This window comes from Aquila chrysaetos, chromosome 14 (genome assembly GCF_900496995.4).
Source record: "Aquila chrysaetos chrysaetos chromosome 14, bAquChr1.4, whole genome shotgun sequence".
Lineage (NCBI taxonomy): Eukaryota > Metazoa > Chordata > Aves > Accipitriformes > Accipitridae > Aquila > Aquila chrysaetos.
Genome location: NC_044017.1, coordinates 1,502,616 through 1,790,973, shown reverse-complemented (window position 1 = coordinate 1,790,973; position 288,358 = coordinate 1,502,616). Strand labels below are relative to the sequence as shown.

Genomic DNA, 288,358 nt, shown 5'->3' with positions numbered 1-288,358 from the left:
TATTGATCTACAGTTTATGTGATTACAGGTACCAATATCCACCACAATTAAATTACTCTGCTAATGTAATAAAGGATAATTACATGTAAGGGATGGTAAGTGACAATTCAGAGCATTCTTTCTACTCCATTTTGGTGTTTGCCAGCACTTTTTAGCTCGCTACAGACTACTATTATTAGTGAACACTTACATAAGGAACCTCATAAATGAGTCAGGTTGTACTATGAGCAAATGCTGCTGCAAGGCATGTAATGGTTAGTGCAACACATCATCAGTCAGCATGAAACTCTGGTATGGTTAATTACTGGGTGGAGGAAAGTGGGAGACAGAAGAGAAAGAATTAAAAAATGTTCTATGTGTGTACATAGATACACACACATATACAAATACATTAATATACATATACATTAAATGCACCTTCTGTCCTGTTTGTCTTCTAAAAATGTTCCCTATATTCTTCTTTAGAGAAATCATAGAGAATCTCAGTGATGCTATAGACTTCTAATAAAAAAGACACCCTTTCTCTTTCTTTTGGAAACTCCCATAGCATGTAATAATAAAAAAAATTTTTTTAAGATTATTTAAAATGTTGTTATTAAAAATAAATATATATCATTTACTTGATAATCCCATAGATATTTCCAAGGGAACAATGATTTTTAAAACATTGTTCTTCTTTATTAAAACTTGGGTCATCTAATTTGATTTGAATTAGACTCGAATGACTGTCATCTTACCCATGAATAATGGGCACAAACTGAATAATCAAATAAAAAGTTGAAATGAACACCTTTTGAAAGCAATCATATTGAATGCTATTTTAAGTAAACAACTGATGAACAAATAAAGAAACAAAACTAAATTTTCCATGCTTAGCAAGGTTTATCCATTAATACATTACATTTTTATGTTTCCCACTGCAGTTAGTGTCACTTTCCCAGAATACAGTCACTCAAGCTTGTCTATAACTGTGTTCTGTGCTTCTCATGCTTAGATGATTAGTTGGCAATATTTCTACACATCTTAAATATGGAGTTATCTGAGAAAAAAAAGATTACAATATTGCTTTATTCAAAAATGAATAAAAATATATTTATTAAATGTACTTGTCATCAGAGCTGTACTTCTACTGTTATCCAGTTAATGCTCAAGTTGTTTCACCTTTGCTTTTCCTCATTTTTAGAAAAGTGCCTAGCATACTGTACATGTTAGCAAAACTAAATTATATATGCTATTTTTTTATTAAATCACTCTTACACTGCTGAAAACTACACAATAAATTAAGAAAGGTGTTAGTAACAACTGAAAGAAACTGGATATATAGACAAATTATTTTGACAGTCTACCCAGATTAAATATTGTTACAGAATGCAAGAAAATTCTCATATTTTATAAGGACACTGTGTTCTCACACTAGTGCACAGCTTAGAAAACTTAGATCATGATGACTTAACATGAGAGGAACACAAATGCAGCACATTTCCTCTACAGCCATTTGGAATCAGTCTAAGGATACAAAATTTTCGGTGATAACTTGAGGTCATAACATATAAAAAATTAAGAATCTCCGCAGGCCAAATTGAATGTCTTAAAATAGCATATTTTATTTTTTTTTTTAATCCTTTCCTACACTTGTTGGGGTTTTGACATCTCAGCAACAGTGGTTTTCATTACCACTTTTGTTGGATCTTGGTGGGGGGGGGCGAGTTGATCGATGTAGGGAGGGGCGTGTTGGTTTTTTTTTTTTAATATCCACCGATGCTAAAATATGCTTGCACTGATAATCATCTTAGTATCATCTTAGTAATTATAACTCTTAGGCAAAATTTAGTGGTTAGTTTTCATCTTTGCTTCAGGAGAGCTCTGCCTCAGTGCTTCCATATACAATAATGTCCTACACTTTTCAAAAGCTAATAGCCCAAAGAAAGGAATAGTTTTGGAGTGGGTGTGTAGGTGGATAGCCAGAGCCACAATAAAAAAGCTCAGCTTCAGTTCCATTTAACTCCAAAAAAACCCCTATGAAATGATTTCCAAGTGTACTCCCAAAATGCATTGTAGGTTGTTTAAATGCTCAGTGTTGTTATGGCACAATTTTCAGTAAAATAATACCATTATAAAGCAATGTGTGCAGAATTCTGTTAAGTGTCATATTTATCAGACCCAACATGTTTACATGTTAGTAGTTTGGGTGCTGCTAAGGTATTGGTATTTTTAAAAGTTTACAGATTGCTCCTGCTATTTTTACTTTCACATTAAAAGTATGTTTCTACTTGACACTAGTCTAGAAAAAAAAACACATGTGAAAAAACAAAACAAAGTATTAGCTGCCTTGCTTATTCAAAACAGTGCAAGGACAAGCCAAGAATAGGCTATTTTTTTTCCAGGTTTATCAAACTTATAATTAAACAATAGTATGTACTTCTTACTGAATAAGTCAGTTAAGTTAGTCATGTCAAGAAAACAAGTTATATCTGTGTTAAAATTGGTCCAAGATATCCCATAATAATGTTTTTACTGAATACTAGATTTCAGGTCCGTCCCCCCTCCAAATGTCTCAAGTGTCTTGCTTTCCTACAGGAAATGTTAACTCTGTTAAAGATGGAAACTTTCTATTTTAAAAAGGCAAATTTCCATCTAAGAAAATCTGGATATTTCATGAATATTGTAGCTTAGTGTTACTATAATACTGTAAAGATGAAAAAACAGTGCTTTTTACAGTGATTAATTTTATCTCCTGGAATGTAATAGCAATCTGTTTATTTAATCAGAATTCTTATTGTGGTACTTGAACCACATGTGTCCTAATTTGATATAAAAATGTCAAGATATTCATATGAACTTACTCTAAACTAGTTAAACTGGATGCATTCCAAGCATGTAAGATACAACATGTGGATTTCTGTTCTCTAACCTTATGAACATTTGCACATGTTCAGGAAAGCCCACTGGATAAAATTTATGTATTGCTAATGATTTTTATTGGCCCCATGGCCCAAAGTGGTGGCAAAATGCCCAGGAATTTGAAAGAATCCTGTTTTATTTAGTAGTCAGAATGCAGAGAGCCATAAAAATAGAAAGGGCTTGATGGAAGTCCAAATGCTTTCTGACTGGCAGAACTGAGGTTGCTTGTGCTATGCAGCCTTTTGTTGTCAGATCTCTAAAGCATATTTTTGGGGGGGTGATATCCTAGCTCAACATATTAAACAATGATGTAAAGACAGAGTGATGCCCTTGAGTTCAAATTTTTCCACCATTTCTTGGAGGACCTGAAGTGGAAGATCCAGATAAGCATAAATAGAGAGGGACGTAGAAAAGCACTAGCTTCACTGTATCTGTTTCTTTGTGTGGGACCACTTGGAGATCTCTCTGTTGGAGCTCGGTATCTTAAAGACACTGTTAAAATTTGTAGGGAGAGAAGGCGCACCACTGGAATTGAGGAGATGTCGCTTTCCACATCATAATAGCCACCTGTGGCTGATCCTGAGGATGCTAATGCAGATGTTTGTTCAAAAGTTAATGCTGCTTCAAAAAGCAGTAAAATCTGAAGTTTCCTTTCTGCAGCTGCAACTGTACAGCTAAGAGGGAGGAGTCAACTAATGGTAGGGTGTTTTCCATAATAGTTCTGCTGACAGGGGGTTGAGTCCAGTAGCTATGCGAAAGCACTGGAGAACCTTTTTGGTGTCTAAAGACACATAAATGTGAAAGGGTGGCCATTCTTTCCCATTTTCCTAGATTCTATCCTCAATCCTGCTGGAAAATTTTCCTGGCTCTCCACTGGAGTGCTGGGGAGAAGGGTAGGAAAGTTTCCCCTGTCAGCAGTAAGTAAATCCCAAGGACAAAATCCCAAGCACAATGTCAATTCATAATTTGTGTAGACAAAAGACCAGGAAAGCTAGGGAGATGTAACAAGACACAGTTAAAGGAAATGGGATGAATGGTAAACTTTGCAGAAAAATCTTTACAATTATTGCAATCATCCAGACTGAAGCCAGTTTGCAGTATTTAAAAGAGGACTTCGCATACTGTGTAGGTGAATACCTCTTACTGAGACAAACTAGATAACTTGATATAAAGACCAAGACCAAAAATCTTACTTAATTACTAATGACCTTGGAAGTAGTCCATCCCAAAAGGCATCCCCATACAAATTTATGTACAGTGCATGAGTTTTAAAAAACTTGAAATTTCCAAAGTAATGACTAAGCTTTCATTTGTGGTTGCATAAGCACAATAACCAGATCAGACTCCAAAATCTTTTACATACATTAAAGTATTTAACTGATCTGTAATTTTTTTGTTTTAGAGATTGAGTTCTTGTCCACCAGAATCAATTCCAAGAGTAAAGCACTCTACATTGGTATGTGGGGATGTGAAAAGTAGCAAGAACTTCCGTGTGGTTTGTTGGGTTTTTTTTCATCTACCTATTTCTAACTTTACATTTATACACAACTCTTTTCTCCTCAGCTATCTGTCTGAAATGGACCTGAAAATGTAAAAAACTATATGCACCTTCAACCTTCTCTAGATGAACTACCCCATAAACCACAGAAACATAGCATTCATTCTTACTACACTGCCACTGAAATTTGTAAAGACTGGCCACAAAAATTAGGGGATTGTTGCATTCATAAACATTCCATGTACCTCCTTGAAATGCCTTGTGAAACCATTTGCAAGGTCTTAATACTGTGGTATGAAAAGCAATCTAAGTAAAAAGAAATATAAGGCAAAGAGGTACTTTATATAAATTTATTCTAAAGGTTCTTGAAACTTATTACTTGAAATTGTTAGGAAAGTTGGTGGTAATATCTCTGGTGGTAAAAATACCTCCACCTTTGAAAATTTTGGCAGAGACCACCAGAATGATTGCCTGGGTTGATTGCCTTGGTTTAGACTATCAACACAGGCTATACTTCATTCATATTACATTTTTGTTAGTTCCCCAAAATCATCTGCAAAGTCAATAGACTTAAACTTTTATATATACACTTAAACTGGGACTCAGCCTTACTGTGTTTGAAAACTGACAGGTAGATCAAGAGTTATCTCAAATTCGTATGCTGGTGCAAACTTTATTTCTCTTCATCCAGGTAACATCAACTCCACAGTGTAAAGTTGTTCCAAGGAACCTCCACTCAGAATGTGGTTTAGAAAAAAAAAAAAAAGTCTGAATGTCTACAATACAATTTATAATTGTCAATTGTTGGCTATTGACCTACTTTTCACAGTCTTTTATGTTCATATTTTGTGACTTCATTATGTTAAACAAGAGCATAGAAATAACTCATCTGATCAATTTTAGAACACGTATATTAGGATGAAATGAACTGTAACTCAAAAATTTTTCTTTGTAACTGTTAATATATAAAATAATCTAAAGATTAGTATCTCAGTGTTTACAATAACTACCTAAATAACTGGGATTTCAGTATTCATAATATAATTCTCAATATTTTTAGGCTAAATTCTTCTTTAAAAAAATAGAATGAAAATAATTCTCCATTTAAAAAGCAGACAAATATAATTTGTGCATTACTATGACATTAAAATGAAAAATTAATTCTTTACAGCTTGAAGAAAAAGAAGTTGTAAAGAATCTTTCTTTGTATAATTAAGTTTAGCTCAGTGCCATTTCGCTCAGCACCTTGGGGGAAAGGAAGGAGTGGATGAAGGATGAACAACATTATCTCAGAAAATTTATTTCCTTAAAATGCTGTATTAAAAAGCCATGTTTAGGCAGAGATCACACCTGGCCAAACATTAATTCTGGCAAATTAAACTGTAAGAAAGATCAAAAGCCTTCTTCAGAATAAAGATAGGTCTTTAACCTAAGTTATGGTTTATATTATGAGTTTTAAATATAATATTATTAATAATAATTAAAAAAAATCCACCTAAGAATGCAGAATTCTTTTATTGGTAGCCTTTATAAACACACTAGTTTAATGTAAGCTTAAAACAAAGATCACACTGAGTGGAAGATGAGTATTATTTTGCTCTTCAAATATGCTGTAAGAGTTCTTAGAGCCTGGATTTGTAAACTTACTTCCATTTTTAGCATGGCTTTTTTTTTTTCTGGATTATAATTATGGCTATTTTTCTTCCTATCTGCTTTTATTTAGATGCCCATTCTGACATACTTACTTTATGATATGTTTCTAGACAATTTTCTTAAAGTACTTACTCTCTCTGATCTTTTTCAAACAATAAAAAACCTCTTTCTTTTCTTTTTTCTCTTCAGTTTCTTTCAAAGAAAAAAGAATGTCTTTGCTAAACTAGATCTTTAGCCAAGTCACCTGTGAAAATGTTTGGTTTTCTCCCACCACTAGCCCTTTTTTTTCACCAAGTCTTTTGTCTAACTCTGATGTAATTTCTGGCACCTTAGCAACAAGACCTTCCCTGCACTTGTATTCACAGCACGAATGATCACAGGGAGATACAGTGAAGAAAACAGGCACAGCATTTATTCCCATGGAAAAGTGTATTCTTGAGAATTGGAAAAGATCACTTCACTCTGCCTGTTGCAGTAAGAAGTGTAAAGCCGCCAGGAACTGAGCTTGAAGAAATTTCTCATCTTGCTTCAGCAAGTCAAGTTATTCAAGAAACAAGGTGTTTAAACACAAATTGCTTTTTTTCAAAATTAGGAGGTATATGGTCTATCCTTGTGCCATATGGTATTTTTATTAGTAGTGCTGGACAAATTTATCTAAAGGATACACTTAGCAATTTTTTTTAAATCAAGTGCATCTTTTTTTATCTTGAAAGAGGATGGAGCCCTGCATATTCTACTATTTAAAGGGGAGGGGGAAATAATACCCATCAAGTTATTGCTAATTAGAAACATGGCACCTAATGATTGTCGCTAGCTAGCTGGTTACTGACATAGCCACGGTTTTGGAAAAGTTGGCTCAACAGCTCTGGAACGCACATGTCAGCTGCTGTTAGTTGAACTCCTCCTGCATGACTGAAGCAGATGGCAACTTCCTTGAGCTGAAGGAAGACAGCATAAAGAATTCCTCATACATTTGCTCATACATTGAAAAATCTTGAGTAGCTTCTTATAAAAATGCTGTGTTAAACTGACAGCCTAGAGGGACTGGACACATAAGATAGTGCCTACTTTTAATCAAGAGGTTTGTTAAGAGTGCAATAGGTATGTATTGGTGACCAGCATCAGTGGAAGCACATTAACTCGTAACTTGCTGTACATGTTGGGTGTCCCTGCAAGTCAGCTTTAACCTGCCAATATTCACATTTTGGATAATAGGATCTGAAATATGTATTTGGTACTGCTGTCTAATTATGGCTATATTTGTTTACAGGTATATTCTGTGTATCTCATGCCTATTAGGCAGGGAACCCTGATAAACTGATGACTCTGTCATCATGCACTGTCTTTAGCTACCTGCAGCAGAATATTTTAAATGTTGTAGAAAATTTTGCCAAAATAGCATCAAACAGTAAGATGATGACCAGACATGGAAGTAACAATTTGTTAGTGCTTCTTAGCATTTTTCTGCTTGGAATACATACAGAATAAAACTTGGACTATTAAGTAAGGAGCTATCAAAGATAAGGAAAATAAATCACTCTAAGATATTTCACTCCTCAAGTTTTGAAAAAAAATAAGGAGATACTCCATTCACTTTAATGAAGATTTCCTGGGATCACTGGTGTAACAAGCCTTTCTTTAAAAGGTCACCTGGTCAGGCTGCTTTCTACATTCTCTAATAGCTCTACTACTGATGCAACACAAGCAGGCAGTTGACCAACCATGGTGACATAAAAGGAAGCCCTGCTCACACAAAAATCACATATTGATGTAATACAGTCTTAAAGAAAGGTGGTTTTAATAAAGAATTCTCTTTATACTGGAGGCATTTTCTTAGATTTATATCCCATAGACTATGATGACAACTCAATAATGACTGTGCCAGACCCCTATAATAATAAGATTTAATATGGCAAAGTTTCCAGAAATGTGTTTTTTGAAATATTATGAGTCAAAAACTGTTCCTCTGAAGCTGAATCTCATCAACAGTTTTTTATGAGTTTGAATCCAAAGAATTATATATAGTATGCAAAAAAAAAAAAAAAAAAAAAAGGAAAGAATAAAAGTAAGAAAGCAAGCAAATTAGTTAACTAGTCTTTACATACAGCAGATATATGGTTACTATGGCATACCCCTACTACAGAAGCAGATTACTGTAATATACTTCTTTTCTAAACCTTTTGAAGTTTCGGGGTTTGGAGCTAAGAATAGAATGAAATTAATTTTGACTGTATGTGTATTAAGTTGTAAATGCCAGAAGTTTTGCCTTGAAGTACCAGCTATGTTAAAAAGTATTGCAGAGCTAGAGTCTTCTAAACTGGTATTTATACAACTGCACTAAGGTAAAAGGCTATACGTTCCCAAATATTCAGAATGTAGCAATTTTTCAATAACTCAATAAATTAAACTTTTGTTTTCTCCCCAAATCAATATGCTTAACTGTCCTAAAATGTTATATATATTTTAATATTCTAAGAAATTACATTTACAATAAAATTATTAAATTAGTCCCTAAGTGCAATTTGTTTGTGGGTAGTCTCATTTGATGGAGTACGTTGAGTCAACTGTCTCATATGCCACTGTAGCTTTAACTGTAGACTTATGCTTCTGGCTTGTATTTCTCTGTATTTATTTTCCCCCAGTTTATGTCAGAGTACTTTGTATCTCAACTTAGAGCTGCATAAAGCCAACCACTAAGATGTATGTGACTGTGTGTTCATACAAGAACATAGCCTGAGCAGTAAACTTATTTTTCCATTTAATTATGTAGGACTCAATCTTATGTCCATCATTCCTATAAGTCTTTCACTATCTATCCCACGATGAGCTTTGATTTTCTTATATAAAATAAGTATGTATGTATGTATGTGTGTATATATATATATGTAGATGTATGTGTGTGTTATGTTTGTGTTTTATATATGTAAAAAACCATCTACATCTGCACACAGATCAAAACAGAAATGTAGAATGCATTTATATTTTGGAACCACAGTATAAAAAATTTTTGAACAGTGTAATCTCAAAATACATACCTCAAAATAGGGATATTTTGTGCATAAATTTACAAATAGCTGATTTAAGAGAAAAATACCAAAGATGCTATGGCTCTGTAAAGTGAACTAGTGCAACATCAAATTCTTAGATCTGTCTTTAAATAAAATCATTTCAATAAGTACCTATTTTTTAACAAGGTTATTTATTTAAAACCAGAGTATTAGCAGATCCGCACAACTGCAGGGAGTTGTCTATGTGTTTAAGACTCTCTAGCCTTTTGCAAATCTTCTGTGACTGTGCATTTACCTGAATTTAGTATTAAGTGTAGCATTAGTAGTATCCAGGTGTAGACGTTAAGAGAAAAGGTAGATGGCCAGCTGCTTTGTGCAGCTGCTATTTTCCTGAGCCTGAAAGGAGTGAGACAGTCAGGAGTGGGACAGTGGGAAATAGCTGAAATTACGAGTTTAACTCCTTCCTACATACTTCTGTCACTAAGTAAGGCTTAGTAGATTTAGTGGAAGGGAAGAGATCTGCTTGTAACGGGATATCGCAGAATTCTGCATAACTAGACACAGCTTTGGTCAGTTGTGACTCAGAGCCAGAATCCCTTTTTCAGAACTCATCCTCTAATAGGAAAGTTACAGTTTCGTTTTTATACCTTGTGGAGGGAATCCCTCTAGCTATTATTATTTAAGCAATGATATACCTTACTGTGTTTGGAGATGCCAAAGAAGCTGGAACAATCTATGGTTTGGAGCAACTGTCAAGTTTATATCTAATGGAGTATTCTGCATTTGACATGAGCCTCTGGCAAAAGCTTTCGGAAGTGAATACGATATGAAGCAGGTAATAAGTGATCTTTCCACCAAGGTCTTCCCACTGCTTCTTTTGCTTAGCCACAGGAAAAGTACATACAACCTGGAAACACAATGTGTCTAACCATTTTCAGAGGCAATATTTCGTAGCAGAAGTGTAAAAAATATGAAGGAACCATCATAAAGTGTTTTGCCTTGTATGTATTTTCTTTGGCTGTCATTGAAAAAAAAACCCATAAAATACATCATTTCATTCATATTTCAGCTGCAGACAGCAAACACAATGGATGAAAACAACATGATGATGATTCACAACATCTTCCTTGATGCATTTCACACCTGCTAACCAAGGTTGGTAATAAATTACAATAACTCAGTATATCAGGCAGTTGGCAAGCAAACAGTTTTGCAAACCCTTTCCAGATTTAGATTTATAACTTATTTGGGGCTAGCATTACCATATAGTTCAGTGATATTAACCTACTGTGTCTCTGAGAGGTGTATGCGAGTGTGTACATATAGACAACCATATATACATGCGTGTATATATATATATGTAAAGTAATGCATGTGTGTAAATACAGGCACACAGAATCTTTTCCACTTCAGTGAGTAACAGTCCTCAAAGAAAAAAATCTGAGGTGCAATCAGCTACTTGGGTTAAGATGAACCTGGTCAAAAACTTTGAAGAAAAATTGAAAATAAATGTTTCTTTTTGTATTTAGCTTTATAATGGCAAACATTCTGAGCAAAACTAGAAAAAAATAACTCTTAAGGATTTAATTGTCACTTTCAAAAAATTAAGGGAAAATTGGAAATAATCCTAAGTGTTTCTGCTCAGTTTTAGCCTGTGTTTCTTTTCTATATCTCCTAGTAAAAACAAAAACAAAACCACAAAACCAAAGCCAAAAAGGAAGAGCCAGTCCCTTAAAAAATAACAAAGAAACTGTGGACATTAAATTTCAAACATTTTAATTGATCAATTCCTATAAATGTATGTGATCAAAATTCCATTTTCCTAGATAAATGTGTACTGTCTGTTGTTCTACCCCTCTCTGTATTCAGCGATATGGATCTGTAATCAGAGTTACATAGAAAGAGTATTGGTGTTCCCTGTCCTCATTATTGTGACAGACTGTTTCTAATCTCAGGTTAATGATTTTGCAGGATTTCTTTCAGTTTTGTTCATGGTGTAATATCAATTCTCTGTAATTGTAAACTAAACTAATTTTAGCTTCTCTAATACCCACTCCAGTGTTGTCAAGGAAAAAATGTTCATTATCACTTAAAATCTTTTAAAGCGGGAGGTGAAATTCATTTGTGATGGGAAGAATAGATACAGAACGAACTATTTTTAGGCCATGTCCATCATAAAACTTCCAAGATAATTTGAACATTTTAGACAGCAAGTAAAAATTAACTGTATTAGGACTTTCCTACGGGCAAATGAACTCATCAAAAATTAAGACAGGATGTCCTGACATCCCTTCAGTTAGGTTGGTGTGACAGAGATGTAAATCAAAACAGTATTTTTTGTAAAACCAAGGTTCTCTTTCTTATTTCCCTGAATACTTATTTCACAAAATACAATACAATTTATTTTTATATTTTATTATATTCATTCATATGTAAAATTAGTTTCTTAATATGATTTATAAAATGCTTTCTTGGATTTTTTTTCATAATACCATTATATACCAAAGTGAATTTATACAGGCAATTTATAAGGACACAAATATTCTTCTACTAGTGGAAAACAGCTACTTCATTTATAACTTCTCAGTGTCAATCACTAACTGGAAACAAACAAAATGTTGAAAAAACAGGCCTGGAAATGTAAATAATAATTCAGTTGGATATTAAAACTTAGGGTTTCACAGGACAGAACAGTTTTAAAGCACAATTTTTTAAAGCACACTTTTTTCCTTCCAGAACCAACTTCAGCAGAGAGGTATCCTACAGGAGATAACAATGTAACCATCTCTACCTTTGTAAATACTTCATTCTTTCCATAGGTCCTAACCTCTGATTTATTTAACTGATTGGCATAATCGAATTAAATTTGGAACCATTGTTCTTAACTTGTTTTTATCCAATAAGTTATCGATTCTGTTTCAGATCTGACAAAATGCCCTCAAAGTAATCTGTTTTTCTAGCAACATCAGGTTTTCTAATCAAAGATGTCAATATCTCTAACTTTCATTTTACCTAGAGCACAAATAGAGCTATAAACACCATTCATTTCCCTAAACAATAACATCTATGGAACAACTGTAAGAAACTTTGTGAAAGGAAACCAAAGAGGATTTTGTTGGCACTCCAATTTAAAACTCAGAAAAAATTTTCTTTAACATGTGAATGTAGGGGTTTATATACATGTGCATGTGCATATCCTCCCACATCTCTCAAGTCCCTGAATCTCAAGGCAGGGACTGGAGGAATGATGGCCCACCCATTGTAGCAGAAGATCAGGTTTGAGATCATCTGAGGTACCTGAACATATTCAAGCCCATGGGACCTGATGAAATGCTCCCTAGGGTCTTGAGGGAACTGGCAGATGTGGTCAATTTTCTCTCCAGCATATTTGTAAAATCATGGCAGTCAGGAGGAGTCCTCATCAACTGGAAAAAGGGAAAGATCACACCCATTTTAAAAATGGGTAAAAAGGAGGACCCTGGGAACTACTGGCCAGTCAGCCTCACCTCAGTGCCCAGAAAGCTCATGGAACAGAACCTCCTGGAAGGTACGTCAAGGCATATGGATGACAAGGAGGTAACTGGAGACAGCCAACATGGCTTCACCAAGGGCAAATCACGCCTGGCTAATCCTGTGGCCTTCTACAATGGAGTGCCTGCATTGGTGGGTAAGGGAAGAGCAACTCATGTCATCTACCTTGACTTCTGCAAGGCCTTTGACATGGTCCCACACAACATCCTTGTCTCTAAATTGGAGAGATATAGATTTGATGGATGGACTATGGGATGGGCAAGGAGTTGGCTTGGTGGAATTGCAAAGAATTGCAGTCAACAGCTGAATGTGCAAATGGAGATCAGTAACAGCTGGTGTCCCTCAGCAGTGCATGTTGGGACCGGTACTGTTCAGTATCTTTATTAATGACATAGGCAGTGGGACTGAGTGCGCCCTCAGCAAGTTTGCAGATGACACCAGGTTGAATAGTGCAGCTGATACACTAGAGGGAAGGGATGCCATCCAGAAGGGCCTTGACAGGCTTGAAGAGTAGGCCAATATGAACCTCAAGAAGTTCAAGGCCAAGTGCAAGGTCCTACACGTGGGCTAGGGCAATCTTCAGTATCAATACAGTCTGTGTGGTGAATGGATTGGGAACAGCCCTGCAGAGAAGACTTGGGGATATTAGTTGATGAAAAGTTAGATATGAGTCAGCAGTGCCCACTTACATCCCAAAAGCCAATTGTATCCTGGGCTGCGTAAAAAGGAAGCATGGCCCGCAGGTTGAGGAAGGTGATTTTTCTCCTCTACGCTAGAGACCCGACCAGCAATACTGTGTCCAGCTCTGGGATCGCCAGCACAAGAAGGACCTGGACCTGTTGGAGCGGGTCCAGAGGAGGACCACGAAAATGATCAAAGGGCTGGAGCACCTCTCCTATGAAGACAGGCTGAGAGAGTAGGGATTGGTCAGCCTGGAGAAGAGAAGGCTCCAGGGACACCTTTTTGGGGGCCTTTCAATATGTAAAGAGAGCTTATAAGAAAGATGGAGAGAGACTTTTTACCAGGGCCTGTGGTGTCAGGACAAGGGGCACCATTTTTAAACTGAAAAAGTGTAGATTTAGATTGGACATAAGGAGGAAATTTTTTATGGCAAGGGTGGTGTGACCCTGGAACAGGTTGCCCAGAGAAATTGTGGATGCCCCATCATTGGAAGTGTTCAAGGCCAGGTTGGATGGGGCTTTGAGCAACCCGGTATAGTGAAAGGTGTCCCTGCCCATGGCAGGGGGTTTGGACTCGATGGTCTTTGAAGGTACCTTCCAACCCAAACCATTCTATGATTGTTTATGTCTTTGTATCTATACAAAAGGGCCCTCAGTTTTATTAATACAGGAGCATGCTCAGGATTATAGAATATGTATCACAAATGGCATTTTTCACTATGTAACATCCTTCTTACAGAAAGTCTTTGCATTACTATTAGGTTTAGTCGCTTTTAAATTGATGTTAATATGCTATTTAAGATGTTTATTAATTTTACTTCTAGTTTGTATTTCTTTGATTTCATCTTCTGATTATATTGAAGCATTTTTCTGCTTTGTGCCTTATGCTCATGTCTCCTTTCCCATAATACCCGATGACTTCACAGGGACAAGGTAACTCTGATGTCACTTTGCCTTGAAGAAGATTATAATACCATAAGTCTTACCTTTGAAAATTCACAAATTACATCAAAGCTCTCAATGAAATCTTTTATACGTTCAGAAAGCTCACTTCAATACTCCAAAGTGCCTGGACAAGTTTATTGAAGGAGTTTTATTAAGAGCTATTAGAAAAAAGGAAAAATCTGTCTGGTCAAAGAAATCTTGGAGAAAAGCCCTCCTATGAGTGCAAAGAGGGCTTTATTTAATGAACTGACTATTAATAAATTAAAACTTGCCACTAGCAAGGTTGGGCCTATAAAACTGGCATCCATCTGTCCTCTCTTCTCCAGCTTAAAAACCCTGACATTTTCACTGATCTAAATACTGGGTTTGATTTATACACTCTAATGGTAGACAGTGATTCTTCTCTGTCTCCTTTTTTTCTTCTCTGCAAAGTATCACTCCATTTCTCATTCTCACCTAGAGAATACAGAAATATTTCATCTGAAAATCCTCTAAAGTGTGCATAACTGTCAACGGATGCTATGGGTACAGAACAAAAGCAGAGAATTTGTAGAGTATGTTAGTTTTGTAACTTCACTGCTCTCCCAGGTGAATTTTGCAAATAGTGTAGAGTTTAGAGAGTAAGAGTCTGACAGCTTTTTAGCACAACTGAAATCTCTGGCAAACACATTTGCTGAACTTTCATTTTTCAACTAAATGCTTTGTCATCTCATAATAGGGACAAATCTAGTCTCATTTTCAAACTTGTCTCTTCAGGAGCTCTTTAAGAATTCTGCTGTGTGGTTAACTGTGAAATTTTATCTAGAATTATTGCTACTGGGGACAGAGGAATGAGGAAGCCAAAGCTGAGCTTTTTTCTTATATATTTCAAGTGTATGTTAGAGGGGACAATCGCAAATGTATGAAGTGGGATGTGTACGCTCTAAGGCTCATCAGCATCACTGTTACACAACATAAATGAAGTAGATTTAATGAATTTAAGATATGCACAGCCACAAACTGAGAGGTTTATGGCATCAGTCAGCATTCCTTTCACCAATCTATGGCAGATACAGAAGTAAGTGTGTGACTGATGAAGTGGAATTAAACATTAATTTGTATGACTTCAACAGTGCATTTTATTTTCTTCAGTAACTGTGTAGGTGTTTTAATCATAGTTTTTATTTCAAATAACTAGTAGATAACTTGCCCAATAATCTATAAATTCTCTTATGATGTTTAATGCTAATGGATTTTTAATTAATTTTTTTTTTTAGCTTTTACAGTGAAAATTTTCCCAACAACAAAGTTAGTATAAGCAAGAGAAGTGATGAAAAATGTATTGATGCTGATTTCAATGTTACTGGAAATACTTTTTTTTTTTTTGTGATAAAACAGTTTCCTGTGTGTATTCTCCAAAAACTTTCATATATAGGTAATAAATAGTATAGTGTTTAAAAATGTATGATTTTTATAAAAGCCAAATGAACATTCACGACATTCTGCTGTTCATACATCCTCTTTAGTTATTTGTGCAATATGGAATAATGGGAATTTTTTTTAACAGCTTTTGTTGCTGAGGTGACTAATGTACTGTTGCCATTGCATATACTTTGCTAGACATGGGAACAAGCTAAAACACCTCAAAATTAGAGAAACCTTTCTTTTCTGTAATTCATTGAATGTTCCTTTCTCCTGCCAAAAAATGAGCCTGTGAAGACACCTTTTCTACATCACCATCCTGAATTACTCCTGGTTTGCTTAATGCATTATGAGATCAATTTACAATCTATTTAAATCTGTCCCTCTGCATACAGTTGTGCATCATCACACCTAATCTTGTTTATATTACTTCTGTCAAGAAAGCAGTTCTTACAAAGTTCAAGTCCTTTTGATGCCCCTGTGCTCCCTGTGCTATGCAATTACCTACATCAGCCAGAGTAATATCAGATGTTAAATGTGTGTAATTCCAATTAGCAAAAGGAACTATGATTTTTTCACGCTGCACAGATGTGATCTTAATGTGCATTTTTAAAAATGTTTATTTTCCTGGCTATCTAAAAAATTAGCTCAAATATGTTGTTCAATTAATAACCTCATCAGAACAAAAAATGCACAATCATGCTGCTTTGTAATACATTTACAGCAAAAAAACCCCTGCTTTCAACTCTGTGAAGATTCATATAATTTTAATATTATAATGTGAAAATTATGGTTAAAAAGTCAGTTTCCAATGCCTTGTTTGGAAAAGAGCTCTACCATGTCAGGTCATGGTACATTATTATCTCCAAAGCTCTAATGTCTGGTTCTATAAGAGCCATGATTAACATTCTAATAATGGAAGGAATATATGAGCTCTACTTCACTGGGGCTCAGTTACAATATTTAGACCCAAGGTGACAAAACCTTAGGATTAGTCATGAATGAGACTGTCTTGCAGTGAAACAATTTGGTAAACAAGATCATTGTAGCAAGATTATCTGTTGATGAGATAAACCACTGAAGAATCCAAGTTATGATAATGGGGTCCAGCTGTGATCTACATATAAGAAGTACTGAGTTGCTAATGTATTACATTATGTATACATATGTGTGCTTGTGCGTTGCAACATACAGGTAGAAAAAAATATTGGTGTAGATTGCTTGCAGTGCAGAGGTGTGAGGGTTTAATCGTTAATAGATATGAAATGTTTGAGGTCCACAGATGGTAGTTATTCCCAAAGTGCAAAATATTATCATTTTTTTATATGTAGAAGACTATTACTCAATCTGATTATATGCATATTCTACCAGCCTCATGATTTGGTAATCAAATACTTTTTGAACTGGAAAGATCTGCAATGCATCTGTTAATATAATACAACCTACCGAACTTGTAAGTTGTATACAAACACTTATGCATTATTCAGAATTTTTAATAAAAATGCTAGGCAACACAACTGCTTAGTGTAAACTCTAAAAAAATATGGATAGCAATGTAAACAACAAATACTACTCTACTTAGTTAGAATCAATAAAAGCAAGGGGGTTTTTATTAGTGGTTTAATCTCATTAAGGTTACTCACACTCATAAGAACAACTGGCTTAGTCTGACAGCTTAATAAAGACCCAAGCAAGGGCCCCAGAAAAGGTTGTTGGTACTTCTGCATTATGTCCTCACAAATGCTACTCTGCGTTAAAGATAAAGGAAAATTAATTTCATTGACCTGGGCTTGGATTCCTCTTGCCAGACTTCAAATGCCTGAAAGTTAGGAGCCTAATCCTATGTGGAAAGAATGAGTCTAATCTCTGAAGAAATTTAATTCTCCCCATTGACTACAGAGGAAATGTTTATATTAAGGTGCGTGTCACAACCTACTCTTCACAGGAAAAGCCAGCTGAAGGGGTTCTTGTAATTTTTTCCAGTACACAATTCAGTTCTACACCTCTTCATTTATTTAACATTGTGGGTTGTTAATGGATGTTATTACCCATTTCACCTATCAGTTTAAAAAGTCCTCCTGACAAACAGAGCAACTCAATTTTTAGAGGGTTTTGTCACACAACATACCATATCTTACTATAGGATTTACATCACATGATGTTCTGTTCAGAGTTTCTCTAGCTCTGTTGCAGGAAGCATGTTTGAAAAAACTTGTAACAGGGGGTGTGTCTTCCGTACTTCTACATATGAAGAACAGTTGTAAGGCCAATACCATTTTTCTTATTTTAATGAATTCCTTGTTCAGTGTTGGAAGAAATTCCTCAGATTTTTTTTTAACATTCTAATATGAATGCTATGCTGCATCTAAAATGGGCTTATTTCTAAGTCAGACTAATAAGTAATAAAGCACATGCCAAATTCAGACTGTTTTCAACCTCACGCAGCAGAGCATGCCTGAAAGAAATGTTTACCATTTTACATATTTTAAAAGAATCTTAATACCAAAAGCAACTACAAATCAAACAATTAATTTATGCAATAGAGGGTAAATCTGAAATATTTATAAATGTGAACAGAATTAAGTATAAATTTATCATGCTTTATCTTAAAATAGCTTCATTCAAGAAGCCATTTCTCTCACATGCAGTTCCCCAGAAAAAGCATAAAAAGCTGTAACAGCCATAAATAAGCAAATGGAGAGATGTAATTTGAATACCAGCAAACACCTAAGACATCATTCAATGTAGATGATTCTTATTATAATAAGGAAGAGAAAATAACCAAAGGTGCTCTCTGATTCACTGAACCGCCACCTTTAAAGTTTTCTTTGGTTTTCTTTTTTTCTCCTACACTATTTCTTGACAGTCCTGAAAAACAGTTCATATCCTCACATCCTACCTGGCAATTTTTCAAAAGGAATACTTTAAGGAATGGATTTCTATTTGTTTCTCTTCTGAGAATGTACATACCTTAGATTTCTGGGGAGGGCTCAGGGGGACAGTATTAAGTGGGGAAATGAAGAGCACAGATCCTCACTACTCGTAGTTAAGGACAAATGAACATTTCCACTATTAGCAGTATATTTAATGTTTTCTAGAAGCAGCAGAGAATTCCAGAAAAATGTAACTGCTGAGTTATGAAGTATCTTGGAATGTGGATATTTTTCTCATAGGTCTCAGGAAAATTCTACACTTCATGCTAAATTAATTTTACATGATCCAAAAGCAGTCCAACAATATAAATAGTACCTTTATTGTCAATAATATGAAATTCATCAGAAAGTTAAAAAGAAAGTATATGTCTAAGTTTATCTATATGTGTACAGCCTGAGATCCTGGTGTCTCAGCTGTCCATACCAGGGACCAGATCTCATTTGCACTGATTTCTGTTAAATCTAGGGTATGTCTACATTGTGAAACAGAAGTGGAGACTGCACAGTGATGTACAATAATACCTGATTGCTGAAAAGCAGACAGGAGTCCCCTGCTCCACCATTGAAGACTCACTTTTAGGCTCTTATTACTTTCCGATTGCCCTTTCCTATGACTTTTTCTTTACACTTTTGTATGATGGAATTCTAAATCTCCCATCAAATCCTTTAGGAAGGGTAGAAAAACAGAGGGGGACAGGAAGGGAAAACTGCTTTAATTTATTTTGCAAACTATAATTCAAGCTTCTCTTTGAGGGTAGAGACTACATCTCTACAGTGCAGAAAACAGGATTCTCATTAAGCTGAGAATTGGAAGGGTCCACAGGGGCAATGCAGCACATCACAACTCCTGAGTCACAGTTCACACAGACTTCAAGGAGCTTTCTACACCTTGAAGTAGAAATAGGGGTTGTTAATTACTACTACATAATTATTATTTGGAATTTCAAGTATAAACCAAATTTTGTAATGTACACATTTTCTGCTATTCCTTGAATAATGAACAGAACATTCCTTGTTAATGAACAGAAAATCCTATGTCATAAAGACATTAAATTATATTGCGTTTCAAGATCTACCTGCAATGCTGCTAAAACATTGGATATTTAGGCATGACTGTTTCCCCTACAGGCTACAAAGGTCTAATATCCATTGACAGACAGTTTATTTTGCTTCTGTTGTTGGAGGAGGGTGGTTGAGGAAGGCAACACTAGTTTAGAATTAAAGTCTCAGTCCCATTGGAACAAACTTAATATAAACAATGACTCCCTCACTTAGTGTAGAGTTTCTGATATTTAGAAATAGAAGGGAAAAACATTGTGACCTTCAATGTGGTTTTCCAGGATTGTATTGGATCTTTTTACTGATTCCTAGTACTTAACGAGCTGGTCTTTTTTGTTTTGACACTACAGAAATTTTCATTGCTAACAGTCCACCTTAAGAAAACTGCTGGAAGTAACTCTGGGACAGAAAGTCTTGGTCAGAGCTAGGACACTGTTAATCATAGCTCAATTCTCTTCCTTTTGCACTGTTGTAAATCAGAAGTGACTGTATTGAATTCTATGGATTTCCACTAACATAAATAGAGTAATTTAAGTCTTATATTGTCATCATAAGAATAAGGCATTTTTTCATTGCCCCATGTGGAACAGCATTAACAAGGATGAGGGAAAGAAACATCTAAATTGTTTAATTGCAAGAATAAAACTTCCTAGCAGCACAGGCCCATTTTATTATTAAGAACAAGCCAACCTTAAAGCAAAACTTTAAGTTCTAAACAGTTCTAAACCTGTGCTGCCTTATGTAAACTGCTTATTCAGAATGCACATTTAAAATTTAATCTAGCAGGCATTGTTAGGAAGAAAAGCTATGCTTTACTGTACCTGGTTTTGAAAACTGCTGAGAGCCCTCTTTTTCTACACTGAAGTTGAAAATGGCCCTTGATGTTCCCTGTTTTAACATTCCCTTTACGAGAAGAGATTAAAGTAGGCAGCAGTGGCAAAGATTTAAAGAAGATTTAAATGGAGGATGTGAATTCTATTAGGGAGCGCAAAATCTTAGAATATGTAAACAACAAAACACGTCATCTAATCCCCTCCTGTCTGTGAATTGGTGAACTCTGTCCTCTGTGTGACAACTGTTTATCACAGCATAGAGATTTAGCATCCTATTACAATCCAGTTATTATGAATCCATTTTTATTTTTGTTGACTGGCTCACTTTTTTATTTTCATTCTATAAAGGGAAGGCCAGTATTTAAAAAAAAATGGATGTTGCACCTTTTCACAATTCACATGAATGCCTAAGTCTATTCATAAATAAGTCTGACAATGGTAATACTCGGGTATATATGTACTAAAATTTTTTAGGTAATTTAAGAATACAAGGATTCTGAAAAAAGCCTCTAAGTCTTACACACAAACACACATGCATAAATATACACACACAAAACTCCATCACCATTCCATAAAACAGACATATTTCACTTTTTGCTTCTACTTACTACAATTATCTAATATTAGATCTACATGCTGCCCAACTCTGAATAATTTTGAAATCTAATTCAGGGGAAACTTTAGGCATAAAAATCACAAAGGGTGAATAGGTCTACAAAACTCACATAAGTACCCCTCTACTGAGGCTCCAGGATTAGGTTAAATTAAGACAGGAGTAGACTAGATATAGAGGTTGGGAAACACAAGGAAAGGAGCTGGACAAGATAATAATGGGATAAATGGGATTGCACTTGTGAGAGAGAAGAAGCGTGGAAATGGATCAGTGGGCACAATGTTAGCAAAGAACTGAATTTAGGAGAAGCAAGATAAACTGTAGTTACTTTCTCGATAATTTCATAGAAATTGTTTTAAATATTACTAGAGGATATAACTGATTGCTAAATGTTGATAATTTTGGATTGAATAAATCGTAAAACCTCTTTCTCAGTTTCTGAAGAACAATACTATGCAAAACAAACAAACATGGCTATAAAAAACAATACTATGGGAATCACAGAAGGTACACTGTCTATGGCCCAAAGGAAGAAAGAACAAACTATTAATGTCTGAACTGTATAAACAAAATTGAGAGGGATTTCTGGCTGCTTCTCACTTAGGCACACATTAAACGAAAGCAGTCTCAGGAAAATGAAGTAGTGCTTATATGAATGTATGAATATTTCTATTATTCATTTATTTCTCCAAATATAATGTTAAGGGTTTTTTAACGAAGATTTGTAGGCATCCTCCTTCACAGTCATTTTAAGTGCCATTTTATGCTTTCGAGTTCCTCTCAAGACAAATTTCCTCAAAGAGTGTAACCTCGACAGATGTAACGACCAGAGATGTTTTTTCCCAGAGAGTCAGAGCCAACTAATCAGAGAAACATAGGACTTGTCAGTCTTGCTGGGTGAAGGCACCCCTAATTCAAGGCATATCAAAACAGGAATATGAGGACTATCAACTTTTTTTTTTTTTTAATAGGGGAGTGTGCAGTCAGAACTGTCTTATTTTTCTACCACGTGTTTAGGAAGATGTGCTTTTTCATTTATTATGTTCTTCAAGACTTATAGAGAATTTTAAAGGCTTGTTATTTTCCTGTGCTGGAAGTGTTTGAGACACTGAGAACTAGAAAGATGAGCCACAGTTAAAGAAGGAAGTTTCTGCATCTAGTAAGGAAGGCTTACTCTACAAAGTGTGACAAGCTAAACTGTCTCAACTTGGGGAATTTCACTTAATTTGATTTATTGCCAATTAACGTAAACCTTATATTACTGATTCAGGTACTGAGAAAAAAAGAAGATATAAACAGTTAAAGAAACACCCCTCCCCCAGGCTCCACTTCAGTCAAACACATTTCCTTCTCCATTTCATAGTCTCAACTTCCCTTCATTTTGCCACATGTTACACTCAGTCCCTTCCAATCCCTTTGGTGAGATGACAGGCAGTGCAGGAGGTCGGGATTTGCACTTAATGGTTTCTTTCTGCTTCTCTTTGCTTATTTATTTTCCTTTCACTGCTTCTTGCTCCTTAAGACTGCCCTGCCCCAGCATGGCTCACCTGCAGTTGCTCTCTTGGTGGTGTCCCTGCCCCGGCATGGGTCCTCCACAGGCTGCAGCCCCTTCGAGATGTCCCTACCCTGGGATGTGTTACCCATGGCCACAGTCCCCTCAAAGGCATCTCCTCCATCATGGAGAACCATCTTCCAAGGCGGTGGCTCCAGCTGTGCCTCCTGTCCCTCACAGATGCTGCTTTTCCTTAAATATGTTTGAGTAGAGGCATCATAAGCTCCTCTGCCTGGTTGAAGTTCTGGCATTCAATAGTCTGTTGTGATCTGTTTCACCGCCTTACGGGACCGTCTGGGACCGGCACAGGGCAGTTCACTGCCTTCTCCTACAAAGCCCACCCCAGCAGCACCCTGCTACCAAAACTCTGCCATTAGTGCCCAATATAAGAAGACAAAACATAACTATAACTACATACCCAGCCCCTGAATGGAACATGTTGCCTTCCCATGTAGGCTCCGTGAATTAGTGAAGGAACGTGAATGGTGACAAAATGTATTGAATTTGGTCTCTGTTGAGACCTTGAGGTTGTGAACAGACAGGCTATTCATGAAATAAACAGATTGTGTTTGTTTGCAGCTTGCAGAGCCTGATGGGCTCAGGAAATGTGGGTTATGTCTACTAAACAAAGTCACTTTGCAACTTTCCATTACAGATTCAGGTAATCTCTTTGAAAATCAGTAACACCTCTAACCCATACTTGCACCTCAGAAAGGGATTTGTGCCTATTCAAGCTTTTGAAAATGCATTCTTAAATGCTTTTGCACTCTGATGATTTTTTCCAGTGATAAATTCCTGCCAAATTAAATATTTCTGTGCTATATAGTGAGATGGGTGTTCAGAGCTAATTCCTAATCTGATCATTTCCAGGTTCTCAGTTTAATATGATTTATCTACCTGAAAGAAGCAGTATGGTTGTTATCAGCCACCACTAATGAACGTATGAAAATGACACAGTATGTACTTCTACTGGCCAGTCATGCAGTCTAAATATAATCATATAAACCACTGCTACAGTTCTGGTACTCCTTGTGCCGTGATGAAATGAAAAGTCGCTAACAGATATGAGTGTGCAGATTTAGTATAAAAGAATGTCTGTAAGCCAGCTGGCCTAATGTTTGTGCACTGTAAGGAGGTCAAAGACCTTGTATGGTCTTAATAAATAGAATCAACTGACTTCATATGTATTTTGGCACTAATATGTGGCCTATGGCATCATTTCCTGAGGTTTAGTACAATATTAATAAAAAGGCTATTCCAGATTAGGTCCAAATCAGTGTTATGGTGGAGAACAGTTTTTTTCTTTGCTCAGTCAGAAGAAAAAAAAATAAATTAAGCGGAATAAGGCACAGCTGCTTGTGGCATTACTTTGAAATACCCACACAAACACAAATCCTCAAGTTAAGTTGAAGCTTGCTTCATTTTATTTATTTCTCATTAGTTTGCCTTAAATCACTGACTTCTCTGGGAAGGAAAAAAAGGAAAATAAAAAAGAAACAAGTCCTGCCCAGGCTAGAGAGATGAATAAAGCACATGCCAACAATAAATCCAGGTTTAGCCTTTGGCTTTGGAACACCCTGAATTCATTACATTTGTTTGTGCAGCCACTGTTAATCTGTTGTGACAACAAATTAAAATCTGATTTAAATTAAAGCAAATTACAAAATAATTAGATGCTTCTTGTCTCTCGTACCACTTTCCAGCTCTTCATCCATTACTGGTCCAGGTTAGGGATTCACCACCTGCCATTTGATGCTTCAGAAGGTTTATCTGTTAGGCTTTCCTTTTGCCTTCACTGAAGTATCCATTCTTTTCACAGTATCATGTGGGGGACTTGCACATCAACCACTGTTTGACCTGCTTTCCTTCACAGACTCTTACTTTAGATCTCAGAGGACAATATACCTCTTGATTTCTTCTTTAGCAGTCCTAAGTATTTGTTCCACACCTTCATTAGCCATTTTTCTGAAAATTTTTATGAGAGCTTCTCTGAAAGACATCATTTCAAACAACTTTTTTTCCCACTGTAATGCATTACATTTCAGTAATGAGCTGTGTTATGGCTCAGTGTGTAGCAACCATGCCCACAGAGGTGTTCCTCATTGAAGAGAGCCTATAATTCTGTCCTACTTATTATTTTATTTCATTTTTTCTCCTTGGTAAATGTCAAAGCCAACTTTGCATTTAAATATGGAAGCATGAATATGGAAGTGGGTATGGGAAGAGTAAGATGTTAAAATTCTATATCCAGGACAATAAGTGTCATTCATTAATCAATAAAATGTGCATTTCCTCCCTATCTGAAGTATACAAGATATCTATGTTTAAATTAGGTTGTTTAAGACTTACTTTGAACAATGGAAAGATCATATCTTTTCAAACCCTTTTTTACTGGGATGGATTTTATAGACTTGTGTGTGCGTGTGCATGTGTTTGTGTGTGTATGAGTTTGTGACGACTGAGGGAGGAAAGACAAAGAAAGAAGCTGCAATTTCAACATTGATAGGTGAAAAATCCTACTTCTCTTCAGTTAAGTTAAGGCAATATCATACATTCAATGTCTCTCTTTTTTCTTTCTTTCTTTTTCTTTCTTTTTTTTTTCCCAAGAAATAAATAATTTTGGATTAAAAGGGTGGGGTTTAATTTCCTAAACTTGATTGCCTGGTGCTTTTTTATATGCCATAATGTATCTTGTTTTGCCTCCAGCTGCAAATGAATTCTAATATGTTTTTAAAGACATTTAGAAGTGAGAAGGAAGTGATGTTGCCAGTGGTAAAAAATATTAATTTTGAATTTTCAGTGTCTGTATTGTGAGCTGGTATTATTAACACATCAGCCAGTTTTGGACTGATGTAGCTTTCAAAAAGTTGATTTCTAGCATTTTGCTGTATTAAGGTATGACTTACTCTGACTTGTAGATGAAGTTAGGAGAATTTAAAAAATGTACAGAAAAATTAGGAAACTGCAGTAATCTTATGAATGATGCTTTTCAAATCATGAAAACTTGTTGAAACAGATGCAACACATTCCTTTTTTAATTCCCCAGATTATCATCAGACTTGAGATCACACATAATTATGGTATGTTCAGCAGCCCTGCTAAATCACTGGAGTTACAGTGAGGATTTATAAAATGAACTCTTCTAAGATTTAAGCTTTGGCATGTAATTCAGACTGAAAATGGGAACAGAAAGATTTTTGTTACAGACTTGATTCTAGGCTTCTTGAAGAAATATGAAATACTGTGCAAGCTACTTAATATAAACACCTTGTACATGTAAAGTACTACACATTCTTGATTCTTTTTTTTCTTTTTCAAAACTTAAAAAAAAATGAAATAATTCTTAAAATATACCTGCAATGAAGTATTTTCAGTAAAATACACAAAATTTGAGCCATCTTGATACTGGTTTCTGCAGTAACACATTTCTTGAAATTACTCAGTTGATGGAGTTTAGGGATACTGGCTAATAAGTGATAAGGTGAAAAAACATCTCTCATCACTCGCAAGGAGTGCACTTCTTAAGATTAATTAACAAATTGATTCATCAGTACTTACAAGGAATTGCTTCAAAAAACATTTTTATATGCCCTAGGAAAAAAATTACACTGAAAAGAAGCCAATATTGGATTTTTAGACATGTGCAATAAGTGAATTAAGGATTAGCAATAAACTGCTCACACACATGCATTTCAAATGTTCAAGTGAGTGATCCATTTCATGGTGCTCTGAACAAATGAAGAATACAATTCTAGTTTTAAGTTCCTGACTAGATAAATGGTTTTCACTCTCTAGCATTCCTGATTATGCTATGATTTCATCAATCCACCTGATAACTAGCAGCATTACTGGAGCAAAACAAGCAGATTATTCCAGAAAATAGGAGAACTTAAAAACTTTCCTGGTCATAAATCTTCTTGTAACTCTCTCATAGCTTTTCCATTCTGTTTTCCACTTAATATGCCATCTCAAATGGCTTCATATCTCCCAATAATGTACTGAAAAATGTAATTACTTTCAGAGGAGACTAGAGTTGTTTTCTGGGTTAACTGATTTGAAGTCCAGCTCAATAGAAACAAACAAACCGAGATGCTCTTTGAGAAATTGTAATGAGATGATATGGATTGGGTATCCCCCTGACATATCAGGAATAATAACAGCAATGCCAGCAGTTTATGATCCTAGCCCCATTTAACATTAAAGTTAATTCCTGGGTCACTCTCTCATAGATGAAGATAAATGATAAAGGATCATATTATAAAGAGAAATATATGAAGTCATACTTTAATAGATGGTGTTTTAAGCACTGTATAACTCTTTTTCTGTTTAGTCACAGACTATGTTGATGTGAGTGGAGAAAAGTAATTCAGAAGGTAAAGAAAAACCTGATTTCCATTTTTTTGGATCTATTGATTTGTGTGTATACTTCCACTAGGTAGAGGTGGAAGCAAATATGCTGCCAGAATGTTCACTGTGAGAGAAATTATGTTCTTCTCTCATAGCATTGTTTATAAAATAGAAATGGTTATGACTAGGTTTATAACAAGCAATCCTGCAGTAAACAGGTTGAATTTTAAACAGCAATATTGAAAACATTTTTAATCACCAAATTACTGGAATTTAGAACAGTTATTGGAGAGCATACTATATTAGTCTCACTGATCAGTGATTTGCTACTGGCAAAAGATGAAGTTCTAGGTTACATACTAAAAGCAACAATAATAATAAAAATGCTTCTTTACAACTGGGCATATGCCCACTGGAATGAATAGAATTCTATTCAGTGAAATTAGTTTTCCCAGTGTTAAAAAGAAATAGCATTTATTTCATATGTCTACCTTGCATATTTTATTCTTCCTAAAGAGTTCAAAACATGTTTAACTTAGAAAACAGACAAAATTGCATTTAAGTGCTTTGATGCACTCTTTCCAGAGCTCACAGGATACTACTGAGAAATTTCTCAGCTTACCTGAGTGCTGTTCATGTGAAGTATGAGATGGCTCTACTCTATTTGTCTTTATTAAAATACATCTGAAGTCATTACAGGGGATCAGTAAAACAGAATGAATTACAAGATGTCTGTGATGTTTCTAGTACTTTCTTATGTTTCTAATATTCTATATTGAACAGGGTCATTGACTAACCAGTTGTCTGAGAATTACTGTTCGATAAGATAATGTTATGATAAAAGTTATATGCAGGAAAGTCCAAAGAATATAGGTATCAAATAAGATATCTTCTTTTTCTTTCATGTAATGACTGAAGAAATAACATTAAACATTGAGATCCAGATTTGTCATCCATTATATATCTTCCTTTGCTGTAAAATGAAATGATGTTCTGGCTCTGGAGAAAGATGCTATTAGCTTGCAAGGCGCACTGTTGTTTCACAATGATACATGAGATGTCCTTCATTTGTGTTTACTGGTGTTTTACACATGGGTGAAATTTCAGCACAACGCATGGATGACTTTTGAAAAGCAGTTCTTATGGACAGAATATTTCATTTCTATGCTGGAAATGTTTCTATGTATTTTTCAGGTAGTTTGGCAGGCTGGTTTTACACTTCAGACTTTCTGATGATTTCAGTTCTACCTTGAATATAACTTGCTTCTTGCTTTTGTGGAAAGGGAAAGAGCTGTCCTTGCAAGTCAAAAAGCAGCAACATACTCTAGGAAAAAATGTTGTATTGACAAAGCATCTTGTCTGGAGGATAAAATTATTTTCAGAATTCTGATACACAGCTTTGGCAAATTACAGTTTTTCACTTTTTACAATAAGAAAGTATGCTAAAGTTGATTGAGATTTTCTCAAATAACATCATAGCAAGTGAAACAGAGAGGTTTTTGGTTTTTCTAAAATAACCAATAAACCAGGAATAGGCTAATTCAGCTTCACCAGCTAATATATAATTATAAAACAAATAATTACAAAATTTATTACAGTTCAGTTTTGCATGCACTAAAGTAGCAAAGCCTATGTAAAAAAATAGTGTGTATACAACATTAAAACTTAATTAAAAAGTGACACTTTCCAATAAACTCAACATCTGTCTCCCAAAACTAATAAAAGTGTACCTACGGCTATGTTTTTAAAAAATGTAAACCACCATCTATTATATTATCTGTGTGACAAAAAATTCCCTCAGCATTATTTTTCTTTTTCACTTAGCTTATTGATTAAACCATCCTCAAGGAAAAGTTGGGGGGTTTGTTTGGTTTGGGGTTTTTTTCAGTCCATGAATGCCAGTCATGCAAAATTGGTGGTAATTCAGGTAAGAAAGATATTTTGCCAACACTTATGACTCCGGCAGTATTAATCACATTCATAGAACATTTAGTGATGGAGAACTGAGATAATTTTAGACTTCTGCACTGCCTTTTCTTCAGAAAAAAACCAGAGCACATCACAAATTTTGATGCAAGAATCACTTTATCCAATTCTGAAATTTAATCACTGCTTGGCAGCCCCTACAATTCATGGACACCTCAAAGGGAAGTTCAGTCAACCGTCACAGTGATCAGGGAACTTCCCCAAACTAACCGATACAAAACATTAAATCCACCCCATAGTTCAAATCACTGATACCTTAGTGGGGAAACGATGTTTTTCCTTTCCTTTGGGATTCAGAGTCTGGAGTTCTATCTTGAGGGGAGTCACCCTTGAAAGGAGAGATTATTCTTGGGTGAAAGTAAGTATGTTTTCATTTTTCCTAGTTTTATCACAAGTATGGCGGTGATGTTTGTCACTACTTGCATGAGAAGTCTGTAAATAAAATATTTGTCCACAAATGTTCGGTCCAAGATCAATGCCATTACTCCATTGCTCTCCCTTTCAGACCAGTGCACTAACCAGAAGTGTATAAGCCATGAGCAAGAACTAACTGGGAGCTGTAGTTCTAGATATTCATACTGAAACAATGTCGGGGGCGGGGGGGGGGGGGTGGAATTGAATTACTTACATGTGGTAGCTTTTTTTTTTTCCTTGCAAAAAGGGAGAAACAGGATTCTTATGTACATCTGAAGTTAAGTGAGTGGTTTTCAGGTAAGTCTTATTTTAAGTTCTTATATTTTAGCGGGATCTATACCTTTGTAAATGATAGATATTCATAACTAATGTGTTCAGTGACTGAAAGGAGAAAACAGATTAATATGCATATCCAGTATAACTATGTATAATTCATAGCATAAAGAACTATGTTGCATAACTGATTTTATCAATAAAAACATTACATTCCCTTAGAAAAGTTAATGCTTCTAGCACATGAATTGGTTAATTTTAATCAAGATCATATCAGTCCACTCAAATCATATCAATCTTTCTCATTCTCATTCTTCTTTCTCCTTTTTTTTTTTTCTTCTTTTTTCAAGGATAAAAAAGAGCAGTGCGTTCCTTTTTACTAGATTAAACCACCACAGTTATGCAAGAGGTTCTGCAATAAATGTATTGGCACAAATGACACACAAAAATTTTAATGGTTAGTATTTAAAAAGAGATATAAAACCCAATGTAATAAAATAAAAAAGCAAAAAATAAGCCTATTCTTTCAGAATAAAACTGAATATTTGTCTTTGAAAATGGTGCTGGCTCAGCAGTCATCTGGAGCACACAGGCACTCAACACATTCCAAGACTGAATTGTTTATTTACGGGGCTGAATAGAGACTGAAGATTTTTCAGTCCCATTTCTTGCTGATTGGTTGTTCTTAATGTCTCCTTTTTGGCCACCTGAGCTTTTGGAAGAAGAAAACAAAGGAAGTTTAGTGGTCAAGCCATGGCAGTCATGTTTGCAAGTTCAGAATATAGCAGTGACAGCGATGATGCTTTCTGTAGATGGGGGAGACTGGGCTAGAGCTCATTCAGAGACCCTTGCCTGGTGCTGAACTCTACAGTGTAAATCCTCTGCAGACAAACTTACTACTAAAAATATCCAGATCCAAAGAATGGTTGCTTCCTGGGTTGAGAGAATTAGCTGCTTGTTTTGGAAATGTTTTGGAAATTTTGTTGTGGAAATGTAGTTACCGATTTGTTTCTAGTGATTTAAACTAGCAAGGCAGCGTGGCTCTAAGTATGTAACAAGAATTAGTTCACCCTTATGATCCTGTGAGAGTTGATGTAGGAAGAGTGTTTTTAAAATCAAATTCTCTCCAGCAACTTCAATCAATCACTTTAAAGTGCTTTTATTTATAAGCTACATTTTATTTTCCTCTTGTAGGCAAATGAAAGAAAAATCTGTTGGAGACTAAAGAAGTTTGTGAGCCTGCCTTTTCTTATTAAGAACTTGCTTCCAAAGTTACTCATAATATCCTTCCTTCCCCTTCCTCCATCCTCAAAGGAGAAAAGAAAGAAGGATATAGTTGGATGTAGGAGGCATCCAAGTAACAAAAATTGCCAGGCCAAGGACAAGATAAGCATAACAGACTGTAAATAGGCAGGTCATTCTCCCAAATACACAAGACAAAAGAAAATAAGCAGTACTAGGAGCAGAGGAGACACACCACTCCCGTCCCCCTTTCTGAAAGGGAGGCAAAAGTGGCGTAAGTGAGGAAAGTCAAGGAAGAAAGACAAGACCACGTCAGTTCCAATTTCTCTTGCCAACAAGCTCTTAAGCTTCATCACCTCAGCCTTTGCACTAAGGACAACCGAGGATCACCTCCATCAGTGCTAGGTGTACAGCATCAGCTCTCTGGTATTGCATACTCACAACTAGTTTGGAATATAATTGTTAAACACTAGCAGGTTTGTACATGTAGTGGTGGTTAATATTGTGTAAGAACTGGCTGTAGCATGAAGTGAGTTTTTAATGACTAAATTTAGTAAAGTTTCATTTTTAAGATTAAATCTGGCCTGATTCTTCTCTTAATTAACCCATCCTCAGCCTGGGGTAAGCTGGTCATATTAAGTGAGTTAAACTCCGTAATGCTGGTTGTGCCTAGTAGAGTGTCTTGAAGTTTATGGAATCATGGTATCTATCACTGAAACTTTTTGCATGCTGCAAAGGAAGAGCTGTCCTCCCTGGCTTCATTGATGTCTTATTTTTGGTAAGTGACTTGCTTTGCAACCACTTATGTCACACTAGTAAGCCTTTAGCTCTGGAAGCCATAAACCTAGAATATATGCCAGCAGGGGTTCTGATCCCAAGATTTATGAGACAGCTCAGCCTGAATGAATGCAAAGATGAGGAGGAAGTCAATGGAGATTTCAATAGTTAGAGAAACTATATAAATGAGAAAGCTGAGGTTAATGACTGTAAAAGAGGAATGCTGAAATCTGGGGACAGAGAAACAAAATTTTTCAAGAAATTCTGGAAATAGAAATACTTATGTGCTGTAAAATGGGAGTGGTATGTGCAGTCTTGCAAATAGCTCCTCTCTCTTAAAACCAGAACCAGGCTTATGTGGTTTAACATGCTAAATGTTTTACTCTGCTTATCCCTGTTCTGATGAAAGGAGTTCCTGCCAGCCTCACAGAGATAATGTACTTGGATTTAGGAGCTGATAATTAAAAAAAAAAAAAAAACAAATCTGACTTGCAATCTGAATGAATTTCTTACCGCTATTCTGTAAGAGCTGACCTTAAAGCTGGTATAGGTAGAGTTGCTTGAGTACAAACACTAGACAGGGCAGCTGAGGAAAAACAAGTCACTAAATCTCCTCCCCCTAAACCATGTAGAAGACCATGTTCTGGTCTTGGCTGAAGAGGCCTGAATTTTTAAACAACAACATCCACAAGCAAGACCTATTAGACTATGTTACTGTCCAGTAAATTGCCCTAGCTCTCTATTATAAAAGTGGTAGTTCTTTACACAGATACAGACTCCACTGGATGTCAGTTGGATAGTACATGGATACCCTCCAAGCACTATTGGGGAAGATGTGTCCAGTAAAGTCGTGGATGTCTTTGGCAATTCTGTGGTGCCCAAGAAATAGTAAATACTGTATTATAATTACTCCAAGAAAAATGTTTTTCCTCTGAGTTCATTGGCCACTCCAAAGGGATGGATGGATGCCAGTGGGTGATGATAACCCTCTAAGAAACAAGAATGGGAGGGATAAAAAAGGTCTGTTGACACTATTGGGCCATGCCAGCACCTTTCTGTCTCTAGTGATTTACTGCCTGTAAATTAAAATGTTTCCAATAGTGTTTACTTCCTTGTGGGAGTTTCAAAATTGTTGTTTATTAACATGGAAGATCAGGTAGTCTCACTAGTGTCTAATACATTCTTCCCTCCAAATGTCTTCTCACGGCTTCATATTTTTATATTGATATGTATTTTGAAAATCAGATGCCTCGTAAAGGAAGGGAGGATAGAGGCCTAGGAACGTCTCAGTCCATCACTTCTTAGCTCATTTAAGACCTTTAAAGGTGGAAGGGCTGGTCTGCAGCAGGTCCTCTGGGTCCTGGCTAAAATTTGGTCTGCCTGAATGACAGCAGCTGCAGCAGTAGACACAAGGAGCCTGCGCTTGCAGCGTGGAAGCTGAGTTACTGAGATTGGTCCTTCAAAAAGCACACTGGAGGGTTGTTAAGTGAACCCTGAGAAGAAAAGACAAATGCAGGTAGCATGCTAGAAGGAAGATTCACAGTTAAGTTGAAAAGTGGTGTTAGTTGAAAAAACTAAGTTCACTCCTGTGAACGCACAGAGTTGATACAACTTGTGAAAGGCAGAGATGACCGAAGGCCAGCACATACAGTCAACTAGCTTGAGTGAGCTGAAACTTGAGCCCACGTCCATTCCACGTATCTCACTCGGTGCTGCGTCATTATACGCTTTATCTCTATAAAGTGCTCCAGTATGTATAGTTTACCTTGCAGGTTCTCTGACTAATCTCGAAGTGTTGGAGGCAGAAAGATTACTTTTGACCATAAAAATAATCTGTTAAAAAAAGATAAAAATTTGAAGACATAATTCATTCTGTTATTTAACAAAACAAAGGATTGTTTTATGCTTATCCTGTATAGACAAACTTTAGCAGTTCTTTAGACAGCTAACGCTAATGTATTTACAAGTATGCCTTTCATTCTACATGATGATTATACGGAGAAAATTTTATTTATTAGCCACATATAAAAACCTTGTAAATATCTAAACAACAAACTGTTTTGAATAGAACGCTAAATAAAATTAATTAGTATTTTGCACGGTGCAGAATCATATTATATTTATTAGTCTATTCCAAACATGCTTGAAATTATGAATCTTTTACTATTGGTCACTTATTGTTTTGTTTTGTTTTGTTTTGGGTTTTTTTTTGTAAAAAGAAAAACATATTCTAAATGAGCTGAATTAAACAGGGAAAGTCATTGAGTGAAATAAGATTAGGATTATCTCTTACTGCATGCATTATTTCTAATGAGATTTACACCATTATTTGTCTTATTTTATCACATCAGAGTATTATTACTTCTCAGTTGAACATCCTGGTAGGAAACCAGCTGTATCTGTTACAGTGGGAGATAGTGCAGCCTGGTTTACAAATCCGTTTCCAAGAAGTAATGAGAACAGAAAATGGTTCAACAGAAAATTTGTGGGGTTTTGGTGTGGTTTGTGGGGTTTTTTTTGTGGGAGTTGGTGTTTTGTTTTGTTTTGTTTTTAAATCAATGTTGTGGCTAACACATTCCTGTCACTTGTAATTTTTCTTCTAGTTTTGAAGTCTTAAAATAATTTACCTAAAGGCTGTTGTTTCCTAACATGTCTGTGACATATGTTATGTGAATAAATATTGACTAATATAGGCAAACTTGGCCCAAAATTATTTTTCAGTTTTCTATTGTACTTAAAAATATTTCATTCTTATTATTGACTAACATGACAGACCCAGCCCTGACGTTAAGAAATAATGATAGGTTGGTTGGTTGGTTTGTTTTTCCTAAGCACACCAGCAGGTTCTGTGCAAGTATTTTAAGTACATACATCCCATGCAAATTATCTTCCTGAGCCAGTAGCAGCTTTTATATTAATATATAGAAGCTTTATCTCTTATAGTCAGGATTTTCTTAACTATTTTTTCTTAAGTTCTCTGTTCTCATCTGCTTCAAATATTGCTTGCTGTCAGAAGCAATAGTAGTAGAGGCTAAAGTTTTGGAAGGTGGAATTGTCGGTTTGCCCCCTTTTTCTTCTGTTGACTATATTAGGCGACAAATTATTGCAATGAAATTACTATTGATCTCTCTGCAGGATGCTTCATACCAAAATGAGATTGGGAGAGGTTATAGTCTGTGGCATGTCTTCCTTGGCTTGGATGTATACAAACTAGAATACAATAGAGATATTATTTGGATTGTTTTTCCACTGCTCAGCATTCCTCAAATTTGGGGAAAGAAGGACAGCGTATGCTTATGCATGTATTCACATAGTTTGGGTATTTTTTATTCATTATTCAGCTTTTTCCCTTTGGTGAATAAGGAAAAAAAGAGTTATGAAATCACAAACTGATATAAGGAAAAGAGTATTCTTTCCTCTATTTCACTTATTTCAAAGATTAAATGGAAGGACTCTCACCCCACTCCATAAGCCCAAAACCCAAACGGATTTGGTGAGACTTTAATTCTTGCCCCTTCACCTTGCCTCTAATGGAAACCATAGCTTGTGCAAAATAATCTCTTAATTTGCTTTTCTCCTGAAAATCAACTTTAATACAATAGCAATTGCATTCAGGAAAATGGGAGATACAAGAAAAATAATTTTTATTACATACTTTCTCTCTGTAATTCCTGACTGTAAGTAATCAAATTGCAGGAAAGAAACAGAACAGCTTGGTTGTTCCATTTTCTGAGATCAAGAGAGCTGAAGCAATAGCCAAGTTAACAGATACAATTTGATAGATTTTTTCTTGCTTTCCATGATGATTAGTAGAAAGGATAAAGAGAGTTTGCTTTCCTCCCTATTGCAGACAGTGAGAAGATCACCTCCCTAACAGGAAGCTGAGGAAGGATAACTCCCTCTCAATAAATTACATGGAAAAGCTTTACCCACTCATTATATCCCCTGAACTTTGGGCAAGAATCCAACAGCTCATCACTTCTTCTTATGTATTCCTGGAAGGTATTATAGGTTCTCATCTCTATACGTTTTTCATTATAGTTAATGGTAATTTTTTCTCCTTTAGTTATCAACATGGATTAGTAAATTATCTCTCTCATTCCCTTTTGATGACAAATTGCTACATATGTAACCTCACATTCCTGGTGAAAGAAATGGACTCCAGAAACACTCTTGCTGATGATACTCTGTTTTGGTGCTCTGAAGCTGATTTGTTCAGATCACTTTCATATGTTTGGAAATACTCTGATGAAGTTTTGGGTAACAGACTCATTCCTGAAGGGGAAGGTGGAGAGATATGTACCATTCTTGCACTTACAAGTTGTCTTCCAAACAGACTGAACACGCTAAACACAAATTTATTTTGATTCGTGAATATACTTAAACATATCATTATACTGAGATTAATGGAATCATCCACATGTTAGCTGGACAGAAATCTAAGTGAAGAACCAACTAATTAAAAATACTTGCTTATCTATGTCTCAACAACTGTACTTGTAGATAACTTCTCCTTAGAGGGATTAGAGGTCAGAAAATCATGATGGAGAACGCTCTTGTGAGAATGAAGCCAATGTGACTTTCTCAGTAAAGAGAAAACCTAAGGATGAAAAAACGTCTCAATCTTCTTGGCAACTGAAAGTATCAAGTATCTTGTACCTCATAGAAGAGCATGTGTTTGAGATAGTTATATACTCATGTTTCCTAAAACACTTTATGTCTATATGAATAATATAGTTTCTCTTTAGATATAAATTTTTCACAACCACAGTCTCACCAAATATCATATCACATCTCCCTTGCCTCTTCAAACCATATTCTTTTACATGTTCTGGCAGATGTCATGTCCAAAGGCAATAAAATATTTAGTAAAATGATACTTCAGTTCCTAGCCCTTTAAATAGTTCTGTATAGCTGGATAAGGATTTAGGTACTATCTGATATTTTAAATGACAGAACTGCTCACAAAAAGACTTATTTAATAAGTCTTTATAAGTGTAAAATAAATGATGTATACAAAAGGAGCACCACAAAATAGGAAGAAATGAATACAGGTGTAAACAATAAAAATTGTAAGCTGCTATTCTTTAAAAGAAAAAAAAAAATGTTCATTTGTGTAATAATTTATTGGTGGATTCAGAATTTGGTCCAATTTAATTGTATTCACAATTTAAAGCACAATTTTCAAGTGTAATTCAGACTACATGGATTATTCTGATTATATGCACCTTGATCTTTTACAGTATTCCGTGAATTGCAGCTCTGTGGTTTTGCCTTCCTATCTGTTTTGTTGGGGAGAAAATGGATTTTAGATGGTATAAAACAAGAAGGAGAGCAGGAAGAACATTGACCTGCATTAATGAGAATTGAGTACAACCTGATAGTTCAAAATACAAGGTCACATGTTTAGAAACTAATGGACTGACAAACAGTTGCTGTAATCTCGGAAACAATCATAAAGGCGTGACATCAGAATAGTCATCACAGGGTGATTAATATTGATCACAAGGTAATGAAAAGGCAGATTTGGTCTTAGAACAATTCAGGAAAAGTTTTCTCAGGAAACAGAGGAAGTATTACTTTTGGTTCATAAGACTGTCAATGTTTCTTCTGGTATTTTACATGTTTTTTTGAGGCACTTATATTCAGAAAGGTAAAAGGTGAATATAACTGAATGAAGACAGTAAAGAGTGGACAGAAAAAGAGCATAGTTTGATTATCCTAAGAAAAAGAATGGCCAGAGAGATAAAAAGTTGAGAAAAGATCTTAAAATAAAGTAAGTTGGTGGTCTGGGAACAGATCATTATGGACTAGTTTTGAATAAATTTAGGCTATACATTTCCAGTTGTCGGAATCCTGAGGTTCTGACATGCGTTTTCAGTGGGAAGAAGGGAGTCAAAAACCATATATTGTTTTAAGGTGGATCATGAGTGTTATACCAAAAGGAATATATTGCGTAATTATTCATGAGAGCATTTGAATTCAATAAGCTAGGATTTTTCTTCAAACCATAGCTTTCTAGCCTGAAGTATGACCTAAATTTAGAGCAGTCTAGTCTTTTAAAACTGTCTTCTGATGTCGTCTTTATTGCCAAACCTCCTCAATTGCTTCTGCAGCATTATAGTAGGTTATTTCACCTGCAAATGAGATTCAGAATCCCTAAAAAATTGACAGTACTTGAAATGCTTATGAAGGACTTTACTGAATAAAAAATAGCACTGTTTCAGCATTAGAATTCAGAATCAAGTGACACTTCACACTTTATTCTGTTAATTTTAACAGAGTTACACTGTTATCTTTAAATGTGTAGAACAGAGAGACTTTTACATATTCTACAGAAACAAGTATGAGACATCTTAATCAGGTGTAGTAGTCTATGATAATCTATTCCTACTTTAGTTTTGTTAACATGATACATTGAAGTAATTAATGCTGTCATGGATTATCTACGTACACTCCTCACGACAAAACTTATTGATATATCCATCATTCTTCTAAAATCTACTTATTGTGAATATGCTAAAACAACATTGCATTACCAGGTTTGCTAAATAAAATGTCAGCCAGAGAGTTTTCAGATTTCTCGGCTCTTAAAATATCTAATCAAGAGAAATGCACTGATGCATTTTGGCACTAGAGTTATAAATTATGCATAACACAGCATAACATTAAAGCATTAACATAATTTAACAATACCAATCTATCAGTTCCTAAGTGAAAGAAATAAAGGTGTTGTATCTGAGTGTCTTGACTTGATTCACCTAGTTTGTACATGTTTAAGATTTATAGTAATAAGAATGATTATTTTAAAATTTTAGACCTTTGCTGATATGCCCTTACTTTTTTTTCTTTAACTGTGTAATAAATTTTTTACATACAAGCCTTCGTTTGTTGATTTTTTTTTTGGTCCAACTGACACACTAAGTAATGTCCTTTTTTAACTTAGAAAACTGTACAGTTAGCTAAGACTAGCTGCTTTAAATGGAAAATAAATCTGTGTATTACATCTAATTTCATTCTGATCATTTCCGAAGTATTAAAACACATGTAACACCCATCATCATTAAAGATACTTCAACCAGTTTAGCTAATATTTAGCAGAAGAAAATAGATAATACTTTTCTTCATGTGTGATGATTGTCACACTAATAGCATTCCTAGTGGTTTTAAAATCTCAGCTGAATGTTTTTCCACTTCAAGTGTCTAGCTAAGAATATGGAAGACGGTGTGATCTAGTGGATTTTTTTTTGCAGACTTGGAAACACAGATCTTGGATTGACATAAGGATTTCTGAATGTTCATCTGACCTTTAATTTTTTTTTAATTTTGTGCTATTGTCTCAGTCATAAGTTACAAATACACCACTCAGAAAGACTTCTGTTACACATCCAGGCACAGTAACTATGTGCAATCTGCCTGTAACTGATCTCTCAGGGTGTGTGACATCACCTTATGGTGCCATGACAGAGAACCAGAGGAACTGCTATACTAAAAAAACCCCAATTTTTTTACCTTTTTTTCAGAGGTAATTAAACAGACTTTACTAAGAAGTTCCTCGCTCCTATACAACTGCTCCTAATGCCAGTGTTATGCGAGGATGGTGCTCTCTTTCATTGTATGAAACTTGACACATAATGACAACAAAACGTTCTAACTAGTATAAATAAATTTCATCTGACCATATATGACTTACCTTTATTTTCATACCTGTCTGCAATTATTTTCATTTTAGATGAAGGAGAAAACAAACAGAAAGACTAAACTTTTGTAACAGCATTAGATTTTGGCTCTTCTCTGACACAGTCTACGAAGACAAAAAAAGTAAAAAGACATCCATTTCTGACATGTTTTCTCTAGAAGTAAGAAACAAAGAAAATCATAAGCTACATACATCAAGCCTAGGTACTTACTATCAGTAATTTTGTTTTTCTTAATCACCAAGGTTCATTTAGACACTGAGATCAGATCTCTACACTAAGAGCACAGATTTGAACTCAGCATCTTCTATGGCATTATAAAATAACCTTACACTGCCTGATGTGCTCTCAGACACCCAAATCCTCTCTGTCTGTCTATAAAAATAATTTAATATTTTTCTGTGGGAAGGTAAATAAATAACCTGATTATGCAGCATAATAATAAAGGTACTCTTGCTGGAAGTGTTCTTTGGGAAGAACAAGTCCTCAGCTTGTGTCCTGTTCTAGAGTGCTTCAGTATATTTCATTCAAGACTGATGATATAAAACCCAGGAGAATGTCCTCATCAGCATGCAAGGGTCATGCTCCTTATTGTTTTTTCGAAGGTTCATGACTTTTGTACCCTTAGTTGCACTGTGGGGTAGATTTTGCAGAAGAGGTGGACAGAAACCTAAGCTATAGCTCAGCACATGGGTATGAATTTGTTCAGGCAGAAGAGGGCACTGAACACAAATCTAATTTGTTGGACAAGTAGTGTAACTTGCTGTATTACAAAATGTAGGCAGGAGTAACAAAACAATAATTACAGGCTGCTCTTATTTTAAAAGAAAAGAAAAACCTACTCATATTTATAAAAAGGATGCATTCCAGCCTTAGACAAGTGTCTAAGTTCAAGGGAGAGACAGAATTTAAAAAATGCTCTTCATTTAGATTTTTCATGTCATCTGTTTGATATGTCTCATGCTAAGGATGCTGTCTTCTATGGATCAAATATGTAGGTGTCACTATAGTTGAGAGATAAATACCTCCACATGGGGGTTTAGTCCAGCTTCTAATAGGTGTACAAGGCAGGGGAAATAAATCCTTGAAGTACATTTATTGAAAAAAAACCAAGATCATTAACTCTTAGATAGCTCCAATTAGGTATGATGAATGTTACCTTCATTGCACAAGGAATTCAGGTTCATAATTCATGTTTTTTTAAATTTCACTTTCCAAAAGAAGCACCTAATACTGTGTTCCACACCAGCAAACCTGAGACTGGTGTGGATTTGGGCATTAGAAAAACATACAACCACAGAAAATCCTAAATTAAAAATGTAGAACTCAGTATTCAGAGGAAAATTAGGGGAGTGGAAATGATACTCAGGCTCACGCCTTAAGTGTTGCAAATTTGAAGAAATATTCATTAAACAATTCAGGAGGTACTCTCAATTCTTTGTACATAACAAAGATTACAAGTTCCAGTGAAAGGAAGATGAGAGCATGGCTATATATTTAAAGAGTATATCATAATCCAGGGTGAAATGAACCATGGCTGTACAGCAGCATCATTTAATTTTATAATTTCCAATCTTTTGAATACTTCACATGCAGCTTTAATGCATAGACAAATACATGCAGATAGATTCCCTAGGCATAGTAGCATAACAAAGTGTTTTTTAAAACTTCCTACCCTATCCTTCCTCAAATACTTCTATTATTAAAATTCTGTTTATGATGTTGAAATTTTTTTCGATAAAAATTGGGTTTTTTTCCATGAATAAATGTGCCTTCAGAATAAGTAACGGACTATTGAAATACTGTAAATGAAGCTTTAAAATGGAGAACTGAATAGAGAATTAATACAAGCAATTTCTATCCCTGAAGACAGTTTTCTAGCCATTTCTTCCTGTCCACTTTGCACAAAACCTACAGAAAGTGGTATTAATATGCTGTATTTCATTGTACTCTCACAGCGTCTTTTCTCCTTTTAAATTAACTTCTAACTTAACGTTCCATTACACATTTGTCAGAGGAGATACACAAATACAATCAGGGGAATACATTTCTTTAAATCTCCAGTATTTCTGAACTATAAGTGTTAGCCTTAGTGTCTCTCTAGCAGACAAATGTTAATCTAGCAGAGTTATAGTCAGCACAGCCCATAGGAATAATGGAAGCCTCAACACTGAAATAAACTGGCATAGAGACTTACCACTACCGTTTCTGATATGGTGGCAGTTTCCAATATAACTTGACATATAGCATTTGATAGGAATTCCAAATATACCTAAGTGATTTGGAGTAAATTGCTGGGACTTTTGAATTGCAGTTTCTTATCTGTATCTGCTGCAGTCTGATTAAGCAATATTGGATTTTTTGTAGCAATGCAAAGGTCTCTTAAGTGTTATGTCAGCTATGCTAAATTTACAAACATGGTCCTAAAAACAGCTCTAAAAATGAGGTCTAAAACCAGGTCATCTGCCTACTCGACTGGTTTTCTGAGACTTGCCTGCCCAAGTACAAAAATACAATAGCTAAAATTTCAGTTTGAGTAGTAACTCTACTAATACTAGAGAAACTCTTTTAATATGTAGTAGGTGAAGATGCTGCATTGGCACAGGCAGCGTATTAACAAAATGTCCTAAAATAAAAGCAGAGCATTGAGACTTGTTTTGTGTAATCTAAAACTAAGGTAGCATTCAAAAAGCAAGAGATTTTTGGAAAAAAGGAACTGAGAAATTAAAATTGTAGAAAATCTTCTGTTACAGTAATGTTCCTACCAGCTTCCTTCTGTGCTGAGGTGACGCCTGTGCCATAGATGTGGTTGAGCAAGAGGGAGAGTTGAGTACATGTGTGTGTGTTTAGAACTCTTTCAAATGCAATTTGCATATATAGGACAGGTTGTCATTACTGAAATAAGGTACACCCTCCTCCTACACATTCCCACTTTAAGTATTACCTATGAATATTTATGTAGCGTTGTGTTTTACAGATTCATATAGAAATATTGAAATTATTGAAGGGAGATAAAATACTAATTAGTTCTCTTTCCTATTTAGAAATCTATGTTAGACAATGGAGGTTTAAAAATCTTTTTTTTAAACCACTGGATATAAAGATATAGGTGCAGCAGACATGATTAAAATGAAGGCAGAGAAACGCGGCAGAAGTGGAACTTCTGAACAGAGTTTTATGTGGAACAGGCAGAGTTTTATGCTGGTAGCTACAGCTTCTTTACTTTAAACCTTGGGCAGCAGTTGCATTAAATTAGGTCATAACTGGAAACCTCATACAAAAGCATCATCAGTTCTGCCTCAGAGAGATTCTACTCCTTTACCCCCTACAACATATGATCTCTGGTGTTGCTTTTTTTAGTTCAATTTAATATTTTTACCTTGGCTTCTTTGTGAGTTTATCCATATTTGTCTGAAGTTCCACGGAGTAGAAGCTTCCAGATTTCTAATATCAGAAGAGGTGAGCCACTGTTTCTAGTGATATTATCATTCACAGAATTTAAAATTGAAGACAGTAACTTCATCTGTAGCATTAATTTCTAACAGCCTAAAGGTATAGCTTTATTTTTGTGACAAGCTAATTGTAAAAGTGTTATTTGTGACATCTTTTTAATTTCCTTTGACTTATCCTGTATCTTAAAAGTTTTTCTAACTTCTCGCTGTGAAGTTTTCCAATGAGAAAGCGGTATATTACATACCTTTGGTCACATTGTACAATAATCCCACCTATATTAAATAGCCTTAGATCCAATATAACCAGTCTACCATAGCATGACAAACTTTCTAGGGTATTATGTCCCTAGATTTATTAGATCAGCTCATAAAGCTGGAAAAAAACATGGCAAGTTTTTGGGCACACCAACCATTTTTAATTCTTATACCTGCAAATTTACTAAAATAATCAACACTACTACTATTTTAACAGTGAATCTGGGAAGTGTCTAAGCACTCCAATATTCCCAGAACAAAAAAAAATAAATTATTTATTTAAAAAAAAAAAATTATCTTTAGCATATATTTAGCAACCTTTTCTTCTTGGTTTCTTCAGTGACTTGTGCTTTTCAGTTTTTCTCTATGATTATTTGTCTTTTAATATACAGGCTGATCATGTAGCCACAGGACTCCAAAACCTGAAGCAATTATTTTCAGATATAAAATAAATTTGAAAACATGTTGATCCTGATCATTCCATTTAAAGTAAATATTAAAATATTTAGCATTGAAATTAAAAATCAGTAACTATAAACACTGAGGAAAAAAACATCAGAAATTACAAAGCATTTCTTTGATTGTGTTAAGTAGAACTAACAAAGCCCACATCTATTTCAGTAAAAGAAAATGGGCAATAACAAACATGAAGAACGTACTTTCTCATCAGTTCAAGACCTTTTTCCATTACACAGTCTACTCCAGTCATAAAGTTTGTTTGTTTCCTGGGAAAACCTTCACATTTTGCATCGTCTTGTGGATATAAAGACGGGACATCTTTTGGTCATTCACTGTAAGTTGCCTGTATCTTTTTTCAGTCTTGGAAAGTTATTTTTTAGCTAACTGGTGTTTATATTGCTCTATCTCCAGCTGTCATATGCTTAGGTACTGTTCAAGCTTCTATACCTACATCTTCCACATGCCAGATCTGTCTTGCACCTCTCTTGCAAAACTATTTTGTGTGCCAGACTCAGGATTTTCTTTTTCTTTTCTTTTCTTTTCTTTTCTTTCTTTCTTTTCTTTTCTTTTCTTTTCTTTTCTTTTCTTTTCTTTTCTTTTCTTTTCTTTTCTTTTCTTTTCTTTTCTTTTCTTTTCTTTTCTTTTCTTTTCTTTTCTTTTTTCTTTTCTTTTCTTTTCTTTTCTTCTTTTGTCTTCTTTTCTTCTTTTCTGTTCTTTTCTCTTCTTTTTTCTCTTTTTTCTTTTTTCTTTTTTTTATTATTTTTTTTTTTTTTTAATCAGAGAATGATAACTGTGATGAACTGTTTTGAAGATGCAGTTGTGTAGATGCTTGTACTGATTCACCTGACATCAAAGTAACTCACTTAATTTGTTGCATATTCAATTGCTGCTCTGTAGTTTTCTTGATTATTACTAGAGTACCTCGGTGTATATAACTTTGGATCCTTTAACTAAAGGTATACAATTCCCTTATAGGTATCAAATGAATTACCTATTTCTGAGTAATTAATGCAGTAGTTGTTATAGCTTCCAATATATATATGAGAAACTACAGATCATATAGACTGATCTGAAGTCTGGAATATCTGAGTAATATGACCAAGTTCATTCCCTGTCATGATTTAGCCTTTCATCTTCAGTCCTTAAGGTGGGACATTCCATGGTTGGGAGAAAAGGAAGGATACATCTTCATGGTACATTCTGCTCTTGTGACTGGAAATTTTCATCCTCTGGCCATTGCCAGAGTATGGGCTACATTTATCTCTGATTCTGAGATTCTGAAAGCAGCTTCAAGTGCTGAGAGCATTAGCTAAGCATTTTCCCTTCAGGCAAGTACATAGTTACAACTCCCCTGGCTTTGATTTGTTTCAATATTAGGAAAGGACAAGCTATCCCAAAGGAGGCATTTGTTTCAGAAAAACAGTACGTTAAATGCTATTCTCAATTATGTTGGTGTAAAGTAGAATTAAATCCTAGTTAGATTCAGAGGATTAGATCTAAGTTTACATCTCAGTACTAGAGATAAGAATTTGGCCAAATATTCCCTAAAGCATACCCTGTAAATTGTTAAGTTTCTAAATTTATCAGTCACTTGAAAACTAATTGAAGAACTATGTTGATTGAAATTGCTAGCAAATTGTTCAAAAAGAGAAGTGTTTTTAATCTATGACATGCAACATAACAGAAAAGATATTTTACATCAAAATAAAGTATTTTGAAAATGTTTATTATTCCCTGACTTTGGTGGGTCAAAAATATTGTTGGAATAATTTCCCTTCTACATTTACTCCTCTGTTCCCACGTGAAACCACCTCAAAGAAAAAACAAAAGCAAAAATATGCTATGAGCCTTCTAAATTGATTTGTAATTTAATAACTTCTTAGCAAGTTATTAAATTACCTCAGCTGTTTTTCCATGTTTAGTTACTATTTTGTTTGTGTTTGCTTTTGGTTTTTGGGGGGGGGTTGTTTGGTTTGGTTTGGTTTGGTTTGGTTTTTTAAAGTATCTAGTTTCAGCCCTGGGTCCAGTGTATTCTTCTTTTTGAATTTTTTTTAATCTTTCTCTTCACTTGAACTTTTAAAATCTCTATTTAATTTTTTATAATAAAAGTATCAGTACCTGTTGCATCAGGTTAGTAATTATGCATTAGGGAATCCTGAAAGATCACAAAACTTTTCAAATTATTTGGTACGCTGTACAAAAAGTAATATTTTAAGAGGAATATAATTAGGTAATTATCCAAAGTTTATTCACCATTTAAAAACAACATCAATGTTTTGTCATTTTTACTACATTAGCAACACTCTTCAAAAAAAGGCAAATAGAATGAAAGTGTGTATGGATAGCTTGTTTTAAGTATCTCAAGTACCAGGTGTTTAGTGTACTATTCATGTTTCGAGAAAAACTTTCTATTGGTAGCTGTTAGTGTTTGTTTAATAAAATCTCCAGATATTGATAATATTGCCCCACAGCCTTTGTTATATATACTTTGAACACAACTTCTAATTGCCAACAGTGTGACTGATATGTGAAACTGTCAGTGTGGTGTTTTTATTTCAGGTGTACCTCAAACAGACCTTACAGCGTATCTCAGGTTTTTCTGGTATTAAACTGAGTCTAGCCACATAAGGTTAATTCAAGAGGCATTGACTATATAATCCTTGGAAAGAGCTATAATATGATAATGGGGGTATTTTCAACTCACAATGCAATGCCATTATTTTAAATCCCCAGTTAACCTGAAAGGTAGCTCTTTGCAAAATCTTTTTTGAATTGTGCATATTGATGTAAAATCTCAAAGATTCCCTATTGTATTAAATCTGATACAAACCAATTATGAATTTTGGAAAAAAAAAAAAGATACACAGTGGTATGTAGTAACATTGCTATGCAAATACAGATACATTCATGCTTTCTGTTTCAGACATTAGTCTGTGTATAGCAGGACATTTGCTTGGTGCAAGTTAACCAACATAATGATCATCTCTGGAACATGTCTGTGTACAAGTTTCTATTAATCAGAGAAAACATACTTTATTGATCATACCATGCCACATGGATTCCTAATGTGGATGGCACAGTTTTGTTTTGCATTCAATGGGATAGATACGTAATAATATTGCAACACAACCATAAGCCACAGCACTCCTGTAATCCCCAGCTTTGATTCCTGAAGGGCTTCTATGTCTTGCTCTTTGCTGACGCTTATCTTCCTGCATGATCCTGGGTAACAGGTAGAAGTCTGGGGGAGGTGGGATAGGTTAAAGTGCGAACTTTGGGTTCAGTGCCATGTGGTCATGGGTGATGGTACGGGGAAGTAAATGAGTAGTGATGCTGTGGTAGAGTAGCAGGTGGCTGTATGAAGCACAGCTGATTGATGTTGGCCAGCTGCCTGCTAAACTAAACTGAGCTGTTTAACCTGGGAGAAAAATCAAGAGCTCAAGTATGAGGCAGATAGAGGCATTTTGGGTGTCATGGGAAAGAGTCAGTTCTTGGGGAACAACACTGCATGAGAGCAGAATCCAGCTGGAGAAATCTTTTTGGCAAAGTTTGAAATTTTGATGCATCCAAGCCTCATTAAACCTAATTTGCCCATCAGTTTCACTGTACGTGGACTTTGCCAAGCCCTTCCAACAGATTTAATTCACACATCATTGCATTTCTTCCTCATCAGTGTCCTGTAGATTTCTGAACTTTCTGGAAAATGAAATAAAAAAAGAACAAGCTATGACATATCTTTTATAAATTCCATGATGTTGATAAGTTTTACACTGAAATACTTTGTAAAACTTTTATGCACTGAGGGGGAAATTCTGTTGATCAATGAAAACCAATGCATGGGCCTAGGCAACTTTAAGCTGTAAGGGTTTCATTTTAAGAAATATAGCAAGACAGTCATTGAGTTTCCCCATATGACTTATTCAACAGGTACTGTAAAATATGGGTGTAGCATACTGGCTTAAACTGGGTTGTCAATATCCTCACATATGTTGTGTACATCAAATAATAGAATATGACTCAGATTGGTTTGAATTATAATTTGGTTTTTTAAAGAGTCTAAAAACCTGATCTTAGTTTTAATTTTTCAAAAGTAAACAATACTTTTCAAAGAAGTATACCCCTGCTTTGCCTAAGTTTGATTGATACACAGGTGAAGAAAAGGAAAGCTGGTCCTGCTTTTTCAAGTATTTAAGAAAAGTTAATAACAGATACAACTACTTCTAAATTATAGTTACAGTAATAATTAATACCCATTCCATAAAATACTTGGGAAGATCCATTCTACATTTATGAAATATGATTCAGCATGGAAATACTTTATTTTTCAAGACAGGGAGATTTTGTATTAATTAGTTTATCTTCAATCCCATGCTAGCATTCCAGCAAGTCACCAAAGGATTACTGATATTCTTTAGATTAAAAATAAAGTCTTTAATTACAAATATTATTCTTAAAATAAATAATTCAGTGGCAGATTATAGATAATAAAGATCCCATTGAGTTGATCACGCGAAGGTTCCTCATGCCATTCAAAATACTTCAGTTTATCAGACCTATCCACGTGGGACTGGTAGATATTTCAGGAGAGGAGACTCATACTAGAAGCTGGATGCCAGAGAGGATATTCTAGAGCGTCTCATATGTCAATAGACGCTACTGAGAAGCAACTCAAACCTTTAATTTTACTGGATCATAATGGAAGCTTAGACATCTAGCAGTAGACACATAGAAGCTTCATTCAGAGCATAGTGTCCTCCCTGTCCCCAAATACCACTATGGTACAAATCTCCCATAGTTACTGAGTGACATCTCTGAAAACCAGGATCTCGGTTATCCTAGGGCTCCTCATGTGGCTGCAGATGCATACAGAAATATAGGCAACCAAACTGAGTCCCTGTCTCCACCAACTGTAACAGGAACGCAGGCACTTAGCTTACATACAGAAGGCAATATTTAGATGTCCACAGGATGTAGCTGAATACCACCCAAAAATATCAGAATCAGGACTTTCCTCCATATCTCAGGATAACCCCTTCAATGATATAAACACAGATTGTACTTTAGTCCTAGAATTGTGCTTTGCATTGTGGGTAATAAATAGCAATCACATGAGATTCAACTGGTAAGAATTCCAGTAAAGCATAGAAAAATTCTGGTAAAGAGAAGAAAAACAAGATGAGTTTTTTCTTAAGTTATAGTTTAAATGCTTCAAAGACAAAGAACATGTATAGCCAGCTTCTCCCAGAGCTTTGCCAAGAAATGCTGACTGTACAGCTGGACTGATCCAGATTGACATCAGTGGTAGGAGAGTCCAATAGAAGCTTTCAAGAAACAAGATATTCTTGGCAATAAAACTAAAAATATGACTAGTTATACCAGTTCTGATATAAAATTGGCAGGCTTTCTTCACATTTTTTAAAGGCATTATCAGTTGAAAGCAATCCAAATGGTGATGAGCAAAAAGAGAACACCTGCTTTTCATTGATAAACACATACTGCTCAAGACATGAGTTCCTGGATAAAGACACACATGTGTGCTTCTGTAATAACTGCCTGTTTAAGAAATGTCTGGGAAAAGAAAGTAAAGAACAATCAGAACAACATGACTACATTAAAAAGAGACTTTCATGCCGACTATACATTAAAAGGATAATTTGTCTTGCCATTTTTAATCATTATCAACAATAGCTGTTTCTACAAGCCTTCCTTCCTCAGCTCAGCTGCCCCTCCTACTTTGCTATTCAGCAAGGCTTGATTTGTATCAAGTTATTTTTGGGGAAAAAAAAAAAAAAATTAATGGTAGAAAAGAATAATGTTACCAGTCATGTAAATTAAGTACTTCAACATTATAGTGACTATGTTCCTTTGTCAAGCACTGTTCCAAATAGATCCCAGTCTGAAATAATACCTGAGGGCCTTATACCATAAAATAGTATCCACTATTAAAAGCAAGTGAAAATATTACAGATATCTGGAACATTTATTGCAAAAGTTGTCTAGATCTTTTTTTTTCTTACAAAATTTGCCAACAATCGAATATGTGAATCCTATTCAATGTAGTATTGAATACTGAGACAAATATTTACCAAAATATATGAAGAGCAACTTAGGTAAAAAATATTACTCTTCACAGCTGAACTCATGCACACTGATTATTTTGCCCTCAAACGTAAGAGATGACATATGGTGATTAAAATAAATATGAAAAAGTTGTACTAAATTATGCATTATGCCTTAAAATATTAGCTGAATTTCAATAAATAATCATAATTTTAAAAAGATAAGAACAAGTATAATTTAAAAGAGGCAGGTACAAAATATATTCCATTCTTCTAGGATAGAACAAAAAGATGTTTTTAGTACTTGTTATGTTATCACCTTTCAATTAACTTGCCAGGAAGGTGACAAAGATGTGATTTCTGAAGCTGCAGAATAAACGTTCCTGAAGACTTGTATGCAGTCTGAAAATGGTTAAATCTATTCTGTGTGGTAATGCAGGGAAATGACAGTTCATGCATAGATTTAACATTATACAAATACAGATAGAGTGGAATAGATTTTACCCCAAAATAGACTAGAAAAACAGTCTTTGAACAGGATCACGCAAGCACTGGGAAAGACAAGAATTCAAGTAGCCCATTTTATTTACATAAAAACCTTAAGAATCTTCCCTTAGAAGAATGAAAACAAGTAAGAAACAGAAGGCTTGAACACAGCACTCCTATTTTACAGTCATAGCATTTACGTCTTTGGCTGCTGAAATATTTCCTATGTCTCATTATCATAATATCAAACAAGAACTACAGTATTCTATTACCAGTTTTTTGATTAATTACATAAAATCACAGAATGGTTTGGGTTGGAAGGGGCCTTTAAAGATCATCTAGTTCCATCTAGTTCCTATCTGCTGTGGGCAGGGACATCTTTCACTAGATCAGGTTGCTCAAAGTCATGTCCAACATGACCTTGAACACTTCCAATGATGGAGCATCCACAACTTCTCTGGGCAACCTGTTCCACTGTCTCACTAATCTGATCGTAAAAAATTTCTTCATTATATCTAATCTAAATCTACCCCGTTTTAGTTCAAAACCACAGGCTACAGGCCCTGGAAAAATATGCCTCCCCTTCTCATAAGCCCCCTTTAAGTATTGAAAGGCCACAATAAAGCCTCCCCAGAGCCTTCTCTTCTCCAGGCTGAACAACCCCAACTCTCTCAGCCTGTCTTCACAGTAGAAGAGTTCCAGTCCTCCTATCATTTTCATGTCCTTCCTTTGGACCCAATCAACAGGTCCTTCTGGATGGCATCCCTTCCCACTGCACCACTCAGCTGGGCGTTACCCGCAAACTTGCTGAGGGCGCACTCAGTCCCACTGCCTATGTCATTAATAAAGATACTGAACAGTACCGGTCCCAACATGCACTGCTGAGGGACACCAGCTGTTACTGATCTCCATTTGCACATTCAGCTGTTGACTGCAATTCTTTGCAATTCCACCAAGCCAACTCCTTGCCCATCCCATAGTCCATCCATCAAATCTATATCTCTCCAATTTAGAGACAAGGATGTTGTGTGGGACCATGTCAAAGGCCTTGCAGAAGTCAAGGTAGATGACATGAGTTGCTCTTCCCTTACCCACCAATGCAGGCACTCCATTGTAGAAGGCCACAGGATTAGCCAGGCGTGATTTGCCCTTGGTGAAGCCATGTTGGCTGTCTCCAGTTACCTCCTTGTCATCCATATGCCTTGACATACCTTCCAGGAGGTTCTGTTCCATGAGCTTTCTGGGCACTGAGGTGAGGCTGACTGGCCAGTAGTTCCCAGGGCCCTCCTTTTTACCCGTTTTTAAAATGGGTGTGATCTTTCCCCTTTTCTAGTCACTGGAGACTTCACCTGACTCCCATGTCTTTTCAAATATGGTGAAAAGCTGCTTAGGAACTACACCTGCCAGTTCCCTCACGATCCTGGACTTAAGGATCAAAACAGCTCCTATGGGCCTATTTCAATTGTCTTAGGAAAGGATGTATAATGCTATTAAAACATTTGTTTCTCTCTATAAAAGGAACTTTAAATGACCAGCTTGGCTTGTGTATGCTGTAGACATGTAAGTGTAGCCAGACGTACTTCACCTCAAATAGTAAAGTTATTATCAATCGATTACCAATCACCCCTAACTGTTACCAATATACATATATTTTACAAAGGTCTGAACAGGTCTACTATGGACATTCAATGTTTTGGAAAACCCCTATGAAACTAAATCAGTAATTGGTCCATATTTGTATTTTCTGCCTTCACTGTAAGCAGAACCAGGACCATATATTGGTTAGAATGGTGCGAATACAACCACTACAAAGAGAAGTTCTTCTGCTCCGTATACTTTGCATTCATTTATTCCCTAGAGCATGAAAGCATACATCTATGAACATATAAGCCTGTCTAATGTAACTATAGATGTTCTCATTAAGCATATAAATATTAATTTTACTTTTTTTAGTTTCATGACCTCAAGTAACTTGTGGTAATGATTAATACAAGTTAATTAAAAGGATATAATATTTGGCAGAATGTTTAATTGTTTAACTTTTCAGTTCAATTTTTGTCTCTATGATCTTACGTTATACTTGAATAGTGAGTCAGAATTCATGATGTACCTAACTGTAACTTATACCATCCAATAGTTGATAGGCCTCCTTATGTTATTTTTTATTAATGTGCACTCCTGAGTAAATAAGACCAGTGTTTTCACAGTGAAGCTTTCTCTTGCCTTAATCCTTTTCTTCAAAAAATATGCATAAAAGAAATCAAAATTCTTATGTGTTTGAACTGGTCTGACTTAAATGAAATTCAGTATTTCAGCTGAAGAAGTATTATAGCTTTATAGAAATTAATTATACTGTTTCCTTCTTTTTTCCCATAGCAATCTTCATTTGTGCTAATTCATTCTGACATATACTCATCCTGTCAGTTCCAGTTCTCAAGTGGATCACGGTGAAGGACCAGCAGTGTGGATTGACTCACATTGTCAATATTAAACATCTTCTATTGTTCTGTTATTCTCTTACTTACTTTGTCTACATTCTCTCAATGTCCTACTAACTCTTCTCTGATCTTGAGTGGTGTAAATAAAAAAATTATGTTGTCTGTAAACATATTCCTTTTTTCCCCTATATTAGCCTTTCCAATATTGTAATATTCACTTAAATTATAAGATAGTGATGAACAACTGTAGACACAACTATGAAACAAGGAAGTAACTATATCAGCTGAGTCTCTATAGTAATCATTGTATTACTTCTTTCCTTTGAAATGCATTACTTTCCTTACTCAATTAAAAAAAGATATTGAATGAATCAAAGTCTCCATGTCTTCAGTCTGTGCTTCTAAGCTTGCACTTAGACATAGAGTTTGTGAGCTGTACTAGGCTTTGCTCCTGGAACAAAATGATAGCACCAGACTTCCTTCACTGAACATCAGGAGGGACTTTCTGAAAGTCTGAAATGATTATATTAACTATTCTTTTTTTCACAGTACTCTCGTTGACAAGCAGAAGATTCCAATGTGGAGGTTGTCAGATGCTTTTGATTGAATATGCTATTTGGGAGCCAAAACACTTCACAAACACATATTGCCTTTTTTTTTTTTAAAATCCTGTTCCCATCCTTTCCTACTCCTATTCCCTTGCAAAATAGATTTTTCAAGACAGTTCCTTTCAAAACATATTTACAGACATGGAAAATTTTTGTGAAATGCAATTGTTTTCTCCTAGCCATTGCATCTAGTAGATTAGAGAGGTACTGTTTTCTTTTTTTTACCTCACTTTTTTTTTTTTTAACCTAAACCATGTTCTTCTGTAAGCATGCTTTGTCTTTTCCACAATACAGTTGGAGGCATTATTTGGCTTTTCCTATTTATGAAGAGATTATTCCAAGGTTTGAATGAGCAGGGCAGAGCACACTGTCACCACATCCATGCTCTCTTCCCCGGTAGTAATCCTTGCACATCTGAGACAAGAACTTTCCCCATTTTTAGTATTATTTTTAAGCTATCCAATATTTTTTATCAAACCTATACATACAACTCTATGGAATTTTAAATTCTGTTCTGATTATGAAAGGAAACGGTTTTTTTTCTGTGAACTCTGTCTTTACCTGTCATATGATAGGTTATAATACAGAGTAAAAGTGAAAATTTGCCCTTTAAAAGATAAGTTTTGTTAATTTTGTAGAAATGACAAGAAATCTGTCTTTTTTCCTGTGAGTGTAGAAAAGAGGTGGGCTGAGGAATGAACCAGCAATGTTAATACTCAAACATGAATGGGTGGAGAAGCAGCCTATTAAGAACTATTAAGTCCAGCTCCTGAAAAGCTTGACAGCCCATGCTGACAAGCTGTAAAGCTTGTCTTACCAGTTTATACTAACCTCAACTTACTTGGTCATTATATAACACATAAGAAAGTTAAAACTGTCTGCAGTCATCAAATAGGAGAAGATAATATGCTCTAATCTTATTTAATTTTACCCTCAGTATCAGAATAGCAGGCTACCTTAAGATTTATTCTGTAAATTTTTATTGCACTATTTTAGCAACCTCTTGGTTTGTTCGCTCTTGACAGGTAAATTGAAAGTTTTTAGTATTTAAAATATCACAGAAGCATGTATTTTTCAAATCAGATGAGTGGAATAAATTTACTTAGTTTAGACAGCTAGGGATAGACTCACATAATTTACTCTGCAATGTGTGATCATTTACAAGGAAGATATAGAAGTCCTGATTTTACTCTTACCTTTTTTTTTTTAAACATAGATGTGATCCCAATGATTTTGTTAGAGTCATATCTTATTTGAACTATACAGTGAGAAAAAAAAACATTCCAGGCTTTTTTTTCTTATTTTTTCTTTTCTTTTCTTTTTTCTTTTCTTTTCTTTGCTTTTCTTTGCTTTTCTTTGCTTTTCTCTTCTCTTCTCTTTTCCCTTTTCTTTTCCCTTTTTTTTCCTTTCTTTTCTTTTCCCTTTTCTTTTCCCTTTTCTTTTTTTTTTTTTTAACTTTTTATATCATGGTTGTCTGAGATATTTATGCTGTCCTTTTGATATAACAAACAATTCCCTAAAGCAATGGACATTCAGATATAGTGCTTTTCAGAGAGCCACTGGCAAAAGGCGAGCAAAAATAGGACTGTCACTAGTACAGAAATTCCTTGTAATTTTCTCAAAAAAATAGAAATAAAAGAGGGAGAAAATGCAGGAAAAAAATCAAACCTCAAATCCTAATTTCAATATTATAATGAAACACAATTGCATTTCCACTATTAAAAAGAAGATGTTTAGTACTTTGCTATATTACTTCTATAGACTTAATCTATGGTCTGTTGCTTACCATGTTTTCCTTGCTACTTTGTGCTGTCTCCTTTTGGTCAAGATTTTTGGTCCACTCGCTTACTTTCTAAGTTCTCCGGTGCATCTCAGTGGATTCTGTTTTTAAAGTACTGGTACTAAACTAATAAAAAGTACTATAAATAATAGTATAAATATGACGCTTATAAATTACTGCTGCAGATGTTCAATACTATTTATAGTAGACAAAATATGCAAATGATCAAGGAAAACTTGATTGGATAGATCAGTATCACCACTGAGGATACTGATTTTATAAGGAAATCAACTGAACATGCACTGAATTATATTTTTTATCCAAAGATCTTTGCATAACTAAAATAAGATTGATATTGATCCACTTCGCAGTGGTCAGAGGATACATCTCCTCTTCTTACCTGATGCCAAAGGTTAAGGAGGTGATTTCTCTGTCTGAACTGCGTCTTTGGAGGGCACTGGTTTCAGAACACAGCATACTTATTTATGGACAGTGAGAATTCACAGATCCCCAGAATAATTAATACTGATTACATGCATTTATTTTTGCTGTTTCTCAGCTTTTAGACACTCGCAATCTTCTGAGACTGTTCTGCCATTTGCATGGCAGTTTTGAAGACTTCCCGCTTCACTCCTTTGAGCTTTATGTGATGTTACTGAAGGTCTTGCTCAGCACAAAACCAATCATTCAGGGAAAGGACTGGGATATCAATCATTTGTAAGCCCTGTAGAGACCCATCCATATATGGAAGAAACAGCCTCAACTAACAGACAATTCCATCTCCCACCATTTTGTTAGGCTATTTTCTGTATTTGCTTTTTGTATTATTTCCTTCACTGTTAAAATTTCTCCCCAGCAGCAAGCAGCCAATACCACAACTACCTTCTACTTCAGTGCTGCCAGGAATGCAGTCTTTTATAAACACTGTCTCATTGCAAAAAGAGGAAATACAGCTCTTTCTCAATCAAAAAATGTCCAAAATCTCACTTTACTCATTCAGAAGATAGAATTATTCTTAAGAAAATGTAGCTAGGAGTTCAATAGTTGATGAAAAAGTAAAATTGTTGCCACTAAAAAGAAAAGGGTAAGAAGAGTCAGTCTGTCCATCACAGCTTCAAGGAACTGGTTAGCAAAATTACAAAGTTGAAGTGCTGGATCTTTTCTTAAGTTAATGCCACGTATTAGCAATTAATTTATAACAGAAGGCGTAGCTGGAGTCAAATTTCAACCCAACCATGAAACTGCACAGCAATTGAAACATATATTTGAAAAACTTTGACATAAATACGGTAGCTAAAGGAAGAGGGTAAAGTACGAAATAAAAATGCTAAATGTTGATGGAAATATTTTACTGTCCCCTGAATTACATAAACCCTAGTTGTTTCAGTGGCAGTATTTATTTCCTAGTGATGTGCACCTGTAATATATTGCTAGATCCAGATCAATGAGTTGGTATGCCAGATTCTTTTCATGTGTGTGTCAGGTTTGCATTAAAGATAAATTGCTAAGCAAAGTTGAGTCAGGCTCAATGCCAAAGGCAGAAGGTTGTAAATGTAATACAAGCCTTATAAATGTTGGCAAAGGTAGCTTTCATAACTTTACTTGCCTTGTCAGAATCAAGATAGGAGAAAAATCTGTATGTATGATTTGGACTCAATTAGGTAGGGTCCTTCTTTGCACCTTTTAAAAATTTGGAAGGACTCATCAGTAAATCCAGGCTGTGCAAGTAACTGTCATCCTCAAAACAATTTGTCTTTTCTGTCTTGCCATTCAGCAATAGCAGTCAATGAAAATATTAACATATGGCTTTAAAAAAGTAAATGAAACCCACTGGAATTAATTTTTTTCCCCCCCATAATTTAAAGACCATATTGTGCTTAGCTGATACCGCTTCAATCACAGTATTAATAAAAGTCCTGAGAGAATTGGCAGAGAACTTTATGTAAAGATCTTTCAACTTTTTCCAGTCCCACAAGTAGACCAAGTTTATTAATGGCACAGGCAAATGGTGGGACCTATTCCTTTCTTGAAGATAGCTTTGAAGATCAATACCCACGTTAGTTATGTAAACTTATCTGGAAATTGAAATTATACCTAAGGGTTTTTATTTTTGTTAGGAGTCAAAAGGATATTTTCTAGAAAAGACCTCACTGTTTAAATGAATGCTTAACATAGTATTTTAACACAGAAACTTAAAGGGATTTTGGAGACAGGGGGCATATTTAGCATTCATGAAAGCTTCAGAAAAAAAGTTTTCTCATGTTCAAGCTAGAATTTCTGCATAGGTCTATAGGTGGGGAGAGTTGAAGCATACCCAAACAGCAAACAGCCCTGTGGTAAATCAGAGGATCGGTCCATGTTCGAGTGCTGGACTGTCTGATTCAGGTATGGGACTGGAGCTTCAGTTTCCTGCTTTGTGCGTTAACATCCTAACTATGGGCTATTTTGAGGTGGCTTTTCGGGACCTCCAGAATGACTTTACTATAAAAAGGACTATCAACACATATCAGCTACTAACCTAGAGATACCAGCAGTATGCTCACAGAAGCCTGCAGTATCGCCAAGCAAGTCTGCTTCCTCTCATGTAATAGAACAGCTCTTTAATGCCCCAAATATCTAACTTCAAATCAGCATTGTGTAATCCATGAAACTACATCAGACTTTAATGGGGACTTTGTCATTACATGTTCAATAGTCCATTGAGTGAGTTTGGGAAATAGTATACTCAGCTATACCCTGCGGTATACTCGGTAATGGTGAGTGATTCCTTTTACTAGTTGTACCGTCTCTTGGATACTAATCAGCTTCAGTGTTTCTCTGAAATCCTAGGAGTGACTCTGTTGAAAGTTGGGGTTTTTTTAATGAAAAATACTATTTCATGCACATTTTACCATCCATGTAACAGAAGAGGTGCAACTGAAGTTGTAGGAATCAAAATCTCTCCTATTTATCATTAAGGCACCAAGAACAGCTTTCATATGTTACCATGGATAAGAAATAAGCCACATCATAATGAAATGAGACTTAAGGTAACAAATGGTTAATTAAATGTATGTTAGTGAAGAATAAAATCTATTGGTGCGTATCCAATCCAGCCTCTAAAAAGAGTGTTTTGTGGCTATATTTCCCTTCTTTTGATGTCAAATTCGGGGCCCTTAAGATAGTTCTAGGCAGTAGACACATTATGATTAAATAAAAGCTAGTAATTGATTGGTATTTTAGTATATTCTCTGATTGCAGGGTTGATTCTCAAAAGCCAGTAATTGGAAATCAAAATACTGAAAGGGTCACAAAAATAGCTATCAAGTTTAACTCACTTTCACATTGGCTGCTGGGTGAGGAAGAGAGCAATAGAAACCATTGGAAAAAGTTCCAGAGGATTTAAAGATATTATTGAAGCAATAGCATGAACAAACATAATTTGATTAGAGTCATTCAGCACAGGTTTAAGAGGGGAAACTCATGCTCGAGCAAATTAAAAAGTCTTCAAAGATGTTATTGTCATGAAGTTCTGAGTGCCTGTGGGTGATGGTAATGGGATATGGACCCGTTCACCTCTGGGTCATTATTTCAAATTTAGCCAAGGTCAATGGCAACCAAAAGTTGTCAGTATCTTATGGCTTAGTGACCAGTGGTGAAATAAGCTGAAAGTCTCCTATGTATGCTTATTGGACACTAGCCCACATCAAACAGGCGCCCTCACAACTGATGCTGCTGTTGTCAATCTTAACAGCGATGAAGGGGTTGCATGGGCATGCAGGCTGCACTTCCCTCTGAACTGTGGAGGTGATCTTTCTAGGTCAAGACTGAAATATACTGGGAAGCCAAAGTGGAGTTACTTCCAGCAACACGAGCCTTTGCTGTACCTGTACATTTATGTGAACAACCTAGCTCAAGCACTAGAGAAAAATAAGAAATTTAAACAAAAGGAAAAAAAAAAAAGAAAAAAAAGAAACATGAAAAGGAAAAAAAGAAGAAAAAAAAGAAAAAAGACAGTGCTAAAAGCTTGTGCTTTGTTTATTTTAGTCTGTATGAATATTTTCCAAAAAGGATTTCATAGAGGACATAGTGAATATTACAGGTTTAACAAAAATATTCTACAATACAAAGCTTAGCTAAATTTGGAGCTGAATGCATATCTTGGGGAAATTTATCATCAAGGCATAAAATATAGAGATTATTTCATTCAATATATGTACGCAGTTGAAGTGTCAATAAAATATAATCTGTGTATATGTGGTAGGTGTAAAATATATTCTAAATTTATTGGAAAATATAAACTCTACTGGTATTTATTAGTAATAAGTTAGTAATGAGTGGTTTTGTTTATTGAAGTTATGAAGATACTGATCAAGGATAGAGATCTGAGATGCCAGAGACTGGAAAATAATCCAAACCAATCCTGAGAACATTTTTACCTAAAATCTATTGCCTAATAGAATCTATTGCTTACCTTTTGTTTGTTTGTTTGTTTAATTACTCATTCTCCAACCTAGCTCATGATTCTGTCTGCACAGCTTTGTCAGATTATTCTGAAATCCAGAGTGAGAGTTGTCCCTGAAAAACAAAGTGGTCGTTTCACTCCTCTTCCCTCCAGACTCTCCATACCACGCTTCCTGGGCTCCAACCACAAATTCTGCTATGACTAAGGAGGAAGCCGCCTCCTTGTTTCCACCTCCAAGGACTATCCCAAAAAGAAAAGTTTTGAATCCCAAATGACTGTAGGTGCCTTCTGAGGAAAGCATCAACTCACGCGTATCAGTTGCCTGATACTGAACATTATCTGGCAATATGTCATACTGCAATGGTTAGCTCTAAATTCAACGATCCACATATGATAATTGCAGAAGTAGAAACATTTTACATGCAGCAGCAGATTTCAGAAAGAGAGATAGCTAAGAAAATCTGTTTAAGTTAGAAATTACCTAATGCAGACAGTATGTCAAATGAGATGGATAAAAAAACAGGTAATATAAACTTAACAGCTGAAAGCACTGAAAAACAAACCTATTGAAAAAAAGTCTTGCTCTGCCTCTTCTTTTAAGTGTATGAATATTTTAGCTGGCAGGCCACAGGTTTAAAAAACTGATAGGCTAAAGTATCTTGTTTAAATTAGCTTTTAGATAAAGATATAAATCATTCCCAATCTTAAATGTAGCTTTCAAACATGAACAATTTTCTTTAAAAAAAAAAAAATCTTCCCTCTCAAATTAAAAACTGTCATTAGAAAAATGAGGACAAATGACAATTCCAGTTTCAAATATCTCCTAGTAAGTATGGCATATAGCAAAAAATTGGGCTGCACCAGTACAATGCAGAGATCCAGTATGGGATTTCATTGCTAATTTTCACCTAAATATACAACAGTTCTTGCACAATATGTCAAAAAAGAAGTGAATTAATGTCCCTTAGTTCTGGGCTGTTTATGCCTACTACTATGCTGTGATCTCTTTCTAATATGAAGATTTTTAGCCCTTAAAGTCTCAATTAAGATTCCTTTCATTATTAGGACCCCCCTTCAGCTGACCGTTTTATTTGAATCCAGATCCACTGATCCAATCATACAATAAATGGTCACAAGGTTGGGTTTAGAAGCATCTGAATACATGAAATCCCGTATGCAAGCAAAAATGCAAAATACCAACAGTGAAAAAAGGGAAACTTTGGGCAGAGGGTTGTATTTAAATTTTATACGGGCGATAGACTACAACAGGATAAAACACTTGTATTGTTTAGGGGTTAAAAGCAGAGTGAACGTAGTTTAAGCAGGAAATGAAAAGTAAACAGTGGATAGAAACAGAAATATTTCAGTATAATCATGATAACCACACAGAATAATTATATCAATCAGATAAGAGAACAAGCCATTTTCTGAAGAAGAAAGAAAATGGAGGTAAAAGTGACTTTTAACCCTGTTGCTCAGCTGAGATTTTCTACTTTAAGAACTCCTTGTTTTCTATATAGTGCTACTTTATAGATCACTGATCATATCTTGCCAAAATATGGATCATGGAAACAGTAAAGCTGAATTTCTTTTTTTTTTATAAAGTACTTTGCAAATGTCATATACAATAAAGAGAATTGTACACTTTTATTATACTAATCAAAACAGTGGGGGTTTTTTAAAGATTTTTTTTTTTCCCCCATTCTTTTTCAGGATAAAAGGCCAACAATTTGATTTATTCTTAAAATAAAATAATCCAAAATATCCACTCTAATGAATGTATTTGTTTTTTAATAATTTACTCCTTTTGATTGTATTAATGCAAACAGGTGTAACAAATGGAAATATCACAACTAATTTCTACCTTTTAAACTTCTCATTGCAACCCTTCAAAACAAATGTTTGTTCAAATTTTCACAATTTCAAGAATCTTAGACAATTACTTTAATCAAAATTCCAATTCTTGATAGAAGAAATTTTCAATTATTTTTCCCAGCTCGATATGATGTTTTGACTAAATGTTCTTTCTTTGCCTTCAGAAGGAGAACAAACTCCAGGAATCACCTTACCTACCTCTTTCGTTGCTTTGGGTCAGTTCAGGTTTACAACTGGATAATTTACATTCCTTGGTTCATTTACATAGCTACATCCATGCCAACCATTCTTCACTCTAGATGCATAAAAGGGGAAATATCCAACTGCTCCCAGAAGCACCTTGTAATAATATATGTTTATGCATAATAATATATGTTACAAGCACATGCACTAGCAACATATGCTATTCTACAACATGATATAAAAATATTTATTAATCCATAAATTCAATTTTTTAATTTTGCCAAGTTAAGGGTGAAGGGGGATGTGTCATACCTCTTTATCCCTTTGTCATGGTGAATAAGCCGTGTTTTAGTGTGGTTTGTCATTCATAAATAATTTGCATGTAGAGTAAACTAGTCTATGTTATTGTCTTTTCCTTCTATCTGTCCATTCATCTGTACCAACAGATACCTATACCAACACAGAGAAGTAGATAGATACATAGATAGACACAGGGATAGATATGATGAGTAAAATCATTTGACTATTTCAACGGATCACAGTACATAAATTTTATTGCAGCAGTTATCCGCAGGATTACTCTCATCAGCAAAATGTTAAGCAATGATGTCTGGAGAGCTGGTTGGCTATAGCTGCCACTTTGCATGGCTCTAAGGTGTTCCTAATTAAGAGGAGATCCATATACATGAAATAAATTCTTAATTATACTTTCTCTGTATAAAATCTCACTGGTCCCACAGGCAACTGTTGGACAAGAGCAGAACATGAGGCATTTATTTGGTGCTAAAATATAATCCACAAGATGTTAAAAAATCTTTGCCACTTGTCATTTCTTTCTTTCCACCTCCTCAACATTTTCGTATTTCTGGTATATGGAACTCTGCTAATCAAAAGGGGTTTTGCAACTGTTTGCACATATCTTGCCATAATATCTTGTGCTTCATTCACCTTGCAGTCCAACTGAACCTGTTTTACATGCCATCCTTTTTCATGATTTGTTGGTGAAAGGAGCAATTCTAAACATTTATGACACATAAAGTCAATGCAGAAACTCAGCCTCCTTGTTCTCAAATGCATTAGAAAAATATTTATTTTGTGGAACTTAATCTACTTCCCAGAAAATTCCAGGCAATGAGATGCAGTGGGGTATTGTGGCAGAATGCTGCGGAATGTATAATAGGCAGCAATCTCGTTTGACAGAGGAACTGATTCCTTGACCTAACAGATCTTTTCCACCTCTAGCCTCTATGAATCTGTGATACTCAAACACACTGCAGTCAAGCCATTTCAGCATGGTATTAATTGCTCTTTTGTGCTCTCTTTGTGTTTGCGTGTATGTGCACGTGTGCTGTTTTGTACAAAAGTCAAGCATCCCTTGTTTCAATGGTTTTACCCAAAACTATATAATGCTTAACATTGTTATTCTGTTCTCCCATAAATTATTGTGTTCAGTTTTCCACATCATAATCATCTTAATACTTCAATTTTTGACATTTCATTCTCTTTTATCTTATCCCTGAATCATACTTGCTTATGTATGTTATACATGTGCACCTACAAGTGAGGAAAGATAAAATACAAAAGCCTCAAAAAAATAATAATTGTTGTACTTTGAAATGTTACAGCAGCATTGAAAAAGGTAATGATTCATCCAGTGCTGGCCATAGCATATAAAGGCAAATGTTAAATACCCCTTAGTCATTAAAATTGACATAGCGGTAAATGAAATTATTTCATTTTTGTTTATTTATTTAGTTTATATTTGGCTACATGGTTAATGGAATGCTTAAAAACAAAGAACCCTTCACTAGTGCTTACTTTTTTTCCTCATTTATCTTGCATACTATCAACAAGAATCAGCTTTCCCCCTGCAAAAAAACCAACTGTTTATCACCCAGATGATATGCAAGAAAAAGCCTCTCATTTGTGGGCAAACTCTTATCTGTGGCATGCAGAAACACATGAAATATCAAAATAGAAATGCATCAACATTAAAGTCAGCGAGGAGAAGGGAAGCAGGACCTGACACTTTGATTAAGAGATCACCTGACAGAACTCCTTCCTGTGCACGAAGAACAAATATATAACTCTGGCAACCAGGCACAGTTGCTGTTTTCTCAAGTCACAATTATTAATTGCTTTGTAAGCTTTGTTGCGTGTCACTCTAGTTACCCTATAGCACATAAGACTGAAAGCCAGGCTTCTTTGTCTATATTTACTCTGTAGCAAGAATATAAGATGTGGTTCTTCGTAGAAGGGAGATTAGCTTTCTACAACTATTTATGCCTCTCCTGTAATGAGCCTTTTTGTTAGTATGTTATATAAGTAGTTTTAGGTAATGGACTTTCTAGAACTACCAAGATTTTATTTTTTTTATGTCTGTCTTGTTTTGTGAAATAACCTGGTGTATGCAAATGATAGATTTCCCCTGTCAGAGCGACTGCTAGTCAGGAACTACACATGTACTGAAAAACATGCGGTATCACTATATTTAAGCTGTTATTCTTGTATCTGATATTGAATACACTTTCCCAGTCCCTTCATTCTGAATGTTGATCAAGAGCATAACAAATGGGGAAGTACCAGTGAAATGGCACCATCAGAAACTCAGAGTCTAGTCCAGTGCCACAGGGACTTAGATGAAACACAGTCCAAGCGTCTTTCTATCCAGCTGTTACACACCACTGAATATTCTATCCATCCCACCATTTAGTTTAGTTCAAGATAGCCCTTGTTTTCAATAAAAGAGTTTCCTGAAAACCTGACAAACTATTTTGTTCTTACTGCAATTTTTCCCACTCCACCCCCAGAAATCATGACAATAAAGAGTAGAGAGGATCAAAAGCCACTGGCAGCTGAGGGATTCAAATGTGGGATCAGCACCAGTTACTAACTGCCCATGCTATGAGGATCTTGGCTGATGTAAGTATGTTCAGTTTCTGGTAAGGAGAGGAACAGACCATACACTATTTAACTGTCCCCCTTAGCAGTCATCAAGCCTAATCCTTTTCTAATGTGTAGTCTTTAGAAGGGATATAAAAACAGATTTTTACTCTCCCCATGCAAAATAAAAGCAGAGTGAAGTCAGACCCTATGACATTTGGGTACCCCACACTGAGTACCCTAACAGTGTTTTTGCTCCTCTGCACTTAATAAAGCCCTACAGTAAGTCTGTGAAGAATTGTCCTTAAGAACATGCAGAAAATTATCATAATTATAACTAAAAGCATTACGTTGCTCTTCTTAAAAGGTTCTGGGTAATCTAGTGATGAAATCGTACTGCACAGAATATCTTTTTCAATATATAATTTCATGGAACGCTATGTTTCTCTCCTTTGACTTTCACTGCCCCACCAGATTACTTCTTCACCCATAATTTCTGAAATCTGTTTGGCAGCATATAATGGCTTGGGGGAAATGCATGTTGCTTTTTGTGTCCTTTCAGGCTATCAATCATTAGTAACCTTGTATTCAGAGTTAGTTCATTAAATATGTATGCCTTTTGGTAATCTGATGCCTAATATATATTACAAACATTGTGCACTAACAGCAATTATATTCTTTCTAATGGGTTTTGTAACTGTAGTACTATGTTGGAGAAGCCTGTGAAGTCTGAAATTCTAAAAATATCAGTAAAACATATTCTGCTAAATGATAGCTCAGTAATAAACACATGGAGAAAAGTATTAGTTTGGAACATGATAGAATAAACTATGTAGGGAACTGAATTATTAAGATTAATCTTTATTACAATCTAATGAAGAGCAAAGAGATGAGGGGGAAAAGCATATCACAAACACTGCAAATTATCAGGGCACTATAATGTCATTGTTTAGTTCACATGTCCTCACTGCTCTAAACCTAGCCTACTTTGAACTTGCTAAAGCTTTTTTTTTTTTCCTAGTGCAAATGATCCTTTTGAGAGTTAGATAATCAAGGACTAGCAGAATATTCTTGGTGGAGATCTCGGCAGATTTTTCACTTTCTGCAAATAAACAACACCATGAATATTTACCAAAAACATTTGAATAACAGGTAAACTAATATCTCAAGTGCCATTCATCTATTTGTCTTATGCTGGTAAGCCTGCAATAATAACAGCAATACTATGTTATTAACTAAAAAAAATATAAAACCAAAACCAACTATAGACCTTTATTTATGGGACTTTTATCCTCTGTACTTGAATGAACTTTCATAGAATATGATGAGCTGTCAGCAAATATTTGACATGCTTTAGAACTGATTTAGAAAACTTATCTGGGTTATAGCTGGCAGTAGCAAGTTGTGTTGTTTAGGTGCATAATGAAGCTTTGCTCTGACTGTAACCTAACTGAAGAATATTTATTTAAAAAAGGGGTGATGAGAGTATTCTTTTTTCACTTACAATGGTTTTAAATGTAGTTACTTATGACATTCAGAAATATCACTGGCATAGAGCAAAGTCCATGAACTTTGAGGAGTGCTGACTCCAGAATTTCCGACTCGTTACGGGTGGTGAAGGATCATTCTGAGATTCCAAAAGATATTGTGGCATCTAACATCTTACATTTCTGTGGTGCAAGAAAATCTTTAAGGCTTTTGCTAGGCTATGTTAATAAAAAGCTGGCCTCCACACACCGAAAGGAGACCAGAAGAACCAGGGCAGGTGGGGAGCCAACAGAGTACCCTGCCCTGGCTCACCCCACACCCAGCACAGAAGAGCCATCAGCCCATTAAAGGCTCCTCCAAGCACGCAGGAGACCCACCAGCCTCCTCCACACACACGAAGCAGTACCAAGGCTCGACAACAGCTGGGAGAACCCAGTAATCCAGCAAGAGACACAAGGCCCCAACCTCTTCCCTCCTGGGGCTCTCTCAGGGGAACCTCCAGCCCCATGGGCTGGAGTACCCCGAGTCATCTGCAGCAGCTCTCTGGAGCATCTTTTGGATGGAGGGGTGTTACTGCTTGCATAGGTATGGGACATATTAGGGGATACATGGGAAAAATGTTCGAGGATTCTGCAATGCTTATTTGGGGATGTTTAGCAGGTGAACCAACCATGGGGAAAGGGAAGGATCAAGGTGGTTTAGGAGGAACAGGTGTGGCGAAATAGATAAGGGGATAAAAGGGGCAGAGTGCATGAAGACAGGTGGCTGGTAAGTATGCTTGTCTGGCCATGTCCTGCACCTGATCAGCTCAGTTTGTCTTGCTTTCTTATTAAACACCACGCAGAACTGTTTTCCTGGGTGAGGGGACTTTATTCTGTATGTTTGGTGTGTGTGCGTGGTGGTCTGTACCAGCAACCAGAGTGGGGTGCAGCCTCAGCAGCTCCTACGTCCAGATGCCAGCAACTGGGAAGACAGGGTGTCTAAGGCCAGCTCCTGGAGGGACCTGCGCTGTATATACTTTTATATTTCTATTAACAGACCTTCACGCTGATCAACCAGAGAGACTAACAGGATGAGGCTATTTGTGCTGTGTGTTTCTGCCTGTGTTGATCTGTATGGCTGGCTATATTGATCTATATGTGCACCGTATAAGTGTTTGTGGTGTGCCTATCCGGAATACCTTCTCAGCCTCGTTACTGGTTGGACCTGGGGGCATGGAGCTGCTGCAGCCTTGCCTCTCAGGTTGTTGGATTCAGCAACTGCCTAATAGATCTGAGCCCTCAAACCTTTTCAGATTTGAGTTTAGTTTTCTCAGAAGAATACGTAACTTATAGGAAGGGCTTGTTCCCTTCAGCTTGCAAATGGTCATCAGCTCCTCATCCCAACAAATTGCTGCTAAATTCTTCAGTTGAACAAACTATGAATCCTGATGAATGTATTTCATATTATTTGGAAATTTCAAGTTAATTGTTTTACAAAAGATTTAAACATTTATATCAGCATTTACTAAGAGCTGTTCTTGTCCCTTGAGAAAGCCTCAGTGGAGAAGGCACAGAGAAGGGTAACTTAAACAAATAAGGGAACAGAACAGCTACTTTTTAAGGAGGATTTGAAAAGGCGAAGGCTAAGAAGGTATCTTAGTAAGATTTAGAAAAACCAGGAAGGTAGTGGATAAGATGAATACAGAACTGTTATTTGCCAGATCCCACAGTACTGGACATAGGGGGCTCTCACTGAAGCTAGTGCAAGACAAACAGATAAAAAAAGTTTAAAACACTAGGCAATACAATTCTGGAATTTATTGCTGTAGTAGTTTGTGGGTGAAGTCCATATCAGCAGGTTCTAAAGTGAATTAGAAGAATTCACAGATAGCAGGTCCACAGGCAGATATTAAAGTGAATGCATAGGAATGTACCTTATAACATCTCTAATTTAATGACTGTGGATAATAAAGTTTACAAGGGGAATGGACAGCAGTAGCCAGGCTTGTATGCTGTTTTGAAATGGCATATCCCACTGACGTTACTGGAAGCAGGACTAAGTGGATGGTTACTCCAACTCCAAGAACATTTCTTACGTTCTTGTTTTTATGTGCTTCCATCAGGTTCAAGAGTCCATTTTCTTAAGTGTTACAGAGATATATTCCATAAATTTGTGACTGAAGGTCCTCATTCTGCAGTTTGCCACATGAAGATGTACTTTTTGCACACACAGTTTATCCAATTTCCACTGTCACACCAGTGTAGTAAAAACAATAACAGGTTTATGGCCTGAGACTGTTAAAAGTTGCAGACAGATAAAATGATAATTAAAGAAATAAGTTCCAAAAAGAAATTATAGTGACAGCTAATCAACTTAGCATTAGCAGCATGAATAAAATATCAGAACAGGAAATATTGCTTAGAACCACAATCTTAAAATATAACATTAAAAGCATTTTAGGCATTTGCTAGGAAGCAGAAAGGTACAGTCAATAGACATTGTATTTTTAGAAGATTCTTTAGAGCCAGTCAGTAGAATCTTCTGGTTTGGTCTCACTATTTGAAGAATGCTCTGCTGTTAGGTCAAATGGTTTGAGAGAATACTGTTTCCTCAGACTAGGCAATAAAACAATTTACAGTTCAACATTTCTGTTGCACAGCACATCCCCTTCAGAAAAGTAATAATTTATAGTAAATGTAATATTATTAATGGATAAATTAGAAAGATTGCTCTTCCTTGACCTTGGACAAAATCATGACTTTGTTTAGAGAGAAAGACGTCCATCAATTTATAAAACTTATTAATTGGCAAAGATGTTGTTAAGAACTTGTGGGCAAAAAACATTTATTGCCTTTTTAGTTGAAAAGAGGATTAAGTAAAATGTTCAGCTGGCTAGTAATAGGTAAGCTGTTTTCAGTCCAGGTATGAAGAAAAATAATAAATGTATCTGCTATCCACCCATAAAAATAACACTAGAAAGACAATTTGTGATATTATATACCTAGTGATTCAGTGCCCATGACTCCTCTTTTGCCTAAAGATCACCCTCATGTAACCCATTTCGCTACAGATCTCTCATTTAAAGCAAATGACAACCAATGAGATAATTTTAAAATAAATGCATCATTAACATCTCTAAACATTATAAATTTAGAAAGCATTTGTATGCTGTGAGGCGTTGGTATGCAAGGCATAATTGTCTTAGTTTTCAACATGGGCAACCCTTTAAATAGCTGCAGTAGAGTGTTTCTGATACTACTGCTGGAATATTTAAAGCAAAATCTTTGGAAGTGTCTCCTGATATGGAATGAGTCTTCCTGGGTGTAAGGCAAGATTTGAAACTGTGAGGGATACTTTTAATCAGTGCTGATTGCCAATTGTTCCCAATATTCAGAGACTCTAAAATTAAGCACATCGATTGTTTAAGTTGAATACTCTAGAAATTCTCTCCTAGCCTGAAGGGAGTCTGGAAAACTTGGGCATCAACTGCCTGCTGTGTGGGCAGAATCTAAATTAAATATTTAAAACTATTGTCTGGGTCTGCAGGTGCAAAAATGGTGTGTAAAACCAGTAACTGTCCCAAAAATCACTCTCAGAAAAATAGATGCCCAGTTTAAATAATCAGAACTAATAACTCTGTTACATCTGTAACTTCTGTGATTCCATGATTGCTGCAAAGATGTTTTGAATGCATCTATTTCTATGCAAATTCAATGTGAATGTCTGTTTATATGCAAATAAAACAGAATATGAAAATGGAATTTTTTAAAAGATTATTCCCTTTTTAAATGTAACCACTAAAATACACAGTAATATCTTTGTTCTTTTGATGTAATTGCTATAATTTCTTTGAAAATTTCCATCCATCTTCTATTGGCTGTTGGGTATATCTTAGATAATAAAATCTGTTAACATAAAATTAAGGATAGCATCAGAAGCTTGTAAGCAAAATTCTTTGCAAAAACATAAAAAAATATGAAAAATATGGGGATAGGAACTTCAGAGTTAAAGGCAGAATTAACATTTCAAAGCAAGAAAATGTATAGTTAAGATTCCCAAATTACCTTAACCCTCTCTCCTTAGACATCCCACTCATATTCCTCTTTCTTCTTGTCTTCAAGACATGTTATTCTTGAGTCTAGTTTTCCTGAAAGAACCTTAAAAAGTCTAAAACTCATGCATTGAGTGTTCACTTTTATAGATTAATGCTAAGCATGTGTCCCACAAACTATAGTCATGGGATGGTTTTCATGCCTAAAAAATGGGTTTGTATTCTGTGAGTTGGGTCAGCATTTTACATTGTCCATGACATATTATTCTTAAAGAGCACTGGAAACTCAGGTGCTCCTCAGGACTAGGTGGTGTAGTCCAATTTATCTTCACATTAAGATTCCTTTAAAGGAAATGCAGGAATGTGACTATGCTAATCCCATGCTTAAGTATTTAGTTGGACTGGAGAGCAGTTCCTGTGTAGAGGCACTTTCTATCCTCCAGAACAAATCCTGCCAGAGCAGGATGACTCTAAAAACAGAATGAGACTAAAAGGATGGGATTCTTTTTACTTCCGTCATCTAAAAGAAAGTCCTCCAGGCCTAGACACCTTCTATACCCAACAAATCACCTCAGAGATTAAATCATCCCATAGTTCTTAAAAGAGCTGTGGCTGACAGACTGAAGCAATGAATTTCTGCTCAAAGAGGCTCCAGCTCAGACCAGGGCCTTGTTCCGTGAAATTCTGAATATAGTCAAGGATGGAGTGTTTGGTAACATTCACAGTGGAAAATGTTATCATAGTGTCTGACCGGAATTTCCTTTTGTCCATTGCCTTTCCTCCAAGCTGAATGTACCTCCAAGAGAGCCTGGCTCCATCTATACCCTCCCATTGGATAGTTGAAGACAGCAGAAAGGTGTCCGCTTCCCCTACCCTACTACGGATGAACAAACTCAGCTTCTTCAGTCTTTACTCATAGATCATGCACTCCAGAATCCACCAGTCGTCTTGGTGGCCCTCCACTGGACTCCAGCATGCCCACATCTTTGTTGTAGTGCAGAGCACCAAATCAGGCACAGCACTCCAGATCCAGTCTCACAAGTGCCAAACAGAGGGAATGAATCAGCTCCCTCAACCCATGCTGAAACAGTCATGTGGCTCGTCGTCTTTGCCGCAAGGGCACACTGCTGCCTCACGTTCACTTTGTCCATCAGGACCACGAGGTCCTTTCTGCAGAAGTGCCTTCTAGTCAGTCAGCTTGGGGTTTTCCATCCCAGGTGCAGGACTTTGCATTTTCCTTGGCTGAACTTCATGAGGTTCCCATCAGCCCATTTCTCCAGCCTGCTGCCCTCAGAATAGCAGTTCTACTCCTCCCCAGCCCATCATCTATGTCCTTCATTAGAAACTTAAATATAACTGGCATTGGTACAAACCTCTGAAGTATACTCCTAATATCCACTGAACAACTGGACCTTTTACTGATGACCACAACACCGAGCCTGTCACTCCACATAGCTTTAGAGTCCATTTATGCAGTTCATTTCTCACTACTGAAGTGTGCTTTGAACTTAGGTCTCCCACTTTTTTGAAAATTGCTTTATGCACATGTATATTGCTGATACAGAATCTTAGATTAAACATACCTTTGAATAGATTTAATAATATATATGTATTTTTAAAACAGTTTTCATAACCTTCTCCTAGGGAGCTGACCTATCTCTGAAGCACACTCATGGCCTCTTTTGATGTCCAATCCATTATCTCTGTGAACCAGTACCTTGCTTTTTGAGGCAGGATCTCTCATAAAACATATCTACAGGCTTTAGCTTAATGGTATATTAATTGTCTCTCATATCTTCAGACAAAAAGAATATGCTTGTGTGAAAATTTTGGATTGTACTGACTTAACACTGCTAACCATAGTACCAGTTGGTCTCTTTGCTACAAACTGAACAGTCTCCAGGTTAAAGTTGAAATACAGACTTCATTGTTTTGAATATAAAATCATAATGTACTAAAATTCTGATGAAAAGAGATTTACCTCTTGGATAAAAAAAAAAAAAGAAAAGAAAAGCAGCTTAACACAGCTCCTTTTTAAACAGAAAATCATGAATGTTTGAGAATTTCAGCCTCAAACAGATTCCTTGTTAGTTGAGAATTATGACTTCTATAACTTATTCGCTAACTACCTATCTAATAATTTATCAGCAGGAACTAATGAACTCCCACACAGTGTACCATTTCATTTAGGCTAGAAAAATACACATTAAATCGAAAGTCATCCATACAGTCTATATTCAAAGAACAAGTGAAAACTTAAATATGGAGCTGCTATAACACACAAACTCAATAAACTACTTATTTTAAATACTCTACTGATTATCATAAAGCAGACTGAGAAACACTGAAATTGTCTCTTTCTTCCAATATTCCATTTACTTTAATGCATTGTCTCAGAGTTATATTGATATAAAGATGTTTGAAAATGGTGCCTGTAATCTACATTTTTGATCTGTTTAAAGAGCTGCTGGCTTCAGCAGAACATTAATGCAAATCTAATGTACCTGCTGGTATGATTAGCTGAATCAAATGATGGCATTTAAGTAACACCTAAATAATCTTAATTAGGATCTTCAGCTCATCTTAGCACTTGGAACTCTACAGATGGATAGTCTTAATTATCAGCCTTTTGATTAGGATAACAGCTCTAATCAAGATGATGTGGTTCTGATAGACAGCATATCAGTAAATTAATGACTGTTGTTAAGAGGAAAACAGAAGTGAAAAACAAGAGCTGTCTGCTATCTGGAACACGGTAAAAGAATAACGTCTACAGTATGTGAAGAAATTAATGTTTTGTGGGAAGAACATAAGTATTCACATTTGGTATGTGTGGAATTGAGCCAATAATAACGCCTACTCCCAGTTTTCCCCATTCTACTCCCCCACAGTAAATATGGCTATGAGTTCTCTCTTGCACAGTCACAAATCATGAGTAATGCAAATTAGTTTATAAACATTCCTTTTTGACACCTTGAGATTTTATGAAAGTCCGATGGACACAGGGCATTTGAACCAATGCCAGTGAAAAGGTTCCATATGTAGGTAAAAGTAACAAATAGCTTGTTAGTGGGTGCTGTTCATTTGAAATGGAGGCTATAAATTTAAAAGTATTGCTACATCACAAGAAACACAAAACCATATATGAAAATGCAACACTTTCTTGCAGCCAAGTTACATGGTGTAACTTCCTCTTCTGAGATGTTTCATCATTCACTGCCATAAAATTAATGTAAATGTCGGACTAATTAGGATACCATGGTAGAATACGGCAAAGTGTTTGTTATCCAATACCCAGATATTGAAATTATGAGTTAAGTGTTTCCAAAAAAACCATTTAATTAATCCTAATGAAGGCAACCATATATTTTATTTATATATCAGTAACTGTTTTTAGAAGTTATTTTGTATTAGCAAATGAAGGGCATTGAAATGTCATCTCTTTCTGCCTAGTCCAGATCATTATACAGAATCATTTCTCACTTCCTGATGAGGGTGAGACCTATGGGAAAAAAAAAATTGTTTTCAACTTTAAATGAGTATCTTGAGCTTACTTTCTGATGCACTCCAATTTCCTTACTGAAATAAACAAACTTCATCACTGTAGTTTGAGGAAAGAAAAAACAAAACAAAACAAAAACCACCCCAAACCACACAAAAACAACTGAACTCAAAGAGAAAGAACGTGATGAAGGTGGAAGATAGTATCTGGAAGTGAAAGACAGGTATGTTTGGGGGGAAGAAATAGGCAGGACAAGAAAAGTAACTGACTCCTTAAACAAGCTCTGTAACAGTAGCTTACATATAACCAGCTTATCAATGTGTCCTTTGAATATTCAAAGAATTTGGTCGGAAAGAAGGTTTAAGGGTTTGCACTCTTCTGTTTTATTTCCAGGGAACACTGGCAAATCCATGCTACCTCTGTAAACACTTAGCATGGAAACCAAATGCTATACAGAGAATGACCTATCTTCTATAATCAAACTAACCCTGCATGCCGTGACAGTTAACGAGCTTATCTGATTAGGCCTGTCTGTAAGATGAAATGACCTGAACAATGCTGGGTTTGGATACATGAAAAGGAAAGTTTTCAGTGGCAAGCGACAGTCATAAATGCTTTAGAGAGATAAAAAGAAAAGAATTTGCAAATACTGATACTGGCATCAGATGGCACTCTTCCTAAAATAATCCTTGGAAGAAATATTAATGAAGACTCAGCATTTTCCTGATCATATGACCTGACCACCAGTCAGGTCACACACTGGAAGACCTCCCCTTGAAAATGGAAGAGAGCAATGAGACTAACATAAGAATGCTCAGAGAGCATTAATAGTGACAGTTTCCCAGTGAGGTAAGATTTCCACCTTAAATTAGCAAACACTTGATTGATTTATATAAAATACCAAGTCAAAGAATCCCATACAAACACTATTCATCTTACTAACTGTATTTAGTTGAGTTTAAAAAAAAAATAAAATAGACATTATGGTTTGTGTAATTTCATGCAGCTGTCCCTCCTCCCTCAAAACCCCTCCCCATCTAATCCATAGACACTAAAGAGAAACGATCCAAAGAAAAATTGGGGGATTAAATTGTCCAATTATGTTGTCAGGTGGGACATGATCAAAGATATATCGTGAAGTTCTAATACATGCAAACACAAGACGGTTTGTAACAAATTAAGAGGAACATGAATGTTAAAAAAATGCAAATAAAGCTAGACTTTAAGTCTTGACATACATATGATTTCAGTACAAGTAAAGTATACTTACCGATGCATTAATTTGTTTCTACTGTCTACCTGTCCTCCAATTTTGAGTGTCCTACTTTGGCCCACTGCATATTTTCTCACACTTCTGATACAAGTTTTAGCCATAAACATTTAGAAAAAGAGAGGAATAACAGAGGAGACAAAAAATTATTTATAATAAACTATTTCGTCCTTTTCTTATGTGCAGACTTTTAAATATATCGGTCTGCTATAAATAATTAAGACAGGTTTAAAAAGTATGTTACATTCTTTACATGTCCCAAAATCCCTTGTGAATTGTGTGTTTTGCAAGGACCAGATCCAGAATCAGACAATATATAAGAGGTAATACACTGGTAATCCTTCATCTATGCTCTACCAGCCTAGTAAATGCTGTATTTAGAAAAGTAATATATGTTGAATAGAGTAAACAGAAATATGCAGTTTATTAAATCAGCCATTAAATAGCATCTAAAATGTATTTATTTTATACATCATACAATCTAACCATTTTAATTAATTGATTTTTAATAAACACTTACATAGCGCTTGCTGTAATGTCAGTTAAATGCCTATTTGTAAGTAAATAACCATTACCAATTTACATTTATAAAGCAGGGCCCTGATCCTACAAGTGGAACCTCACAGATGGATTCTTGTACCACACTGTCCCCAGTAGGACACCATGGAAAACACAGGAGAGCTCACAAAACTCCAAAGGAAAAAACAAAAATAAATAAAAAAAAAAACCCAAAACCCTCTGGTACAGTTTTTGGTTCAGTTGGGGTGGTTTGTTTTTGTTTGAGACCTCCCATCCACACCATTGCCTGGCACATCCAAAGCCCTGGGAAGGAAAGCTGCAAAACCGCAGGCTGGATCCATACGGAGCGCAAGCTCTTTGCCCGCTGACCCGCAGGGCTGCGTGTGCCCGTAGCAAGTGTGGGGGTGTGCCCGTAGCAAGTGTGGGGGTGTGCCCGTAGTAAGTGTGGGGGTGTGCCCGTAGCAAGTGTGGGGGTGTGCCCGTAGCAAGTGTAAGCAGCTCTGGTCCCCCGTGTCACTTTCTGAGTGGCGCGTGTGTTTACACCCACCTTTGAGTCGTTACCCTCACAACCAGCCCTGCAAGGCTCTGCCGGCTCCTTAGAAGGTTGCTTCATGATCATCTTTGGTGTTATGTCCTTTACTTAAAGTAATTAAGTTTTTAGTGTGTTTCTAATGACAAAGAAATCTTTAAAATAATGCTATTTTGTACCACTAAAGGATGTGAACTGGGGGGGAGGGGAGAGAGAAGAAAAAGAAAAAAGGACAGCAACATAGCAAGACCCTGAATGACATTTGATATTGAAATTGTTCATCATTTGCCGTGGTACTAATTGGTCTCTATCTAAAAGTTTTCCATTTAAAACGATATGCTTCCCTGCTGTAGGTTATGGCTATCAATTAATCATAACAATGATATTTCCAAACGAGAACTGGATCAGTCTCAGCACTGAGTAAAGTCTTAAAACCCACACCCCTCAAAAAGCCCCAAATTATTCTACATTTTAAGAGATACATTTTCTATTTTTGCATTTTTGTCATTTAGTTACACTGCTGCTTACAAGTGTTGTTGCCAATAAAAATTATTTGATTCAAGATGTTTACGTTAGAAAGTTAAACCCATGAAAAGTTAACACCACATGAAGCTAAAAGGGATGTGGGAACTAACCATTCTTAAAAGTTGTAGAAATAATTTCTTGCTTTCTTTACTCCAGAAGACTATAGTATTTTGGTTTCATTTCAGGTTTTTAACACAAAATTGGATAACTAAGTATCAATTTAAGACATATTAAGTAGAGGATATTAAATTGAGTTTAGCATGCAAAATGTGAAAATATTTTTTAAATATATCTGGAATGAGTAAAGGTGCTTGACTTCTTAGAGCAGATCTTTTACATGGACAATCTGTGCTGACATGATGCCTAAACAGTAGGCAGATAATTTTGTAATTATTTTAATAATTTTATTTGTTACTGGGGTATTTGATAATGTGTCTGTGTAGCGAGTAAGTATATTGGGACTATAATATTTCAGAGGTTTACCTATATACTCGGTGATCCAGTAGCTTCTGTTAGATACTCTCAAACATGTTACATTTGAAAAATACTTAACTAAATTTTTTAAATGTTTTGATCACAGACCTGTAAACACAAAAATTATATCTGAAGACATCTAAAAAACTCCTGATGGCTAAATCTCATCAAATTCCTGTTGTTCCACTGCTTACTTGACTCCTATGTTTCTCTTTTTTTTTCCTGGAAGGAAGGCACAAATGCCCGAGGTATGGCAATATGAAATATATTCAGGAGTTCAAATACACACCAAGCCTTTTTTTTGATGTAGTTCTGGTGCATCAGTGAGAAAGGCTTGGAGCGGTACTCAGTGTGACACATCTGCAATCACATGTAGGCATCCAACTTGACCCTCAACCTTTCTTCTCTTTCCCCATCTTGTCTTTCACATTAAGCAAGAAAAAAGTTTTCTCTCCTGTTACTTATTCAAATTCTTCACTCTCCCCATTGACTAAGATTGGCTGAGGCCAGACCTGAACCATGCATACAAAATTACGAACCATTGTCCAAACTGAAAAGATGTGCCATTTCTATAACTACATAATGTGCTATATAATAATATGTTATGCTAATCTTATAATAATAATAATAATAATAATAATAATAATAATAATAATAATAATAATAATAATAACGTTAAAATAATAGCCATGGGTATTACAATAAGTAACAGCCTTAGGCATGACGCTCTGCTGACCATTCTATCTTTAGACAACAATTGCAATGTACAGCTGGCCAGATGCAACAATTACATTTTGGGGGGGTGAGGTGAGGGAGGTGATGAGAAAAAAAAAATAGCATTTTATTTTCTTTATATTGAAGCCAAGTCCTTAATTTTATTTTCTAAGCATATACATGTATAAATATATATAATGTAATATATGCACACACACACAAATACAGACCACATACCTATCTAACAATTTAATATGATCCTATACTCCAGATCTCAAATAAGCAAGTAGTCACAAATGGTCAAATACATCCTTATCCTGTAATAATCATTAGGGTTTTTTTCTTATCTGGTATAATAGAAAGCACAATTCAAATAACTGTTTTGCATGTGATGGAAAAAGAATTAGGATTTCATTCATCTAGGCTGTCCCAAACTCTCTTCAAAGTGGTGAAACAGCCAAAAAACATTCCCCAAGGCAGGTTCACTGAAACGCACGTTTTTGTTCTGTGAAACTGAATTTGTTGGTTTCAGTGAATCAGCTTTTTCAATTAAAAATCAACCAACCAAACAAAAAACCTATGTTCTTAAAAATTCATAGTTATTACAATATACAGATTTTGTACATTTAAGAACCAAGCATCCATTAATAGTGTCAAATAATGAGTCAAACTGCTCATCTGCAACTAACTATAAAATCAACCATTTCAATGTAGTTAGAATAATGAGGATGGACATAACCATTACTGACTTTCATCAGATTCTTTCCATTTGTGAACTACTGAAAATATCTTTATTTTCAAAGTTCCAAGTTCATAAACTTGTTTGAAAAACTTTTATAGAAAATAAGTTGATATCTGTAGAAAAATGTTATACTTTAAACCAGGATTTTTTTTCCTGTTTCTTTTTAACTGAAATTTAAACTAATAATGATGTTCGTATAGGGTTTTATTTAATTACTCACTTTAAGATCAATTATATTTAAGATTTTGCAGGTTTGTCTTGACCTTTGAACTAGTTTTTCAAATTTTTAGCTCATACAGACTAAGTCAGGTGTTGCTTAATGCATACTTAAATCAGGAAAAAAAAGGGAAAAGATAAACATAATTTACTTGCCAGAGCTTTTAGCTTCAAAGCCATATACTTGTTTAAAGTACTTGAAGTGTTCTTATTAATTTCAGGAAAAACTGATTCTGAACTCCAGATATTGGAAAATTAATCTTGGGCAAACAAGGCTTGACACTAATTGGTTACAATGCCTATGATAACAAACTGTTAACAGGGTAGACTTAGAGTGTCAATCGTCAACCAGTTGGTTATATCAACAACTAAATGCTTATTTAAGCAAGTTGTAGAAGGTAATCTGAGGAGGGTTTAGGTTTGCTTGGCTTTTTGCAGGGTGGGCGGGAGAAGGGAAGGAAAGAAGGAGGAGGAGGGCAGCAGATATAGCAGGATGTATTTTATGTAAAAAAGCCCATTTTAATAAAATTACAAACCCAAAGATTTAATTCTGACATTGACTGAAAGCGTGCAAATACCATCAGATACAAAAGTGCGTGCCTCATGTCAAAGAAAGTAGTTAGATAAGTCATCCAGTGAGTGGGGGAAATGAGGGTGATTCCTTCCCTGTCTGCAGAGGTTCAAAGTCACAAGACCCAGGACAGTGAACCAATCACCAGAAATTACGGCTAGTTCTGGGGAATGCTGTTGCTATAAGGCAACATAGCTGTTCAATACAGCATCCACCTAGGAGGATGAAGAGTTGGAGTTTCAGTTCTTTTTGCCAGAGACAGCCTAAGCTGTGGGTCTGCCACTTTCTGATCACAAAGATAGTGTAGAAAGACAAGCCACAGTTTCATCCTTTCCCATAATTCCTAAGAACAGTAGCCAACACTGCATTTTGTTAGGAGAACTGTCTTGCTGGTGTATTCTGGCCATGCCGGCCATACCCCTACTGAGTTAGTGCTCTTCAGAGTTTTATAGAGAAAGGTGCCTGCTGCCACGTGGCCATCTGGTTTACATAAGGATTGGACACCAACCTGCAGTGAAGCCTTCTCTCTTCCACCACCTCTCTTCCTTCCTCTTTCTCCTCCTTTCTCTTTCTCCCTCTCCCTCCCTTTCCCCCTAAAGCCAGGTCAGGTCCTGAGGGAAGTCAGATTAACTAACAGCCGAGTCCTCTGTTTTCATTATGCAAAATAGGAGATAACCATCACACAAGAATAAAAGAATGTGGTTTAGACAGATTTTGACAACAAATTTCATAAGGAAAAGCTCAATAGTATCTTCATAATGTTATGAAGAGTTCAACTTTGAGACTAACTTATGGGTTTGAACTTCCATCTTGGGTAGAAAAGCCTCCTGTACATGTAGAACCAAAAGTGGTGTGGGTAAATCACAGTAAGTAAAATCATGGGGTTTAGACTCAGTTTTACTGGCTTGGGTGGGAATTTACACCAGATCAGAGCACACAAATTGGACAATGTGAATAAATCATTTGTGAATCTGCAATCTGCAGGAACACCTGTGTAACTTCAGAATGTTGACAGAATCATACTGGGAATACAGTACAAGTGAGACATTTCCCTCTTTGCTTTTGTTGTATTTTAGCTACTGCTGAAAAACCCTGGTGAAATAAATATTTTTTGGTAAATGAGTAACATTTCAGACTCTGGTTTTAAATACCTCAAAGCTGATTTTACCCTACCTGGGTTGTAAACCTAGCTGACATCTGTGCAAGCTACTTCAACTGTTGAATTATTTATTCTTTGTGACTAAGTTAACTACCTATATACTGGGGAGAAAATATTGGAGAAAATAGTATGAACACACTTAAAACTGAGCCATTAAAATCAAAGTAAATATTTATGTACTATTTAAAAATGTCAACTGCCAGTAGTAAATCCTAGGCAAAACAAAACAACTCCCCTCACTTTGGGAGAGGCAGGAATTGTACATTTGTGCAATTTTTAACTTTCCTGTTTCATTCTAATTTGATTGTGTGAGCATATTTATATTCATGAAGTTGAGAAAAGAGAGGTATATGCCACAGATAAAAATAGCGTTTAGGATTTCTTTTTGTTTGTTTGTTGTTTGGTTTTGCTATAAGGTCTGAGTAGGGCAGTCTTAAATAGATAGAGACCACCACATTCATCTTCTGTTGAAATAGGGAAAAAAATTACCTATTCATGTTCTTGTATCATTTTTGTTTTCTGTTACAGACAGTTTGAAAGCCAGACATATCACTTAAAGATGGTCTGGAATGCCCATATTTTGGTATGGAAATTTAAAGTACATAGATTGTATCTTCTAGAATCCATTACTTTGTGATTTATATTTAGGGAAAATGAACTAATAGAAGAGGACAAATAAACAAAAGATGTGAATCAACCTTCAGATGAAAGATTTTTTTAAATCCTCCATTTTAAAGATAAGGTAACAGGCAAATCTTATAGTATACAGAAAATTATGAATTTTCTTTTGATCTCAGGAAATTACTTTTCTGATTGTTAAAATGGCACAATAATAATGAGATAACTCTGAACATCAGTGCTCTGACAAAATCTGTTGTTTTCAGTAGAAATTATTAGTTTAGTGGAATGTTTTAATGTTTTAAGATACATTGAAGATGCAGTGAGATTTCTTAATATCTTCTGTGTAATCATGTTTAAGCTTGTAAACAGTTAATTGCATTGAAAGTATATGAGTACAATATAAAAAATCATTTTATCAGATATGGGAAAATAAATGTTTATAAATTTTTTTTACTTAATATTTCTGTTCTTTCTCCATTTTGAAAAGAATCTTATCTGTTTATGTGTTTAAAACTGCATGTGCAATTTGGAAGCTAACTCTAATGATGACAATGGTAATACTTCTGTTGACATCACTACCTCCTGAACCTATTGTAGAGTAGGTATATCTTATAACACCACTATGTGAAATAGCATCAATATTGCTATACCGATTTTTGAGAAAAATGAAATACTTACATGATTTTCTTGAGAAAGTATATAGGGTCAATGCAGTTCTTTAATCCCTGCCATCTCATATTTATTGTTCGAAAAAGTCAGCACTTCAAACTTCAGTTTTCCTCCTTACAGAAGAGCTACATTGTGCTTCTATTAAATATGTGAACCTGCTTTGAAATCAGCTCTGTCAGACTGAAAGTTTTATTCAGTAAAAAGTTAAGTAAATTAATGCAATTTATTTTGCCAAATTATTCATGGCACACAACCAAAAACTGAAATCCACTGTGCAATTCATTGATATCTTCTTATGTCTATACCTGATTTAAATACTCCTTTCTTATTCAGTCTCTCCATATCAACAGCCGCCTACTAATTCAGATTACAACTATTTCATGCAGACAGGTGTTTTATAAAAGAGACATAGGCATACACATATATGCAATCTATAATAATAATGCTTAGCATCTATATTCTGTTTTCAATAGCCTTGTCAAGTTGGCTCTCCCAAACAAAGGACATTAACTTCACAATGGGAAAAAAAAACGGTCAGGGAAAGAAATTATAGTCCCCCATAGGGAAAGGAGGATCACTATTAAGGATAATACAATTGCTTTGGAGACAAATAACTTAGGAGTTCTTTAATACCCCCTGAAATATGTCTCTAACCTTTTCTTCGTACTGTATTACCCAGTCAGACTACTGCTATTCTGTACATGACATGGATGAAGAATGCCTGGGTTAGGTATCCTTGTGAAAGCAGTATATAATCAGGAGCACTGCTGTCAATTTGTGTTGGCGTTTTGAAAAGAAATCTCACAGGCTGTCTATCTGCCTCATAGTTCTGGGTAGCTCCAACATCATATGTCATTATTAGCATATTCCAAATAGAACTATTATCATGTACTAATTCCATTTCTATCCAGCCCAGAATTTGTAAAGCTGTTAGTTGGTATTAAGCGGTATTGTCAGCTGCTCACTGGATGTCGGCATTAAGCTCTGTGAGAATTAAGCTTCTGTCCCAAAAAAGCCATTTCCTCAAGTTCAACCTGAAGGAAAGAAGCAAAGGGAGGTAAAAATTATAACTCTAAAGATCAAAGCCCTTTTGCTTTCTGCTAAGCCTGGTAAAATGGCTCAGGGTGATGCTGTGAAGAGAATGGATGATGTGGTGAAAACTGGTGTGGGAGTTATTTGAATGACACTCAGTCTGCTGAGGCAGCTCGACAAGTTCAACTTGTGACCTGATGCAAGGTGTCACATTTTTTACGTAAAGCAAATTACAAAGCACTCACCCACTATTTTGCCAGGAGAAGGTGTGCAGACAGTGATAGCAACTTCAGTTGACACTATAAAATCTTGACAAGGTTTTCTCTTTGTGACCAGTGGGGTGGGTGGTCACAGGAATGTATACTGGTGTCCCCTTGACTGCACTCAGGATAAGGCCCTTTCTAGTTCTCCTTGATTAGTAGTTTTGATTTCCTGAAGGGATTTCCCAAGGCTTATACTGAAATTGAAAGAAATAAGTATTAAATTTATACTCTCAAGTCTTTACAGAATTTTTATGAGCCAACTTATCTTCTAAGGGGTTGTCACTCCCTAGTTTCATTGGGAAATTTAAAATACTCAATGTTCTCCCTCCCCCCCATCCATGTTTGCCACTTTTAATAACTAAAAACCACATCCTTTTATGGGTGTTTTGTCTGTCAAAGTTTTTCTCTATAAGAGCGTATAGTCTGCCACATGCACTGGACATCATTGTCCAACACTAATCATCTTAGATCCATTTGGGATACCTTATCACTGCTTATGCAAGGCTTGTTATATTACTTTTATTATAGTTTAAGTTACCACATGAGGTACCCGACAGCTATGTAGTCACAAATGTGTAGCCATCACCATAAACTCAGCTTCATCAACTTCTGGAAAATTCCTTGGGAATGTATCCCTCCACTCCCTTTTGCACATAGACCCATAAACCCATATTTAGCTGCCAAAAACCCAGTCCAGAAGGCACATTCTCATGTCTTATCCACTAGACTAAACTGTCCGTCATAGCAATAGGTGACAGTTTAAAGAGGGGTGTATGAGAGATGTAGAAGCTACTGCAATACAAAAAAATAAATAAGAAAGACTGCTGCCAAAGAGAGTAGGAAGTGTAACAGGAGCACTAATGTAGTACTAAAACATATCCTGAACAAGCCTGTGTATATTGCATAAGTAACCAGATATTTATTTGTGCAGTGTCTTAACGGAGTTCAATTTTTAAGAAACAAATTATTTCATATTTCTTTGTTTATAAATGTTGTTTGTGTTAGAAAAGGAAGGTAATCATTTCCTTTTGACATGTTTTGTCAAAAAGTATTAGAAGGTGGCACATTTCCAATCTATGATCCCAATTGTTTAAAATTTATGTGTAAATTCATATCTGGTAGGAGACAAAAAATGCAAAGTGTCTGTCTTCAAAATACCCAATAAATCTTATTTACAATAATTTTATTTTCCAAGGTGTAAATGACTTGGTAATTTATTTATTACAGAAAAGGCTCCTGTATTTGGGAAATTGTGCTACATATCCATAACAGCATTTTGCAGGTGTTGTACAGATGTTACCTGTTGCTCATGAAATGCAAATTTTTGACTTAACCTATCATCAGGGAAAAGCTGGAAGAAGAATATAATGTAAAGCATCACACTGTTTTACTATATTACATTGTGCCCCACTTTGATACTGTGCCGCGACTTATTATTAAAATGGTAAAATTTTGCCTGGTAGGATAAGAAGCAATGCTTAAGCAGAAGTAACATTTTTTCTGTCACTTATTTAACTTGAAGTACCAACTAGATTCCTAGAACAGTTTCTTATTTTATGTAGTCATTCATGTTTTATTTTCTTGTTTTATTGATACAACTATTTGTTATAGACTACTTATATCCACCTTTCTAATAACCAAGGAAGTCCATAAAACATGCTATCTCACCGTATATCACAGAATCGCAGAATGGTTGAGGTTGGAAGACACGTCTACAGCCTAACTAGGCCAAACACCCTGCTCAAGCAGGCTCAGCTACAGCAGGTTGCTCAGGATTATGCGCAGATAAGTTTTGAATATCTCCAAGGACAGGGACCCCAGAACTTCCCTAGGAAACCTGTTCCACTGTTTGGACATCCTCACAGTAAAAACCAGTGCTTCCTGACGTTCAGAGGGATCCTCTGTTTGTGCCCATCACCTCTTGCACTGTCAGTGAGCACCCCTGAGAAGAGCCTGGCTCTGTCTTCTTTACTCCTCACATCTGATATTTATACACATTAATAAGAGCACCCACTGAGCCATCCCTTCTGTAGGCTGAGCAGCCCCACCTCTCTCAGCCTTTCCTCTTATGTGAGGTCCTCCAGTACCTTCACCATCTTTGTGGCCCTTCGTTGGACTCTATCCAGTAGGTCCGCATCTCTTTTGTACTGAGGAGCCCAGAACTGGACACGGTACTCCAGAGGTGGCTCCACCAGTGCTGAATAGAAGGTAAATATGACCTCCCTTGACCTGTCGGCAGCACTGCTAATGTAGCCCAGGATGCTGCAGGTGTCCTTTAACTCAAGGGCACATCACTGGCTCATGGTCAACCTGACAAATAAACAAATCTTACCAGGCAAGCAAGGCTTTAAGTACCTTGGCCTTTTCCATGCCTTTTGTCTCCAGGTCGTCTGCCCCATTTAGGAGTGGGCCCATGTTTTCGCTAGGCTTCCTTTTGCTGCCAATGTACCCGTAGATGCCCTTCTTGTTGCCCTTTATATCCCTCGCCAGATTCAGCTGCAAGTGGGCTTTGGCTTTCCTGATGCCATCTCTGCATGCTTAGACAGTGCCTCTAAATTCATCCCAGGTCACCTGCCCTGCTTCAACATCTTGTATACTTCCTTTTTATGTCCAAACTTAATCAGAAGCTCCTTGTTCATCCATCCAGGCTTCCTGATGCCTTTGCTTGATTTCAAGCTCATTGAGATGGATCATTCTTGAGCTTGAATACCAACCAGTTCTCTCGAACCCCTCTTCTCTCCAGGGCCATATACCATGTGATTCTTCCAAGCAAATCCTAAACAGGTCAGAGTCTGCTCTTCTGAAGACGACGGTTGTGGTCCTGCTTTTAGCCTTTTTTTACCTCTCCTTGCAGGACCCTGAACATGGCCATCACATAGTCACTGTAACCCAGGCTGCCCTTGACCTTCATATACTTGACCAGTCATTCCTTGCTTATAAATATGAGGTCCAGAAGAGCACCTCTCCTAGTTGGCTCCTCAATCACCTGTGTTAAGTTGTCAACACTGTACTCCAGAAACCTCCTGGATGCTTGTGCCCTACCGTGTTGTCCCTCCTGCAGATATTGGGGTGGCTGCAGTGCCCCACGAGAACCCAGACCTGCAAATGTGAGGCTTCTTCTAGTTGTCTGAGGAAGTTGTCATCTGCTTCTTTGGGATCAGAAACTTAGAACCATATGTTGGTCAACCTACTCATCCTGATCTCAGCCAGCTAGTAACTCATCACTTGGCAGAGCTCTAGGCATTCCTGTTACAACTTCCCCTCCTCAAGTTTCTGTGTCTTCCATAATTTTGTTTACATTCATTGAATGTCCTGGTGATTACACTTTATATACTGATCTCTAAAACACATTAATTAAACATTTCTCCCCAGAAAAAAAAATCATTTTCCTCTGATCTTATATATAAATGCAAGCACTTGATATATACCTATTCAGTTTGAAAATACCATATTGCCTACAGATCATGAGCAAATTAATTAATTAAATTGATTAATTTAATTATATTAATTAAAATATGACTCTAATACAAATCTCTGAATGAAATTTGAACTAAGATAATAGAATTCCTAATTCTTCTCAAAAGATGGTATTGTAGCTAAAATGCCTAGCTGTAAAAGCCAAAAAATAACAGAGTTAATTGCTAAATAGAAGAAAAATATTCCTACCCTTATTGTCTTTTATCTGCCAAATTACTTCTCCTGAACTTAATAGTTGTTTCTAACCGTTGCTGGTTTTGTGTTTGGTTTCTTTTTGTTTTGTTTTGGTTTGTTTTTTTCCTCCAAATACTTTGATAATAATCCAGGTGGAACAGCAGCATTCTCTTGCTTTTTATGGTGTGTAGTCTGTGATTTGTATTAATTTTGGCTTGTTTTCCATGTACTGTAGTTTTCTAAGAGCTAGAAGTTACCTTTCTGTTCTTCCTCTCCAGTTACAAAAGCATATTACATCTTGTGTAGCCATTCAAACCAATAAACAAAATGTCTCATATTTAGGCCCTGGCAGCAGCAATGCATTGGAAGTAAGCCAGCCTTTCCTCTGATACAGCACAATTTTGGGGGAGAAGCAGGGCCGAGATACATAGATTTACGCCATCCCTACAGCTTTCAAGTCTGAAGACATTTCTGGGTTATCAGGCAACCACTTCATACTGTTCCCATTTGGCATGTTATATTATTCCCAAAGAGATCATAATACGTAGTGATATTGAGTATAAATTATATGTGTTACTCTAAAGATACATTATCCTTTCTTCTCATGTGCCAAGTACGGCTCTTAAACTGTTAAGAAATTATCTGGTACACAGAGCACTAGGTAATAACAATTTCAGTGAGAAACTTCTTTGGCTCCTGGAAAACCTCAAAACCTGGGAGGCATTCATGATTAAAAGTGCCTTGAATGTATTCAAAACACTTGTACCACCCTATACTTGGTTTTGAATGCCTGAAAGTGAAAAGCCCTGCTCCTAGCAGAGTTCTTTCACCTGGGTATCCAAAGGGTCTTTTTCTCTCAGGACTCAATGATCCTGTGAATTTTGCCCTTCTTGGTAATGCGGAAGTATAACATTAAAAAGTTTTTTATCTGAGATAATATAAATAACCTATTGAAATGTTTTTTTTCTGGACTACAGGAGCTTGTAGCTTTAAATCTTTAATCAGGTTTTAAATTTCTTACATAAGAAACTTTCTTTTAGAATAGGTCTGTCCATACTACAGACTGCAGCAGCAATGCGGAGAAACTCTAGCTAAACCAAGAACTGGTAGCACTTGTTGAAAACAAAACACAACAAAAAAACTCAATGGAAGTTAACTTACTCTGCTTTTCACAACACTTTTTTTTGGGGGGGTGGGGAGCAGATCTAACTAAGGTGAATCACATCTGTTTGACTGCTTGCTGTAAGCAGTGTCAAAATATCCAACCTCTGCAGTGAGAAACTTATAAGGGGGTGAGAAATGCAAAGAATCAGGGGAAAACCACGGGACATATGTGACTTGCTAAAAATCATGCAGTGGCCGTTGGCAAAACCCACAACAGAACTAAAGTTTCCTGGCTTCCAGACTGCTGACCCATTCATTGAATGACAGTGTTTTCCAGTAGATGTTGAGTCCATTCTGGATCAAAGTTACATAATTAGGAAGTCTCTATAGTATCCCTTAGGATGAAACTTCCTCTATTAGTATAAGGTTACATTATTGCATTGTTGGAAGTTAATGTGTTTTTCCCTCTAACTGCAGACAATCTGAATCACCCATCCACTGGCCTGTTTCAGAAGTACTTTGGTGTAGTCAAAATTATTCTTTCTTACTCGTTAAACCTTTTATTTTTAGGATACAAAAGGTTGTTGAAGTGTAAAAAGTAAACTACATATTTTATTACTTTTATTGAATTTTTTGCGAATAATGGTATGCATTTTGAATACGTAATGCTGCCTTATGTCCTACAACCTACATGTGGAAACTGAAATAATAAATCTCATAAATTGTATATTAAAATAGTAAACTGCACATTTGTAAGACATCCTCATTTATTTCCATAAAAACTTCTCTAAAAACAAGGGGCTGTTTGCCAGAGAGTCAATCAGGTAAGCCCATATGTTATTGATTCCTCTATTGCTCTGCATCATTTAAAAATAGCGTCAAAACTGAAAAGCATAAAACCTTGCACTTTAATGTGCTTTAAATCCATTTCTTTCATCTTGTACTGTCTGTGGCAAACAGGCGTGCAAAGTCTGCTTGGCTCATTGAATTTTTAAGGTCAGTGTTAGGTCCTGTTCCGGGATTCTAATGTCATTATTTACTCAAAACTCAGTCTTTTTCTGGTTTTAAGTAATAAGCTTATGCACTTATGATGGTTTTCTACATGGGAAATCATATACAATTAAATAGATAGTAATTTAACAGAGAACCTACTCACAAGTCAGCTTGTCACAGCTATTGATTTGGCAGACACAAAGAGAGCAATGTTGACCACAGGAGTTATGCATACATCTTTTCAAACTCAGGTGCATTGTACTAAAGCAAACCTACAGGGCACACTACTGGGGAGAATTTGGGATTTAACACAAGTTCTTCAGCTGTGTGAATGACAGGCCCACATGTCTGCTGTCTCATACTTTGGATTTTACCAGCCATTGCTTCGATGACATACAGCCAACATTGGGCAGATAAGTCACCTTCAGGTCCTTTCCTAGAAACGTATAGGTAATTTGAACACAGATTCCTGAAAAGAGTTTAGAAAACACTGTAGATATGCCATAGAAAGTTATATAAGACCTACTTCACAGCAACATGGACTGTTTTCCTACCAACCAGGTAACCTAATTCTTAACCCGGACTCATAAAGACTTTACAGATCAAGCAAGATGAAAAGCAGGAAAGTACATCTCTTCAGTTTTAGAATTTTGCCTTTAAATCAGAAGACTTTAACAGCTCAAATGAGCTGAAGTTTTCAGCTGTGGCATTCTTTGCCTTTCTTCACAACATCTTTTAGCTGCAAATGATATGCAGCGCTAACAATTCCAAATTCCCTAGACCACTGAAAATCAAGAAAACTCGATCTCTATATTACAGGAAGTCAGTTGTGTTTTGCTTCTTGCTTCTTCATCTGGCAGAAGTTTTATTAGTTACAGTACCTTTTTTCTGTGGGTTTGGGGTTTTTTTTAGTTTTGTTTTGTTTTGTTTTGTTTTTATTAAGTTGTTACTTAGGTTTTGAGATCTAGCTAGATTGCAGACTGTTATTAGTTTTGAATTATGAAAGGATCCATCACTAACTTTTATGAAAATATAAAAATTGTTTGTGTTTCTGTAAGCTTTCAAAATGTTAAGTGTCTCAGAGCAACTATGACAATACTACAAATAGATGTTACTTATAAGGAACAAATATAAAAGCTAGCAGATCCTGAGACAAAAACATTGCAATGACTCGAGTATTACAAGATCCTGAATTGTAAAATTAATTTCTGTGCATCTTCCATTGTGGAAGTGTTGCACAATGCAGAGATAGATGTTAGCCACTTTGCCTCTTTTTACACCTGTTAGAATATCTTGAGTTTGAAATTAGGATTCAGTTTTGAATATTTGGGTTATGTTCTGACAGGATTTTCCAAAGGTAATAGAGTTAATTGTCATAGGGATCTGTGAAACTCAAAGAGAAACCTTTTATAAGAGCTACAACTCAGGCTTCTAAATCATGAAATCATGTGTTTACTATAAGAATTGGGACCTTGCATCATTAAAAAAAAATATAGATTTTCATCATTGCCTGTGGCAGAAGCAGTTCTTTGAGCACAAATCTTAGATAAAAGCTTGCTAAAGAAATGTTTCTATTCTCATCATTCATTATTTAAGAGAAAACCCTGATTAAGCAACAAAAAAGCTCAAGGTTTAAAATACACATACGCGTATATACACATAGAAACATACTTACATACATATGCATATATATATAAACGAGATCTTAACTAATTGTTGAATTATGTACTCCAAGCCAAATCATTCTTATTAATGACCTAAGTTAAACCACCTACAATTTGGGGTGAAAGTGCAACAGAGTGGTTGAAAAATCATCACTAGCATCTTTTTTACATTCCTTCAGGCTTTTACTTTTACAACTCCTTTTACTGATGTGATATTTTAAAAATGTAATCTATTTACAGCAAAGGTTTCTAGAATTGTGCTCTGTCTGCATGTGAATTTTGGATGTTTTCCATTGTTTGCAAGTGTTCTCAGCTGAAAAGATTAAAAAAATTAAATTGTTATGTGTTGATTTTGAAAGTCAGGTGGAAATGCCCATATGAAGAAGACTTTATTTGCAGCAGGATATGGTGTTCCTCTGAAATGTCTTTTCAGTTTCTTTATCTAACATGGTTCAATTATATGGAAATATCTGAAATGTAGTGTTACTATTAAGTACTGAGTCTTGAACATGTATACTTGCAAAGGAGCAAAAAGAAACAGACTATTAGCAGTGCTACTCAGCTTTTTGTCATCAATGAAAGCAGAGAAGTGCTTGCAACATCCAAACAACATCACTAAGGACAAAGAAATATGGGAACAGGTGAGCAAAAATTCCATTGCTGAGACGTTACTGTTGAAGCACAAACTGAAAATTCCAGCAAATGGATGTAGTAGACCTTTATAGGGCAGTCACTTAATCTGGTTATTACCAATCATGAATAGCACCATATTTAACTGTGCTTGAGAGATGCACTTAGATAAAAACATAAGCAGAGGTAGCTCTGAAGGCAAACCACTGACAGATAAGCCTTAGAATATTTCCAAGAAATATTCTCTGTCAACCCTTTGCGTGCACAACTATAACTGTTATAGACTTTTTGTCATAGGCAACAGGTTTGAAGGATCATATTTCATTTTATTGGGATTTGAGTACCTAAAATGTTAGAAGAGCTGTCCTGAGTCATACCAATGATCCCTCTACCTCAGAGTTATGTTTCTAAGAGTAGTCAGCAACAGTTCCTTAATAAAGTGACAGGGTAAATGCACAAGGTTCTTTCAGCTTACAGAAAGTAGATAGAAACAGAGTTAGAGCTAGAGAACTGCATTTCATTTTAAGTTTTGAATTAATTGCCTTTGGCTCTGTTTCCTGAAAGCAAATGCCTGAAGGTTGACACCCCAGTGTAAGTATTTAAAAGGTGTATTTCAAAGCTTGTACATGGTTATACACGATGATAATTATATTCCTGTATATTTTCACTAACTTTGGTTATCTATTTATCCAATCAGGTGATATAAGCAATCCTGTCTGACTTCTTTTGACCAGTCACAAATATTATAAGAAACATACCCGTTGGATAATTAAATCCAATCTTTTAAGAATGTAAATGAATATTAGTTGAATGAATTTGCATAATGAATACATTTAAGAAAGTTGTGATCATTTGGCTGTAGCAAAAAAAAAAAAAAAAACCAAAACCCACAGCCAAATTCATTGAATAAATTATTCATTGCTTTTTTTCTCTTAATTATTCATTCCACTCTGAATGTAACAAGTAACAAGCGTCATGTTCAGCAGTTTTATTTGTGCTGGAAAATCAATGAAACTCTTCTTTCACTTCCATGCAGGGTTGCCCCTACGATTCATTGTTAGGCTGTTAATTTTTGCTCTGGTAGCTTACTTATTTTATGAATAATTTTTCCCTTGGTAAACAGCAGTTCAACCATTTTATTTAAACCTGTTCTCAATGTTACTAGGTGAGTTTTTAGTCCTGTTTCTGCCTGGAAAACAATATACACAAAGGAGTCACTTGGCTCTTTTCTGGGGAAGCCTAGCTACTCTTGGTGAGAGATATGGTAAGCTTCTTTTGACTGTAATTGATTGACTTCCTCTATTTATATTATTAAGAAGACCTCTGACAGCGTTATCAGAGTTTTGCCTTTAGACATTTCCTGCATGTTTTCTTATGTGCCTTTGTAACATCATCTGTACTTGTTTTTCACATTTACTGCAAAACATTGTGATTAGGAAGAATATAGAAGAAAAATCCCTTAACCTTTTTGTGGAGTCCAGATTCCACATCCACTACCTATTATCCCTTGAGAGTACTTCCCTTTACTGACAAATTTCCTCAGGTGTTTTCTGTTTTTCTAATAACTGGTTATGGGATTATTGCATTAAACTGGGTGGCTAAGCAAAAGATGGCTGTTAACATATTTCCAGAAATACCTTTATCTGATATTTGCTGCTGCGGTACATAGCAGGATGCTTTAACTTATTTCAGCTTAGATCTAAGAATATCTGATTTTATATATAGCTCCTATCTTTTGGGATATTCTGCTTATTAATTACACTGTGACAATTTATAGAAGGTCAGAGTTCATTTGCCATAAGGCACATCCACATATGATGATAGAATAGTGTCTATCCACAGAACTCTACAATTTAATTCATATCACTCTATATTGTAAATTGTGAGGTCCTTCGACAACTCGTTTGTTGGCAGCTGTAAGGACTGTATCAAGTTTTGGAGGATCACTAATAAACACTAGCTTGAGCTCTTACCAAGACACCTGAGAATATCTTAAACCGCAGCATATGCTCCATGGGCTTTCTGTCCTTACTCTCAAAAGATTAATGAAGTGGTTTAGCAAAACATGAATTTCTTGGTGAAAGAAAGTAAACAGACCACACAAATAAAAACAAGATTATGTAGAGCGGCCGTCTGTTCCTTTTCTTTAAAATGTAATCACTTGAATGTTCCCCTTCTAACTTCTTGGTAAGACAACTACTTGGCTATTTCTCTCTAGTAACACCTTATCTAGTGTTTGTAGCAGTAAACCTAAGGGATTTGTTATCCCTCTTGCTGGGTACCAAAGCTTCACTGAAGCCAAAGCTGACATTTAAATGTGTAATGTTCACCATCCACTATAGATACCTTTTCCTTCCTACTAGCTACTTCTGTTATTTAACAAATTCTGCTTGCTAGTGAACTTACAGGTAATGTACAGGACTGTACACAATGCTTGGGGGCCAAAACACTTTTTAAATCTCTCTCCCACCCTTGTATTTGATTTACTGCCTTTGGTTGAATGAGCATTCACCGCAGGAACAAAGTTGATTTATGCAAACTTTTAAAAGTTTTGCAAATGCTATAATTCTCTCTTTTTAATATTTTTCTCTCAACCATTTTAACAGAAGTGACCAAGACACAATAAAATATAAATGCAGATTCAGTGAGTTGCAATAATCCAACTTGCTTTTCCTCTGCCAGATACCTCTCCTCCTTCTGAACACCAAGCCCTTTAGAAGTGGGAGGATGGAACTTCCTTGGGAAATGGAATTTAGCAAAATAGATACTTGAAGAGGTCTCAGGAATCCAATGTGTGTACCCTAATCGCTGGAACTATTGACTGAGAAGTGAGAAGGAGTAGTGTAAATGTCCTTGAGGTTTGGTTTTCTTATCTTTCTTTTAGGCTTTGATTAGACCTGGAGGGCCAGTTTGTCTGCCTTTCACTTCCTTTCCTGTACTATCTCTCTGCCTCTGCGTTCCCCATAGGTCAATTTTCTTTTAACCAGAAGTACGACAACATATATGCTAATGTCTGTATTGCAAAATGAAACTATGAAAAAAGAATAAAATTATTCTGGCAGCTTAGTGATTCGAGTGAACCATTTTGAGTTTGTAGAGTCAAAATGGGAGTCATAAAGATTTTGCAAAATCATCCCTAGGTATCAGAGTCATGCTGAATTTGGAAGGTAACTGTAATATGTGAATAATATTTGGAAAGTCTGCATAGCTTTATTAAAGTGAAAACAAACACTGAAAATTAATTCCTCACTATGAGCTGCAGATCCATTTCAAAACCAGCACCACCTGCTCACAAGGAACACAAAGCCAAGCATAGATTCAATATAGCAGTAACATTAAAAATCTTAGATAAAGAGTTCCAGTTACTGAAACACCTTCTTCTTGAATCTCTGTCCCCCAAAAAGCCTTTTCTGGTTCACAATAAAGCTTACAGAAAATTCCTGTCCTGCTTAAAGCCTGCATGTTGGGTTTCAGGAAGCTTGGTTTTGGTTTGGCAAGAGTAGGCTCCTTTGGGTCATCAAGAGTAGAACAGAGTCACCAAAAGGCTTGTCTCAGCCTTCACCATGGAAGAGATAAATGTCCTGCCAGAGTCACTCGGCACAAACTCCCCATCAGACAGATTACTTTAAACGTGGTCATACACGCTGACCGCAATTTCACTTTTTCGCCATCAGCAGCAGTAAAGTCAAGAAATAACAACATGCTCAAACAGCCCAAAGACCTGCAAATTGTACAGATGTTCCAGAATGGATTGCATATAAGAAAGACATATGAACAGTAGTAAAGATAAATGTAACTGTCTTCTCTATCTCGCCTCAATGCAAACAATGAAAACACAGGTCAGTGCCCATTTCCTCCCCACAGGGCTCAGCTCCACAAATAAACATCCCAAAGGTAGAGTAACCACTTAGGAATTTGAAAGCTAATAAAATGTTAAAGTGAAGAAGGGTAATGAACAGCTCTCTGAAAGACAAGTTGATTATCAACATTAGGTCTCCTTTCCTTAGGAAAATGGAAGCAGACTATATCTCTGTCAAGCACTGAGTCTTATCATTTCTGAAGAGAAGTCAAATGCCATTTCTCTTTACTTGTCAAAAGGAGGAAATTATCCTCCCCAGCTACACGTTATTATCCACCATCTGTGTGATAGCTTCTCATAATTACTTACATACGGCATCTTTGATAAGCCTTATTCCTGATAAACAGAAAATAAAATTAACTCTCATACTAGATCAGTCACTGAGAAGACTTGGAATAAATATAGTAGAGCTTTAATTTTTCTCTTTCAGAAACCTGACAAGGCAGCTGCTGAAACACACACTTAGAAATCTTTGTTTAGAAAGAAATTCTAAATGAAGCTACAGCCTTTGAAGACTAAATGTGCTGCATGGTCAATTGGAAGGAAACATTCAGCTGTTTGCTTTAAGAAATGAATCAACAGCTAAAAGAATATAAGATAATGTAGAGTTATATGACAGTCAGGGTTGTTTGCTTTCTTTTTTGTCACTGAATTTCAAAATCTACACCTGGGTTAGGCACTAGCGACGTATTCAGACAGTTTATTTAAAAAAAAAAAAAAGTTTTGTTTTGTTTTGTTTTTACACATCTGTTTCACCATACTTTACCTTTAGAAGGTTAAGCCTTCTGATGACAGATCAGTTATTACTCTATTAATGATTTATTGATGTTATACTCATGACTGAAAAAAAGTGATAACCCATCCTTTCCTGAATGGAATAGATTTGAATAAAGAAAGAAAATGGTATGTTCCTTGAAGCATACCAGAAATGCTGTCATAGCTCCACTGATTGGCTTATTGTGCAAATGTATCATTTACTGTCAGAAGGACTGAATGTTGTCCCCTACGAAAAAAAACCTGGAAGTTTTAATGATATTTCATATACATTACAGCCATTCAACAATCTACTGAGGATTAACCAATTAAGCTAATTGTTTATTTAGTCTTCAATTTTGGACCTGAAATTTTAAGTACAGTCCCTTCATCATTCAGTTTAAACCAATGTCTTTATAAAACTGACATTTATTTTTCTCTGATGCCTGTCATTGTTGCACTGAAACTTTACTATTGACTTTAAGTATCAGGAATCTGACAGTATAATCTAAGTAATTTGAAGTAAAAGTGATTTAAACCAGACATTGAATTAAATCTGCAAATAATCAGGCAGTACATAAAATTATAGGTGAACAGTTGTTGTATCCACATAGATTCTTTTAAAGCAGCAAAACTTTATCTCACCAATAACATTAGACTGAAAATAGTCTTCAAGTAAAATATAGAGGAATACATAAAATCTAAACACATTTTTTGTCTTCATGGCAAGACTACTTATTCTGTGACTTAGGACTATTAATTTTTCTAAGCCTCAGGGTAAAATTCAGAACCTAGTGAGAGGAGTTCAAGAATTAAATCTTTTTGAATTTTAATCTTAATTACAAAAAATGTGATTGCGTTTTTTATTGATATCCATTTGTTCTTACTCTCCAGGAAAAGCATAATGAACAAATTCATTTACATAAATGTTAAAAAAAAGCATTAAGTTTTAGCAAATATCAGAGAGCACTTGTAGACAGTGAATGTAAAACAATCAAGTATGAATAACTAGACTGGAACTTAAAAGTTATATTAATCAAAAATAAGGATTGAAAAGGATACTGTGTTACTTATTAATTCAGTGCAGCTATATTCAGCATAGAGAAATGATTCAGACAATCTAAAGACCTTCCCCAACTCCAATGCATCATACAAATATGTGAATATCATCTAAAATGCATATTTGTAGTGTAACATATTTCTGTTGGATATGTTACATTTCTTTCCCTGGACACTAGAAAAATTATATAAACCCAATTGTACTGGGTTTAGCTGGTGTAGAGTTAATTTTCTTCATAGTAGTTGGTATGGGGCTGTGTTTTGGATTTGTGCTGAAAACAGTGTTGATAACACAGGGATGGTTTAGCTGTTGCTGAGCAGGGCTCACCCAGAGCCAAGGGCTTTTCTGCTTCTCCCCCCACCCCACCAGCGAGCAGGCTGGGGGGGCACAAGGAGCTGGGAGGGGACACAGCCGGGACAGCTGACCCCGACTGACCAAGGGACATCCCACACCATACGACGTCATGCTCAGTTTATAAAGCTGGGGGAAGAAGGAGGAAGGGGGGACGTTCAGGAGCGATGGCGTTTGTCTTCCCAAGTCACCGTTAGGGATGATGGAGCCCTGCTTCCCTGGAGATGGCGGAACACCTGCCTGCCCGTGGGGAGTGGGGAATGAATTCCTGGGTTTGCTTTGCTTGTGTGCGCGGCTTTTGCTTTACCTGTTAAACTGTCTTTATCTCAGCCCACGAGTTGTCTCACTTTTGCCCATCTGATTCTCCCCCCATCTCCTCACTGGGGAGGAAGTGAGCCAGAGGCTGGACGGGGCTGAGTTACCTGCCGGGGTTAAACCACACCACCAAGTTGCAGAGGATCAGCACCTACAGCATCACTCCCCGCTTTCACAGGTATTCAGGGCAAATTTTTCTTTTCAATTAGTTTTCTAGATAATATTTTTGCTGGCATAGACAACCTTGTCAAAAAAGTGAACAGGAATTCTTAACATTGTCATTTTATATAAAGAATAGTTTTTATAAATATTACTTTATCGCAACAAGTTTACCAGGACAACTGGCACTGCTGGCTAAGAAAAAGCAGCTATTTGGAAGGTCTGGGTGCTTTTTTTTCTCTGTCATCATATAATTCAAGATTTTATTTCCTTTTGACCTCTGTATTGCATCATCTTTGAAAAAGTTTAGGAAAAAAAGGTAAAAACAGAAGAGCTATAATAAATTTTACTTATTAAATAAAATGCATTTTAACTGCACTTTAATAATAAAAGTTCATTGATTAACTTTGTTAAGTATATGTATAAAGGTTTGTCAACACTTAAAACCCATATTTCTTAGGAGTGTAAATAACAGTGTATAAACTATCACACACATATTATCAATATTCTAACATGTCAATATTTTGTGGCATGTTGAAAAACTTTATAGCCTGTCCTTAGATGACACAGATAGTGTACATTCCACAGAAACTTAAGAGGTCTGCAATGCCCAGATAAATACATTAATCAAGAGCTGATGCAATTAACAGTTAATATCTTTCTGTTTACCTACTAAACTTTACAAAGAGTCCTTTTAAATGAAGGGGCTTCTCAGAAAAGCACTAATCAACTAATAAATTAATTTCACCATGTTAAAAATTCCTCTTGAATTTCATTTAAGAATTTTCTTGGATTTAACTGACTAAGAACAGCTCAGGAAATCCTTTGCCGCTCAGGAAAAAAAAAAAAAAGCGCGCGTGTGTGTGTGTGTGTTTGTTTTATCAAGCTGACTTACTGATACAGGAGGCTACTGAACCTCTGTTCAGAGACTTTCATAAATCAATTATTCAGACCGAATTATTTGAATAATATTATTCACCTTTGGTCAGACCTGTATCATGGTGACATGTGAGGGCCTGGAGACTGTAGAAAATGGAAAAAAACCTACACTGAATCTTATTACAAAGACTTGACTGCTATGTTAACAGAAACAATAAAAACAGTTTCCTGTGCTCCAGAATATATTCTGGCAGACAATTTAAGAAGGAATTAATGACCTTACTAAAGTGTAACTTGCCTATGGCTTGGTATCTCCTGCCTAACCTTCTTCTACAAGTTTGTTCATGAGGGATTTGGATTAAATGAGTCTTAGTCATGCTAATTCTACCCAAGGATGTTTTGCAAACTAATAGTGAGGTTTAGATACAAGCCACTGAAGCATGAGGCAGCATTTAGGTACAAGGTAACAGTCTAGATGATCTTTTAAAAGCTTCCTTCCCCCCGCTCTTTAATATTCAATGAAAATATTAAAAAAATATAGAGATGGATTGTTTTCTGAAGAAATACCCGAGTATGAAACAGACTAGAGTAGATACAAGTAGATGAAAGGAGAAGGGCTTAATATCTAAGGAGTCATTTCTTTGCTGCCCTCATTGTCTACTATCTGAGCATGCAGTGTTTACTAAGCCTTGAAAACAAAGCTCAACAGCATGCTTGAAACAGGAGATACAATCATCATCATCACCATCATCATGTATATGGGGGGGGGGGGCACAAAAAAAGTACAAAATAATTAATTCCCTTCAACTTTTTAATGTGGAGATTTCCTTAATCTAATGTGTTGACTCCATGGAGGCTCAGAACTGAAAACTGTGTAACATAAAGACATACAGTCCCATTTATACTGTCCAAGCATGGCACTTCCACATGCTTTCTCATCTTGATCTTACGCTGGAATATCAATTTTAACATTTAAAAAAAAAAAAAGAAATGATGAGGAGGGCAGTTATTGAAGCTAGTTTTCATCTGGCAATGATACATTTTGCAACTAGCTCAACATGCTTTTAAATCTCACTTCCGGGAAAAGGAAATGTTTTCTATAAACACATGTTCTACACAGAACTGACCTGGTCTACTTGTGGAGAATATATCCAGACTGGGCGCCCGTACCCTGTGTCTGCTAACATGTTCAGGCTATAATAGGGCTCAATTTTGCAGTGACTTATTCTTGATGAAGCAGCACAAATGGATTAGGAAATTATCATCATTTATATTTGAAAAAACCTGCTCTGATAGTGTTCCAGTAGGTAAGCAGCCACAATAACTAATGAAAAAAAAAAAAAAACACCACATGTGGACAATTCAGAAATGTAAAAGTTGCTTCTCTTTCCTAAGTTCTCATTTAGATAACATGTACTCTGAAACATAGCCTCCACACATTTACTTGAACTTACATGTTAGCTCTGAACTATGAAAAAAACAAACCAAGCCAAAATAGTTTAATAGACTTAATATAGAGAAAAAATGATGACAAAACCTGTTGGCTCTCAGCTTCCCCCTAAATTTTTGCATCCAGTATGTCTTCCTATGTTGTCTGTATGCTTGTTCATCTTCAAATGAAACAATATTTACTTAGTGTAAAATATTGGTATCATGCCATTCTGGGAGGTACTACCTATACACCAAAAAATATGTCAAACTGTGTAACTCAGTGCTAAAATCTGTACAGAAAAGTTTCTTCTGTTTAAAAAGTAGTTTATTTCAGTTTCCTATGACCTTTTTTTTACAGGAGTTCAAATAAAATTCCTTTTCCATAAATCACTCTGAAATAAACATGCATATACAAATAGCTGTAGGTTTTTTAAAAAATCAGTTGAAAATTTCAGGCAAACAAGTATAAGTTAGTGCACAGACAAAGCTCGATTTTAACTAGCACAAGATTAAACTCAGTTCAGCAAGACAAGCAATTCCTGTTCTTGGGTAAAAGCAGTCAACTTTTGTATACACTTACCAGGATACAGAAGTGCTCCTCCATATTTAAGGAGAACATTTGACTTGAAGAGGAAACTACATATATCCTAGAGTGAGGAATCTTAAACTGTCTACTTAGTAGTAGAGTTCATGAATGATAATTAAAGGAAATCTGGTTTTAGAACAGTATACTATATTGACTGTAAAAAAAGAGGTTGAATTTCCCAAATAATTTTAGCTGAAGTGAAAAATGAAAAATAGAAAAGACCAAAAAAAACCCCAAACGAACAACACTCTAGGTTTTACATACTACTGGTAACTATTTTTGTCCTGTGTTTTGAGCTTTAAACCTAATTGGGGCTAGTCAAGTTTGAGTCCCAGCCAAATGTAAAAGGATTAAACCTCCCACGTTTCATAAAAGGTGCTTTTACATCTGATTATCAGATATTCCTCAGAGAGATCCTGTCCCTATTTCTACAGTGATGTTCTTTCTGTTTTTTAAAGGATACTTCACTATATTCCTATGAAAAGTTCTGACCTGCCTGTGCACTCGCCAGCAACTTAAAAGTCATTAATTTGCTATTGTTTTCGCTCAGTGACCATGTAATTATTTTTTTTTCAAAGTGAGACCAACATTAATAAAAAATAATAAGGAAATAGACTTCTTGTTTAGGAACTGATGTAAAATCTTCTACAACTGAGACTAATTAATAAGGTCACTGAGTAAAACCAGTCTAAATCACTTCGAAATTAACCCTGTGCTTCATTTGCTTTCATCACAGATGACACAGACAAAATATTTTTAAAATCAGAATTATTAAAAATAATAATAATTTTGGCTTGACAAAGATGGGTTTTTTGCTTTGCTGTTGGTGCTTTTGTTCAGCAGCAGATACGTGTGCAACACTACTACATGGCTGAAGTCTGAATAACTTGTCGGAGTAGCTAGAACAAGTGTAAGGAACTTGGGTGGTCAAAATTTGAGAGACATGCGCTGAGTATTGTTTATTTATGTCCCTGGGACAAACTCGTTATTTTATTTCTCACAAATTTCTGCATTTCCTTCTAAACAGAAAGACTTAGCCACACAGTTTACATCTTTTATTAATAACTGTCCTAAAAGCATAAAAGCATAATGTCTTACAAGGATAAGTTAGTTTGCTACCCCAGTTGTCTTCAGCTACGAGCTGGATATTGAAATAAAAATAATCTAGTGCCCATAGAACTTTTTTTATAAATGTAGGGATCAGTCCGAGTGCCTTAAAAGATGAGTGTTGTTTGTTCTCTATTTCTAGCCAGCTAAGTAACCTGGTTAGCAATCGAGTATGGGTTTTTCTGGAATAGAAGAATGTATCAATCTATGATGTATATAGCCAATGATTAGGTCTGTAGCATTAGTTCTTTGGGGGTTTGGGTTTTTTGGGGGAGGGGAATTGGGATTTTTTTGATTGTTTAAATCAGAACTCACAGAACTTTAAAAAAGAATCAGTCTGGGGATGGACTGAGCAGAGAGCAGCTCTCCAGAATAGGCCGGGGGGGCAGCAACATACCATGTCCAGTTAGGGCCCCCCCAAAACAGGAAAGACATCAACGCGCTGTAGGAAGATCAGCGGAAAAGCACCGAGATGACCAGGCTGGAGTAGCTCCCCCATGAGGAGAGTGGGGCTTGTACAGCCGGGTGCGGAGATGGCTTCGGGGCACCTCACAGCCACCCCCCGATGCGGGGAGGAGACTGTGAGGACACGGCTGCACTCTTCACAGTGGTTCGTTGGGACAGGATGAGGGACAACAGGCATAAATCGAAACGAGAGAGGTTCAGGCTGGATACGAGGAGAAACTTTTCTCGCAAGGACAGTCCAGCACTGAGACACATTGCCTGGGGATGTCGTACTGGCTCCGTCCTTGGATGTTTTCAGAACCCAGCTGGATAAAGTGCTCAAGATCTGGTCTGACCACACTGTTAGCAGGACGTTGGTTCCAACCTGAGTTATCCTATGCTCTAATGAAAAGAATACAAATGTGGACACCGACTATCCTAGAATATGTAGACAGACCTTAGATTGAACTGAGTCGTCTTTATCATTTCCACAGAATTTTAATTAGTTCTTGTATTCATTAGTTAAAAGGAACCCTAATTCAACTGATGACTGAATCTCTTGAACTTCTACTTGTAAGACTCCTTACATATCTTAAACAGTGATTCTTTAATGAAAATTGTACAAGCCATTCCTACAGATCCTGATCTGGGGACCCAAAACCTGCAGCTGCCATAGGAGCTAGCCTTAATGGTCTATGGTATTCTCTCCCTTGCTTATTTTCTCTTTCTCACCATGAATTCTTCATGTTGTCTTGGAGTTACACTATGCAAAATTACTGTTTATTACAGAAAACTCTAATGTATTAATGTTTTTATACTGGAGTTTGGGTATTCAAAGATAATTTCTAACAGACCATTTTATCTATATCATTGCAAAACCCCAGAGAGATTGTTGTCCAGTGAAAGTTTACCTAGAAATGTACCTTGCTTAAAGGCCACTTTAAAGCAGTTTTTACTAAACTTTATAAGTTGGTTCTAAATCTACCTTTATTGCCTTCTTCCTAACAGATGTTGCCATCTTCAAAGGTTGGAATTAGCATAAGTACTTGCAATGTAAAAAAGCCCCAACCAACAAGATACAAGTAGATATGCTTCTTATTGACAAAGAAATTATTGTACCGTAACTTGTATGTAAGAATGCAGAAATCTTTATTAAGATATAGAAAACTCATATGCTTGTACAGTTAACTTTCAAGCTGCTATTTACCTTTAGAACATGTTTTCAGTAGTTACCTAGTTTTTAAATTCAATTACATTCAGTTAAGATTAGTCAGGGCACCTAAAATATGCACAGACAACCTGGTTTTGTAAGGAACTTCTGTAAGAATTTTGTCCCACCAAAAGCCTTTTTATGACAGCCTGATCTGAAACATCTCTTAATACATGTTTTAAAGAAAGAGACCTCTGATATAATAGTGTTCATCTTTTTCATTTGTGATGGTTAAGGCACAAATGAGTGGAATGTAATAAGAGAGTTGTTAAATGTTTGAAACAAAAATCTGCACTGTAATATTGCTGCAAAATTTAAATTGGCTGTAAGTTTCGCTTAGGGGCAGGGAGTTTAAGGAACATCTGGAGATTCTGAAATAACCTGCATTCATTTACGTTATTTAAGTTGTAAAATCATATTCAATCTTGACCCACTCAGGAAATCTAACATAAACGTCCTGCTGATTTTGACAGTCATACAGCAAAAACACCCTCTAATGAGCATTTAATAGTCACCAAAAGTTCTGCATTAAGTACAAAGCCCTTTTGATTACTTATTCCACTAATTTAAAGTAAATGCTTTTACAGATGGCATCTGTTAGGACGCAGAGCGTGTGCTGCATTTATATGTAGTCATTGAAAATAAATTCCAGCTTTGGTATAAGGATCGTACAAAAAAGATCAAACATGAAACACTGAGTAAACATTTACTAGTGATATTTTTAAAGATCTTCATAAAAGCTTATCCAATACCAGAATACAATACTCAAAGTATATGAAGTAATTTAGACATACTTTGGCAAATTAGCACCTAAAGAAAAATGACTGAAACAAAGTAATTGAGCTCTTCCATTTTGTTTATCATCTTCCCTGGGGTGCAACAATATTATATTTCACTATCCCTTCAAACTGTATTACCTTATGAATAAAGCAGAAAAAAAAATCCACACTTTTAGTTACTAGAGTTTAATGGGAGAACAATAATGGCTCAGATTTAAATGAGACAAAACAAAAAGAAAACCAAAGCAGTTATCTACTTTTTTGAAGAAGGCTATGGGGAAACATTCATTTGTTTTTGTGCCATCACCAAGAATTTCATCAACAAAAGTCATGCTAAAACATGCATTCAAAAGTGTGTAAATTAAGAGTGATTTTGTCAGTCTACAAACATGTCCCCAGTGGCCAAATATTTAATAGTTTGATATGTTTGTAAAGAAACACCTTCTGCATGTTTTAGAAAACTGAGTTATTGAGGCCATATTAATAAATAAAACCCACAGTATTTTTAAAGAAAATGTCAGTTAATTTAAATGCAAAGTATGTAGCTGTGTTTTATGGTTATTTCCAGTAGTTGCTGTTAAAACCTTTATGATTACTTCTTACAAGCTATTAGCATTACCACAGTGTGTGTGCTGTCACACAGAATGTACCAAGTGAATATTAATTTCAGAGTAAAATTATAAAAATTTTAGGGAAAAACTTTGTGATAGACTATCAAGTTCCTCCAAGCACTCAAAAAAAAAAAACAAAAAAAACCTGATTCAATCATTAGCTTGAGTCAAGCACCTAAAATTCAAGAATCATCATCACAATTGTGAAATTTTAACTTTTTATTTTTTTTTTCCCTGTGTTCCAACATGCATATCTGTGGTTCTTGGCCTTGTCTCAACTCTGAGGAAAGTGTACTGTATGTTACACTCCATGGCCTTTTTCACCTGTTCATCAAGACTGAACATTATCCCAGCTTTGTCCCTTACTGTGCAGCTAAAGTTGCTTTTAGTGAAAATACAAGCATTGGGAAATGTGCATTTGTGTGTGTGTGTGTAATACATAAACCAAACTGATCAAGGTTCATACCAATAGACAGTCAGGAAACAATTGAGATGTCCACCTGAACCCAGAACACAGGAATACTCAGTTTCAATAATTTGGATGAGAGCTGTGTCTCCTTTCCCTGCTTTCAATAAAACTACCCCTCCTAGAACGCCAAAAAATAAGAAAAAAAAATATTGTTATATTCAGACAACAATTACTGCTCCAGTCTTTATCTGTAATCTTTATCTTGCTGTAATTAGGATTAATTATTTGTAAAATAACCCATATTAACTACTGCAGTTAAAAGTGCCGTTACAGGCAACTCCAGAAATGCTTGTTCTAGGACATTGGTATATGTTCATTGTGACAACTGAGCCAGGTAATCAGACAGACCAAGTTAACACAAGATGAACATTTCTTGCATTCTTAAGAGGGATGTTCTTTCCCATGAAATTTATTTACTGTGGGATGTGGGAGGCAATATTACTAACTGAGGGAGGCACAAGGGAAGATGTTCTCTTTTCTTTCTCATAAAGGTGAATAATGGCAGTGAAGGAGCTGATGAGCACATGAAAGAGCAACTTATAAAGAAAATTCAACAGACAACAGCAGCCTATATTTTATTCAATTTCTAACCAGTATGCCCATAATATGATCCTGAAAAAGCTACATCTTCTGGGAGCAAAAGGGTAACTCACTGCCCTTCCCAAGTCCATGTTTGGTCTTTATCGGTTTCATTTTGCTAGAACTATTTTAGTGGTAAGAGAGTAATGAAATTTTCATCCCTGTAGACTACAGCCTATGTTTATTTTTCCATCTCTACAGAACAATAACTTTCATGGAACAAGTACATACCACAGGAACCCCATATTCATCAGCTGATTTTATTCCAGTTGCCTTTTTGTAAGGTGACAGGTTCAACACAAGCTATTAGTAATAGAAGACGCAGGATATACAGCAATGTAAACTAAGATCGTACAGCCAGACGTTTCAGAGTTTTTCTCTTGTAGTTGATGATGGCACAAAATAGATACAAGAAACTATGAACTTAGAACTTTACAACAAATCTGCATTGCCTTAGTTTTACGTGTCCGCATCCTGAGACATAAGAAATCTTTATCTTTAAACATACTTGAACTTAATTTTCCCCTCATTATTTTAGTAAAAAATGAGATTAAGTAGAATTAAAATAGCTTAAAGCTAGTGTTGCAGGAGAATCAAGCTAATTATAATAACTACTCTGTATTGGGTTTGCATGGCAAGGTTTTAGTGGCTGGGGGGGCTACAGGTGTGGCTTCTCTGAGAAGCTGCCAGAAGCTTCCCTCATGTCCGTTAGAGCCAATGCCAGCCAGCTCCAAGACGGACCCACCACTGGCCAAGCCCAAGCCCATCAGCGACAGTGGGAACGTATTTAAGAAGGGAAAGAGTTGCTGCACAACAGCAACTGCAGGCAGAGAGGAGTGAGAACATGTAAGAGAAACAACCGTGCGACACCAAGGTCAGTGAAGAAGGAGGGGAGGAGATGCTCCAGGCGCTGGAGCAGAGATTCCCCTGCAGCCCGTGGGGAAGACCATGGTGAGGCAGGCTGTCCCCCTGCAGCCCAGGGAGGTCCACGGGGGAGCAGATCTCCACCTGCAGCCCGGGGAGGACCCCATGCTGGAGCAGGTGGGTGCCCAAAGGAGGCTGGGACCCCGTGGGAACCCCACACTGGAGCAGGCTCCTGGCAGGACCTGCGGATCTGTGGAGAGAGGAGCCCACACTGGAGCAGATTTTCTGGCAGGACTTGTGACCCCACAGGGGACCCACGCTGGAGCAGTCTGTGCCTGAAGGACTGCAGCCTGTGGAAATGACCCATGCTGGAGCAGTTCATGGAGGACTGTCTCCCATGGGAGGGACCCCACGCTGAAGCAGGGGAAGAGTATGAGGAGGAAGGAGCAGCAGAGATAACGTGTGATGAACTGACCCCAACCCCCATTCCCTGTCCCCCTGTGCCGCTGCAGGGGAAGAGGTAGAGAATTCGGGAGTAAAGTTAAGCCTGGGAGAAGGCAGGTGGGGGGAAGGTGTTTTAAGGTTTAGGTTTTTTCTCATTATCCTACTCTGATTTGACTGGTAATAAATTGAGTTAATTTTCCCCAAGCTGAGTCTGTTTTGCCTGTGACGGTAATTGGTCACTGATCTCTCCCTGTCCTTATCTCGACCCACAAGCCTTTTGTTATATTTTCTCTCCCCTGTCCAGCTAAGGAGGGGAGTAATAGAATGGTTTTGGTGGGCACCTGGAGTCCAGCCAGGGTCAACCCACCACACACTCAGTGTATTAAGATCAAGTAGAAAGCCTATATGGAATAGAAACCAACACTGACTAGAAAATGAAATTACAGTCCTGTATACCAGGAGGTATAGGGATAAAATGAGTATTACTAAAAAGTCAAGTCAATTCAGCCCTGAAGAGGAAATTAATAGAAATAATAAAAGTATAGAAAAAAAATGAGGTCCCTGTTTAGCCAGGATATAGTAGAGATTAAAAATAATCTGTGTACTATCTAAAACTTAAAAGAATATCTGGCTCACTTTTCAGTAAGAATAAAGATATGGTACATGAGGAAAAAGTCAGGTTAATTCATGAAAATATGTGAAAATAGAAATATAATTACCTCCTAGGTAAAAGCAAAGTCTCAAGATCTCAAAGTCAAGGGGATCATATATTATTCACCACAGAAAAACTAAAAAAGCTGGCATATGAAATTATAAATCCATAAACAAGATTTTTTTAATGAACCTGTTTTTATCATGAAGTAATAGCAAATGTAATATCAATATTTACTTAATGGAGATGTGATTGAGGAAACTACAGGATCATTAACCTGATATGAGTTATGTACAAGCTTTTAGAGAAATTGTTGAAGTACATGATAAAAACAGGAAAGGAAATGGAAAAGGGAACATGTTGCAACATGAACTTACCAAAGTACCTGGTGTTAGGTTACCATCTTTATTGTCTGGTCATAAATATTTTCCTAACAAAAGGAAATGGAGAAGAGTTGGTTCATTACAGTTTGCTCATAGTAAAAACATTATTAACAGTAATCTTAATAAGTGTAATTACTATTCCATTCTTCCCAAGACTGATGAAAATTGTGAATAGTACCAGTGGATAGAACCATGTGGAATGAGCCCCAAACAGCTTCCTAGATTTAGGAAGAGAATGGCAACACATATAAGAAAGAAGATTTTTTAAAAAATCACAGGGCAGAGGCTAAAAAGAAAGAACTGGGTGGCTTTGAATATGTTTATACAGCACATAGTCCATCTGCTTCCTGAAATCTATTTACCTGTTAAGTAAGGTCTGTAATGTAAAGTTACTTGAACATACCATCCTACCACTAGTTTATTTAAAATACTTAACTTCTAGGTTCTTAACACCTTTCTTTTGTTAAGAATTTTATTTGTCAGCCTGCCAAGGACCTCGTTTGCAAACTTATCAGTACCCACCTGCCACATCACCAGTTGTCAAATGCCCACTCAAGCACTGAAAAAAAATAAAATAATTTAAGTTAAATGTAGCACAATGTTCTTAGCCCATATTTAGGTTGAAGGTTATTACTTTGTCTTTTTAAGTTTGAGGAAATATCTGCATATTCAAGAGCTTGTCTGTTTTAACTATATCTGTTGTTTCAATTAAAGTGTTGTGAGCTCAGAAGTAAGTGGAGGAGATATTAAGAACATTTCTCTGACTGAGACCATGTGAAAGCTTGCTTTAGTCTTGTGCAACCTTTGCCTGCACTCCTCTGTTTAGCTGCAGATAATCTGGGGTAAAAATGCAATTTTCATCATATGAAATAGAATGCATACAGTCTAATTTACATAGCTGAAACTTAGACATTCAGATATGAGGTAATCTGTTTATGTTCCATGACAATCAAAGAAGAGATAAAGAATCTTTGGATGATTCATCATCTTATCCTAAGACAAGTGTATAGGGCAAGTCAGTTGAAAAAATGAGTTCAAGGTGAGGTGAGAAAAACGGGACCTGCACATTATTGCAAAAAGCAAGTCATAGCTTAGGATAATTAAGCCTGGAGGTGGAGTTTTGCATGCTGTATTACATCAAGGGCTGGGGGGCTGTATTACAATTGTCACACTGGAGATGGTCTAGAAGAAAGCAAAAGAAATGATGCAGAAAGCAAACTAAAGTTGGCTAACCTAAAAAATAGAAGACAAAGATAAGATCACACACAGACTTCAAACAAATAAAAGAAATCTCAAAGGCAAAAGGAAATAGTTGTTCCTTTGAGTCCACAAAAGATAAGACTTGGTGATGAACCTACACTGAAAACCAGAAAATTCAGGCTTGAAATGTGAAACATTTTCTAATGGTTTAAGTAGTGATGTGCAAGACTACATTGCTTACAGAAGTTGTGGAATTTTGAAGAAATGAGGAAAATACCTAATGACATAGTTGTTCTATGCTAGAGGCAGCAGATGGACTAGATGCCTTCTTGAGATTCTTTACAGACAATGTGACTTGAAGAGAAAGTATGATGGTGAGATGAATGAGCCCTACAGTATGATGCAGTCATACGAAAGGTAAATTTTGTACTGTTTTTTCACAGGGACATAGGTAAAAATTGCTTACTTGATTGCACTGGTTGCACTTCACCTGGAACTCTGTGGACAGGTCAGTCGCTGGTGTTCCAGAATGGTTATATGAGATGGGAGCAAGACAAAGAAGCCCTACTAGGATCCTGGGACAATAAGGGACACTAAAGGTACACCTGCCTCAAAGGGCACAGATATTTGCTTTACATTTACTCCAAATAGTCAAGAAGTGACCGAGCTCTAATCTAGAAGCTATTTAGCCTAATTGTGTGACTGTACAATACTAAGAAGACATTCTTCCACTTACTTGCACTTGTCTCTTTAGACATACTCTAAATGACTTATTTAGTTAGGAGAATGAAAGTTAAGTAGCAAAATTATTTTCTCTATAAACATATCAACAGTACAAATAGCAAAAGAGGACCAGAACAATTTAAACTAAGAAACAACACTGGCTTGATAAAAAATGTTATAAACTGACAGTAAGAATTATTTGATTGAAAGTGCAAGGTATTTACCCATCAAAAGTGTGCAGAATTGCCTATCATTAAAGTAGTACAGGTGAAACTGTTCTTTCTGCAATACTTCAACTATTTTCAAGATAGAATTTTATCAATTGAGATGGTGTAACATAACTGCCTGAAATAATGGGGACTGAGCTTGATATCTTAAGAAGTCCATTTTAGTTCTATGTGTGTGCATTTCAGTTCATTCACACAATCACTTGTGTGCATTTCACTTTTTCCATGTGCAGTTTTAACTCTCTTTAAGCCTAAATTTAATTTGTGTTGTCTGCTGTAATGACCTAAAGGGTTTCTCAGTCCATGGCTGTATAGGGATACTGACTGCGGGTTCATAGGATTCCCTAATACTCAAGGACACGGAGACTTTATCCTCTAAATTTCACTACTTTGTTACAGATTACCACGAACACTGCAAAAATCACTACTAGCAAGTATACCTAGGATTAATAAAGTGCATATATATATATATATGTATCTCTCAAGTTATTACAAAGTATTATCAGCAATAATTATTATAGCAATAATCAATTATAACAGCACTCAATAGCAGCAATCAAGTGTATATATAATATTGCAGGTTACTACAAATTTATCACTGGTGAAGCAAATTATTAATAATATAGCAGCAGATATACTTCTGATAGATTGCCTACATGTATGTATTGCACCAAGCACATTAGACAGAATTGAGAAGGGGGCCAAACCGTCCCACATGGGAGGACAAGCCGATCCTAGAAGGGGACCCAACCATCCCAGAAGTGGGAGGACAAACCGAACTGGCCTCAGAAGTGGGTCCAGAAGGAGACCAATAGAAAAACAGACAGTGTCACTTTGAAGATGATCCACATTATGGAGTTTGGAATCAGCCAGATGTCCCCGGTGAGGGCCCAAGATCTTGTAGAGAGTTCATGCAGACCTGTTTAGGAAAGGGAAAAGTATGCAGTACAGGAATTTCTCAGAGATAGAAGCTCTATTTTGGATAAAAATGGAATCATTTTATAGAGGCATGAGAGGGCATAGGTACCACCACTTCAAGCAGCCAATAAATGCTCTTAATTTCTATTTTTCACCTATTTTTCACCTGTAACAGCCAATAGATGATGATGGTTTCTGTTCTCTCAGACCAATTTTTTTTTTTTCTAGACTGTTTTACTATTTTTGCAATTAGAACTGCCAACAACAGTTACCAATTCTTACATTCTCAGGATGTTTTCCCCTTTTTCCAGACTATTTTTCACCTTGATATTGTGCTTATTGATGTTATTTCGGGGGTATATCTGGGAGGTACCCAGATGTACTTCAAAGATACCAGCAGCACTTCTCAAGGATGCTTCTGGTTCACAGGCCTAGTTCCTAGGCTAACGTTTCCCAGGCTGTCAGGCATTTTCTCTGTCAGTATTTCATCAGACACTTATTTCTATTCAGTATTTTTCCCTTCTAACCAGTTTGCTGTTCTAGCTTCTCATTTCACCTGCATAACGAAATATCCTGTGGATAATAGTATCTTTGTCAGAAGAAGTAATAAGATTAAGAAATATATAAATATCATCCATATGCTGGATATTTATCAATCTACAGTAAATTCTGTTTCATTCAAGCTTCTTTATATTGGTAATTCACATGTTCTACCTTGTATATGAGTCAGAAGAAGGCATGGATCCCAAGTACCTTAAGTGTCGGACAATTAAGGGAAATAATTTGTTTGTGATTTATAAAAAGGAAAAAAGATGATAGAAAAAAACAACAAGGCTTTAGAAAGACTTACAGTGCAAACAATGGTCTGTACTCTGTACTTTCAACACATGGAAAAACCTCCATACAAGATGCAGAGGACTTTCTTCCCATGGAAGTAATCTAGGTGGACCACTACACACTTCAGTGTTTGCTCTGGATCCTCTCATTAAGCACTTACTATACAATATCCACTGCATGGAAAGTCTAGTGAGTTAAATAATTAATTTCTAGTTTTTACACTCCAAATGTTATTTTTGGTTTCATAGAAACCATCTTTCCAATTGGCTAAGCCTCCTTTGAAAATGGGACTTGAAATTCTTACAGTTAAAGCTTATTAATAGAATTCATCTACTGTATATAATTAAAAGTTTCCATTAAATATTCTATCATAGTCACACCAGCTAACAGCTGTTATAGATTTCAGAATATACTGTAACACAGAAAATACTATAAAGTGTTAAGCAAGTTCAAAATAGCAAATTGAAATGTGCAAATACACAACTTGTTAGTCAAAGATGTCACGTTCATGAAACTTTGGTTTCCCAAAGCAGAAACCTCTTGGAATTTCATTTAGTAAAATAAACATTACATCCTTTCAGTAGCCTGTACATAATCATAGAATCATAGAATCATTTAGGTTGGAAAGGACCTTTAAGATCATCAAGTCCAACTGTTAACCTAGCACAGCCAAATCCACCAGTAAACCATGTCCCTAAGCACCACATCTACATGTCTTTTAAATACCTCCAGGGATGGTGACTCAGCCACTTCCCTGGGCAGCCTCTTCCAGTGCTTGACGACCCTTGCAATGAAGATAGTATTTTAAAAATCAGTAAAGATAATTTTTAATAACCCCTAATCATCAAACTAATTTTTTCATTCATTTTGAGTTTTATCATTCAGATATATCACATAGATGGTAATACAAGATTTCTTGTATAACCACTGGCATATAACATTTCTTAAAACAATTTAAATAGGAATGAAGTACTATATGTCAATAAACACTGATATGAACTTTAGGAAAAAAAGCCTGCCATATTACAGCATGCATACATGTAGACTCTAACTGAAAAGGAATACAGAAATGGAACAGAAAATAAATTCTCTAAGCAAGACATTTTCACTAGGGAGTATTTAAGTACCCCTGCTTCTTAGTGGTAGAGCAATTCAATGTATGTGACAGTTGCAAATAGCTGTCACAGTCTTATTTCTTTCAGTATATTAACAATCCTTTCAGACTTGTTTGAGAAATCACATCCTGTTACAGTAAGAAAGACCCAGAGACACTCAGCAGCTTACAAAAAATGTGGTGCAAAATTTTATCTTGAGTACAAACTTTAATGATGTTTCCTCTTAAATTTAGAAAGAAAAAAAAGTGAATGAAGAAAGTACATATATATAAGTGGAACAAAAATTTGGAGGAATACATACTGTGGGGAGAAAAAAACATTTCCAGTGAAGAAAGGGTTCTTCAAATAAATTTGGAACAAGCTGGGAATTTGGCTGTGTAGGAATACATAAGGAAAAGGAACCACAGGAGGGCATTTGTAATCAGGAAGTAATTTTAGTTTTAATGAAGGGAAGCAGTAGACAAGACAGGTCTTTAAGTTACCACCTGGAGGACTTTAAAGGAAGAGGAAAGCTCAGAAAAGACACACCAGCTTAATTTTTTAATGGAGGTTTTTTTTGTGTGGTTTTTTTTTTTTTTTTTAGAAAACAGTGAGACTGCATAATAATCTGAGGGGCAATAAAGCATGAGGCACTTACTGTGAAATCCCGGAAATTACTTATGTAGGAGTTGGTATGATTGAAGAAAAGCTGTAATCAGAAAAGGCTACCGACATCAAGACCTGTAAGGAGGATAGAGGACTAATGATCACGATATCCATCACTAATCTAATTAACCTTTTTACATTAAATCATTCTTATTAGAAGTAGCACTTTTAGGCAAATACTTATAGCAAGAAGAGACATTCACTGTGGGAGAAAGGGAAGGTGAGGATGGCATAGAAGGTTCTTGTACAAGAGCCCTCTATGAGAAGAAACAGTGAAACTGCAGGAGCAACAATGGCTGCAGAAGAAAAGATCTTAAAATGTTCAGAAAAATTAATAACAAAATTAAAAGAGGTAAGACAAAAGAAAAGGTGGCAGACAGTTTTAATAATTATAAGTTTTATGTCTACCTCTTTATGTGCATTTCCTTTTCATTTTTTAGCTGTTTCCCAAGAACCCTAGCATGAAGCTTCTTATTTTTGTGTACAGAACATTGGTGCATATTGAGAGCATTCCTTGTTCAATCAGGGTCCTAACCCTTTCTTCTGGAATGAATTTCACTCCATAACATTAACTGCCTTTTGAATGAATTCTTTGTTTTCTATTATACTGTGCATAATTTCTTGAGCTTTTCCCTGCCATGCATTTTGGAATGAAAATGACATCACAAATTACGCCCTGAGGAGTAGCTCACTTGACTCATTCATGAATAAATTAATATTTTAGTGTACCTGATTTTATTGTTTTAAAAATTTATTTCAAATGTTTTACATTTCTAAAGGGATTTTGTTTTGCTTTTTACATCCATGACCTCAAGGCAACCTGCAGGCTTTTTCCTACCAATAATTTCATTGAAATTAATAGATATATAAGAGATGAAAAAGCCTTCAGCAACGTTGCCACTTGAATAAGTTCTTAAATCCAGAAATAAAAATATACATGTGCATACTCTGTTATTTTTAAATACACTGATTTCTGTTTGTAGCAATCTGTTTATCATTTTAAAACCCAACCTTACAACACTGTTCAATAAATTGTTCAAACAGATGTACTCTGTTCAAAATTTTGTAAGGAAGTTTACTAGAGAAACAAATATTTTTGAAACCAACTTTAGTTGATTGGTATTAATAAACTCTTATGTTCTCATTATTCTGTATTCCAAAGGTACTGTGGGTTTGCCTGAAGAAGCTGAGTAGTATGTCTTATTTCTTTATAGACATATTTCCATTTAGAATATAATCAAGATTATTTTCTGAAGTGTTGAACAGATAACAAATTCTTTAAAATTTTCATTCAGGCTGGAACAGCTGGGTTATATCTTTCTGAATGTATCATCCTTCTCTCACCACAAGGAATAATGAACAAGAAGGTCAAATAAACATGTACTTTTGGCAGAGGACAAATAAAAAGTAAACAGTTAATGTTGTTTCTAAATGCAAAAACTAATGAAAAATATTCTAATAGGGAAAAATGACTCACAATTATAAATACAGCAACCTGCTCTCCAGAACTAGTTTTTGGTCCTCCTTTCTGCTCTTTGCTCCCTGATCTGGGTTGTAAACTTCTATTACTGTTACCCAAATGGCATTAAGTAACTCTGAGATTATATTATTTGAAAAAGAAAGTTCTTGTTTTATCTACTTTAATTCTAAAAATAGGATGTCACACATATACTTTGACACTATAGCTCTTAAAAAATGTCAACTTGCTTTAAAGAACTTGAACTGATCAATAAAGTTCACATTGGAACCTGATGGTCAATTACCTTTTTTAAGAAACTAGCGGATGATCAGAAAATAGTTCTTAGTTTCAGTATCTAAAGGAAATACACCGGCAAAGCAACTTATGTTTTTATTCAAGGGATTACAGGGTTGTAAAATTGGAAGCAATCAATTTTTTTGACAACTATTTTTGTTCAGAAAAGTCTATCAACCAACTAAAAGAACTAGAGTATATTTGGACCACCCTATAAAAAATCATTCCATAAGATGAAAACAGGACAGTAGATCGATAAAGATGTGACTGTGCTGAAACATGGCTATATGACCTATTATCTGGTGACCTGATGGCATTGTGATTTTAGAATTTATAGTAGTTCAGAAGTGAGATGATGGTTCTGAAGAGACGCAGTATAATTTCCAGTGATAATATTTCCATAAACATTATCATCTCACTGATAATTTAAGTTATATAAGTGACCAATAATCAGTTAGAAATTAAATTATATTATATAGCCCTAAATATATCATTTATTTACTTCAATAGTTTCTTTTGCTAACCAATGAAAATCTAAAGCACTCTATAAAGTTCAAAATACTTTAATAAACCTTTGGAAAGTGTTTTCTGTCCTTCCATTTGTCTTGTAGGGTAAGTGAAACAGCAGAATAGCTATCTGTGGAATGCATCCAAAAGAAAAACATTATCCCTAAAAGGCAACTGAATTTCAACAGCACTGGAGACTTTCTGAGAAATTGTACTGCTTTCCCTGGATCATCAATATCAACATCAGTCTCACATGACCCATTTTTACACAGCATTTACATCAAGGATTCTTATCAAGGGTTACTCATGTAGGCTTCTGTGGTTTTGCTTCTGTGCGGAGACTCCTTGTGATATTCCTTACAAACCATGTTAATTTACACTTTCTGTTACGGTTAATTCTGAGAGATGCTATAATCTACTTTTTGTGGAATACTTTATATGCCTACTTTTCTCTACTATCTTGCCACCTTAACTGGCTACCAAAACTATTAATGTGCACTGAAAAGAGAACAGCTTTCATTTAAAAGTTACTTCTTCTGTAGGTATACAGATAATGATGGAAAGATGGACACTGAACTTGAACTTTGACGGCTGTGATATGTCAAAAGTTGTAAGAGAGAAAGTAACAAAATTTAGGTCATGTCTAATGTGCAAAAAGGATGAACTCAAACCACAGTTTATAGCCTGCCATCTGTTCAGTTCAGATTAAAATCTATATATTATTTAGTCTAGTTGAGAGAACGGTGAACCATCAAGTTCATTGGGATTTATCGACGACTGACGCATCTAAAGAACAAATAGCTTTAATTTTGATGAATTTTTAGAAATTAAGGCATGAAAGCATGAATATTTTAATTAAATGGCCTTTTTGCCTAAGAATCTGCCATTCCCAAGGTGGGCACACTGGTTTTTGTAGGACTCAATCTCCTGTGAATGGCAGTTTTCCCAAGTTTCCCTCACCTCCTCTTCCTAGGTATTCATGCTTGTGGAGATAAAATACTGTTTTTCCTAGTATCTGACAGGTGTAAGCTACTGCCTCCAAAAAGTAGAATCCTTTCTTGGGAAAGAAAGGTAACAAATGTGAGAAAATTTTACAATTTTCTTTCCTTAATGTACAGTTCTCTGTAGAAATGGAAGTATTCAAGAGACTTGATCTTCTCCCCTTTTGAGCTCTTGAGGGGCTCAAGAGCCACATGAAGTAAAGACCCCTCCAAAAAGACATATTAAAAGAATATCTGATTTTCACTGAAATTATTTTACATGGGGAGTGCTCTGTGAACTTTGGTCTGCAACTTGTCGCAAACCTGCGTCCCCAGCAAGAAAACCGCTTAATGATTTTTTTTTTTTTTCTGGTGTGAAGCGAGGTTTCTCAGCTATTCTCACTCACTAACTGAGGCTGTATTTTCTGCAAATGCCTTGTGAGATGCTATGACAGGCAAAAGGACTTCAGGCCATTCCACCGTCCTCATCTTTCTCCTGTGTTTTTATCAATGAAAGGTGCATCTCAATAACAGAAGTTACGAATGCTTACTGAACTATGCAGTATGGGAAAGATTAGAAATACAGCAAAAGATTGGATAGCACCAGCTGAAATAGTTAATTAGGTAAAAAAGTTTCAGTGTACTTTTAACTGCAGTCAACCCTGTAAAGATTCTTCTGTTTAAATGAGACTTTCAGGTCTAACTAACGTTACAGCAAAACTGACATTGAAGCAAATTCAGTAAAATAATATTTCCAGGATGAAATGGACTATTGAAGCTTTGGGTGCCTCTGAAATGTACTCCATTAGGGAATAAAAAGTCAGCTATGGTGATGTGAACAGCCATAAAGGTGGCCTGGTTAGAAGGGGAAAATTACTGAACAGAAGAAATTGTCTGCTGAAAAATAGTGACAGAGAAAGGCCTGCCAGCCTGGAACTGTGACCCTGGGAACTAGACCTGTGAACCAGAAACATCCTTGAAAAGTGCAGCTGACCTCTTTGAAGTATAGCCAGGGTACCTAGAAAACAGAGACATCCTGAGATATCACTGATAAGCTCAAGAACAAGGGACTGTAATGGCAACTTATCATCAGAGAAGCTGGAAAACAGTCCAGAAAAATAAAATTGCTCAGAAAGAACAGAGAACATCATCATTTATTGTCTGTTACAGGTGAAAAATAAAAATTAACAGCATCTATTGGCTGCTCAAAGTACGATGTCCTACATCCTCTTATGACTCGGTTAAAAAAAGGCCTTAATTTTTTTTCCAAAATGGAGCTTCTCTCTCTGAGAACTTCCTAGCTGGGATGCCTGGCTGACTCTAGACCCTGTGACGTGGATTATTTTTGAAGTGAGACTCTTCCTGTTATCTTATTGGTTTGGTCTGTCCTCACTTCTTTTGGGTATATTGGGTCCCCCTTCTCTGGAATCGGTTTGTCCCTCCTTTTTGGGATGGTTTGGCTCCTTCTGAAATTTAATGCACTTCATTTTTATATAATATATAGTTATATAAAGAATCTGTATTAAGTATATCTGCTGTTATATTGTTGCTAAGTTTGCCTCACTAATGACAAATTGTAGTAAGCTTTAACAGCATATAACTACTTGGTTGTTGCTGTTGGTGGTACTGCAATACCAATTGATGCTAGTACTGATTGATACCATACTATTGATTAATACCATACTACTGATTGATAGTAATTTGTAATAGCTTGATATGTAGTCACTCATAGTTAGTTTAGTAAAGTCATTCATAGTTAGTTTAGTAATCATAAGTATACATGCTAGTGGTGATTTTTGTGACATAGGTGGTAATTTGTAATAAAGTAGTGAAATTCAGAGGATAAAGACTCTGTGTCCTTTTGTATTATGGCAGCCTATGAACTCATGGTCGCAACCTCTATACACCCATAGGCTGGGTAACCCTTTAGGTTATGACATATAGTCAGCTCTCTTACAAACTCTTTAACAGAGTTATCAAATATTACATAAATGCACAACGACCCATACTCTTTATGTTGTATTGGATTAATTTGCTTTCTCTTTATTTTTCCCTGAGGTGCAAAGCATGACAAACTTTGCTGAAGAATGCCTTGCTTTGTAATGCTGTAACAACATAAAACCATTAAAACATACAAGTTAATTTTTGTCTGCATAATTTGTGGTTTATAAATTGGCACCTTTCAGGAAATAAAACTGTATGAGAAACAGAGATTTCTCTTCTAGATGGGAATAGTCTATATCTCTTCCCTGGGGAATCTTTCAGCCTAATGCTTTTTGAATAAGCTTTATATGATCTGGCGATACAAATTTTATATTCTACCCTGTTGTAGGCCATACTTGTGCAGTTGTTCTGTGGTGGTGTACGCTGTGTGGATTTTAAAAGTTGTACAGAGTTCTTGTTACAGGAAAAACAATACTGAAATGTAAAGAGCACAGATCTTATTTGTAAATAAATATTGTCTTTCTTTAAGTAAAAAGAGTCACTTAAGGTGCTTGAGCTATATTCTGATTTCTTGAACAATGCTGTAACCAGCACTGGATGGTGTACAGAAGACTTCTTTGCTGAAGTTTTTTTGTATTGAATGCCAGAAGTACAGCATTATCTTTCTTCTGCTAATTTTCCTCTTGTTGTAGAAATGACATCATCATTGGAGTTGGAAGGAAAAGCCAGCGAGGATATTCAGATGTTACTTAGGAGGAATACAAGAGGAAAACAATAATCCCTCAAGGCTCAAAGGACTTCAGAGGGACATGTGACTGCTAAAATTTTAGCAAGTGAACCACAAGTTCCTGTGAAGTTGAAAGGGAAATATGAAGGGAATAACACGGAATATCTATGGAAGAGAGAAAAGAAAATTAGAGGAGAAACAAGATAGGATGGTAAAATGAAACGGAAGGAATGCCAAGGGAGACAAGAAAATAGTCTAATCTAGAAAAAGCTGTATTTGGAATTAAGTTACACTTTCTTTTGGCAGTAACAACTCAGAAGGGCTATTCAAAATTATCTTTAAATTTTGTGTAGTGATTCAAGACTAACAATAAAAACCGTCCTTTTAAAGGCCTTTAAGTATGACTAAATGCTCTACATTTTAGACCATGGTATGTCTTATTTAGTAGTGTTTCATCTCCCTGTTCTATTCTGAAAGGAAAAGCATGTGGCAGCTACAGTTTATGGTTAAGTTATTTTTTCATTAAGGCAATGTAAACTGTATCTTAATGAAGTGGAAAGTGATTGCCATTCTGCAAAAAAAGATACAGGGTATTTGAAAGGTAATTAAAGTCTTACTGATGTCAGCTCTTTGGTGCAGCATCTGTGAGTGTAGGAGGCCTGAAAAAGAGATAATACAATCTTACACTGCATTTTTTTTGCCCAAGTCCTCTTGGAATTGCCCAACTTGTCTACTTTTCTCTTGAACTGTTGAAGTTCCACTATTTTTCTTTCCCTGCATTTTACAGCCTATATCAATGTTATTGATAAGGCCCACCCTCCACTTACTTCAGTGAAAATCTGAGAGGGTGTAATTTTGACTTTCATACGGAAATATCTAAGCATTGTAGATTTATTTCATGCTGAGGTCCTTCAAAGACAAGAAAATGCCCTAATAAGCCAATGGTGCTCTGGAATGCTTTCTTGATAAAGTAGTCACACCAGTAAAGATGATTTCACGCACACCACAAATAACAGTGTCAGTGCCTCTGTGAGAATGATCGCTTCTCAGCTTCCAAAATCTCTGCACCTAAATAGAAATTCATAAACCATAACATGTAATTAAGCAATAAATGGAAAACTTTCTCACTTTTACTGCAACAGGTGATAATATACAGTAGAGGCTGCTGAAAAATGAGTGGATACCTCTGTTTCATATATATCAAATTGTTGGCTCACAGAAAGACAAACCTTGGCTTTCTTTAGCTATGTTTTACATGGAAATAAGTCACTAAAGTATGACCGTGGAGCATGTACACTTGGACTAATCACTTATGATATTGACAGACATTGGTAGCTGAGGGTTTGGAAAGAAAATTAATTATTACTCGCTACTCCAATTCCTTTACTCTTGAAGATCACCATTTTTTAAGTTGACTATGCTTCATGTATAACAACAGAGTAAGTGAAAGAAATTGACAGCCTCTAAATCATTCACTTTAATCCCTTATTTTCATTCACCTCTAACATTAATAAATAAATTTTTACTTTCTAGAAAGTCTGATAATAAAGTGCGTACAACATAGTCTACATATTAATCTGTACTCCACCTGGAATGCTTTTTAAAGTTAATGTTAATCCTTCCAGTAATAAATTGTTTCTCATTACCATTCCCTTCTTGTTTCTTAAATCTATGGTCTATACAATCCAGCTGTTTCATGCCAGAATGAGCTTCTTTTAGCTATTTCTAGCTATCAGAAAACAAAGACTATCTACACAACCAAATAATAACCTTATTTCAGAAACGGTGTTTTGGGTATTTTCGTTGGTATTTTTTTTTATTTATTTATTTTCCTGGTCTTGATGCATTTTCACAGGAGCAGAGAAAAACTACACGCTTCCCCTCTCCCCCTATTTTTGAGGCATCAAGATTTAGTAACTGCAATGGCATTCCTCTTCAGAAAGACTATTGTATTTGGCTTTGGTCTCGCTCAGTAGCTTGGCAGCTCAGCTATGTAAGGACAGGGAGATGATAGATCCCATCTTTGGGTCAATGTTCCCTCTCAGAAGAGTTCCAGTTACTTTTTACGCAGTACTGACTCACCCTAAACCTACTGAGTAGAATGGCCTTAATGGTATTGTAGACCTTGCTTCCATGAAGTCTCACAAGAGAAACATCAAGGTTCCCTGTCCAAGGCAGCTGAAGGCAATGGTGCATTATAATGCATTTTACAAGGCAAAGCAAGCAAACATGGAGAACAGTTACATTTTCAACTAAAATCTGTGAAAAACAAGTGTGTTACATTTATATCATAATCATCCCTGTCACTGTATTTTTAAGACACAAAGCAGTCTAACACAGATTTTAAAAAAAAGGAAAAAAAAAAGAAGACTTAATTATCACTCCTAGTCATTGCATTGCACCAGATGTTGGCTTAATTGAACAAATACTGTCTGTTATGATTACAGCAAAGCATATTGTAACTATGGTTATAACAGACACTGGGACAGATCACCAGCCAGCATAAATCAATAGAATCCCATTGACACCAGTATATGTAGGCTGATTTTCACAAGCAGAGGTTTTAACTTATAATTTTCTGATTATAAGAAAGGAGGGGTATATGAAAGGCATTTTCAACATTATTTAAAAAAAAATAGTCATTTCAGCCATCTGAGTACAGATTGTATCCAAATACCTTATTTATTGAATTAACATATGCTGTCATATTACCACATCTGACAATATAACTTCAAATTTTGCCCTCAGAAATTAAGGCAAAGGTTCTATACTCTCCAACATAAAGCTAAGGTAATCCAAATTATTGATTAAATAGTTTTATCAAATAGAGTAGCAGTAATATCTGTGTGACTGCTACATGTGCACATTACCCAACCATAGTGAAAGGTTTTATATGTAGTGTTCCTCTGGGGTTTATCAATCTGTCTTTGTTATTAAGTCTGCCACAGACTAAAGAGTTCATTTGAAGTAAATTACGTTTTTAGCATTTTTTTAATATTTTGCAACAAATGGAGTATCTATTATAAAACTCAGTGGACTATCACAAATTTAAAATCGGGATTTTAGATTTCCAACCATTATGAGATAAAACAACATCAAAAAATATAGTCAATATCAGGATGATGAGCAAGAAGTGCAGAAATCTTCACTATTAAGACCTCTTCATATATATGGAGTGCCAAAAATGCATCTAATCTGAAGGCTTTTCAGAGTAAAATTTCACTACAGTATTTACAGATACAGGATCAGTACATATCTAATAAATGCCATTATTAGAAAACGCTGAAATAATCACCTTCATTGCTTCACTGTCCAATTTATGAAAAGAAGAATTCATTGTATGCAAACAGGATAACACTAAAATGTAGTGTTGACCTCCACTCTTTAATAAGGAGACTCAATACTGAATATATGCTGGTTTGAAGGGCCCCTTGAGCTTTGATTATTTTATTGTGAACTCTATGCTCAGAACCACTCAGCCAAGTCAAAAGATTAGCCAGGGGCCTCCCATTCCTACCAAGGTCTGGTACAAACTGTAGTTAACAGATTAAGTTGAAGGGCCCTTCTGTTGGGTGCTTTCATTGTTTCATTCCTTGGAGTACTGATTACGTACGTTGTAAACAGTCTGCCTTGTTTTGAAATTTTGTGTGTAGGGTAATGAACATTGTAAACATATGTAAAACTTCACACTAAGTTATTTTAGAGCTGCAGTTCGGTGCTTATTAAAATTCTATCTTTCTGGCCTTTATCAGGCAATGCCATTCAGCTATAGTGATTTCACCAGGGGTGAAATATGCCTTATTCAGAAATGGAAATCCTAAATTCCAGGAACACAATGATACAAAAGGGTCAGGCTCTCCCTCTGAACTATGCATGTCACTTATTTCCCAGAAACTGAAGTAGGCATAAAAAAATCCAGTTAAACAAAGAAACTGCAGCTAAAATTTAAATTATCTCTAACTGAGGTGACAAAAATGGTTAGAGGAACAAGCATGCTGCTCCCAAAATGAATTATAATTATAATTCTTTATAATTAGCACCATCTTTGAATTTTTAAATATATTTATCTTTTTAAAATATTCAGATCTCTCATTCTCCACAGACCCCCACCCTTCCGCTCTCTCTTTCTGTATAAAGCTAAAGGAAAATTAAATGTTGGCAGTTAAAGTAGTTACATAAGTATGGCAACCATCCAAAATTCATACAGGCAGATCTGGAGTCATCTTTACATGTGCAAAAATAGTTGAAAAAGATTTTAGCACTCTAGACATTTTATCTGGGTAAGATCTTACTCAGTGGAAGGTGATTGACAGCAGCTCTTATGTTTGAAGATTTTAACGGAGAATGTGCAATGTCTAATAAATGGTGCTCCTCACACAGTTCAACCATTTATTTGTTCGGAAAACCACATGCAGAGCACTCTGGGTCAGATGCTGGGGAAACGTTTCGTTGTCTTATGTAGATGAGGCTGTCCTTTTGTACAGACCCACTACATTTACCAAAGTAATTGGTAATTGTTACATAGAATATCACGTCTGCCACAGAAACATGGTTACTGGAGATTTAATGAGCTGAACCTGCATCAAAAAGAAGCAGTTTTATTTACCTCTATGAATTTTCTTAAGTATCCATCAGTGTGTATTTTTTGCTCCAAGAGGATAGTTTACATGAATCAGTCAAATATAATCCACTGCAGGCTCAGGTATATTTGAGCTCATTATTAATGCTTCCTCAGAACTTGCTGAAATCTGCACTGGGAATTTAGATCCCAAGAATAGTTTTAAAAGGGTGATGAATCAGATTACAGGTATTTTAAAAGGACAATCACTATAATATATGTCACTTTGGAATAATAAATTGCTGTCAAAAGTTTTCAGACTAGATGCTGCCCTCACTTACAGTAGTGTCAGTCAAGAATAAGTCTTCTGAAGCCAATGCAATTATTCTGGATTTAAATCCATATATCTGAAACCACACAGCGGTTCAGTCCTCTCCATAAATTAAAGAGGGTTTGCTCATACACTCTCTGTTCAGAGAAACACATAGTCAGGTAAATACATAGAAGTCTGCACTTGGGGAAAAAATTATAGACCATTATAACACTAGACAATTGTAACACAAATAACCTGATTCTAACAGAAATTCATTCCCTCTGACACTCCTCAGTGCATGCACACAAACACAGGCACATGTACGCACATAAACACACATGTACTCCTGTAAAAAAATCGAAGGACATAGGATTTGTTCAAGGAACACCACTGAGGCTGGATAGTAAAATAACCATTTTCTAAACCAGAAGTAGACAAAGAAACAGTGGTGAGATTTGTGTCCATGACTTACAATAATGCTCGCAACCCCGTGTTTGCAGCCAAGGCCTTAGGGCCCCCTGTAAGACCAAGGTACTTACTCTAAGCAGAATAGAAAATCTAGCAGTTGAGTGAATTTTCTTAACATTTTACATTTATTGTAAGCCTAGTATAAAATCCTTTCATAGGAAAAATGGAAGAAAAGCTTATATAAAACATGAATCGTAAAAAAACTTCAAACAATGAGAGCACTGAGGAAGTTCTTTCATTTATCTTTATTATTTTTGAGGTGTTATTCAAAGATGTCAACTAATTCATCACTTTACGATTTTTGATTAACTCTCTAAGCACACAGCAAGCTACTTCAAAAGCAAGGGAGCTTTTTTGTGTCTGGACCAAAATTTATCTCCAGTATAACACTAATGAGTCAAGATTCATTTTATACCTTGTTTGCCTTTCTATTTTTGCATATGAATATAATTTTGTTTACTGTCCATTCTTCCCTTTTTTTTTAAAAGTGCCATTTGTGTAACTTATTATGTGTAATAAATCACTCATGGCAGACACAGTAATAATATTGACCACACATAACTATTTATCATTGCGTTTACCGTTGTGCTTGCTCTCATCCCGCCCTGCGTACACTTCCCACTGTGCCTGCAACATCCAAGGAGAGCAGAAGAGCTATGCATCACTGTCCCCAGAAGGACTTCCACAGTAGAACTGGCACAGGTACAGTGTGACAAATACTAGTGACAAAATACTAGCTTGTCTTGGGAAACAAGACCTGGCGTAACTTTTACGGACTTCAGAAGTCTTTGGTTTAGGCCTGAAGTAAAGGTGAAAGCACAGATTCATCAAAACAAATGCTTTAAAATGTAGTTTTGCACTAAAATGTGAACATTCCTGGCCTCAGCAAGAAGAAAAATGATCAGGCATACCATTATTTTAATAATCGATATGCACATACTATTTTGTGTCTTTTGAATTTTTAAGGAGTCCCTTAGATTCATTTTCTACCAGATCAGGTAGTATTTACTGTTAATACAGCCCAGTGTGTATTGGTCAGCTGTTCCACGTATTCACACAACAGCATTTCTGTGGGTTTTCTCATCATTCCAGGGATGATAACCTTTTAGTTAACCAGTGAAATGCCAGCCTATGGCTCAAGATTGATTTTTATGTTGCCAGAAGTTTTTATTAGTACAAATGACACAGAAAAGAATATTTACTTTCTCAATCTTTGCAGGGAATTAATCACTGTCTTTGTTGATAGGGTAAAGGATAATAAACTCGTTAAGTGATAAAAATACAGGTGTGGAAATCTCTTAATTTGCGGGATAGAAGACACATACATGTTCTGTCTAATCCCCCAAACCTGCTTGTTTCTTATATTGACAAGCTAGTTTCTGGGTCTTCTGAAGTTATTCTCCATCCCACTAAAAACTGAAATCCAGTAATCAAATAAATGGCTTCAAACTTGCATGTTGATGGCAAATAGAACTTATTTTCTTCTGGGGGTCCATTTTTGTTTTGCTAAGGTGATTTCACAGAAATAACAGAAAACCCCGTAAGTTACTTGGAGAACTGACAATTAACGTGCTTACTTGTCTGCATGAGAGGAAAAAAGTGTTAATCTCTCAAAGTGCTACTTTAGAAAATTAATTACTCATTTCATAATGTTTTATGTGTCCAAAAATATTTTCAAAATATTATTCTCATTGTAGAAAGATCATTCTTTTGGAATTTTTCTGTACGCGTTAATGTTATATGGAGTAATGACATACACTATACCAAGTGGTAAAAGTTAAACTGGTGACTCACAGTAAACATGACAGCCTTCAAACTTTACTTAAAAGTACAAGTGCTCTTAACTTTTGTCTATGTTACAAAAACTGTCCATCCTTTGAATTTGTTTTATACCCCTTTTCCACAGTGACAACCTCGTAGATTGCAACTGATCTGTAGATCCATACACTTCGGTGGCTTGCAAATTCTTGTCTCGGTTACACCAGCATCTATTTCATATGCAAGTCCTAGATCTGTGACTTCATCATATCCATGTCCTGCCACCAGATACAGAAGCGCTTTGTTCTGCCTCTTTTCATGCTGGAGGAGTTTTTCCTAGCGGTTGCTCCTTGTTCTGAAACATGAAAATGTGTGAAGCATAAAACTCCAGCTGTGAATACTTACCTCCCTGCAGTGTTAAAAAGTTCAATATACAAAACACCTGGTTTCAAGCAAAATGTACACTAAGATATATGGCAATGAGACAGATTTAATATACCCCATAGGGCCCTCAAGCAGTTTTTAAATTAAAGACACAACATAGTTTGGTTGTTTGGGGGGGTGGGGGGTGGGGTTGTTTGTTGTTTTTTTTTTTTTTTCTAATGAGCCTTTACTATTTCAAAAATAATGAATCTATAGCTCTTCCAACTGAAGAGAAAGTCATGAAAAGAAAGCAATTTGTGGTGAGTGGAAAGGATGAGGATTCATTCTTATACAAATAAAATCTGAAATATAAAGTTTATATTATGAACAGAAAAAAAGTTTTTGTTCCATGCAGAAGAAATACAGTGGCTCTCCAGAAAAGAAATTGGCAATCTCGACATGGAGATTCCTGCTATGGGGCAAGTCTACAATTCACTTAAGGTTTACTTACTAACAATTCAGCATGTTCAAGATTTATTTTTGTAACAGTTCAGATAACCAGATGTCAATACATTGGCATGTAGACTCCTATTAGAAGGTAACAATCAAGTTCCTCCTACATTATGTTATGCAGGCATTATTTCACCTTTATCTTTGACTGTACTTCCATACAGAGCTGTTCTAATGCCCAGGAGTATAGATGTGCCTTGTAATAATTGACAAGAAGTTCACAAGAAAAATAATAAAGAAATTAAAAAAAATCATAACTTATCAAACTTTGTTATTATGACTTCATACAACAGATACAGAAGTCATCATTGTTTCTGTTTTCGCTCAGGCCCACATACTCATTTCTTCTAGCATTATGTCTTGCCTATTTAGTAAGTCTTTCCTCTGGACAATACCAGGTTTTTTTCAGAGGGTAACGTATAACAATGGGAACACAACCTTCCCCAACATATGGGCACATGATCGAAAATGCATTTGTATTTTTAAATCATCTACATAATTTAAGTTTTAAAAGAACAGAGTTCTGGCATATATAAGGCATAACTATAAAGTTAAAAATGGAGATTTTCAATACTTTTTTCAGAAGAACCTTTGGGGCTCAAGTGTTTGATGCACTGAGGACTCAATATACCGATGGAGCTAATTGTTAAGGTAAGACCAAGAAATTTTTCATATGATAGATGATAAATTTTGGAGCCTGTGGATGAACTTGACAGCTGGTGTGGGAGACCAGCTGAGCTTCACCCAATACCTGGAATCCACTTCTACATTGTCCACAGCTAAGCCAAGGCCAGAAACAGATCTCTTGGAAGGCAGAGAGAGCTCTTCCTCGGGGGGGGGGGGGGGGGGGGGGCAGTGCAATCACAGCTCAGCTGGATTTTTTTCTGACTCATCACTATGAATTTAACATTCAAATAACTCTTAAAATAGAAGAGTACCGTCAGGTGCCATTACTGAACTGTAATGTAATGGCAGATGGGTATGAATACTATTAAAAAATGCAGACATGATGCATAAACTGAGTACAAGAATGTCAAGCAGAAACCAGTAACAGACTCAGGAGTAGAATTCATGGAGACATTTCATGAATATGCTAAAGAATTTTATTAAATATGTTTGTTTAGCCATATCTTCCATTTTCAGTGTCAACCACTGAAAAATTAGCAGGTTTCTGTCACATATAGTTGGTGGATTTTGTACTTTGTTTCTGCTGACATTCAAGATTTGCTTTTAAATATTCTCATCTTAGCGGTCATCACCAAGTAAAATAAATTAATTAATTTAAAAGCTCCTTAATGAAGCCATTACCTTTATGTATCTCTGGAGATGGATGAAGAAAGAATTACTGGAATAGATAAGGAACAGCTGTACTGAAGCTACCGTTACTAAAGAACAATTTTTATAATCTACAGTTAGCCTCTGCATTAAAAAATAAATCAAATTAATACTTTGTGTTTCTGAGGAGTTCAGTAGCTGTGTGTATATTCTTCATCCATATCAAATTCAAATTATCCTTAACTTGTCTTAAAATACAGACTGTATAGCTTCATATTTACCATGTGCTAAGGGAATAGACACAGGACAGTTGCACTGTTCATATTATATGCCATGAAACACCCATATAGCTGCCTCAGCACTGCTTTCTTTCATTGTGGTTGCATAAAACATTGTTTATCTTTACACTTAGACCATAAAATTAAATTTATTTTCCACAAAATATTATTTAAATCAACCGGATTATTATTAATGAGAACCATCTGTTTTTGCTGATCATGCTAATATCAAAAAGTTCCAGTCAACATTTATTTAATAACTATAGTTCCATCTTCTTGGAAGGTAATAAAACAGGATCCTAAAGCCTTTTTTCCCCTTTTGTTGATACAAAGTGTGTGTTTTAAAGGCAATATGAAGAGTGCAATTTAAAAAAAAAAAGAAAAAAAGATGCTTACTAATAATGCTGTTTTAAAGTTTTTACATTTCTCCTTTCTAATCCACAAAGTAACTGGCTTCTTACCTGTTTATAAGTAATTAAACACATTACTTCATAATGTTATTTATTGATCTACCCCAGGCAAGAATCATCAGGACTTGTATGTTTATGTATGTGCTTATGGAAATTCCATATTTTTTTGACTGCAAAGTTCCCAAGTGCTGCTAAGATTTTAATCGAATAAAACAGCTTCCTGGGTTATCCTTTTGTCTTTACTGCTCCAGAAGGAGGAAACCCCCCAAGGACAGAAATTGCGTTCATTCTAAGCTGTGGTCTACAGCTTGACTTAGTGCTCTGTTGAACATTTCACCAGAATTCCAGGCCTTCTTTGTGCAGTTCATATGACCAAAGACTGATTAAAAGGAAAGAGGAAGATTAAACCAGTTTTCTCATTTACAGAGAGTTTAAATACCAGAAAGAAAGAGAAATTATTTCATGTACAAGGAGAAATGAAGTGCAGGTTACTATCAGGAAATACCAGGATTAACAGCAATATTCTCCCAAGGGTAACAGGAACACCACTATTTGTAACTTCTTATTAAAATTGGAAAAAGTAAAGCAAAGAATGATCTTGCATAAGTGGACAGTGTACTCTAGTAAATCTCTTAAATAACTAGATTGAGAAGTGTTTCTTTGATGAAGAGTTTACATCATGGTCTAGATAAATGGAATTTTCCATTTCTACATCATATTGAAATATTCATCATCCTTTTTTGTGTGAATGGTGTTTGCAGGCTGATTCTGATTTCAATGAATGAATGTATTCAAATTTTGTAAATTGTAAATCAAGTCATTGACAAAAATAATTCTCATCTATGAGATACCTTTGAATGATTCGGCATGCTTATACATTTCTCATACTTACAATTAATTGTTTAAATAAGTATCACTGATCCTTTAAATGATGATAATGATTTTAAGCAGAAAAAGTACAATCAATGTCCAATAAATAACAAATCAGAAATACTGTGTTCCACATGCATGACAATTCACTCAACTAACAGGATACTTTTAGGATTCAAGTCTGTTTCAATATATTCAGTGACTACCCAAATATTCACAAATAGTATGCTATGCAGAATAAACGCTATATATTCTTTCATTTATAAAATTCCTTACAAAGCTTTTTCTTTTTAATAATTGGAAGAACTATTCTTGAGAATTTGTTTTCACAAAGGTTAAAAGACAAAATTGTTACAAATCATAAATGTTCAGTGAGATTTCAAGGTTTCACTGAATGGGAACGACATGTTAAAATGGTAGATTTTAGTAGGTGTTTAAATAAGAAGTAATGTCAGAACTGTTAGTAATAAGAACAATATCGTTTACCTGTAGAAATAATGTAATTTTGTTTGTTGTTTTTTAATAAAGGTAGGCTCAGAGCATGCTTTCAGTCAGTTCAAATCCTTCTTCAGAACCAACTTTTAATCACAATTTATTTGCAAGAGCAAGCTGCTTTTCAATAGTAAGAAAAGGAAAACATCAGGTAAACACCTGCAAGAAGAAGTATCTCTGCAGATGTTCCAGCAGGTGTTTCTTTCAGACTGCAGCTGCCTTGTAACTCAAATTTCTAGGAGACATCCTAGAAACACAGCCCACGAAAACATTTCCCATTTAAAAGTCAGTCCTGCGTTCAGAAGTACCAGAGGAAAAAAAGTACGTATTTTTATGGAGGAGTAATCTTCACTCTGTTAGTATTAATGAGCTTGAACTATTACAAGAGATGATGTAAATGAAGTTAGATTGGATAGGATAAATTCATTTATGTACCACAGCCACTATGCCTTGACTTCAATTAAACAGCTTTTTAGTTATGTTTTGAGAAATAAGTTGGCTATGGGAAAGGGGTACTCCAATGCAGAATTTTCCCCATTTTAAACACTTCAGGTGGTAATTTCATGATTTATATTTTATAATGAGATATTGTCACGTCCCAGTTTCTCAGGACGATGACTCAGGTTCGCTGTTTCCCAGGTCAGGACTAAGGTGAAACAACACCAGGGATCCTTTAACTCACAAAACTCAATTTTTATTTGCTCACACCAAGAATTGGCACGCTCACCACAAGAATTGGTATGCTCACAACAAAAATTGGCATGGAAACTATGTCAGTAAACTGCGTAACGTGCTAACCCTACACCGCCAAACATATACTACAGGCCTTGCTTATCTGGGAATCAGTTGAGGGAAGACAATAGACGAGCCCCCCCCGTTGGGTCCCGAGGTTCGGAGCGGACCCCCTCGCTTTCTAGACTCCTTCTCAGAGAGGAGCGCGGGGCGGCTGGATCCGCTCCTAGTCCCAGACCTGGTCAACGGTTTATGTCTAAAGGGATGAGGTGCAGGGATGATGGAAAAGGAAAGAGGGAAAGAGAGAAGGGAAAGATTTCACCGGTCCTGGGCCCAGCGTTGGTTCAGTCAGCCGAGGGGTCCAGTCCCGGTTGTGTCCTTTTATCATCCTGGCCCCTCCTGCCCGCGGGCACCAGAACTTATCAGGCTAATTAGGCGTCACGAGCAGTTTGTGAGCCTTTGGGACTTGGGGGTTGTTTGGGGAGTGACTTCCCCTTCCCTGCGCGGTGCGTTGCCCTGCTCAGCACACCAGAGCAGGGAGCTGGGCACCCTCCGGCACGGCCCCCCCGCTCCTGGTGCCGATGGATGGGTGCTGATCAGCGGCTTTTCACCTGGGGTTCCTTGCCAGGCAGAGTTCCTTGTTACGCAGAGTTAAGCAGAACTTGCCCCACCACAGTGTTTGAGACATTAACTCCTTCAGTCTCTCACACCTATGTTAAAAAAACAACCAACCAACCAACCAAACAGTTCTTATTCTTTCGTAATGACACTGTTACCTTATTTAGTGAAAAGATATTTCTCTTTTAAGCTATGTTATTTTGCTCCAGGAGAAATTCTTATGCATCTTATGTTGATACTACACAAATGCATAAATGTACAAAAGGTGAAACAGGTTATAATTTCTGTGCTCTGGCAAGGAATCTTACCTTCTCATCTTCCAGAAGTAGAACCTGTAGAAGATGATGCTTTTATTTCTGTCAGATGAAATATTAGCTTCACACTGCAGAGACAGAATTCTGCATCTCTAAAAAGTTTCCTCAGCATTGGGAAGGCATGATATTTTGTGTTTCTTCTGGGAAAATATGTTAACACCATTCCTTGATCTTGGCTATCTAGAACAGTCACGGTTTAGCACTTTGATGATAAAATCCACAAGACATAAATTCTTTCCTTTGTCTTTGAAAAAGACTACAAATGTCCTGTGACCTGTGTAGCTAGGACAGTACTGAAAAACAATTAATCAAAACTCATTTCCCATCTTTGCAATGCCCCTTAGTGTAAGTTCAGGAAAAACACAGCTTGTCTTTCCAGTCTGCAGATGTTAACACCATGAAATAGCATATTCAGAATCCTAAGCATTATATAAAGAGGATTTATTTAAACAAGAAAGTTATTTATGGTAGAAGATATTTATACTATTCTGCGCTACAAAAAAGCTTACTGTCATCTTGTTGTCCCAAAAGTGGGGTCATTTACCCGGTGTGCAAAACACCAATATACACACAGAGCAGAGGTATTTTATTCCAATTCATGTTTGCACAAAGATGGGGGCTAGGTGGTAATCCACAAAGCTAGCACACCTCATACCTCAATGGGCAAGCAATTTATACAGTTCATTTATACATATTCAGTTTCCAAAGTTCTCCCCAAAACTACTACTGGTAGTCGCTTATCTACCACAGTTTCTATTGGGCTAAAGTTTCCCTGCTTCAAATTAAAGGTTCAGTGTTCTTTTATTCTACAGCGCATGCTCAAAGGCGAGGGGTGTAAGTCTTTTTGGTCTTGATTTGAGTCAGTGGTTGCGATCTCCCCCTGCCACCTTTACCTTTCCTCCAGTTATCAAAGATTTTTGCTGACCCCATGCCTATTAGCAAATATTCAACTTTTCGGCGCCTCCTGGGGTAGGATGTTCCCTTCTTATCAAGGCATTCCTTGTTTATACAAAGGGTATCTTGTTTCACAAGACCTTTGTGGTCTTCTTAAGGTGGCTTAAGTACATCATTTATTAAGTACATCATTTATTAAGTACATCATTTCTTAAGTACATCAACCTTAGATATTTATTTCCATTATAGCTGAATTCCAGTATTATTCCACAGTTATTGCTGAAAATAAAGGTAAATTAAATAAACACATAAATACATGAATTATTCTCAGCAAGATGATGTTAAATACTCAAAAAATATGAACACTCTGGAAGGCTTAAATTTGTCCAGCATACACTCACAGAAGCTTCCCTTTCTTTCACATACAGCTTTGAAGGAAAGGTGGGGCGGTGGTACTTATTTGCTTTGCTTTGTTTTGTTATCCTTTGAAATAGCATAAACTTCTCTTAAGTTACCATGTTCCCCGGAAAATATGAGGTTACAGTCTGATGCCTGAAATAGTACTGTAAAGAGGTGAATACTTCTGTTACATTTTCTTTGACATTGTCTTGTTCAAGTATCATCGAGCTGCTCTTCCCAAACACTAAGCCAGTCAGAGCAGTCCTTCAGATATATCTTCTATGGCTTTTAGGTTATGAATTTCTACCTGATATCAACATGTACAGCATGTAGAACGTTATCTGAAGCCACTTAGGAAAGGGGAAAAAATCTAGTTTAATTATGCTACTGACATAGGGTTTTAATTGGTACTTATGATCACAATCCATTTGTCCTTCTACCTTTTTTTTTTTTTTAAGTTTTTTTTCTTTCACCAGAGGAAAGATTCTGGCTTCAAAAAGATTTTCATCGACTCACACTAATTAGATATATTTCAGACAAGCACAATTTCAAAAAATGTTTGAGCAGTAATGGACTTTTGGGGGCTCTTATGCATCTTTCATACCAGCAAAGATTTTGATACATTGATATACTCTACTTCTACTTGATACCTAATAAAGCATCTAGATTGCTTTTCTGCTATGGAAGCCTCAATACAGAAGCTCGACATCTCTGGGGAAAAATGATAAAGTTTTAAAATACAGTTTGTTATAGTTAGTCGAAAGATAGCAATGGTCCTTTTGGCTATATTTATACTAAGAAACTAAGCAGGTCTGAAGACCAGTTCACATGCAATACCAGACTGCTTAGTTGCTCGAATGCTGATTAACACATACCTTTTACTTCTATAGTGAGAAGTGCTCTCAGGCAAGCTCAGGCAGAGTTTGGTGGGGGGCACACATAGGCCAAGAATTGTTATTAAAAACAGTATGAATAATCCCTTCTTTTTCTGGAATGAAAAACGGTATAGCCATATGGATATGGGCTGCGTTATGGCACCTGTCTTCAGGGCCAGAGAATATGGCCTGTCCTATCGTACTGATGTAGACATTCATTGCATCTAAAACATTTTGATAAGTTGCCTGCAGAATGTATTTAGAGAAAAAAATTTCTTGCATATTCCCAGCCCTCCATTCTCATTCCATATCTTCTTTTTTTAATTTGTTTGTTTGTTTGCTTGTTTTGTTTTATGGTTACTTTTCTTTACAGTTTTGCTTTTGCATTTTTACATGAGCTTGGTCTCTCCTTCCTTCGCAACAAGTTATATCTTCCTTCTGAAAACACAGCAATTCCTGCTTTTTCTAGTCTTGTGGCCCAAGATACTTCAGGTGGAATCTGTAGTTTCTCTGAAGTTGTATCCTGATTAATCCTGGCTTTCCAACACATTTGATCCAAGTGCTGTCATAAAGCACTCACAGTAATAAAAGAGTTTAAGTTGGTTTCTTCTTTACCAACTTTACATATAAGGTTTGCAGTCAGCCAGGCTTTAGTATTTGACATTACTTCACATTAAGATCTGGAGGAGTCTGGGCTTCTAATCTTTTCCTTTCCCTCTCTGGAAAAATAGGAGAGTATAGACAAATATCCTTATTGTCTATGCTCAGGGTCCTCAAAACATCTTAACTGGGGGCCAGGCTAACCCTGCTGTACCATCATGTTTGTCTTCACAGGCTACCTTTAAACACTGCTGGAATCAGTGAAGATAATAGGGAAAAAAGTGAGGCCAGTGTCTCATGAAGTTCATAACCTGTTTTCTCCAAGAGAAAAGAAAAATATGGATCACCTGAATTGTCTTTGAGAAGCTACAGAATCCCATTTCTACCTTAGATTGCTTTCACACATGACACTGTTACCTGGTGCCAGAGTCTTTTTCATGCTTAATGTTCTTTCTACACGTCTTTAGATCTGAGAACATGTAGTGAAGGTGTTGGCATAACATTTGCTTGTAGTTCCCAAGCCATTTCATTTTCCTAAACAATTTAGGATGCTTTCCACCTCTCCTCTCCCTCTCCAAGTGGTTTCTATAAGAATATAAAAAAGTCCTACATTAAAATATTTTAAGATCCAAGCCCTGGAAACAAGAAATATGTGCCTTAACTGCCTTATTTTAAATGAATGGACAGATCTATATGCTAGCTGCCTGATTATTCCTTGCTTTAAGAATAAATTCTCCCATATCATATACAGTGTATTAGTCAGAAATTTTTCTTTTCAAAACTGACTCATAAGAATTCAATTAATAGAATAATTGAGCAGTCTTTGTAATAGGGAAAAAAAATCAAGGGGCAAGTATTAGGGAACAGCCTGTAATGCCACAGATCCTAAATTTGCTAGGTCAAGTTCCACTTGTCCTGCTAACAGCAAAGTCAATATGCCTACAAGCACAGAGTAATGACAATAGAGAATAATTTGAATAGTCTTTAATAGGATCTATTTAGCATAATCTAACATAGACTTTCCCATTAAAAAAAAAGAACCTAAATTAGATTACTTAATCTTCTTGAAAAACCTACTAGAAAAGCAGGTTTGAACTGATAAAGTACATCTTCTATGGATGATGTATCTGTGAATCTATGTGATGCATCTACGGATGATATCGACTGAGACAATTCAGTATTTTCTAACTTCATATTATATATTTACATTTTGCATTTGTGTAGGTAATGTCTAAGTGTACACCCAGACATGGATGAATGACTGAATCTTTGTTATAGATTACCCCATTTTTAGTTGCCAATAATAAATTGTCATTGCCTGTAACACATACAATGAAAGATTACTGTGGCATTTCCTTTAAAGAAAGTAGTGGGTTGAAGAAAAAATATGACTCATAGTCACACAAAGATTCCTACAGATACTTGTTAGGGTGTATTTTTGGTATCAGACTCGTATAGGCCTCTGCACAAATTCATAGTATAGTGTTTTTACATAATGAAAGTGGCAAAAAATAATTTCTGAGTGCAATGAGGAGCTGACATAAAGCAGTCTCTTGTCTAATAGTACAAAAACCGTGGTGTTTGGTGAAGAAATAGGAAACTGATATAATCTTAGGACTCAGTGCTTCTGTCCGGAGTAATTTGCATTTTATTTCTGCTGTCTGGAGAGAAAGGAGAGCGAAAGTACTTTATTTCTCTGTATAGCTAATGAAGGTGTGTTACGGATGCACGACTAACCAAATCCAACAGGTGTTAAAACTCAGATTTATTCTTCAGCAAAAGTTAGAAGTCCGGTAACATTTTATAAAACCACAGGCTCAATGATGTAAAGAGTATTAATACTACACGGCTGACTTAAGAATCCCCAAGATTTAAAGTGATGGCTCAAAATGCGCGTATCACTCATCGAAAAGCTGAGGGCTCTCTCCCTCGAGGAGTTACCTGGGGCGGTGCCCCGGCCCGAGGGGGAGTCCCCGACTGCAGACCCGCTGCTCCCAGGAGGGCTGGTTCCAACGTGTCCTCCGTCCCGTTTATACCTGTGTCGAATCTGACCTGTGGTCATTTAATTCTATTGGCTAGGAGGGTCACCTCGGTGTACCTGGCGCATCTCGATTGGCCAGTTCAAATTTCAGCCCGCGGCCTCCAGGGTTTCCTTGCCCTTCTCCCTGCCTGGAGAAGTTTTGTTTCCTGCTGGCGGGATGCGGGGGCGGGATGTACTGCCACAAGGTGCTGAGGAAAAAAATAGTCACAAAAAGTCTGCTGCTCCCGTTCATACACTCATGCATGAGCAGGAGCAAGTGCATGGAGAGAGTGGGTAAATGCCCTAACCAGATTTCATCTGCTTCTGAAGAGGGCAAATTAGGGCTTACCCACATCCCACGTACGTCAGGCATCAGAGCTGATTGCTGATTCCTTTACCAGAGTACACTATCTTAAACAAATATTTACTTTTGGTTTTCCTTTCTCCATTTCTTATCCTCCTCTGTCTTCCCTATATTTACCCCACTTCCCAACTGTTATGAAGTGAAACTAGGTGACTGAAGAAAAAAGGTGCCGTTCAGTCCTATCCATGGTCACAGACCAAGGGCAACAAAGCTGTAATATTCAGGTGTACAGTTCAGTTAGGTCTTTTCTTTTGAGGCAAAACAAATATGGAATTCCTGTCTCTTAAAGGTTATAAATGTATGCAGTTTATGGAGGAATACTAGCTGAGTAAGAAAACTATTAAATATGTGCAGGGGTCACAATATCAGTGACCTATAAAGGTACTTTTAGACTGGAGTATTACTGGCCTCTTTCTAGGAGTATTTAATGGTCACTTCAGTCTAAAGCTCTCTTTCTACCCAGCTTGACAGTGAAAAGTAAATATGAATACTTTACACTTCTAAAACCAAATTCCTGTTCCAAAGTCACTTTTCACACTAATTGATGATGATTCATTCTGACATTCCTGTAAAAAAAGCTGTAAAACACTATAAATTATTTTGAATGCTAAACTCTAGCATTGAGGAAAACAAGATCAGTCCTCTATTCTCAAATAGCAAAGAAACACAAAGAAAAAAAAAGGTAACAGAAAGGTAAGTAAATGAATATATTTAAAGGAAAAAGAGTAAAATTAGCACTTTTTCCTTTTAGTACATGGAAAATTATACCACCCTTGGTGATACAGAATTAATTCCAAATACTGTTATACATCTTCTGTAATGAATTTCCAGGAATGAAAATTTGTTTCTTAATAAATATGGTCGTTAATCTGAGTGCCACTTACAGCAGAAGGAAGAGGGGGATACGTTAGCCATCTGGTTAAAAAGAGTATAATCAGTAATTTTCCACAGCTGTTTATTTTGGTCCTAAATGTTTTGAAAATGTGTAGCACGTTTCGTCTGAGACACAGAATTGGAGTGTCGGTTCAGGAGCCAGGCTCTCTCCCACCTCCAACATGAACTTCCTACCCCACTCTGGGAAGACACATCCCTTTTCTCCTCTTGGGTGTTAACAGAGAGTCTGTCAGGGTGTGTTTATGCTGTGAAACCTCATTCTGTGTTAGTGATACCCAGGCTAGTCCTGGGTTGTTGGTTACAGGTGTACTGAATAATTCAGGGTTGTGCGGTGATATTAGTCTGAATAGCACTTTAGCTTGGCTAAATTTGTCCCTTGTTCCCTCATCTTGTAAGAGAAGAGCCACAGAAATAAATGCTATATTTAGTGAGACAGAAATGTTCATTCTTAAAAAATCACCATGGAATATGACATTTTGAATGAAGTTCTAGCCTCAGAAAAGGGTGATATTGTTATCAATTAATATATATAATATGATTGAAATAACCAGGGAGCTGCTGAAGTCCTGTGTACAGCCCCCATCAGTTAATATTTAAAATAGGGAAACAATAACTAGACATGATTTAGGGTTTAGGAACTAACTATTAGACAACGGGTCTTTTTGTCAGAAAAGGTAATGGATTGTGTTCTGGTCAATAAACCTTGAAAAACTGCTTGGAACTGCTAAGATTGGGGAAGAAATAGGTAAAAGGTAATTCCTACAGGGGGGAGATCACAACCACGGACTCGTTGACAACCTACTCAAATGATACCACCTACTCAAAAGAAGACAATGAAGGAAGAAGACAGAGTCTGCACACTAATTTACATGAAGGGTGAAGAAGAAAGAACCAAGCATCAAGGAAAATAACAATGAATATGTGTTAGTTAAGTGTATAAACATAAGAATTTTCGAGACAAGGGTGTGCTGTCTTGAGACAGGCATCCATTCATGCGCATCAATGAAATTAATTTGAAAATACCTCGACTCTGTTATTGGCTTGCACACTGTGTAAATGAACTCCATTTGTGGGACAACAGTATCAATTTCCGTGTATTGAAAGAAATTGCATACACTACACAGCTGTTGTACCTGATTCTTACAAGTAGTGAAGCTAATTAGCCTTGGCACAGCAACAGGTTGACATTGTTACATTGCTTTGGCTGTGTCAGAGTAGCTCAGGTATCTCCACAAAAACTGCACAGTTCAATGCAGGCATACACAACAGGAATCAAATTCTCACTTCCTATCCTCCACTGCTTAGATAATGCCAACTCTGAAATGAAATAATGTCACTAATTAAAGAAGCATTTTTAGCGGAAAGAAAAACTCATGCTAGCAGATTGCCGTTGAGTAGAGAGGAGAAAGAAATGATGAGGACACAAACCTAAGAAGTAAAATGTGCAAAAGCACGTACCAAAGCCCTGCTTATCATTTTAGATTCTTGTTCTATAAGATAGCTTAATAGAATAAATTAAACCAAAAAAATGTAAAATTTCAGGTAATGTAGTACATCCTGCAGCTACCATAAGGGTGAACAGCATTCCAGATGGCTGAGAAAAAGGAGCACTCACAATCTTAAATAACATTTCTAATTAAACAAGTATTTTTTTTTTTCTGAAACATCATGAGAAATTACTTTTTTTCAGACAGCATTCACATGTTTTCTGGAACTTGGTCTCACTATAGAACAGGCAATGAAAGAAAATTACACAGAAGTATAACAACTTTTTGTAATAAATAATTTACATGTATATCACGTGTATATTATATATTTGTTTTATCTCCACCTATTTTATGTCTACACAACAACTAAATATTGTTACAATGATACTATCCCTGATAAATATTTGTATTACTGCTCTTATGTAACTGGACTATGTAGTCTAGACATTTTCTGAATGTGGTCCCTTAAGTTCCAAGTGCACACAGGTATATTAATACTAAGATTGAAAAATGAGATTTTATTCCTCTCTCACCAAACCCAGGACTGCATTTTTTCCTAGTATTCCATGTGGATTTCAATGGCACATGGAAAACATCCAAACTGGGAACCGTGTAACTCATTTAATATTTCCTTTACTTTATGCAAGCAGAAATTCAGCAAGTGCAACTGGCAGCATGCTGTCTGGATCCGACCCATAAGATAACGATGCCTAATTTCTCTCAAAAGGTTTGTAAAACAGCTGTTAAGGTACCCTGAAAAAGCAAACAATAAAGACTTTTTGCTTTTAAAGGCTCCTGTGGATGGACTGGTACCAACAGCTGCAAATTGCCACAGGCAAGTAATCCAAATCCCGCATTTGGGATTTGGCCCAATATTGGACCAGCAATAAATGATTCTTGGGTGGACAAAGGGCTCGCCAGAGCTCATTTGGCGTAAACCAAAACAGAAGTGGCAGAAGAGGAATTGGTGCTGGAGGCTTTCCCACTCACAAGCAGGGTTTATGGCTGGTACTGGTGCTGGGCTGGGTTGTGCTGTGTGATCCCCTGCGTAGCCGAGGAAAGGACTTTGCTTAATTCTGTGGCTATATATACTATTAGGTAGGCACTGTGGAAACAGTTGCAAAAGTCGACTTCTAATTTCTTCTGTGGTTCTGTATTTTGCCCCCACAGCTAACAAGGCAAAAAAAATCCAAGTTTTTCAGTGGAGCAGGCCACCAAAATTCCTCCCTGTCTTTTATCTCCATCTTCTTCCTTTGGGCTTTATTGTTGTGAGAAATTCACTCCTGCATTCTTTCTCAGTGATGTGTTCGGCGATTCTGGCAACATTATACCTGCCTTTGTGTTACAACCAAAATACATCAAGCCCTTCAGGCAGCAATCAATTGTTATCAGTTTGTGAAAGCAATCAGAAAACCTGGAGTCACAACATTACAATCATGGGAAGGCTTAAGCAATGCAAGTAATTTTAACATGACCCAGCTTCCACTTTAGTATCTATCAGCAATTATTAATGGAAAGAGGGAAAAAATCTAAACCGATTAAAATATGTGTTCTTTTAGGAGGAAGACGAGCTGAAATAGACACCTTGGTTGGAGGTGCAATATCTAGTTAATCCTGTACAGTTGCATAAGGGGAAGTCACACTTCTGTCAACAATATTTTATAGTCTTACCTCTTCGTGTTAAAGTCCTTGACCAGCTTTACTGCCACTCATTTAGCCAAAGGAGTCTGTGTCAGGGCAGAGACGGGGAGAGGCTTTTAAGCTCTTTTTTTGTGTGTGTGTCTAGTTGAAAGGCTGTTATCAGCACGTCAGGGTGTGTGGCTTTGGCGTCGTCTGGCTGTTAAGCTACACAATGCATCCTATGTAAGAGTTGCAAGGCGATCTCAGGTTAAGCCAAGCCCCTCATACCTACCATCAAGGGGGACAGGTAGAGGGAATTTTCAACTAATTCATGACTTTCCGCCTGCAATTCAAACTCAGCATAACATCAATGTCCCAACTCAAGTTACTCCCCTTTTATGAAGTGTTTTTAAATTAAAAGGTGCTGAAGAACATTTCTAAATGATTTCTTTTGCCCAGGAGCATGACAGAAACCAGAACCATGGATTCCTCAGTGTTAATAAGCATTTAGCATGCACTTAAGTTAAACACCTGCTTAAGTATGAGCAAATGCTCTTTTCTTCTTTTCTGAGTCAAAATAAGAACCGGGTAATCTCTCTAAAGAAGATGTCTAGATGTTTAGTGCTTTCATAGTTACATTTACTTATGTACTCTGAGGTACACTTCGTGGAATCAAAGTGTAAGGTGCTGTTCTGGCTGTCTCCCCTCTTGTGTGGCCTTGTAATTTCTCGCATCTTGTGATCAGATGTTTGCAAAATATTTATATTTTGTAAACTGGCCAGGCCATCATCCTCCCCCAAAAAGGAAGTTGAGAATGTGCACACCTTTATTTTGATAAGAGGTTATGAATCCCCTCTGTTTACTGTTTCCCCCAGATGAAATATCTGGGGGAAAATATATTGTATCTATGTATAAATACAGTATATATATATATATACACACACATAAAATAAATATAAAATTAGTGTATCTTGATCTCTGATTAAGGCAAACTCTGGCCAAAGTGGAGCCCACAGCAAACCTCCAGGCTTTTCAGTGAGACATGATTTTCTTACTTTTCTTGGCAGCTGGATATTTTCGTCTGTAACTCTGATATACTGACACCTCATGAAGATGTTGCAGCTATACCTACACCAATGAATTGAACTAATCAATAGCATAACATCCAAGCCATTTAAAATGTCAACGTGATCCCTTACAGACTTTTAGACTACAACACGGTGATACTCTTAGAAAATACCCAGGCACGGGTCAGGACAGACAAGGCAGTCTCTTCTGAAGCCATTTTGGCCATATGAATACAGTCTATGCCATGCCATTTACCTTCTGGGACAGATGAAAAGTGGTCATGATCTACTTTATTTCCCTCTGTATACTTTATATCTTTTCCACAGAAGACCATTTATTTAAATAAAAGCTACGTAGTATGAATTTTTTTGATTTGTAAATTATTTTGTATTTTAAAAGTTTAGCTCCCCAAAAAAGAGTTTAAGAATGAATTTTAATTTCATTGAAGAGAATTCTCACACGAATTGTATTAAGATCTACTGGGCTTTATAATTTTAAAATGTTAAAACATCACATTTGCTTTTGACTTCAAACAATGTACTTCAGTAGAGAAAATATTACAAAGAAATTCAAAATGAAAATAAACTATTACTTTCATCTCCTATTATTTAGTGGAAATTTTCCTTATTTTATGTCATTTTTCTATAAAAACTTAAACCTGGTTTTGTTAAACATTTTGGTGGGATTTTATATCTTAACACAAGTTTTTCTATAATGTATATATACTTATTATTCTAATATTCTATATATTTCTAAAATATATATATCCAATCACTTGTCATTATGTGTCTTACAAAAGTCTTGAACAAAAAATCTGTTTTGCCCTACCAGTTAAAAATACCACCCTAGATAACACAGTCTTCAGATTTGTGACTAAGACAGTATCCAAGAGAAATACTTGACCATGTAACTGACTAAAAGTGTGTAGTGTTTCTCCAAATTTTAGAGGTAAAGTGATGTAGTCACATATGCAGTCAGAAAACCTCCTGGCCTTATGTTTTGCTTTAATTTTTATTTTTGAATGCAATATTTTATTGACCTGAAACACAAATGACAGACTGTGCATGCCTCATATCCTCTGTGCACACCCCATATCCTGTTCTTATGTATTGCTTTCTACAGTTTACACTCATTTAGAATTTAGTCCATTACAAATTATACTGAGAAAATAAACAGAACTGGTCGGTAACAAATGCATGGTCCATTTGCTATACCTGTGCACAAATAAGTGCTAAATCAGCTCCGACAGCGATTATTTCAAGGCATCTGTGGACACTATTGTGAGTATCAGACATGCAAAATACATTTCTATACTAAAAGCTGCTAGTCAGACCCTGAGGTCCTTAGTTTGATAAAAAGCAGTAAAATTTGTTATTTCCTGATGTGAATGAAATGTTGGTATTTAAACAAATAATTCGAACCAAAGAAAATTCTACCCTGTTAATTACCCGTTTAGTTAGCCTACCATTTCGCCTATGTATCTTACTCTTGCTTACAGATAAGTTTATCCTCAGAAATGAACATAGACTTAACTGCAAACTATGTAAATAAAACCACAATTCATTTCACTTAGTATAGCTGTGGCATATGTATATATATATATACACACACACATACATATATGTATGCACACAAATTTATATATATTTTTCACTTTAAAAATCTAATACAGTAAGACTTCTGCCCTTGCATTAGTATGCATTTAGTGTATCTCACAGCTGCTCTACCCTTAAGATTTAGCTTGGTGTGTGATGTTTATTTTATGCAAACATGGAGGAAAACAGAAGGAAATATTTATAATATTATAGCTTATTATCCAAATAAAACATACTCTGATTTAAGACCCATAAAAAGTTAAACAAATTCAATTAAAAGTATATTAAAAGTTAACAGAAGACATTTACCAAATGTTTTGAGCCAACAAAGAGATGTGACCCTCTGTGTTACTGCATAAATTTAAGTGTCAGTACATTCCTCATCTTAGTCTAGAGAAAATGTAGGAAGGAAAAGAAACCCTAAATTTAGTATTTGTGATCAGGAAAAGAGTTAGGGAGCTCTAAATTACTTATCACTGCTCAGAAAAAAAATACTGGAGCTACTGTGGAGTCTCTACATTTGTCAGCTCCATGCTTAAAGCAGTCAAAAGGGGAAAGATGTTAGAAATGGGTAGGAAAGAAACTTGAAATAAAAATATCAGCAAGCTGCTGCTATCTATGCTATAATTTGCTTCTGTCTTGAATACCATTTGTAGTTCTGATCGCCTCCTCTCTAACAGGGTATCTAAGAACTAGAAAAAAGGTAGAGAGAATCATGACAAGGACGATCAAAGATGGGATATGAAAGATGAACATAAAATCATTAAAGATTTAAAAGGGTGAATAAGGAATATTTGCTCACAACTTCTGACAACAAAGGACCAAAAAGGAAACCAAATAAAATATTCAAACACTATGTTTACTACATGCATAATAATATCCTTTTTTCATGCTATGTGCAGTTGTGGAACTCACAGACTTTGGATGACAACAGAGAAGTACAAATGCATAAGTAGTTCATTGTGAATACAAGCCTCGCTCTCAGAAAACCTTTATTGTGGATTTCTGGAAGTGGCAAAACTCTGCTTAGGAATTTTCCTTGTCTGCTTGTCCTCTGTTTAAATTCTTTAAAAGTTTACCAGTGGACATATCAGACACAGACACTAAGGCAAATTAATCCCTTGCCTAAGTCCAAATAGATGTTTTTTCATATTATCTTCAATAACAGAAAAATACACATTAATGGTTTATGAAAATAACTTTCAGAAAGCAGCACTATCTTTTTGGTAGATAACACGTATATGATTTTCCTATATAAACTGTTTTTTGAAATAAAATTAAAAAGCCATGTAACAATTTGGAAGACCAGCAAACACCTGGTTAGTCTGCACATGGCGTGACATGCCTAAAGAAGTCAATTAAATCTAATGTTCAGAGTCCAACAAGTGATGTCTTTATTTACAAATCAGAAATTTAATTCAGATAAACAGTATTTAAAAGAAGATGCAGGCAATGTTTCAGAGCGAGCATTTATTCCAGGAGGTTTTGGTGGGTATTTTATTTTATTTTATTTTATTTTATTTTGATGGGTTCTTTACTAACTACCATAAAAAATAGAATTGCTTAAATAAATGTGTATCAAATTGCATCCAAGAAAGCCTAAAAATGGTTATTTCTTTTAGAATTTCTGGGGGAGGATTTCTTCTAAAAGCATAATTGCTCATCAAATGAATAGTTCATGAAATCTGAAGTTAAAGGAAAGATGAACACTAATAATATGCATGTGGAATTAATTAAAACAGAAAAGATTCTCAGGAAAAACAAGAACAGAAAAACAAGGAAAGCCCTACTTCTCATTTCATGCAACTTAACCTTGGTCCAGTATTATCGGAAGATGGTGATGTGGCAATGAAAGGAAACCTTTAGATATGTGATATTTTACTTATGTATGGAAAGAAGTTCTGTGTAAAAGACTGTATGTATGTAAGAAGAAATTGTACAATTTGTTTTGTTTATTGGTAGCAAAGGATGACATTTTCATGAATGCATAGAATATCTCAAGAATTCCAGTGGAAACACACTAGGGAAATAACAGAATTAGCTGCCACTAACTAACCATGAGGTATGGACGGAGACTGTGAAAATGATATCCTTTTGGTCTCCACTGTGAAATCACAGACCTCAGGTTATATGAATGATATCTTTTATTAAGCATGGATCTAATAATATGAAGTAACTACGGAGAAGCTTAATGTCCTGTCAGCATTTGTCTCTGCTTTTGAGAATTTTCTGTTGCCTTTCACCTTAAATAATCCATTATTTTAACATCACCTGCACTTCATTACATATAACCATGTCTGGCATTTCCAAATAGCAGCGAATTTCTGTATGGTTCCATTATGAATCCAATTTTCTGCACCTTATATAGCTTAACAGCCATTTAAAATCACATTGGCAAGAAACTTTACAAATGTATTTTAGAGACTAACATCCTGACCATGGCATGGAAACCTAGGCTCTGTCACAGTGTGGACAGTAAATTACACACATCTGGAAAGACGGACAAGTGCCTTCAGTGTTCGTTGGGATCAAGTCTTCTGACATTTTCACGTACAGATATTTGTCGCTTTGCCACACCAGCTTTTGAATATCACTAAGAAAGGATCCATATCACGACATTATTCTTACGTTCTTCAGGAGGTGCAGCATCAAGAGGTGCTGCTCAACTTAGACTTCCAGCATTTTCTTTCTTACCCTGTAAACAACCTCTTGGTTTTGAAAGAAAATTCTCCTTTGTTTATTTAAACAAGGGAGGGACACTGGAACAACATTTTAATTGAAGATGCAAACTTCTGGCCTGGAATGCTGTTCATAAGCAATAACATTTGCCTTCATCTCACTTCTACAGCTAATACCTATAGAAGTTAAAAAAGACTCAATATTGCTAATTACTTCTCTGCAAGCAAGTAACCTGTAGAGCATGCATAGTGGCAGAATGCAGACAGATGCTTCTCATAACTGAAATAGATGAGTAGTAATGGAAGAAGGAAATCAGTAAAATATTTGAAAATGAAATAAAAAGATTAGATTAATGGCATGAGTAGGCATTGTACATTTAGAAAGTAAAGTTACATGAAAACTGGTTTATTTGTATTCCAGATCTGTACAAAACATCCTGGAATTTCTTTTCCATAGAAAATTTAAATATCTCTGAAATGTCCTTTCATCATGTATTAGAATAAAAAATTGACATTCCAAAATAGCCTTTGTCATTTCTTCCTAGGGTTTTTTTGCTTTAAAAATATTTAAATGATTACAGAGTTATTTTTCAGGAAAAAAGTTCAGTCTGGAAGTTTTTTGACATCTCAGCTTTACCTTCCTATGACCTGAACCCTTATTTCTGGGCTGATTATGATTCTGCCAAATGTCAGACTATTCCAATAAGACTCATGTTAGTAAGGAAATGGACAGTTGTAAAACAAAACCACATAAATCTTACAGGTACCCTTTTTTAATTATAAATTTTTTAAGACATAATAAGTGAAAATTAAATGGAAATATGTTAATACATCGAAACAATAAATATACTAGCTAAGGTTATCTGCTTTCATGTTATTTGTTCTATCCAATCAGTCAAGACAGAAGAATCTACCTGGACTAGAACTTTCTGTGTGGTCTATGAAAATACTTTGACACTGCAGATATGTGAATTACAGGTATACTGTGGCCAGTTAGAGAGAGTTTTAGACAAGTTTACAACTATATTGTGGCAAGTTTAGATGTCTGACTCTACAGATGGCTAAAGCTGAGTGGCATGATTCATGCCTAACTAAATCCAAACAAATACTGAAGAAAGCTTCTTTTGTAAGCTTTTGTAAGATTTTTTTTTTTTTAAATGCACAAGAATTTGAATATCTCTTGAAGGAAAAACAAAGAAACAAACAAACCCATAAAGGCCAAAATTTAAAAAAAAAACCAAACCAAAACAAACCACTACCACTCATTCTGCCTATTTATGATCCATCAACTTTTAATCCAACATCAGAGGGTGCTCATCCTATCTGACCCTATCTCAGGGACAAATTCTTAACATTAACATGGAATTATACTAATATAGAATATTTCTGTTTTTTACAAAATCCAAAATATCCAGTCAGAAACTTAGCCACAGATGCTCTACACCATCTGCAAACAAAAACTTCATGGCTGGAGGGTCCTGTTGCTGAAGTTACACTCCTTTTGATTCCAAAGTATTAATTTTTCAGAGAGTAAGTTCTAGGAGGCTGCTAAGTGGTAAGGATTTTGTTTGCCCTAGAGCATATTTAGCCAATGAAGAAGGGTTTCCTTGCAGACAAACTGAATCTACAGCAGATAAATTGGCATGGGCTAATCAGCATCTCCACTGAAAAAGCTGTCAAAATACCAGTGCCAGTCAGAGAGGCTTTCCAAAAGCACACCTCATAAATGCGTTGATAACAGCTTAGAAGCAATATGCCCTCACAAAATCACCTTCTAAATGCTGAAACAATATCCAATGGGCATGCATATGGATGCAGCAGTTCAGATGACTGTTGATGGATTGGAAAATACAAATGACCAGGAGGGTAAAAAAGTAATTTCTAAAGCAAAATACTTGGAAGAGCTCAGGACACAATGTTTAAATCAAAATTGTGGTGAAAATCCACGATTTTATCTTGGAATACTTAATGCCAAAACATCTTTGAGGTTTTTTCTGGGTTTTTTTGTTGTTGTAGTTGTCATTCCTAAAACCCTAATGTTACAATAGCAGATCCAGCGCCTCACTTAAAAAAACAGTAGCATTTAAATATAACTTTAATATATATTAAAAATACAATATACTAAAAAACGATATAACTTTTTTAAAAAGTTATCACCAGAGAAAGTGTAATCCACTTGGCATATATATTTTATGCACACATATTTGGCATGTGATTGTATAATCACCCCCAAAATCAGACCCCCAGTCTAGACATCAATACCTTTCTTTTACCAGTTTTGTCAATGTCCGGTATTTTGTGTACACACGTGCTCCTATGAATGAGGTGAGAAAGCTTTATCCTAAACGTAACAAATCTTTATGGAGTCATTGGCACAAAGAATTATTTCTTCCCAGCTTTTAGCAACAATACCCCCAGCTCCATTTTGGCTATAAGCAGATAACACCTCCATAGCAGCTAGAGCAACTGCCTGCAGGAGGACAAACATTTGGCAAGTCCTTAATGGATCCATAGATTGTGTTGATACGATTTAATGGAGTGTTACAGAAGCTGGCCAAGACCACAGGACTGCAGCCAGCCCTCCTCAGGATGACAGCAAGGGTCCTGCACACCCCGGTTAAAGTCGCTCCCAGCTAGGCAGTTAACATTAACATGGCTTTGCCTGTGTTTAATTGTGATTACCAAAGAAGTCGTGCGTTGCTCTTTAAAGGTCAGGTCTGTTTTTCTCTTTTAGATTCTTTTATGTGCATTAATCTCTTTATCGACTTCACAGTGCCATTTTTCTCCTGTGTTCCTGGATTTGCTTGTTATTCACATATGTGTTTGATATTTCAGATGTCTGTTACATTTTTACTGTCCAAGCAGTCCTGTCCCCCGTTCCTCACATTCTTCTATCTGTGCTTATATGGCCCTGGCAGCAGAGATTACATCTGTCCCAAAAAAATCAGTAGAGGTAAAACAAAGTGTCTAGCACCAGCCTGGACATGTAACTTGCATATTAATGCATGGTTAGGCAAGGGTTTAGCCTTTGGCAAACAACCATCTTCCACATAATGCTCAGGCACAGTATGGGCTATAGCATGAGTCAGAGACCTGTTAGGCTGTATGCGTCAGACCTATTTTAAAGGAAGACAGGAGAGAGTTAAACAATTTGTGCTGTTCAACTAGCTCTCAGGCCAAGGAGCAGGAGAGTGCATCGCAGAATCAGCATTGCTTAGGTTGGAAAGGACTTCAGGAGGTCACCAGCTCCAAGCCTTCAATCAGTGCTTAATCACAACCCACTTAATAGGCAGCAGTGCATGAGCACTACTGTTAGACGCATCCCACCATGTAAGTACCGCTGAGTTAAATGCACAAATATAGATTATAAAATTAGAACAAGAATTTACTAAAATCAACAAGAAGATTACATGGTTAGTTTTACCTTAGCTCCTGGTGGAAGCTGTTCAAAATGAGGTCTAGCTCACCATTATGTAAATCAGCATGAAGAGGCACTTCTGTACTAACAACGGAAATTCCCAGAATGACATGACATGAAAATGAAGTTTTCCTCTCACTCTTAAAGCTGGTGCTTTTACAGACTTAAATACAGATAGCAAAGGAAACAGAAAAAAACCCCAACCACAAAATCATTAAATTAATAATAATAAAAATAAAGTTACAAACATTTTTGAATTAGTAAGGTATTTGAAAAGTGTTACAAACCATCCTATTTTAAAAGGTGGCACCGCTTCTATATCTTAACTTGCAAGCTTTCCAACAAAAACAAACCTCCTCTGTTATTTCTGAAATATTTTTCTAATTACCTTTATTTAAATTTTATTACAATTTATTACATTTAAAGTCAATACATTAGTACTGATAAGTCTTATTAGATTATTTTTGTCACAGCAGTTCACTTGTTGAAAAGATGGAAGACAATATGTGCTATATGCAACATAAATAACAACACACACTTTCCTACTTTACATTAGCTTACCTTTTATGTCTACATTTCCATATGAAAATACTCTAAAAAACAAATAGTTGGTTAAATAACTATAAAGTTCCAAATAAAAGATTGAAAATCATGAAGGACTCTAAGTAGCTGTGAGTTAAAAATGTCTACAGGAAAAGCAAAATCTGTGTGTTATAATCAAGTATATAGCACATTTCAGCTTCTGATCACACTGTCGTAAGCACATTTAATGTAAAAAAAAAACAAACCAAGAAAAGAATATTTGCTTCTCAAAGACTGATTTGGCAAAGGATTTTTGCTCTTGAGTATCTTTACACATGTAGGGTAGCACTGAGGAGATCTGTGAGAATGTTTTGTGTAAACATACTTGTGTTCAGAGCACAGGGACGACTGAATTGTAACAGTAACATAAACTATTAAGAAATGTTCTGAAGGGAGGGACTTTACCTTGCTGTGAAACCTGTTGTAAGTGACAGGAGAATCAGATTCTTCCTGTATGTCTTTTATGGTAAGTAACATTTCATTGGTTTAAGTGAAAACTGCAGCTGCGTAACAAAGAGTGCATAAATTTATCATTTCTCATTTTGTGAAAACGCTAACAGTACACAGACATCAAAACCTAATATAAACTATTAACACAATACTCAAACAAACTGAAGTGATAAGTACAAATAAAAGTATCTGTGTTGGCTGAGTCCTGGAGTGATGGCTTATTTATCTCACAGACCACTTAGAAATCAGTGTTTAATTCTTTTTTTCTCAGCTCTAGATCACAGGTCATGTACTTAACTACACAAATCTATTTAAATAAACAATGTCCTTACGTGTCATTATTCACTCTGCATGGCTGCAGTCCAACTCAAAGGAGGCGGGGGCGGAAAGGACATGGTAAAGGAAGAGCAACACAATTATCTTTGTCAGAAGGAATAAAGGGGGCAGATCTTCAACTGGTATACCTAAATATATTCCATTACTGTAATACTTTAATCCGGTAACACTTATTCACGTTGCTGAAGGCTTTGGAACAAAGTAGTTTGATGACATTTACAAGGTATCGCTGGAGCAAATTGTGTGTAGTAATATCTCATTTCCATAAACATTGGGCCAAGAGCTCATGTGTCCAAACTGGTGCAATTCCAATATGTGAAGCAAATCAGGAAAGGACATGTCACACCAACCAAGATTTTTTCACACTAAGAAATTAATATTGTTTATCATAACCATGTGACCCATGAAAGAACAGGGTATAAATTCCATTTGTCTTTTAGTTACAATTAATGCATAACCAAAAACGTGACAGTGATTTTAGACACGCTTGTTGTATCTTCTTCACATATTTTCTATTTAACTAAGACTGGCATAAAATCCATACTTTAGCCCTCTGGGATTGATCTAAGGCATAATAACTACTAGATCACAGTCAGCCTTCCGTTTAGAGTAGATGTATGGTCAGATGCTACTCTCCATTGCTGTTTGATGACTGGTAGCTTGGAGTACTCCTGAAGCTAAGCTGAGTAAAATGCCGTTCCAGCCTAGTGCTCATGTTCAGATTAATAGCCCTTAGATTTAGTGAAGGACTGTAGATGTTTATGTTCTGGGTATTTTTCCAGTTACCCTTTCTGGTAGCTGGGACCACTGGGACAGAATATATTTTTCACTTTACAGTCAGATTGACAAGTGCAGAGTAGATAGCTACCCTTTTCCCATCAGTCCTATCTTTTTCCATCAGTTCTAAGATTCAGGTATGCGGGTGAGGTTGTTAGCTTCAAGTTGGTTGGTTACCTTTTACACAGAAGATATCGTTGTCCAGTGGTAATTGATTAGGTTAATGCATTAATTTATAGGACTCTTTCATAGGATCTGCTTCTCTGAAAAGAGAAAATAAAATATAAATTTATTTTTTTTTATGTAATCAGATGGCTGGGGACCTTATTGTTTTTCCTAATAAGAAATACATAGTTCATATATCATATGAATATGGCTACAGATATCAAATTAATTAAGTTAATATAGTTGTGCTTTTTTTTTTTTTTGCTTGCATGTTCAGGACACATTTCACTAGTTGTCATTTCATCATGCTCTTCAGGCTTGCAGTTAATATATAAGAACAACCACCTGAATGTCAAGATATTTTCCTCCCAGATACATGCAATAAAATTGCAGCTTATGGTCTTTGAGTACCCCTGAATCAAATTTTACAATTCAATTACTTTCCCTATTATTAGCTGGCCAAAAATGTACAACTAGCCTTAGTCAGGTCTAGAATACATTTTACCTCCATTTCACCTGCATATACTGCATTACTACACAACTAATACTGATAGACGTAGACATACACATTTATAAGGTTCTCAAGTTCTCAAAATTGCCTGTCTCACATGTGCAAGATTATCAGCCCCATATTGATGTTCTGTGATATTCCAGAGTATTGACCAGGCTGATGGGTATAACTGTAGTTAGTGTACAGCATAAGCTCATAGCTTCTTATAGGTCCTAGCTTTCAAGGTACTCCAGTAGCCTACAATATAGTAGAGAGGGTCTTCTGCTAGGCTCTCAGATTAGGCTGTGCATGTACAGAGTGGGAAGATGAGAGTAGGCACATATTTCCTTCAAGTTCTATGCAATTGATTTTCATCCATTGCATCAGACATGCTTTTTTTTTTTTTTTTTTCCACACCATGCAAAGTAGGGGAAAGAAAACAGCCCTGAACTTGTATAGTTTTCTCTATGGTGGAAGCTGAAACATGACAAGCTATGGGCAATCTGACACTTCCACTTGAATAACAAATACGCTTTTCGAGAATTGCCAAGTATCAGATGGTGGACTGAAAAATTAATTATCATTTCATTATTTATCAAGGACATGAATACAGCTTCTTTTCTAGTAAAAGAACTCAACATAATGATTTTTACAAAACATTGCCTTTCTGTCTCATGTGATGAGACAACACTCTGTCTCCATGAGCTATCTGGTAGCTAAATAATGATGTAACTGAAAGCTCACAAAAAGGAAAAAAAAAAAAAGATCTTAAAAGTAATGAAATAATATATATTTATATAAATTCTTCCATCTGGAGTGTGTCATGCAATACATTACATCAGTGAGATGATGCAGAAGTTGAAAAAAATATATTTTTGCCACTGAAGAAACTAAATGTATGTCCTTGATGCCAAAGTAAATCTCTGGTTATGTTAAAAGTAGTTAGGTAAACATTAATAACCAGATAAAATTGGGTTTACTGTAAGATCTCATTCAAAAGGCACTAATGTAATTACTGAATAGAACTCCATTAACAGCGAGTAAGAGTGCATTACTTTTAACAGAACATCTGTGAGCTTTAGCAAGAATACTTTCATTACAGTTTCAGGAAAATCTGTCTTAAGTGTTAATAAGATAACAAGTTTAATTGACAAAATCAACCTAGAAGGGAAAACTTAAAAAAAAAAAGGAGCAGCATAAAAAATAGCTTGCATTTATCCTTAAGTCTTACAATGGATATTGTATATATATTCATTTTTAAGTTAAATTTTTCAAAGAAAGCATCATTGAAGTTTACTTTTCAGTTTATCAGTAAGATCAATGCAACTGGTCCTGTGATTATCTGAACTAAAACTTCTCATAAATTTGCAATTGCTAAATACAATTTAAGGGATCAAAGATAGCCTCTCTCTTTGTCCCATTACTGAGGAATTCTGAGCTGCAAATCAAACCTAAACTACATAAAAACCAATAGTTGTGCTTCTTTGAAATGCATATTGCAATTTAGGACTGTCCAAAGCTCACACTTAGTAAAAATAAAGGAACAATAAGATGAAAGGGACTTTAAACCATGTGACTTCCATGATCCTGAAACCACTATATGACACATGAACATATGTATTAGATGAAGGAACCATTAGTTCACTTTACTCTTCACTAGTCCCGAAAAACTTCAATGCTGGGTGAATTTTATCAGAAATGTTTGTAGATTGGTCCTTCTTCTACTCACTCAAAATCCAGAAAGTCCTGCTGGTATGCTGTGTTGAACTTTGTCAAGAAAAAAAGCTGGCTTCAGTTGCAGGTTACTTTGCACTGCTCTGAAGAAGGTGGGAACCTCTGTTGCACGGACGTTCTTATCCAGTGCTGATCCTAAAATAAACCTAAAACAAGTATGAGAAGTTACGTCTGTGATATTGCACCTCTAAACATTTCCAGATTCACAGGGCTGGGTGTGTGTTTGGTTGTGTTCTCATTTAGGCTGGCTCCTGAGGGAATACAAGTCCTTCCCTCTCTCTTCTGCTCAACAAATTTACCCGTTTTCATTTCAATGAAACCTTGTGTATGGGTAAATTTAGACCCACAGTGCGCTCCACCAGGGTACCAGTGCAGGCAATAGAGATGCTGAGACTTTGGGACATGCCACAGGACATCCCAGTGAGACCTCCACTGATTTGGGTAAAGATAAGACAAGTAATCTGAATTTCAAATAAATTTAGGTGAGATGAATCCCCCAGCTTTGTACAATGAACACCATCTTTTCAGTGTTTCCTTTAGCAAGAATGGGGAGAAGGAGACAGAGTGCCATTTAATGCCCTCCTACCCCCCCAATGCTTCATATAGTGACCTGAAAGTATATGTTGGCAACATAAACATGCCTTTGGGAAGCAGTGGTGTTGGCTCCTGCCTCCTGCGCTGGAGGGATCAGTGTGCTCCCTAGCACTCAGCAGACCCTGCTCCTACCCCTTTGCTGTATCATTCTGCTCCATATGACCCAGAACTAGTCCACACCGTGGATTCTCATGTTATCATACAAAGTAGTGGCAGATATTACACAGATATAAAAAACTTTTTTCATCCCTTCATACCATGTTAATTTATCTCATTCGTTCAGAATAAACTTGGTAGTGTTGTTACTGGTTTAGAAAATAGCAAAATTCAGTAAGTGTTAGTATAGCCAGAGCAATTTTTTAGTATTATGTTTGAGAATATCAGTAGATGCATTTCATATACATTACTTGGTGAAGCATAGTCCTAGGATTAATTTTATATCCAACCACAAAACATAACAAATAAAAAAGTGAAATGCATCTCAGAGGAGCACTGAACAGTTGCAGACTTTCTCTTGATCTCTACAGCAGCCTTTTATTTTCAGAGGTTCACAGTATACGTGCTGATCCTTGAAGTGGTTTTGCTATTCTTATATCAGCAGACAGCATTTTACAATTTATTGGCAGTGTTTTATAATATAGCTATTTATTTATTTTCTGTATTGTCCATAAATTTGAAGTTAGCAGATATACCTGAAAAAAAACATGGGTTTATTAGAAACTTGAAGTATCATAGCAATTATTTTTTATTTTGTTTCTGTTAAAGTTTGGAACCATGCGTTAGCCTGTTTCATTGTCTATAAGGGAAGTAAAATGTAGCACATGATAGTCAAAGACCATTCAAATAAAACTTACTAGTACTCAAACAGGAAAGTAGTCCCACACTGAAACATGGGTTTACCTGCAGCACAACATAATCTGGCTTGGAGCCAAGAAGCTTCAGAAAGATGTAGATCTAATATACGGACGTACATAGTTTCAGCAGCTGGTTTAGATATACATAAATAAATAAATGAGCATTTTTCCCCCTAGATAAGAAAAGTATTCATAAGAAGTCTTCACTGGGTTAATTTCCCATTAATTTGTCTGTGCTAGTATTCTTAACATAGGTTGAACACTATATCTGACTGCTCTGAGATAGTTCGAAGTGAGCGCTCTCAAAACAGAAGTGGAATAACTGTAAAAAATAATCCTCATTGTTAATTAAAATTTAAAAAGTGGAAAAAAACATTAAAAATGTCTATGGCTACCAAATTAAAAATAATTGTTGACTCTTATGCAATCATGACTACCTTTTAGATACAGTTATAGCAATTAATTTAAATCCAGTTGTCTTAATTTAAATCCAGTTCATACAGCAACCTGGCATGGGAAGCAATAATAGGATAAAATATCTTGAAGTAATATGGCTTAGTAAGTTCTTCCTCTTCTATACATCTATGTGCTCTGAACATAGCATTGGGCATAGCTAATTTATTTATTGGTCCATTTAAAGAAAATAATGATACTCAGAACATGGCAGAATAAAACTTTTCTTCCAACCGCAGTGCAAAAATACATAATTATTCTTAATTAAAATGAAAATCAAACAACTCTAATACAAACATTATAGATACTAAATTTATTAAAACAGGACCAGAAATTATTTTGATAGAGTATATAAAGGAAAGATGACAAATCTGTTGGGAAGCATATTTCTTTAGTTCTTCCCCCCCTTCCCCCCCCCCCCAAATTGTTCAGTATCTAAGGTTATCATGCAGTTATGGAACATATGGGGGCATTGATAGTGGCTTTGATTCAAAACTTACAATTCTATTAGCATATCTCATATGAGCACATAACTAAATTTTTACTAAACTTCTGATGAAGGTTTATTTGGTACTTATTTCCAAGTAGCTACAGCAGATCAACATTTGCTGTAAAACTTCACACAATAGAAGACTAGTAGCATTAAAGACAGACAAAAGAAGGGAAAATAAATCACAGAGCTCAATAAGATAAAAAGAATGACAAGTATTATAATCAGGAACAGAATGATAAATCAAGCAGAATTTAGAACATCAAAAATGCTAAGGCTTTTATGACCTTGACATTTTTCTTTGGATAGTTTCACAAAGAGATATTTACTGTAAAAAGTAAATTACTTTAAAAAGGTGCAGCGTAAGCACTTCTTACAAATGCGTAGCTAAATAGTTTCTAGTAGCTGCCGGTGAGCAGAAATAAAATCTCACATTTTAACACTTAATGAGGAATAAAGATCACGGATTTATTCATATTGTAGGGTGTTATATTTTGAATGCACCGTAGTCTTATAAGTCAAAGACCATGCTCAGATAAAATTACAATTTTACCATCATGTGAATCAATTCAGTTACTGTATTGTACAATGATATTTGGCATAGACACATATCTGTACACACATGCACAAATACAAAAGAAAAATATTAATGTCAATATATATTATGTGCAACTAATTACTTAGAGTTCAACCTTCCTAATTTTAGATGGTTTTACTGAAGTGCTGAAGTTCCGTTATTATTTCCTTACATTTCTTTTATGTTCAGCGACAGAGATTGATTACCTTCGCAAGCACTGGCATGCAATACTCTGCGCTGTTCAACAGTTGGCATGGTTCCTGACCTAGTCTGACTTAGCCAAGCAGCATGCTCAGAAACAATATCCAGGCACGGTTCAAGATCGGACAATTCCAAATGAATAGTTTGAATACCACTGCCTGTGTCTGGGGGTAAGAGAATTTACCTCCTTAAGCACAGTTTGTACCACCACAGCTGGCCTTTGGGGCCACAGAATAGTCACTGGCCTTTTTTATTTACTAGAAAGACTCAGAAACAGTGGAAAACATTGACTCCATTTTATGATTTTTGATATCACAGTTACTTCACGTTAATGCATTTCACTTATAACATTATCAAACTAATACATACATAATTTTAATATAAATCCTATAATACAATCTCTGCTCAAAGCTATTGTGGTTTAAGGCAAAAAAGAGCTTTATAGTTTGATTTGCTGATTCTATAAGAGCATTAGCAGTTTAATAATATTCCACTGTCACTTGTCTTGTTTATTTTACTTACGATCCCTTTGGAATGAGATCACATATAGACATACTATCTAGCATTCCCAGTTTCTGTTGTGGCTTGCAATTGCTACTGCTGTACAATAGATGGATATATATTATTTGAGAGATGTGATGCATAAAATATTTCTCCTACTGTATTCTTAACACTTGAATTCTAATTTACATAGGGATATGAACTACTTACAGTGATTTCTCCTCAAAACCAGAACTTGTGAGGTTTGATGATGTACATTGAGGCACACAGGTGAAAGAAATGATCTAGTATTACTTTCAAAGTTTGATAAATAAAGCACAAACAGGACAAGGAAAATAGATAGGTAACATGAAAATGCTGAAGACCTTCAAGGGAAACATACATAGTCCAGAAGTCTACTTGTCTTTTTTGAATTATATTGACAGTAGGTCAACTTGGGCAAACTCATACATTTTTACAAGGTTGACATTCAATTGAGTTTAGCTTATGCAAAAAGTATTTTGGTGCTATATTTGCTGATACTATCATATTCCTTTCCTTCTTTCACTATTGCTTAGCTTTAAGAATGGCTAAGAGTATGTCCAAGGGCATATTTTTATTCATAGTCATTGCCAGAGGACCTGTGAAGCACAAAGGCACTGAAAAAGCTCTCAGAATTGATGAAGTAAAGAAGCTATTTAAAAGCTGATAAAAGCAGAGAACCAATGTATGTCAGAGATATAAATCATCAGTTTGTAACCATAAAAGGCTTCATGCTTTGGTCTAATGAGAAAAAGCGTTAGTTCTGTGGAAGTAGCAAAATGAGTTACATAAAATGTGTTTGGGAGAACGATGAAGCCCCGTGGGTTGTACTGCAGCAAGAATCCATGACACATCCCAGTCTGCAGCTATGGGAGCCTATAAAACAGGACATAATATACATAACATGATTTTCTTTAGAGAGGACAGCCAACATGGTAAAATGCAGCAAATGTTGTAGCGCAGTTTAGTGAATAGGTCGTGACTGACTTCCAACATCAGAAGACAATTACACAGACTCTACCAAAACTGCCATTATAACTCTTCAGTGCTGTGTCCAAATAGTTCCACAATAGGCTGTTTCCATTACTTTTTCACATTCAGTACCCTGCAGTTTCAATATATTTTCTGCCTTAGTCTATTGCGTAGTCTGAAGGTGGCTGAACTTTAGAAAAAGTTTATTTAAAATATGTACAGTGAGATATAAGTTGCAGTCCATCCTAAATCTTCCTCTTCAGATACAAAACAGGCTGAAGCAGAAACACACAATTAATGCCGTGAATTAGAGGTATTTTATAATTATTTAAGCAGCTTGTTCTTAATTTATTCAAACAGTCAGTTTACATAACCTGAAGATTTGTTATTGAAAATTATATGCAAAGTTAGATTCTATATCCATTTAAAAAAAACCCAAAACTTATTTCTATAAGCACACCATTTTGAAATTACCATATTACTTGATACATAGCCTCAAAGCCTCCCAATGACCACAAAAGATTATTTCATTATTCTCAGTGCAATATCCAAACCCACGGAAAGACAACAAAGACAATAAAGTACTTTTTTTCATGAAATTTCATCTACAGTTTCTTCTCTGCTGCTAAAACACTACATATTGTGTTTTTCAGCCAGCTCCTTATTTCTAATGCACCTGGGCAACTTTTAACTCATTTTGGATCAGGAAACTAATTTGAAGGCACGAAATATCCTCACCCTACCCTTATTATTAATAAAAATTGGGACATTTAACTGCCTTGCCCAGAGAGGAACCTTTTTTTTGTCTTTGAAAATAGAAAGCATTTGTTCAGCCATTTACTTCCAGTATTTTCCCCCCTGTGGCCAGGCAGCTTTTAACTTTATTTCTTTTACTGAAAAAAAAAAAAAAAAAAGGCATGAAACTGCTCATGATTTGCCTTACTTAATACAAAGTGAAAGTTGAAGTTCTTCATCCATGGCTAAAAAAAGCACTGAAAACTTGAGTCAGTTAAATTAGTTGTTATGAATACATTATATAGTGAAGGTAATTTTTTCTTCTTTCTTAGCTTACAAACTCAGGGGTTTTAATTTTTTTTTTTTCTTTACTGATAAATGAGCTTGTTATTCTTGTACGTATACCAAAATAAGCATTTGCTTTGGGGCTGGGGTTTTTTGCTCTATTTTGGGGATTTTTCATTTTGGTCTTGTTGGTTTTTTAACACTTACACTTTCTAGCCAAAGTGATTTGAGAAAACTGAAGGTACGCCATGCCCAAATGACTTAAGTTCTGAATTGGAGAGTTTGTTTGTTTGTTTACTTTTTTCACTAATAAAAAAACTTTAATACAGCATTCCGAAAATTTTAAAATTCGTTCTCTAATCTTATTCTGTGCAGAAGGTGATTTTTTTATCAGCACTGGGATGCTTTGCAGTGCATTATAGGGAATGAAATTAAGATTCAGGGTCTACCTCAGCAAGGACAGAATGAAAAAGGGACTGTCTTAATTGTATTTGTTGACTGGTTTCAGTAAACGATTCATTAATATTTATTTAAAAAAAACAAAAATATGTAGATCCAACTGTACAAGATCAATTTTATGTTATTGCATGCAAGAAATTACTCCAGAATTGAAACGCATATATTCAGCACTATGCTTAATTCAGAAGTCCTAATAAATGAAAGTAATATAAATTAGATGTTAGCCTTTCTCTATTTAAACATAGAGTAATGTCAATAATAATTCTTAATGCCATCTTTTATGCATGATCCTTCCTTTACCTTTAATTTTTAACCTTAGGTGTTCTTCAGTCATTGTCAAATGGAAAGAAAACTGCTAATTTGGAAAGGTTGAAATTCACCCTACGGCGGAGGCTAATGCCTTATTTATATACCACTTAAACCTTATTTTGAAGGTTTAAGCAGGATTCAAGAGTTGAAGTGGCCTGTGCCATATCTCTGCATAGAAATGAATTTCCCCTTAGCAAAAGCTCAGCTGTTGCAAAAGATCTTGAGTATTCTGTGAATTGAGAAAAAAAATCCACTCAGAGCTCACATACAGAGCCATGTTAACTGTTTTGTTTCTGAGGTAAACACCACATTTCTTTCATTATTAATATATTTTAGCAGAAGTAGTTATGCTTACCACTCCCTGATATTTTTTTTTATTTTACTTTTTTGTAAAAGTGAGGCCGCAGAATTAATCAGTCCCATCTGCATGCACAAAAGACATGACACACGGAACAAAAAACGTCTGAAACAAAACTATGCTTCCTTTCACAAGCAATGGGGGAAATTAATGTCATCACTAAGCTGAAGACATAAAGAGATTCAAAATTAAAAATCCTTTGAAAGCTTCCAACAAGATTCCTATAATCAGCTGGAAGAAAAGTAATGATCAAAGCCCTTTAAAATAATATTGCTCACCCCATTAGAACTGCTTAAATGTACCCTACCATTCCTCATAAATTATATAAGATTACTGCAGAAACTATGCCATTGTTTCAGTAAGAAGCCCAGATGTTTTAAGGGTTGACTTCGCAGCTCACATAAGGTTAAAAGCCAAGACTAAAAAAGAAACTAAACAAAAACATAGCACCCCCCCCCCGCAACCAGCTGCAGTTATAATCCTTAATTATCGCTAATGTAACATTTCATAGGTGCTCAATTGCTCTGACAAATTGCCTTATACTGAAGTTGAATCATGGAAGGGGAAAGAAAGTGAATGCCTTTCCCAATGGAGTGATATTAGGATTTTGGTTGGTTTAGGCTTTTTTTTTCTTAAGCAAAAATGGTATAAACCTATTGTTTCTTCGTTTCTCCTGAAGAATCTCTCTTCTTTTGTTAAATGTCATTTTGCCTATACTGTGGTTGGTGAAAAGAGAAAAACACAGTTCCGCATGCTTCATTACCAATGTTGCCCTATGAAATAGCTCCAGGGACGTTACACAGAGCAGTGTCAAGTTAGGATCTGAAAACATTTTAAGTAGAAGTCCAGAATAATGTATGTTTGACAGTTCTGCTAAACATTTGAGATTTATTATCTGATGCACTGTGTGCTTTTAATAGCAATATTGTTATTGCTTTTGCTGATAACAATTTGAAGTGGTCACCTTGTCTCCTCCTTTAAACATTCAGGGGTAGCTCATATGGCATTGTTTATCAGCATTACTTGTAGATGGAGGAAGTTTGCAACGTTTCAGAAATTGCTTTGTGCAAGCTGTTACAAAGGGAATGTCAACTTTTAGTATATGCAGTGTGCAAAGTCAATTTGATTGTCACGTTTATTTACTTAGATTTAAAGACACACAAGTATAGGAACACCTATTCTATGCTTCAGGTATGCTTGTCAATGTAACTGCAGTGCAAAAATCTGTATGAATTCAAAACAGCAGCATACTCCCCTCAGATACTCATACCCAAATAAGACAAACACTATCCAAATCAAATCAACACATCTCCATTTTACCTATATCCCAAGTATGTTGTATACCCTATCCCCATCAATTTTTGTTATTCTGAAATGTTCTTTAATAAGTTTTGAAACAGCAAGCCCTAGTACCATGTTCAAGATTAAATTGTCTTGAAACCTAGGGAAATTCAATCACCTCCACAAAATCACTCTGTGACACAGAACTCCAAGAAATCTTTCAAACAAGATTAATCTATGCCAGCAAACATCCAACCAAAAATAATAGGCAACGACTGCAAGTCATGAATAGAATAGACTAGACTAGACTTGACTAGAATATTTTCAGTTAGAAGGCACCTACAGTGGTCATCTAGTCCAACTGCCTGACCATTTCAGGGCTGACCAAAGGTTAAAGTATGTTATTAAGGGCATTTTCCACTGACAGACTTGGGGCAACGATGACCTCTCTAGGAAGCCTGTTCCAGTGTTTGACCAGACTCTCAGTAAAGAAATGCTTCCTAACGTCCAGTCTGAACCTCCCCTGGTGCAGCTTTGAACCATTCCCATGTGTCCCATCACTGGGTACCAGGGAGAAGAGCTCAGCAGCCCCCTCTCCACGTCCCCTCCTCAGGAAGCTCTAAAGGGCAATAAGGTCACCCCTCAGCCTTCTTTTCTCCAAACTAGACAAGCCCAAGGTCCTTAGCTGCTCCTCATAGGACATTCCTTCCAGCCCTTTCACCAGCTTTGTTACCTCCTCTGGATGCATTAAAGGACCTTCACATCCTTCTCAAATTGTGGGGCCCAGAACTGCACACAGTACTGCCGGTGAGGCCGCACCAATGCTGAATACAGCAGGATAATCACCTCTTTTGACCTGCTGGTTGTGCTGTGTGTGATGCCCCCAGGATGGGGTTTGCTCTCTTGGCTGCCAGGACTCACAGCTGACTCATATTGAGCCTCCTGTTGACCAGCACCCCCAGATCCCTTTCTGCAGGGCAGCTCGCCAGCCAGTCCTCTCCCAATCCATACTTGTACCTGTCATTACTTCATCCTAGTTGGATAATCGGGCACTTGGACTGGTTAAATTTCATGCCACTGATGATTACCCAATGCTTCAGTCTATCTAGATCCCTCCACAAGGCCTCCTGTTCCTCAAGAGAGTCAGCAGCACCTCCCAGCCGGTACCATCAGCAAACTTGCTAATGGTGCATTCAACTCCTGCATCCAGATCATTGATAAATGTATTGAACAGAACTGGCCCTGGAACTGAGCCCTGAGGAACACCGCTGGTGACCGGTCACCAGCCAGATGCAGCCCCATTCACTACAACCCAACACAAAATTGTTGCATGTTAATAATGAGGCTATCTTTTCTTCATCAAGAACATTACCATAAATTTTTCAGCATTGACTCCAAGCTTGTAAAATGCTAGTCATTGACAGTGCACATAGTGCACTATCAAATCTCAAATAGAAAAAAGTCAGTTACCAATAGCAAGGGTTTGCCTTCATATAAGAGTGTGCTTGCTGGGATCTCTTTGGGAAATAATTCTGGGTGAATAAAAGCAGTTCTATTTACATTTTGTAATTATCTGGAACAAATATAGGGATAATAACAAAAAACCTGGTCATGATTCGTTTCAAAGAGAAGATAATGAACCAAGTGTAGACAAGTGCAGTGTCTGCCAAAGCAGGACAAAACACCAGTTGAGAAAGGCAGTCAGATTGTCTCATTGCAGCTTCTTGCACAATCTTTACCAGAAACGGGTGACTAGATATGAGCCACTCTACCATGTTAAGAGATAACTTTCCAAGCAGAAAATACACAAGTTTCCTTTAAAGCAACCAAATAATTTCTAAATTAGAAATGAAAGCCTTTATTAAGAAAGGAGTCAGTATTTTCTTAGGAATTCCAAAACCCAGGAAGAACAAGGAGAGAAACCTCAAAATATGGGAAAGAATTTTCTCAAAATAATCAGTTTTCAGTGCCAATTTTAAAAGAAGTAAGTATTTCTTCTCCTGAATCAAAAGGCACAGATTTTTAATTCCTAATGTCTAAATTTTAAAAGGGAGAAAAAAATCCAAACCACAGCTGCCTGACCAACTTCACTAAATAATCAATGACACAAGAGCAGATGTGAGCTGCAGGGGATGGCAGCATAGCAATTGCTTAAAGCTTTACACTACAGAAAGTCCCAGTAGACCAAGTAAGGTAGTTGGGAAGTCATTTGCAAGGATGAGGAGGAAGGAGCCTGTGACTTAACCTCTCCATTGAGCATCTGTTTAAGAATAATAATAACAACCTTTAACATCTCTCCTCTTAAACTGCAAAGGACATGTGCTATAAATATATATATATATATTTGCTGAAATGTGAGAATACTCTGAGCTTGATTTAGCCAGAGTAAATCTACAGTGGCCTTCTGACTTTAACGGATATAGACCATGTGCAAATTTGGCTACTGAATGGGATTTCACCCATTCTGTTTGGGGCTTTTTTAGGCATCTAGCATTGGCACAAGTCAGAGGATCTGTAGTTAGGAGCTGATAGTCAACAGATTAAAAAAAAAGTGTCTCCAGAGAATGATCAAGAATATTGCAGTCAAGAAGCCCAAAATTTGGCACAGTGAATAATTTTCCTTTTCACATCTTTCCAAAAGTGTCATTTGTCCATTCGTCCATTTTTCCTTATATATCATTTTAATATGCAAATTCACAAAACTGAAGTCCTATTAGTGCTGTCCAAGAAAGTTTCACTTTAAAGAGAGAGATGTATAAAGCACTCATATCTATCCAAAACCATACCTCTGCTGAAAGTTTTAAATCAAAGTGATCTCTTGTCTTCAGTCTATATTTAAATGCCATGGGTAACAATTCAATTATTCAACAAAGGAATGATTTCATTGGCAAACAAAATTCAATAAAGTTACTAATTACATGAATGGTTGTGAAAAAAAGAAACAGATAATACATTCTAAACCAGAGCTGAAGATCATTAAATTTCAGTCTAGAAATTTGGAATTTTTTATGCAGATGGCACTAAACTTTTTCTCAGAATCTGGCAATAATACATGTTTGTGAGGTTTAGTTTCTTAACATGTTTCCTTAATCCTTCTAAATCAAGCAACAGAAAAATCTTTTAGGTGTCATGTTTCTTACTGAACAGTAATTGAAATAGACCTATGACTAGAGCTTTATTAGGTGAAAGGATTAGCTGAAAAAGTTTGAATTTGCATGAATCACAGATTCTAGATTCTAGTATGTCAAATTATGCTTCAAAGTGTAATTCAGTCTCCTTAGATTCACTCATCTTTGTAGAGATTTTTATAGAACTAACTAATTGTAAGACATTAATAGTTTACTGTTAGTGCTGTATTTACTCCAATTCAAAAGTTTTGGTGTTTAAAGACACAGTATTGAAAAGTGTCACAGATGTATATTTGCCTATGAGTTACAGTAATAGCTGAAGTAGAAAATTAAAACAACCTTCAAGCTCTCTTGTAAGTGGTAATTGTGTTAAACTTCAAATGAATTATGCTTAGGTATTCTGCTTCTTGTGTGAGAACTGAAATCAGTAATAATCCTCCAAGTTATATTTCCTGCCAAAATTATTTAATTAAGCCATGTATTCAACAGCATAGCAGTTAAAATGACTCAGCATGGAGACACATCTAAATGAAGGACATGAACTATCAATATGACAAAGGATCATGAATAAAAAATGGTGGGTTTTTTTTTTTGTTTGGATGTTTCTTGTTTGTTTGTTTGTTTGTTTGTCTGTTTTTGTTAAAAGTAGAAACAAAACAATCCCTCAAGAAAAATCAATTCTAGAATTCGGTCTGAAGGAAAAGTTCTTGCATATGTTCTGGACGTGAAATTCAGGAGGTAGCTGTGAGATTGTAATTGTCTTCAAAGGTGACATTTTCCAGAGGATCTATGGGGCAATCTTCCCCCACTGAAATAAATGAGAGGCTTGTAGTGGACTTCAGTGAAATCTGAATCTTGTTATGAACAATCACACACTTCACTGAATTCACCTTTTGTGGAAAAGTATGACTAAGATATTTTAGTAAGCTATTACATATGCTTTCTAAAACTCTCACACAGCATCAAACATATTTTCCCCTTGCCCTGCCCTGATTTTGATCCCACACAGGGTAAAGGCACTCAATTCATACTGTTGGATTGCAATAGCAATTTTAAATGTTTTTTTTTTTAAGTATGGTGTGAAGTAATTACAAAGATTCTCAGAGTAGTTCTTTACCGCTTTCTGTCTTGTTAGGCCAGCTTCCACAACCACCTAGATCAAGCAGACTGTGGCCCAGATCTCATGCTTCTCTTTATTTTTTGGTAGGGTTTTTTTTACAAGCGCAAGTAACATCTGTCCTTTTCAGTCTCTTCACAGCATCCAACCACTCTGACAGATGTTTCCAAAACCATACTGTCTGCTAACATTTAAAGGAATACAGTATTTGCATAAACACTGGGAATTCCAATCTTAGTACTTTCCATACTGTTTTAATTTTTTAAAATCAACATTTTTTGTTCTATACCCATCATTTTGTTTCACTCCTCATAAAGCAGACATTGTGTGCACACATCTGTTAAATCTGGGCTGCATTTATTACAGTTCTGCTCTTCCAGAAACAGGAAGGATTAATTACCACAGACCGGCTCTAGAAGCACCCCCGTGTTTCTTAACACACAAAATTAATTCAGAGTTGACAAAACTCTTTCAGACACAACCTGCTTCCTGCTGATGGCGCTTTATTAGCATATTCTTCCCAGAAAAAAAATGCCTCATAGACCCTTTTTACCTCTCCTCAGAGTTCAATTTGTAAAGCACTGAGTGACAGGCAGCAAAATGGCTTGAATATATCTACGGCAAGTTGCCAAATCCTCCCGATAGAAGCACTTTGGAGCCTTTGTTCTGAGTACATTAAAGTCACAGAAGGTCCATGTACTGTAGACAGTACAGGGCAGGCAGGATGTTCACAGTAAGACAAAACAGCAGGTGATAAATGACATTAAATAACAGTGAGAATTTACCACAGACTAAATTAACTACTGGAGTGAAATGTTCTCAGCTCTAAGGCTATATTAACAGTGAATTTATAATCAGGTGATTATAATTCTTTTTAGTGTTCAAGGAAGTCTATATGTAAAAATGATCAAGACAGCTCTATTTAACTCCAGAGACAAGCTGCTGGAATGGATTCTAAAAACGATAGAGAATAACTCTTCTTTCCAGCCTTATTGAGTAATTTATGCAGTAAGTACTTACAAGTGAATTTGATTGTTGCATACCTGACATGCTCCGTTTCATGAAAAATTAGAGCCACAGTGAGTTGCTCCTAGCTGATCAAACTCTTGAAAAGAGGCTTCTGTCATTTCAGTTTAAGAAACTTGCAAACGAAAATTTGCTAGCTCTCAGGTGAGGGGAAAAAAAGTGAATCACTGTCATCTATATAAATTCTTACTGAGTTTTATGTTTTGTAAGAAGAATAATATTATAATTTAATTGAGTAACCATATCACCAATTAACATTACTGCACAATCTCTTGATACCATCTCAATATGTGATTTTTATATTAGAAAATAAATGTTTATTTATTATAAATAAAAATCAGAATCCCAAGATTCCCTTTCTATATTTAATGAATATGTTACTGTTCATTTGTACAGTGCTCTTTTCTCTACATGGAAAGACAATTTTTCAAGACTCACTATTTTCCTTGTTTTGTTTGCCTAGAGTTAACACAGCTTCTCTAGAATATCTGGCAGAATCTGCACTTTTTATTCTAGGAAAAGAGCACAAACAACCAAAGATAGTAAAACAACCCAAGCAGCCACTGAAGATCAAAATCAATAAAGAAAAACAAGATAAATGCAAGAGGCAAAGAAACACTGGGTAAGAAGTATTTTGAAGAGCCTAAATACTGTGTTCTGAGACTTGGTGTTATTTCCACTTAAAATTCAGCTTTTTTTATATAGGGTTCCTGTACTGATTGCTGTTGGTGTTTATTAGGATACACAGGAGAAAGGAACAAATTCATAAAAATAAATATATTTTATATTAAGCTAGGCTAGTTTAATAAACTTAATTGGACCTAGTGGCCTTGCGGGCAAGGATTTAAAGCTGGCTGGTGTCACCATGTTCTGTCAGCTGAACACAAGCCTCAGCGTATCGGTTCCCCTGAGGAATTCACCCAGTCCTGTGAGGAGGAAAGATTGTAGTGGCAAGCGGAAACCCATTCTGCAAAGAGTCAAAGCATTCATTTATTCAAAGGTTACAGTGTACTCCAGTCGCTCTGGATTGCTGAGCTTGGCTCTACTGCAGACATCACTCTCAAAAGGTAATAGATATTAACTGCACTCTGCGAGTGTATAACTGATGGTTAGCGTCTTTGGCTCATGGCTACTCAGTATATGGTATTCTAACAATATGATATGAGCAGTTTACTCTCCTCACAATGACCACTAGGCTTGATAGAACGGAATTAAGAGGCATAAAATAGAAATGTATTGTACTGTGTTCTTATACCTATTAATTCCATACACTATTTCTCAAAAGCTTCATAAATGTATTTAAAACTTACAACAGACTGCTTGTGAACTGTGTGGAGGGGGGAAAAAAAGGTATTCTTTCCTAAATCCAAGAGTTTTGAACTAAAGTAACACTATAAAACCAGTTTTGATAACTAAAACACCCAATGGTCACAGTCCACCTGTCATCTTTCAGAGGAAATAACAAAAACCCCTGAGTTCCTATGGTTTCTCCAGGGGTTAGGTAAAGAAACAAACTATTCAGTTTTCTTCAGACCTTTTACTGTCACTACATGATCTCTATTTGTATTCTGGATAAAGAAGGTCTTAAGTGTTGTTTCTCTATGCCTAGCCAATCAGGCATAAGGATATTTTTTGAATTATGCTTTTTGCTCTTTTCAATGCATACATTTCAAGAGAAAAATACCAGTAAGCATTTCATTCCAGGAAAAAAAAATAGGAAACAAGCTACAGCAAAGGTGATGTTGTAAGAATTAGCGAATTCTTCAACACAGAAAGAATGCCTCCTGTGTACTCACACAAGTTCCTGAGGAGTGCACTGGATCCAGCTGCCAAACACATCATAGCAGGTTAGATCATGCTTTTAAGTTTGATGCTTCACTAAAACACAAGATCTTGCCAAATGTTCTGTTTTTTAAAAATACATTCTATATGCCAGGTAATATTACACATCTTTTTTTTTTTAAATTAGAACACTTAAAACATAGCACCCTAAGATTCATATCCAACCAGTCATTTAAGCTCATAAAGTTGTATTAGGAGCAATCATTTGAGACCAATGGGAAATTAGAAGCCAGAATGCAAAAAGTACAACTTGATTGAATAATGTGGCTTCTTTATTTAACCAAACAAAAGGTTACGTTGGAGTTCACATAACAGTCTTCTGGAATTGCCACATTTCTGTGCTAAAAGATTTCTGAATTCTTAGATTTCATCTTACAACATCATCAAAATCATCCATAATTTCTTCTTTCGGGTGGAGCAGTATTATCAGTGACCAGCAGGCACAGATGAAAGCATGTTCTGAATAAGGTTTCTTTGGTTCCTCCATATTCCTGATTTAAAACCGCAACAACAGAAGTGTAAGAGGGAGAAAGTCTCTTCCCTTGGTACAGAGGATAAGCTTGAGACTCCAGGCCCTTTAAAACATTATTGTTCAATTACTTTCTATTTTAAAAATATACATGGGTTCATCTTGCCCTTTGATATGGCTGGCAGATAGTTTCTTGCCTTTATTCTATCATCATTTATACAAGGCGCTTCCACAGCTGCTTCAACAAAACAACAACAATAACAGAAGCATGCACAAGGCATGGGAGCTTTCTATCTGTGCCTTAGAATCCAGACTGACTGTAGTCTTGGCTTCTCCATCAAAAGGTCAGGTTACACTACAAGTCTTTCATCAATTGTTCTGTGGAAAGGTCTTTTGTATCTCTGATCTTGATGTTGTTGCTAGGGTGGATATTTTTTTGTGTTTTCTTTTGTTTTGGTTAAGTCCCTATACTTACTACATTGAGATAAATATGCATATGATGCAGCTCTCACCAGACACAGTTCTGCGCCCTGTGACTCACAGCAAAGCAAAGGTATGTAAATTGGCAACAGCAGTTCGCTGTCTCTTCTCTGAACAGATTGCACCCCAAGACAGGCCCTCTGGCACTCTTTCATTCTGCTGCTGATGCTTGCCATTGTGGAGTTCTCCCTGGCTTGTTCCTTGCTGTTAACACTAGGAAATCTCACAAATATTCAAAGGAAAAATGTCAAGGGTCGTTCCAGAAAAAAAAAAAACCAAACAAAAAACAACTCAGGGTGTGTTTTTAAGAAACGTTGTATTAGTATTCTTTAGAAGATATACTAAACAGAGAACAAGGAAGCTACTAAAATATATAATCCCTAATTTCATGCTGATTCTTTTTGTTTGAAATGAACCTTTCATAATTGCGAATATGAAAAGAAATCTCAAATATTAGGAGTTGCAGCAGTCTTTAAAAATAGAATTATTAATTTTTGATTGTGGGTGTTGTGCAGTTCCAGTAGTGCCACTGGTTTCTTACAAAATAGTCAGATATCATCCAAAATGCAGGACATCATAGCTTTCTGCAAGTATTAACCATGTATCTGCAAGCAGACAGCATTAAATTTATCACATATTATTTTCAATGGACTGCCCAGATTACTAAAGAGTTGAAAACATCTCATTTAAAACTCTTTGGGGAACATTAATTATGTTTTTTATAGTTACAATCTGCCAATTTTCCCCTGAATATAGAGCAGCTAATTTAAATTTGCTACAGACTTTAGATAGCTGTGCCTCCAAAGTAATGCATGTTCCACAGCTCTAATATGCAACAGTGGGCAAATATATAGACCATGTAGAGTGTACTTCTGCTACCTGTCTCTCACAATGGTACATGTCTGGGAATTTGAAAACTAATTGTGCTTGGCTCAGAACTCAATGTGTGCTACAGTGCTTTCAATCTCTAATGTTAAAAGCCTGACAAATGCTGTGTTTGATGACTCTGCACTACTTGCAACATGCTTATTACACAAGGAAAGGATTTTACATTAGAATTTTTTTCAACATAAAAGCAATTTTGGATCACAACAAAAAGAAACCAAGTATTAAACCCTTTTGTCATTTAGTATCTGGAAGCCTGCAGTCAGTAGTCTGACTTTGTTTCAGAGAACAGTAATCAGAGACTGCATGCATCTGTAAGATTTTTCCTACTTTATGCTTCCACACATTTTCTTCTTGTACACCTAGTTAAGCCTAACTGCCATAGTCAAGTGTTGCTAAAACTGATCCTGACTCTTTTATTAGTTCCAGTCAAAACCATTGCAAGCAATAGGCAATTTCTAACTCCTTCATAACTCACATAGGGTCTCAGAAGAGGTCAATGATTTTTGGCCCAAACTTACTCCTGCTGGAGCAGTTGTGAGACAGGTGTAGACATTTAAAATCATGTTTCTTTCCTGGTAAGAAAAGCACAGGAGTAAGCTGACCTCAGTGGAAGAAACAAATTCTTTGTGTGGGAGGGAAAGAAGTGGAACCACTGAAGCACCAAAAAGTGACATTGTGCTGAGCACAGGCTATTTATCTTGCTAAATACACAGGCCAAGTCATATGATCTTTGTTCACTTAAAACTACCACTGATTCCAAAAGAAACTGACTACATAATTTCCCTCAGTATGAATAATTCTACTAAATGAATATATTTAATGCACATGAATATTTATCACTTCTAGCTTATGAAGTATTTCTAGTACTGAAATCACTGTGAGAGTAAAACAATATTCTGCATTTAAAAAGTCTTTCTACTGTCTCTGTGTCTGTCTGCTGTTGAAGAAATTCTACAATAATTTCAGTGAGCTTGACACTAACATCTGCAGTGGAGTACAGATATCAGAAGAAAACAAGTGGCATTGGACTGCTTACACTTTTCTACCGACATTAATAAAGTCAGTGTTTCTCATCTTGTCCCTGTCCCAGTAAACTAACAATGTTGAACATAATTGCAGTACTTGCATTAAATACAACAGCGGGACATTTTATCTCTCATCATCTAGTTCAAAATTTACCAAAATACTTGTTCAAGTTATCGCTTTATAAAAGACATATCAATTACAGGATTTTTTGCATCAAATGTCCCACAGAAATTTGTTTGAGATTTGTGGGCAAAAGAAAAGGATCATATTTTGTTACCTGCCTATTTCAAGGGAGTGCACAATATTTTTTGTAGTATATTTAAAAAAAAGAAAATTCTCAAAAAATAAATTACAATTTTACTTTTTTCTCTACTAAGAGCAGTTTTATATTTATTTACATTTTTTATTCGTGTGTGGGTGTGCAAATACATTAAATATCTACACAGTTTCTATGCCATATGGAAAAGTCTACAGCATTTAAACTTTACCATAAGGCTGGATGTTTTTAATGAAGTACAGTTAACATTTGAAAGGTTCAGACTGTCTAATAGAGCTGCTGGAAAGGACGAGAGACATAGGGTTGTTTATTTTTTACTTCCTGTAATAAAAAAAAAAGAGCTTACCAAACTGTGTTTAATTTTACTGAAGTGATCCAGGAAGCAGGGGTAGATCCAGCCACAATATTAACAGAGAAAAAGGATCTGTGTTTTGGTACAACTTTTTAACTCATCACATGACATTGTGTACTACAGGAGGTCCTGCAAAAATATACCATTTCCGCCTTCCAGTAAATCTGTGCTGGAAATTCCTTTTAGTTGCATACAAGACTCAAAAAAAAAAAAAAAAAAAAAATTTTGTTTAATATTAATGTTTACTTGCTATAGGTACTCAGGCAGAGGATTCCGAAGTCTGGACAGCAGGTTATTGACAATCCCTATAGAAACAGCTGGTGCTGTGTGGCCTGAACTGGTCACACCTTACTCCATCTTTGTTTAGGGTAGCCAAAATTCTTGTTCCATGAAGGCAATGGCAAAGATGTTATCCAAATGGACAACAAATGTTAGAGGCATCAAAATCCTGTTGAGCTGATGTCAGTAATACTACAGAGTTCTAGGTGATGTTGGAAATGGTATAAAACAAGTAAACCAGTGTTGTGACTTTGTGACTCTCAATAGTATTTCTAAACAGCCACTTAGCGTCTTTCCTTTGATGTTTACTGGAAAGTTTTGAGTTTTCACTTGAATGTCCTCTGAATAAACTCAAATTTGAAATAAATAATCAATTCAAATGTATTTTCTTGTTCCTTTTCAAAAGACTGCCAAGTTTTATACTTCTTGTTGGTTTCAACCACAACCCTCAAAATGGCCTAGGATTTTAATGAAAACTAAATCCATTTCTTTGCAAGACTGGAATTTTAACTTTTAGAATTTTAACATAAAATATTATTTTGCTTTTCATTCTTTCTTGTTGTATGTTCTTCTCCAATTGCAAAACAGTTTCATAGCTAACATCATGAAAATTGGAGGGTTCAAAACTTTAGGCAGAAAAGCCAATGCACCTACAAAATTATGAAATATATATCTGTACCTCACTGCATTTTCCTGTTCCAACAAAAGCATTGTTTATTCCTCCAGCCCATTTTCTTCTGATTTGCTGTTTGAGTTAAGATTAGGCAAAATAGATTAGTTTTGCATGGTGAAAAGATAGTAAGAGAAACTAACATCACAACCTCTTGTCTAGAAGCACAAGCTTTAATACTCTTACTTTATAGCTAAAGAATAGTGCACACACACATTAGTTATGTCATATTTTCCAACTAAATATTACAAGTCTTGAATGTTTCTGAGATTCACCTCAGATCTTAAGATTCATTACATCTAACAGTCTAAAATCTTCTAAATTCCTTCCCTGCCTGAGAGTAAATTATCCCAGTTATTCAAAGATTGTCTGAATTGTCGTCTGGAAATATATCCTACTGTCTGTTAACTACAGAAAACTAGATAACTGATTTTTTTATTATTTAGGTTAAGTGAACATGACTGTTTATAAATGGCGTTTGTTTGTACCATGATTGAGCTATTACCTGAGAATAATAAAAGCTTTCTTTTCCTGGAAAATTTGGGAAATACCATAAGGAAAGTTAGACAAAAAACTTTTAGAAAGCTAAAGTTAGGGAAAATTAATCCTGTCTGAACTGCAAACCTAAAGCAGCACAGAACATAGCCCAACTGTGCACATTGCAATTCCATTACCTGAAATCCAACTGTTTTTCATGACTCAAAAGTAGAAACTGACCTCATAACAAGAAGTGCTGAAACTTTAAAATGGTTGAGATGATTGCAAAATTTGCTAAAGTGCATAAGCAGACCCTTTGTGTAAATGTTATACTACAGAATCCTAGGTGTGACCTAGGAACCTAGGAAAGACAAAGTCGGTCCTCAGACAGTTGACTTGGTCAGAGCTGCAGTAACGTTGTTCAGCACGGTGTCTGCTTGTCCGTATTATGGCCATTCCCCTCATATCGGCAACATTTCCTTCTCCTTCCTGTCAGATCTCAGGTGGCAATCATTTCATACGCTACTCTACAGAATGCTCTTCTACTCTCATGTGGTTTTGCATATTCCCATGACTCTCCCCAGCATATCTCTCAGTCTGGAGTTGCTGTAATTTACACTGATGAATAGAAAAATGGAATGGAAGAAACAGGAAAAAGTGGTGGAAAATAAGGTACAACTGTCCTAGGTATGTTTCTTAAATTACACTGTCTTGTTCCCTGTTCCTTCTTTTTTACCAGTCATGTCAACCTTCAATGCCATTTATCTCAGTGGTGTCTCCAGGTCTTTCCTTTCAGTGTTTTTTTTCTTGACAATATACCCTAAACTCTTGTCAGCAAGCTAATGGCTTCTTCTTATTTAAATTCCTCAGGTTGCAGGGCAACACAAGTCCTTGATTAGCTGTGAGAAGGGACAGATCCACATGTCATTAAATTAATACATTGGTTTCTCCCAAATGATTTCCAATGAGCTTTTTGCAATTAATATTTTAAACTAATTTCTTATTTTTTTATGCATGTAATAAAAAAGGAAACAACCTCAAGCGAAAGAGTAGGACGTATGTATATCTGAGATGATAATTTACATAATCATATTGCTTTAAATCACAAGCTTCTCTTTCATTCCCTGCTGTTCATTATTTCTATTATTTTGTCATCAGGTAGAATTGTTTGAAAAATGTGTCCATTCTTCTATGAAAAAATGTAAATTTTTTTCTGATTATGATATATGGTAAAGTTTAAAACTCGATTTGTGTAAAATTTTCAATGGTAGGATTCACACAAGGGTAAAGTTCTTTATTTTTGCAGAGGAAAATTTTTGAGACCTGTGAAATATTAAAGAATAAGGATAATTAAAACTTTATTACACATACAACAAGTTGAAAGCATCATTAAAAGAAGTGAGAAAGAAGATTTTATATATATATTTTATATATATATATATATATATATATATATATAAATTCCTTCTCCTTAGTCTTTAAGAAGTTGTACATATGTAGGCAATCTTGTAAGCCTAGCTTATTTCTGGTGAATTCATTACAGTATAGCACTGTACTTTCATAACAGAAACTTACTTTTGACAATCAATACCCTATTTCTGTGGAACATTAAGTTCAGTGTCAGCTGAAATGTTCGAACGTACTACCTGACTGGTTCCTAAATATCGTTCCAGCACTTCTCTTAAATTTTTGTATATTCTTACATCTATTTTCTCACAAGCGGTTTTATAAAGAAAAGTATCAGTTTATCTCACCTACATAAAACATCTGTCTCAGATTAACAGTGACAAAACGAATAAAGCCCCATAGGAAACACTAACATATATGAACAAGCTTTCTACAGGAATTGATCTGCTATTCAAAAAATCAGGATCGGGTTCAAGGACATTATGCGCACTTGAGGGGAAATCCAACTGCACTCTCCACGTGGGCAGAGGGCCTGCTCTAAGGTGGGATCACTGTCATTCTGCAGCCCTCTTCAAAAGGGGCTGAGGAAATCAAAAGTGACCAATAGCTGGCACAGAGCGCGCTTTTGTGGCGTTGGGTGCTTGCCTGCGCACAAGAGGGGCCGGTGCAGGGCCCAGGGTATTGCGACTCCGTGCGGTGCTTTATTCCTTTCCCTCTGCTGGGGGTGTGGGAGCATACACCCTCACTCCAGACTAGATTTCCCACTTCCCACTTGACTTTTTCCATTACAGAGGGCCAAGCACAGAAAATCTGTATCCAAACCAAAATAGAAATGCATTCAAAAGACTTCTCCATTTTATCAATGTATGCTTTGTACTCCTCAATCAAAAGTCTACTTTGTGATAACAATGAAAATGACAGTGAAGTTACTAAGAAACACATTTCTGCTGCTACAGAAATCTCTCTTCTGTTTATATTGTAATTCATTCACCTGTGTCTCCCTCTCTGGATCATTTGTTCTTTGATAGGTATTATCCAAAGAAGCTATACTCAGGACTGAGCCTGTGGTATAGAATCATAGAATCATTTAGGTTGGAAAAGACCTTTAACCTAGCACTACCAAGTCCACCACTAGACCACGTCCCTAAGCACCACATCTACATGTCTTTTAAATACCTCTAGGGATGGTGACTCAACCACTTCCCTGGTCAGCTTCTTCCAATGCTTGACAACCCTTTCAGGGAAGAAATTTTTCCTAATATCTAATCTAAACCTTCCCTGGCGCAACCTGAGGCCTTTTTCTTTTACCCTATCACTTTCTACTGGGGAAAAGGGACCCACCCCCAACTCGATGCAACCTCCTTTCAGGCAGTTGTAGAGAGCAATAAGGTCTCCCCTCAGCCTCCCCTTCTCCAGGCTAAACAAGCCCAGTTCCCTCAGCTGTTCCTCATAAGACTTGTGCTCTAGACCCTTCATCAGCTTCGTTGCTCTTCTCTGGATGCGCTCCAGCACCTCAATGTCTTTCCTGTTGTCATTGGTTTAACCCCAGCCAGCAACTAAGCACCACGCAGCCACTCACTCACTTCCCCCGCACCCAGTGGGATGGGGGAGAAAATTGCGAAAAGAAGTAAAACTCGTGGGTTGAAATAAGAACGGTTTAATAGAACAGAAAAGAAAAAAACTAATAATGATAATGATAACACTAATAAAATGACAACAGTAATAATAAAAGGATTGGAATGTACAAATGATGCACAGTGCAATTGCTCACTACCCACGGATTGACGCCCAGTTAATCCCCGAGCGGCGATCCCCCGCCCCCACTTCCCCCAGTTTCTATACTAGACGTGACGTCACATGGTATGGAATACCCCGTTGGCCACTTTGGGTCAGCTGCCCTGGCTGTGTCCTGTGACAACGTCTTGTGCCCCTCCAGCTTTCTCGCTGGCTGGGCATGAGAAGCTGAAAAATCCTTGAGTTTAGACTAAACACTACTTAGCAACAACTGAAAACATCGGTGTTATCAACATTCTTCACATACTGAACTCAAAACATAGCACCGTACCAGCTACTAGGAAGACAATTAGCTATCCCAGCTGGAACTAGGACACCTGTAGTGAGGGGCCCAAAACTGAACACAGTATTCAAGGTGTGGCCTCACCGGTGCCAAGTACAGGAGGACAATCACTGCCCTAGTCCTGCTGGCCACACTGTTTCTGATACAGGCCAGGATGCTGTTGGCCTTCTTGGCCACCTGGGCACACTGCTGGCCGGCTGTCAACCAGCACCCCCAGGTCCTTTTCCACCAGCCGCTTTCCAGACGCTCTTCCCCAAGCCTGTAGCGCTGCATGGGGTTGTTGTGACCCAAGTGCAGGACCCGGCACTTGGCCTTGTTGAACCTCATACAATTGGCCTCGGCCCATCGATCCAGCCTGTCCAGATCCTTCTGTAGAGCCTTCCTACCCTTGAGCAGATCAACACTCTTGCCCAACTGGGTGTCATCTGCAAACTTACTGAGGGTGCACTTGATCCCCTCATCCAGATCATTGATAAAGTTATTAAACAGAACTGGCCCCAGTACTGAGCCCTGGGGAACACCACTTGTGACTGGCTGCCAACTGGATTTAACTCCATTCACCTCAACTGTTTGGGCACAACCATCCAGCCAGTTTTTTTACCCAGCAAAGAGTACGCATATGTTTTACCCAGCGAAGAGTTCATTTATTTGAGTTAGGAACAGGCCTGTGACTCAACATGACGCAGTTGAAGTCCAGCAGTCCCAAAATTAAGGATTTGCTTGACATTTTGCAGAACATTCATGCCACTTATGTTAGGTGTCAAAGTTACATCAGTTCTTGTCAACAGAGAGAAAAAGTTGCTTGTAGAAGGCAAGTTCAGGCAAGAGGTAAATACAGATGTTCTCAATCAACTGTCATGAAAACAGCTTCCCTTCCACAAGCTAGATAGAGAGCCCAGAAAAACTTAGTTTGGTAGTAAGAAATATTTCAAAAATTGTTCAATGCTAGTAGTCTCCTGAATTGCCTCAGTTATAAGTCTTGTGGTTTTCCCATGCTAACCCCAAATTTATCAAGACATACAGTTTATAGACAGCTATTTCAAAATGTTTCCAGGACAAAATTCAATACCATATGGATCTGAGCTGCTGTGTGAAGCACCTCTTATTCAGCATTTCAACAACATAAATGTGAAGGTGAGAAGGCTCAGCTGAAAAAAAAAAACATGTATGGAAAGGAAGAAAATTCAGGTCCTGATTTCTGAGTAAAATTAAGGTCCTCGTCTTGTTAGTCATCAGACAGAACAACACTGAAAAAGTATCAGGAGAGTTCTCTCATGACAGCATTACTCCAATGGTAAAAAGAAAACAGTGCAGGTGCTTGGAACACTAAAAGAGTTGACACTTCAAGGAGTAGGAAAAGGAAAAGGGGTAGTCCTAATCTCCTCTTGAAAAGGAGATCAATTCTTTTCCTCTTGAGGGAAAGGATCAGGAACCCATTCTATTTTTTATTCCCTATCCACACTCTTGTCTTTCTTTAACAGATAACACCTGTTGCTGCCCATACCAACACTGCCACTGTACTCTCCAAGGCACTGTTCATCACCCTTCACCTTTCAGCAGACTAACGACCTGACACAGTTTCTGATCACTTATGGATACGTTTTTTTCCATCAGATTTATAAGATTTAAAAAAAAAAATAAATTCCTTATTCATTCAACACCAATTCAATGCATTTCAACAGTATAAACATTAATTGAAAAAAAAAACCAAACCTGAGAATTCTTTTGATTAATAAGTAATTCAATCCCTAACATGTTTTTTTCATAATAATCATTGAGGGATGTAAATAAAGGACTACTTTTGCTGGTTTTGAAACCTACTTCAAACACAATAAATATAAAAGAAGAGGCGGGCTTTTTTTAGTTTAAATAGAACTGTACATTTCTTAGATGAGAATCAGTACAGTCTTAAAAGAGCCCAAAGTACTATCTATTTCCAGATTTTTTTTTTCTTACAAACAAGAATATGTATGAAGATAAATAGAGAAGGAGGGAGAGAGAGAGGGGGAAGGAAGTGGAAAAGAAGGAGAGGAAGAGTACAAGCATGCACTCATTATCATACATAATAAATGTACATAGAAAGTTAAAGAGTGTTTTGGGGAAAAGTAGATATTTGTTTCATTCAGACACATACCAAAAAAAGAGTTCTATCAGTTTCTTTGATATTTTAACAGTGGACTTCATTTCACTCAAAACACCTATGTATATATATACTTCCATCTGAAGATATCCTTTGTAATTTTGGTCCTGTTGCTTCTTTTCCTTTTTTTCTTTGTAGAAACAAATGCAACAATGCAACAAGATGGCAAATTGAAACATGTCTTTACCTAAACAGGCCACGTGTTCTTACCTCTTAGAGGAGAACCTTAGGAGTGTCCAGTAGCAAAACACGCTTCCAGACCTGTGTACTTTGATAGCAAGCTTTTCAGTAGTTCACTAATATTTCTGGGTGGGGCATGTGCTGTCCAAACAGTCCACTCTGTTTTCTAAGGGTGCGCTAACATGAAATTAAACATTGTTCATGTTCCCACATTCATTATCTAGATATTTATGTAGGTATTGCAGCTGATTTACTAGTAATCCTTCAACCTCTAGGCAGACACAGCTCTGGATGCTTAGTAGTGGTGATTTGTGCTTATTTATTGTCAAATGTAGCTCCCATTTATATAGAGGAGAAAAATTTTAAAATAGAAGAAAACTGATTGTTTTAATGATCCTGTTAGGATCTACCTTCTAATTTTCCCCCTTTACAGTGATTCCTTGTATGTTTGAAACTCTAATTTAATGCCACAGTTGTGTTAATGATTCATGATATTGGGCATTGTGGGGTTTTTTCTAGTTTCATGTCCTGATTTGGAGTAATGGAGAGGAATGATATTCCTCTGTTGTGAAAATATTCAGGTATTGAAGTTTGACTCTCTCTTCTGTGATACATTTCCTATGTTATTTAGAGGATCCACAGAAGGCAGACCTACATTCTGCACAAAATTGGACGTGGAAAGTATAGTCACCATGGTCGTGCCTTGGTTGATAATCTCAGTCCCTTTTGAAGAGTTTCTGTCATTAAAAATAGAAGCCATTTGTCCATTGTTCAACTAAAGAACGCTTGGCACAGAGAGTGTTAAAGTAGTGGAATATAAATTGGCCATTTCAGATAAAATAAATTATTATTAATAATAGTTATGAAGATGATGATGATGATGATGATGATGATGTTAACAACAAAGTGAAAACTGAAACTGATATTTTTTCTTAAAATTTCTTTTCTAGCAAAATGTATTAGTTTTCTAAAGACATAGATTGAAAACCACATGTATTTTCATGGAGGGTGGGGGGAAGACTAAAATAAAATGTCTGTTTAATTGATACTAAAACTAAATTTAAAATATACAAGAATTTTCAATTTAAATAATTAAAAGATTCTGATTGGCTTTCTATCATCCATGAGTGTTAACTGCATGCAGAGTTAAAGCAAAAAATTTACCTATTCCCTAATCTGTAGTTTTACTTTTATGTTTGTCAAATATTTTGTTCAAATTCTTCAATAGTATTTAGATTTTATGTCATATTCAAGTTGGGGAAAAGAGGTCATAGAAGAGCAAATGTTAAGTGGAACATTTGGCAGAAGGATAGTGTCAAGTTGTTAATGCCTTCCAGATTAGTCATATGATCATAAAAGTCCTACCAGAAACTCATATGTCACAACATATATCTGAAAGAGACTTGGCAAGTCTGTTTTTGCTTCCTTAGCCATATCTTTGCTATATTCCTTACAGTCTGCCTCTTTTGTTTAATAAATTCCCTCCTGTTTCATCCATGTAGCATGTAAGAAGTATTTGCTGTATTTGCCTTCAGTGAAAATTTAGTGGGATGGCAGAGCATAATAAATAATAAACTTCTCTATATCTTAAATTTTATTTGCTTCTTGTGCACAGGCCCTCAAAGTGAGTTACTTCCAACATCGCAATGTGATGAATTTCACACTACCACCCATTTTTGAACCAACTCATGGAACTTTGTTGTAGGCAAACCTCAGCTGAGCTACTCTTTCTGGTAAATGTGATTAGAATAAATTATACTTTAGTTGCCTACAACTGCAAATGTTTTCTTATAATTTTTCTTAGCACACCAGTCAGCACTATCTTCTCACCACTTTCAGTTTCTTTCTGAACAATTGCCATCTCTCCAGCTGATAAAAAGACCCAGTTTAATTACCACTCTCTCCTTCAGAGCTCATTAGTGTGTATTACCAATAGCGATACATGGTGCCAAAGATGCAAGGATGTTATTTTTTTTTAATGTATTTTTATTCAAAAACATAGCAACAAAACCACAACTACTTCATCTATTTTTGGAGCAATAATGTGAATCAAATTGGATGCCCTATCCTTTTTTCTTTACAGATACTTTTGGGGTTTTTTTATTTAAACACTTATACTCTGTGTGGTCTTTAAAAGTTTAAAACCTTCCTATTAAAAGGTTACATCCTGCAATATTAAAAAAATTTACAATGCCTCTGTGTACCCTCTATATGTTCTCTGCTACTCACAGTAAGGGACCCTTGACAAGAATTTATTTACTTGCTAGACTGACTTCACTTGTGGATTAAAACATGTGAGTCTGTATAGGTATTAGGAGACCAGTGTGAAATACATCTATTGAAGCAGTAAAGCCACAGTCTAAATCTCTCTATGTGAGTTAGTTATTCATAGACTTATAGAATCATAGAATGGTTTGGGTTGGAAAGGACCTTAAAGATCATCTAGTCCAACCCCCCTGCCATGGGCAGGGACACCTTCCACTGGACCAGGTTGCTCAAAGTCCCATCCAACCTGACCTTGAACACTGCCAGGGATGGGGCAGCCACAGCCTCTCTGGGCAACCTGTGCCAGTGCCTCACCACCCTCACAGTAAAGAACTTCTTCCTTACATCTAATCTAAATCTACCCTCTTTCAGTTTAAAGACATTACCCCTTGTCCTATCACTCCATGCCCTTGTATAAAGTCCCTCCCCAGCTTTCTTGTAGGGCCTCTTTAGGTACTGGAAGGCTGCTATAAGGTCTCCCTGGACCCTTCTCTTCTCCAGGCTGAAAAACCCTAACTCTCTCAGCCTGTCTTCATAGGAGAGGTGCTCCAGCCCTCTGATCATCTTCATAGCCCTCCTCTGGACCTGCTCCAAGAGGTCCATGTCCTTCTTCTGTTGGAGGCCCCAGAGCTGAAGGCAGTACTCCAGGTGGGGTCTCATGAGAGTAGAGTAGAGGGGGAGAATCACCTCCCTCAACCTGCTGGTTACGCTTCTTTTGATGCAGCCCAAGACACGGTTGGCTTTCTGGGCTGCAAACACACATTGCCAGGTCATGTTGAACTTCTTGTCAACCAACACCCCCAAATCCTTCTCTGCAGGGCTACTCTCAATCCACTCATCACTAAGCTTTTAGTTGTGCTTGGGATTGCCCCGACCCATGTGCAGGACCTTACACTTGGCCTTGTTGAACTTCATGAGATTTGCACAGGCCCACCTCTCTAGCCTGTCAAGGTCCCTCTGGATGGCATCCCTTCCCTCCAGCATGTCAACTGCACCTCACAGCTGATGTCGTCAGCAAACCCACTGAGGGTGCACTCAATCCCACTGTCCATGTCGCTGACAAAGATGTTAAACAACGCCAGTCCCAATTCTGACCCCTGAAGAACGCCCCTCGTCACTGGTCTCCACTTGGATATCGATCCGTTGACCGCAACTCTTTCAGTGAGACCATCCAGCCAGTTCCTTATCCACTGAGTGGTCCATCCATCAAATCCATGTCTCTCCAATTTAGAGACAAGGATGTTGTGTGGGACAGTGTCAAATGCTTTGCACAACTGCAGGTGCTGTTTTACTCCATGGAAAAACAAAGCATATTTGGATGTGGTTCATCTAAAATAGGTCAGATGAATTAAGACCTACAAGAGATGTGCAAAGGAGATAATAAATTTTCTAAAATATGTGTGTGATAAAGATGATAAACTGAAAGGACTTTCTTGGAAGTTGTTTTGGTTTTACCTGTAACTTGTCTTTTCTTTCATTAAACCAGCCAGCTGAGCAGATAAACAGATCTTCCACTTTATAAGTGTGGCACCATGGGTTCTCTTTCTCACCAACTGGACTAGCACAGTACAGCTAACACACCTTAAAAGCATTGGATTTTGCAACAGACTGAGACCTACTGCCTGTTTATTCTGGTATCTTGGCCCTGATAATTAAGATTAGTAGATCTTTCAGACTTTTGAGAGAGGAGTATACAAATCTCTGCAGCAGATTTACCCTGAGTATACATATCACAAGGGAGTTTTACTTTCATTGGCAATAGTTAAAGGATACCTTCTTTTCAGAAAAGAGAGTTTTCTCTATCTTCTACTTAAAAGCTCAATTTCAGCACATCATTGACCTCGGTTTCAGCCCAGATTTTGACATGTTTTGACCCAATGCTTTCAGGGATGATAAACAGCTTGATTTACAGAGCTTGAGATAACAGCACAGGACAAATGACTTCATGTACCCCCTTTTCACAGGTTTTCATATCAAGCAGTTCAGTTTGTATTGAACATCAGTACTACTGGAAGAAAATAAATAAACCAGGGAGCACATAAAAACACAAAGAATGCTAGTAATATTTCAGTCATTTGTATGCAAGCAACCTGTCAAAATGTCAGTGTACGGTGTCTTCCAAGACCTATAATAAAGTCATAGATTTGCAATTTTCTCAGTGCAAAGCTTAGTGCAGATTAATGATATGAAAGCCAATGAAAATCACTTTTTAAGCAGAAAAAAATAACATTCAAAATGACAAAAGAAACAGTAATTATACATTAAATTTTACAGTTGTAGAATAATATTACAAATTGTAACAGATCTCTTTTTTCTGGTTTATGTAAGGTGGAAAACCTGTACCTCCTAAGCATGTATTTGTTCACAAATCATGCTCCATGAGACCATTTTTTTTGGCAGCGTCCCAACTAAGTGCACGGACGTATGTTCAACAGTGGCAATTTCTTGCTGACAGAAAGAGAAGAGCCACCTAAAGTTGCTCATTGAAGTAAAAACTAATTTTAGATTCATATTAATTATGTAAAGATGACCAGAAAACTATACTCATTTCTTCTGAATGCTTTAGGGAGAATGAAGAAATATGAAGCTCTTAGGACAGCATACAAGGAACAGCAGATAGACTACATAATATCATTATCTGGGAATCACAGAGTCACAGAATAGTTGAGGCTAGAAGGGACCTCTGGAGGCCATCTTGTCCTGCTCAAGCAGGGCCACCTAGAGCCAGTTGCACAGGATCATGTCTAGACATTTTTTTTAATATCTCTAAGGATGGAGACTCCACAACTTATTGTCCATCAGGGACCAGCCAGTAACCTCCAACACGTACTGGTACGTGGAGTTATTCATACACCTTGGGTGCATGAATACATGTGCAGGACTTTGCACTTCCCCTTGTTGAACTTCATGAGGTTCCTGTCAGCCCTTTTCTCCAGGCCGTTGAGGTCCCTCTGAAGAGCAGCATGACCCTCTGGCGTATCTGCCATTCCTCCCAGATTTGCAGCATCAGCAAAAATGCTGAGAGTACACTATGCTCCATCATCCAGTTCACTAATAAAGATGTTGAAAATTACATTTTTCAAAAGAACTTTACTGACACCTGCCAATTTAAGATACATATATTGATAAACAGACTGACCAGTCCAATATTTGTAATGATTATTTCTGTTGAAAATATATGACTGTATATGCTTGGAGACTATTTCAACTATGTTTTTCCATCTATTTTTTCATACTACTCATGCCTATATTCCACTTTCAGCTCAGATGTCTGCTTTTCTGCTTAAGTAATATATTTTTGATTTCTCAGTAACACAGACAAATGAGTCAGAGAAACTTTTATATGCAGTTAGTTTTGTAAAATCAATGTAAATTTTTAGGTATAGTACATTCTCCCCATACATTATGCTTTTGTTAATAGATTTATTTTACTGACCTTCATTTTAATTACTTACCACCATAGACTACTAAAACTGCGTGAGCAACCTTTAAAAATAATAGTGCCAATGTCAATCACCCCAAGACAATACAAAAAAACCTTCTGCAAAATGATCAATTAAGGCCTAAGTACAAATGCAATGCAGCTAGGCAGACTGGCTGAATTTACAGCCTCCAAAGCAAAGTATACAATTAGCTTCAAATGCCAAACTTCACATGCCACTAAAGTGGCTGTACATTAAAAACAACAATAAAAAAATCCTTGTGAATTCTGCATTCATGATGAATAGACTTAAGAATTTTGGTGAACAAAAGCTATTCTGCTACACTCATTTGCAAAGGATATAATTAGTTGTTCTTTCGGTTTTCTGGATAAAGATGGCACATATGAAAAATAATAGGCTGTCAATACCCAAAAGGGTTAGAAGTATAATTTTAGCAAAGGAATATATTTAGGACAACAACAACAGATTTTAGCTGAATATCTGTAGTGGTTTAGAAGATTTTATGCCAAGAAAGATGCACTTGGAATTCATATGATATGAGGTATTTCTGCCTTGTTTATTTTAGCCCTCTTGTTCTAAAAATGTCTACAATGACAGTAGAATTTTGCTACTGCATTTGCTGCAGTTTTAGGGGAACAAACTTATTACAGCAAAAATTCACCTACAACTTAAAGAATGTTAGAGACCGCATGCACCACACAAACATACATACCCTAGATACTTTAAAAGTTTACTTGTTGAAATCCATATTGGGATAAAGGAGTTCTAACTCATTCCCTTCTGTGTCCATGTTTGTGACAGGCAACGTAAAAAATTAGAAGTAGTAAAGTAAGTCTAAAGCGAGAATAAAGATCTATGATTTCTGCCCAGATTTTAATTATAGTTAACATTATTGTCTTGTGTATTCATATTCAAGATTCCATATTAAAAACATATGATTACAAATCCTCATTAAAAAACTACGTTATTGCAAAGGCCACCAAAAGTTAACATTTTTATTTCAATTATTTTTGCTTCCATAATTTTGCAGCTATATTCCTCAGGGTAAATATAAACTAAATACAAATAGATGTTTTCACATATGGTCATGGGTGAGCAGAGATAGCCAGGAATTTGCAAAAATTGACTTTTTTTCTAGTGGAATTTTTGATTTGGTTATAAAACCAGAAACTTTTCATGGCTCTTAGAAGTAAAACTTTCTGACATCTGCGATAGTATTTCTATCAATGGTCAAAATGGGCGGGGGGGGGGGGAAGTTGTGTTTGCCCCGCAGCAAATAGTAGACCCCATTTTCAGATCATTTTTAGACTGTTTTGGACTCAGGATTTAAGCCTCATATTGCTCATATATGAGTCTTCCTATTGCAAGTATTCATCATTAGCTAATAAATTAACTAAGCAAGAGTTGGAAACTGTATCAGCGTGTTTCAAGTGAATGTCCTGAACTATTTGTTACTGTGGAGTTAATCTCTGTATGTTGTATTTCAAAAAATATCCTGTCTTTTCTTAGTGTAGAATAGAAGATGCTGGAAATTTCATGGCTCTAAAACTTCATGAATCTTGGAGTAAAATATCTTACCTGCCTCTTGCAGATTGTTATCATTGACTGTACAAAGACAAAGAAAAATTGTGAATGGCACAAAAGGCCTCCCAAAAGAAATTTAAAAGTCTTAAACGACATTGTTAGGTCTATAGGGAGATGGCTAGGTTGCTGACTTACCCCTGGCTTGAGGTCATGCTGTGGAGCAGAATGTAAGGAGCTGCTGGAGACATGCCATGAGAAACTGGTGGTGGACGTGGCACACAACCATGCTGACAGAGGTTATTAACAGCGTCATGATGAAAAGCTGGATGTCATAGGTGGGTAAGGGGGAGTTACTTGAGAAATGGCTTTACAGATAGCTGGGGGGGTAGGGGAGCAGAACTATAATAACTGGCAGTAACTAGTTATTATCAGTACTAACAGTTATTGTCAGTAATAACATACAAAGCCAAGATTGCCTAGATAAATGTATTTTGCTATGGATGTAGCAAATCTGGGAAAACATAATTAGGGGCAGGTTATTTATGTGGGAGATAATTTGGACAGAGAAAGGGAGGTATGAGGGCAATGAGAAGGAGCATGAGGAAATAGGACAGGGGATAGTTAAGTATGGAGATAACATAATTGGGGCTGTCTGGAGAGACCTGCTGCACAGCTCTGTCCTTGATCATTGTAGCTGAAGCAGGAAAATAAATCAAACTTCTTATTCTGACCATGTCACATGTGTTGAACCTGTTTCTATAACCAGGAGAAGGGGTACGAGGAAGTTGGGTGCTTTCTCTGGTTAGCAGGAGGATGCCCAGGACAGAGAGATCAGGCATCCTTACATCACTCTGTCAGTGCCCATTCCAGGCTTGATGTCATCAGCATCTTCCCAGGCACTTCCTAGCAGACATCCAGATGGACTGCTTCAAGAAGAGGAGCAATTCACTCCTCCTGCCCCATTTACAGCCTCTCCTCTGCCTTTACCATGTGAGACAAAAGGAAATGCACTTTTTTTTTTGCAGAGTGACCTATTATCAAGTAGTGTCATTGGGTGGTTTGCTATTTATCTTAGTGTTCTCAACTAGGATAATTGTTCAAGCTCAATTTTGAAGAATCCAGAAAATGACTGTATTTCAATTTTTTGCTAGCAGCAAGGTACTTTCAGTTTCAGTGCAGGAAGGCTGATTCCACTTATTTCACATCTTCAGCATTTTAAAGAGACAGAGTTTCATTTTTCTGCTACATGCATGTACCTGGCTAGATCTCCGCAGAACCCTCTATCCTATTCTGATACCCTTTTTATCTAGCTACTACTAATTAGCCATTTAGTGAATTGTTACCAAGAAATGACTAGCCATCCAGCAGCTCTGACTGAGAACAGGAATAGTATAATCTCATTATACACACAGATTAATTCATGTTAAAAAAATCAGACTGTCAGCTATGAAAAAGTGTAATACACTATTTTGTTGACTCACTATATTATCCTGAATGCTCTTATTCCCCAGTTGCTCTATCAACAATTAATTTCCCAGCCTCTCTAGTCCCTGTTGAATCATCTGAGCTTTGTCTCATATACTTTATGCTGTCCATCCTACTTACAGTTCCCCCCATACTCTAGCTGTATAACCTGTATGACTTCCAGGCAGGCAAAAGGCTGTGTGCATACTGACTTGTTAGCTGCACAATGTCAAGCAAAATGGAGAGTAGTAACAGCCTCATTTTCTCTGCTTATTGAGGGAATTGATAAGATTTATTTTCATTTAGTTAGGCATTGTTTTTCACAAAAATTTTTGGAACTTCGTACTTTGGAGACTTCAGACCTTCTGTCAAATTTGATTGAAGTCAACCAGAGTCCACCTATTCAGAGGAATGGCTATGGGAGACAAAGAAGGATTCCAGAGTAGTTGCATATGTCTTTGTTTTCTTAGAGAAATATGCTAAAAACTGTTCTAAATGTTTGCCTTTTTTCATGACATTCAGTTAATGTGTCGTAATTCATGATCTGCACTGACTGCACCTAAAAGGCCCTCAATTATAACTGTGAGGAACACAGTAGAAACTCTTCATGGAGACCAAAGGTTCCATATTGTTGGCAGTATAAAGAAACTTCCAAAAACCTGATGATAATTTTGTTAATAAATAAAAGAAGTTCCCTAATTCCACTTTAACTATAAGAGTAGATGAAGTGGTTCAAGACACAGGAAATTAAGCCTCAGAAAGGAACATCAGCAACAACAAAGCATCAGAGGACATGAGGGCCTAGTTCTATCATGCTACAGTTTGGGGGTTTGAGCTACTAGTCAACACAAACAAGTGGATGGGTTTCTGTGCTAACCAGGGATGCATGTGTGTTATGGGTTTGTGTGGCGCAGGTTCTTTTTGGTAGCAGGTGAGGGCCCGCAGGGCTGGCTCCTGGGAGAAGCTGCTGGAAGCTCCCCCGGCTCGGAGCCGGACCCGCCGCTGGCCCAGGCCGAGCCCCTCAGCGACGGCGGTCGCGCCTCTGGGAGAACAGATTCCAGAGGGGAACGGCCCGTGAGCCGGGGGAGTGGGATGTGAGAGGAACCCCCGCGCGGATCCCGAGGTCAGGGAAGGAGGAGGAGCGGGGGAGGACGCGGTGAGGCGGCAGGCTGTCCCCCCCAGCCCGTGGAGGGGAGCGGGGGAGCGGAGGCCGCCCAAAATGGCCGCGCCTCCATGGCTGAGGCAGTCTGTGACTGAAGGACTGCACCCTGTCTGCGGAAGGGACCCGCGCTGGAGCAGTCGGTGAGGAACTGCAGCCCGCGGGAAGGACCCGCGCCGGAGCAGTTGGTGAAGGGCTGCCTCCCGCGGGAGACACCCCACGGCGGAGCAGGGGCCGAGCGCGGAGTCCTCCTCCCCCCGAGGAGGAAGGAGCGGCAGAGACGAGGGGTGAGGAACCGACCCCGGCCCCCGGCCCCTGCTCCCCTGGGGAGAGAGAGCCGGGAGTGGGGCTGAGGCGGGGGGCGGGGGGGAAGCTGCTCTCGGGTTGGGGTTTACTCCCCATTATCCTTGGTTTGGTTCGACTGGTAGCAAATTAAATTGATTTTGTTTCTTCCCCACGTTGAGCCTCTTCTGCCCGTGACCGTAAGTGGGGAGTGATCCCTCCCTGTCCTTGTCTCGACCGACCCACGAGCCTGCCTTTATATTTTCTCCTCACCCTACTGGGGCCATGGCCATGGCCGGGGCAGTGAGCAAGCGGCCGCGTGGTGCTTTGTTACCAGCTGGGCTGAAACCACAACAATGTGGTATGTGAAGGATGGATTAGGGAAGCATGGATGCTGCTGCATGTGCCCACTTGATATTCCAGACGTTGGTACTATGATTTTTTTAAACATGATCACATTTCAAACATGATCTCATTCCCTAAAGATGAGACCTGCTTTGTCACCATTGAACAAAGCGAAAGATGATAGTGTTACACCTGATGTATTTCTTAGTCAAGACAAGATTTCTATGGCATGGATAATCCATTGTCAGAGTTAACAGAGAATTTAAATGTGGTAATAAGCATGATATTCTATGTTTTCAGAAGATTCTCCTTAGGAAATTTGCTTTTCTGTGCTAGTGATTATAGCTTTTTAGTGATATATGTTATTTCTAGATTAAGTTTTGCTATATTACCTACTTTATTTCACTTTTTCATGTAAGGATAGTTTCCTTTAAGACCTCCCAATGTGTTATGGTTGGAATGTCACTTTGTAAAGTAGGATCCTCACATATTAAATTACATTCGCTGACATGTCAACAATAGACTGGACTTCAACAAGTGTGTAGTGTAGATTAAAAAAGCACCGAACTTCACTAGAAGAGCTGATATTTGTAATAATTATCTGAGTATTATATTAATCAATCAATATATGATATTACATTCATATCCATCTAAAATATGAACTGAAAATTCTGACTCTAAATGACTCTGGTTTTTAAAGTAGGAAACTGCTTATTGACACAGTGTATTTTCAATTGTTTATGTATTTTTGTTTTCACATCTGAGTGAGAAGTTCTGCCCAGTCCTTCATTTCTTTACATTTTCTGTAGAGTGTAAGTTTTACCTTAAGATGGTAAAAAGTACCATTGCACTTTGCTGAATTGAAAGCATGGCTTAAAATAATATAGAATATATCTACATAGTAGTGCAGAGGCAGATTCAAGCAAACTGTGTTCCAACACAGCAGGATTCAAGTAAATACTGATTCAAAACCACTTCAGTTTCTCAGAGGTAAGGCTTAACAACTCCCACACAAACAGGCACTAAAACATCTAAAGATCTGTTGGCCCATTAGAGTGGAGCACAAGAGAGGCAGACTGACTTGACTGGGTAGAAGTACCCACAGAAAAAAGAAGCTGTGTTCCCTTATGGCATTAATTGACTTTTGACTTCCGAAAGTATGGGGGTGTTTTGATCAGCCCAATGCTTCAGAAAGCAGAGCGTGATTACATCCCTGCTAAATATTTAATTTCCTATTCTTTAATTAGCCATATTTGACTTCATTTTCTTGAGTGATAGTACATCCTTTATATTTTTACTTCATTCCCTCAGTACCCCTCCTCCTATAAATGATGCAAAATTACAGAAGACATATGACGCTTTCCAATAAACTTAAAAATAAAACAAAACAAAACAAAACAAAAACCCTACCCAAAAAAACAAAACAAAATAAACAAACAAAGAAAACCCCAAAACCGGAAAAAGCACACACACACACACACACACATATATCCTGGTCTCTTGGTTTTCAGGTATTACTGTTGCAGTGTTCTAATCAGTGTAGAATGAGATACTAGGCAGCATCCAGTCTGTTGATTACACTGGAAAACAACTGCCTATAAATTCATTTAATGCAGGTAGCTAAAGGTCTTTTGCCCAGTACACTTGATGAGGCAACAAAGAAACAGAAGATACCATATCTGTCCCTCTCCTGACTTCTGGAAATGGCAAACTTTGGCAGAAGGTGTTGCTGAGAAATAATTGAAGCAGAGCTAGATTGACTTTTCTCAAATATCTCAGGAATATAGCAGCAGAATTTGTCACGTATGAAGGTAAAGCATGAGAAACTGCAGATGTGGCTTCAGAAAGAGTAGCAAAAATACAGTTTGCTATGTTTCAAGCAAAGTGTGTGCCATTACAGATCTCTGTGTGAAAAGTTATTTCTTCATTCCCTCCTATTAATTACCCTTCCACAATAGCAAATTAGGTTAATAGGCACCAAAGTGTTATTATTTAAATATCAACACACTTACTTTCTTAATTTATAGGCAAGCCAGCAAATCAATTTCATTTATTTACAGCAGCAAAGATATTACCAGTATGTGATAGGAATACATGGAATCTTTTCATTGCTTATGGCTTTCTGTAATCTTTGCATAAGAATATTTAATTGTTCTTTATTAGTTTCACTTTTGAATGCCTGCCTTCATTCTGAAGAACAGATAATATTACTCAATTGAAGAAGGTGGTAATAATTTTATTTTTTCTTAGGATTTTAAGGCAAAAACTGTTGACCAGTTTTCCCTAGAAGATACAGAGGGGACAGAAGAAACACTTCTGATATCTGAAATACCAGTTCCAGCTTCTGGACACTATAGACTTTTCTTCTTAAACTGAACTATAGAAGCAGCAAAGGTTTCATTCACAATATTTGTGTTTTCTTAACCTTAATCTAGATATGAGTAAGATTGATAGAATATCTCTTAAACTAAAGCTGTATACAATCTCAGTATAAACAGCAATTTCTTGAGAGGTGGTAGATGCCCCATCCCTGGAAACGTTCAAGGTCGGGCTGGACAGGGCTCTGAGCAACCTGATCTAGTTGAAGATGTCCCTGGTCATTGGGGAGGGGGTTAGACTAGATGACTTTTGAAGGTCCCCTCCAACCCAAACTATTCTATAATTCTATGATTCTTCAACTTAAGGTCCATACTGCCAGCAGACAGTTTCCTGACAACACAGACTTTTACCTCCCCAGAAAAGAAAAAGTCAAAGTTTATTGCAGGAAAAATATTTAAGTTCATATTCAGTTGTATCACAAAACAGCTGGCATGCATATAAAAGGAGAAGGTATTCAGGAAGCTGAAACCCATAAAAAAATTAGCTGTCACAAGTAACTGCATGTGTGTGTACACTTGTAGTGAGAGTGAGTATGCAGAGATAAGATTTGAGCACTGGGCTGGGAATAAGGGGCAGCACAAAGAAAGTAGCAAAATTGGCTAGAGACTCCCATTCCTGTACAGTGTCTGCACTAGCTCCTATGTTTTCTATGCTATCTTAGTGCCCTAGGCAAAGGAGACTAAACTGAATTGTAAGTTTTAGACAATAATAAAATATATTAAAGCATTATTTTGTTCTCAAATCTTCAGTCTCCCTTTTTGCCATGTCAGATGAAACAAAAGTTGCCTAGGCCTTGGTGAAGTGCTTAGTTCAATCAACTAGTTTAACATCACAAGCAGAATATCATATCTGTATTAGCCTTAACACTTACTAGTTCACATTTTGAAATGTAAGTGGTAAAAGCCTAAATGACCACAAAGTATAATCATTTCCTTTGAGCAATCTCAGAGGAAAAAAAAAAAAAAGATGATATTAAAAAATAATATAATGTTTATATCACTATACTTATATATTTCAAAATATCTTTTACATGGCTTTTCTGATGAATTCATGAGCCCTACTCAAAACTAGCAATATGAGCGGTACTTTTTACTGGGATTGCTTATGAATCTGATAAAGAAATAATTTAAGTTTTCCATCATTTGTTTACACATAGAAAAGTGAGGAAAAAAGTGGGGGTTTCGCATTTCAATTTTAAGTGAATTTTGACAATTATGTTCTTCTTTGTCCATACATGAACAAGGATTAGAAAATAAGCCTTTATAATTATTGTAATAAAAATGATGACATAAACAGAATATTTATGATTGTTTTTCTTATTTTGTAATATAATGTAGTAGGAAAAAAACCAAAAATAAAACACATGCTTTGAAATTCTGTTTTTTCTTTCTTCTTCACAACTGTAATCAAGAACATGAAACAATATTTTTTAAACTCCAACTGGGTATATATACATAGGGAAAGATTTTTGTGTGGCTAAATCTTACACTGATATTATTACATGAACGTTGACAGACCTCCAACAATTGACCTGAATGATCAATAAAGACACTGAAATATTGTATAACTGGTAAATATTTTTGCAGTAACTAGAAAGAGGGTATAATCCTTTATGTTGTGTAGGGTGTACTACTATGAATAGAACCAAATGAATTCTCCATGAATACATTCAAATTATACTGTAAAATGTAATCATATGACAAGTGTCTATGAAAAAATGTTATGGAATCAAATCATCAACAGATACACTTTTGAAATAGTTAGGATACATTGCATATTTTACCACTAAGCAAAATTGCTATAAATAGAAAGTAAAACTCATGACTTGGTATGCATAACATTAGATCTGTATCGATAAACAGAAAAGGATTTTTTTATTTAAACTTAAGAAAAAAAATATCTCATTTATGCATTCATACAATATCATGAAATATGAGTTACTGCAAAAGCAATCAACTTAGACAGCTCATTAATCTTTCTCATACAAATATTGTGATCCCTCTATCTTTCCTCAACGATTTTTGTTTGTATGATTTAAGGATCAAAGAAATGATAACTAGTTTCCATGACAGCTTGAGATACAATGTGTTCTGCAACATGATGAACAATTAAATTGTGATTTAATTTCCCTTATTATTTTACGGTAACATAACATTAACAAAATAAATATGCTCTGATTGTGCTACGTAGGCGAAGCCGTTTCCTGCCTTAATGCTACATTCATGCATTTGCTGAAACTAACCAGATTTCCACTAGTCTAAATAATCTGTAATGACACAGTATTCTTTCACAGAGCCTAAAATTATGTATCCACAGCCCTCATTTTGTAATGATACCCAAACTGGCTCTCATGGAACTATCTTGTATACCAGAAGCAATGCAGCTGCAGTGCTCCTCCGAGGTTATGTTAAGAGATTGTTAAATTGACTCCAGTATTTGAGTCAGCTTGTTCAGAATTTGCTAATTTGGGTATTTCCAAGTGGCCCTACTATGCTAAACGGTCTGATGGAAAAATTTCCATTACTTCCAGTAGACTTTGGACCACGGTCTGAGCACTGTGTAGCAATAAATTGCATACACATGATATAATTTATATGTAAACTCATTTTTTATTTTGTTCTTAACATACCAAGGACTTACAGCATATGTTTGTTGCAGTCATAAAGATTAAGTCCCTTGTTCAACTCGGAAGGCTGGGAAGAGCATCTATAGGTATCAGCATTTATTTTAGAGATGTTACTGAGGGCATTTTGGGGGCGTTCACTTTGGGATGTAATCACATTTTACCACTTAGATAGAAATAATACACAGAATCTGATGAAAGAAAAAGAAATCTCTTCCCACATTGCAGCTTGTGCTCATTGCCTCCCTTCCTATCACTGAGGACCACCAAAGGGAGTCTGGCTCCATTTTCTCCATACTCTCCTATTAGGCAGTTGAGGACAGCAGTAAGGTGTCCTCTTAGCCTTCCCCTCTTACGGCCAAACAAATTTACCCAACCTCTCCTTGTGCATCAGATGCTCCAGCCCCCATTAATCACCTTGGTGGCCCTCCACTAGACTCACTGAACTAGCTACACTCTTGCAAGTAAAGACAGAACATAACTGGCCTTTTTCATTGCAGGGGCACACTGTTGACTCATGTGCAACTTGTCCTCCAAGACCACTGCTTTTTTTTGTTTCGGTTATTTTTTTTTTTCATTGTTTCCCCCCTGCACCCCCTCTTCTTCTCCCAAGCTGCTTTCCAGCCATTCAACCCACTCTTCCTTTGAGATTCTGCCTGGGGTTATTCCAGCCCAGGTGCAGATTTTGCTTTCCTTGGTTGAACTTCCAGATGAACCTTTCAATCCGTTTCTACAACCTGTGAAGGTCCTGCTGCATAATAGGCCTGCTCTCCAGAGTATCAGATGCTCTTCTCCAGCTTGTCATCATCTGCAAATGTGCTGAGAGTATGCTCCACCTATTTTGGAAATAAAATGAGTTGAAAATTTTTTTAGTGATGGTGCCATAAAAAGAGGTTAGCATAAGGACATAGACAACCAGTATGAAATACTGCATCCTAAATAGCAAAAATGTGTCTAAGAAAATGAGACCACACGCACCACAGATTTAACTATATGTGGTGCTACTGGATGTTCCATTTTCTTTGGTATCTGCATGCATTTGTAGCTTTATCAATACATAGTTACTAAAACCATTTTAAAACAAGTTTTCATTTGAAAATGAAAACAGTTTTCAGTACTTTATTTTCATTCTCCCCAGGAGAAGATATTGAAGGTATAACTGCTATGAAATGGGTAAGTTCCTTAACTGTGAGATACAAATGATTCTTTTGTCTGCTGCGTCACTGACGATGTGAACTCTAGTAACTAAAACCGTTTTACAAGCTTTTCTCAGGTCAAGTGTTACAAAAACAGTCATTGAGCAATAAACACACTGGATGCTCTGTCCTATAATCTTTTTAGCTATAATTATCCTTAATTTCACCAGTTTGTTCCATAAGGAAAACTGTGAAAGTAATCAGTAGTTTTCAGTATCTTGTAAAACACAACTTCTCTGCAAAGAAATGTCAGAACATTTTCACCCAAAGGAGTATCTGCTCGTTTCAGGTGTAGTTCAATTTGTATGTTAATATACAACAAAACTATAGCTTTTTACCCACTCTTCCCAGCTCACTTTCCTTGGGTAGTTTGGACTAAATAGCTAACATATGCCACAGCAAGTATTGCAGGAAACAATGACATTTAGAGCTACCTCTAGCTAGTATGAAGGTGTCATATGGAGTTTTAATATATACACAAAGTGAACCTACTTACATATTCAGTACTCTAAACATGATTAATCAAACTTACTATATACTGCAATGAGCATAAATAGATATATTAAAATTCTGTTTATTCATTTTTTGGCCCACTGCGATTCGTTAAACAGCACCAATGAAGAATCAAAGTGAGGCCTAAGTGTCAGACACATAATTTTAAAAAATCACAGAAACGAAGTAACATATACACAGAGGGATGGATACGTAAGTGGCTGCTAAAATTACCGTAGATCTGCACAAGCAAATACACTCTTTACAAAACGGAGTTTACCAGTGCATACAGTTTAGCATTTTTGTTTGGTTTTAAGGTTTCCTTATGCAGCTCAGAGAAGAAATTACATCCTTAAACCTGAAGAGCTCTGCTTTTTGCACAGTTTAACATATCCCATCTGATAGATGGATATACAATTCATGCAACACAGTTATCCTTCCACAATTAAACGATCCTTACTAAGGAAGGTCCAAGCCACTATTACTTGTTTAAACTGCAACAGTCTCCAAAATAGTGAATGATGTCTGCCTTCGAAGGAGACAGGTTCTGCCCCAACAAGCGCACATTCCAAAACATGAATGCAACTAAGCAGCTAAAAAAAAAAAAAACACCTTACCAGTGGCTTACTTGATTATACTGAGGTAGTCTAAAACCAAACCAAACCAAACACGTCAACACACCACCCCTCTCCTCCCTCCCCCTCCCCCCCCCCCCCCAAAGCCACCACCAAAACCAAACTGTTTTTTCCAGACTTCTTGAGCTTTTGGTTCACTTTCTAAAACAGTATTCAGTTTCTGTTGAAATACTATTTTAAAATCAAAAATCTGATTGCATGTGCTCAACAAGAGCTGAAAAGGATAGGTTATTTCTGTTATAAGTCACTCTAGATACAGTATTCATCAGTCATTAATTCAGTATTTTTTGTGTGTTTAATTCCTTGAGAAGAAGCCTGTAAAAGAACCAAAATTCTACAGATGCAATGAAACTAACATTGTATTTATAGTTAAAATATTATACGTGGATCTGCTGAAGAAGTACTTCAAACTGCAGAGAAACCTTATTTTACAGTTATGTGTTTTATTGAGATCTTTGACGAATAAAGAATAGCAATGAAAGACTTTTGTAACACAAGTTATCCTTGTTTCACTTGCATACTTCTATGTATGTATGAATTCTAGAGGCAGAAAGAAATGCTTATAAACTCAAAATCCATGAAACATACAGTGATTAAGTAATCAAGAAGAACTGTCCAAAATCAAGGGAAATTTCCAATTATCCATATTCCCTTATTAAAGCATCTTTTGAATCTCGTGATGCTAACATTGCTCTAGTAGCATCACTTCCAATACATTCAACAAGAATTAAAGCAGAAAATTTCATAGTATCAAGCTATAACTCCTTGCAATGAAATTAGGCATTTACTAAACAGCTGAGGATCATGAGATCCAGATAAAGGTATAGAAAGGACAATTTTGAAGTAACTGTGGTATGGATCATGCAGCACTCTTGGCACGTCAAGCATTTTTCTGCATGGCAATTATTTGTTAAACCGTAATCAGTAAATTTAGATTACTATATCAGTGCATCATTAGTGGCAAAAGAATGCAGAGATTATTTTTGTCATGGTTCTGCTAAGAAGTTTTCTCTGGTCTTTGGAACAAAATAGCAAGCACGGAGTTAATCAACACAGTCAATAACTGCAACTCTTTAAAAAACAAAGATCCTGACAACCATCCTCTTCCCCAAAGCTGTAAGTGTAGCTTCTGAAAATAAGAATAATCAACAGCATTTACCAATAATTTACTCCCTACGATTGTTGGAAAATACTATACAGAAATCTGTCATAAAATCCTCATTGATTAAAATTCCAATGAAAAAACACATTGTGGGACAATGTGTACCACTAAGATTGTAGTAATTGCCTTCTGTTGTAACCTTTATACACAGCAGGCCAAATTGTGGTCTCAGTTATGTCCATGTAACATTAGTGAAGTTAATATGACTTGCATGGGCATATCAGGAAGAAGATTTGGGCCTTGACTAGTCAGAGACACTGTAGTTTGACATATATGAATGAGCTTTGTCTTATCATGCACTTGATATACTTTTCAACCTTTATTCTAATTAAAAAAAAAGTATAGCAAAATCCCCAGAGACATACAGTAACAGCCTTTTTTCAGAACGACTGCTCTGGGGGAATAGTGTATTACATTTTCCCCTCTAACAGCAGACTTACTTGAGATTCTAAACCAAACTAGACACATACACCCATGGAGAGCTAAAGGGATGGAGAGAGCCAAAGGAATAAAACTTTTTTTTTTTTTTCCCCCTAATCCCATAAGATTTATCCCAAGTCTCCATGGAAAAAAGTCAAATTGGTTTGGTTTGTTGTCATTGAATATGTAAGCAGCTTTACAATTTTAGGAATGATACAGCCCTTTACCTCATTTACAGCTCCCTGCATCATATATAGTTAGTGAATTCTTGGATTGATAGTGATGAAAGATGACTTTTTAAAGATAACATTTCACAAATACACATTCTAATAACATGTACCATGCCAGTGCCAAAGATCCCTGTCAGAGGGACATTTAAGATAGCAATCTGCATCTCCTAAATTGCATTTTCTGTTTGATTATCTAGCTCCCTATACAAGGCATGCTTTTTTTCAGACTGTTGTCATATTCTCACAGAACCTTTTAGCTCTTGTCCAGTCTTCCTCTCTGGCTAAAGAACACTAAGGTTATGCAAGTGCATCAGATGATCTAAGAAAATAATAAATAAACAAAAAGTATCTTTTAATCTTTTTCTTTGACTGTGACATGGCATTACTAAATACATTACATGTAAGACATAAATGAAAGATATTTAAGTTGTTGGAACAAATCTGGGATGCACATACAGTTTAGGAAAGGGGAATTGTTTGCACTGTCTGTAAGACCATGCCTGTAGAAATTAAAATTTAAGTTATAATGACATGAAATTTACCTTTCAGAATCACAGCATCAGTCTCTCTTCCCCTTGGGTCTAGCCCTGAAGTTTTCCTCCAGTCTTGTGGGTGGGGTTTTTTGGTTGTTTTTTTTTAATTGGTTTTTTTTTTCCTTGTTCTTTTTCTTTTGTCTTTTTTTTTTTTTTTTTTTTTTTCCTACAAACCCAGAAAAGAATCCATTTCTGTTCCATTACTCCTAGGATACCTGTCTTTGCAGATACTTCTTGTTGCCATTGTAAGCTTGGAATGCCTTCCAGAAAAAAACCTTCAAGATCTATGGTAGGAAGGAAGAAGAAGAAATATTTGTATTACTACTCATTGTTACCTTCTGAGGTTGTTTATGAATGCATGAACAGACGAGTGGCACCAGCTCCTGAGATCAAGCTATGAAACAAAAGAGCTGCTGAAACAGCAGAAAATGGAGAAGAGATGGACTACTGCTGTTACTACCTGTACAGGTGAAGAAAAAACTGACATTGCTTCCAGGCAAATTCAATAAAGCTTAACAGAAGACTGTAGGGGAATGCCATCAAACACATATTCATCCCTTAGGCACAATGTAAACACACAATCCTTTGCTAATATGAATTGTCATAACCCCCAATAGTTTAACAGAATTCCCGCAATTCAAATTAGCTGGTTCTCTCAAGAATCTCTTAAAAATCACTGCTGTAGTGGTAATTCTTTCCAGAACTTGTGAACAACTCATACTAACTGGATGAGTAGATGCCACAATGTACAATTAAGGAAAGAGAGGAGGGTTCAGCACTGCAGGAATTTTTTGTAGACTAACAGGTGCAGAAAAGTAAATTGAAACAGAGAAGAGTATTTTAAAATCCACCATGCTTTGAGTCACAGGCTTTGGCATTTGAGTTTGGTTCCAAAGTAATGAAACACCATAGGAGCTAAAAGACCATCCTAAAAAAAGTATCTTTTTTTGTCATCATTAACTTTTTATGATAAGTGGTCCTCTGTTCAGAGGTAGAGTCACAGGTTCTCAAGAAAAACTAATTCCTGATGTGGATAGTACTGCCTTCGCTGTGAAAAAAATACATAGCAGGTGTTGATGGAGAGAAAAAAAAGAGGGAAAAGAATGTGTTTAGCAGTTTTCCATATTGAAAGGGAATTGATAAAACTGTTTTCAATTTCTATTTATTTTGCTAAAAAAAATCCCAAATTCTGATAGACAAATATTTTAATATTGAGATAGGTGATAAGGCCCTTCAGTTTCAAGTCAGCTGTACAGTTCAGATGCAGTTCTCCCAGGCTTCTCGTGCACAGTGGGCAAAACCAGTAAGCCAACAAACTGTGAATATTAAATAAGAAATATAAAAGTAACTTCTGTTACATAGAGTGCGGTTTAAGGAGGGAAAACAAACCCACCACAACACCTATTTGTTGGCAAATTACTTTGTAACAGCTTTCTGATAGAAACTAGTCATCTGACCCTGCATAACAGTGTGTTTTCCCCATGAAAATACCAGAAATCATACCATATTTTAATGAGTTTGGAGGTAAAACAGTGTGCGTGTGTGTAGGTGGTTCTACATCACACAGTTACTGAAATAATGTAGGAAGTTGCATTTGGGCTGTTGGTATTCTGTGTTTTTCTAAAATACATAAGCCATAAATAACCTTATTGAAATCACGTGTGACTTGAGAGGATGGACTCATCCACATTCACACCATTTCCAATACAAAACAAACAACCCCCAACCACCCCACCTTCTCCTGAAGTCTTAACAAAATCCCTCTGTAGCCAAGTAATTTATTGCAAAAACTATATAAGATTTTTCAGCACAGTCTTGCTGATACACAGAAGACTGCCGCACATGAATTACAACAAACCTTACGCATGTAATTTCTCACCTGAGCGATAACCAAAAGGTGTCTTTACACTTTCAATGATGGCAAGGCAAAGTTAAATACAAAGCTGGTTCGCTGACAGTTGGTATTAAAAACAAGGCCAAGTACTATCCAGCAAAACTGGAGGAGTCTTTTGACTTAAACTCTTAGCTTATTTCTGATTATTCACTGGTTTTTACAAAAAGATTGGGCTCCCACCATTTTTATATTTCTTCCTTTTTGCATGGTAAAGGAAACATTTACCTGAGTTTTTACTGACATATTTTTTCCAACACAATGGAAATAAAAATGTAAAAAGCTAAAGACATTCATTAGCCTTCTGACAACAGACAAGAAAAATCATCCCATTTACTGTTTCTCTTGCAGGATAATGACAGTAAAGAGATATTCAAGAGGTCCATATGGGAGAGGAGGTAGAGACTGATGTTACCACTATGTTCTCAAATACACACTATCAAAACTAAAGCATGTGAATTACAGTTTATCATCTAAATGGATGTTTGCAATCATATCAGACATCAACATAACTACACACAAAAAAAGACGTGAGTATCTCTTCCAGGATGGCTGTTCTTTTTTACAGGCTTTAAAATTCTAGTAAGGGTAAGTTCAGTTATCAATCACCTGGAAGAAAAATACCACGTACATACGATCCAGTGCTGCAACTAGATCTCTATGCCTGTGCTGAGCTTCACTTCTAATTGCACCAGCACAGACCCGCTCTCTCAGCTTCGTTACCTTTAAGAACGTAGTCCCCTGTTCTTACAGTTTGGCTGAAGTTGAACTCTAGATCACACTCTCTATTCATTGACATTATTGTTTTGCTGTTTTTTTTGTTTTGTTTTGTTTTTTTATAAAATGGTACAAGCTGAGGGGTCAATTACAGAGGGCAGTTGCATTACTCCAGGGGGTGAAGAAACCTACAAACTGTGAATCGGAGTTACAATATGCCTCCTATTTCTCTTCTTCTAGAAAATCACTGATGTATTCCCCCCCACCACCACCCCTATACTTAATTATATACTAAGGCATGTATAATTAATTAATTATACATGCTCTGATACAGCTGCACTGGCTGTAACACTGGGAGGGGAAAAAGCTGAGCCTACCACCTGTGCAGGAGGGGAAATAATAGCTCTATTGAGGCTGCCTTTGCCTTCCTTGCTGTACTGTTCTTAGCTTATCCCTTTAAAAAGGCAAAAGAAAAAGTTAGAAAGTAAGTACTTTTTCCAGGAGTTGTTCTTTATTTTACTGGACTTCAGATCATACTTTTTGTTTGGGAATCATGTGTAGATGTAAAACCAGTTTGGCTATCAGGATATACATTTTCTCTCAAGGGGATGTCTGACAATCTGTTAACACAGTGTATAATGGAGAGGGTAGGGGGCAGATCACAGGCCAGATTGTTAGTTGGTATAAAAGAGGTGTTAATGCCATTGACTTTAATAGGGCTACGTCAATATTCACCAGCTTAAGATTCTCTGTATCACAGCCCATAGACCACTTGCGGCTTGCAAAGCCTTTGTATTCGGTCCACAAAGGGACTTTTTAATTGTGGATATACTTGACAGAATCATAAAAATGTACTATTATCAGTTTACTCAGTGATTCTCTAGCATTCCTAAGGATTAACCTCTCTCCTTGGAAGCACACAGAGTTGTGAGAAAACCTTCTCAGCTAAATCCAAGTTGAATTCAGAGGTCACCATTGGAAACTTTCATTAAACCATTTTTATTGTGATAACTCATTTTGAACCCATGCTGTCTCAAATTATTAGCATGGAAATTTATCTGTAAGGATCCCACCTTTGAGTAAATTAAGAAAATATGTTGATTTTTTAAAAGTAACTTTGTATATATAATATATAGCTTTATAATTGTTAGACAAAAAAGCAACACAGTTCATGTAAATTTTGTAATACCATACTGAGGCTGATGTCTTATCTGTTAAGAGTTCCAGCATGAACAAAACTTTGGGGATTCCTTCTTTCTATGCTAATTGTTAAGTAAAGCTCATTAAAGTATAGAAAATATCTAACATACAGTTATTTCTGTGGAATGATTTCCACTGATTCTTTATGAGAGAAAGATGGCCTTGCTCTCTAGAATTTAGTAGAAAAAAAACCCTCAATGCCTTTATGCAACTAGGATTGCAATGGTTTCTCTGGAGTTTGAATGCATGCCATATTAGCTTATTTTTTCCTAAAGCATAATATTCTCAATAATAAAGACTTAAAAGACATAGTACAGCTCTTGCAAGTTCCCTGCTCAAGTTCCTCCTCCCCTCCAGGTTTTAAGTCTGAAAAAGAAAAAAAAAAAAAACTAATGGATGCTTATTTTTTTTATAAGTAGTTGTGGAGTTTTGTGGCTAAAAGCCTTCAATGCTTCAAGCTTCATCCCACGCCCACCCCCAAGCAGTAAAAACTTTTTTCTTCTCCAAATAAAAGCTGTATCTGCATATGTGAAGCTTAGAGAACAGCTGGGCCGCTGAGAAAATATCAAATATTGTGCAAGTTGGCAACATCAAAACTGTTTACGTTGGAATAACTTTTCCCCAAGAGGTGGGTGCACTTTGGCAGTCAGTGAAATGATCTCCAGATATCCGTCACTCCCATTGCTGTTGAGATATTAAACTAATAAGTACCAAATTCTGGCTCCAGAACATACACATGTCAAAAGCTGACATTAGTGGGGAACAGATAATCCTCTGAAGACAGCATGAGTCAATAATTTTGTTGAACTCTCTTAAGTTGCACAGATTTCTTGGGTAGTATGGTAAAAAAATTAGAATGGCAAAGCTTTACTACTAGTAACAACAGTGTTATCCTGTCATAATAACTTTCAAAAAATATGTAAATGTAAAAATAATATAAATTCAAAAATAATGCTAAAGCTTCCTGCAATTATATTTTCAGCAAAGCTTTTTTTTCAATATCCAGTTTTAACCAAATTGGCTCTAGAGACTAGTGTGAATTTTCCTTTCTCTTCTTTTTTTACTGCTAGGGTTCTGCTAATGTAGATATTCTCACTTTAACGGTGCTGATGCCTAATACACCAGAGAAAAGAGAATCTTTTTGTTTCTCTTTAATATGTGGATTTTGTAAATCATTAATATACAGAGCTGTATTTCTTTCAGAAAATGTCCCCAGTGCTCAAATCCAGAGTGAAAATTTAGCAGAATAATCCTAAATTGTCTTCCTATCATTCTTTCTTTGTACATGACAGATATTGACATCAATTGAGCCAATTTAAGATGATGGTCAGTAAAATTTTAGTTCTTTTAAAAATACTTGGGTCTTAACATCAAACAAAAATTTAGAAATATCTGGCTGTAAACTCCAATGTTAGCCTAGAATTTCTTCCAATCTTGCTGCTTAATACAAAACTTTTTTTTTTTTTTTTCAGATTCATGCTATATTCTCTTCCTCTTCTACCAGCAGAAAACATTAGCTAATTTAGTATTTCAAGAAAGAAACTAAAACCAATTAAACAAAAGAAGACAGGTACATATTAAGACACATATAAGATTGTGCAACAGTTTAGAACTTTACCTTTCCAGTCGGTTTCACTTTGATTGACTATACAGGTAAAAGAGTTATGAAGACTGTCTGAAGCAAAACCTGAACATAATTTTTGAGCTTTTAAGTTGCTACTCTGTTGTAACATGTATACATTTCATTTTTTATGGTCAAAGATAAACAATAAAACCTGTCTCAAGTTGAAAACTCAAATAAAGACACTTAGAATTCTGAGTGGAGTCGAAACATTCCCAACACTTACCTAAGAATGGATGTAAACTATTTATTCCATTTCTCATGCAGAAAAAAACCTTTTCCAATGGAAAATGAAATGCTATCCCATCTTATCCTTTTAATAAACTACATGAAAAAGGAAATGGAGTTAACTATGGTAACTAATGAACAGTATACTTCTACTTCTTACCTCTTTATGCGATTTAATTACTAATAGCAACATTAAAGCCTGTTTGAACAAACACAGAACATGTAATACAAAAGAACAAATTTCTCAGTGGTATCCTAAGTCAAGGTACATCTAAGGAATTCTTACGATATGTAAGAGAGTATCTGTAAAGCAAAAAGTAGTAGTCTGTGAAAGCTGGCATGACTGTAAGGAATTTACAACACAGAAAACATTTAGAAAACCCACAAAACAGTTGATGTTTGAAACATTTTTTCCCTTCTGTGGTAAAAATGTTCCTAACCAGGTTCATTTTGTAGCTGCATCTGTTTTTTATCATATCTTAGATGATGCAATGGAAAGAAGTTTCTAAGCAGAAACACTGGGCCAAATTATCTATACTGTTATACTTGTGCAATATTACATGTGTACTTCTCATCCTTCCAGTCTTTTTCACTGGTGAAGTTTTTAAAAGGCTTTCTAGCTCAGTTCAGAAATCCTCATCTCAGTTTTCTTCTTACAGCTGTTTGGCAATTTGTAATTTACTGGGTAGCTGGATACGTGCAGAAGGACATAATTCCAGAACGCACCACATTACAACATGGCCTCGTCATTCCTGTTATCTGCACCTTTACAACTACTCAGTTGTACTGAAGTTATATTTATTTTTTTTAAGAAAGACTTCTTTTCCTCTTATTAAGTCTTGCTTGCCTCTTGAGGTAGCATCATTTCTTAAGTGTAATTCTTTTGCCAGAGTCTCCAGTTTTTCTCCCTCATGTGAAAAGTCCCACTGTTTTTTGTGACTTGTGCTTTCTTTCAGTTAATCTTACTCAACAGCGAGTTTGCACTCTCTGAGGCAGATAATGTCTTGATTTAATGTTAACTACCTGATTAAATGGAACAGGTTTTGCTGTTCATAAATATTTTCAAGAGGGCCACTAGCATGTTATAGGCTCTACTGAACACTCTTTATAGAATTTTTTACTGCAAATAGTAAATACATGCCTGGAAGAAAAAGAAGCAGTATTCTATTCTGAGTTTATTCAGACTCTTTGCATATTTAGGTAGGCATATTTAGATGCCTAAACCATCTGATATTTATCTTTCAAGGAAGGTCACAAGGTCATATGGGAAGTCAGGATATCCAAAAGCAAGTCAGAGAATTAACCGGTGGTCCAGCATTTTTTTTGTAGCTGAACACTTCAAAACCTTAGTTTTTCAGTCCTGCATTTATTTATTTCCAGCCTTTATTTTTCCTGCTCTGTGCAATTCTCAAACAGTCGTTTTGTTACACAGAGATTATTAAGGGATTGCTAATAAGAATATGTCCTCTCTGTAAATGATACAGTCCCCATGCCTCTGGAATGGAACCAGTGCTGCGGCAGCTCTTCCCAGCCCATTGTAATCCCCTGCCTATCCTTACATGGGAATTTTCAGAGGGACTTGTCAGAACAGACATAAGTCATTCTCCATATTAATGACCCTTTTACCCAAGTCTTTTAAGCAAGAATGAACAATGTAATTTATTTTAAAATTTGCTCCAGTTACCTCTCTGTCAATTTCTGATAAACCCAAGATTTTGGTCAATGGCAACAGAGCTCTATAAGGGCATATACAATCAGAAATGGCATGGCTAAACAGAAAGCACCAAAATCAAAGCTCATTCAAATAGATGGCTCCTGACTGTGTCCAACTGACCGGGTCTTCTCCTTCCATGAGTCACTTTGAAGATGAGGTGATCCTGAGAACTTGTGAGAGAGCTGAGGTCCTGCCTCAAAATTAGGAAGAGTGATGGCAAGTCAGTCTGGTGTAAATAACTTTCAAACCAACACGTTACCGAGATTCAGAGTTGCATTACACTTCATGAACCTCACATTTTTTTCTGATGGAGACTGATAGCTAAAAAAAGATAAGGAAGGTTGTTGTTGCAAGATTTCCTGCCTGCTTATACAGATCCCTAGGTTTGGTTAACTCACAAAACTGACCCTGAAATAGCCTGAGCTCAGCACAGACTGCAGGAGTCAAGGCAGTCACCAGGTTCTGCGTAGCAGAAATTCCACACTTAAGCTGCGCTGTCAATTAGATGGGTCCCACTATAATGGTGTGTCTTCTGTCAAACATTTCTGAATAGACCCTTGTTCCATTTGATACTTTCCTGAGGGAGCTTTATCACAGTTCTGATGTACAGTAACCTGATAAGTCTTCATTTAGCACCCTTCTATCACTATTTAACCTTAACATACATCCAGAGACTACCATCAAAATTGCAGGTTTTTTGTGGTGATGGAGTGCTCGCCAGTGGTTAAAGCAGATTAACTGAGTCTTTTTGTTACAAAATAGAATCTGCATCCCACAGTCTTGCTAAATCCTTGCTAACAGGAGTATCATCATTTAAAAGGCTAGCTGTTCATACATGATAAGGTTTCTAAGAGCATAAAAGTCTCTAAACAAACCAATTCTGTGAGAGAAGCATGTGTAAGATGTCAGCATTATTGTCAGATAATGCTTTAACTGAGCTATCTATATTTGTCTCAGGATAGTAAGAAAATACCTTATTAGAATCATGCTTGAGAAATTCCACTCAGCTATTTTATGAAGGAAACAAAAAATAATCAACGTTTCAGGTTAGTATATTTATTGTTAATGTTATTTAAATCTAACCCCCCCCCAAATTAACATTTAACAGATGTAAGAGTATATGTAGCTAAAAGTGCCAGAAAGCTCTTTAGTTGGTTCAGAAAATATTGAGATCAATAATTTAAACTATTAAAAAGTTATTAACCTGTCAGTCAACAGTACAGGATCAAATGTACAAAGAATTAAGAGGATGCATCAGAGAGGCAACAGACCCTTTTGTCTTTCACTCAAAACTACAAAATAACATTCAAGAAATTAAGTAACCAATTACATCTCTGCTTATATGTAAATGTTTATATGTATCATACATATGTTTTATATATATAATATATATATTTTTATATATATAAAATATCTCTTTACTCTGTTTATTCTGTGTTTTGGGGAAGTTTGTTTTTAAAGCTTTCAGCTGCTCCAGGTACCTTCTGTACTGACTGCTGCATACACAGCTCTGTCATGTCATCCTGACATGACACGCAGTGACTAGTACTTTATTCTACATACCGTCTGGATTTCACTAAGTCCAGTAAGCATTTGTTGTAACGTCACAATCAAAAATATAATACTTAATCCGTTACTGAACCTAAAGTAGATGGATCTGTATTTGTAGGGGAGCCACACTGAGGTCAGTGGGGATAAGCAAGGACACAAGACTTTGCCTATGCAAAACTTCAGTAATAAAAACTGGCTTCTGTTTCTAGAGTACATGGAATATAGGTGATATAAAGAACATTTCAATTGTACTTCTGTGCCCCTACTGATTTAGGCTACTGCTAATAAACTACTGTATCATTTTCTGGAGCTAAGGAGATCTATTCAAGAAGACAAAAAAGCATCTCAGAATCTAGGAACATTCCACAGAGTTCTGTATGGCTTTTGAATTTATAATGTTAAAATAAACAAAACACTATATACTTATGTTATATAGTATCTACTTTATACTGCATATAAATAACACTTATATACATGTGCCCACATGTATACTTATATGTGCATTTGTATAATAACTATATAGGAAATTAATTATGAATTTTATAATAAATATTGTTATTGCAATTTATTTAATATCTTATGATAAAGTAAAAGGTTTTAATCATTGCCCTTTTAAATCACAGGTTTGAACCACAGTTTTCAAGACTTCTAAAATTTTAACTCATTTTTTCAGAATAAAAAATATATGAGAAATAACAAATTGTAGATTGTGATCTAAATCATAACAGGAAAGAGCTATTTTCAGTATCCATGATGTAAGTGGTTACTAATTCATCCATGCAGCTGGGGGCAAGGATATGAAAAGGGGGATTAAATAAACTACATTTCTAGGATGGTGACTTCGTTGTGATTCATAGTCATAACACCAATTATTTTCTGGTCTCAACAGGCCAAGGAAAGAGGGAGTGCCATTTCTTCAGTTTTGGTGGTTGAGGATAGCAGTAAATGGTCTGAAAGTTACTATACCACTTACAGTCTCTTGTGTACCCTAAACTCCTTTTTGTGAGTAGAGTTAAATGGTAATAAAGCCACACAGTGATATATTTTTGTGGTTTTTATCTGTGGTTAGCATCTCTTCCCATGCTCCTTCACTGATTAGATATTCCATAGCATCTAGTATTTTTGGCAAAAATTATTAGAGCAACTGCTGAGTTGATTGAGGGCTCTCTCAGCAGGTAGTAGCCTTTACCTAGTGACATCCTGAAACTGGATAAGGATTACAAAAATCTGTTTACGTTTTCCTCATGAAAGAACTTATAACTATTTTACCTAATATATCAAATTTTGGAATCGGCATCAGCCACTGATAGAACAGACACATTTTACAACAGTACAGGAGCAGATGTAGGAGTCAAACTGGGCCAATTTAAAAGGGAATAAACAGCAGGTATTTTTCTTTGAAAGCTCTGTTTATTTCCACAAGGGGTGGGAAGTGGGAGGGGAGGGAAACAACACAACTCTCTTCTTTTAAGAAATTATTTTCTAATAGTAAGACTTTAAGGATCATATTGCAAATCCCAGTTAACAGTTTGTGTGTTTTGCAGAGCATGTGCACTGTCTGAAACAGTATATACTAAATGTCGATGGTTTTTATTTCCCTCAGTACTTCAGGTCTAGTGCCTAATAATAAAGTACATAAAAAATACATGACTTGGAAGAGAAATAATCATATCCTTTTGTAAACAATTATCTTCATAGTCTGTGACAAGGGCTTTTCTGACTGTCTGCATATGCAGATTTTGAAATGTATCATCAAGAATTAAGAAATAGTCTCTTTTTGTTGATTTGGGTTTTTTCCCCAAATAGATGATATACATGGTTCTAATAAATAAAGCCATTGTGAACGGAACAAATTCTGTTGGTTTTGTTCTTATAACCTATACTATGTATGTAACTGGTTCGCCAGAATACAAGAGTGTTTGTTCTTATTTGTTACATACTGGTGAAAATACCTTTAGTGAAAATTTACTTTCAGAAACATAAAACCCATGCACACATGTGTATGTCTATATGGGACCTAAAGTATAGACTAGAATTGAACAGGGAGATCGCAACAAAAGGTTTTCTATGTTAAACTGCTTTGCCTGTATACACAGAGTATACCATCACACAGGTAAAATGTATTAATTTGTCAAACCAAGGTGAATCGTTTATGTACCTAAGCCATGAGTTTGTAAGGCTGATTACTTTGACACTCAGAGAAAAAGTTAGAATTAAGATGAATCTCCATTATCATAAACTATGTATGGTAAAGCTTAGCAGTGTCTTATTCCATTGTTAGTCAAATAAAGTGCTGCCAGCTGAAGGCCACAGTATGGTTTTGACCTGGCTTATCCCTTTATAAATATCAAATACAAAATTTTTTTTTTCTGATTTGAAGCTGATTCTTTCAGTGTTCAGAATAAAATGTTTGTTATGAGTGAATGTTTTAATATGTTGCAAATCTTTCTATGAAGTTTTGTTAGAAATGAGAAAAAAATTATATATTTATCATAACATTGATTCTTTGATGTAGAATTGATTCTTCAGGCTCTGAAACTCAATTATAGTTATAAAAGAAAATATCTATTTTTAAACACTGTTTAATGAGTGAGTACAAGGGATTTTAGCTAACTTCTAAAGTATGATTGCTTTGATCTTTTAGCTATAGTCCTTTGGAAGATGACAGCTCGCAGAGGAACACAAGAAAGCATTCAGGTTGAAAACCCACTGAGAAATATTAAGGAATAAGAGTTATTCTTTGGCTTCAGGGGACATACCATACCACTTTAAGTTAAGACACAGAACCCAAACCTGTGTCCTGATTACTCTGTTGTAAAGCCAGCCTGAGTTCCCTGTGATCAAAATAGTAAACTTATACCAATATCACTTTAGATGAAACTGGATTTGTTTGCCTTTTTCTGTGAATCCTATCACATTCTAAAGGGAAAGTGGAAGGCTTTGTGCTCCTTTTAAATATTATGTCAAGGAGATAATAAATAAGGACATAAAAACTAGAAGTCGTCAACTCATAATGCAACAGAGACCACTGAAAAGTGATTTTCCATCTGGAGTGACAGTCGCAGCATTTGAGAATTGGTCTAGCAACTAAATCAAGGAAATCCATCTTCATTTTCCCTTAATTACCCTGAAAACTTACGCAATATCATATGCAATTTAATTGGCAGAAAAACCTTCTGGACAACTGCTTGAACCCTTTGCTTATTCCTTTGCCCTTGTGGGCAAAGGATTACTCACAGGAAATTTCTCACTTGTTTCAATGAAACTAGCCACGATTTAGTGCTATACAATGGAAGTAAGGCATTTTTAGTCTGGTTGTTTGCCATGAAATATTAATACGTATGAAAAGCATTGATTGGCATTTATATGCTTTTGGAAGTTTGGCCTTTTTAAGTAGGGCTTCTTGTTCATCAAAGCAAAACAGCAGTGCTTGCAGTTCAAAGACTTTACTCATCAAGAGCTCCAGCAGTCAGTAAGAACTGTAGGTTACAGGAGACAAAACCCAAGAAATCCATGGTCACAATGGCTAAATGAGGTTTGGATGAAATCACGCCCATGAATAAATCTTAAATGCTGTATATGCCTCAAACACTTCACAGTTTTGTGATGATGAGATTTATCTTCTGGGTAGGTTCTTGGGGTGTTCTGCTTCACTCATTTGTCATATATGACTGATATTATTGCAATTTCTAAATGACTAAGGCTATGCAAAACCACTGCTTTCTTTTAACTTTACAACATGCAGGTGTTTGGGGTTTTTTTCCCCTTTTTTGTGTCTTATAGAAATTAGAGGTAAAAGAGAAGGTTGGAGGAAAAAACAAGGCAAGAAAATGCTCTTTGAGAAATAAACAACTGCAAGTGGCAAAATAACAACTGTTAAACCACAAACTAAGTAACTGTTATTTTCTGTCATCCTTATATATGCTAAGTATTACCTTAGTCATTTCCGATTCACTGAATGTAAGCAAGGAGTGTAGGGCTATTTGGCATGACTATGGACAGCAGAAAATTTTACTGAAGAGGTTTTAAAAAAGATCAACCATAAGCCTATATCCTGATGTTTATTTATTGATTTAGCATTTATTTAATAACTAAAAAATGAGAAGACTTTCATACTTGTTATTAACGTAATTTACATTTACAATTTTATATGACAAAATATTAAAACACTTTGCATCCACAAATAGTATATATATTTCAAACGCCAAACTTCCATTCCATAAATTATGCCTCAAATAGGTTAAAGATTTAAAGTCTTGCAGCTATGTCTGACTCTTTCACTGTAGCCTTTAAAGAACTGAGTTAGTAAAAATATGTGTGTATTGGAGTGCTTGGTTACTCTTATAGTAGTTTCATTTACTCTTTTTATCTTTAGTTTGTCTCAGGAATAATTTTTTTTTAGAGATCTTCATTCACTTTCACTTCTCAAACCATGTTTCTTGTACTTGTTTCTTGTTTTCTATTATCTTTTGTGGTTTTAAATAAACAAACCTTTGAATTTATTACAAATGACACAGTAAAGTGATAAGATTACCATCTGGATTTTTAATTCTCTTTTAGGAAAGGGTTGCACAGTAATTCCTTTATAGTTTGAAAAACTGCTAGTCTTTTATATTGAAAACCATTAACCAAACTCCTTATTTCTTCCAGACATCTCTACAACTGATATTTGCTACTTTGAGCCTCATGAGGAAGACTGGGTTTGTTTTCTTAGAAGCATGGCTATTCACAGTTTAATTCATATCTCAGTAATGAAAATTCCCAGGAAAGAATTCTGAATATGTTATTCTCCTTTCTATCTTTTACTCAAGTTCAGCAAATATTGTTACATAACGATGCCTTAAATAATTACCAAAGAAGTTCACCTTCAGAAGTGACCACTGAACAAATCTCCTCTAAATGTGTTAGCAATGCTCTCAAAGACCTTATACATCGAATGGATATCCTTATACACGAAGGGGAATGAAGGAGAAAATCTAACAGTTGACATACCTGCTAGCTTCTTTCAGGAAAAATTCTTCCATGATCTAATATCCAGAAGCATGGTGAGCTAGAACAAGCAACATGGGCAGTTTAAAGGGAATCCAACGAAAGTGTCACTTGCAATTTCTTGTCTTGCCTATCCAAAGATCTTGAATAAGAACCGGCTCTCTGAAGTGATCTTTCTGTGTTGCATTAATCATGAATCAGGGATTGAACAGGATAGCAAACTTCAAAAATGTGAATGAAGTCACTGTTGATCACTTTTCTTAAAAAGATGCCACAAATAATGAAATAGAAGCAGATTTTTTTTTTTTCCCAGAAATTTTTCTTTTTTGCTAAGAAAATTTCTCTAGAGTAGAAAAGACTACTTAGAATTTGTGTTGGGAAAAAAAAATGAAAACAAATAAATTCTAAGATTTTTTGTCAGTGTTTTAAGACAAAGTACTGAACTTCAAATTCACATTTCAAATAATGTTTTGGTTAGAAATTTATTGGCATTTAATTAAAAAAAATAGATAAATAGGAAAAGCAGGAAAAGAAACATGCTGGAATTTAAAGCAAGCTGTGTTCTTTTGCCCATTTTTTCATTCAACTGCTAAAAAAAAATCCTTCTTCAGGTAAAGCCAAAGCATTAATCAGACAGAGTACACTTTTAGGTTGTTATTAATTTTTGCCTACCCATATTGTCTACATTGTGTTTCCTCACTTTTATTGTGTATCTTAGTCTCTCTGGGATACTGTGAAGTCAACATTGCTAACACTGCCTCCAATGTATTGACAACGCTAACAAAAAACTTTCTGTTCAACAGGATACTTTCCTAGGGTTATATCTTGGATGAGAAGTGGATTATTTCAGCTTCTCAGTAGAGGAGAAGGATAAGACAGTTGCTATTTTTAACTTATTTGTTAGGAATGAACAGAAAGATGCACTGTGCATAGAGAAAGTTTGGAAGAAAAAATGCAAACTTGTCTTTAGGAATTGTTCTAAATCTTTCACTGTATTCATAATACAGAAGTCACCTATCTATTTGAAATTAAACTGGTAGGGATATCAAGTTAAATATCTGACCACTTCTTCTAAGCCAAAAATAAGGAAAGAGTGTAAAATATTCAAAACATTAAAATTATTTTTAGAGTACAGGTAGTGCACTAAATCACAAAAGTATGTGTTTGTCCTGTATGGGCTATCATCTGTGGCATTATTGCCTGCCATATTTTAAGGCTTATTTTTCACGTGATGGTGGTGCTACTTTTTTACTCACAACATTCTCTGCTGAATCTTGATGTGATTTTTCTCAATGCACTTTTTGAGCACAAGGGTAAAATGAGATTTTCAGGTGTCAGCATTATGAATTTTGAGTAAACATATTGATGTAAAAGTTACCACAAATTTGGATGGATCTCTGGACCTCACTGGAGATAAAATATGACCAAGTTTTGTAAAATAAGAAAATTTACACAGCCAAATACTGGACACTTAGCTCTCAGTACTGAATAGTTATTTTCCTGCAGCATGAAAACTGATATAAAACAGTTTTAGATGATAAAATGTTATTATTTTGTCCCAAATTGAAGGTTTCATGTCTTGAAACTGACCAAAGTCAAGGAATTCTACATTTTTATACCAGTATATTAATTCAAACTTCCTTGATAGGTTTAATGTTGCTTTGCCTAGTAATTGCAGATAATACTTAAATAATATATTTATGTCTCTATATATGCATATATATCTATGAGTGGCTATGAGTGGATGAGAGAGTGAGTTCATGTGAGCGTGTATGTAAGTCTAATGGCTAAGATCCAAAATGGAAACAAAACCCTATTGTTTCCCTATTACCTTTCAGAAATTCATAGGAGAAGGCAATCCCGACTTTTCTGGATTGTGCTTTGTTATTTTCTGATGGAACTAGAGGGAGATAAATTGAGAGAAAAAAACAGGCATTTAAAAATTAAAAAAAAAAAAAAAAAAGCTTTTCTTGCATTTGTTACTACATTTGAGGGCTATTTCTGTTTAAAAGGGAGACGTTTATAATTGAACAAAAGTCTTGGCCAACTTTTTAAAAGTTCATGGGAAGTTTGGGAACATTACACTTTGGCAATAGCTTCCAGCATGAAGGTATGAAGGGTGGAATTTGCAAAAAGAAAACTTAAGAATATGCTTATGGTTTTCCCAACAATGTATGAGACAGCAAGAGCTACTTTAGCAGTTTCTAAGGTTTTTCTGCATTTAGTTCTAATCCTTAAGCACGATAATATGAAGGGCTAGCCAATCGGCTGCCATTTACTAGAGCACAGAGGAATGAGGAGCAGCACGTGCTGCTAGCTGGCACGGCTAGCAGGTGCAAAGAAAAGCATGAGGTGCAGCTTGTAAAAGATGAATGCAATGTGGCTAAGGGTAGCGGGGGGACAGCGTGAGGTGTAGAGTGAGATCTAGCTAACAGGAACAAGGCTAACTAACCAGGAATAGCCGGCACTAAGGAGCAGCGGTCTCACAGGGCACAGCATGTTCCAGTGGCTACTGGGACACGCTATGACTCGCAGGAGCTGCTAGCAGGGTCAGCCGTTGCCTACGGGTGCAGCTCAGGGGAGCAAGCTGTGACTGTTAGCAGAACTGGCTAATGAAAACTGGTAAATCGATGGATTGGATCAACTTAAACTGAATGACACGCTAGCCAGTGGAAACTCTGATGGAGAGTTACTGCAGAAGAGAGAGCTTACGTTGTACCAAGGTGCAAACCACTATTTGCCCAAGAATTTCCTCTTCACAGAAAAAGTTTATATGTCCTTATTCTAATACTTTAAGAATGAGTTACTGTTCCCTCATTGATATAACACTTCAAAATTTTCTTTCCTGTCTTTAATACAAATGTAATTTGTTAGCCATTTGGTTCATATTTATGAATAGGGTAAATTATCTAATTGAACAGCAGAAAGTTGAGTGTAAGGTTTGAGGCTTCTGGCCAGCATACTCTTTTTATTTAATGACTCCCTTAAATTTGGTCATGCTGCTGCCAGTAAAGTCCCATAACAAGGGTTACAAGTATAATATATATTATGTAATTTACACATACACACATGTATATACACTTACACATTTTCTATTTTTGTCATTCTACTTTTTTACTGCATATTAAGTATGCACTTCATTGTTAATTATCTTATGAAGTATTATCCATGGTGTCTGGTACTTCCAGCCATTTATGGGTGGTTTTTCTGTTTCTGCTCATCACTGTAAAGCAATAATCCTTTGGACTGAGTTTGAAAATCAATAGTTTTGGCAGACTGTTCATTATATATTTCCACTTCACTTGCACATCTGAAAGCAATTCCATACAAAGTTGCATTCTTTACCATTGTAAAGACCTTTGCTAGGACTTCAGGTATATGTTAATATATTTTTCCTGCCATGGTAACACTTTCATATTCTTGATTTTTATATTCAAATTAGACATATATTGAGACCTAGTTAGGTAATAATGATGTAAAGTTGTCAGAAAAGCACTTTGTAAAACAAGCGGGGCTTTGGGGTTTGGTTTGGTTTGGTTTGGTTTGGTTTGGTTTCCAAAGAAGCAGGTTTGTCTTTGTATTTGTCTTTGAAGCATATGACAGAGTAGACCAAAATTTTCCTTCTTCAGAAATCCTCTGCTCAGTGGTCATCAAGGAAATATCTTTCCAATCAACTGGAGTCCAGATCCATTCACGAGGCTGGTAAAAATTCACTAGGGATTGGTGAGCAGTGTTAGTCCCTTTAGCTTTGAAATGAGAGTTTTCTATTTTTGCACTGAAGGTTTTCATGAAACATAAAAAGGATTTTTTTGTTTGTGGACATGAGCAATAGGTGTTGGTCAATATTTTCCTCCAGGATAGGTATCTATAACATTGATCAAGGAAGTTTCTGATTCCTTGAATAATTTCTAAGAGTTTCTCAAATAATGATGTTGGAAAGGTTGTTTTTTGCTGTTGCAATGGGATAAAAATAATGATTATTTGTTACGTTAAATTCATTCTTTGTCCTGAGCATAACTTTAATCTGTGAAATCCCGTTTGGATATATACTGCATTATGCTCAGACACTCAGGTTTATACTCTAGTCCTTTCTATTTCTTGTATTGAGATTGTAGATTTCACTTTTCTGACACGTGTCATAATTATTTGCATAAAAATATTGTGGTTCAGCCTCTGAACATAGGCTTCAACTCCTCTACCCATTAATGTAACTTGAACTCTTCCATATTTCCAGAAATAGCAATTTTACTGTTTTCATTTTTTATCTTTGTAACTGTGAAACTTCGTTGCTTCTTCATTTTCCTTGAGCATTTTGGTTTACAATTGAATCATTATTGCCAGTTTTCTTTATACTTGTATCATCCAACTTGTATTTCAGATTAAGAAAAAGGACAAATATCATAGCGTATACTCTCAACAGATTCTTCAGTACTGACTGCCAGTACAATATGTTATCTGATGGTCTAAATCGACAGAGCATATGCCCCCTCTCTCTTATTGTCCAGATGCTTGGTATTGATTCACTTGTTAACAAGAGTCATGCATCTCCAGTCCTGACTGGCTAATACAAATGAAACGAGGATTAAATTCCAAAGAAAAAAAAAAAGGAAACTTATCTTGCAGCATTATGCATAAAACCCCTTTTCATTTAATTTTTTACCGCTCATAAGTGTAAGCAACACTTATTGCTTACACATAAGTGTAAGCAGTAACGCGTTAGCAGGCTGTATTAAGACTGTCAAATAGATGCTGACAGTGTCTGAAAAGCACTCCTACCATTTGAGAATTCTATAGATCAATTTTCTTATGTATAGTTCCCATAAGAAGTAAAAAGTCAAAGCCTGTTAGATACTCTCAGCCACTGACTAGCCAGCCCTACACCAGTAAGGCCATCACCCAATAAAACATGGAGAGAGAAAGCAGCCACTTAAATGCAGAGAAGAGGAGAACAGAGGAGCCACACTGAAAATCTCAGTAAAAGGTTTCAGTGCTCACTGCTTACATTAATTATAAGTGTGTGAAGAGCATGAGGACCTTATTCTCCGTTCAGTAAAATAAAAAATGTTTAATTTAATAAATGGTACAACCCTCAGACAATTTTAAAAATAACACTGATTAACATTTATAATTTTCATTGTGACAATGATACCTCTTTAAAACATTGCTGAAACGTCTAGGGATGCTGCCTCTGATACAGATATTTTCAATAAATCACCTGAACATAAACATACTATTATTATGTGTTTTAATATGTAATCTCCATAGTAAGACTCTACAAAACTTCCTACCCAAAACACTATTATTATGTATTATTATTGTATCATCATAAATCACCAAGCCAACTGAAAATGGATGTCATGGGCATAAGGTGATAAATTTTAAAATCTGGTCCCAGAGTAAACTATTTATGTTTACCTCAGTAATACATTAAGTTCAAAATTACTACATTAATCCTCCAAACTCATTTTTTTTGCTGAATATGTTTCTTCTTTTATAGTCTATTACAATTTTACAATGTCAAACTAGTCCAAAATCCCAGAGATAATGTTATCTTAGTATAGTTTATATTTTATTATGCTCTTCATCTCCCTCCTTCCCCACCTTCACCCATCCTTTGGTTCTTTATAAATAAAATGTGTGGCATATGCCCCATTATCTATAATTTTGTGGCAGTAAAGTACTCACATTCAAGTGGGTATATTCTGCAGATAACTAGTGTATGCGCTACAGTTCTTCACTCTTTGCCTGCTTTTCTTGTTTCTAGGTTTCTATACTTGAGGTCTTAGTACATTTTAAAGAAAAATATTTATGGTAAGTGTCTTTTCTCTCTTTCTCTCTCTCTCTCTCTTTCTTTCTTTCTTTAATTGTTGTGATAAACAAAGGTGGAGGTTTACAGTGCCTAACTGTGAGTGCATCATCAGGAGGGTAGTCCTTTAGGCTGTGTATATAAATAACAGAAGTAAAGACCCTCTCTGCTGAGGACAGTTTAGAGCAAGATATCAAGTGCCTTGAATCACTGTCTGGGGGAGCCTATACCAAAATACAGAGATAAACAAAAAATGGCTAAACTCTCATAAAAGTCTAAGAAATGGTTTTACATAACTGGAAGTGGGTAAGCTAGATGTAGTTAACTAGATGATTCAGGAGATTTCTGAAAAAAAAGATTGCATAGAGAAAATAAAATATGTCTAGTTTAAATAAGAAGGAAGAAACCAACCTTCTAATTTAAAGACCTATTGTTGAGAGACTCAAAATGTCTATTTAGAGGTTAGCTCCACTGCCCATTACTGAGAAAATCAGGAAAAATAGCAATCCGTTCTCTCTGTTATTCTAAATGAAAATGGCAGAAACCTTATGTTGCTAAAAGATAAAGAAAAATGGAATGAGATGCAAGAAAAAAAATCTTTGCTGGTGACACTGTAAAGCTTCAATACTATTTAGAACGTTTAGCGCTCATTGTGAAATATGGCAACTCATTGACATTTTCACAAGTGTTGTTTTTCTGTTGTTGTTGGGGTTTGGGTTTTTTTTCGCTCTGGTCTCCACAAAATGAGAAACTTCCTTGCGTTCTTGAAAAATCTGAAGTGGTAACTTGCATAACAATTCAGTCAGTTTTAAGTAAATAGGAAATTGCAGTACTAACGTGTTGATAAGACCACTTGGGACAGAAATGTCAGTGTCTAAGTGTTAATTTCTTTTAAAATAATTTAAATTCATTTTAACACATAATAATTAACAGATTTATTTATACGTTCTCAGAGGACAACTTCTGTACTCGGGGATTCAGAATTGCAAATCAACAGGGGAATGAAAGCATAAAGTTCAAATAGTCACAATTCTTAGAGTCTTATTTGTTATATGGGCACAGACTGTCACCCTCCGCGTTGTGCACACAATAAGCAAAAGGATGTGGGCACGAACATGCTTGATGAGGAGAACAGATTTCTGTTACAACACTCCTCACTTGGCGCTGCTGTAAATTACAGGATCTGGAGAGCTGCTCCTACTCACTGCAAGGTCTGCAGCTGTGAACACAGACAATACAGAGTAAAGAAGTTTTATGCTGTGGGTTGGGGGCTTTTTATTCCTTCTCTCACATTTTGTGTTCTGGCAGTGTAGATAAGCCCTCATTAGGGATTAGGGTGCCATTTACCTAGGCATTGCACACGCTCAAAGGAAATATATTCCTTTTCCCAAAGAGTTAATTTAAACATTGGCAACCTTTAAGCTACGTTTGTTCATGCCTCAACCAGGCTTGCAAATGTATACTTTATTCACATCAGCTACAGCTGGGAAGCTGGTTCGGTTGTGTATATTTGGGATAGAGGTGGCTACTCATTGTGCAGCTATTTACTGCTTCCTTTTAACTATATTTACTACTACTATTTACAAAGGTATTCAATCCTACTATTATAATTTTTTTCAAGTTTACCACGTCATTTCATTTGTGAGCCAATCCTTCTTTCTGTAAAAGTCTTTCCTGTTTTCCAACATTCATAATATAACTAAAATACTTAATTTTATTCAATCATTCATTTGTTATTCATTTCCAGACATTAGTTACTTATGTTATGTAGCAGGTCAACTAACTTCTCCATTTTCCAGTGCCAGCTGAAGGCACACTATTATTATTTTTAAAGTACAGGAAGCAAGGAAAAATAATGAATAAGAAATGATATATATTAACATTGGCAAGACTTTCAGGATTACTTCTACCTATATGAATCTTTACTGAATCTGTCAATAGAAGAGTAGACCACCGATTATCTAGACTTCATGACTGTATGTATTGTTTTAACCCCCCAAATTAAAAGACTTTCAGCTTTTTAATGTATGACCAAAAATATATTATTAAAAGAAGTTTTGAAAATCTGATACCTGCTTCTCACTACTGATTATACATTTTCTGGTATAAACTACGAAAACTCAGTAGTGAACTCCACTTTTCCATTTTTTTGTACAAGTAGGGTGTTGCTGTACTGAGATTCTCACCTGGTTTCACCCCCACACCGTGAATTACTGATTGAACTTTAAAAACAAGCCTTTAAAAATATAATTAAAATGTTCAGCTCACATTTGATTTTAAGCAGGAAATAAGTTTTGAGTCTGATTTATTTGTCAGTTCCATCTTAAACTCATTAGAGGGGATTAATATTTCATTTACTATTGATTGCGTCGTTCTGCAATACACTTTGGTTGGCTCCATCAAGATATACCATGTTTCTGGCTTTTTGATGAATATTCCCTTATTATTTGATCTTTCTCCAGGGGATAAATCTTCCTGGTGATATGTAGAACTGCACAGCCACAATATTCTAAAAGGTACCAAATCAGTTTTAACAGTATCTTTTCAAAGGTTTTTGAATGCCACCATTTACATCTACTTCTGCCTGAAATAATTGCTTGTTATTTAACAGTCCCTTGAGCCCAGAAATGGAAATATTGGCTTACTGCTAAGAACTGACAGTTCTTCAAGCTTCTTCAAGAGATGCACATTTTTTCTTTTTTTCCTTTAAATCTTTTCTAATGTGATATACTTTTCAGCATTTTATGGTATGCTATGTTCCAACTATATTTCCCCCCCCTCTTACTTTTATTCTTTGTACTAGCTTTCAAATTTATGCCTAAACATTCTCGATGGAAGATTGGTCATGATAAGATAATTTCCATTACAATAGAAGTTTTCAGGAAATACGAAGTGCTGAGAGCTTTTCATATTTTTTTCCCATCCTTTTATTAGAATTGTTATTAATAACTTTACATTAACTTTAGCAGCCAATCAGAGTGCAGACCTCATTCCTATAAGTCTGATATATACACATTTTAAGGTGTCCTTCCTCGAAGGGCTTACAAAAAAATCAGTGACCGTGGTACAGTGCAGATTTTCTTGTAGCTTGTGAGTCACTAAAAAATAATTTATACATTTTGCTGGTTTTTTACCCATGAATGTCCAGAATTAGGGTTTGATTTTAACAATGCAATATTTAAGTACATTTTACTTCCGATTAATATCTTTGTTATTATCATCTGCTTACTCCCTTCACTATCTTTTTTTTCCTACATCTTTTTCTTTTCCTAAAATTTAAAAGAAGTTTACAAAGTTATTACTGAAAAAAATAACAAAGACACCTTAGAATAATATTTTTTTTAATATATATATTCTGTAGAGGAAAAAGGGATAAATAAAAGAAAGCAAAGATCAAATATGTAATCCTTTTAAAAATATGCCATTTTAGTCTCTGAAAAATGAAATAATTTTCCAGTTTTACTTATTTGCTTTTCTTTTTTAATTTTTCATCTAACTTTTTGTTTTACCTTATTCTAAATATAAATACCATTTTCATTGTATCTTCTCGTTGCTACTCATCTGTAATCACAATCCAATTATGAACAATCACCACTTCATTTACAATCATGATATATTATTGTGAAATATCATGAGTGAAATACTATCCCTGTAGGTGTTTGTCATTGACTTCAGTGAAATAAATTTAAATCCTGTGGCAGAACAACCTGTAGCTTTACAATCTGGCTACTGTGACAGATAGTGTGCTAGTGTGATCAAGAGGACAATGTGGTTTTTAAAAACTATATTCTTGAAAGTAGAAGATGAAGAAGTTCTCTTAATGTTGAACCCAGCTCCGAACTACAAAGTAGAAGTTGTGTAACCCATATATCAAAAATTATCTTGTTTCTGGGTGACAACACTTGAGTGGATGGCAGTTTGATACAGAGACAGTTTACACCTGGCACTTCTTGCAGTTATTTGGGATCCTGAAAATTCATGCAGAGAACTTCAAAAAGCTATTGTAGCTCCTACAAAATTAAGCCTCTGAGTTGCAGTCCTGATGAAGGTCCACAAAAAAAGTCTTCCTCACTCACAATGAGTTCTTTCTGAGTTAGGAGTGAAGGTGTCTGAAATACTGAATAATATGTTAAAGTACTTTGTGCCTTCATGGACAATCCTACTTTATCTAGGGATTCAGAAGAAATCCAGGAATTTTCTAAAACAAGAATAACTGATGAGTTTACTTTTTTCATTTTGAAATTTTAAAGTAATTTCAAATTTCAAAATAGCTTGGGGGGGGTGAAGCTCTTGACTGAAAAGATTAAATTCAACTATTTTAGTCAACCGGACTTCTTATGGATGCTAGACATTATCTTTGAAAATGAATGTAGCAATTCAACTTTGAAAAATTACCATTAGAAGGTCAAAGAAGACATCTTTTGTTTTCCTTTTCACCTCCAAGTTTATGCTGAAATTACTCTCATTTCATTTTTATGGTGCTCCTTAGCATTTCCCTTACTACCTACTAGGTAAAATCTGGCCTTAGTCCCAGACATTAGGTAAACTAGTTCATGAGTCTGTTTGATCCAAACCAATTTTCTTCCATTAACTTTGACATGTTTGTTATCAATAGATTTTACAGAGGGAACTGAAGAAATGTGCTAGTGTTACAACAGATACAGAAGGCTCAGTATCTCCAGGATTCCTTTTCTCATATTTATTATGAGAACTCCTGGAAAGTTGAAAGCCCAGACCTACAACTCAAACTGCAATCACATTTACGTATTTAATACCTTGCTATGTACCATTGCCACATTACTCTAAAGTCCATTATCTAATCAAATACTCAGGAAACATAATGTTATGTTCCTTCTCTTATCTTTCTCCTTAAGAAGAATTCAGAGATATGAGAAACATTTGGCTGCAATCGTCTTATTCAGTGCACGTCCTAAGCTCGGCAGCACAGAAAGAACACGTCATTCTGATGATCTCTCTGTTGCTTTCTCTACCTGGGTGGCATCAAATCCATTCCAAGGCCAAATATTGGCCCTATTCTTCAAAGTCTTGAAAGGACTGGGCCATGACTTCTTCATACCTGCTGCTTACTCTGACCCAGTGTGGCAGCTGTAGTCTTTTAGTAACTGTGACAGACGGAGACCAGGGTTAGGATCCTGGCAACTGCCTTTGTCTGCTTTCCAGACAGGGAATTTCTTTTCATCAAAAATTAGAATAAGTTCTGGACCACAGCACCTTACGAGTGAAAGTGAAGACTATCTCTTTTCATTTGCATTCATGCAGTCACCTCTGTGTGACCCAATAATATTCCCTTGGAGAGTTAAGACAAGGGAAAACCCTGATACGTTCAGATGGTGTAAGCAGAGAGGAGTGGATAATTTCAGCCCTCTGACTGCTTTCTTTTATAAAAGACTGTTAGTGCCAAGATTCTGTTCTGATGGATTTAAAATAAACGCAAGAGATTAGATAAAATACCTTAGATAGACTGCTTATGCTTCCATTTCATTTTCATACCAAACATATTCCTGCAGCAAAACACATTCCACAGGGAAATTAGTTCATCAAGAAGAAAAGCATGCTGTGGCCATTAACTGTTTCCCAGTCTCGTTCTTTCATTCCCTCTCAATCCATCAAGCTCCAGATCCACAGTGTTTCTTTGCTGCACTTAGCTCCATCCTTTATCAGAAGATCTACAATTTTCTGCTTGTTCTTACCTATGTCTCTATCCCATGTATTTTCTTGTACTCAGACTAATTCTATAAAATATACTCATTTAAGCAAAAGTGAAAACAACTTCCCCCATCTACCCTACTCAAAGTAATATGAGATTTTGTTATATTTACCTTTCTTTCTGTGTTGTTTCATGTCAGTTCATTACTATAAATATGGCTTAAACATGTCCATGTTTCTGCAGCTTGTAAATTTTGGGAGTCTTCAGGAAAATCTTGAACTCCTCCTGTCTTTCCCCAACAGAATAAGTCACAAATAACATAGGGCTTCATCTGCTTTCTTTTGTCCCTAATCAGTTTCAGTAACTTTATTAGCATGTCAAGAGTTAGAGGAATTTCCAAATTCAATATATCAACCATGTGTGAGCATAACATGGAGCCTTGCAGGGAGGGACAGAGGGGGTCCTGTGTCTTTCTTGCATGTGTATCAAGTCCTCTCATTTTAACACTCCAGCAAGTTTTTCTCAAACGCTATGACTGTTCTGTTATTCACAGAAAATAAATGACTTCTTCCTTAGTGGGAACTGCAATTTAAGCAGACAGTACATTGCCTTAGTTTTCAGTTGCTTTCACTATTTTTTAAGATGACATAATCTGTCATCAAAAATATATTTACATTTGTTATATCATCAGCTGCCAGGTTTGCTTTATACTGTTTTACATATGAGAAGGACTGGGGGTACCTACCTCATCTTAATTAACTCCACCTGGCTTGAGACTCTCCCTTTCAACAATCTGCATCAATGCCATTATACAGGCACAGCAGGAGAAAGCCACAAATCTAGTGAAATTAAATCACTCACCATAGAAACATCTTGAACAATAGCATGAGAACATGGAGCCAACCAATCATGTTCAGGCACATGGAAGAAGGGTAAAAAAAAAGTTGCAACAAAGATAAGTGTATGGCAGCAGCGGCAGCAGCAAACTACTACACAAAAGGAAAAAGATATAAGCTTCAAAAAGGAATTCATTCTCTAGAAAAAGCATTTCATAATTATTCCCATCCTTGTCTCTCTTCCCTCTCAAATAGTTGCAAAAAGTCACCATTATTGTTTGAAGAGAAAAAGTACTGAAGTGACTCACCTTTTGCAAATGTTATATACTTAGGGAATGATCAGGCGTATGTCAAGCACCACTAAAGGGCTACAGCATCCATAAGAGGGCTCAGCATGTCAGGGTCAAGTCTCTACTCTTACTGCAACTGGAATCAATGCCAAATTTTGTATTGCTTTCAGTGGTTCAAGAGTGAGGAAGAGCAAACATAGATGATATTTTTCTTCTTTCACAAAGAGAGGAGGAGGTATAAGAAGTAAGAGGAGAAAGATACAGTGAGCTGCAAAACCAATATATTTATGGAAAAAAATACAGAAATGAATGTGCAGGTATTGTATTATTTCTAAAAAAGCTTATCATAAATCTAACTGCAGGATGACAGGAGAAAAACTTTTCAAAACAAATGAACAAACCTGATGTTTTCTCTTTGAAATAAGTGTATAAACTTTCAAGTTTAACATCTATAGACAGAAAAAAAGAATAAAAAAAAAAAATAAATTTTTTTGGCCAGTAAGACACTGTAAAGGCCAGATTCTGCCAAGCTTTCTCACAGTAACTAGCACAGTACTGTTCCAGTAATCCTGTTGATCTTGCTGGGATAACTTCAGAGTAAGAAACTGGTCAATACAAGTAGGTTGGCAGAATTTGCCTCTAAATTATCATCTCCCTTACATTAAGTCTCTGTAGGTCAGTACTGTCCCTTGCCAACTGTTTGAAGTAATCATTTGTAAAATTCTGCTTTGCTAATTTCTCAAATCAGCAAATACTGTGAACAGTAATTTACAGCATGTATTTCTAATTGCAAAATTATATTCTTTTGGAAGGTGTCCACTAATATAAAAAATGTTAGTTCATCTTTTTGTAGTCTTCATGCCAGCAGAATCCTGAAAACGAAAAGGATGAGATACATGTTTTTCACAAGATCTGCACAAGTAAGTTATGACTAATAATTTCTTCAAATTTGTTTTAGCATTCCTGTGTCATGCAATATATCCTGATATTTTCCAAAAATAGTCTTGATTTTGCAGTGACATTTTATCCCTTGAGGGGAAATCACAAATTTCTGTCATGAATACTCAGAGCTATACATACACAATTGGTCAAATACTCATATCTGTAACTTAGAAATTGATGGACAGTGAATGTTTGGGCCAATAAATTTTGACTTTTCAATGTTTATGAAAAGTAGACACAGTGAATAAATAGCTGAAGCAAAGTCCACTTAAAAAAAAAAAAAAAAAGAAAAGAAAGAAAGAAAACACATCAGCCAAAATTCTAGCTAGAGCTCTCAGAATCAGTGCTACTGCATCACACATGGAAAATGAATATATTGCTAGACTGAACATATACATGGATGTTGGTTTGACATCAATGAGTTCATTTATAAGAGAGTTTTTTATCAGGAAGTTTAACAGAATTTGTAAGTTAATGTACAGCAAATTGCATAAGCAGTCACCTTCTAGCTAATACTCCTGTAATGAAGGTAGGGTTTTTTCAAGAAGATGTATATTAAATCTGTTTTTAATATCTGTTATGATTTGTTGTTTTGTATTGCCTAAGGCCTATCTCTTCTACACAGTTTCTTTTGCCTCAATGTTCTTTTGCTAATGTCAAATCATTTAAGAAAACACTGGAACACATGTAATGTACCTACATGAATAAATTGAATATTTACTGGTTCAATGCCCTGACCTTTCAGATTACAATACAGGACAATGAGCACACTTTGTTAAATATGGAGGCTAGTGGGTGTGCATATTCTGAGTGAAGTACTTCAGCAAGGGAGAAGAAAAGTCAAGTTAGAACAAATATTCCAGTCCCAGAAGGCCTGTTACTGAAATCAAATTATAGGCTTGGAGTATCATAACTTATTCCTCAAAAAAGTCATGCTGTGCAAGAATATATCATGCACTTGGATAAACAAGTTACAAAGAACCAAGTGTTAAGCAGTGAAATGTCAATCAGGCAAAGTGGGTTTCTCAGATGTATACACATGCAGCCTGCACATCAGGTTACATGTACTGTCTCACCCCTGGAGTCCTAGAATACATTGCACCAACTCATACATGCCTTAAAGACAGACCTAGCCAGTAAATTAGTTACCAAGAACCACTAATACTGCAAGATCCCTATATCTATTCCCCCTTCTTTTTCCCAGTAACTGCCTGACCATGCTAGAAACTCTACCTGTTCTTAGCAGGACAGAGTGTCATTTCTGAATGTACCAAATCTGTCTTTAGATGCAGATTGCTAACTCTTAGAACCCTTAAAAAATAAAATATTAAATTAATTTTAATATAAAGAAGAAAAAAATTAGCTTGGACTTGTTCAGTAGGAGTGGTAGACATCATCACAGCTTTGCTTGTGATATGTACCATAAAGAGAACTTATTTTAGTTGAGGACCTATAAATGCTGTTCTTTAAATCATACTGTATCTGTTATGTATCATGCAAAAATGTTATTCTGATGGAATACAATCACAGCATGGTACAATGTATCTTTCTTTTATCTATTTGATAGAAGAGTCCCTTGTGCTTTTCTAAGTTTCACAAATTAGTACCCTTTCTGAAGAACAAATTATAACAAGAGGGTTAGTGTGCTTGTTTCCCTGAACGTGAGGAAAATGTACCTCAGTCAATATTTGCATGTGATAATTCTGCTCAAGAAGGCAATCTGATGCTCTTGTATTTGTTATATCTTTATGATTTATTCTTATTTAAAGGAGGAAACAAGTAACAGCATGAAATTTCCTTATGCTCTTCTGCAATAAAATTTAGCTAATAGCTTAAAAATACAGTAATAGATGTGCTACAAAAGGAAAAGGAAGTGAATTATAAGGTTTAGATCTAGAACAAAATCTTATATTGTATAGAAGCCTTCAGGAGTGTGGTGGGTTAACCCTGGCTGGACGCCAGGTGCCCACCAAAGCCGGTCTATCACTCCCCCTCCTCAGCTGGACAGGGGAGAGAAAATATAACAAAGGGCTGGTGGGTTGAGATAAGGATAGGAGAGATCACTCACCAATTACCGTCACAGGCAAAACAGACAGCTTGGGGAAAATTAACTCAATTTATTACAAATCAACCAGATTAGGGTAATGAGAAATAAAACCAAATCTCTAAACACCTTCCCTCCACCCCTCCCTTCTTCCCAGGCACAACTTCACTCCCGGATTCTTTACCAAACCCCCCAGCGGCGCAGGGGGACGGGGATGGGGTTTACAGTCAGTTCATCACACGTTATCTTCTGCTGCTTCATCCTCCTCAGGGGCAGGACTCATCACACTCTTCCCCTGCTCCAGCGTGGGGTCCCTCCCACGGGAGACAGTCCTCCACGAACTGCTCCAGCGTGGGTCCCTCCCACGGGCTGCAGTCCTTCAGGCACAGACTGCTCCAGCGTGGGTCCCCTGTGGGGTCACAAGTCCTGCCAGAAAACCTGCTCCAGTGTGGGCTCCTCTCTCCACGGGTCCTGCCAGGAGCCTGCTCCAGCACGGGCTTCCCATGGAGTCACAGCCTCCTTTGGGCATCCCCCTGCTCTGGCGTGGGGTCCTCCCTGGGCTGCAGGTGGAGATCTGCTCCCCCGTGGACCTCCCTGGGCTGCAGGGGGACAGCCTGCCTCACCATGGTCTTCCCCACGGGCTGCAGGGGAATCTCTGCTCCGGCGCCTGGAGCATCTCCTCCCCTCCTTCTGCACTGACCTGGGGGTCTGCAGGGCTGTTTCTTTCACACATTCTCACTCCTCTCTCCAGCTGCAGTTTCTGTGCCACAGCAACTTTTTTTTGCCCTTCTTAAAAATGTTATCACAGAGGCGTTACCACTATCGCTGATGGGCTCATCCTTGGCCGGCAGCGAGTCCGTCTTGGAGCCGGCTGGCATTGGCTCTGTCAGACATGGCAGAAGCTTGTAGCAGCTTCTCACAGAAGCTATTCCTGTAGTCCCCCATTACTAAAATCTTGCCACACAAACCCAATACAGCCCCTACAATGTAAATGAGGTTGATACTTCTAGTACAGTATCAGTTTCCATTTGAGGTACATCTCAGCTTTCTGGAAGTAGACTTTTCTATATATGCAGCTCCAGCTGGAGAATAGCAACTAGCTGAAAAAACATCTACTCCAACAGAACAGCATCCCTCAAAATAGGCTTATGATTAAGAATTTTTTAATTATTATTTTTTTGCTGCTGGTAAGGCTTTTGAAAATGTGAAATAAATATATTTTGGAAGTAAACACAATGTGTTAAATGATTATAGCAGTAACAATTTATAGTCCCATTGCCCACTTGTTCCCTTCTACCCTCCTTCCCTGCAGTGCTGGGGAGATCCAGACCTTGCAAAAGTCTACAGTAGGAATCAGTTGAGGAGAAAGGGAGTGAGAGAAGGAGGAGACTGATGGTACTGCTGATTGGACATCTTGGGAAAATAACATTGTGAATTGTTCACCTTCTGCAAAATCTGCATTCACAAGATCTTCCCAGGTGCATAACACAACCAGTGTCAAGCTGTGGGAACTGATTTCTTGGTGCTAAAATTTTTCCAACACACGGTGACCAGCATGGAGTGTAGCCAAGGGAAATGACAATAGTCTGAAGTGGTCATTTACACCCCTGACAGACCTCTGATTTAAATAACTTCTGATAAGTGTCTCTAACAGATGATAGTCTCTGACAGTCATGAGATGTCTCTAAAACTGTATGAAACTCAGGCAACTATGAATCAATAGCAGTGGTGAGAAGCCTGTTATTTCACTAAGTGGTCCTGATGAGAATGTCAACAGTACCTCTTATGAAGGGACTAGTTATTGACAGGATGCATCCCTTATTGAGCACTTCTTATAGAGCTGCATATGCATGGCGTCCTATAGGTCATGTAGGTAAGTAGACAAAAAGTGTTGTGCAATACACACCAAGAGTTTGCTCCAGGAGCTTTGCAGTGGGATGCAGGATGTGCACTCCAGAATGGGATAGCCTAGGGCAGTGTGGAAATCGAGTGTATGGTAGATCCGATTAGTAGGTCTGTTGTTGGCAAGTTGCCTCAGCAGTAAAGAGATTTTAGAAGGAAAACCAACCAATCAACCAACCAAAACCTCTTATAAATTAAAACAATGAAAATGTAACAATGTAAGAAATATTAAAGCCTCTAAGTTAATGTATAAATACAAGCAAAAAACCCCCCAGCATAGTCATCAGAAGGTGACCAAGTGAGGTCTCTTTAACACATGATTTGACACCTTTTTTTGCCATACCAGATAAGGCAGGAAGACTTCAATCCAGATCCTTCACAGAGAATACAAGGATTTCTCATTTCCTGTCTCTACTCAGAGATTGTAGTAGTGCAGCACTAGCAAGTTTGGTTTCTTACAGATATTACGAACTTTTCAGCTATTCCTCTGCTCATGTGCCACTTTGGCTATTTTCAGGGCAATTGTGTCTCATAACTATATAGCTGCCCCATTGGCTAGCAAAATGCCCTACACATTGTGAGAACATCATAGATAAGGCACAGAATAGTATTGTGTGCAGCACCTGGACCTGAAACACTTCATCTTATATGAACATTTACAATATTAATATGTGATATTTAATTTGTTACGTGTATGACATTCTGAGTCACTTGAAATGGATGATATTTGATAGATTTGAATCCACAAAGTTCATTCTGAGAACATTTTCTATGTAGGATTTTAAATTAGCTGTTTTTTCCTTGTGTAGTTTTTAGAATTATTTACATTTTTAAAAGATTGCTTGTGATAAGTAATATAAATATATTTCAGGGGAATATTAGTTCTTCAGATTTTACATCCAGATTCTGACTTTTTTAATTGTTATGAACAATGCCATTCATCAGAATTGTTTCCGGGGTAAGATTTTATTCTGGCCTTAAGTATAAAAAGAAAAACTAATGAAAATAGTTATTAAAATGTATAGATTATTCTAGTACTGAAGAACTATAGAAATGACATATGAAATGGTAGCTTTTAACTATTCCACTGCTAGTAGCACAAAACAATTTTAATTATGACACATCTGCAGACAAATAATAAGTCTTATACAATATTCTTTATCAAACTCATCAGTTCAAATACAAGGGACAATTCCTGTATTAAATAAGCTTACATAAAATTTATCAAATTAAACCATTGGCTTTGCAGAAAAAGAGTAAGAAAAAGTTAATTAAATGGGAGAAGGGAAGAAAGAAAACTTATTGTTAAAAATAAGTGGAGGAATGTGATCTCATCCAGATAGGCAGGGATAACTCAGAAGAGCTTTAACTATGTCAAACAGCAATTAACATATAAGGTATACAATACTCTGAAATAGGGATGAGAAACAGGAGAGGGATTTCAAATAAAGGTAGATCTACACTGTTTTTATCAGTAAAAATATATCACATATTGCTGTTTACTGAACTAGCGTGAATTGTTGTCACATGTGAGTCCTAATCTGCTATCTCTTTAACCCAAATGTACTCCTAGAATTTAGTCTAAGAATAAGGATTTTATGAGAAATGTAATGTTTGGTGTTATTAAATGACTCCCTAAAGATGTTAAATACCTAGTAAATATGTGAAGAAGTATTTTTAATTTCCTGGCACTTTGCTAGCCTTCTAGTTTAGCAATAACAATAAAGCAACAAAAGCAGACATTGGTGAGAAAATCTGCAGTGCCAACAGTGTTAGGAAAGGTGACTATACTCTTACAATAAGGTACCACTTCATGTAACAAATGTAAGGAAATAAAAATAAAAATTAGTGTAAGCTGTTAAGCAATGCTTTCTATTAAAGTTTGTAAACTTGTATTAACATTAAGATTTTTGATAATCGTTACTTAAAATACCACGTGATTATTAAAAACATATTTATTGGAGGTTTAACCATTATATGATTGATCTTTTTATTTGTTCAGATACTGCTTAAACCTCAGTGTGTTTTTTATAATAATTTGTTACATAGAAGCATACTACAGAACTTCCCATCCTGCAACCAACCCAAAAACGCATCTATTCTGAAGTCTTCCCTCTGAATGGTGTGAAATGCTGAGAGGACACTTTTAAAAACATAACATAGCCAATCATATGATTTTTTTTTTTTTTAACCTTCCTTTTGCTTCCCTTTCTCCCGCACTACACACACATTGAATTAAAAAAATGTGATCACATGCAGCCTCTGGGACTTAGTCTGCCAATCCAATTGCTGGAAAACAGCAATTCCATTTTATAAAATAATGACAATGCTAATGATAGCAGCAACAAAGACAGCAACAATAATATTTAATACAGATGATGTCAGTTAGTGTATGTCAAGTACTAACTGATCACCGTTATGTGGTTTTAAAATTCAGTTTACAACAATACATGGGAGAAGTCAGACTAGCCCTTCCTTGTTTAGAGTCTTCAATATTAATTTTCTGTATACAGAAGTCAGCCCTTGGCACATATTTTTATCTTCTGTATATCTGTAAAGTTCCCGAGTGATTGTTTCCAACACACTATTTACGATCCATCAGCCAGTTAACAATAAACAACATTTCCTGCAGCATTTACTGTCCCCGAATCTTTCACAGTTTCATTCCAGTCAGGTCTGTTGTATCCCGTGGTGTAGGTAACCACCACGTACGGCATCAGGAAGCAGCAGCCCAATTAGCATTGGAGATCACCAACGGCACAACAGCATCTGGAAATCCCTTTTGGCCAGCAGCCTACAGCTCCGCGGTCACTGTGTCCCCTAAGCCACCGCCGAGACAAAGCAGCTGAGCCTGGGAAACGTGTGAAACAAGCAGCTAACCTTTCAGACAGCTGAGCGGGCATGGGATGGGGCAGGAATAAAATAGATTGTTGGAATACGTAAGGCAATGGGCACACTTGTCACTTTTCATAAACTACTTATATCTCAGGACTTCTTCATTATCACTAGTCAATATCCATGTGTTAAAGAGAAAATAGAAAACAGGAAACAATTCTTCATCACAAGAATTCCTTTATTATGAGATAAATGTTTTCACACTTTGTATTGTAATTTTTCACATTGCAATATTCTCACCAATAACACATACACTAGCATTAAAAAAAATAGTGAAATGGTTAAGGCAATAATTTTTTAATGGGTCGCTTTTCAGTCTGTGTCTAATAAAAAAGATGCAACTGTTTTCCAAATGAACTATGCATACTCCTGCATGTGAGTAGTCATTCATTTTATGTAGAAGACGTGGAAATAGAAAAATACTGTGGGGCTAGCTACACATAAGACAGTCAAATAAACATCGATTCTGTTGTAACTTTAGTTTTCCTTTCCCCCAAAACTCAGCTTGCTTGAAGCCCCTGTTCTTACATCCCAGAGATAAAGTTGGAAATCCTGGTCTGGAAGATTTCACAACTCCCATCAGCTTCAGCGGAGCCAGAACTGATCTTGGTTCCGTAATGTGGGATCATGCATTCTGCAAGTTTAAAGAGCATATGGATGACTGTTGCTTACATACTGGATATGACCCAAAGCTCATTAAAGTAAAAAAGATTATCATTGCTGGCCTTAATGGGCTTTGGATCAGGCCCGACAGCAGACACCATCTGAAGTATTTCTGGTTCTCTAAAGGATCAACATATAGATTTCATTGTTGCACCACTAATTTTCTTTGAAACATCTCAAATGTATTATTTCTTTGTCTAAAAAAAAGGAAAGATTTTTAGGAAGACACATTAAAAACAGTATTTATATAATTGTCTGTCCTCTATTTCTACATTTTCTGTAAAGCAAGTGGAGTGACCAGTGTCAACAAGCAACACTTTAAAATCTATTTCTTACCGATTCAGAGTGCTTTCTGCCACCCCTGGGGACACTATTTGTGTCTGGCAAGAACGTTTCAATCTGACAGCTCCTGATTTTCAACAGGGAGGGGAAAAAGGCAGAACTAATGGATGTGAATGAGCTTAAAAGCTAGTGAACTTATCAATCATAGAAAACAACTGTATTTTGGGAAGCAAATAGAGGTACTTTGGCAAACAGAAAAAAAGTCAATAGGTATTTTTTCAGACACTGATAACTATGATGACTTTTTGGTCAGACTATTTTGGTCTCATAGTACTCTTGTCAGTATTGATTATCACATAAAATTCTTCATGCACTGCATGAAATGCATCATAGACAGGACTACAGGCAGGTCAAATGCAGAGGTCCCACTTTAGTTTTTAACTATGATAAAATGGTTTTTCATTCAATGAGAGGTTGTTTCAATAACAACTGAACAAAATTGAATGAAACCTTAGGATCTGAACCAAAGAATCCAATTATATTCACACAGTTTTTGCTCAGCTAGCCTATTATTGTTCAGCTAGGTGAGGGTTCATGAATGCATTTGAAAGCTTGCATTTTTTTACATCATAAGGAATCTGATACCATATTGCTTTACGTAAGTAAAACTTTGACTGCTCTTTCCATAGGATTTACATGAATGAAGTGAACAGGGAACTCTGATCTACTACTGTAATAGTTATTACCCAAGTTGTTTACTTTCTCATTTGGCACCTGATCTTACTCAGGTATTATACACAAATATTAGAAGAGGTTAAAGTTATGATGGCTCGGAGAATAAGACAGGTTACTTTTAATCTCCCTCATTATGCTTAAGATATCGAGAACTTTCTCAAACCAGACTTCAGACAAAACATTTTAAGATTGAGAAAAAAAAATAAAAAGCTTTAAAACAAAAAGCCTAAAAAGTAAGATTCAATAAATGTCAACCTTTTACTGCTACAATTAGCTTAATTTCCAAACAAAATTATTTTGAACTATAAAACTTGACATTTTCAATAAAAATGTCAAAATAAGGCATTCTGATAATTTTCAAAGCTTATTTCCCTAATGTTTGGAATTGACAGAAATAATGAAAAATAGTTTTGGCAAATCAGCATTGTCAGTGACAAATATATGATGAAAAAAATCTCAGACTCCCTAATATTCAATGATTTATTATCTCTGCATGCTATGAAACTCAGTTGTTGAGATCCTTTATCTGGTTTTGTAAGGCTTGATTGTCATCTACAGGAAGCACTTTCCAGAAACTTCTGAGGGAAAAATAGCTGCTCAGAGGCTTGTAATTTCTTCTTGCTTTAAAGTCACTTAACATTGGCAAATTCAGAGCAAGGTTTTAAATTTAAGTGATCAGGATTACATATCCAAATTAATTAGTATTTACCAGTACATTACACTTACTGGCATTTAAAAAACTTTTATTTTAGCTGAGTTAAAAAAGGCTTGCTTTATCCCATTTTCGGAAAAAAGACAGTGTTACTTCCCTGAGTGCACTCCGTGGACTACTCTCTGTCTCTGTAGACCCTCAGTTTCCTTGCTGGAGTGAGTTTTACAAAGCAGGGTCCTAATTTACAGCCCTCTCCCACTACTTTTTGCCTGTGGCTGTTGTAACATAGCGCTCTGAAGTGGATCGTTAGCTGAATGCAGTTTTAATCCTATGAACTCTTCTATTTTCTTTTGCTGCATCCTTATGGCTACCTTCAGCAGTGTAGATACAACACTGGCTCTCTCTTAACACTCTCTTTAATTACAACACACAACCAACTCCGGAGAAGGGCTTTCCAGGCGAGTTAATATTCCCGTGAATGCACAAACAGGCAGCTGAGCCTGCCTAGGTGATTAGTGAAGAAAGCGAACCTTTTCATCACTAGAAATGAGTGAATTCCTGGATGCTGCAGCTGAAAGTGATCAGTCACTGACGGGAAGCCAGAGGAGGAAAAGGCAGACATCGGGGTCGCCGTCTCACCGCCCCATGCAACTGCGAAAAAGACAATGCATCTGCGCCCAGCTTGCACAGAGCTGCCCTGAATAGGGTGGCTTTTCGTCTTCTCATCCTGCTGTAAACCTCTAATCTCTCTTAAAATCTTCTTGGGGGGTGGTGAGGGAGGGGCTGGGAGGCCCCAAATTCACAGCATGGCTGTAATGACCTTGCTCTTGAATGATTTGTCTTTGAAGCTCAAGTTGACTACATCCGACCGCTTTTCTCACCAACAGTTCCCCGCTTTTGACTTTTGCATCTTAAAGTCCTATATAGGTTTAGAGAAGCCAGAAGTGCTTTGCACGCTATTACTGTGGTCTGCTGGTTTCTTTTTTTCCATCAGGGCAACCTGAGGTTCTACCACCCTCCACTTAAAGCCAGTGATTTAAGTAAGCTATGTTACAGAAGAACAACCAGGAAAATAAGTCAGAAGAGAAAAATAAATTGAGAAAAATATCAGTTTGTTTTTTCAGGGGAAAAAAAATAAATAAAAATTAAAAGGTAGATAAACAACATAGAATTGTTTCTGTTCTCTTCTTAATGGAAATCTTTCCCGAAGCATTATCAGCTTACACTCTTCCTGCTTTCACTCTCCAAAAAATCCCAAGTTTTTGCTTTTTTCTACACAATTTCATAAACAACACCTATTTTTCTCTTCCTCAGACTACCACTGGATGTGAAGTCAAGCTTCTTCTTCCCCCCCCTTGTTTTAAGTCAACCCCCCAAAGGGTAGATGCAAGCTGTTTCATTCCTACTGAATGGATGCTTTAGAGCAACAATAGTCCCACTGAGACTAGCGAGACATCGTGCTGGGTAGAAAAGACGGGGAGAGAGACAGACACACATACACACGCACACATACACACAGATCTCTATATAAATAAGAGCAGTCCCATACATTTTCAAGGTACGCCCTGAAATCACTGAGAACATCGTGCTGTCCGGAAGGGCTGGAATGTCAATTTTCTTATCAAATAAGCTGGGTTTTGTGGTGAAAGGCTTACTGTTCCTGTTATCTATGGGCTACTGGTCAGTAAGTGATATCAGGCCATCTCCAGAAGTCACACCTGGCAAATGTTACTGTCAGGATTTTCAGCGTACCCTCAGGCTTATTACTGACCTTTACTGTTGAACCCATTAATCTAAATGTGTCTGGCAGGCAGCGCTGCAAACATTACAAGCTGAGGTTCAGATTAAGGAAAATATTAGTCACTTTCACTTATTTGTGAGATCTAATTGAAGTATACAGTAATTAATGGCCACTAAGACAACTCAGGCTAGCCTTTGCTTTTAGGCCTGCGTCTTATCGACTGTCCCGCCGTTAGGTGAAGTTTACATGCATTTAAGGTTTCCTGAAAGTATCAAACAAGCCTTCCTGCTTGCAAGACACAGTGTTAAAGAGGTTGTGGTTTTAAGGCCACATTTAACCATTTCCTGTGCCCAAACAAAAATACAAACCTGAGAATATATATTGAGAATCACTGAAAATGCTAGATGAATTAAGAAGGTCCTAAACTGAGTCTGGTTGAAAGTTTGTGGCCCAAAGGCACTTTCCATAAAGGATATTTTCAAGTTGTCTCTCTCTTTCTTTAACATTTTTCTTTCTGTTTTATTCTGTTTTTTTCACAGGTACTAGATTTCAATTCTATCGAGTTGTTTTCTCCTTCCTTGAACAGGTTTACATTTTGCAAAGTATTTTAAATTTGAATGGAATCCCTTGCCTGTCAGTGTTGAATAAGTTTTGAAATAAGGTAAATGAAAGTGTTAAGTTTTGCAATTTTAATGAGAGCTCCTTCATGAAAACAGTAGCAACAACAACAAAACTAGAAATGACAAATTTGTCAGACTACACCAGATGATATTCTACGTGGCATCTACCACTAAAATATACTAGTGTGTGTATATATCTATATCTATATGTTTCAGAAGACAATATTTTTCCCCTCTGTGACCTACCATGTAAGTCACTGTTCCAATAATCCTGTTTCAGTCATTTTCAGCATCAGCAAATTAAATTCTCTACTTTGGACTATTTGCAAACAGAATTTTTCTCCCTTATTTAGTGTTAACATAAAACTCAGAAAACAAAATTCCCTCAGAACCAGTTACATTGTTCTGAATGTCTAGCAAATGCATTTGTTGTAATTAATAGAGATATTTTTCCCCTGATGATTCTGCCTTTGTATTGAGTATTGTATGATGGCAACATGATTTAAAACCAGGTTATGGCATCCCCCCCCCCAAAAAAAAAAATATTTTAAAGAAGCATTGCACATGTAAAAAAGCAATAGCATGTTCTGTCACCAGGTGGGACTCTGCATTAGAGACTTAATTCAGCTGTTCACAGCTAGGTCAAAAGCAGCTGCAAATGCAATGTATAATATAATTTAGGAGTTAGGAAGTAGAGTGGTGATTGCTGAATTGAGATAAAGCAGGAAACCCCGTTCCCCTTTTCACATTTTTGTAACGTTAACCAAGGAAATTCAATGCAAAAGGGGTATGTATATTAACTCAATACTGAGTTGGCTAACATACAATACTAAAGTTCTTTTGCTGATGGCAAGTAGACTTGATGCACATATATTTCCCTTAAAAATAGGAACATATGAATACATGTATGAATGCATATTTTGTGATGCTAATGTAACAGAAAATATTTATTTTAACCTGTTATAACCTGCATCTTGTATCCTCCTGTGGGGATCATTGTGATAGCAGCTAACGAGGAAAAAAAGCTATTATCAGATTGATGTTTTCTTGGTCACGGAGATTTTAAATGTGCTCTTAAACTGTGTGGAATTACATCTGTCAACATCAAGAAGTGCTGCATGTGTTGTATGTTTCTGGAAACTATAACAAACCCAAGCCTAAATGACATTTGGTACTTCACCAACTACTGACTTAGCATGCTACAGAACTTGATGTTTTGTGTTGTTTTCTTTTAATTGAAGGATTGGGAGTAAAAAGGAAAAGAGACATGGGAAAAATCTATCAAGTTGAAAAAAAATTGACCTTTTTTCTAATTGTGACATCCATGTTCTTTACAGATAGCGATGTGGTGGTATGAAGAGTGGAAAAGAAGAATAAAAATGTCAGGAAGAAATATTCCAAGTTGTAAATAAGTTTTGGCACAGTTAAATGAGAGAATCATGATGCATGAAAATCACTACACAGAATATGAATACTATGTGCTAAGTTACAGCATTTAATGCTAACAGAAACATGTAGCATTGCAAAATGATTCATAAAGTCTTGGCTATATGATAATTATGTTGCTACTGGAAAAAGATGACAGACTAATGTCAACTTAAGAGAAAAACTATGTCAAAGCAAAGTTTTCCTTCATTTAGGGACAGAGAATATCAAGGAAAAAAAAAAAAAGGAGAAAAGAAAATGAAACACATCCCTTTTGGTCATATAGGCATTTACAGCACATTCATATCACAGTTTTTTATGTCTGTCACTTCATTGACTCAGAGACGACAATCACTTCTATGGCAGACTCGATAATCCTTTGCTCTCCCAGAGTTTTGAGCTCTTTGCACTAAATCTTTACCTTAAATGGCAAAGTTTCTGTCTGTCTCCAGGTGGTGCTGCCAGTCATTCCCCAGATTTGAAGGCTCCGACAGTGCTTCTGGTAGTTGTTTTTTAATGTGCATGCACTCTCCTCTTATCTATCACACTGAGACTACATCTACAGAAACAATTAATGTGGACCATTAAAAGTGGATTTGCGGAGCAGAGCAGTTGGTGCTGAGGACCTGATGACCACAGCACAGGTAACATGGAGTGGGATTACTTCAGAGCAGCCCTCATCTGGCCCCAAGGGTCCAAATCCCCGTCTGCAGCTGGAGTGCACTAGATGAGCTCCTCAACACAATTCGTCTACTGTTTCAGCTGCAGTGAACCCAGTTTCAGCACCTTGAGACCAATCCATGACATGACTCCACATAAGTGTGGACAATCAGAAGAGTTACTTAAAAAATGTACTCTTAACACAAGTTGAAAGGTAAATGACACCCGAATCTGCTAGGGAACACGGATGTGTCGTGTTTACATTGAAAACTTTTACTTTTTTTTTCTGAAAAATATTGTGTCATTTATAGAAGTATATAAATGCCTTCCCATTGACACAGTAATTCCACGGGAGAGAGTACTGGCTTATCAACAATCCACCAATAGGTTTTGGGAGCTATTGGTTTAAAGTTGGTCCAAAAAGCTATCACCAGTTAACAACAAACCTTTTGTTACAGACATAGGCTTCAAAGCTTTTCCACAAAGCCAGTTGCTATTAAAGTATTTCCAGTAAAAGTGCCTATTGATAGTCATTATTCGGTAACTACAATATAAAATAGTTCCGGCTACTGCACTGAAAATGTCTTGGCCTCAGTATTTCACATTCAAAAGAAATTTATCACCTTGTTGTTCTTGCCAGAAAGACTAATTAATATTAAATCTTTTGAATTTCTCTGGATAAAACTGGCATCTGAGAGCCTGGTATGGTATCAGTGTGCTTTAAAAAGAGTCTATAATAGGTATTAGTACCTCTTGTGTAACACTGTATGCATTGCATTTTGTTACATTTATTATACAAATTGAAATGAATAACAATATGCAGTTTAACATCCCATGAATATTTTTTAGTATGCTCCAACAGTAGTTAATATGCTAACCAACTTCACTGAAAGGCATACAGATGTGGAAAGAGTCTATCTAGGGACTTTAATTATCACCTTGTCAAATTCAAATTATTATCTTGCGAGTTCATTTCCATAAAGTATCCCCTTTGCTGTTGGATGATTTAACATGTGTCTGCTTTTTCTTATCTTATTTGTATCTATCTGGAGGCTCTAAACCTTTCAAAGTAGGCTAGCTCTTTGTCAGATCATGATGTTTACCGCAACTGATTTTGTCAAATACATTTTTGCAAACACTCAATTTTGCCAAAGATGGGTCTGTAAAATGTGAAGAGGAACTGGCACACACCACCAATAGTGTTACATAAATCAGACTAAGACTTCAACTATTTCTAAACAGGATCAGCTTACAGTGAAGAATCAAAGAGCCTGGGGAATGATTTACCTGACAAAATTCTGGAGACAGTCATTCTTGGTTGGTAAATCATTTCAGGTTTCAAGCAGCCTGGAGTAATTCCAGCTGTAAGAATTGGGTGGACATGATTTTCTATGCTGGTTTGGATCACATGATAGGGGAAAAATATCTTATGAATATTAATGACAGTGTTTCTTTAACCTACTGAAAGGCAAGGTAGCAGCCATGAAAATAAAGGAAGACAGAAGAAAAATGTCTTATTGGATAAGGCTTATACCCTGCACATGATTTATCATTATTTTTTACATTTCATAAAAAATCAAATGAAGAATAAATGTAAGCATAATGTCTTTGATTTGGTGATATATACACAGAATGGATCAATACACCAAATTTCTATTTAAAAAAAAAAAAGTAAAAATGCTGTGTCTTGACATAAAATCCATCAGCCTGCATATGAAGTCCACTAAATGTGAGAAAGTTTGAACAATGCCTTGGAAACAGAACATATGTTAGATTTGTTTTAATTTTAAATTTCTGAATTTCAATTTATGTGTGTGTGAGAGCTCATGAATGTTGTGTAGTCACAGCTCTTGGAGTTATAATAAAATGGATTGAAATTTTTAATAATAGTAAACAGAAAAAGAAGAATGTTATGTTTTTAAAAAGTAAAAGCAATAACAGAAATGTGAATCTTTAAAAAAAAACAACTAACTTATCATTGTAAATATGTCCATATATAGTTGGAAACTTTCAAAAGGATGCATGGACTCTTCTTGTTCAAGGGCCACACTACTGAGTTGTTTTGGTTTGGGTTTTTTAGCGTTCTTTCTTGCATCTGTGCTACTTCGGAGAAGACCTTCATGTATTTTAGCAGAATAACCTGCATTCCTAAATAGGTACTTAATATTGGATAAATATTATGTGGATAAAATACAATACTACTAGTTCAAACTCAAGGCATAAAATAGTACCTACAAAGGACACTGAAAATATGTAACAGTTCTGGAAAATATTCTTTAATCCTTAAGCTATTTATATTGATACCCTCTCATTTTGTCAAAGGTATTCAACTGATCTTCCAGCATGGCTGCATTTAACTTCCTCTGAAATTGTCTTCCTTCTGAGCTCCTTACAAGCTTTGTTAAAGTCCTTAGGCCTGGGTCCTTCATAAATTCAAAAGTAGAGAAAAATAAATATAGGTAGAAGTCCAGATGATCATGAGAAAATGAACCATCATTGTTGACTGGACAAGTCTTCATAAAAAATTCTCCTTAATCCCTTTTACGATGTGATTGGGTGAACAACAGACTACCTCACAGTATAAACATTAAGACACTATTACTGGTGTTTATATTTAGCATAGCATCGACTGGCATGAATATATCTCAGAAAATGCAGTTACATTTTGGGGTTTAAGTTTATTATTTATGTATATACACACATTCTGAAAAAAGAAAATTCTTTAAGGAAGAAGTGTTCTATCTAATACTAATAATCCATCTTCAAATAAGAGCCCAATATGTACCATTTGCTTTTCAGGAAACTTTTCAGGAAAAGGAGTGAAACACACACTTAGCTTGGGTGACTAGCAGAGGATGGAAAAAAACCCTCTTACCCAAGGCAAATTTGACTTCTGTTTCTCACTTATTCATCAAGTATTCCTTTTTATTCTTATTGGTCTTTGTGGATTTCCTCGATTTAGATTCAGAATTAATTTCATCTGGAATTTAGAGAGACTACTTTTATATGTACATGTATAGATAAATATGTGTGTGTGCACACATGTGTGTTAAAAACACCTAAAACTGTTTCCACTTCATACGTGTAAACCAGGAGAGGTACAGCTTAAGCAGTTTAGTTCTTGCATTCATTTCAGTAGAACAGATTAAGAATTTTTATCAGGAGGGTAATTATAATTTATTATGTTTTTTAAGGAACAGGTTACGCTCCATGCTCCCCAAATTCTTTCTAATTATAATTAGCAAGGACTACAGTGAAAAGAATTTGCATAGTTTTCCAAAAACTTACTCACTGCTTAGCAAACACCTTAATAATGAAAGTGATGTTAAGAAAGTGCTATAGAGCAAAATACAACTAGAAAAATTTGAAATGTGATTGTGGCAACTGCATTTCAAACTCCTGTGTGGATAAAACCACAGATTAGAATATAATAAAAAAAACATTCATAACTTGACGTTAAGTTATGGTTTTAACATATCACTGAAATGATTGAAGTTTCAGAGGCATAAATCTGAATATGACTTGAATTTAATTCCCTACACTTGCCATCCACATCTCTCTAGCAATAAAATAGAACCGAGGGACATGTCGTTTCTCGTGGTCCCATTCTCTCAATGCTACTGCCAAAGCACTCTTTTCTCTTATGGAGTAAGAGATTTCAGAGCAATCGTCTTCACCAACAGAATACATCCTCTTATGGCACTGTGAAGGCCATAACCTCAGCCCCAAGCACAGATTTCAACAAGCTCTGCTGAAATCTTTGTAATGGAGCCATCCTTGCCAACTGTACAAATGTTCATTCTGTAAAAATAGTTTCCCTGACATTTGATATAACATAATGGATACAGAGTAGCGTGTTTTAAACAGTGGTTAAACACAGATCATTTTCTTCAAAATATATACTGTACTGAAGAATGCCTGTAAGCCAACAACGTAATTCAGATGCTGTGATCATACTGCAATGAATACACCATGGTGGGAAATGCGGCTGTCCACCTCACAATACCTGACAGACAAACAAATGTCCAACCAAAACGGATTTTACAGCTTTGATCTCAAGGTGAACACATATTTAAAATCAGGGTATTCATCAATAAAAGAGGAGGAATAGTTAAAATAGCTGACAATGCAGTCACCTGATTATTTCATGCAAAAGTCACAGGAAAATAATGTTAAAAAGCCTACATAACTTAGTGCCAAAAATTAATATGTCTTCAAAAAGTGTTTAATTTGTCATTCTATCAATTCAAGGAGTACCCCATTTGGTTCCTTTGTTTGAGATATAGAATGACTTTTAAACATTCTTTACTAAATTAGTATTTTCAATAAACACAATAGGTTACTGCCGCAATGACTACACTATATGGACTCTCCTTTGGAACATTTCTTTTACCTGTTGGACAGGTATTTTTTCATATCTGCTGTGTCCTTACTGGTGTCAGAAGAAAGGCACTCTAGGCAAAGGAAGCCAGACTGTCTTGGGTTTGAATATAGTCAACATGTTGCTAGAAAAAAAGTGTGATAAATAAAACTAAATAGAAAGCATAAATTACTTTCTTTTAGCCCTAATAGCTATTTATTATAAGCTGCAATAACTTTTTCAACAAATTCAGGAAGAGAAATTTTACATAAATTAATCAAGTGTGAATGACTGTATAAATGCATACTTTTGAAATGCTATGGCAAATGGTATTTTTAGGGGATACGCTGGAGACATGGAGGTACAATACTTAATCTATACTCCAACTAGCCATAAGGAAAAGTTTTGACCCCCATTTCCTTCTCTCCTCAGTGTGAAAAGGGAACCATTGATTTCTGCCAACTGACAAGCAGTCAAGCATACAAAACAAGTAGCAGACCAACCCATACAGTAATTCCTGTTAATTCTCTCCCCAGGGTTTGTTCTGTAAGGGAAACATTGATTTGAACATGTTTAGGTGGATTTTCCAAAACGATACCTTTTTAATAACCTTTTCCTTCCCAGAATACTTGGGGTAAGATACCAGAAACAAAAACCACATGAAACTTCATAAAAAAAAATCAAACCTCTTGTGTTTCCCAGGAACAGTTCTACCCACTGATATTCTGTGGGGTTTTTGTTTGCTTGCTTCATATCATTTATGCTAAATTTGTTTTGTAAAATTGCTTAGTCTGGGTTTGTTGATAAGGAGATTGATTAAGTGCAATGAAAACCTAATTTGTTTTTGTCATTTAACAGCAATAGGTCTCTATTTTTTCCCCTCTAAAAAAAACCCCAACAAAACACAACCAAACCCAAACAACAAACAAACAAACAACACCCCCCCCCCCCCCCCCCCCCCGGGTTTGATAAAGAGGATAGGAAAAAACACAAGGGGAAAATGAGGACTGTGAAGCTGTCGTCATTATTTTGGAAGGAAGTGCTGAAGTCCAGACCTCAGCTCTGTTGCTAAACATGATTAGCACCACCCAAAGGCGTAAGAGGTCCTTTCTAAAATTAAGTTGAAGGAGTTCTGCCCTCTCATCATCTTCTTTCTAGACTCCCTAGTATTAATCAGATTATGGATTGCACATTTGTAACTCCTGCTGCCCTCAGTGTGAATGTGCAGTAGATGAAGTGACCTGGCCGTTTCAGCAGTCTCTGTCCCTCTGCTCTCTCTGACACACACCAGCTGTGATATTCTGCTCAGGTTAAGAATAGAAGATGTAGTCTCTGCTGACTGGCTATTGCTAATGATTCCTTCATCCTTGGAAGCTCTGTAAAGAGAATGACTAAAGTAAATAAATGAAATCATGCTAGTCTTCAGGTGTGCTTTCTGGAAGAATCTAGACATCCATATTAATTAACTTTACATCTGTCTCTTATAGACTCTTTTGGAATATACATTTTTCATTAATGAGATTTTCCCCATCCCTCCCTGAAGAATTGGGACCCCTTCCCTCAGTTATAGTAAAATAAATATCCTGTATCTGTTCTGCAGACAGTCTACTAAGATCTTTTCTCCATTAGCTAAATTTTGGTCATTGTAAGAGTGAAACGTGTTGTGGGTTGGGGTTTTTTTGCTTGTTTGTTTGGGGTTTTCTGTGGTACATGTTGGGTAAGAAGAGGGAAGAGAAGGAAGTAATTAATCATGCAAAGATAAATTTATGAACATAATGTATATAAAAAAAGTTTTAATTCTTCTCAAATCTTTCTCCCTGTGTTATTTCTCCTTCTCCCCTTAAAGACTGAAATTGAGGTTGGGATTCTGTAAAAGCCCTTTCTCTAGAGCCTAAACAATCAATATGCTGATTTCTCACCTTCTTTCATGTGTAACTCTATATATTTTTGACATAAAAAGAAATAACTTTGCTAATTCTGGTCTGAGAGGGTTGTCACACATTGGAATAGGCTCCCCAGGGAAGTGGTTGAGTGACCATTCCTGGAGGTATTCAAAAATAGAATAGATGGGGTACTCTGTAACATGGGTTAGTGGGCATGGATGATGTTTGGACTCGATGATCTTGAAGGTCTTTTCCAACCGAAATGATTCTATGATTCTATGTTTTTCAATGCTACCCTCCTTCACTCTGCAGAGAGCAGAAAAAGAGGGCAAAAAAGACATTCAACTCTTTTCAAACATCAGTGTTATTTATTTTGAGTGTTTTTTATAACCCATATAATTGTATTTTACTACTTTTTTTCCTTCTGAAAGGATATATTTGAAAGATTTTTACCTCCAAATTAATAAGTCCATATCAAAACTGGTGTTGTTCCAAATTTGCTCTAAAAACAGAATGCAAGACCAATCACCTTTCACTACATATCAGTGTATGATACAAATTTTTTAAAAATATAACAATTAAAGGTCACCACCAACAAAAAATAATCACCGCTTGAGACCTGCAGATAGTGATACCAAGAGGTAGTTTTTAATCTTAAAATTCCTGGTACTTTAAACTTCCAGTGTTCAAACTAGTAACCAAGCAATACATTTAGGTGACGGTTACTCTTTGACCAGTGTCAAATGTTTCTAATTAACTAGTTGGGCAAGCTTAAGAAAGCCTGCTGAGCAAAGATGTATGATGTCAAAGAGCTGTCTTCCTTTGCCACTTCTATTAGGCAGAGTCAGAATTAGTAAAATCAATGGCAAAGGAAGAAGAAAACCAAACCCTTTCCTTTACAGCAGAAGTCAATCTGTTTATAGTGGAATTAGGTGGTAATGTTAGAATGGACATTTTTAAAAAAATGCTAATGAACACTCCAAGTGGTGATAAATAAAAGGTGTTGTCAGCAATGTTTATAATCCCATGGTATACTCAAATGTATTTTTCTTTTTAATCAATAGTTTAGTCAAATTAAAATCAGATAAAGCTGAGAAAAATGAAAAATCCCACTTGAAAGTCATGGACGTTCTCATTCAACACATACAACTGAACTGAAACACACTAGCATCCCTGTTACAGAAATACTATGGTCTTTCCAAAAGATTGTGCTTCCCTACATCAGTGATAGCCCGTGTGAAGTTCAGAAATATCTTTATTTGCTTTGGCATCATGAAGATGAAGGAGAAACGTGGGTACTCCTGGCTACTTGCACCCGTTGCATGCTTATCATCAATATAAATTAAAGAGGACATACATTAACAAACAAGAAACAGTATTAGGCAACATACGATAACCCTGTCCTACTATACTTGCTTCTGTTGTACCTCCTTTGTCATGTAAGTTACACCTACTCAGACATCAAAAGCCTTTATAGAAGTTGCCACAGGAAATTTTAAGTTCTACTCTGGCTGCCGTTTTGCCTCCCTGGCCTAAGATACTAATTTCTAGGTTAAGGAGGTCTTTAGGTCAGCGTCACATGCTAAGCGAGCGCCCTGAAGAGAGCCTAGAAACTCTAACTCGTCTCCTTGGGCTGCCTGTGGGTTTGAGTGCTGACCTGCCCAGGGCGTTGGCGCGGTGGCGGTGGAGCCGCGTGGTGGGACGGGTACCCGGGGCACACGCACCCCACTCAAAAACGTTCTCTGCGCCAGCCAAGAGCATACCAGGGCACGCTGACAGTCCAGGCTGGACCTGTCCCTCTCCCCCTCTGCTGACACTGGGCCTGAAACAAAAGAAAAAGCAAAGCAAAGAAAGGAAAAGAGAAGGGGGAGTGGGCAAGGGGGAGGGAGGGCAGGCAAGCTCTGTTTTACTGCTCATTCATTCCTCTGCATTCAGTCACTCGGAGGCAGTAACTAGCTCAGCCCCAGGCTCCCCTTACATGCACAAAAGAAAAGCAATCCCATTCAGGAGGAGACCGTGAGTTATCGATCTCACGCTGAACGTTAAGTTCGGTTCAGCAGCACTGTGAGCTCCCTCACACGGAAAGCTTATGTTTCCCACCAACTCTGTTGTATGATACTCAGCTTTTTGAAAATGAAGTGTTGGGGTCTAGGGGTCAAGGGCAGAGACATCTCAGCTTTCATCCTGGGACTTCAGGACACATTCTGGGTCATGATGAAGGGTAAGCCTGCCAGGCATTAATCGTACACGTTCTGTGGATCTTGTTCACCAGAGGGACAGGCAATTTGTGGTTGCTTCACTTGCTAGTTCAGACATTAGAAAATGAGCCATAAAGCCATCATTTCTTAATGTACATTAGATTTATTTTACCCATTCAAATTAATGAACAAAGTTTTTTGCTAACACAGTTTATAGTTCATTTATTTAGCTTAATATCCTCATTTGCAGAAATATGCAGAGATTTGTTTTTAATCACTGAAGAGATTAAAGTCAAAACTTAAATGAAAAATTTATTTCTTATAACCTGTTTCACTCTCAAAAGTACCTACAGCCTTCCTTTATGTGTACGATTAATTATGCATAGCACTACCCCATGTGTAGACACTCTGTAGTCTATACAACTACTTGACAGAAAGCAACAGGGATTTTTTAGTTAGTTATTGGTAGCATAACCCAAACCCAAAACATTCAGTCCATATCAATTCCATATTAAGTTCTTACTTAAAAACTTAAGAAATGTAATATTTGGTCTTTGTGTCTTTATGAGAGTTCCACATGCCAGAGTCTAATTGTGGCATGAGGATAATTTCTCATAAATTACTCAGTAAGACCCGAAATGATGGTGTTTTTTTCTTTCACAAATATTCTTTCTTAGAGGTCTTTTATTAACCGAAGGACTGAGTAGGCATCAAAAAGAAGGAAGAGCTGGATGGATATAGACACTTCAGAGGAATAAAATTAATTCACAGGAAAAAATAAATTAAAATCCAATGGAAGTAGGAGTTCCTATTTAATGGGAGCCCAGAGCTGAGACACTTATGGAAACTCCCTCACAATCTCAGTGTCTTTACTTCAATGCAAATTCATTTTGCCTCAGTAATAAGTACTGTGATACTGTCATTCCACAATCATGTTCATATAGTCAGTCACTCTCCTGAAACAAAACGTCAGAAATGAGACATATGGTAATTCCATCAACTCAAACTTAAAAATTAGAAGGAGAATGATATTCTGACTAACGTTTGCTGTAAATTTAGTCCTTTATTCTTCTCAAAGCACCCTGAATCATACCAATGTTTTTATTCATTAAAAAAAAATAAAAAAATCACTGAACATATGCTAACTGATTGAATTTTTGTGTTGATATTGAAGTATTCACTCTTTTCACTGAATATTATTGATTCACCATTCCCTGCATGTGATTGGTCCTCTGAATGATACAATGCTTTTTGTCTATGATTGGATAACTAAAACTTTTCAAACGGGAAAATGAATTTTGAAAAGTTCTTCCTGATTAAAATACTTCTAATATGAGTAAGGACATGCATTCTAAATACAAGCATTATGAAATTTTATATACAGACAAATAGGAAAAAACCAACAAATCACCAAACAGAGAAAATCAAATACCCTGATTTCACTAATGAAAATTATAACGAAGATTTCTAATAATTGGTTTGATTTTTTTTCATATGCTTTTTCCATATATCAAATGTGAGCCTTTCTCAGCTCTTAACCATAGCTACATTACATGAATGTAATTACTTGAAGATAATTATTCTAAGTGAAAACTAGGAATTATTTTTAGCACTCCCACCAGTTCGTTGTGTCTTCTTCAACCCCTTTTTTCTAGTCTTTGTTCAAATGAAGATTTCTAGTTATTTTGGAGAAAGATTCTCCTTTTTCTTCTTGGACCCTCAAGCTCTGATGAGAACAGATAGGCATTAAAATTACATAACCACTGTATTTTCATTCACTGCAAATGGCTGTCAAAGATTTTTAAACATTTTATCTCCACTTCTAGTTAAATACATCTCAAATACCACAAATGCCTATTCTATTTTCTTTTACTGGTTTCCTGAGAGGAAGATAGTTCAGGTGGAAGGAGAAAACAAATCCTATATCGCACTCTGATTCAGTACTCAATATCCTGTAACCATGCAGAACAAGAGACACAAGCCAGACAGATGAGTGAATTTGTACTCTATTATATGGATCTGTTAACGTCACATATTAGCTTTAAAACTAACTCTTCTTACATGAGGATTCTGGTAGCAGTATGTTAACATTGGTAGAACTGGTAGCACTCAAGTAACATATTAACACTGGTAGTATGGATAACATTATGCACTATGCGTTAAGAATACAGCAAAAGTTACAATGAGAATTTTCTTGCTGATTTTTGGCTAGTGTGGCACAAAATTGAAAAGAAATATTAAATATAAAGTTATCTGATTTATCTCTCCTACTTTTATTCTCATATCATAAATGTTTGTATGATAACAGTTTTGTTGCTGTGTCACATATTTCAGTTCGCACATTCTTTCATACTTCCTTCATTTGCAGCTATGGTTCACACATGATTCAACCCATCTAGTCACTTGATCATACTGATTCTAGTAAATTGTTAAAGAACATTTGAGAAAAGTCATATGGTCATTAATTTATGTCCAATGTGTAAAAACTTTTCTGGGGAAACAGGAATCAAATTCCATCTCATCTCAGTACGCAATCTAGGCTTTATTTTATAGAAATATTAGTCAACAAGCGCTGGGAAGTCAGAGAAGATTTCAGTTTGTCTAGAATGGTTCCTAAATTTCGTACGAAATCAATGAAAAGAAGTCGTAGCTACCTTCAGTTTGCGTAGAAGTATGCTTCCATTGACATAAAGAAAATCGACAGAAAATGCTAAAAGTCAATATCCCAGCTACTACACCTAATATTTCCTTGTGTTTCAATGTTTCTTGTCTTCTGAGCATCACTGCCTGCCCACAGACTATCTGATGAGGCGTGAGATTTCCAGCTAGATCATGGAACCTTACAATAAAACTGAGAAACTATTGTTGAAACAGATTGTGCAGATGGAAGACTGTTCCTAAAATCAAACTTATAATACATATAAAAAGGCAGAAGCTAAAATTCAATCTGAAATGCAGTGTAGTCCAAAAATTAATCTAAACTGAGTAGGGAAAATTCTTGTCTTAAAAAACCAAACAAAACAAGAATATTAAAAGTAAAACATGTGAGTCATCCAGATTACAACCTGAACAGTGGGGTAGAATAATTTTTTGGTAGTTAATTTTTTTTTTTTCTCCCACTTATGATTCTGAGCCTTAACTCTTATCAGAACAAAAAGTCAGGCAGTTTGATTAGCCACTGGCTTCCCTCTTGACCATAATTATAATTTAATTTATGAAATATGCCTTTTTTCTTATCCCCAATTCATGGCTGCAGTCGCTTTTTTACAGTTTCGCACTGCTTTGCTCTATATTTGAATTTTTCTTTGTATAAAGACAGTTTGTTTGAGTTGCCCCTCAGCTACTACCGCCTTTAACCTCAGACCATGACCTCTTGTTTTGCAGCTAGTTACTATCTCTGCTGCTTGCTGGTATCAATTTGTTTCCGCTTCATTCAGGATCAGTCATCTGGACTCTTGATCTCTTACCGTGCCTTCACTGGCAAATATCTTTCTGTACCCTGCGAAGGGAAGAAAACCCCAAACTTAAATGAAACGAAACTGCAGCGGGTAACAAAAATGTAATGCCAATCCCCCCACCTCTTTAAAGATGATTTAAGAACAGATAATGTTTATTCACAGATTGTCAGCTAATATATGAATAAGAGATCACTGTGGGGTCAAATGACAGAGTTCTTAAATTTCAAGAGGCAAATTTTAGCTGAGAGTAAGAGGTGTTAAATATAACCTACCACCATGGCATATCTGCTTGCTGTAGGAATATGGCATAAGCAAGAAATGGAATTTTAAACCTAATCTGTCACTACACTGAAACGGTAGGATATTCTTTTCTCCTTTCAAAGTGAATACACGGGAAGTATGATAAAACTGCAGGGAAATGCTTTGAAAAATGGACAGAATGTATTGAAATGCTTACTTTGTATGAAAAGTAAACTTCAGTTAAAAACTAAAGTGACCATGCTTAAATAAAGAAGAAAATTAATTATTGTAAAAGATGGATTTTAGTGATATAATTTTAATTATTTGAATAAAACTCTGTTTATTATCTCCCACAGGTGTTTCTGATGATTCATCGGCATGTTATTTGTAGGAAGTCAACAGAAAACTAAATAAGACATTAGGGTTTTTAATATTCTTGTCATAAACTTGAATTACACTTACCCAATGAAGTAACAAGACTGACACATTATCTTTTATTTGACTAATCATTGCTAAGCAACAACACTTGAATATTGAGTAATAAGCTATAAATTTTTTAAGGAAAATAAAATAAATTTGTGAAAGAAAATAATTGTTTGCTGACATAGTTATAAAAAAATTAATTGAATGAATTTTTTATTATGATTATTTGCTCAGTTCCAATAACAGTCCTGCCTTGTCAGAATTCAGCAAGGGGAAATTATGTAGACTAATAATTTGGCATACCTCATTGAATTCCCAATCCTTCTACTTCTTCCCCAGTCATCAACATTAGACTGGATCTTTCTAATCATTAGACAATACACACTCTCCAGTCACTGGAATGCTACCTGATATACTCTTTTATTATTATTATTTTCTGCAGTATTTTAACTGTCACGGAAACAAGAACAGACACATATAAAAATATTTTTATCTCTGTCAGGCTACAGTCAACAGAACGCACTCATACAGTTTAACGAGTACCACATACTGTCTGTAGAGGAACAACAGTATTAGTTCAATTATATAATATCTTGATTTAAAATTATGTTTAGGCCTTTAATAAGGTTTTTAGAATTTTTAGTATGAATCAGATATTTCTAGAAAGCTAAGCACAATAAGACTGACATACACAATTGTGAGGAATTCTGTAGTAGTAATCTTGGTTTCTGAGAACATAACCTTACAGATAATATTACTAATGTCTCTTATAGAACATTCTGATATAATAATCCAGTTCTTCCTTCTTCCCTGCCTTCCATTCACATATATATCCTCATCTAATGGGCACCCATAATTTATTAATCCATATATTGAAATTCAATGGAAATTCTGGAATCTATTCCTGGATAGATTTATGGTGGCCGTTTTGCCTGGGGGAACAAGACAGTTTATGTGAATGGAAAGGAGATGTGCTGCATCGCTTGCAATCAAGGCAAGAGAATGAACCTTTAACCATTTTAATTTATTAATATAGATGCAGCAAAAGACTCCAACCAGGACACTCATACAGAATCCCCTATGCAATAATAAAATAAATTTTAACTAAAAACTTTCTCTAATTTTATGTCATACTGTATAGAAAAGCTGAGAAATTGTGACTGGAACTTTTAAATGAACATGCAATCTCAGAAGTATTTGAGGAGCCACCATTTGTCCTACTTCAGGTGCCAAGTTCCTATGTTTCCATATAAAAAGGAGAGCTGATTAGTAACTGTGGCCCAGTTTTTAGCTATTGCATAAAATCTTTTTCCTGTAGTTCTCATGCCAAAACACTGAGAGTGCCAGCATAGAAATGCACTTTTGTATAATGACATATAAGAAAGTTTCTGAAATCCACATTAATTATTTCCACAACTACCTCTTTGTTCATAAATTTAGTAAATATATAATATTAAAAGAAATCAAGCAAATTAGTCATGTCTCTTATGAGTTATATGCCATTCTTTTAAATGTCTCATAATCCTATTTCATGTGTTCCATTCAAACAATTATTCTAACTATTGTATGCTTTTCAGGTTAGTTTTGAATCTTTCATAGCTCCTTTCTTAAACTGTTAGAGAGAAACACGTTTAGCCACCTCTGTTACTTCATTAGCCTCAATGAGTTATCAAAAATATCTGCCAATGACTTTTTTATTTCCCCAAACATGTCACAGAACAATTTATCTGAGCCTGGTGCTTTATCATCCTTTAATCATTCTAATTTTGCAAACACTTTATATGATCTGGGGCTCATAAAACTCTTGTTGTATTTCACTTTCACAGAAAATTTATTCCAGACTTTAGGTTATGGCCTACAGCTGCACTCATAAATATCAAGGCAAAGAATTCATTCATGCTAAATTACCTTCCAGAGATGTGCAGAGTTATTCATACCACTCAGAAGAACACCAAAATTCATATTTCTGCCAGGTTCCACAGAAATAGAATATACAAGATTGCCGGTTCAAACTTCTTTGCCAATATGTTTTGGAAGCATGGAAAACAGTCAAACTCCACACAGGGCTGCTGCTGAGAATATTCAAACAACTTTATTAATGATTGTCAAACTTTAAAAGTCTACTTTATCCAGATATACAAATTTTAACTGAAGTCTAAATAAAAGTACTATAAATAAACTCAAGGAGTTGTGGGAAAGCTAAAGCAGGAAAGTTAAAGCTTTCAGAACTGTAATTCAGGCCATTTAAGTACATACTTAGAACATCCTTTCCTTTGTTTGACCTAAGTATAATGAGAAGCCCAGGAAAGTGTCTGAATAAAATTGAAAAATACGAATTGTCAACTTGATTTTCATGCAAGCTCTAAGTTGTGAACAAGCAGAAAATGAAAACAAGTCCCAAAATGCAAAGTACACAATAGAAAAAAATTGAAAAAAAACCTGGCGGTTAGCAAAAAACAACTCCAGTAACCTAGTGGGAAGCCTTCATTTGCACAGGTGTTAGTGTCAGCTAGAAAACCAACATATCAGCGTTCACTGGAAATTTGCCTCTAGTAAATAGTAACAACTTACCCCTGCAGAATGAATATGTTTTTTTAACATTCATAATTAATTCTATCTTAACAAGGAACAATTTGTATATACTATTAGTCTTTTGAAATTATTAAAACATTTATAAAGAGCAGAAGAATCTGGGGATTAATTCGCTAAGAATAGTGTCCAATTTAAAATTAAAGCATCACAGCAAATATTTGGGATATAATCACTGTGTTTATACACTAATGAATGCATTGGAAAGGATAAGGTTATACATAACATTAAATAACAGAGCTTTAGTTTATCATTATTTAGGGATCATGTGGTGCAAATTCTTTTAAATCCAGTACTGTAATTTGCCATGTCTGAAGGTGAGGGTAAACTTGCTCAGCAGTATAGCCTGCTTATCCCATGCTGTTTCGGTATATAGGTCCTTATTTCATTCTCTTCACTCACAGGGCATGAGCAACAGTAGCAATAAAACTCTGAACGTGTATGCCAGTAGAAGGTTTTTATTGCTGTTTCTGCTCTTGTTTCCTGTGAGAGCAAGGAAAAAGTGTGTGGGCGAGGGGGGGGGGAAATCTTGGTTTTTACCAGGGACCTCTGCATCTGAAGCAATTCAGTGGTTACAGTGCTTTTAGAGAACTTACCTTGGTTTGTGCCTGCTTCCCTAACAAACTCCCACAATTTTTAACAAGCAATTCTATAGTAATATCACCAGTACCATGATCCATCTTCTTTCATGATCCTTAGGTCATCAAGGACTTCCAGGAATACCTGCCTCCATGCCGACCATACACAGCAAGTCCACCGGCTGGAGACCTTCCGTCTGCTGAGGTTCTGCTACCCAACCCTGCTGTAATTCTCCGGTGCCTGAGATCCCTTCAGGTAAAATGGCATGCCTTTGCCCAAATCCATTTTCTTCCCCTGTTTGCAGGTATAAAGCAAAGCACCAATTAAAATTTCTTCTTTTTACATGTTTTTGGAGAAGTTTCCTGTAGAAGACATGAAATAGATTATATATGGGTATATGAGATTCAAAGCTACAAGACTTTCATAGAGGAGATTTCACCAGTAAAAAGAAACACCAAAGACAAAGTGTGTTTTAAAACTTTTAGAGGAGTGAAATTTAGTTAACAATAAATAAATTCCCTTCAGCGACTCTACAACAAATTTTTATGCTGAAGGTAGATATCTACACTCTTTCAAACAAACCAAAAAATAAAGCTGTTTTTTGGTATGGTTTTGGGTTTTTGTTGTTTTGTGTTTTTTTTCCCAGATACTGCTATTGCTTTTATTTCCTGTTTGTTCAGAAATAGTTGTGCCTTCTCTATTCCGTGCAGTAAATTAGGACTTCTTAAAATAATCTACCTAGCAAGTGCTAGACCCAGGATCATCTCTCGCCCCTCCCAACCATATCTCACCTCTTCCAGGATAGTGCTTGAGATGCTAGATGATGAAGTACCGGATGCAGTAGGGCTAAATCTTAGCTTAATTGGCACAAATGTTGTTTATACAGCCACTCTGATATTTAAGAAAAAAGAAAGGTAAAATTACCCAAAAGTAAAATGGGATGTTGAAGGTAACTAAGGAAAATATTTTTTATTTCTTTTCTTTGTTGGGTTCTATGCTTAAATGGCTGCAGCTTATGGCCTGGCATCCATTGGCAGATATTCAGATAAAGTCACATGGCTCACCAGGTGAGTGGCTAATAAGTTATTCAATACAGTGTGCATCCAGTTAAAGCAATAGGCTTCTACTTCTTCACTTGTTCTTTTCAGAGACACAGATTTCGCTGAATTTGTGCAAGAAAAAAAACCACAAAGCAAACTACATGAGAGGATTTTCATGATTCCAGATCACCCAAGGAGGCACAGGACTATCTAACTGTGGGGACTGCTGATCAAGTAGGATAATAATTAGTAGATATGTTTAAGTGTGCTTTATCTTGAAGGCAAAGCCATCATACCTGAATATTTTTGTAAGACACCATGTAAGTAAAGTGGAAAGAATTTCTACTCTTGCCCTTGAAGCCATTTGGGAAAGTATTGAATAGTGTCTGAACCCCAAGAAGTTGGGGGAAAGGGAAAGAAAGAACATTATTTTGTCAGAACTTTCCCTCGGGTAAAGGAAAAAAAAAATCAAACAAACGAAGCTTTCATTTGGTCTTTGCGCTAAAACTTCTATACCTTCATATATGCATGAGCAGAGATATGGTTCCCCAAAGTCTGTAGAACTGTTCAGTCCAGGACAAATTCCCTTCATGTAACCTGGTAAATTTTCAGTAATATTTTCTCTTCTAAGGTATGCATCCTGGTACATAATGTGAAGAGGAAAAGAAGGATTTAGTAACCAGAATTTCAATAACTTGCTTTGTGTACCACAGTTCACAGAACATCCCAGTACAAATCATCAGAGAATCAAAATACATCACCAGTGAAAAGGACACTATTTCTGAGCTCATTTCTATCAGCAACTATTCAAGGACAACTGTAACAATGCAAAATTATATCATGACCATTGCAATAGCATAGAGGCTATCCATCTCAAAGTAAGATCTTCAAAAGCATCTAGTCATGACAGTCACTGATGGTCTGAACACTTATTTAGATTCAGGGGTGGAGACTTTTTTTCTTGTGGTCAGGAGAACAGAAGAGACTGAATTATTGAAAAATAATTTAGCAATAAGTAAGACACCATATCTCTTTTTTTTTTCACAGCCACAAATAATAACTCATGTTCAGGCTGAAAGTGTTTTCTGAAATAAATATCAGATGTTTGACCTAACAGTATAGTATCATCTACTCTTTAGCTGTAACCTTCCTTACACTAGAAGATGAAAAGGTCTGACAAGCCATGACTACCTATGCAATATAATAAGTGGCCTTTAGAATAGAGTACTTATTACTGTTGTAATAATAATATGTTGTGCAAAGGATACATAAAACCTAAACCATAAAACTTCCAATACACAGATGCAGAAGAGTAGCTCTCTGAAACACATCTACTGTACAAATATCAGAAAATACATACTGGTTATTAGTGAATTAAACACAAATGTGTCATTATTCCCTTGTAATTTATTGGGGGGGGGGGGATAAACATTATATAGCAGAATTTTGGCTGAGGATCAGTCTCAATACAGGGAGACAAATGAAATGATACAAATAGAAGCAATAATAATTAAGGACTATGTAACAATTTTGTTAAGCTTTTTTAAAATGTCCATATCAAAGTAGAATTAAAAACAAAAAAAAGGAGGGGGGAATTAAACATACTGCTAGGCTGAGCCAAATCTGTGTTTCTAGGTTTGTGATTTGTACAGTTGTTTGAAATCTGCAAAATGCGAGGTCATTAATTTTTTTTTTCCTTCTCTCAAAAGGACAAAATTAAAAAAAAAAACAACCACAAACTAAAAATATTTATGTAATGGAAATTCTTAAATATCTAATGATAAATGAAAGTAACAAAACAAGATGTTTCAGACTATATAATCCAAGTACAACCTAAAATCTTCTAAAAGGGAAAAATTTAGACAAAAAAAATGTAATTTTTTACTTTTCAAAATCTGTCAAATATTTAACAAAAAGAAATATTTCCATGAATTATTTCTAATATGAAAAATTATTATTCAGATTAATTATTATTATGTTATTGTTGTTGCTGTTGTTATTATTGAGTCTTAATTGGTCACAAAAACATGCAGACTTTATCCATCATATAAGATGCCTCAATAGATTTGCTTGGGAATTGATCAGTGTTCTAGTTGAGGATGGAAATAAAAAAATAATCACAAAACACTGGCAAGTGTTGTGGCAGTATTCATTTATTCTTGATGCTTATAGATTTTTACAAGTCTCTTACTAAAGCCTTCCCCTCTCAAAGTTCACAGGCTCTTATCCTTAGCCAAAATTACTACTATCATCTATTAGCTCTGGCCATAGGAGTGAAATTAGTCTTCATCTAGTGAAATGTTCTTCAGCCACTGTAAATGGAAAAGGAACAGAGTAAAAGTAACCACTACTTTTTAATTTTTCACCATGGCTGGAGCTGATATAAGAAGAAAGATGGACTTTAAATATCCTCTGAAGAGCTTGGGGGAAAGACATCTAGAGGAAATGAGAATTTAGAGGCAGAATGATGTGTTATTATTAACAAGAGAAATTAAGAAAGCAGAAAGAAGTGTGATGAGCAAGAGACAGAATGAAGGGAAATATCTTGTCAGGAAAAAAAATAAACTGATGGGACAGAAGCCTGTGAGAGAAACTGAAGTCATGAAGCAGCAACAAATCTAAAGAGCAAGTAATGCTCAATGAGATGGCTGCGAAGCATACTGGGTACCCAGCCACATCAATGACCTTGCAGCTCAAATATTATTATGCCATAGCCCCCCAGCCCCAACCCCAACCCCAATAAGAGACAGGGGAAATAAACAAATTCCCACACTAAATAGTAAATTTTCATTTCTACAACTTCAATTCTTTACAATTTTGTTTGTATATTTAAGCTTGAAATTGATGGAGTGGCTTGTGATTATGCTTCTGCCTGAATTTCTTTTTTGCTCTAGTCAAGCAAAATCCTTAGGTAGAGCCCATAATTCTTTCTTTCTTCATTTCCTCCTCTTCTACTGTAAGATTTCTCTATTTATTTATTTATATATTTATTTATTTTAGTCCAATATTCAGGTAAAGAATGAACTAAAACAAGGATTCAAAATTAAGTTCGCAATCTAGCACAGATGAATATGCAAAGTTTTCAGTATCAAACAGAATTTCTAAGGTGCATGGAGGGTCTTCAACTATCACAGTAGGTAATAAAGCAATAAATCTTAGTAGAAGTAACACTTTCATTGTATTATATAATGCTAATTATCAGAACTATGAAACATAAAAATTATTGAATTCTAAATAGTAACTGCAGTTATCTATACAGTTACAGAACTGTAAAGATAACAAGAATTTTCTGCTCCAAAATAGCATTCCTCTCATGATTCACACTGTCCAGTAGCATAACAAGCATACATATAAAGCGTATGTAAAGACACTTAAATTCTGTGTCTTTAGGTGTAATACTGCTTCTATGAACATATTGCCTAGGTGAAAATCTCACTGGAACCTTTCCTTACATTATTATTTTATACAGATCCAGACCAAACAGCACTATTCACATGGCTAATCCTGTGAAGGTTTACAAGACCACCTGCAATTGTACATGATTGCAGAATCAGGACTTATTCTTATAGAATTAAAAAAAACCAACCAACCAACCAAACAAACAAACAAACAAAAAAATCCAAAACCCCTCAAACCTGTAGATATCTAAGTAGACATTCAAACTGTCCTAAGATATAATAGTAAGAAAACAATTTTAGGACATTTCCCAGTATAATTTGTATCTACTACATAAGTATGACACATCTTTCTATTCTCACGATTCTCTTACAATTGTGCTGCTAGCGAATTCATTCAGCTACCAGTATTTGTTCTTGTCACAGTCTTTGTCATTAGAATAAGATTTTGCATTTCTGAAGCCTAATCTATCATGTCCTAATTCCCTACAAAATAGTGGAAAAGTATCTTCAAAAAGTGTCTCAGAATAAATCTATTTTCATGAAAAAAAGACTTAAATGAGAGAAATTGTGCAAAATTAAACTATTCTCAAGGCAATCTTTGTGCTTTAATGAAAACTGAAAATGGTACAAAATTTCTGCAGTCCTATGACAAAGATGACAATGAGAATAAAAAAAACCCAACACATGAAAAAGACAAATGATAAGACTTTAAGCAGCTATTGGTAAGGTTCTAACCTTACTTTTTATTTCAATAGGATATTCTTGAGGGTAGGCTGAAATTCTGGGTTTGTGGTGTTTCGTTATTATTTGGTGGGTTTTTTTTGGGGGGAAGTGTGGGGCGGTATTTTTTAGAAATACATTTTTCTATTTTCAAATTATAGTTTATCTGCCACAGAATGTTTAGCTATCTTATCAGCATTTTATTAATAAATGACTGACTCCAAAAGGATCTAATGCATTCAGGTATCTTTCTATAAACATAATACTTCATATGGACTGCCACTTTGGGAGACATATAACTTTAAAATCAAATAGTTTGGCCATATTTGAGCAGCTAGAAGTCAATAGAAAGCATCATAAATCTAAAGAACATGACAATGCTTTAGCAAACATGGAGTATAAAGCTCAGTCTTTGTGTTTGATGAGTCAAAGGCTGGCTTTCTGAATCAAACAAATAAAGTAGTACAGATTTATGCAGCATTTGTGTAAGCCTTGAATACAACACTGACCATGTCAAGCTGATGATGCTTCAGGGGTTTGATAAACATCACCAGTTTTCAAGCACAGGAAAAGTGGGATTTTTGAACCAGGATTGAAAGAACCTAACTTTTTTCACATAACCTAGGAAAATTAGAAGGTTAGATGTTAGCTCTGCTGTCAAAAATCAAAACCCAAAATAAATGGAATGGGCAAGAAGGTTCATATTTGTGGGTAGACCAAAGAACAAACACTGATGCTACAAGTATCTACACAATCCCTCTGTGACTTCACATGCAGGCAAAGTTGGGTATGACACACAGCTAGGGCCTGACTTATGGTGAAGGGGGTTGCACCTTCTACTGTTGAGGGAACGGGAAAGGTAAAGATGACAATGTCTGTGGGAAGACATACCTCACAAGGAGTAGTTGCCATGAGGCTGGTTTTTCAGGCTTCTGCCATGGCAAATGTAAGCCGTAAGGATATTGGGGCTGCAGACAAATGACTAGGCTGCTGTCTCACCCCTGGCCTTAGGTTACACTGTGGAGCAGGATGTGAGCAACTACTGAACATGAATTGGTGGACGTGTCACATGGTTTGGTAGGACTTGGCAGTGTTAGGTTAACAGCTGGACTTGATGATCTTGAAGGTCTTTTCCAACCTAAATGATTCTGTGATTCTAAAAAGCTGCCAGAGGTAACTGATAGCATCATGAGGAGACACTGGATAGCATAGGTGAGTAAGGGGGAGTTACCTGAGAAATGGCTCAGCTTTGTACATAATTGAGGGGGAGCACTGGGAAAACTTTTGGAGAGAAAAAGCTTTTAAGGACAGCAGTAACCTAGGCAACCATATCAGTAATAACATACAAGGCCGAGATTGCCAACAGAACAATATCAAAAATACCTAATTTTACTACAGATATGTAAAACCAGGACCAACATAGAATCACAGAACCATCACAGAACAGTTTGGGTTGGAAGGGACCTTCAAAGATCAAATGGTTCTGCCCCCTCTGCTGTGGGCAGGGACATCTTTCACTAGGTCAGGTTGCTCAAAGCCCCGTCCAACATGACCTTGAACACTGCCAGTGAGGAAGCATCCCCAACTTCTCTGGGCAACCTGTTCCAGTGTCTCACCACCCTCATTGTAAAAAAATTTCTTCCTTATATCTTATGTAAACCTACCCTCTTTCAATTTAAAACCATTATGCATTGTCCTATCACTACAGCTCCTGGAAAAATGTCTCTCTCCATCTTTCTTATATGCCCCCTTTATATATTTAAAGGCTGCAATAAGGTCTCCCCAGAGCTTTCTCTTCTCCAGGCTGAACAACCCCAGCTCACTCAGCCTTTCTTCATAGAAGAGGTGTTCCAGCCCTCTGACCATTTTCATGACCCTCCTTGGGACTCACTCCAACAGGTCCATGTCTTTCTGGCACTGGGGACCCCAGAACTGGACGCAGTACTGCAGGTGGAGGCTCACCAGGGCAGACTAGAGGGGCAGAATCACCTCCCTCGACCTGCTGGCCACACTTCTTTTTATGCAGCCCAGGATATGGCTGGCTTTCTGGGCTGTAAGTGCACATTGCGTGGTCATGTCCAATTTTTCATCCACCAGTATCTCCAAGTCCTTCTCCACAGGCCTGCTCTCAATCCATTCATCCCTCACTCTGTATAGATACTGAGGATTGCCCCAACTCAGGTGCAGGACCTTGCGCTTGACTTTGTTGTACTTCATGAGGTTAAAAAAAAGAAAAGTAATTAGGGGCAGGATCAGGGCAGAGAAAGGGAGATGCAAGGGCAATGCAAGGAGGGTCAGTAAAAAGGAAGAAGTAAAACAAAGCAAATAATGTAATCAAAACCATCTGGAGGTAAATATCTACGGGGTGGCTCTGTGCACGATTGCAGCAGGTGAAGGAGAACAATAAATCAAACCTGTTTCTTTCAGCATATTATACGTGTCAGACTTCTGCAGTGAGGAGAAAGGGTGAAGGTGCAGACAAAGATACCAATGATATGAGCGAGTTAAGCATCCCAGTATCACTTTGTCAGGCCTGATGGCTTTGGGATCTCTAACATCTTCCTAAGAGATATGATCTTTTTGTACTATCGGCAGCTTCCTGTAGAGTAGGCAATTGGCTGTCTAGAATAGACACCAGTAGGATGGTGGGGAATTAAACCTTATCCATGCTGAGCTTGACCAACCAGGATGTCAGAAAGGCTGCAGTTTTACCATTTGGAGAAGGTAGATGGGCTAGCATAAAGCTGCAGTAGTTAAACTTGTATTTACAGTAAAGAAAGGGAAAATGAACCAAGAACAAAGCCCTGTAGAATTTCAGCAGAAAATGGAAACTGAGTTCTCTGAAGGATCTTTCTGAAGTTGGTTAATATGAGTCATGAACACCAAAGGAAAGGACTTAATATGCAAGTGTCATGGTTTAACCCCGGCCCGCAATTAAGCACCACACAGCCCCTCACTCACCTCCCTCACAGTGGGATGGGGGAGAGAATTGGAAGGGTAAAAGTGAGAAAACTTGTGGGTTGAGATAAAGACAGTTTAATAGGTAAAGCAAAAGCCGTGCAAGCAAGCAAAGCAAAACAAGGAATTCATTCCCCACTTCCCATCAGGTGTTCAGCCATCTCCAGGACAGCAGGGATCCATCACGCCTAACGGTGACTTGGGAAGACAAACACCATCACTCTGAATGTCCCCCCTTCCTTCTTCTTCCCCCAGCTTTATACGCTGATCATGACGTCGTATGGTGTGGGATGTCCCTTGGTCAGTCGGGGTCAGCTGTCCCGGCTGTGTCCCCTCCCAGCTCCTTGTGCCCCCCCAGCCTGCTCGCTGGTGGGGTGGGGGGAGAAGCAGAAAAGCCCTTGGCTCTGGGTGAGCCCTGCTCAGCAACAGCTAAAACATCCCTGTGTTATCAACACCGTTTTCAGCACAAATCCAAAACATAGCCCCAGAACAGCTACTAGAAAGAACATTAACTATCCCAGCCAAAACCAGCACAGCAAGTTAACTAAGATGTTAAGAAAATGGAGATTAGACTAAATCAGAGGTTTAATCAGAACAGAAAGACTAAGAGTGTAGGACAGAAAAGAGTGTAAAAAGGGGAAGAAAGTTGTGGGAAGTCTGCAAACAAGAATCTGAGAGCTCTGCATCATGGTATTCTCTGTCTGTAGAAAGTAAATATACGCGAGAGAATAGCTGTAGTTATAGTTGTCAGAGCCAGGAGAAGCATACAAACCTTTTTGCAAAGGTGAGGCCATAAACAACAAATAAATAAATGACACAGAAAATAGGACTGAAAGACATTGCTAAGTATTAGGTCAACCCATCCACAAACTACTAAGTTTCTATCTATCTCCAATGAGCTGGGGTAGAGTAGATTGGTTTAAATCCTGAGTTAGTTACCTACTGTTAATTTAGTAAATTTGAGTGAAAAGAATCTGAATCTTAACTTTCAACTTTTTTTAAAATTTAAATTCTGATTCAGAATATGCTAATACTGAGGAAGTCATATGTGAGAAAGCAGTAGCACTTCTAGCCTGAGCACTAAACCAATTTTTTTCTGCCAATTCCGGCTAAAGAAAATTGCATTAAAAACCTAAAACTAAAACAAAACACATATTAGTCATGAAGGCTGGAGAAAGAAATTGCAACTAAACATATGAGGAAATTTTGTACTTAACTTACTGAAATGTCAATTGCAATATAAACCAATAGCCGGAGAAGAGGTCAACTAGTTCCTACATTCAAGAAATCATCTAGAGCAGATTAAATTGTAATACTACTCTCCACATAGACTGTAAAGACACTAAAAAAGTAACATTCGAAGAAATGTGGAAAATTGAGAAAGCCTGAGACACAAAAGAAGAAAAGTGGACAATCTTTTGCCAGTGTGTACCCCATAATGTGGAACATATGTGAAACTGTCAGTTAAGAGACAGTATTTAAAAGCATTGCAAATGTTTATAAAAGGAGAGCCTGAATCAAATAAGTTTTATGAAAATGCTAGGAAGTAGTCCAACCTCAAGGACAGTGAAGGAGTCCAAATGTTACTCTGGACCTGTATAGGGTTGGATCTTTTAATTCTATGTTAAAATGCAAACCCAGACAGCAACCAAAGATGTCTAGAAACTAAGATTGCTCCCTAAAAGCTTGTTTATAAATAAATAAATCAACAAATAAAAGCAAAACTAATGAGCAGTAACAGAGGAAAGTAATAAATTTAACGCCTTAAGGATTATTTCACAGTTCCTTGTCACTGCATAAATTTCTAAAATGTTTTTTATGGAGTGGGAGAAGAAAGCAACATTTACTCTTTTTGCCTGGTTTCCTAAGGAAAGGAGAACTATGTGGTTATTCTATCTATAGACTCCCTTCAGTAACGTTTTGTTTCACTTACCCATTTTGAACACACTTGACGATGTCTCAGAACTAATTCAATTTCTACACATTTTTTTATTATAGAAGGAAAAAACTAAATGAGTGGCTCACTGAAGGCAAGTGAAGCAGAAACCAGCCCTTATAACTTTCTGTTTAGTGCAGCTGGCCACTCAGCATATTCGCAAGTTTGAAGTCTCCAGTAGACTTTGGTGTCTTGTATGGTGTCTCTCCTCAGAGACTGGTGAGGAAGAATAAAATACTCTGTGATGGTTCAGAGTACCGAGAAATAGTTGCAAGACCATAGGAAACCAGACTTTATGAGATAGCCAGTTGTAACTTTTTTTTTTAAATGACTGGGAAAATAGTAATGTTATGCAGAGAATTTTCCCCAGGAGGCTTTATTATAATTTGGGGGGGGAGGGGTAATTAATACAAGCTTAATAAGCTTTTAATTTTCTTTTTTCTGTTTTAAAATGTGCCATCACAAATAAAGCATGGTGAGAAATCATAATATTTAATGGTATAAGAAAATAATTAATGTTAAATATGCTACTATACGTATGCATTGCTTAATTTCTTTGAACCTTTGGAAAGTGGACATATTATCTCAAATATTTTCCTTATATATCAATAGTATGTGATAGAGGGTGAACTATAATACAACTTTTATTTGTTTAACATTCAGACATGATCTTTTCTGGTCTGTTTTATGCAGGGATTTTTTCCCTTTGGAGTTAAAAAAGTCTCACTAAAACAGAAACAAGTGATTTATTTTTTCTTTTTTTTTGTTGTTGGATTTTTTTTGTTTTGTTTTGAACAGACTCAAAGGTTAGGCCAACAAGTGAAAAAGAAAAGAGAATCTTTGCCCACAACAAGGCTGCCAAGTATGGCCAACCAATATTATGGCAGATCATCATTCATAAAATTAATCCACTTGGACGAGGTATGCAGAGAATGAACATCCTGAGTGGACAGAAGACATATGTACTATACACTCTATTAAACCCCCTCAATTTTGGTTCAAAATCACCCTCCTGTCTTGAGGCTGAATATGAGTTCTACAAAGACAAGCTGTTTTTTGAATCAAGACTTGATAATGAATGTTCATGCTTAGAGAGTAAGGGAAGAAATGGAAAAGAGAGAGAGCAGTGCCTAGAAACCTGTCACTGAGGCTGAACAGTAGATAACTATGTGCATGAAGAGTATTACTTGAAGAGTATCTGATACTCAGTCCTAAAGAGAAACAATCTGAATCAGCCAAAAGCTAGTGAATGTAGTTTTACATTTTATTTTAAAGTGAGATGAGCCAAAACATGAGTATGTTAACTATAAGCTCATAAACCCCATGTCTGAGGTACTTAGTTAAGACTCACAGATATGCTTAAAAAGTCTTTTAGGCATCACTTTCAAAGGACTGAACTATACAGTAGATTCTGCTTCATCTTGCATCTCATGAATTTGCACTAATAACGTGGTTTGATAGATTTGTCCAGTTTTAAATTTCAGTTGAAAATTCCCATTCAAATCAATGCATTCATCAGGATGTTTATATTCACAGAACAATCAGTGACTCAGATGAGTGAAAACCAGAAAAAAAAGGCTGTGGAGTTAAGTCTGGAGCTAAAATCCTAAGGCACAAACAAATTTTTATTTTTTCTGACATTAAAATACATTGATGGGGTAAAGAAGAGGATTGTAATAAAAATATAGTTCAACATTTTCAGAAAGAACAGAGATAACAGGAGAAGACCTATGAAAGGTACAATATGCTTCTGCATAGGTATTCTGAATACAGAGGAAGACAGGACTCTTGGAGGTTCACGGATATGTGGAAAGAATATAGGCATCCTCACCATAAGAGCAGTTACTATTCTGAATAACTAACAAAATCATCAAAAGCATAAGACTTGCAAGGGATTGTAACTACTCATTCCTGAGGGATCTCTGAATGTAGCAAACACAGATGATTCTTGACTCATCAAATACTTTGAATGACTGACTTAGTGATAAGATATATTTCTGATATGTTTTCTATATACAGAACATTAAAAGCAATTATAAAAAGAAATTCTAATTGGTGACTACCTAAATGAGAATAAGAAATGTCAAGAGCATGAACATGAAATAAGAATACATTATATGATCCTCAAAAAATTAAGAAATTTGAACAACAGAATTAAAAAAAATCTGAAAAGATAGTTTTACGGAGCACCAGAGAGTTGCAGGGAAACAGACATTAAAAGACCTCAAAAATACATTAATAGCAGCAAAAGCACATATATTCCCCCCAAATAAATAATATTCAGGTATCTGTTGACTAAATAATGAACTCTTCATTGATCTGAAAAAAAACCCAAGGAAATATACATAGGGCAGAAACAAATTCAGACTACTAAAGGGTCTAAAGGAACAGCTCAGAAAAGCAGTGAAAAGAAAAACCAAACAAAAAGTTCAAGACATGAAACAAAGTGCAACTAATATTTAACAGATAAAAAGTACATTTTTGTAAATATATCACTATTAATTGAAAGATGAATTGCAGACGTTTTCTTTCTGACAGACAAAAGACACAGAGTGTTTAATTTCCATTTTCCATCAGTCTTCATTAGAAGAGCTTAATGTATTGCAGATGGTTAACACAATTCATATCACTATGAGGTTATGATCTTGCAAGCTAGAGTTTGCTGAAATGAAATGGAAGTTTTACAACTGGCTGGTACTCCTAAGTTTGATTGTTGCTGTTCTTAAAAATGTTTGAAACAATCTTTTCTTTGTGAAAAATGGTCAAGACATCTTGGAAAAGGGGAAACACAATTGCTATCTTCAAAATGAAAGACATAAAGACAAAGAATTAGAAATCAATCATCTTCAATTCAATATTACCAATAATCAATAACTTAACTTTTTGTGAACCTCTAGAAAAATAATAGGCAGTATGGCAAACACATTTTCCTGAAAGAAAAAATCATGTTAAATCAATGTATTTTTATTCTACAGCAGATAGCAGGCCTTTTCAATGAAGAAAAAAGTAATAGGTCCATCATGTCTCTGTTTGATAACATCTTACACGATATTTCCACAGCAAAGCTGGGAGGGAATAGTAATGTAATATTGATGGTACTCTCTCAACATGGGTGAAAACCTGTATGATCATTATTTCTAACTAATATCCTAGAATCATTTGATACAATCATTCAGGTTGGAAAACACCCTTAAGATCATCGAGTCCAACCATAACTGTCTCAATACGATTTGCTACCAAAACAGAAGAATGGTGCAAAGAGGGGATCTACAAGTATTTTCTCCTAAGTGATGGATCAGGGAATAGTTTTATTAAACTTGCAAGTGGTATAGAGCTAAGAGGGACTGCAAATGTATTCAACGCTGGATTTGATCCCAGAATGATTTTGATAAACTGGAGGAATGACTTAGACTAAAAAAAGAAGAAAAAAAGGTGAAGCTCAGTATAGACAAGCAGACTTTGTGAGAACATTACAATTTTGAATGTACTATGGGGAATAGCTCATTAGGAAGTGGTTTTGTAGAAAAGAAGCAAATGGGCAACAGTATGAGCCGAAACAAGGGAATAATATTGTTGTTAGAAGAGCAAATTATGTAGGAGGAATACATGGGAAGCCATTTACTAAGAATAAATAAATTTGCTCTAATATTTTATATATACATCAAGGGAGATTAATTTTGGACAGACTAGAGAAGAATGATTGGAGGTTTAGAAAACACGATCTACCAGAAGATTGAAGTAAATGTATGGTTTAACATAAAAAAGGAAAACTAGAGAGGGGTATGAAGCACAGTTTAGGTATGTAAAACACAGCTGAAAGAAGAAAGGAAATAATGAGTTCTCTATTTCATACTGGACAGGACAAGTAGTAATTAACTTAAATTAATTAAGAGATGGGGTTTGACTCCAGAAAAAACTAACTTTAGGGATAGTGAAGCACTAAGGTAAATTGCCTATGGAGGCTGTAATATCTCCATAATCAGAGCTCTTTAAAAGTGACTTGGAAAATCTTGCTTGGATGACACTGTAGTTGATCCTACCCTAGGTCAGAGAATTAATCCATTCCATATCAAGCCCTTCCAATCCTATATTGCTAGAAGTTTAAAAGACCTCCTTGTTCTTTTTAAGCCAATTTTAGTTATAAGCTCCTGCTCTACTTCACAGAAACAATGGGAAGCTTAACACATCAGTCTGACATTGTCTGACAATGAAATATACACTTGCACAGTTAGAAACATTTTTATGTTAATATAATAAATTTCTTCATGAACAGTATATGATATTGATTATTTGTGTACTGTATGTTGTCTCTCTAAAATCTATTAAACCTTCATGTTCACAGCTCTAAAAAACTTTTTTTTGGTGTGTTTTATCTAATTATCTAATAAATTAATACAACAAGGGAGCTCATTAAATTCAGAGCAAGGAAGAAGGAAAAGGTGTTGCTAGAACTTAATTAGCAAGATACAAAGATACCAATTAACACCTATAGCTCAAGAAAAGGAAAAACTTTTTCATGCACCATACTAAAAAAATACATTCACAGCTGGTTACACATATTTAAGTGGCATGCAACTAAATTTGGTGCTAGTGTTGATATTAAGTAAAAAGGATCATGTAAAGGAAAAAACAACTTCCCCAGGGTAGCAACCAAGATTCCTTTTTATTGGTATTAACACCATCTCTTCAGCTATTCAGATTGAAAGAGTAATTAGGAAAAAATTGTGCTACAGAAATGGCTAAGAATATCATCTTTTTTTCTACCAGATGTACCACATTAATGTGTGCCAATAATAATTTAAATACACAGTTTGTAATTAACACCTCTGACAGGCTAGAAAACAATTATTTTCTTTTTAAGATAATAAAGTGACTGCTAAGAATAAGATCCTTCTTAAATATAGATCCTTCTTCTTTTACTCTTGTTTTGAATCACGTTATCATGAGTTCTAAAGGTCACTGAATTTAAAGTAACACAGGGAAACATCCAGCTCTATGGAATCAAAATGAGCATGAAGAAGAGCCATAACCTATAAAGGAAATGGTGTTTATTTTTCACATGCTTTCCAATCTGTTAGAGATTATTCTTCCTAAAATGAATAAAGAGACTTAGGTGTCTCCCAGTTACAGTGCAAACTAAACCAAGAAAACTTTAGGATGGACAAGAAGCTGCTAATAGATAGCTAGCAAGAAATATTGTCTTCAGGGTGCATACGAAAGCAGTATTTCTACAGAGCTGAGGCATGGAGGCCTGCAGGGCATTTTATTATATCCATAAAGGATTTAGAACAAACCCATTCCTGAAGGAATAAGGTATCAATACATTTTTTGAGGACTGAAAAAGGCTTGCTTTTTCCTTTCAGGTGCAGCAGCAAGTACACATTTCAACAATTAATAGAATTTGTCTATGGAAGAAGGAGGGAATTCTCTATTCCTTCTGTTGAAATGGAATTCAAAATACCCCCAAACTTAAAATACATGAAGTGTAAGAAAATGCGCACAAGAAGAATCAAGATTACCTGAACTAATAACTGTCTCAATTATTTAGGAACCAGAAGTTTAGTATGCTTCGGTATTCAACAGCTGTCTGAATAAAGAGCAAGAGCAGAGACCATGTTCCAAAGTGAGTCTCTAAGCACTGGGATATACAAAGTACAGAGGCTAAGAAGGCACATTTACTTGCTTATCTGTGGACTTGCACAGAGGATGCATTAGTTTCTTAGTGTGAGGCAGGGTTTCTTTGAAGGGCTTCTTTTCAGTGCAAATTTAGTTTGCACTTGAAGTCTTACAACAAACACTTGAGCATGCTGCTGGTTTTCTCAGAGTGGTTTTCCTCCTAGTGGAAGAAAATTTGAAGGTGTCCAACACGGAGCCATCCATAGATCTCTCCTTGCAAATTGAATGCAAGGTCCTCCAGCAGTTATCACTCTATACATGTGCAATTTATGCCTAGAACCCGCAGCTATCATTAATTTAATTGCCTGTGAAAACACAATGTGGATGTGCACTCCTAGAACCACAAAGAACCACACAAAACTAAGTTGTGGTCTTTCCTTCTTTGTGCAGCATTAGTCCATGATGTAGATGCATCTGACACCAAATTGGCTCTGATATATTTGGAAATAGGCAGTTCTGGGTACGTACTGCCAGATAGACTTTTATGACTAACTACTAATTTAACATATTGCATCTTTCTAGTTCACCAAGTCAAAACACTACCTCATCAAACATTTCTGAACATGCAGTCTTAAACTTGGCTAAGCATCCTTCTCCAGTTTATTACACCTGGTTAAGCCCAGGTGTAAGATTCATATGCCTGGCTGTAGGCACCTGGTGATATTTCTGATGCTTCGCAGTATTCTGCTGACACTCTAATTGCTGCTCCAGAAAAGCATGAGTATTGTGTCACATTGGCCAGCCCTGCCAACCCAGGCCACCTCAGCTGGCACCAGGTGCTACAGTTCAAGCATCTTAATCTCTTCCTAATTTTTCTTCCTGACTTCCTTCAAGCAGGATGAGAAGGGAGGCTTGAGCCGATGAAAAATTTTATAGCAAACATAATTCACAAGGACTAGACTGGGATTCTCGGATAACACATAGCTTAATGACTTTCTTTTAAAATGGAAGAAAAGGAGGACTGTATTTTAAAAGAGCAGTCTGGTGGTTAAAATCCTATAAAGCCCAGAGAACTCAAAATTCACATCTGCCACCTCTCAGGAGAGTGTTGTTTGCATCAAGCATCTAAGCCATGTTCTTGTTTGCTTTTTCTGGTTCTCTCCCTCCCTCTTCCTGAGCAAACAGTTTTATGCTTGTTATAAAGTTGCGAAGCAGAGGGGTGAGACCATCTTTCTCTTTGTGCAATTAGAGGAAAAAGATAGCTAAACCTTCACAAGGTAGTATACTTTGCACTATCCTGAACTGTTGCAATATTTTTTAGTAGTATTTTGATGAATAGTTTTCAGAGTAACTTAGCAAACAACAAACGATAATTCTGACAATATAAATGAAAGCTGGATTTCCCTTTCTGCTTGTAGTGTGACTGTTTATTTGAATTTCTCTGAAACTTAGTGTGGCTCAAAGAAGTAACTATGAAGGAGACTATTCAAAATATATATAACTTTGGAACCAATCAAGCAGTTCTGACTGTTCTGGATAGTCAGCGTATGCAATTCTCTCACGGTGGGTAATATTTCAGCCTTAGGTCATGGTAGAAAGTTCCATCATTGAATGACTCTTGATTTTTCAAAATCAGCTAAGTTAATTGCAGACCAGATGCTTTTCCAAAATTATAAAAGACAGGATGTGTCTTTGTTGGGAGGGTGGTAATATCAACTTTCCAGCTGAGGTAATAGTAGAAAGACCAATAATTGGCAAATATCTTTTACAAATATATCTAATGACCCAATCAACACTTTCTCTCCATGCATGCATTGTTAATGGCAATTACTTCAGAGGCCTCAGCAGTTCTCAAGATATTTCAATAAAAAGTCTGAAAAGAATAGAAGAACTAATACAAATTCCTAACTTGACCTAATGCCTTTGAATGTTACTTCATTCTGAATAACAAAGGCAGATTTATCAGAATTAATTCCATTTATAAGCAAAGAAATAACTCTTTGAAAGATCTGAAGCAAATTTAGGACATCTTCATCACAACAGGTTTCTCTACCCATTATCATCCCTTCTTTTTACAGTTCATTATAAGAAAACAAAATCCCCTACAGTCTGTCTTCTCAGGCAGACTGTAGCACAGGGACTTCCTTATCTTATTCCTCTGTCTTGTTCTACCAACTTTTCCAAGTTGTTTTTTTTTTAAATGTACAGTTGACTTCAAATTGATCTCAACAACGTCAGTTTTAATGGTTACTGCATGCTTTCTCACATAAAACAACATGAAATTTAGTAAGCTGAAGACATTTTGGCCAGACCCTCTGCAGCATAAGCAATTCAGATAGTAAGTATTGCATTCATGCCTATCCTTGGAGCCAAACTTTGGTTTGTTTGTTAAATAGTAGTTTTAAGTTTTCTGCACCCAAGGGATCAAGGTGCTCTATCCACTAGCTAAGAAAATATTCTTAAACTGATAGCTTACTAAAAATGACTGTCTTTTTGTATGATTTTTCTGGCAGCTGTGTTTAGTGATTCATAAGTACAGATATAAATAATGTAGAAGTTTTTAGAAGCTTTATGCTATGGGCATGAATTTCCTCTTTTTATGTGGATTAAGAAATCTGCACACTTTTCCAAATAGTATAAAAAGTATGAAGAGACGTTTGTTCACCTTCATGAAGACACCAACCCTATGTGAGTTTTCACAATGTGTATTCCTTATCTTGCTCCAATCACTGTATTTCATGTAGCATTAATTTCAACAAACTTCAGATATAAAATGTTTCTTTATCACATTCATTATTAAGGGCAGACAGGAATTTCAGTTCTCCACATCTGTCTGTCTTTAATTTTACTGTACAGTTGTAATTTTTTAAATTAAGTTGATGGCTTTTTTTTTTCTTGCATCATATCCTTAAATATGATGAAAACTTTAAAAAGTCTTTAAAAAAAACACTACAGATAAAAGATATTCTGTCCTAAAAGCTGAAAGGATGGACCACTGTGGTGGTTTCAGCAGAGTCAGCAACAAAGCACCACACAGCCGCTCGCTCACTCCTCCCTCCCTGGCCACAGTGGGATGGGGAGGAGAAAATATAAAGAAAAAGCTCGTGGGTCGAGACAAGGACAGGGAGGGATCACTCCCCACTTATGGTCACGGGCAGAAGACAGGCTCAACGTGGGGAAGAAACAAAATCAATTTAATTTGCTACCAGTCGAACCAAACCAAGGATAATGGGGAGTAAACCCCAGCCCGAGAGCAGCTTCCCCCCCGCCCCCCGCCCTCCCGCCTCAGCCCCACTCCCGGCTTCTCTCTCCCCAGGGGAGCAGGGGCCGGGGGCCGGGGTCGGTTCCTCACCCCTCGTCTCTGCCGCTCCTTCCTCCTCGGGGGGAGGAGGACTCCGCGCTCGGCCCCTGCTCCGCCGTGGGGTGTCTCCCGCGGGAGGCAGCCCTTCACCAACTGCTCCGGCGCGGGTCCTTCCCGCGGGCTGCAGTTCCTCACCGACTGCTCCAGCGCGGGTCCCTTCCGCAGACAGGGTGCAGTCCTTCAGTCACAGACTGCCTCAGCCACGGAGGCGCGGCCATTTTGGGCGGCCTCCGCTCCCCCGCTCCCCTCCACGGGCTGGGGGGGACAGCCTGCCGCCTCACCGCGGGCTGCGGGGGCATCAACCTCCTCCCCTCCTTCCTCCCTGCCCTCGGTATCTGCAGAGGGGTTGCTCTCACATCTTAATCTACTCACTGGGGTTTCCCCTCTGGAATCTGCTCTCCCAGAGGCGCTACCACCGTCGCTGAGGGGCTCGGCCTGGGCCAGCGGCGGGTCCGGCTTGGGGCCAGAGAAAATTCTAGAAGCTTCTCACAGGAGCCGGCCCTGCCGACCCTCACCCACTACCAAAAAGAACCCGCGCCACACAAACCCAAAACAAACACTTAACAAAAAAACAATTAAATACACTGACTTGTTTCTTCAGGCAGGAATTTCTGACGTCTTGCTTGTCTTAGCCTTATACAAGAACAGCCCTTCTCTGAATTTCTGTGATCCTTGGCACCATTTTTTCCAGTTGATTGTCTTTTTTCTGATTTCTCTTCTCAGGTCTACATGTTCCTTTCTCTAGTTTTGGGGTGGGGATTTTTTTGTGTGTATAAAGCTGTTTTCAACCGTGAAACAACAGGCTTCACAATATGCTATTTGCTTATTCCTCAGACTTTACACGACACATAGGCAAAGAGGGAAAGTCTGTATCCCAAAAGAATATTTCAACTAAATAAATTATTGGCAAACTTTATTTCACTAAGAGACGTGGAAGACTTTAATAAAATATAAATTACTTTGGCATACCAGTGCCAAGCACCTTAAGCAGTTGTCAGGGATTATTTCTTCTAGATATAGTTAACAGGAAAACTGAAGAATTTTCCACCACTTGTGGTCTAGACAATATTTTCTTTTACAAAGATGCGGCCCTGACTTGAGGACAGACCCCAGACTCAGGAGACCCAAGGTCAAGTGCTGACATTAGTCAAAATTTCAATGCTATTATTGGAACAAGTTTTATTGTGAATGTACTTTTATGTCCATAAGCAGATTTTTATTTTTAGTTTTAACAGCCTTGTAAGATTGCTGCTAACCATAGGATGATGAAACTATTCTACTCTTTATAGTAATTTAAAGTCAGTTTAAAAAAAGAACAAAATTCTAGTCTCAAAGGACTTTCTAAGAGATGGTTGTTACAGGCTTCAAAATGTATCACCGAATCAGGGCTATTAGCAATACATTCTGACCAGCATTACATAAACAGCACACAGATGTTTACTAAAAATAAAGTTTAATAATGTGGAGTACTTCTACTGTCTCTTGAAATAACCTAAAACAAAAGCTAAAATTAATTAATAATTTTTTTAAAAAGGATTTTTTTTTTTTTCTTTCTCCTTCCTAATGAGAAATTTAGGAATGCAGTATTATTACCACCTAACTTTGTGAAATTAAACTTTGGACAATAATTTATGCTTTGTAATACAGTTTGGCATAGTATTTATACTTCTTTATTTCAGTGCACATATCTAAGACCACACTTTCTCCTTTGATCTTTCGGAACTTATTTAACTGGTTACATTGCCTAAAATGTATCATGTCTGTCCTGAATTTCTTTAAAGCATGCAAAGAAAAATGCCTATTTTTTTATTAAAAAAATCCAAATGCTTGTCTCTTATCAGCAAACAGAAACCCAGTGGCTGCTTCTCGCTAGCTGCATTCACTCTTTCTGTTTCCAGATGCCTTGTTTCCTTAGCTCATTCTCAGATAAGAAATTTTAGCAGGAACCCACACTGTGCTATAGATTCTCAACATTTCCTATCCCTATCATAATCAGCTGCTTCCATACAGTCAACAATAATTCCAGCATATATTTATAATATTAATCTGCCTTTGAGTTTCAGTTGGCTCAACTCACAGTCTGCAAGTACACAGAGGTTCATCCCTGCTGGACCACAGCTATGGCTCTTAGCTTCAAGGGAACTGCTGAACAGACTATTAGGACATGGTTGTCTTCTAAGTAACTTTGGGTTCTCTTTCTAATTCTCCCACTCTTACTATGTATGAGGAACAGATGGTTCAAATAAATCACATTTCCTTCCTACTGCATCCTCTTTTTGGAAGGGGGTTATAGTCGTTATATCTGTTATTAAATAGGCAAAGTAAAATGTACTCCAGGAATCCCTGTTTTCTTCTCCCCAGCTTTCTTCTTCTTGAGGTAATATGACAAAGGCTTGTTTTCCTTGAACCTTATAAGACAGACAGAGAGACAGACAGAAAGTAAAAGAAAATTTAAAAGGTTTTAAGCATTTCTTCCTCAAATCTTGAATTTTTTTAAATGATAGTTTGGGAAGCTTGCAGAACACTGGTCCTATAAAACTAACTAGCCTGACTGATCTGCTAACAAAACACAAGTTTCAACTCTGTATTTATACATCGTTGCCACTGAAATGAAGCCAAAAAGTGATAGTGGTTACTTAGCTGCTCAAAACAAATTGCTTAAATTCTAGCCATACATTTTCAACTGTATGTATCTTAGCTTAATGTGACGGGAAATACAGCAATGGGGATACATCAATACCTGAATGACTTTTGTAGAAAAAGGGAGAATATTTGTTCTTAATGTTACTATGTTCTTAATTTTATAATGTTGCTTGACATTCTCTGCACACTGACCAAGTACTGAAAACCAACTTTTGTCATATTGGACCATATCTATAGGACATACTATAGAAAACTCTTAGGTGGTCTAGTGCTATATAAAGCTCAGTGGCTATAATCTCTCTACTTACAGGATTGTAATGAAGAATTTAAGTCTTAACAAATTAAAAAAAAACCAACTCCTTTTTGATATTCAGTTTTCCTGCTTGGGTGAATGAACTCTGTATGATTTCATGTATGAATAATTTCCGTAGCTAAAGAATTCAAAAACATTAAAAAAATCTGCCAAATTTACATATACAAATGTTGCCTTTAAAGGAACACTAATTGGAGACCTTTTCTCTTATTCCTGTAAGGCTGAAACCTTTATGTACATTTTGGAAGGGGCAAAAGTGTGAATTTTTGAGCTGCAAAATAGAGGATGAGGAGGAAATCAGGACGTAAAAGAATGAGCTCTATTATGGTCTTATTACTTGGATTTAATACTTCAATAAATTTGTTAAGAACTTTAAACAGCAGGACAGACAGTGAATTTTATTATTTCTTAATGGTTTAGCATCAATGCTAAAGGGGAGGGGGGGAGAAGAAATTCTGCGTCTTCAGTATTGCTGCGATAGGATTCCTAACATTGCATGATGTTTTCAAAATTGATAAAAGGATGATTGATTGATTCAAACCACACCACCACCTTTTTATATCGCTGCTGTTACTTCTTATATTCTCTTCTCTTGCACATTTCTTGCTTAAGGACAAATGCAAAGTCCACACCCAAGAAGGAATAACCTCTTGCAATATTACAGGCTGGGATGGGCAGACTGAGGAGCAGGTCTGGGGAAAGATGCTGGTGGTCTTGCCAGACTGCAAAGTCAGACATAAGCCAACAGGGAGCCCTGTCATGTAGTTTGAAGGCAGTGATAGATCACACCTAGAGTACTGTGTCCATGCCATTTTGGAAGGACAGGATGAACTTTAGTGAGTCCAGCAGAGGTCACCAAGTTTGGGGCTGAAGTGAGTGGTAGGCCCATGAGGAGAGGCTGGGGACCAGAGCTTGTCCAGCCTGGGGCACAGAATGATTGGCATCTCACAGCCACCTTAGTGCCTATGGAGAGGTCATCCAGAGATGGAGTCAGACTCTTCACAGAGATACATGATGAGAGGAGAGAAAATGAGCATAAACTGAAACAATTGAAGTTTCTGTTGGATAGAAGAAGAAATGAGGATGGTAAAGAAGTGGGAACAGGTTACCCAGAGAGGCTGGTCACGCTGCATTCTTGTAACCAACTTTTCAAGATCCAGCTGGACAATACCTTGTGAAACCTGGTCTGATCCCATAGTTGACTCTGCTTTGAGTAGGAGGTTGGACTAGGGACCTTCTGAAGTCCCTTGCAACCTGAATCATTCAACCTGAATTATTCCATAATCATACTGGCTACTGCACACAGGATTTAAATCTGTCAAATGAAAGCCTGTATTTTGAGTTGATGTTGATAACCTGGAATACAGGACATGCCAGCTAGCCGAAGGAGAAATAAGGGAAAGAAAGTAGAATCTTTTAGGGTGGAAGACAGCATGGAGCAGTTATCTTGAAATGTGTTTCTGAAAGTAAAGAAAGTAAAGAAAAACAAACTCCAAACTTCAAAATTCTTCGGTGCAATAAAGAGGATATTAGAAGCAATTTACTGGTGAGACACACCCTAAATCCACATTAACTTATAATAAGAAAAACTGTTTTTTTAAAAATAAAATTCAAGAGAATGTGTAGTGTAGATGACCCCCAGGTCACCAACCCAACTTGCGCAGTTGTCACAGTCTCTTATTTGTAGAGAAGAAAGCACATAATTCATGGGATACTTTCACAGAAGTTCTGCTTTACTCACTGTCTCTTTCATGAGAAATGCAAAGTCAGTCAAGACTTCTTTTAACATTTTGAAATACATTCACCAGAATTTCATAGTTCTGGGCAGTGACAGCTGTTACATAGTTTTAATGCGGTAAGAGAAAAAAAATCAGTGTTACTATATGGATTCATTAGTGTTGCTTAACAGACATTATACCAGTAAAGGAATGTTTATCATTCCACACATGCACATCAAATAATTATTTTAAGGTTTGTGTTTACTCTCTGCAATATGTTGTTGGCTCTTTCTTCACCCTCATTCAGATAATCCATGCTAGTCCTGCTTTTTCGTTAAAGAAGGTCATTAATTGCGGTGAGATTATCGTTCTTAAGAGAAAGCCTAAGTGAGAGCAAATGAAAAGTATCAATTCCTCTTCTGGTAGCTGGTGGACTTCCCTGTTCAGAGGTTAAATCTGTTCAGGGACAACATCAAAAAGGTGGTGACTTGAAGTCAGCAAGCATTATTCAAAACAAATTTTTCTGGTCTTGAATGATTAAATCATCATCTCCTAGATTTAGTTACTATGTTACTATGTTCCAACAACACTTTGGTTTCTAAAGACTTCAGAATAATTTGTTTTCTCTAAACCAATTTGTCTCTTGTCAAAGTGAGATTGCAGTTTTACAACCACCTGGGGAATAAGTGATCCCATTCCATAAATAACAGTCATCTGCATAATATGTACTAAGATGTCCCTGTAGACTTTAGAGATATTATATATGAATAGAAAGATATAGACTCAGTTAAGAGATTTATGCAAGAGAGACTTCAGTTGATACGTCTAATATTTTCTAACACAAATGTTTTCATATCACCATACATACAAATCTATATAAGTAGTTTGAGTAGTTGGAGTATTGCAGATGTAAAGATAGAAAAGGTAAAAAAAAAAATTAAATGGATATTTAAATAATGAAAATCTCTTCTTCTTGGAATCAAAATGTCCGAAGTTGGGAATATGAAAACATTTTGTGATGACAAGAGGCATCATAGATATAGGAATAATGCAAGTTTATATGTTTATTGTCTGATTCTAGTTGCATTTGAAAATAAAATATTTTTTCATACATACAAAATACATTTAAGAATATTAAACAACATCCCCTGCAGACTCAGTAGACAATCTGAATTAGTCACTTAACAAATGAAAAGAGTGGATGGAAAAGACTATTGAGCCTACTCTAGCATGAGGATAAGGTAGAAGAAGATAGAAGGTACTTTTTAGCATCCTCATCATGTGTGTGGAAACATGTCTCCTATTTCCAGATATATGCAAAAAGAAAGTTCTGCTTTTCTCTTAGTGTCCTTGTAGGTTTTAGAGGACTTTAATATGTAGAAGACATTTTCCAGTTTCTCAAACCTGTCATGATGATGCTTCACTCCGTCAAATCTGACAGAAAGATAACTGGGAAGAAATCAGCAGCAGTAATACTAGGTTCCTTCCCTAAACAGAATGGGACAAAGTGATCTCCAAATGCCGATACACAGAGTAGCAACAGAGCTAAGAGAACGATCACCAGAAAAAGAGTTTATCCCCTTCCTATGGTATCCTTTCAGGAGCTCTGCAGGAGCAGAGAGAAAAGAGTTTACTTGAAGATGAAATGTGCTGATTTAAGTACAATAGGATCTCTGTACAGATTTGCCTATTGACAGATATCATCTAATCAGCTAATTTACGGTTTTCCATCTGTTTGTGACTGAAAATTATCTGTTGATGGAGAGAAACACATGAAGTTGGAATAGATTTTAAAACCCCATCTTGTAAAAATTTTGGAGAAAAAAGACCTCACACTTCAAAAATTACTGAGTTTTGGATCAAGTGCAAAATCAATATGACCTCATCCTTTTTACAAATAACCCTTCTATGTCTGAAAAATGAACTGGGAGTAAGTTCATACAACTCTAATGAAAAGCAGTAGAGTGTCAGATAGACAGCAGATTTTAGAAGCAGGAAATATTTCTGCTTTTGAATAGATTCAGCAAACTACAAAGTGGCAAACTTAATGGTCAAGGTGAGAAATGGCATAACCTTGTAATTGTCAAGCAATTGTCGAGAGTGTTATAAGGTTATGAATGTTTGTATAACTGTCAAACAGCACTAAGTCCCAGTATTCTTATTTGTAACTCTTCCATATAAAAAAAAAAAATAATACAGATTTGCTCCTTTAATTCTCTTAAAGGAGTATGGAATCTGTGATTTTGTTGTTTTGTTGTTAAACTATACCAGCCATAGTTGGGGAGAGGGTAGACGAGAATAGAAGAGTATGACACATGATGTAGAGGCATCAGTTAGAAACCCCAAATTAAATCCACTGAAGTTAATGAGAGTTTCTTCAAATTTATCAGTGAGTTCAGATTATGACAAATCAACTGTTGCAACATCATTGAAGATAGGGTAGATTAACTAGTCATTCTGAAATCATGTAAAATCCTCCCTTACACTTGCCTGAAAGAAACAGAACAAGAAATGAGCAAAATTTTTAAGCAAAGGAATGTAAAATAAAATCCTTTTAACAAGTCATTTAAATAATAGGTAAATAAGAACAACTTGAAATAATTTCGAAAAAAATATGACAAAGATGCTTGATAAAGACTAAAAAAGCATGGGATAAGAGAACAGTGTGACTGGAAAATAGCAGGGACAGAGAAGTGTAAGAGCACTTAGAAAATTTTTGTCAGAAAAAGGGAAATAGTCTGGGGAAGATAATTTGTTGTAATATTTTTTAAATACAGTGAGTTTTCTCTCTCCTCCCAAGGAAGGAAAAAGTGGCTAAACACTGACCCTGGTAGGTTTTGGGGTATTTTAGTTTTCATTTCAATCTTAACTAGAGCCAGAATACATCTGGATTTCCTCAGACATGTCCTCCCTTTTCTGCCGAGAAATTTTCTCTGTCTGGGAACTGGAGAAGTTTGTACCCCCAGCTGGGATGTCCAAAATTTCCAGACATGTTTACTATGCACGTACAGATTAACTTTGCAGCATAGGCATAGTGAGTCTGCTGCTTCTGGGAAACATCAGTACACTGTGCACGTGTGATACAGTTGGTCTGCACACACACAGCAAGCCTAGCGTGCTCCAAACACATTGTATTTATGGCACACCCTGTGACAAGCACATGAGTTTCTATCCAGGTTTTCCAAGACAGAAACAGTTTTGAATAATTTGTGGATTTTTCTCCTGCTTCCTGGAAAAAGCCAATCTTACCATAAGTGGAATGGCACTGAAAAAAGCTGAAGGAAGAAATCACAAAAGTTGAAGAGATAAGTTCATGATAACCCTAATGAATGCAAACAGCAGGGACAAGCATCAGAGACAGCTCATTGTGATTTATGGAATCAGCTCTAAACAAAAGCTGAACTCAGAGTAAAAGCTCTTTAGTGTCTATGGTATCACTATGCTGCTAATAAGGACAGTCAGCGTCGATAGATGAACGAGATTTTGTTTTGCTGAGAATTCTGACCTTCAGAGCAGCAATATACGTTTCTGAAGTGCAGCTGTTGCATCTGCCTTAAGGTGATGAGTACATCCTGGTTCCCGAGAGTGACTTACATGTAATGGTAGACAATTGTGCTGAAGATCCAAAGAGACGATGCCACTTCGCTTTCATTGACCAAGATCCTTCCCTCATAAAAATACACTTCAACTTCTTTTACCATTAGCACTTAAAAAATACAGGAAGAAATGGTCACCTAATGCTTTCAGGTAAATAGTGCTTGAACTGAATTAGGTGCAGTTACATAAACAGAATTAAGGCATAGATCCGGCCCACAAATTCATATGAAGAAAATGAATTGGTCAAAGTCAGCCTTTATACTTATTGTGAAGGAACTCAAAAACTGAATTGAAACACAAAGATACCAGTGCTTCAGAGGCAATTCTTCATCAGAAATTGCATAAATTTGTATTGGGAATATGCCAATTCCTACTGTTTTATATCCATTTGAAGTCTTTGGTTAAAGTGATAAAGTGGACGAGTCATATTTCTCTGATAACATTGTGCCTGCAGGATGCTAGGGATAAGTGGCAGAATTCTCATTAACATAATAGGACAATGCCAAATTAATTCTAATTATCCTGATCGTTGAGCATTTAAATGAAAATGAAGACATTAAAAGTAACTAATTACTGAAAAGGCTACTTCTGAGAATAAAATATGAAAGGTTTTTCAAAAAGAGTGCAAAACAATGGGCCTGAACTCTCTAATGTCTTGCAAGTTTGTTTATTTCTGATGAACCTGTTTGAACAAGCAGTATGGTTTTACTTTGCAAAAAGCTTAAAAAATGTAAAGTATCATTCTGCTAATTACATATTTTATCATATTTCATCAAGCATATGGACACTATAATAAAATAGCTGCTATATTATCTGTAAATTCTCAGGCATAAATAGTTTACAGTTCATAATGCAGCTGATGGATCATAATGAATTTGTAAGGAAAAGATGAAAGTTATACATAGTAAAAATTCACTAATATTGAACTATGAAAAACAGACTTCATGCAAAGCATTAAGCCCTCACTGTTCAGTAAAGTCTCAGAAGGAAAATAAATTTATGTGATGAAAAATATTTTAAAGCAATTTCTTTTGCAGTTATCTACAGAAATTAAAATACAAATTACTTAAGTGCATTACTATATTATTTTGATGCCAGTATCTGATCATGTTACCTTTTTTATTTATTTCCAATCTCTATTTCTCCAAAAAGGAGAAGCTATCAGTAAAACGAAAAAATCTCTCTCTCAAAAAAAAAAAAAAAAAAGAAGAAATCTTGAGGATTTCTTTTCCTTCTCTACTAATAAAAATTTAAAATTAAGTGCCTTATTTAGTTTTGGGGGGTGAAGAAGTTCTAGCAAATGAGTATACTGCACACTCTCTTTCCCCACTGACAGGCAGTAACCGTGACCTTCAGAATAAAATGCAGCTGTTCTACAGCAGCCAGCCTGTTAGGTGTGTGCCTGGGCCTTGTTTTCAGCCTTGGCTACTTCACATTGCAACCTGATTCAATAATGTACTGCCAAGAACAGGCTAACAAGAATTAGTGTCAGAATGGTTGCAGCAACAGTTAAAGGAATTGCATTCAGTTAGTAGAAATGTTGACTTTCCACTCACACTTTATACAGTTTGCTGAATTGGCAAAGAGCAACAAAATCCCAGTTTCATTTTTAAGTGTTTTCATTATGGTGTGGGTTTTTGTGATTTTTTTTTTTTTTTTTTTTTCCCCCCCAAAAAAAAAAGCTTGCTTAAACTCCTGGAACCTCTGTTCTGTCTAGGTCAGGTGCCTCAGCCAGGATGAGCAGCACCCCTCACGTCCCCCTGTTGCAAATACAGCTCTAGTGTCTGAGAATTCAGAAGATACTCGATGAAAAAAATTGAGGGACAGACTCTAGAATTAAGCATCTGAACTTCCTCAGTAATCCAGAGAGAAAGCTGTACACCTCTGAAGAGCAACTAAAAAGCTCTTCTCCGAGCACAGCTCCTGCCAAGAAGAAATATCAAGCACAAGACCAGAGGGAAGCAACATTCTGTCCAAGCTGAGGAACCTAAACCAGGACTACAGGCACTACTTTCTTTCCACTCCAAATCTAAGGCCAGGGATCATCTCCTGAGAACAGACATCCACAATTACTCTGTTTTCCTATGAAAAGTGAGTTAAAGAGTGGATGATGGCAACTTTTCCATTTTACTAACCACCTCATCATAGCTGTCATCCATAACTAGTGCTGTAAGCTCCCCCTCTCCCTAGGGATTTAGCTACTCATGTACCAAGGCACCAAGACCAGCTCTGGTCTGGCCCAGCTGTATAAACTGTCCTCACAGCGCTGAGAAAGGGCTACGAGAAAAGCCAGAGAGATGAGAAAGGCCAGAGTTAGAGATGAGATTGCTGAAGTGGGATCATCAGTAGCTCAAGGATTCAGGAGGGAAAAAAATATCATCATGGAAAGGTGTGAGACCTAAAAGGCAAAGCCAGGGGAGGTCAGGGTGACGAGATCCCAGCCAGGCGGAGTTGATGCCGTCACTGGAGGTGTCGCTGGAGGCCCGGGGCAGCTCTCTGGCCCTGTGGATGCTCTGGGGGAGCCACAGGGCTGACGGCTCTTTGGGTGCCTCAACCATTGGGGTGGTGAGCACACAAGTGCTTAGCCTAATGTTTGGCAATTTCTAGCTATCTTCTGTGGCTGCTAGCCAGCGAATAACTGTTTTATATCTTTTGATTGTGTATATCCTACTTGCCAAGTCACTTAGTGTCTGCCTAAAGACACGCAAACATATTAACCTAAAAACAGGTCTAACATAGACGGTTATCAAGTATCATAGGTTAATTCTTCCAGCCTTGCAAGCAGTGATTCAGTCACCTCTCTTCCGTATTGTAGCTATAACTACAGTGCAAAAAATAAGTCAAGACTCTGTGGCCTAAGGGAAATCTGAACATGAATCTCCCTAACTTCCCATAACATGGCAATCTATATGCCACTAAAACCCATGCTGACACCACTAGTTGGCTGAAGTATAATTCCACACAATAGGGTGAGATTTTAGATGCCTTTCTATCCTCACATGTTTTTTTTTTTTTTAATTTCAATTGCTCTCCCATTAAGTCTGAGCCTCCCACCAGGGTTTAGGTGACTTTTGGTTACTCTAGGTGTTATCACAAAGCATCTATAAAGTTCTGTTTCAGACCTTATTGGGAGCCTAAGTACCTAATAGGGAATCCTAGATCTCACTCTATAAACCCAGCATCTAAAAATTCAAATTATCAAATGCTTAAGTCCTTGACTGAATCCATGCATCAGCCTTGAGACCTTCAGGAATTTCTTGAGAATAACTGAATTTATAAACAGTACTCAAATTGTCTCTTCAATACAAAGTAAACTGGCATACACAGAATCACCTTATCCATGGGAAATATGGCAATATCACCACAGAATACATTGCAATATACTCTGCAAGTTCATCATTGCAGTACCCAATTTTTAGATCTTCTGCCATCAAGTGGAATTTTTAGCAAGGTAGAGTTATGCAGCTAGCAATGAGATTTGGAAAAGACAGCACTCTTTGAGGGAGCTGCCTCAACTAACCAAAGAAAATATTATGGGACAGCAACATTCAGTTTCCCTTTATACTGTAAAGATGCTTTAATTTGCCTCTATTACTGATCATAAACTTGTAAAAAATGTGTATGCTGGT

General features: G+C 36.2%; 1 long non-coding RNA gene across 1 annotated transcript; it reads left to right on the top strand.

Moving 5' to 3' along the window:
- Positions 1-253,871: 253,871 nt before the first annotated feature.
- On the top strand, positions 253,872-259,287 carry LOC115350750. Its single transcript, XR_003926585.1, has 4 exons — positions 253,872-253,954; positions 257,550-257,684; positions 258,442-258,496; positions 258,578-259,287. It is a non-coding gene; the product is annotated as an uncharacterized LOC115350750 (long non-coding RNA).
- Positions 259,288-288,358: the final 29,071 nt, after the last annotated feature.